We start from the raw sequence: 251,750 nt of genomic DNA, 5'->3' as shown, positions 1-251,750 counted from the left end.
TAAAGCTGCAAGTTGTGTTCTGTAATTTTTGTGGCTCCCTCAATATATTCCAAAAGACAGAAAATATAAGATTTGCTTTCGTTTCAGTGTGATTCTAGGTGTGGAGCTGGTGTAACTAGGACAGCACACTACCTTGCACTAACCCGGGGCTGTATCCAAGGTAAAGTTTTTGGAAAGAGATGTGAAAACAACTCAAAAGCCATGTGTTCTAAGAGTAAATGTGTAAATTTAGTGGTTGAGGCAATTTATTCTGTTAACAGTTATATTAAGAAATCACATGTTGACTGAGATGGTGGACAAAACTAATAAGCAACAAATTGTGGCAAAGGTAAATATTTTGTCAAAAACTGGTGAGTTCTAGACATTTTGTGTCAAATTTTCTTAATAAAATTTTCATAAAAATAGACACTGGATAACAGACACGGCACATTCAGATACTTGTGCATTATTTCTCCATTAATCTGTTTCACTGTAATGAGTATTCCAAAGAATAATGTATTTAATAATGATGGATTTTTAATTGCTTGTGTCAAATGAACAAAGTGCATTTTGGAGCTGATGTATTAGTTTTCAGGAGCTGAGCAGGGAGCTCTTCTTAAATACAGAGATAGAGACCAGTGTTTGCTAGTCCCCAAAAGCCATGACAGGGAAACTGACTTTCAATACCGAGAGACTCCTCTAAAAGAGAAAGTTGAAGGTTTGAATGTGCAAAATTACTTTTCATTCATTCTGTATTTCTGGCACTTTAGAATTTAAATGTACACTGCCTTACTTGGCAGTGACTTGTGCTAAGTAAAGCAGATGTTGGACTAGATCATTCAGTTATTATTACTGTTATTATTTCAGTTCTCTAATGAAAAAAATAATCATCTGTGCAATGACTTTTGTTTGACGAGCTGGATGATCCAGCCCACTGTCTTCCAACGAAATGTAGGTACAGATAAATGTAGGCTTTTTCCTAGATCTTATTAATAGCTAACATTATTGTATCTGTCTTAAAAAGATTTAGTGTTTTTGTTCTGTACATCAAGAGCGATTGTTTTTCAGTGATTTATCTGATCAAGTAAATTTCCTGGTCCTTGAACTCATTCCTTGAAGTGAATGACCAGTTTTGCTTGTTTACTTGATTTGGTTTCTAAACAGCTGTATATAATTATTTGTGTGCTAAATAGAATGCTAATAATCTTTTATACTAAAAAGAGTACTTCAAATGGATGCCTAAGCAGAAAAGGTACTGGGGGAAAGTGCCTAGAAAGATGGTGAAAGTCTTTGTGTTGCCAACAGATGGCAGCAGGTATGATGTTTTTGGAATGACTTACACAGCCTAATTAGTTGATGCTTGCCATTAGGATGCATTTCTTTGGACAGTAGTTATTTGCGTTTGACAGTCTGTCACAGTGCACCATCTGCCTGAGTGGCTTCTCCTTCACATCCTTCCCAAGTCTGGTCTGGGGACTGCTTGCTTACCTGTTGCCTGCATAGAAATGATTTTTAAGTCTTCTTTTGACAGGTTGTCTTTTTCTGAGATGTTTCTGATTCTGCAGCACGTTTTCTGAGGTACCATGAGCATGGATTTAAAAGTGGCAGACAAGAGATTTCCCCCAGTAACAGTATTGGGAATAGCTACTGTATTTCAAACATGGAAGCAGGGACAGTTTCAAAGGAGTGCAGTGATTTTGCACTGAGTCAGAGGTCATTGCTGAGGGCAACAACCATGTAATACACTGGTGTATGCTTACTGCAAACATAGTTCCCCATGACCTGCTTTGCTCTTATGTACTGAGTCAAGTAGGTTTGATTCCAGGTTGCATGTTGCTTGGAGAACAGAATTTGGTTCTCTTTATACAACTGGACAATCTACATGATTTCTTTAATAAAATGCTTTGGAAGTGTAGGATGGAAGATGAAACCTAAAATTAAATGGCTTTGCTTCAATAAATACTCTGTTGTCCAGTTGCAGTGGGAATATATGCTAGTGCTATATCTGTATTTCTTTATCTTATCCAGTGGATTTATACCAATAACAAAAGGTCACTCATAGAGTGTTTCATTCTAAGGACAGTCCAGCTGAAAGCCAAATGTAAATGGATTCCAGACTTCTGATGTTTCAATAAGAATGCCTTTTGAAGTCCTTATTTGCACCAACTTTAGAATGGAAAGCATTACAAAGAATTTCTGAGAGAAAAAACAAGCTGGTGATTAATTACTTCATTTGAGCTGGACTTAAATTGCAGTTAAAATAGTAACATGATGAATAGGAATGTAGGATTGGAGGAGTTTTTGTTGGTTTGTTTTGGTTTTGTTTTTTTTTCAAGTCTTCTCTTGTTCTCATTCTACAGGTGGGGAAACAAAGACTCATATAACCATTTTTTTGAGAAGTGCTAAAAGCATTTGTAGCTGTGCAGCCATCTACTGAAGACAGTAGGCAATTTTCTCTGTGTACATGCCGGCATGTAATTGTCTGTCACAGACCTGGTTTTCTTTTCTAATTCAATCACAAAGTCGGCTAAGTCAGGCCTTGTTAAACCACTGCAAACCCTTATTAAACCACCATCATCAATGATTAATACATCCTTGCTTAAGAGACCCCACAGTTCACCTCTCAAGTTGCTTTGATATGAAACCTACTGCCAGTAGCAGAGATAAGATTGAGACCAAAAGCTTAGATGTCATGCCAAGTATTTCTCTTCTGAATAATAGCTGTTGTTCTTAAAATTCTGTTTGTTTGCGTTGGGTTTGTTGTTGTTTTTGTTATTTTGTATTGCTGGAAACAATATCAGTAGCCTGAGTATGTTGTCACAGAAAGTGCTGGTACTTTGTTACTGACTCATTTTTTGCTTCATTTCCCACCATTTATTGTGTTTGTCAGCTTTTCTGTTCAGACAATTTACTTCGGGCTTGTGAGATTGACATTGCTGGAGCACACAGCCTAATAGTTTTTGCAGGTGGTCAGAGATGTGCTAACAATGTTCCAGTGTCATGATTGCTGGTCTTATTATTTGAGAACAAAAAGAACTGAGAGATTACTCAGTAAACTTCTGCATAACAAACATTTGTTTGTAAAACTAGGCATGGTTCAGATGGGTAATGAGTGCTTCCCTTTCCACTGCTGCTTCACTAGAGAATTAGGGAAGCAGATTGCTATCCTGGAAAGAGTTTTGCATGAATTGAAGATTTTCTGGCCCTGGGGCTTGAAAGATGTCAAGTGTCATGTCCAATTCTCCCTCCAGTTAACAGTTAACAGAATTGGTAGGGAAAACTGACTCTGTTTGGAATGAAAGGAAAAGAAATTAATGTATTTTATGCTGTTACACAGTTTTTGTGGGTTATTTCCTTCTTAAATGCAAAACCAAAACAACCAATCAAAAAAAGAATGTAGGGGAAAAGAGTGTCTCCTTTTTCATTTTGTTCCACTGAACAAGTAGAAAAAAACACAATAAGAAAAAAAATAGGAGAATACTGGGAAATTAGAAATGAGTAAGGTATAAAAAGGCCCATTTTTCTTTTCAAGAGAGATGCTCATCAAAAGGAGTTTGCTTGGTGGCTTTTTTTGCGGGTTTTTTTGTTTGGTTGGGTTTTTTTTTTTGATAAGAAGAACAAAAGTATGAAAATTCTTTTTGGTCATCTCCATCCATTTCTGCCAAAGAGCCTACATGGAAGACAGCTGTAATTCCCTAAAGGGAAATTCCTGAATTGAACCTTTCTTGAAATATAGCAAGGGGTTTGAGAGAAAAACACATTGTAGCTGTCTGTAGAGTGGCAGTTGTTCTGCAGTATTAAAAGATGTTTTGAAACATTGAGAGGAATATCGTGTATTGCATTGTATGACAGCAGTGTGCCAGTACAGTGTGTTCCTGATTCTTTGTTTTGAATGACTCTATAAATATAATAATAAATCACCATTCTTCCCTAAGTTGTTAGTCATGCAATAGAAGTACAGTACTTTCTTATTATCTTTAATTTCCTTGGAAACGGTAGGAATATTGATAATTATCACTTTATTGTGTGACTACTGTTAGGATGATGTAGAAAATATACTTGCCTAAATATTTTGTAGTGTTTCATACAACTGGGAGGATATGTTGTATTACTTCAAATCCATTTTCCTGTCAGAACTGAGAGCTGCAACCACTGCATTTCTGACAAGCAAGCCGTTTGTTTGGATTTCTAGATGTCATTCACATCTTTAATTCCAGGATTTCTGGCTAGTAATGATATTCTGGAATGGTGAATCATACAAAATGGCTTTACCCAGCATTTAATAATTTATTTAATTTTAAACATAAATATTATGGTAATTAAGATATGTATTTGTGAGATAGATAGAGGGATCTTGTGCTTAATATCATCAATGACCCTTTCTCCTTAACTGCAGGCAATCTATTGAAGCATCAACTTTCCTAAAGCTTCCTTCACATTACACAGAAGGAAAGATGTGAGTTTTGCGGCAGCTGAGTTTTTCAAATATTTTTCTTACTATTCAAAGACAAAGAGGAGATTTAGAATCTCTTTAAATTAAGCACATGAGCTTAGTGAATGTTTGGTGTGAGGAAGAGAAGGCTCCAGGGATACCTTAAAGTGTCCTCCTACTACTTAATGGGGGCCTACAAGAGCTGGAGAGGGACTTTTTACAAGGGCATAAATAAAAGGACAAGGGGTACTGGCTTTAAACTGAAAGAAGGTAGCTTTGGATCAGCTATTGGGAGGAAATTCTTTACTGTGAGGGTGTTGAGGCACTGGAACAGATTGCCCAGCAAAGCTATGGATTCCCCATCACTGGGAGTGTTTGAGACCAGGCTGGATGAGGTTTTGAACAACCTGGTATAATGGATGATGTCCCTGCCCATGGCGGGGGGGTTGGGACTGGATGCTCTTTAGGGTCTCTTCCAAGCCAAACCGTGTTTCTATGATGTTTCTGGGCTCAGCACTTGATTTACCTTCCTCAGTCCATGGGCTGCATTTGTGCCTTCTGTTTCCATGTCCATTATATTATCATGAGGAAGAGAGTATTTTTCTTTAAAATTATTTGTGAGTTTTATTAGAAAAAAAAAAAAAAAACCCTCCAAAATCTTCTCTTGTAGCACCATGCTGCCTCAGCATGTGCTTTTAGTGACTGGTGCGATTTAAATCTATTGACTCATTTCTCGAAGGCAGCGAAAGGAGCGGGAGGAAACCCTTGTCCTTGCTTGATGCTGTTCAGCAGTTCGAGCTCGGCCGTGCCAGCGGCAGGCGGCGCTCCAGGATTTCCAGAGGATCCGCGGGGATGTGGGATGCTGCCCGGCGGCAGGAATCGCCTGACGCCGTGTTCTCCAAAGCCAACACCGTCACACTGGGATTCCCTCTCTGTCGAAGCCCGCAGTAAATGTCATCCCTTCCTCCGCATTGAATTCTGAGGGGGGGGGGGGGACAGTAATTTGGGGATATTTAATGTTCCATGTTAACTCTGGTCTGTGTAACCTTCCCTGGGAGAAATGTGATTCAATAACACTGAAGAATTGTGATGTGTAAATAAATACACTATCTTGCTTCCTCTCCTGCTATACATCTATGTAAGTAATCACGGTGGTTTTTGTAGTATATTTTTGACAGGATTTCAACATAATAGGCTTATACAGGTAGCAGATTTTCAGTCAAGTTCAGTAAGTATTATACCAACACACAGATGTCCAGAATGTTTTTGTCTGTTAGGGTTAGCCTAGCTACTCTCTGCAGCAGACTTTGTTCATAGCTCAGAGATCCTCCAGAAACATCACATTTTGTCATCGATGCAAGCAACAATACAAATTATATAAAAATCTGTAAATATATACTTTAATATCTATGAAATATAAGTTATATGAAAAGTTATTTTTCCTTTAATGGTAAGATTTTTATTTGATGTATATAGCAGCCACAGTGAATGACAACTAGAATGGGAAAAAGGAAAACTTCAGAAAAGATTCTTCAAAAGCAACTGCTGGTTTTATGGTAGTATTGCAATAAAAATTTACAATAACCTAATAAACATGGAAAAACATACACTTACGATTAGGGAAATACATATGTCTTCAATGTTAATATACAGGGTTTGATTAATCAAAAGACAAAAATATGTGGGGGTTTTGTGGTTTTGTTATCTTTGTAAGCATTGATAATTTAAAATACTCTTGGAGTAAAATAATGGAAAAAGTACTTTAAAATTACTATTTCTATTTTATTAGTGATATGACTGGTAACAAACATATTTTGAACTAAGTATTTGGCTGTGTAATACTAAACATGGTGTTTTCAGTAGTGAATCATTCACTCTGTTGCTTGAACACACATTGGTAATGTGTGTTTTTTTTGGTTCTTATATTTTTTCAATGCTAAACTTACTTGATGGTAAAATATACTCCAATTTGAACAGTAATGGGTTCACTCCAAACACCTGGCCCCAGGAACTGTTGCAGAGCATGGGACCAGAACTGGGAAATGTCACATCTTCAGCTCTTGAAATTGAACTATATTAAAAACTATCAGTCTTTCTCTGTAGAAAGCAAAATGAAACCTAAACAAATTGAGCTGAAAATCAATGAAATTGTTCCTGTATTTAACAAATCTTGAGAGTATACAATTTTTTTTCTCTTAAGTCCTCATCTCACACTCCTTTTCCCAACAAACACCCAGACTCTAAGCCAAAAGATATCTTTCTATAAGGTTACAGAGAGATGGAGAAAGAAAACCCACCTGAGTTTAACAGTTCTTTTACAAAAGGGTTTTTTAAGTACTGGAGATTTAACCTGCTTTCAATTTGTTTTTTTTTCTCTGGGACTACTTGAATTACTCTTCAGAAGTCTGGTATTTGAAATTGTAGGTTACCAGTGTTTTATAAAACTAAAGGCCATTAAAATTCCTCACAGAGTAATAAGATATGCTGTCACTCATAGGCAGGAGATGTTACAAGCAAAGCAATATGTCTTAACATTACTTCATCCATAATCTTCCAGTGATTCATACTCTAAATTTGTTAAAGGGATCCTGAATTTAAATTCTGCTTTTAAAGAAGTGAATATAAAGCAATAATAAAATTATAACACTTTTTAATGGCAGAGGAATTGAACCAACACCACAATTCTCTACTTGTGTGTTAATAAATGATATTAATAATTTCCTGATTAATGTAGGGAAAAAAATCAAGTCCTAGTCCTGATGTTGTCAGGTTGCCTGATATTTTAATTTTTTTTTTCCTTAAAAGTTGGTGAAAATTCTAAAATTTCAGCTGAAAGAGCAAACACAGCTGTAAGTGTATTTGGACTAAGTTTGAATCTACCCTTAGGGTTGAATGGGAATCATGCTTTGCTTGCAAAAGCGTATCCTCTCCAGTGCCATCCAGCAAAGCAAAACATTGCCAGCAAAACATTGTGGCCCTTGCAGAGAAGTGTCCGTGCTAGCAGGAGCTCTTGCCGCCGGCAGTGCTGCAGAAAGCGATGCCGGTGACACACAGGCTGCTGACAGGCTGACACTGTGCATTAGTCTGTGGGCTAATGGTTATACATGGTCAGACCAGTGTACGAGTCACTCCAGCCACGTCCCATCCTTTGTTCGATGTGTGGGCTTGTACATGAAGTGAAAGTATTTAATTAAGGGTTATGTACCTGCCCACCGTTTTCCTAGGGTTGTTGAAAATTCAAATGCCTTCCTAAGTATAACGACGGGGTTAAATTCTCTTGGAACTTTGCTATTCTCTTGGAACTAGCAAAATGATGCCTTCCATTAATTTTTGCTGTTAAGTATTTGTTGCCAAGGCTGTCATCTTTAACTGTAATCTTAGACTCCCAAACTGATGTTTAATTTTAGTTCTTCCCCTTTTCTGTAAACTCTTGATTCCTGACATCCATCCCAAAGCTATGGTCTCAGGATGAAGACTTGTCTTTACAAGTCTTCCCTCTCAAACTACTCTTGTACTTTCACTTTGCTTTCTCTCCTGGGAGCACAAATTTACCAACTTACTAAGGACTTTTCTTCTTCCTTCCTTGAGCCTGTCTTGCATCAGAGTCCTTTATATGGTCCTCAGAAAATTTTGTAAAGCCTCTCTTCCCTACTTCCTGTGGCTTTTGGACAATACATGATGAAGATGAATAAATATGTTGAAATTTTGGGCTTAAACTAGTTACTTATAATGGAGTAATTAAGTGGTTGAGCTCATGCTTTTGTAGAGATTGCTGGAGTGACCAAAGCCTCTCTGTCTTGAGGGTGAACTGTAGGACATGTGAGACCCTTGTCGCAGACATCTTTTCATAAAAATCCTTTCTTTAGGATTTTCCCTTCTGGGAAGCTGAGGCCCCAGAAAAAGAATGTAAACAATGGTTATCTGCTGCTGTGAGATGCAACAGGTGCACCTGTGATTGGCCCATGTTGGGTGTGTATAATTAATGGCCAATCAAGGACCGAGCTCTCTCAAGGACAGAGTCGGAGAGAGCTCCTTTGTTATTCATTCTTTTCTATTCTTAGCTTAGCTAGCCTTCTGAGAACTTTTCCTTCTATTTCTTTTAGCATAGTAATAATGTAGTATATATATAATAAAATAATAAATCAAGCCTTCTGAACATGAGATCAACATTCTCGCCTCTCTCTTCACCTGCAACCCTTGTGACCACCGTCACAGACCCTCACTGATCTTCCTTTGTGAAAAATGGGTCTGCTTTGTCAAATACTTAAATGTATATTTTGTATGTGTTTTGACAGACAGAAAGAAAGTGAATAAGTCAGGTATCTGTGCTCAAGAAAATGAGGGAGAAAATTATTATGTTTGAAAATAATTTGTGGTTTGTTTCCCCAATGAAAAAAATGCCAAAACCATAAAGAAACCTCAGAAACTCAGGGAAAGCTGCTGGATTTCTTTGGTTGTTTGTTTCATCTCCATTGAAATGCTTTAAAGCAACATTTGCTATTGAGATCTCAGAATGTCACTTCCTTTAGGTTTTAAGTACCCAGGCACATGAAGCAGCATCAACAGATGCAGTGGACTAAGATTAGTATTAATGCACAGGTGTAAATATTGTAAATGTTGAGGCTAATAAGAAGAAAGTTCTATTTTAATTTCTTTAATACTCATGTTTTACATGTGGCTTCTACAATGTTTTTTTATTTGTTATTTTCTAATCAACTTTTTCCAATTTTCTTTAGAAATCCATAGTAAATAAACTTATGGGCTAGGTGCAACATTTAATGCTGTGTCCAGCCATCTATTTTTTTTATTGTATTCACCTTATTTACTTTCTCTGTTCTTCAGAACAACATTATTTAATTCAAATACATGTTTTTGTACTTGAATTACTCATTCACTAAATCCCTAGATTAGTTGAAATCATCAGTAAGTCTGTGTTAGTATGATTTCTGTATCCTTAAAGACAAATGTGATCCTTATATACCTTTGTAATTTTAAGTGAGGAACAAAGCTATATTTTCTACACTTACATCATTGCTTTAAAGACTGAAGAAAAATAGGTTTATTGATCTACATGGCTAGGCTTGATGTATGCCTAAGAGGTGAAAAATCTTTAAAGTAAATAGTGAAGTTTTACTACTTCAAATATACAAAGGTATTGTGGGTTCATGTGCTAGCTACTAAAATTTCATAAATATGGAATTTTAGAACAAAACTTAACAACAAAGAGAAATCAGTAGTTTTTAGCCTAGTTAATAGAAATTATGGTACACTCCTGCTGTTTTACTGCAATCCTACTGAGTCCTCACTAAGACTCAGTTCCTTCATATTCCCCTGCAATCTGTTTTATTCTTTGTGCCAGGTATGTGTGCTTTAATTGCTCTGGGATGGGGTTTTAGTTTGAATAGCCTGCCCTCAGCCAGAAAGAAAATATGGTAATGTCTTTCACATGGGAAGAGTCACAGTATTAAATGTAAATAACACTCAGGTGAGAAGATGAAAACAAGAAAAAGGTTTTCTCTCCCCACAACCCTTTGTTTCTCCTCAATTAGGTGGTTGGGATCTTATTCAGCTGATGTTGCTTTTATCTCCTAGTCTTGTTCATAGTGGGGGAAAAGGTAGAGTATTCCCCGTCTTTGTGGTATGGCAGAACTAGGCTTCTGCTTTCCCTTGGTCTGATGATTTTGCCTTTTTGTGGTGGGATTCCAGCTAATGCTGCAATGCTTTCATGTTAGATGGAGTGAAAAGAGGTATGTGATGGTCTTTTTGTTAATTCTTGTGGTATCTATGTGGTTTATTTACTTATGTTTACGCTGCAGTTCTAGAGGTAAATGGATGTTTTACATCTGACTTTTTTTTTTCATTTAAATAAAGGCATTTCAAATTCTTATAGCTGTAAAGAAAAACTTGAAAGGATTACTGCAATATGCTATATGAATACTGTATTGTAGAGCTATTTTCCTAAGACTAATAATTGATGTTTTTATAAAATATGCTATGAAATGCATCAAATTCACACACAGGATCACAGAATATTCTGAGTTGGAAGGGTTTTAAAGTTATGTAAACAGCCCTTGAAACTGGGATATAGGCCTGGAACTTCAGGTTCAAGGATACATATTTCCTTGTTTTTGCTTTCCCACTGGGACCCAAGAAGTTGCCTTAACAAATGTCAAAACAGACTTCATCAAAATTTATTTCTGTTGTTTCTCCTAAGCAGTTTTGTTTGTTTACTGTCAATGTTTCTGAAACTCTCAGCTGTCTATTCTCTGCAACCTTGCACTATAAGTGGCACTACAAAACGCTGCCATCTGGATTTCAGAGGGCCTTCAAAACTGCTGAGTTATGAATCCTCTCCACTTCAGTGCTGTCCAGGTCAAGAACTTGGTTCTGCCTCCAGCAATGCTGGTTATAAACTGGTTGTAAACTATACAAAGTTAAATAATTTAAGAAAGTTGTCAAAAATATGAGAGCAGGGCTATAATCCTTAAGTCTAGCTAAGACCAAGTGCATGATAAAGTGGTGCCAATGCTGAGTATGTCTTGATTGGTGCAGGACCAGACAATGCTGCTGTCCTCAGTGGTGTCCTAGATGAGGAGTTCAGCTGCACAGAATGAGGACATTTTATGATTTTCTGCGTGATCCTGGGAGATAGAGGATGCCCAAAATCATTATTTAGTGCCTCTGAGCTCAGTGTCTGGTCCCCATATGTTTAGGAGATTTGAGCACTGGTTATTCAGTTTAAGAGAAGGGACTATAATTCTTTAACTGAATGGCTGCCCTGGCTTTTTATAAACTGCTGAAAACATTCATATCAGGAAAACAGTGAATCTGTTATGAATAAATGTAAAATGAACAGAAGGTGCTCAGACTTTTTTAGCTGGTAATGATGAGAAATCAGTAAACACATGGATAAAGTGATTGCAGAGCATGCTGTAGATGAGGTTGCAGAAATCCAGCTGACATTCCCAAAATATTCCTTAATTATTTTAATTTTTTCCTGTTACACCAGATATTTCTCACCAAGGGTAAATGTTTTAGTTAATGTCATTAATTTATGTAATATTTTCCCCTCTTTCTATCTAAATGAAAAAAAAGTATGAATATTGGCCTTCTCTACATAAGAAAAGTACAGAGGCGTTATTTTTTGTGCCTCCTTCCCCTAAAGGAAGGGGGTGGAAAGAATGAAATTGATTCCAAATACTCTGTCTGAAATGCTGCACCTGTTCTTGCAACAAGCTTCCTAAAATGAACTATTGTAGCTATAACTTTTGTATATTGTTATTATCTCTCAGAAGGAAAAGATTAGGAGCCCTTTTATGTAATTTTGTTTTGTTTAGTTCTGTTCTCAAGGTTTTTGCTATTACTATGGGTTTTTTGATGCTTCAGAGGGAAGGTGATGTCACACCGCTGTGATAAAACATTTGATTTGACCATTATTCCCTTATGCTCCATGAGGCAGAAGAGAACAGAATGAAGGCACTTATTCCCATTTCATTGTAGGTAGGTGCACAGGAAAGGCAAGCAGCCATGGCTTCCTGCAAAGCAATCTGCTGCACCTTGCCCATCCAGGAATCATCTCTGCATCCTCCTTGCAGGTTCTGCTGATGTTACTTATGCACAATGGCTCCTCAGCCTCCTGACTGTCTTTGTACCAAATTCAATGCTTAGGGGCTGACCCTTATGTTTCAAAAATATTTCCTGCATGAATGATAATGTGAAGAGGACACTGTGACTACTTAATTCTTCCCTAGTACTTTCATATACTTAAGTCGCTTAGAAAATTAACTCTGAGGAAATGAACCAAAGTTTACTCAATGGAAAGAACAAAAGGCACTGCTCTTCTAAAATAGTGATTGTATGGATGGGAAGCAGTGTTGATTAATTCACTGCTTAAATAGGATTGTGAGCTGTGCTCCTTTTTTTTTTCTTTTTTCACTAGATATGTTTTGGATATTTCTGAACTGATATTTACTGAACTTTTAACATTTCTTGAAGTATTTAACCTGTTTTATAGCCTGGAGTCAGAGTGCATGTGTCTGTTGCCTACATCTCTCTAGACCTTTATTCCCTTAGTGACTTTTAAGGGGTCTCATTGAATAATGGGTGATAACTTGGGATTTCTTTCTGGGATCTTCTAAACTACAGGTCAGAGTCCAGCTTGCTGAACTATTCATCTTTCTGTAGTAAGAGGGGAATACTGAGAATACAAGTATTGAAACAGTCCTAAAACTAAAGGTCAATGTTTTAAAATTCCTACTCAAGAAAGAAAATCTACCTGATAATTCAGAGGTGGAAATGGTTGGTGTGTTGGATGTGCATGGCCAAGCTTTGTAGCTGGAAGGGTTACAGGGATGGCTTCTGTGAAAAGCTGCCAGAAGCTTTCTGCATGGAACAGCTCTGCAGACTAAGGTCAGTGGAGGAGAAGGTGCAGAAGGTGCTCCAGGCGCTGGAGCTGAGGTTCCTCTGCAGGCTGTGGTGCAGCTGTGTCCCTGCAATGCATGGAGATCAGTGGGAGTGCAGAGATCCACCTGCAGCCCATGAGGAGCCCGCCTGCCAGAGCAGGTGGGTGCCTGAGGGAGGCTGTGAGCCCATGGGAAGGGAGCCCGTGCTGGACCAGGGTCCTGGCAGGGATCTGCAGACCTGTGGAGAGATGAGCCCACACTTGAGCAGGTTTTCTGGAGGGACTGGTGACCCCATGCTGAAGCAGCCTGTGCCTAAAGAAAGGTCTGCACCCCATGGAAAAGGGATCCATGTTGGAGCAGTTTATTTGGAGCTGTTGCTGATGAGATGAACTCACATTGGAGCAGCTCATGGAGAACTGTCTCCCGTGGGAGGGACCCCATGCTGAAGCACGGGAAAGACTCCTCTCCCTGAGCAGTGGGAAAACCAACATGGAATGGATTGACCATAACCCCCATTCCCCATCTCCCTGCTCTGCTGGAGGGGAGGAGGTAGAACTGGGAAGGAGCAGGGGGTGGGGGAGAAGGTGTTTTTAAGGGTTTATTTCACTTCTCATTATCCTGCTCTGATGTTATCAGTACTAAATTCAGTTAATATCCCAAATTCAAGTTTGTTTTGCCTGTGGTGGGTGATCTTTCTTGGTCCTTAAGTCAAGAATCTTTTGTTTTATTTTCTCTTCTATGCTGCCATGGAGGAGAGTGATAGAGAGGCTTTGGTGGGTCTTGCATCCAGCCAGGGTCAGCCCACTACAGTTGGAAACGACCTTTAAGATCAGCAAATCTAGCTGGAAGACTAACTGCTTATCCAAGAGCATAAAGATGCTAGAAATCACAAAATATTAGTGAGACTGGGATTGTCTGTCTCTAGTTTATATTAAATTTTTCTCTTTCTTTCATCTAGTGTTATCTGTCACTGAGAAATAACTTGTACAAACAGAAACTAATGTAATTTTTGCCAGGGTTTTCAGCAGCCTGCCACAAATTTTGTAAAAAAAGAAAAAAAAGGCAGCTGTGACTAAAGCATGTGCAAGCAATTTGCATTTGCTTAGTGATGCTCTTTTTCAAGGCAGAGAAGTGGTGTTTGGGTTCTTGAACACACAATTCACCTGTAGTATTAATGAAATTATTTAAGAGTTTGGCATTTTAACTTGCCTGTTCAATTCTTCAGGCCAATATGGGATATAGACGAAATTTGTAAAATTCTAAAACTCTTTTGTAACAATACTTTAATGCTCCACTAAAGTCAAAACACAGACTGTAAATTTTTTAATAGGAAAAAAAAAGTGTTTCACTGAAAACATTTGCAATCAGGCAAACCCAAATTAAAATATCCAAATCTAAACAGGAAACAACTTATAGAACAACTTTCAGGGAGCAAAAGGGGATCAAAAAGCTCTTTGGCCACATGTAGCAGCTAGTGGTTTCCAAACGCCATTTCTCTATTAGGCCTCTTGCAAATGTCTCACAAAGTGAGCATCTGTAGCAGTTGTGTTCCTCCAGCAATTCCCTTGCCCTCTGCAGTGTAAGAGGAGAAACTTGTGTAGTTGTGACTCCAGTGTTGCACTCAGTGTAAATGGATGGGAACTGCCTAAGACAATATGCTGTGGACTGTGACAGCTAGGCTCCAGGTGCTGATTCTGGTTTTTTGAGTTTTTTTAGTTCCTGCTTTGAGGGCTGCAACTGCAAGGAGCAAAATATAGAATGAAGAGCTGCAGAGAGCAACACAACAAACTACCACAACCATATTTACCAGCCTGTTGCATCTGTAATGCTCATATTTCTACTATTCAGGAGTAAGAGTAAATGCATGTCAATGTATATCAAACTGAGATATTCACAGGGCTGTGAGAACTTTTCATTTACTATTATTAAAACCTTTCTGAATGTTCACAGCGAAGTTTTACTAAGAACTGCTGCAAAAATTAATATTGGTTGCGATTTTCTTTTATATAAAAGTCTTGCAAGTCTGGAGAATTTCCAGGAAATGGGAAGATCTCATCAGCACTTAAACAAAATAGACAAAATAACCTCGGTAACTGGGCTGGTTGCCTGGACACCGCCACTAGACAAGATGATTGAGACTGATATGGGAGGCAATCAGAGAGTAATGTTAGCACAGCTAATGCCAATCAGCATGCTGCTATGGAAAGCAGCTTGCCTGTTGTATTTGCTGTTGAGTTGGATTGGAGGTGCTAAGTGAGACAGTCTTTGCTTACATTCATGTGTGAAATGGAGCTTGTATGCGATGTGAATTTATTGAAGCAACATATGTGCTGACAGCAGATATGAAACAGAATTATGTCAATGTATAGAAAAGTAAGATGTGGAAGCATCCAGTAATGTGGATATTTTTCATATTAGAGTTTTCAAGTAGGACTTGTTCCTTTAGTTTTAATGTGTATTTTGTTGTGGAAGCATAAAGTCATTGCTGGTTTAAAGGGGGCAGGGAGAAAATGACAAAATCTGGCCCTGTGTGCTTCTGAAATGGACAGTGAAATGGACTTGAAAGCAGTGAGGTTTTGGGATGCAGTGTATTAGCAATAATAATTAATTAAGAGACTATTTTAGGAGACTAAATACATAAATGGGCTTCACTGAAATAGAAGTCTCCAGGTACACCTATAAACACGTATATCAAAGCACCAGTGGCAAATACTTGATAAAAGTTTCTACTTATAAAGACATCAATGTGTTATTACTGCATGCAATGTGATTTTAATTTTCCCATTTGTATGGGCATGCAAGTCACAGAACACCAGCAGTATTAGGAATGCCTGTGTTCATTAGACAGTAATTAGTAGGTAACTCTAAACTCGCTCACACCTTCTCTCTAGTACCCTTTGTGGGCTAACCCAAGCTGGATGCCCAGAGGCTGACAGATTCCAGAGATCTTGTTTCCAGCAGGCACACAAATATCCCTGTGGCTTTATCTGCTTTGCACAGCTCCTTGCTGATGCTGGTGTGTGCTGGTGGCCTTGTACAGGTGGGGCTGAGCCTTGTGGCTGATTTCTCCACTCATTCTAGATTCAATGGGACCATCAGTCTCTGGAGCTTATCAGTCTTTAGGAGATGGTCACACACTACCTTCCAGCAGACACCATGGAAACATGAGCTGTTTTTCAGAGCCTTCAGCTGTACCATGTGTTTTGTTTCTTTCTGAAAACATAACATTATTTTTCAAGACATTTTTTATTGTGTTTAGAAAGACTCAAAACCAAACACCTCTGCTGCCCAAAGCTTAACTGATGCTTTTCTGAAAAAACCCCATAAAACTACAGTTTTGTTGTGATTTTTGCTAAACAACAACAAAAAATAATGTATGCTGCTGACAAATTTGAGATCTAATTTATATAGTTATATTTGTGCAAGGAGGTACAAAAGCTTTCAGATATATTGAAGCCATAGTAGAGACATTTTTCCATTTCAGAGAATGAATAAAAATAACTTTGGAGAAAGAAAAGCTGTGTGCTTACTGAAACTGTTGACTCATTCTTTAAGGGAAAACATCTCTGTTATAAGTTACCCGTTAGTCCTTCTACTCTGTGGTTTGTTGGTTTGGGGATTTTTTTTAATGTTTAAACTTTGCTTCAGATTCTCAGTCTCATCTTAAAATTGGGATTTGAGTGCTTACTAGTTGTAGACTGCCAAATCATGATAATCCACCAAAAGCCATGTGGAAAAGGTTGGTAGTACCCTAAATGGGACTGCCTTAAACAAATATCTTTAAATTCTACAGTAGCTGCTTCAGGTAGGAGCAGCTTCCTCAGATCTTTGTGGACTGAGTAAACCCATCCCAAAGGTGGTGTCATAACTGTTCATGAAGAGGTTAAACCCTTTTTTAGCAGTTTGAGTTACTTTATTCTAAATATATTGTCAGACATAGGGCACTGAAACCCTGGCCAGAAAGAGACATGTAAGGAGACATACATATATATATATACATATATAAATATATATATATATATAAATATATATATATATATATATGTAATAGCACAGAGGAGCTACAGAAAACAAAATGTATGGTCAAAACAAGAGCTGTAGAAATGGCCCTTGGGGAAAAAAATTCAGAATGTCATTGGAGTAAGTGCTGTCTGGAAAGGTCCTTGGAGTAAGGAAAACTAAATTATAGTATGCCTCTTTTCCCTGAATGTGTAAGAATTTGGACTAGGGTACTTTTTTTTTTTTTAATGAGCAGTGAATGTAGGAAATGACTACATAAATATCTTCTTTTTGAAAGTGCTTTGAGGGAGCTAGGAATTATTTTCTGAAAACAATAGAAATAAATTTTTGTGTGGCTCTTAAATGGATCAGATATGCCAGAAATTTTCAAAAATTGTGGAGAAAAGGTGAATGAGATTGTGTTACATATGTGAATTTATTCATTATATAATGTCCATAAACATCTTCAACTAAGCATTGATGTTTTAAGCTTTCATAGGGATCAGGGAAGTTTAATTATATATTTCTGAGATGTGGAGCCATGCTATGAAAGTGGAGCCACAAGAGTCAGCTTAAAATATAGACAGCTTGCAAAAAAAGTGAACATCACAAAGCATGATTTAACCTAGCTTGAAAATCCTTGCTTTGTTATAGCTTTAAGAAGATGGCAAACTATAAAGGTTAAAAACTGGAATTTACAGAAAATAATTTTTCCCCAGTAAAGCTGATGTGGAAAATTTTGGTATTGTGGTTGGTTTAATGCATCTTTGGTTATTTATGATTACTGTTATCATTAGCATTTCTAGAAGTATTTGCATATGATAGGGGTCATAACAATAAATTGCAGACACCAGTCTTCAGAGCAATGTGAAACCACTTGAACACTTGTAAAGTTTACTACGGCCTGGAGAAGTTGTGGTTGAAGAAAATGATCCCAGGGCCCTTTGTTGCCTTGAGAAAGGCTGTGCTTCGTTGGCTGGGTCTGTCATCTCTAAAGGAGCTGCGGCCTTCAGATGGCAGCAAGAGCTGCTGTAGCATCAGTCACTGTGTCTTTCCTCACCCCTTCTGGCCTAGTCCTGCAGTAGGAGAGAACACAACCCATCCCAGTGCCAGCTGCTGCTGTGACTGAATGACAGCTGGCAGTCACAACCAGGGGACAAACGGGAGCTGCTATTTGTGAGCAGCAGTTCTCTGAGGCAGGTGGGGTGCAGCAGAAGACAGGGCTGCCCTAATATGAAACTCCCTAGAAAATGGGCTTCTGTCACTTTTCCAAAATCAATCTCTAAAACAATACAAAAAACACCCCCAAACCAAACAGCAAACCCTCATTTAAAGGCAAAAATCTGCCTTTATCAACTACTGTAACGAGATTGATTTATTATATTATCTTCTACTGTTCCTTGTAGAAAGTGCCCAACTTTAAGCCTCTGTTCTCCTTTTTCCTGAACTTAACTGTAAACCTAAATGACGTTTTGCTTCAGAAATGTGGTACTAATCTGAATAGAATCTTTCATAGAAACTGGAACATATGTCTTCCTCTAGACAACTAAGTATTAGGTGTTTAATTGAGAAAAATCCCTGAAATCTCAGCTGCATTCAACTACATTTCCAAAAACAGTCTCTAAAAACCCTCAACATTTAATATGAATGAATGGGTTTTTTTCCTTTTGTGATTTTATTCTGCCTTTTTTTAAAATAAAAAATTTAAAAAGCGGCATAAAGAGGGAGAGATTTTGAGGAAGTGATTCATGTCTAAATGACACCGATGCAGATTAAATACCTGCAGGAGTTCTTGCAGCTCAGGTTTTGCACAAATAGCAGAGGTCAAACTTGTTGGAAGGATAAATGTGAGACCTCCATGGCAATCGCTTGGTTATCACATGGTTATCACTTGTAGTGTCCAGGATGGATTTAACTGCTAAGTGCAAGAAGGTAAGGCTCTGTTACCCCCTGTTATCCCACACTGGGGGCATTAGTCATTCTGGGAAAAGTGGATAGCTTTAAATTTTTGATGAAATGAGGCGGGTGAGGGGACAGCTGTGGTTTGACCATGGCACGGAAGCGTTTGTGCACAGCATCAAACAAGACCAATGAGTAGGGGTGAGGGAAAGGGCCAGATCTATATTCCTCAGTAAATCCATGTCTACATAAAAGAAATTCTCTGTAATCCTGTGGACTGGAACTGCTGCCAACAGGCAAGAGCTGGTGATTAAAGAAAATAATCCTTGTCTTTTGATGGCTTGTTCAGAATTTGTGCAGAGGATGAAGCAGAGCATCAAGTGCACCTAAAAGGCAAAATAGATATTTTCTGTTGGCTGATATTTGTTCTTATTTTCTTTCATTAGAATAGCTTTGAATATCCATTTGCTCAGGATTTTGTGTGACATTATGTGTGTGCTTCACATGTCTGTAAAAAGAGAGGTAACCTTTAAATTCATCACTTTTGCACAATATTAACTCAGCAATGTCCTCAAGCGGGTAAAGGCTCTGGAACTTGTAAATGAAAGGGTTGTTGTTGAAACTCCATATGCTCTGACTTAATTCCTTCTGCATTGGAATTACATATGTCCCTAGCTTAAGCCATGCTTTTCCAGTGGCTTAGAATGCTCTAGCTGAATTTAATAATTCATTGAACTGGGATGTGGATGTATAGCTAAAAAATTAGCAGTATAGTAGACTTTTCCAATTTTTTTTCCATTGGGAATGTGGCTATTTTCTACCATATTAGATGTTGCTGCTACCTTACCTGAGGTGACACATTCTGTGTTTAATAAATGGTAGTTAGGTATTGAAAGAATCATTAATTTTTTGTAATTGTTCTTATGATATCTATAACCAGGCTGATTTTTGTCTGCCTTTTTCTCTTTGTAATTTGAAGGCCGTAGTGTGGGGTTAAGGTTCTTAGGCTACTGCTCCCTATAGGTGTTAAGAAATCACCACTGGAGATACACAATTCTACTACAGAATGCTGCTTCTCTTGCATTGTGCTGTGATTCACTGAACCTCTGCTGAGATCCAGGCCAGCCAGAAAACAAGCAGTGTCCATGATATTATGCTACAAGGCTTGGAGGGACATGAGAGCATCTTTATTACCTGTCAACTGCCTTGGTAGGGAGTCCACTCAAATTAGCAGATTGATTTTATGCAGAGGAAGATGGAAAAAAATCTGGCTCTCTGTTCTGACATCCTGTACCCCTCAGGTGGGCTGAGTTGGCCCTACTTCATGTTTTGTTTTTCTGTGTGGCTTTGGGAGTGTGGGAGTGTTTGTTGTTGTTGTTTTGGAGTTTTTTTGGTTTTTCTTTTGTTTTTTAGCATTTCCAGACAACAGTTTTGAATAGAATTTGGCTGTCTTCCAGCCCAGACTGTGTGAGGACTATGTAAAAACACCCTACTTGCCATTTGAAAGATTTTTACTCTATTCAGAAAAATTTTCAAGCTAAAAAGTTTCACTGCAATGACAATGCATGAAAATCAAGAAAATGGTGGGCACAAACTGTACAGGACTGTTCCTGCATCCTGTTGCTGGTGATCTGAATCCTGCTGCACATCTCAGGACAAACTGCATTTCAATCTCTTTTCAGGCACTGCAACATAAGCCTCAGCTGTCTCAGTAGGGGTTGAGCCCTGAAAGGACTCTTCCTCCTAAGATCAGGGTCCTGGGGAGCCTGTTTGTAGTCAAAGGCTTTCTGCAACAAAGGCAGCTGATCTTTGCAAATGTGCAGTAGGATTTCCCTCCCCTGTCCCTCCTTTTGAGAATGATGATTCCCTACAATTAAAGGTCTTGCTTTCTGGTGTGCTTCAGAGAGCTAATGTTGATTTGTTTGTTTTTGTGTTAGGTTTGTTTGTTTTGTTTGTTTTTTTCCTTGGTTTTGTTTTTTAATTCCACCTCCTCCACTCCCAGCTGTTTCCTCAGTTTGGAAAATAAAGGAGTGGATGAGTCATCATTTCAGCTTTCCAATCCTTGTTTTATCTGTGATTTTTACAGCTCCTAATAAGCTGTAGGACTAAACTGTTGAGATTCCTAATAGGAAGACAAGACATTGGTATGACAAAGCAAATCAGTGGTGCTGTTTCTCATGGGGAAGGTTTCACTGACTCTAGCTCCCAGAATAAGCATCAGTAATTTTATTGATACTGGCCATCAATAACTTAATTGGATTTAACTGCATACCAGTTAAATCCACTGCTATGTGCTTGCTGTTTTTCATAGTATGTCTTGTTCAAAACAGCATCGTTAGCTGTACAAATTCAATTCATGTTAAATTATATTTCTGCCTTGTGGATAGTTGCCTACAGGAAATATCCGAGCAATTTTTTCCTTCTTTCTGTAAGAATGGAGCAGCAGTGTGGGTGCTAATGAATATTTAGAGTGCTTTTATTAAAAAAAGAACAAAAGAAACATCACCACAACCAAACACACTTTCTGACAGCATTCATTAGAATTTAATTGGAATTTTATCAAGATGAATGTGGTTAAGCACTACATTGCACTAAAGGCAAGGGTGAGCTTCCAATGGACTGTGGAACAATACCAAGAATGGGTTTGGCATGTTTTCCATATATTTACTTGAGACTGTTTGGGGCAAGGATACTCAAGAGCTAAAGGCATGAGTTTAGACAGCATAATGGAGGGAAAAGTACATCTGTGGTCCTTGTGACACTTTACAGAATTCTTAGGATCCATTTTGCATTTGTTTTGTGAATACACATGTAAATAAGCAAGTTCTTTTCTGGAAGCATTTTATAGGAAAGGAAAACCTTAGAGCAGCTGTGAAGGGACTGCACATAACCCTGGAGCAGTCATTCTGTACCAAGAAATGAACTGTAGGGGAAGTGGTCTCCTAAGACTGTGAATCCACAGAAAATTTCCTTTGTGTTTAACCTTTGAAACAAATAATGGTTCTCCACATAGCAATAATATGAATAATATGCTCAGCAAAATTTTGATTTACATTCACAACTTTTAATCTTACCTGTAAAGCTGTGGGAGCCTTGTGAGGGGTGTAAGGGACCTAATGAAAGGCTGAAACTGTTTAGACAAAGCAGATCCTGTTCTTGTCAAGCAGTATGGTCTCAAAGTAGGGCACTTGGCTGCAGTGCAGAAAAGTTTGGTTTCTTGCCATGCAGCAATTCTGTGATGTTTGGGAAATCTCTCCTTCCTGTAGGCTTTGTTTACCTTTCTGAAAATTTGTAATGATCTCTCTTGCATGAGCATGACCTTCACAGCTTAAAATCTAGGTAAAACAGAATATAATCTTCAGAAACCTGCTTACAGGATTTCATGGAACAAGGGACTTTATGCCTGACAGCCTGTTGCTTTGGAGACATGCAGACATGTTCTGTATCCTGCTCAGTTTCTTGACTTAGAAGAGTCAAATATTCTTATGGTTAAGAATCAATATTGTAAATGTTTGAGCAAGACACTCTGATCTAAGGCTTGCAGGCTGTATGGCTTGTCTAAAAATTTATTTTGAATAGTTTTAGACAGTTTCTTTTTTCCTTTTCCTTGCATGGGACTCTGCTTCTGAAAGATGCATTTTCTGACATCTCTGGAAATTTAATTCCCAGTAAGTTAAACTTTCATTCCAGAGCATCACAAATCCTAAGGTTTAGCAAGGCCACTTTCCCTCCTGTCTACCTAACCCTTAAAAGCCCTTGTTGTACAAGTCCTTTTAACATTGTCTTTTAGCATCCACTTATTTGAGGAGGTCCCAGGGACACCTTTTGTTCCCCTTCTCCAGCTAAGCCACCTGCTATTCTTTTTGAGACTGTCTTGTCCTACTGCACTCTCTGGAGCCTTCCTGAGCAAATGTTTAGCTGATGAGGTTCTGGCACTGCACAACAAAAAGGGGCTACTTAAGTCTTTCTAAACAAATGTTCAGGTTTTAGTAACTCCACAAAAAAATGGAATTTGCTTCAATGGAAGCAAATTCATACTTTTTTGAGGAGGAGAGAATTAAAATTTGGCACTAAAACAAGTAAAAGTCCTTTATGACATTTTGGATGGACTGCCGCATCAGAATACTAGAAACATCTACTGTATGATTATTGATAACTTATTTTTGTGCTAGATGCTACATGTGCCAGTAAACTTTTAAGCTTTTTAATCACATAAGTATTGTCTGGGTTACATCTGGAAGAAGGGTAGCAGGAGGTTGATTCTTAGAGCTTACCTTATTTCCTCAAAAGTAACAGCTCATAAGGAAAAACTCTTGCAAAATTCAGATTGTTCTCAGCTGAATTGCTCAGCTACCCTCTAATAGAATAAAGTCTCTGAGTCATGGTTATCCTCAGGATTGCACTCAGCAGCTGTGTGCATATGTAATCGGTTGAGGAATTCCTCCCTCTTGAAAAGTCACATTGCTCAATTTTTTCATGAAACAAAATTAATTCTGTGAGTTTTAAATAAACCACAGTGAATACACTCATACTGCATTGGCAGTAGTGGTGTTGTACCCTCCCTTTTAGCCAGTGTTGGAGGACACTCAAGATTAAGAGCAGATCAGCTTGGTTCACAGATTTTTGTTGTCTAAGTCAGAACCCAGACCAAAATGCCAGTTTACTCAGATAAATGGGGACTAAAACCCCACATTCTTTTCCTGAATTTGCCAAATACTTGATTCAAAATGAACTAGGAGTTCAACACAGGAATAACATGTGTTTCATGGCAGGAATATGTGCTGAGCTAGAGAGAGGTTAGTGAATTTCTCAGCTTAATTCTGTGAGTTTTGTATGTGTTGCATGAAAGGATATCAGAAGTCATCTCTACAGCACTGCATTTCTATTCAACCAAATTATTCCGGAACTGGACTTGACAATTATTCTTGCAAAAACTCTGGATCAGCCATTTGTCATTTTTAATTGATAAACTGTTTGCTAAAACAGGATGTCTATTCCTAGGTATCCTAATTTAAAATCTAAACAGTTCTGTGCTAAGTAATAATGCTTGTATAAAGTTTTACCACAGTTGAACATGATTTTTTGGACTGACATCACCATGACATTGTGATTGATCAAGTTGGTGATATTATAATTCTTTAAGCTTTTGTGAAGTTTGTGGTTTCTTTTCAAACTAATCAACTTTTCTCTTTTTTTTTGAGGTGTCAAAAACACTTGCAACCACAATTGGATCCTTTTTATGATACTAATTTTGTATTGCAGAAAACTACTACTCTTTAATAAGGTCTAAGGTTTACTGAAATATAATCCTACTGTAGAATAATACAGAATCAGATATTAACAACTTCCTTGTTACATATTGCTTCCAAAAATACACCACTGGAGAAAAGAGAATGCTCTACTCTCTGAAAATCAACAGATTTGTGGTAGTTTAACACAGGCCAGAAATTAAATTCCAAATAAGCCACATCTCTTTACCCTGCTCCTTCTGGTAATAGCAGGGTAAGAGCAAGGTAGAGACTGCTGGTTGAGATAATTTACTGAAAGCAAAACAGCAATGGAATAAGAACCACATTCTCTGCCCCCTCTCTGCAACCAGGACAAGCTTGTAATACAGTTTCAGTCTTACACAGTGGCACAAAATCTCTCAAGCATAAGCTAACATCCCTTTATGTGGTCAGAGTCACCTAAGCAAGTTTACTGTTATCTCAGTTTTGCATATTCTCTCATCTCCCCTGGTTTAATAATGATTAAAACCATGTGTTATAAAGCTTTTCACACATCATGTGATACATGGACAGAGTCCTGTGAGGCAAAGCTACTTGGCACATAATATCTTAAAAAAAAAATAAAAAATAGGAAATGCCAAATCAAGGTTCTGGGAAATGCATGTTCAGTGGAGATATCAAAATAACTGTAAAGGGAGACTATCAGAGTAAAGTCTATTAATAGAAAGTATGTGTCAGGAGCACAATGCACTGAATAGAAGAAGAAATCTTTGAGTTAGCAATGTGCACAGTGGCAGATATATATATATATAGCAGTCTTCTGTGCTCTGCAGAGGTTTTGTGACTTTTTTAAAAGTGAATATATTTTTTGAGAAAGTTGGTATAATAACACCATTAGAAATAAAATTCCTTTGGCTACCTGCAAACAGGGGAAAGTATGAAGAAATGTCATGTTCAAGCTTTCTCTGTTAGTACTTGTTAATCCTTTTATAAAGGTGCAGTATAACAGATGAAACCTTGTGAGTTTTACACAATTATTTTACAATTCTAGCATTTCAGGTTCCCCATGGAGAATGTACTTGACACAATGCCCTTCTATTTTCTTCACTAGTGCCCATGGCTTTGGCGGAGGAACATCTTAGAGCATTTATATTGGTGACTAAAAAGAACTTTAAATTTGAAGTTTGTGTGCAATGATAATAGTGCTGTGAAGCAAGCATCTAAACAAGAAAAAATGTGTTAGGGGAATTGTGATGTCTCCAGTTTACCAGGTGTATTCTTGCTTTTGAAGACATTGAAAGGCTTAAAAAAAGCTAAATTTGATAATAAGTGTCTCTTCTCTTTCTTCAAAGGTCCTAATAAAAGAAAGAGACAGAGGGGCAGAGTCACTAGGTCCTGTCTCTAAAATAACTTGGAGGTATCCCATCCTGAAATGTTGCTACAAAAGACTAAGTCTCAAAATATTTTGGTGCATTGACAAAATGACTAGGAGTGATCAAATTGAGTTCTTGGAGTAGTGTATGGTCTGACTATTTCTGCTGGTTTGCCAAACTTCTTCAGTCCCTAACCTGACAACTGTCACCTGCTAGGAACTGGATTATTTCTGAAACATTGTACTACGGAAACAATTGGATTTGGCTTCAATGAAAAAACAAAACTTTTGCATTTAAAAGAAGCCACAAAGCATTTTTCTTTCACAGTTCTCTCTTCTTATGTGGACTACATCTTTGCATATTGGTTTGGTTACAAAATATAATTCCTAGTTTTTCTTTTCTCTCTTTCAGCCACGTTAATGCTTATGTCTTTTTGCTGTATTTGCTTTTAATTAATGCAGTTGCACAAATTAGTCTTAACATTATATTTTTTACTATGCCTATTGTGATAAACTAGTACAGAGAATTGTAGATCAGTGCTCTGCACTGCAGTCAATTTTGCAGTGAGTGGGTGTCAGCAGCAGTAGTACATCTGTGCTCTAAAAGATGGCAGTGGAGCTGTTTTACAGCTGCAATTGCCAATGAAGTATGAGACTTACCTGTGAAGGAATCTGATAACACCTGGATCCAGATCTTCATTTCCTGCTTTTCACATCCTTCCCTTCAAAGATGAAGTTTCACTGTCTGTTGTGCACGAACTGACACACCGTGTGGGAAGTTCTTGATCCAAACAGCAGCCTTTGTTTAAATTATTAATGAAACTGGGCTTTAGCCTATGAATGTAGCAAAGTAGGGTTTTCAACATATTGCAACCCAATATGTTCTTAAATTTTATGTTCAGGATATTCATCAGCAATTGAAGGAATCAAAAGGCTGTGTCGCAGACATCTTTTCATTAAAATCCCTTCTTAGGATTTTTTCCTGCTGAAGCTGAGAAGTTTCAGCAACAAAGTGTAAACAATGGTTATCTGCTGCTGTGGAATGCAACAGGTGTTTCCGTGATTGGTCTCCTGTGGAGGTTTGGATTTACTGACCACTCACGGCAGAGCTGCTCTCGTTTTCTGCCGGGACACAGATCTTTGTTATTCATTCTTTTCTATTCTTAGCTTAGCTAGCCTTCTGAGAACTTTCCTTCTATCTCTTTTAGTATAGTTATAATGTAGTATATATATCATAAAATAATAAATCAAGCCTTCTGATCATGGAATCAACATTCTCGCCTCTCTTCACCTCAAAACCCTTGTGACCACCGTCACGAGGCTGGTTCTTTGTAGCAAGTTCATTTGGAATATTTACATTTCCATTGGGGAAAGTTGCTCTTGCTCAAGCATTTTCAGACAATCAGGAAAGATTAGTAATAGGAGCATTAAGACAGCAGCTGAAGAAAGAACAGCTTCTAAAAGCTAGAGGAATAATTGAAAGTGGCTGAGCAAAGTTCAATTTCAAGCCTATTGGTGCCCAAGTCCTTTGAGATACCTTTTGAAAGGGAGAAAATGTAGCTGAAGAGCTTTAAGTCAAGAGCTCAGGACTGGTAAGAGTCTAGGTGACTTGGGGTGCTGGCAGTGGAGCCCACTCAAACTGACTTTCCACAAATGCAAGGAAGGCTTGGTCTCCTTGGTTCCTTTTCTATAAACTACAAATATCTAGAATTTGAGAGAACAGTAGAGATGGGAATTTTAAAGTTGGATAATGTAATATTTATTTTCTATGAATGCTGTAGTTATAAAATATGTAATGTAAACTAGAAATCTGGTAGAAATGGAATGGTAAGTCTGGCCTGGGACTGAATCTCTTAAATATATGAAGTAAAGGAAATCTAGGGCTTCACATTAACCAAACAACAAGAGAACAAAATATTGCAATGAACAGGTGTCCATCTGTTTCACAGAATAACGTGTGGAGGCTGTAGGGAGAAAAGAGAACAATGTGGTTTTGCCAGACACTGGGATTCAGGATTCCTTTCATTCTGGTCTTTCCCCAGTTCCCTTTCAGCTTCAGACTGCTTCCAAACATAAGCAATTCAATTAATTTTTCTGGAATTGACACTCTTCAGTCTTCTGTTTTCAGAGGGAGGTCATTATATGAGGATAAAGGCTACAGTTCAGTTGTCATAAGGGATGCACAGGTTCCCAGGATTCGTTCGTTTTACACAGTTGAGTGACTTGTGCAGGTATTGTGGAAACATGTTTTGAAGGGAATTTGCATCTCATTGTCATGTGAGTCAGCCAAGTAGTAAAACCTGATAAATGGAACCTGAACAGGAAAAGAAAATTTTCTAAGAGCAAGAATAAAACCAAAACTGTCTGGAAATAGGAGACAAATGTCAAGGAGCTTTTGAGAAGCTGATGAAGATGAGCCAAACGAGAGAAGTGTAAGAGGAGCAAGCTTTAGGTTAAGTTTATCAGATAGTCAGAGAGTGCAGGTTAAGGGATCATTACTTAGTAAGCAGGCACAAAGCTTGTCTGACACAATCAGAAGTAACACAGAAAAAGGTATGAAGGGGAAAACAGGTCAATTTAATCATCAGGTACTTTTTACTACTGTCCAAATAGCAGGGAAACACCACTGCAGAATCCTTCACAAAGACATAATTTGGTATAGCTTATAGCAATACTAAATTATATTATTTGAGTACCATTGGTTGTATTTGAATTGTCAAGTGAAAAACTGTAAAAATTGTTAAGCATCAGTACTGCTATAGTGTTATATAGTGCTTATATTGTCCTCCCACCCACAATGTCATGTCAGATGTCAAGCAGAGCATTTGAAGTCACAAAAGGAAAAGCTTGCGTTTTTATCTTTTTCCAACCCTCAGGTATCCTAAATGGTAAATTGTATTACAAAAGGAGTTTTTTGGTATCCATGTGGTAGGAGATTTAAGTGCTGGTCTTGGGCAACAGCTTTGATGAATTGAGATTCTTGGAATGAATAACTTCTTGTCCATGGTAATTTTCCTTGTGTATCATTTGTATGAGCAATCCATCTCTCTCATAAACTGACCTCTTTCTGACTGGGGAATGTAGAGGAAATGCTGGATTGGCAGGATAGGGAACAAATGAGACAGAGTGATGGGTAGGAGCCTTGTGTCCTGCTGCTAACAAATGTTTTCTACTGTGTGTTTTTGGCTCTCGTTTGTCCTATCCTTTGTTCTTCCTTTCAGGCCAATGGAGCAGAAATGAGGGAAATAAATACATGTGCAGCTCAGAAAATGACATTAAAAATAAAGAGGTTGAAATGAAATAATGTTGAAGTTATCTCCTTTTTTATTTGCTGAACTAATAACTTTTCTTGAGCAAAGTTACTTGAATAACCAATATAAAAGATAGACATGAACACTAAATCTAAGCTCCTAAAAAAACTGAAATGCTTAGTGACTGGAAAATATATTTTGATTTACCTAGGGTATTTTACTTCTATAAAATTCCTTGCCTTCTTTGGTTTCCATGGGTGCTGGATTGTTTCTCCCTTTTGTTTTTGTTGCAAACCTGACTTTTAAACTTCCATAAAGAGGAAACCAAAATTAATTCAAGCTTCCAGGCCTGATACTGTCCACTTGTTCTCATACAAGCCCTATAATTTATACATATCAAAGCAGTTCAGTTCGTAGGTGAAAAAAATCAAATTAAAGCTGCAGAGTGTTTTATCACAATATGGAAAACTCATTTCATTGCCATCCCTTTTGTTTTTTTCTTAACATTTTTTGAAATTTAATTTTGGGTACTCTTTTTTTCCTTTCCCTTGAAGAGAATGTAATAGGTATTTGTCAGCTTTTGATGCTGAAGTTAGAAAAGCACAGACAATTGCATGTCTATCTCAGACCTCCATCTTCATCTGAATAAGACACATTGATTACACTAAAATATTTATCTGTCTCATGTAAAGCATGATAAACTCCCTGGGAATCTGAGCTGTAGGATGTGGTATGAGACATGAGGAGCTATCCACTCCTTTGCTCTTAAACAGCTTTTCTCTTCCAGTACATTGCTAGTTTCATATGGGAAATCTGCTTTAGGTGTTGGATGATGAAATCTCAGGTGCTCGGGTCAGTGAGGATTCATTTTTTTTTTGGCCAGCTCACAACGAAATGTGGATGTATACATATAGATGAGTCAAATTAGTCTCCTAAAAACTATTGATGTAAGGTATGTACAATCAAACCACTATGAATTTTCTGATCCAGGCTAATGTGTTTCACATTTCTCTTTAATTTATGACTTTCTATCATACAATCAGGCAGACAGGAAACATGGTCATTTTGACTGGCAAAATCAAATGGGATTTTTCCTAACTGTGAGTTAGAAAAATTTCTAATTATGAATTTCAGTAGATTTTCTGTTTGGATCATATTAAATAGCATATAGTGATAACAAGGTAAAAGAATGTCTTAAATGGTTTATTAGTTTGAGGGTTCATTTTGGTTATTTAAAAGTGTGCTTCAACCACCCTATTCTCTTTCCTGGTACCTCAGAAACTACACCTACTGTGGCCTTCAAAACCTGATGTGGACAGTGACAAAAACCAGATAAAGTTTGTTGGTATTTGTTTGGTTTTATGGTTTTGGGGGTTTTTTTGAATGAACAGGTAAAAAGTACTGAATCCTGAATAGAATTGAGATCACAGCTTTCCCCATAGTGGGCCACACATACGCTGCTTTTATGGGATGGTTGCTTCAGAAGAGTTGGGATGTTCCTAGAGTAGGAGCTGGGTTCCAGCAGAGAATTGCAAAGGTTCCTCTGGAGGAGAAAGTAGAGACACTGATGGTGGCCAGTGGGTGTTCCACCAGCCAGTCAGTACCAGATCTCCCTTTCTGTGACTCTTGTAGGCTTTGCAGTGAGTGGGGAAAAATGAGATGGATGGGATAGGCCCAGGCAGGAAAACTGTCTCCAGTGCTATCACACAGCATGCCTGGGTCTGCTGCTGACACACCAGACCTTTGATCTCCAGAGTAAGGCTGCTTTGCTTTTCCTTCTTATTAGAGCCATTCTTGAGCCTGGATATGGCTCAAATGTTTCTGATCTTACATGGATAGAAGGGGATTAAATGGCATCCAGGCAAATGGTTTGGTTTTAGAGCCACATGTCTGTGTACTTCAGTTTTTAAGCAGGTATTAGCTAAGTGTTCTTCCAAAGCCCTGAGACAGTGACGTACAATTTCCTAAATGTATGCAGTTTTGGAATGTCACAATATTCTGTGTGGTCTGTTCAACTCTAGTTGTGCTGTGTGGGAGTGGTACAGATGGAACTAGACAAAGATCTTGCTTTTTATTTTATGGGCTCTTCCATCTGAAACACACAACTTTATTTTTTTCTTCCTGTTTGTGTGAATTATTAAACTACTCTTAGAAAAGTTTGTTGATTTTTGACTTATGACATGACAGATTCTGTGTGTATGTGCATTTTTTGTTTCTTTTTTCCTTTCCTGAAATAAAAACCTGCTGTCAGAATTTTATATTCTGAAAAGTAATTTTGTATTTCTTAAGAACATAAACTTTTAGTCTATTATTTTGTGAATTGTTATGATGGATATATCAAATTCTTTTTGGGGAAAGTCTTATATTTCCATGTACATATCAGACTTCAACACAGAGTAAATAATCTGTTCTGATCTGTACTTTGAGGCTTTTGCCACTAAAAAAATCTAGTTCTATATATTTTTGGGAGGAAGTTAAAATATTTATGTTTTCTGAAATAATACAATGTCTTTCAAGTATTTGCAGTTTTATTGCTAAAGCGTTTGAATAATACTAATGCAAATGGCTCAACAGGATTTATATTTTGAAGCTGCTTCTAAGGTAGACATTGTATCCTTATTATTAATATTTCAGCCTTGTTTTTAAAAAGTTTCTTCTGTATTTTTTCCCTAAGAAGCATAAAATATTATTTTCATACTCTCAAAATATAAAAAAACCACCCCCCTCAAACCCTTTCAATCTTCAGAGTTTTTTATTTTATTTTTAATGCATTTCTTTGAATACTTCAGAGGATAAAGAATTAAGATAGAATTTTTCATTGCTAGGATTGTGAAGCTATCCAGCATTTTAACAAAGCAATTGTTAGTGCTTTGGAAAGGCTTTTCTTTAATCAGATATTTAATGCTGCAGCAATCAGAAATCAGGATAATAGCGGGTCCTTAGCAGCTTGGAAAATTGGGACAATGGCTACTGTAGTGTGTAGCAGTGGTCCTTAACTGTCTGTCTAACACAGCTAAACACCTATTGAGAGCAAAGGAAGATGTGTTTTTCTCCCATTTTGAAGAGTTTCCATCCTCTATTACTTTTTGATGTAATACATGACAAGAATTTACTTGTTATTGCAATGATGAATATCTTATCTTGCTGTGATGGCTGAAATCTTTCCTATTTAATGGGGTAAAACCTAGAAGGGCTGTGAAAATCACCAAATCCTTTTATGACTTAGGACCATATGCCCTTTTTCTTTTAATAACTACATATTGAATGCTCTCTTTAAACTGCTTAGCTATTTAAACTACAGGTTGCAGTCTGACCCTAGAATTTTGCCAGGGAAATGTGATTAAAATGATTTCTACATTCTCTGATTTATGTAATATCTCCTTTGTTTGTAACTTAGGAAGTAACAGAGTACCGCCGAAATTTTTGCCTTCAGCAAGCCCATTACAGAAGATCTTCACTGAAATCATGTACTTTTGTCTGAAGTTTTAACTTTCTATGGCTCTATGAATAGCCACAGAAATAAGATGCCTGTGGCCATGAGGGACATAGTGAATACAGGTCTCTAAGTATTATTAACTGCATGGAAAGGAACAAATTAAAAACATGTTGTTGAAGGAGATGCACCACAGAATATCTTGTAGCCAAATCAGGAAAAGAATTTCTTCTGAGAGCAGTAAATTAATTTTCAAAAGCTTAGGCTAAATAAAACTTGAACTTTGGGGACCTAATTTAGATTTTTAACTATAGTAAGTAATGGAAAGATTACATTTAATGGAAAGACACATTTAATTGATTTTTGTTTCCAAATTTCCTTCAGCATTTTTAATTGTCTCATTTAGAAATGCTGTAAGTAAAAGTGATGTTAGATTCACTTTTCATTTAGGCTAACAAAAATAACCAATGAAAAATCTCAATTCTTTTTGGAACTGAAAGTGAATACACTGCTTACACGCAAGGTGTTCCACTCTCTGCTACTGGGTTAAAAATCAACATAGATAAATATTCCAGCAGTGAAAGTCGCTTATGCATCTCCTGCAAAAATTACAACTTACATGGCACTAGTTTGTTACAGGGAAAAAATCTAACTAATGCTCTTGAATGACAGAAGAGAATTCAGTTTCATCTTTGCTACACTTTAAAGACCTGGACATGATCTACATGTTATCGTATCACATCTCCCTTTTCAACACTAGAACAAGGAAAAACAGTGGAGAACTTCAGTCCAGATACTAAGGAGGGACTTTTTTGCAAGTTTTTTACTTGCTTTATACCTTTGTTAGCACTAGGACAAGTAAAAAGTCAGGTGCTTTGTAAATGGGAGACAAATATTAACCCAACTGTGATCCTCTCCTATGGAATAATTGAGCTTCCTCTGTATGAAGGCTGTCAGCTGTCATGTGGGATATTGGTCAGTCAGAAAAACATTCTAGTAAAACTAACTGGATCCTGTTGGAACAAGAGCTGTAGAGATTACAGCAGCAGAATTTTCATATGCTGAATTGATGAGTTTCCCTGTCTGATAGTGGAAACTTGATTGAGTATTTAAGAAGAGATCTATGTTTTAAATAAAAAGAGGGCTGGCTGACATTGAACTCTCAGTTTTGTGTAAAAGTTTTCTTTTTTCAAACAGAATATCACTTTTTCCTCAATGAGACATTTGAGACATACTTTGTGTTCAACGAAGGATTCAAGCAGGTAGGGAAGTCAAATCATCAATAATGACATAGGTAAGGTCAAAACCAGTGATTCACATGTTGAACTTAAAAAAAAAACATTGAGATAGTAGGAATCTGTCTATTAATGCTGTCTGTATGAACTTTTCAGTAATGGAAGCAGTAACTTCATCCTAAAACTTTGGCTACTGGAACAAGAAACCTGGTGTTTCTCCTTTGCCCATGCTTCTAGAATCTCAGAATGCACAGCTTCCCTGCCATAGAGTATGCACTAGATTGGGTGGCTCTGTTAAAAAGAAGTGTGGAAAATGTCTTTATTACCTCTGGGGTGGGTTAGTGACTGTTACACATGAGAACAAATACTTTCTATGCAGGGGGCATATTATTAGTGCATATGTGCTGTAAGCCAACACAGACAGTGGTGCAAAGGATCCTGTGAGTGGGCAGAGTGGGTGTCTAAAGTGAGACTATCAGGTGTTCCCTCCTCAGTAAAGTACTGGGACACCTTCACAGCCACAACATACTGTCAAACCTCTGTGACTCCTTTCCTGAACCAGTTGCATGGTGTCTTGAGCAAGCTTATATGATGCTACTCAAAGCAATGCAGTCCTAAAAATCCAAGGATATTTAGACTACTGTTTTTTAAAGGAATGTCAAGTAAAGAAAATAGTTGTTTCAGTCTGGATGGACTAAAGAAGAGATTGCTGCTCTTTAATGTAAGGTCTCTGAAAGTCAGGCTAGTAAACACATTGTAAGATAACACTAGGACAGCTGGACAGCTGGGCTAGAGCATGAATAAAAAAGACTTAACCTCTAGATTTGCGCTTAGCTGAATCTAAAGAAAGCCTTAAAAGAAAGGGGGGAAAAAAAGTCTTGCATTACTGTGCACATCAATTCTGTCCTTCTTTTGTGCAGGTTTGATGGGCCATAATTGTCTTCCTGGCATTCACAGTGAATCACATTAATTTTGCTCTTAACTCTTTTGAAATTCAATAGAAAAATATGCAAATTGTTCAGAAGAAAGCATGTAATTCAAAAGAGGGGTTATATGCTGGAATTTTTTTTCCTAACTGAAAGAACAGAGGCTTCATTGTCTTTTCAGGACTTCTTTATTTATCTTGATAAATCAGGAGTCTGTTTCCTCCACAAAATTTGAAATTAATTTTTCCAGCTCCTGATTCTATTCTAGTGTTTCTAGTGTAGGAAGGAAGAAGGGATTCTTGTGGCTGTTATTATGCCATTGCATACATTCCTCCATGACAAAATGGGTTGTTCCCCTGTGGATTTTCTTAAAAATGAAACCGCCCCAGTGATATCAACTAATTTGGTTGGCAATGTAGAGTTGAGATTAGCTCTGCTCTTAGAGTCTCTTTGTGAATAAACTTGCTCCTGTAACTTTGAGATGTCAGGGCTCCAGTGTGAGATCAAGTGCATCTTATGGAAGTGGGGTTTATGGAGAGTCACAGGCATAAGAGAAAGATTATAACCCTGAGCAGTGGGGTGGCTTAACAGTGCTCCCATAACTAACCATCAGATGTGCTCTCAGATAATTTATGACAATTTTTCTCAGATATTGTCCCCTAGCAGTCCAGCACCCTCTGTTCAAATACTGATTCCAAACCCAAATGAGGACTTTCCTCTCTCCCCATTTTGAGCAGGATGGAATATGGACGAGATAAGGGATAGAAAAACACCCTACCAAACAACCCAACTCACAAAACCTTACCCTGTGCATGCTTATTACCTTTGGAGGGATGGTATGCATCTATTCAAACTCTTCTGTTTAGCTTGATGGCAATGCAAATATATATTTGCAAATCCATTGCTTGCTGCTGACCTGCTGTGAGCAGGAGATCAGGCCATACAGAAAGGCACTGGCCTCTCATCCTATGTGAGCTCCTAGAAGTTACTCACTACTATATGGACACATTTACTTTTTTTTTTTCCAGCTTAATTCCAACAGTTGCCTTTGCCAGAATATCTTGTGAGCTGGAAAGAGAGAACAGTCTTACTGCTCCCCACTTCCTGCCAGAGAGTGTCCCCCTGGAACACTTGTGTGTTTTTCTCTTATGAAATGAAGCAAGGAAGGACGGTAAAGATGCAGAAGCACCGTAAATGGCTCTTGATAGTAATTTTAATATCTCAGCTTTGACCTGGGAGCAAGCTATTATCCATCAGCTGTACTGCACTAAGGACAAAATAGAAACAAGAGGTTACTGTGGAGAAAACACCTTGTGCCAACTCTCCATCCTGTGTGAACTTCTGTTTCTAAAGCTTTGAGAAGAATGAAGCAATTAATGTCTGAGAGGCTAAAGTGGATATTGCTCATTAAGGTGTACTTCATGTGTATTTCTCCTGTTTGTATTTATGACTAGCATTGGCCCCTGGGGGCTACCTGAGGGGTTGTGTTGCTGCTTTAAGCACACACTGCAAGGTAATGGCTGCTGTGGATGCCACAGGAAGCTGTAATGGAGGGGAAGGTGGGTACTGAGGGGTGGAAAGGAAAGAGATGTGGGGCAAATTGGCAGTGTGCCTGCTAAATAGGGAGGGAAGCAATGACATTTCTGCTCAGCAGGTGTGTTTGGTGTACCAAATCCCCCAGGCTGCATCACCTAGAGCCTTTTGTTTTAGCCCTGTTCCCACATTTGGAGTTGCTCTCACTTCCAAGAAAGGTGTGTCTGGTGTATCTGTGCTCTCGGGGGTAGGTGTACCTTTCCGATAAATCTGCAAGCGGGGGGCGTGTGGGAAATACTGAAAAATTACTGATGCTTCTAAAAGGTTTTTAGCCTTAATGCTCTTTCAGGCTGTTTCTGCTCACACCTGAGGTTCTGGGTTTGGTTGTAGAAAAGGCCTAAGTGTGGTCTTTTCCACCCAGCCTGTGACCATATACAATAATAACAGGAGGCGTAAAGGGGGGCATATGTAAACTGAACTGTCTCAAATTTAGAAACCATTTAAAAGTATTATTTTCGTGCTGTGAAAGGAAGAGAGGCAATATATTATTCCACTGACAAAATTGCTTGTTTTATTTGGGGAGTGGACAGTGAGCAGCAATACAAAGTTGACATCTCTCCAAGTTAGCATTCAAAACAAAACATTCCTGGAGCCACAGCTTACATTTGTTCTTTATTTGTGTGAGAAGCCTTTTCTGTTTGTGCTGGAATTTTTAAGGCTACTTTCAGCCTTTCATGCTAACTACAAGTATGTTCCTTTAAGCTTCCTGTTGTGTCTTCACCCATTTGTATAAATACTTTGAAAAAATAGATTCATTGACTTACATGGTAAGGTGGCTTGTTGGTTCCTGCATGCTGCACCTATGCACAGGTGTGTTTTCAAGTACATTTGTCTGAAAACTTAGATCCTGCAATTTTTCCATAGCTAAGATTGAAATTTAATGTTTGATACTTCAAAGGATTTTGGTTTTGTTTCATTTTTTAAAAAGCACTGATAAAGCCCAGGTGTATGTAACAGCTACAGTATATAAAACTCTTTGTAATGTGCAGTTATGCTCAGAGTCTTGCAGGTGGCATTTTAAGATGGAAAGGTTTCTGAGAATACATTTCCAAATGTGAGCAAGAAAGACAACAGCTTCAACTTTAATGTTGTAATTCAATGCACGCAAGAGTGCAGAGCAGCAAAGGCAATTCTCTGGTATCCTCATGGCCATTTTCATGCACATTTTTCTACCACAGCTGTTAAAATGGAACAATAACAGTTAGGATGAATGAAAATTGCAAAATTTTCTTAAATATGTCAATCAACTTCTGCATTTGGCAACCTGGCTTGTGGCTATCTGTGGAAAATTTTTACACAACTGAACAGTTTGTGGAGCTGTACCATGGTTGCCTTTTTATGTAAGCAGTGTAAAAACTGCAGATTAAGGTCACAGTTACTGTTTTGGTGAAGGCAAAGAAACCTTGAATGAAAGAAAGGTGGTAGCTTTTACCAGTGAGGAGTGGGGAGATGGGAAAGGATAGAAACACTTCACAAACTGGGCTATTATTTTTCAGAAAAGCAACACGCTTGTGAATGGTATTTAAAAGCAGGAAATTCATACCCGATATAAGTGAAAGAGTGGAGTCTTAAACATTTGGCTCTATCCTTTCTTGATGCATCCTTTTCCACTGGCTTTCCCTCTTTGCTCATTCTCATACATTCCTGTTTTCAATAGCCCATCTCAGGAAGGGATTTCCTTTGGCATTCTCCTTTATTGAAATAGAAATCTAAGCTTCTAGGTTTACATAAATTTATTGTCAGCCTCCAGGCTTGCTGCACCTGTAGTTCAAAATGATTTGCCATACACTACTAGCAGATTGAGAATACTCTTGTGTTTCATTTTTCTTTTATTGTCTGCTGCAATATAGTCTGATAAAGAAATTTTATATTTTCCATGCATAGTTATGGAAGTAAAGGAGGATTTGTCCATTCTCCTGACATGGAGGAAAGTCAGAGAGAGAAGAATGAAAGTGGAAAAAATTGCTTTGGACCCCTACAGAAACTGAAATTTTATGTCACTCATAAGTACATTCAAGCTCCTAGAAAAGGTATACTTGCTGAAGCTTTGGCATTCTGCAGTATAGCAACATTCAATGAAGATTTCTCTTTACTTTTGTTCCTTCCAAGTATATCACTCACATTTGGTCTCTGCTTTGTAAGCAGTGTGAGTCAAGGCCACTGCCTATCTGTTGGAATTCTTGCAGTGTTACTGAAAATCTCTTTACCTGATGGTGCCTTCCATAAGAGGAACATGAGCTAGAAATAGCAAGAAAAATATATTCTACACCTTAAACAGTAAATAGGATTTATGTCTCTGAACAGAATGCAAATACATTGCACAGCAATGCAAATACCCCACAAAAACTAAAAGAAAAAAAAACACCTCTTTACAGTGTCAGTCTTGTTTTTGCTGTGCTTCACCTGTGCTTGATGGTTTTACCTCTGTGTGACAAACCCAGGGTTCAGTTCCTTCTACTTTGAGTGCAGTGTTGGTTATCAGGAGGACTTAGAAAGGTCTTTTCCATTTGTCCTTTAAGGGCTCAAGGTTCCAAGTCTTTACATACCCAAAAATCCCCAGGTTGGTATAATTTAAGCATAATTTTTACCACCTCCCTAGATTTATTTGTATGACAGGGAAAGGCCTCTGCCTATCCAGAAAATGTACCTACCAATACCAGCAGATACCTGTACCCTTTTTGTCTAGGTAATTCAGAGAAACCTATTTGCCTGAAATCTCCAGGTGAATTTCCCTGTTTACTGTTGCAGGAGGTGACCTTTTCTGATTTATAGGATCTTTTTTAAAACAAATTGGACATTTCACTGTTATTGATTTTGCTATTTCAGTCATTCACACACAAAGTACAGAATTTTGGAGCCTAGACATCATGGACTCAGTGCCCCAATGGGTTTTGTTGTGTTCTTTTTCCCTTATTTTCCTCATTACAGCAGGTGGAACTATAACCTGTTGGCTGTCCACCATCCCTATTGATTCTTAGTGGGTTTTAATATATTCTGAGTTAAGTTCTCTGCAGGTACTCAATACTGAATAAGTTGTTTCTGTACAAATTAAAAAAAAAAACAAACAAAACCTTTTTATTCCCCAGCACTAATGTAACCAGAGGATCAGCTGAGGAAGATTCCCCTGGACCGCTTCAGGGTGATTTTTCATCTTCATTAAAGGTCATGGGTTTGATTGCTTGACGAGCTGGGCTTAGGTTTCCTGTCTGACTTTCCCCCAGCCTGAATACACTCCCTTTTCCAATGTTCTTTATTTGGCTGGATGCACGAGGGAATATCTCCTCTGAAATATCATGCCTGCTAAGTACAGAAAAAGGTCCTGTTTGGATATTTTACATGCATATTCATAGGTTTTTCTGAATGCATTAATATATGTTCCATTCCCTCTGTTCATGTGTTCTTCTGTCCTGGGGGTCTCTTTGGTGGTCCCTGGTGGTTGGTGACTCCAAAGTCATACCTGACTTCCTGGTGAAGTGGTAAAAGCTGGCATAACTGGGCTGGTTGATTTCCAGTTCTTCCTACAGAAGAACTGTATATTGTGTGCCTCCATAGGCCAGTGGTTTCTGAAGAATAAGCATTGTGTTAACCCAGCAGGTGCAAATGATTTTTCATCTGGCAACAGCTGAGGAGTGGAAAAAATATGGTCATAGAGGGGAACTTAAAAAGATGGGTTAGATGTCCCTTATATGTTAACAGTCTGAAAGCAGATTGCTTCCCCTCAACCCTATAACATCCCATGAGTGTTTCCTAAAGCAGCCGAGTGAATTTAGGTGAATTAATCTCAGTTCCTGAGCAGCTGGATTTATAATGTGATCTTTCAGAGGAATGCACAGTCTAGTTTAATAATACAGAGCTGTCTAAATAGATGACATGGCTTTTACACAATTCTGCTTTTCAGTGCAAGGAAGGCAGAGTCAGGTGCTGTGTTCAGGAGCGCAGCTTGGGTATAACAGACCTGTACACCTACACAGATCTACACCACAGGTATGACAGCCTTCACCTAAAATGGCTGTAAGTCTTCCTATTGTTCATCCAGCTCTAAATGCTCTTTTGTCTCTGAAGAAGATAGGGAGTTGTTTGTGCTGTGAGATTTGATGCATCTAACTGAGCCTTGGCTTTTAATTTACACACCTGCATAATCCCTGCAGAGAAGGAGGTGCTCTGAGTTGTTTTCCTGGGATGCTTATCTTCCTGTATTGACTGACAGATGAGATGTGGAGAGAAAGGTAATCTTCCCTTATATTTAGTTGCAAAGACATATATCCCCTTCTGTCCCACTACCCATGCTGATGAATCTTTTATTTGAGCAAACTAATTTCCAGACCTGGAAAATATATATGAGAAAGCATGTGGTGATTTAAAAGCCAAAAAAAGAGAAATGTCATGGAGAACAGGCAAAATGCCATATGTGTTGGTTGCAGCAGTAAAGCCCATGGAGAGAGCAGTAGGAACTAGAATTAAACAGCTTTGAAAGCCATTTCACTACTGGTGTGTAAGCTGCAAGGTGCAGTGAGAGCCAATTTTCTTATCTTAACAGCATGAGCCTTACAATCAAAGCTGTCTGGATTTTTAGTTGTCCCCTGGACTGGTTTAGTGTTCTCTCACAGAAAAGTGTTTGGATTTTCCTCCATGGTTGCATCTGGAGATAAAGGCCCTTATGCACATCTCTGATAGCAGGCTCCTCTGCAGTGCTCAGATGTGCTTCCAGAGGAATCATCAGGAATGCTTTGCACTCAAGAAAGTGCTTAATTTTTGCTCAGATCCCCACCTCCCACTTTTTAACCTCTACCAAGGTCACTGTTGATCTTCGAATCAAGGGAGATTTTTTAGCAGGACTTTTTGCTGGTATGATTGGAAAAAAAGCCTTTTTGGGTCTAGAAATGGAAATACAGGCCCTGTAAATTTTCTTGTAAATATTTCAGTTACATCTGAAGAATTAAGTCTTTAATTGCTTTATTGATTGATATATGTGTGCTTTAGGAGGGCATATAGCATTTACCTCAACCTCCCCAATGTTAGTCTGGATTTTGTGAAAAACAAAGAAAGAACTGACTATCTCAGAAAAAAACATAAATATCTACTCTCACTCTTTAATATTATCAGCTAACAATGGCTTCAGTAAACTTTGATACAGTTAATATAAAAATCAATGCTAAGTAATTCAGAAGACAATCAAGCCCATTATGAAACCAAGTTACAAATCTCCATGAGACTACTGATATCAATGGAACCCATAGCTGATTTAAAATTTGGATAAGTTTAGTGAATTTGAGTAGCAGAGGTGATGCCTGTCAGGATTAAAGCCAGGGCCCACTGTGGTGAAGTGGTAGCATTTAGATTTCAAATTGCTTCTTTCTGTTTGAGAAGAACACATATATTTTTTCTTCTGCTCAAGAAAGGCTTGCATCCCCTAAAATCTGGACATTTTTGTTAAGATCACTGTTGTTTATAGGTACTATTTAAAATTCTAAAAATCCTTGAGCTTAGTTCTATTAATCTCTGTCCTCCTACAGAATTTTTCTTTCATGTTGTTTGGGGCCATTTGAATAACTATTTAAAATGCAACATGAGTAAGGTGCTACCTCTATAATACCAAGGAAATGTCTTTAATTGCCTTTCAGATAAAAGCTAAAGGTCTTGATGTCATTTTTTCACAGGCATCTTATTAGCCTGTGTGACATGTGTGGGAAACTTCTGGCTTGTAACAGTCAATTTGTATTTTTTGAAGACAGTCATGTCAAACCAATCTAACTTCTTCCAGTGGCCAGGTAACTGGTCTTTGCATAGAAAAAAGAAACAGATGTTGAATATCTTTAGTAAAGCTTTCTTGTTGATATGCACTGTATTTTCACAAGCAAATTAGATTAATACATTTAATTGTAACCAGTAAAAAAGAATTCCAGTAGTCATGGGACAAAAAGACAAACTGGATGAGTAAGCAAAGTAGGATGCTTAAGGGATCCATCCTGTCTGAAATGCTTTTATCAGTTACTATGCTGAAAAAATTGAGGATGCTCCCTCGATTTTTAACCTGAGGAACAACTGTGCAGTTAGGAGTTCACTAAAAATCTGGGAGGTAGCATGGGTCAGAACCTGAACAGAAGCTGACAGTGTCACACAACTATCAGAAGGGAAAAGGCAAATGAAATGGAAGAGTTGGGAAAAGTGTGAGATTCTGAACATTGGAATGTGGTGGCAAGTTTAGGTTTAGAAGAGAATCATGGTGGAGAACTACTACTAAGAATTACTGTGCTGTGTGTCATCCAGCACAATGTAATATAGGGATAGTCCAGAACAGGAATCCTAGGAATGCACTGATTTCTTATCCTTGTTTTTACAAAACTGAGGTCACTGATGATTAAAACTGACATTTTTCACTCACTCTTCACAGCTGCAAAGTAAGAAAAATTACTTGAAATCACAGCAGCCTACAAAATAGTACAGTTAGGCTAAATAACACAGTAATTCAAAATAAATAGAACAATAATTCAAAATAGTACAATCAAGAGTGTTCACTATCTAATATCCAGTTTGGCTTCAGCAGCTCCAGAATTCTTGATTCTGCTGTTTTACTGAACTGAATGCTCAAGATAGAGGGTGTGACTCCACATTTATCTCTGTTCGCTACAGGCAGGTTTTAAAGGATCCTAATGATTTTAACTCCAATACCTGTTAAGTAATAAGCACTGAAGGACTTAGTTTCCCCTTTACCTGCTGTTCCTCCTTCCCTTAGGGCTACTGCTTGCCATGTAAACACCCACACGTTTAACTGTGTCACCAAAATAATAGTGACTTGCCTTAAAAACTCTGACTTTAAACATCAGGCATTTAGCACACAGGGCAACTTGGGATATGGCAAAATAACCCAAAACAGTGAAAAATAATAAAATTTATTTGTGGTAACAGCTACTGAGGAATTCAGTGCTTGGGTCAGCACAAGACCAGCAGATGGATCTGTCTGTCATGTGATGAGGGAAGTAAATGGAGTTAAACTTCCCAATTCTCTGTGCCTCATCATTCCAATAGCCTGGCTAACCCTCTGAGCTGCTTCTGATGTGAAACTGGAGGATTGGGCAGTCTACCAGCTGGATCAGGGAATCACTTTCACCAGGAATATGACTTTCATTTGTTGCCAAAGAGCAATGAAATTCTTCTTTCTTAACGAGTGCCAGCAGCACTTGAACCTGCAGTGGGTAGCAGGTCCACAGGAGAGGATGTGCCAGGATTTCTCTGCTGCACAGAAAGATGTGAATGATTAAAAAATTTTTTGTTGAGCAGCTTGCTTTCTTGTTTAGTAAACACCAAGCTGGCCAGGCTGTGCAGTACCACAGTTTACAGTTTAATTGCAGAGGAAACACCATGGGTGTGCTGTACCTGCACTGAGGGAAAGCAGCAACTAGCAAAGAAGAACAGTTGAGGCAGAGAAAAAATGCTGGTAAAACAGAATAAGGAAAAGAGATAGCAAGGGACGGGAAGAAATTAAACTCAGGAATAAGCAAGATGTACTCAGTGTTTTTCACCAGAGATTCTATGCCCAAGCTTTGGCTTGGCACCTTAAGTCTAGGCGGCACTGCATGAGATTCTTGCTTGATGCAGAAAAATTAAAGCTGCTTTGCAATTTGGAGTATGTGAAATCTCTCAGCACCTTTTGATACTTCTGAGAGTGGAGATGATGAAAAGTGAAGAACAGTCTTGAGTTCTCATCCCAGCCCCTGAATAAGGGAGCTTGGGCAGCCTTGCTGATGCTGATCTTACATGACTGCCCATCAATGCCCTCAGAGCAGCATAACCTGTCTCCTCAGCTGTCAAACGTGCAGGAAGCTGCACTCACCTGTCCAGGTGCCAGGCACAGGCAATCTTGTGTTAGCAGTGCCACGCGAGCTAAAATCTTGCTTTCCTTTGAGGCAGCAGCGACCACTGGGGAGAGACACCTGTTCTCTTACTACCTGAAAACATGTTTGACTTTGCTAGTTCTTTCAGCTTTCATTTCTGGAAGGTCATTATGAAGGAAGAGCATTATCTCCTTCACATTAATGTAATCCATGCTGTCACAGTGTTTATATTCTGTCAGGGCTCCAAGTCTGAATCGTAAGATGGGTTTTTCAAGGTGTCAGATGTATCTGCATCAAAAATGAGTTCCTTGCCTCTGTGTCTTCCTCTTCCTTAGCAAATTAAGAGAGAAGGTAAATAGGTAAAGGTAAAATATTTTACTTGTAGATACTTTATGGTATGAATCTGAGTTGTTATGGGTTCTGAGCACAATTTCATGTGTTTCCTTTCCACACACACTCCCCAGGTTGTTTGAATCTTTGAAGAATTGTGTGTCTGTATGTTTAAACCACTTTTCAGCACCTGGGATCCCATTTAGTGAAATTATGTGCTGTGTTGCTGTTAAGGCTGTCCCGGTGTTTTGTGGACCAAGTATAAGTTCAGTCTGTAACTTTTCCAAAGGTGTCTTCCTTCTGGGATTTGAGAATTACAATAATACTTCTTAAATTTTTCCTTTGCTCTTGGTGATGAGGAAAGACAATTATTCTTCCATCTGTAGTTATATCATTCAACTTTGTTTTCGCTGTCCTGTGTTATTCTGCCTACTACTCTCAGCATCCCTGCTCCTGCTGGTACAAGCTGTTGTCCCAGTCTGTTCCAGACGTTTAATCTGTGAATCTTGGTGTTTATTCTAAGTCCTCCTTTGCTACAGTGTCCCTGTGAGTGAGCTGCTATTGCCCTTTCTGCCCTCCCAATCCTCCAGATTAATTCCTTTCACTTCCATATTTCCATCTTTCTGCTGCTGCAAAGTAGATTTTGTTCCTGATACTATGATTTTTTTCTGAGTAACTTTATGCTTTGTATCAGTGAACCCCAGCATGGTTCCTGCTGCTTGATTGGATGCCTGTGCTGACCTAGCATGCAGCACCAATTTATTTCTCCCTCCTGCATTGCTATCTTTGTTTCTTGCCCTCTTGATCGTTGCTAGGTTTGGGTTTTTTTTTTTTTTTTTGAATCAGGTAATGCTCATTCATATAATTTTCTTTACCTCATCCCTGTCCAGTAAACCTGCTACATTTGATTTGATCTGCCATTTATTTGGCTCCTTTGGCTGTAAGAGTGCATATACACCTGTTCTATGTGGACTTGTTTTCACTTTTTCTCAAATGACTTTTGAAAATATGGCCAAATGCAGCCATACTTTAGAGAAGTAAAGCTATCCAAGAAAATTAAGCTTCTACCCTTTCTGTGAAAACCAGAGCACTGGAATGGGCTCCTCAGGGAAGTGGTCACAGCACCAGCCTGTCAGAGTTCAAGAAGCATTTGGACAACACTCTGGCACATGGTGTGATTCTTGGTAATGGCCCTGTGCAGGGAGAGGAGCTGGATTCAATGATCCTCATGGGTCCCTTCCAGCTTAGAAAATTCTGTGATTTGTTGTGATTCTGTTACTGTAGCAGAAGGCACATTCTAAAGAAGTTTTCTAATGTACGTCTTTCTCAGTTGCCAGTATATATGGAATTTGTGTACAATTGCTGTGAAAAATTATTCAAGTTTAATTATACACAGCTGTTTTAAAAAAGTTAGGCGTTCTTTATCATATAAACAAGTTTTTTTTTCCTCTGAAGGCATGTTCAATTGGCAGATTGGTTTTTCTGTCTTTTTTGCATGTACCTGGCAGTTGCTTTTGACACCCTTCTTGCTTTCTCCTTTATGGGCTTCACAGGCTTCTGTTGAGCAATTTCCCATACTTAAGTATTCTGTATAACTTTTTTTTAAACTGCTTTTATAATATGAATTTATTTTTAACCCTTTTAATTTTTTCTCCTGTAAAAAGTTTCTGGTTGAATGGAATCTCTCTTCTTTGGCTCCTTCTTGCCAGAGGTTATTCTACTGAGACTGTCAATGGAAATGCATGAAGCTGAAAAGTCTGCAACAGCAAAGTGTGGCTGTAATCATTTAGTGTCATTCTAGAGGCAATGAGGTCTTTCAGGGGTAAAATAAGTTCCCAGTTCAGGCTATAGCTATATTACGTCTCATCCATGGGATACACTAAAAAATTACTTCTGTTTGAGTACACATTTCCTGGCATGGAGAATAGTGTTGGCATGGGTGACAGCATCTGTTTGGATGACCGTATTTCTGATTTCCAGAGCTCTTCAGAAAAGCTCTGTTACTCTGAGAGTTTCTGCTACAGCAATTCTTATTTTGCTTTGCTCCTTCCAAAGGTAATTTGCTTTCTCATCCATAAATTTCAGTAGTGATTTTCTACACGGAAGCTGTAAGATCAGCAGTGGGGTTGTTTTAATGGAATACAGTTGAATGAAATAAAACAAGAGGCATCAGGGCAAGGCTGTGCAAGGAAAGGACTGTACAATATAGGCCTCTTGCAAATAGAGGTGAGGATGGTTGGCACAGACTATAAGGCTTGTGAGGAGCAATCCTTATCTCTGCTACTAGATTTTTCCATTTTCAAATGGTCTGTCACATACATCATCCATCTCCTTGCCTGTGTTAACCTCAAATGTAGATACCTTTCAGCCAAAATTTCCCACCAGACATTTCAGGCAAGAGTGTACAACATGTTACCTGTGGGGACATGCTTAATTGTTGGTTACTGCCTAAGTTTTGTCAGGTACTTTCCTCAGCACTGTCTCTGGTGAAAGATTATCCTTCATTGCTGAAGGTGGGACTGTTCCAGATATTGTGAAACAGCAATTAGGTATTTCCTGTTGTCTGCATTGTCATAGAACTGTAAGGATTCTTTCCCTCTGGTGTTACGATGCTTTCTGAAACCAGAGATTCACAAAATATGTTCTTCAAAATTATCATGTTGGAGAGAAATAAATTTCATTGAGTGACACTTGCCTAACTCATCTTTGCTATCTGTTGTCAGTGACGGAAAGGCTCAAAACCAAATCTAGCTGAAGTTAAGATCTCTTTCTTTAGAAGAGTCAATAAATAAAAGAATGGAAATTTATAGTATCTGGCAGTTTGACTTCAGAATCTCTGAGAGGGATGTTTAAACACTTCCTTGCATGGCAATAATTTTTATCACTGCTGACTACTATGTTTCTTAAATTACCTCTAAATATGTCTACAGCAGTGCAAAACCATGCACCTGCTTACAGAGCATTTCTTACACAACCCAAAGGAGAATGGGGGAAGAGATCCAGGTCTGGGTTATCTAAGGAAGGAGGAAGAAATTTTTTTTAGCGCAATACCCCAGAAAAGGACTACAAGAAGAATAAAATTTGATATGAGAAAATTTTAAAGATGTACGTTGAACCTAGCTGCAATTTTAATATCCTGTTTTATCCAGATGAGCAGTCATATTGGCAGAGTACTATAGAGAGAAAAGATGTGGGAAAAAAGGACTTAACAGCATGGGAGAGACTCATGTTTATGATAGCTTCTGAAAGCTCTGTTCCTGTACCCGGTCAAAATAAAATTTCCATGCTAAGTTGCCTGAGATACATTCACGTACAATATAAATCTGAGATGGAGGGTTCCATAAACACAGTACAAGTTTGGCTTCTGTAGGAGAGAAATTCTTCAATCTGTAATGCAAATCTCAAAAGCTGTATAATGAACATAAAGAGCAATACAAGAAAATCGTATAACTTAAAATTGCTTTGGAGGAAATTATTTTTAGAATGGTGCAAGTAGGAACAATTTAAAATTACTGTGTAGTGCAAAAGATGCTTTTCCGTAAGAGTTAAAATTGTGGAATGCTTGCATTATGGTTTCTGAGAGGAGACTAGAAAGAAAATCTGTATATATATGTATATGTATATATATATATATATCACTATATGTATATATATATATCACTATATATATATGTGTGTGTGTGTATATATATATATATATGTATATATATATAGTGATTCTTTGGAATGGCAACCTTGCCTTTCAGCAACCTTCTTGACCTCCATGGCAGAGATCTGAAGGGACTGATTATTTCAGGGACACCCTATAACACCTAACTCGGTCTCAGACAACTAGCAAGAAACACAATTTTCCATTAACAGAGTGTAAATGAATCAGTCTGTTTTATAGCATGCCCTCTAGTAGTTAGTCTGTGAGAGCTTTCCTAAGGGTAGTACAAGTAAAAGCAGCATTTTTTTTACAGTGATCAGCTATAGTGTGCTTTGTTTTTCCATAAAGAACAGAAAAACTTATTTACAGCAACATAATAAAAATTATTGTTATTATTATTATTATTATTAATAATAATAATAATAATAATAATATTCAGTATTCCACTTTCCTGCTACCAAGTTATAGGGTAGCGTCTAACAGATACCTTGATCACAATACGTCCTTTTCACCTGAATCATCATCTAGCTTCATCTAAGTTTTTGTTGTCACAAGAGACAGCTTCCAGTGCTGATACATTGTCATCCCCAGCAACTGATTTTGGACATGAAGCTCCACTGGCAGGAGTGCAGGGAAGGGCAGTAACTCTGAGCCAAGCCAGCAGGCTCATAGGCAACTTCCATGAGACTGACCACAGGCATGCCTTCCACCAGGGCTCTCCTCTAGCTGTACCGTAAGGATGAACTCATTTATGCTGGGAATCACAGAGGGAAGAGTGCTTGGAGCATTGAGCAGCAGTAAAGACTGTTGATATTTCAGCAGAGGATCTGTTGAAGGAGACCAACTGTGTGCCACAAGTACCCTGGACAAATTCTTGATTGTGAGGGAATAATTTTTGTCCTATGCTTTAGTAAGTTAGTTTTCATTTTAAGTCCTGATGCAAGTTATGCTGAGAGTAAAATCAGCAGCATTGACCAATCTGCATAGAATTTTTTTCTGACTCAGTGAAAGAAAGCAAGAATGCTGAGATATGGCAAATTGTCCCATGCCATCCCATCGAGAGTACCAGAAGTGCTGTGAAGTTCTCAGGTATTGCCACTAGGTGTTACTCTCTCAAAAAGGAGCAGACTGACTGTGTCTTTGGGTAAACCTAAGGAACATGTGGGAACCTAAGTTGACAAATTACTGCTGGAAACTTCCAGATTAGAAAAAAATAAATTCTAGCTAAATACATATGATTTGAAAAGTCATTTTCAGGATTTTCACTGCACTGTGATCTGGGAGAAAATCAGACTGATAATTGAGGGAGAGACACTATGTATTAGCAAGGATGAGGATAGGAAGTGGATTTGATTGAAGTGAAGCAGCTCATGGAGCATGGAAGTACCCCTACAGCATGCAGCTCTCAACCCTTTTGACCTATGATAGACAGTTTGTGTGGCTGATATGAAAAGAAGTTAAATGATCTAATGGTGTTTTTAAGTGGTAAATAGCACTCAAGTGAAATCTAAAGACTGTGATACCTGAACAAAATATGTATTGATCGTTAACAAAAAATTATGAATACAGAACAACTCTTTTGGCAAATGCAAGGTTGTCTAAAGTCACATTTTTTTTCTCTTTGCTCTGATGCATACATGGGGAAGAACAGGTTCATGGATAACTGATTTGAGGTGGCTGATATACTGCAGCTAATTTTTATTGTGTTGTCTAAGCCCTAATAGTCTAGTTCAAATATTATAGTTCAAATATTTCGCTTGCATGTGTGACCTAAAAGATGGTCACACTTTTTAAGGTAGTGCGTTAAATTATGTTAGGGGGTTGATATTGGTAGTTTGTAATGTCTTTCCAACAATTTTGGTTTTGGCAAATTAATATTTTCTAACATTTTTCCCTTATCTGTACCAAAAATAAAAGGAACTAAGACCTAGAATATTTTATCAAAAAGATCATGACCAAACCTATCTGACACCGTTTGTGTTCAGGAACTGATATGTATAAACAAACATTGATTCCATGTCACTGATCTGTTTGAAAGCTGGCTCAACATCTGTTACTGTTTGGCAGAGGGGAACAGAATGTACAGATTTTTAAAGCCTTGTAAAATGCTTTCATATTTATTTAATGATTGATATTTCATTGCAATTAATAACCTGATAAAATTCTTTATGAGAGATAGGAGGATGAGAGAAGTTAACAGACAAGCACATCTGCTAGTCCTTTGGAGATCCAAAAACTTTTTAAATGAGAATCAGACTTGGAACTCCTTTCGAGTTTATTTCATCCTGAAATCTAGAGAGGATAGTAATGGGCTGAAAGGAAGCACGCTGTATTGCCATGAAATGTGCCCCAGAGGAGACTTTAAAATTGGTCTATCACCAGTTTCATTAGTCAAATGTTTTCACTGGAGAAATAATGGGAAGCTGGCTGTTTTCCTAGCAAGTGAATACCACCATCAATGACACTTCTATGCTTTAAAATATTCCATCTCACAAATGATAGTAATCATGTAGTCATAATCAGAGTGGAGAAAGACTTCTGAAAATACTGGTTAGAAATTCTGTGAGCAAGAAAGACATCAAATACATATATATATATATATATATGTATATATATATATAATTAAATGGCAGAAAAGTGAAATTTTGAAATGAAGAAAGATAATAGTAGTCATTTAAAATGTTCAAGTGTTCTATTCAAGACATTTTTGTTTATATTTGAGGTACATTGCCTTTAAATCAGATATTCAAACTTCAATGTAATTAGATGTTATCCTCAATAAGTTTCATAGTATTAAAATGTTCTGCAAATGATAAGTAGATATTCCCAGGCTGATGTTAGAACAACTCAAAACAGAGTGGTACAGTCACTCCACTGCTCTCATCCAGTTTGTAGCTTAGCCTGGCAGCAGCTGGTGGAGCTGAGATTGCAGCTGGAATCATTAGCAGCATTTTGCAGTGTTCCATGGGTGACTGCCCACTCTGCCTGGGGGCAGGCTGAGATCCCCTGCAAGAAACACAGAGCCCAGAGCTCCTACGCTTCCCTGTGGAGCCTGCAGCAAAGCTGGTTTGTCTTTTCCAAGGATAAACTGGCTGAACATGGCTAGATGTTGGCTGAACATCAGGTTCATGTCTCTGAATGGGACACTTCAAAGAGGTGAACAGCTGTGTTCTTAGACAACTGAATTTACAAAACCAGGGATTTAAACTTAGTTTCTCATTTAACTTAGCTAGAACTATAGCAGTCAGTGCTGAAAAAAAACAAGTAAAGGATAAAGACAGCAGGCAAATCTTGAAAAGTGCATGTGTAGGTAAAAAGATGTTTTTATGATTATGTTTTAAAAAAACCCCTTAACTTTGCTGTAAAATAATGGTATGCAATTTGAGTTGACAAATTAAGCTGTGAAAATTGGAAAAGGCCAAGATTTAAGTTGCTTGTGAGCTCTCATGAGCATGCATCATGGCACAATATTTGCTCTCCATAAGTTCTCTCAGTCTCTATTACTCCCAGTATATTCTGTAGTGGTTTTGAGCTTGAGTCATTGAGCAAGCAGCAGAGAGTGAGTTCTTCTGGGTTTAATTCCTTTCACAGAACAAATGTAGGGAAAACTGTAAAAGTTTGGACTAGAACAAGTCTAGTATAAAGAGAACTTATTGAGAAGACATACACAACAGCCTGTCTTGATCAGATGTGAAGTTATTTTTCTAGAATGCTAATAGTCATTAGCATTCTAGAATCTGTTAGAAACTATTAGCATTCTAGAATCTGTTTGAATCTGTTTAACTATTGTGTGCATTGCCTCTGCTTTAAACAATAAAACTTTTACTCAGTTATGATAAAAAGCTTTCCAGTCTGAGAAAGCCATAGAAACATGGCTTCCCAGTCTTGTTCTGGAAAAGCACAGAACTTGTTTTATGGTATTTTCCTAAGTTAACAAATATATTTTATTTCAAACACAAGGCTTTGAAAACTTTGGCACTGACACAAATTTTTTATTGGATCAGTGAAGGAAAATGGGGGTGGATCCTATTACCAAATGATTGAATGGAACTTTTTCAGTAATGATATCCTCACTATTTCAACCCTTGAGTAGATTTGGTACTAGAAAAGCTATTTAATCTGTCATTCCCTTCCACAATAAAATTCTTTAGTAGAAGATGAATGTTTACTAGATATTTGCAGTCTGTAATAAAGAAAAAAAATTAAAATTAAATTGGAATATTTTGATTTCAAAAGCACAAACAGTTGATGCTAAAAAGTAAAAATCATCTTCCCCAAACATGGCACACATCAATTTAAGTTTAATTACAAGTAACAGCATTAATACCATCTTGATGATTGTCAGAATATTGAAGAGTTGTAGGCAGATGCTGGCAATACAGCAGTAAGTATGAATCTTTCCCTGTTGTATCATTTAATTTTTTAATGAAATCACACTGCTTATAGATCTTCAGGTACATTCAGGCCCACAGGGTATTGTTTACACACAGCACAGCATAAGCCAACCTGTTTTCTTAGGTGAAAACTATGCAAGTCTAAAAATAACTCAATGAACATATGTGCTACAGTATTTTGAGGTAACCTTTGTTTTTTCACAACCTAATGTAATAAATCAAAACCATAGAGCCAAGAACATGCTGCTTCAGCTCCTCTTGCACAGCCATGCATCACTTCTCAGCGCAAAAGGAAACTTCTGATTTGTGTATCATATAAAATCTGTAGAAAGTACTTATGGTAGGGTTTTAAAAAGAAATAGTAGTTGGAAAATACCGTTGATAGTAAATAGTATTTTTAAAATTTGTAAATACTTACCTCTTATAAAACCCACATGCTAATGGCTGGCTGATAGGAGAGTAACTTTCTATTGAACTTTTTTACCACTTTAAGGGCTCTATACTTGTAGATCACCTGCTGGGTGTTTACTAACTGTTCATTATCTTGTGGTTTATGTTAAATGAGACCAAGGTCTGCTCACCACAAGTCTGTCTCAGAGAAACTTGAATAATACATGGGCCTTTCACATTCTCGTGGGTTTTCTTCACATTCTTGTGGGTCCAGAACTTAGCAACTGGAGCTGTTTTCATCATCAGAGGAGTAAAGCAACTTGGTATTGAAAATTAAGAAACATTGCTCTGTTTTGGCAAGTCTAACGTGTTCTCTCTTCAGCGGGAAAAAGTTTGTCAGGTTATCACTCACAATTATTAACGCTTGGCTCAAGCGTTTAAAATGTGAAAGCAAATTGCTTGTGGAAAACCAACTAAGCTTGTGACTCTGACAAAACAACCAGCTGTTGTGCTTGACAATGAAGGGCTGTGGGTGCCAAAGGGAGGCTGGTGCTCATCAGCCTGACAGAAGGACTGAAGGAAAGCAGGAAGACACAAGGAAGCTGATACTAATGTCAGCAGGACGGAGAAACATTAAGGAGGCAAAAGGAAGGGCTGTGCAGGGAAGTGTAATGCATATGCAAAGTCTACAAAGGCACCACCCATGCCCTCAAAGGCCTCCATCTACCTAATTAATGAGTATTAACAGCTCTTAGAACAATAACAAGTAGTGCAGAAAGGGTCTTTTAGTTTTCTGGTTTGTGTGTCTTGTATCTTGACATGGTGGAACTAAGTAGCAAAGTGGAGTTCAGGTGTTTAGTTGTTTCAGCAGGGTTTTGCCTTTTTTTTTGGAACTGCAGTAGGCTCATGCAATGTCTTTTCTTATGACACAATGCCTTTGTCAATTAAAAAAAATCCAAATCTGCAATCTGATATTTGTCCACAGGTGAGTGAAAGAGCAGTCATGTAATTTAGAGTTATGCTTTTTAGCTGGTTTTCCTCAAACCAGCTGAATGAGGTACTACAAATGCTCTTAAATTCTTGAAGACATTTCTCAGTGTATTTTTTTTTCAAAAAAGGTATTTTTATATTACTGTTACAAATATGATCTGGTGTTAAAAGTATGCTTTATACAGATAAAATGCATGTACCTAAAAATGCATCAAATTCAGTTTCAGATAAAATAATTGCTGACAGTCTATAATAAATTTAAATTAAGGCATGACTTACATTCTTTGCAAAATGATCTGCTTGTAAACTAAAAGTTTGGCTTATGATGCATAGATCGAAATAATGATATGGAGTCTTTAGTAGAAGCCTGATTCAACAGCTCATTGTGTGGGACTGACATTGTGCAGGTATTTTTGACTTGTCTTCTAGTTAAGTTCTTTATTCTTTTTAGTTTTTCTCCACATTTGGCCTTCAAATATTCCTAATATCTGTGGAATGTGGTCTTTCATATGGTAGTAGCCCCTGTGTGTTGGTTTTGTCTTCCTTAGGCATGATTCTGAACTTGATGTGTTCCCTGCAGTCAGAGTTTACTGCTAGTCTGAGTGATGAGGACAGCACCATGAGGCCAAGCCAGAACAAAACATGCCCTTTTACTTCTGGTTTAATGGGTGCACAAAAAGCAGAAATATTATTGTGTGAGGCTGACTTTTAGCTTTAACAGCTTTAACTGAAGGGTGTCAGGAGATCAGTCTTTTGCCTTACCAGGAACTCTGACTGGAGGCTTCGGTTTCTTCAACAAAAGTAAAACATTCCACTGGTCCTGGGACAATTTTTTTTTTAGTAAGTCCTGGTCAACAAGTGAATATTGAAGTTCATGATATAATAAGGAAGGGAAGATGGGGGAGATTCTTAGCTTTATTGCTCACTTGCTGGAAAAGAAGAGTTACTCGAAGGGAGATGAGAGCTGAGAACCCTTGTGAGACCTCTTGGACAGCACTGGTGCTGGTCACAGATGAGGAAGACAGGCCATCACTGTGGGGAGTGCCAAAGTTGGCAGATTTTTTTGTCTCCTGTCAGAAGGTCACAACGTAGTGGGGTGATGCATTACATACAAATGCCATATGGCACCTCCTGACAATACTGCTGTAGTTAAAAATAACACCTGAACACCATAAGACTACTGTGGATTTCAATAATGCATTTTTTTCAATCTATCCTGTTAACAAATTTTCCATTGCATTTAATCTGACGACATTCATTGAAAGGAGACAAGCTACACTTTTTCAAACATGTTTTCTAAAGTAAGTCACTAGACATTCTTGAGTATAGTAGGTAAATAAACAAACACATCTGTTTTAAGACAGTCAGCGGTTGCTCTACTGCAAATGATGTCAAGCGTAGAAAGAGACACGGTATTCCACTCAGAGTATTTAATCCCTTTCAAGATAACTTTCTTAGGTTAGGCTTAAATGCACCATGTAAAACGTTAATGCAAGTAATTCTGCTTTTGTTACCCATGAATAATTCAGATCTGAGTATCTGCTATGTGTAGTCTGCAAGTTCACAGAAGAATCTTATCTAACTACTCTGACAGTCATCCATTAGATGCTGTGTAAGAAAGTATAACATGCTCAAGTACTCTAACTCAGCTGATTGCACTAAGCTCAAAGAGATACATTTGTGCTATAAAGATTATTAAGAAAAAGGTAGTTATGTGTTATGAAGGCAGGTATTTTCAAACCACAATTGCATCCAGTAAAAAATTGTCATGCAAAAGTCAGTCTTCTCTAAGTTACAGTTGTCTTTGCCTCTGCTGAAATATGCCTCTTTTGAATATCTTGCAGCTATTGCAACTCATCAATAAACGGTCCTTTAAAAATTATTTAAAAATATTTAGATGCAGCACAAATTGGTTAAAAATGTGTAATGATCCAAGACTTGTCTTGGCACACAAAGAATTGGTTGAGTGGAAATAGCAGGGGCTAGGGCTCTACTACTCTCCTAGGCAGTGCTTTTCACCTTTCCTGTCTTTTCACCTTCTCCTTTTGTCTGCTTGTCATTTTCTTCATGGCAGAGATGACCTACATCCCCTGCATGTGTGCTGTGGTACATGGGATTGCACACTGGGTCTTGGGACAGGGGAATTTTGAAATCATGTCCCTGCAATACGAACGCATAGAGTACGATGGCGATGATAAGGGTGCTGAGAGGAGATGGTTGTCATCATGGTCTTCTGTTTTTTTCCTACCTCTTGTAACAGTCATTTGTGTAATGTGATGACAGAAATAATTTGGCATGTGGGGTGAACATGGGTGGATGGGTTTCTACGAGAAAGATGTAAAGGGGAAACAAAGCATATACAGAGGGTAATGTTAGAAGTTATAAAAAAAACAACGGATACAAGTCTGTATTTCCCATGGAAGGAAAAATGACCATGAAGCTTTTAAGGAAATTGGCTTCAAAACTTTTTAATATCTTAACTCCTTATTAAAGATTGGGAGAGTTGTCAGGGAAAGCAGTAGCAAGTTTGGCACAGAATTCAAAAGGCAAAAAATGTTTTGATTGACTTCTGTGACTAGCATCCTAAGCTTTATTTTGAAGGCAGCATTGCACATGGCACATTTAAGAATGAGTGTTGTCATAATGACTTTTCTCAGAAAAGAAAAGATTTTTGGGCAATTTCCAAACATTTAGAGGAGAAGAAGATTTTTGGGCAATTTCCAGACATTTAGAGGTCCTGTGTTCAAGGTGCCCCAGCAGGCTGGTTGGGTGCGCCCTCAATCCCACTCTACATTCCAGCCTGCTGCAGTAAGCTCCACTATAGCAGAGTTCACCTTAATATGAAGGCCAAATGCATTTACTTTTCAAACAAATGAAAACCTCAGTCTTTTCAAAAGGTATCAAACAATGCAAGCAGCTTCATGGCCTGCGACCAAGTCTGCCTCTGGTTCTTGGAAGCATTTTCATGTTTGCTGTATCTAAATCCTGGTTCAGACAACTGATTTCAATGTCTCATTTTTCTATGTCATTATAAAAAATCCCTTTATGTATGCAGGCCCAGGCTGTTTACCTGGTTCTGGTTTCTCTGTATATGAATTTCTCTGAATAATTTCATAAGGCAGCAAAAGGGTAAAAGGACATCACAACTCAGTTTCTAGGGGGCTTTTTTATTCACATGCTAGCCTGATATCTTTTCTGGATGTTCCTTGTTATTACAGAATCAGCTAGATTGGAAAAGACCTTTGAGATCATAAAGTCCAACCTATGACCAAACACCACCCTGTAAATTGTAATGTGACACCAAGTGTCACAATATACTACATCCAGTCTTTCCCTAAACATTTCGAAGCACAGTGAGTCTACCACCTCCCTGGACAGCCCAGTCTAAAGCCCAACTGCTCTTTCTGTGAAGAAGAAGCCTTGGCATCCCTTCTACTGTGACTTTATAGTTCATGTAGTGATTTTATGTGGCGTTTCTCTTGATAATTGGAATAGATTTTTCAGGAGCAGATTAAAGATAAGTAAAATTGTCAGAGGCAATATGCTTTGTTCTTCAGAGAGCTTAATAGATGTGGTAGACACTCAAATGAGAATTTTCTTATTCAGGGTTTTCTGTGAAAGTGAGAGATGATAAATAGGCATGTTCCTTTTGAAAATCACTCAAAAATGCTTCTGTAAACAGTATTATAACAAACCATTGTTACAAGTCATTCACTAGTGATGCACGAGCGAGTTAAAAGTGGCTTTGAACATGACTTATTCCTCTTGGTAACGTCTACTATTCAAATAAATATTAGACAGCATTTGAGCATAAAAAATGTGGAGGAAGAAAAATGAAAATGTGTGAAAGAAATAGAGAAATATAACTATATAATAAAACTGTAGTAAGGATGTGGCAAGAGGGAGGGTACTAAAAAGAGGAAAAGTCATAGAAAAGATGGTTATTATTTTTGTTCATTTGTTGAAATTTGTGCCTCTCAAGGGACATGACAGAAATGTGCAACTTCTTTGAACCTCAGCATTATCCCTCTAGTACAAAAGAGGCAAGGTTTTCTTGTGAAAATGAAAGTTCAGTTGTGTAAATAAAAGCTATGTGGGTGTCATTCAGATTGCAAATGACTCCAGCAATGCATCATGGCCTTCAGGGTTTGGCAGTCTGGAGGCTGTGAAGAGAGGGCACAATGCTCACAACATCATCCAGGAGAGGAGCAGAGGCTGGAAATTTTGCTAGGAAGAGTTAATGCTCACCCTAGAGCTATGATTTGTGTGCAAGCTTTCTTCTGCAGTGTTAAAGAGAGGCTGTGAAGTGCTATGTGAATTTAACACTGTGTTCATGTCAGGCAGAAAAAGAATTGTCAGTGATGGCTTTATAACTTTAATTAACTTGGTCTTTGTTTACAAACCCCCAAAAAGTTTGAACTGAAGTTACACCACAAACGTGATGTCACCTGTTTTTGCACTGCATGTACTCATGTAAGTCTCTGCATATGCTTTTGATCTGCATATATTAGAGCCATATACCTGGTGAAACAGGGTGCTGTCATATTATGAATTATTTGGTATTAAAAAAATCCAAATATCTAGATATATATGACCGTGTTAAATACCCTTATTTTATTTTAGGGTTTCTTATCACTCTGTAGGTCTCTAACATTTCTTCTTGTTATCCATATATTGACAGAGACACTCATACATTTTTGTCCTAGGCACATACTTGTGTATTTTGACTTTTTTTGCCTTTTTTAATTTTACCTGCTGCTTTCTGTGCGCCAGGCATTGGGTGTTACTAGCATTCAAAATGACATTCAGGAAATGTGCAAATTGCCTGGAGAGCAGTAGAAAGATGTGGCATCCATTTCTTACTGTAATTGAGTAAGATAACGAGGCCACAGTTTTCACCTTGAGTGTCACCAGGAACTTTGGGATGAGGACTGGTACAATTTTCATATGGAACCTGTAATTCTTGGGCATTTGAATGGCTTGTGCAAGCTGTCAGGGGCCTGTCTGTTGGTGTTGGTGGCCAGCCTGTTGTTAAATAAATGCAGAACGTGCACTGGTACCAAGGTGTGTTGGGTGTAAGCTGGCATGTGAAGTGTTTAGCAAAGTTTGGGAGATGGTGTGTGCTGTTAGGAGGGGATCTGTCCAGTGAATCCAGACAGCTCCTGCCTGCTTCTGCTTTCCTTGCCAGACTGCTGGGTATCTCTCCCCAGCAAGTTGCTTTTCCTGTCTGTGCTGTTGCTGCTTTGGCAGTTTATGTATCTTCTTTACTAAAAAGGAAGATTTGGTGGTATGCATTGTCACAGAGTATGCACTATGCATTTGTGCCTTGCTGTCACAAGGCACTGCTGTGAGCTGTCAAAAATCCCAGAGAATTTTCAACTGTCAAAACCCTTTATAATTTCCCCAGCAGAATATTTTGCTGTTGCCATTCTGTCCATTCCTGTTTGGGGATTTTTGCCTGCTTCTTGCCATTCCCAGCAAGTACCAGCTCTACTGCCATTATTTTTTAACTCACACACACACACACACACACACACACACACATGCTCCTCCCAATATTTTACTTATTGCTTCTCATGGGGTTTTCTTTGTTCCTCTCCTCCTTGCAGCAGAAGTGCCTCCCTCCCTGCAGGTTCATTGCTTCTTACCTACTGCTGTTACTTTGCTTTTGAAGGATTATCACAATTCGCTAAAAATATTTTGGCTAGGAAGCAAATTAAAATGGCAGCCAAAGATCACTCAGGTTATAAAAGTTGTAAAGATTATAAAGTCCTTTACATCCTGGGCATTGGAGTACTCAGCTCTGAATGACAAGACTTGTTCTGTGGGCAAAGGACCCATTGAGTCTGAGTTAACTTAGTGGAAACTGATCCAGTTGTTAATGGGCTTCCTTAAGGAAGCTTAATTTGGGGGCTGTTTGTTTCCTTCCTGTGAAATGGAGTGTGGAGTGAAATGAAGCTGAGGGAAGACAGGTAGGAAGAATAAGAAAGTAGGATGAAATTTCAGCTCCAGCTGGGCCGTCTGTTTTGATTTTGCTTTGAATTTTTTCTTCTCTTTTTCCTAGGTTGTCTTGACTTTTCAGACACTGATTTTAGTCTAATCCTGAGTTATTTGTAATTTAAATGTATTTTAGTTATCATTGGCTGCAGAAGTACATAGAAGACAAAAAAAAAAAAAAAGAAAAAAAAGAAACATGCTTTTAGTTCCCTAAAAATGTAAATGCTGGGATGGGGACTATCTCACTTTGAACAAGAACAAATTAGTTTTGAAATTTTTGCTGAACTCGAAGTTTGAAAATAGTTGACTTTTAAGTAGATATTCAGTGTCCTGCTTTCAGGCTTTCTACAGCTGGTCTTAAAGTGAATGGAAAGAAAAGGTTGAAACAGCAAGAAACTTGTCTTAACAGCACAGCTATATGTTTGATTCAGCACTGGAGTCTTAGAAGTCCTGTTTCCCTTGCTGGAAACTGTTAGTTAGTGATTTTACCTGAAGTGGAGCCTGACTCAGACAATTTTAGTTTTCAGTTATAATGACATTCACTTGCTATTCAAGTAACTGCTTTCTCCATGTGATGCTTAGTAGTTCCTTAGAGAGTTCAGGGACAGAGGTGAGAGAGGTGAAGTTTTTTATTGTTGTTGTGTGGATATGGTCAGGGTGGGGTCTGATTCTTTCCTTAGCTGATCATATACTCTGCTGTGACAGTTCAGGCTTCTCAGGGAACTGCACCTGATGACAAAAGTATTGTATAAATAGACAAACAGAAAACTACCTGCAGGTTGGAAATTTGTGTTCCCATCCCTACAGCACATCGCTTTAGAAGTGAAAGGCGAGGAATTATCAAAAGAAAAGAAATTGTTAATAACTCATCAAGTATTAGATATTTATCTAAAAACAATTTTAGAGAATCATGTGAAAAAGCTTTTTCTAGCAGCTTGCTGATTGTATATGTAGAGGAGAGAGAGATTGATTACATATTATAAAGCCTTAAATTGGCAGCCATCTGAGCGAAGTATTCTCTTTGAATCTAAGTTCTGTAGAAAATGTCCCTCCCTAGACAATGGGTTAATATAATTTTTCAGGTGTCCTCAAAAAGTTGTAGCTTGGAGACTGAGCTGCTTCTCATCCTGTAATAGATTAGAAATGCATGCACCTGCTTGGAGCAGAAGACAATAGGGAAGTGGTATCTGTGATTTGCAGACTGGCTCTGCCTGCAGAGAGAACCACTAGTCCCTGACCTCCACACCCCAGCCTGCTGAAAGCACTGGCAGAAAGAAAATGGTCTCTTCACAATAGATCAGCGAGGCAGGGGTAGGGGCCTTTCAGCATTCTGTAGTAGTTACTAATGGAAAAAGAACAGCTCAAAATAATTTTCTGGAATATTCACATAGAATGAGCATAGCAAAGGAGGATACTTATTTGGTGAGGCAGCATCAATAAAGTACACCTTAGCAAGATACCCGAGATCTGGTGCTCCAAAGCTGGAATTTCAGTCAATGAGAAATATCAGCAAGCTGGTGTTTTAGCTATATCTGAAGCAAACAGGAGATTTTAAAAAGCTTTTCAAAATCTTTTTTATGCAGTTATTTGAAATGGAATTATTTACTAGTGTGCATATGACATAGTTTCTGAAACTTCAAAACTGAGTTCTCAAAGTCCTTGAGGTTAGACATTAGGGTTTCCTAGTATCCATGATCTAAATTTCCAGTGCACCCACAGTTTGGTATCACACAGGTATACACTTCTGGTGTTGTGTATAGCAGTCTGCTACCCTGGAAGCAGACTTGGAAAGCCCAAAGACTATCAGGCTTACTGTCTGGAACCTGTCTTGGTTTTGTTAAACATCAGTGGCAACTTAGATATTTTTAGAAATCATTTTAGGCTCAGTGATTCTAAATTTTCCAGTTAAATTTGTTTCACCTGAAAATTCCCAGTGTAGCAAGTGTCTTTGACAGACCTTCTTCCTTTATAAGCACATAAAATACATTGCCGTATGTGTATTTAAGTTATTAGTCTACAGCTTTTGGCCCACTAGTTTGAGTGGGCATCTCATTCTGGTGGTTTTGAGAGTTACATATGATTGTTTTTGAGTCACATCAATGCCAGTGCTAGTTCAGCCTTGTACCCTAAAGAAGAATAAGTAGAAAGCAGAAGAAGGATATAAATTTCTCTCATTATGTGAAGCAGAGGCTCTGTTAGCTTTAATATGATGGATAAGGATGTTCCATCTTTGATTAGCCAGAGAATATACAGTAATTTATAAAAAAATTTCTTATGGCAACAACCAGCATGAAAGGGAATTATGCCCTGAAGGTAAAAAAAATGGAGTAACCAAACATATAGAGAAAAAATAGAAAACACACAAAAATGCTTTTATGAAAACATAGGCTAACAAACTGGAGTGTAAATTAAGAACCTGTGTGGAAAAACAAAACTAGGACCCACGATTAAGTAAACAGCGTCTAGTGGAAAAAATTCTTTCTGAGTAGTTGCAGTTTGATGTACTTTAAACAACCAGACAACTTTAGGCAGGTTCTGGGTTTCTGTTATTGCCTTCCTTGGTCATTAGCTGAAAATGAAGGCATCAGATTTTTGTCTGATTTTTGTTATTGTCACTAACAAGAAAAGACTTCAGCGCTAAAAGTTTAAGTCCTGAGGTTCCTCATTTATTTCAGACAGCTCTTGTATCCATCCCAGCTTCAGGATAATGCCCCAGATTTCTGATGAACCTCACATTTATAGGCTTTTGTAATCCTCTTCCTGTGTGTTGGTGATTCTTTCCCGTCCCTTGCAGTTGGTCGCTCTTTCATTGTTGTTTTGCAGTTTTTTCTTATTAAATGTTTTCCAGCTGGCAGTGAATCATTATGTGCTGCATTATCTGCTTTCCACTGCTCTGAGGGTTCCTTTATTTATTAATAAGAACAATAGCAAACTGAAATGCATGTTCTTTTCATAGTCATTAGTTGCAAAGTACATTGTTCCAGGCCACCTTGCACCTCTGTCGTAAATAAAGCCTGTAACAGCCACTTAACTCACATACAATGAATATTAAAACCAGCATTCATTTGGCACTGATTTAAAAATAATAGATTTAGACTCTATGTGGATCAGCAGTTTTAATATTTAGCTGAATCTGAATAGGACAATGAATTCTTTTTATCTTGCAATTAAGCCATTTATTTTATACCAATGTTGCTCACATGATAGACTTTACACAAGCTAAGGAAACAAAACAAAACAGGCTCAGGAACTCTCCCTGTGGAGAGGAAAAAGGTTATTTCTAAGTCACCACATTCTAGTTGAAACCAAACAATAGTGGGAAAGCAGAAAGTGAGAACAGGTTCACATCAATATTAAGAATTAAGAGTTCACTCTGGAAAGCTCAGGCTGTATGGGAGTCATACCCTGGCTGAGGAAATACAATAAAGCTGTAGTTCAGAAAAAAAATATTAATTTCTGCCACTGGTATTTATGACTGAAAAAAACCATTAAATGTTCTTCCACCATGCAGAACTCAGCTTAGAGCTGGCAAGGGACCCTAGAAACATTAGGGTCTTGTCATAAACTCTCTAGGCTAGACTTGGATGTGTCTGGAAAGTTCAGTGCTGTTATTTGTGAGAGTGAAAGAGAACTGGGAACTGTTTCACTGTTGGAAACTTTCACTTCTCAAATATAGTTTGGAGAACAAATGCCACTAACAGTGGTAGGCAAAACACACATTGGAGAGACAACAGCTTGCAGATTTAATCACCAAATGGTCACTCAAAAAAAAACAAGAGGAAGGTCCTGTACCTAGGTCTATTTTGGACTTCTAACCGGGGCATTGCAGAAGGTAACCTTGGACCAACTGACCACATGTAGAGAGTTTAAATTAAATGGAAAATAAAAGTCTGAAATAATGTGCTATGACAATCTGAAGTTAGTTGAACATAATTGTTTAAGGATATGAATGCTGAGGAGGCCTTGCTTTTCTTCAAATTAAAGATACAACAAAATACCTAAACTTCCTATTCCTAGAAAAAAAACAGGTTTTTTTTGTGGCAGGTTCCAGTTTTAACATCTTCATCCACACCAGAATTTGTGTCTACATTGGCCTATTCAGCATCACCTGCCAAATCAGTCAAACAATAAATTATCCAACTGTCTTAACAATATGGAATTTGTCCAAATTTGAAATTTGACATTTGGCTGTAAATAACTGTAAAGGACCTAATTGTTGCTGATGTGGAGAGAACCTGTTCCCATTCCCAAAGCTGTCAGCGTTTTCCTTACCTTGTTGAGTGTCTCAGTGGATATTAAGTCATATAAAGACTATGCTGAGAGGCAACATTGTATATAATTATTTCCTTTTTTTCCAAGTTTGTTTAATTTTTATTATCATTTTTTCCAAATTATTGTTGATTTCTGGTTTCAGATAGGGCCTGGGGTCTTCTGCCTACTGCTTGCACAATGATTGGAGGAGAAGGTGTAGAAGAAGGGAAAGCACAGGATGTAAAATTCCTCTCAAGGACTTGGCTGCCTGTGGTTGCAAGGTTGACTGTAGCAGCAGTGTGGCTTGCACAGCTGTGCGTGCAGAGTCAGCAGATGTGCTGCATATTGCTGGAACACACTGTCTGCCTTCTTGCCCCTGAAAATACTTGACTGAGGCAAACTTTATCCTCATGGGTTGGTATTTTTCAGGTGTGATTTTTATGTCAGATGGCAGGTTAAGGAAAAGGGCTGCTGTGCTGCTCTTGCTAAGCTGGGATTGCAGGTGTGAAATAAACCTTATGCAAGGCCTTCAGAGACTTTCTTTTATTCTATCTTGCACACACAAAGAGGCTAATTAATTATCGAACTGGCTGGCATAATTCAAGCACCTGCTCTCAGAAACTTAGTAAGTTCAGAAACTGCTGTTGCTATACAGCTCTCACTGCAGACAACCCTCCCATATGACTTGTTTGCAGGTACTCTATTTTCACAGGGCATGGTCCTGAGAATCCTTTAGCATTAATGCTTGGAAACATATTCTGCTCTCCTAGGGCTCTTTTTCCTGGTGCTGCTCACACTGCTCCTCCACCGCTGGGCAGCAGGGCAGGCAGGGAGCCCACCCCTGCCTGCTGCCTCCAGGCTGGGCAGAGGGACCCATGGAGGCAGCCAGCTGTTCTGCTCCTGCCTCCCTGCATGCCATTGTGGGGCCTTAGATAAATTTTTCATGCTCCTTTTTCTCATTGTGCAACTCCTTTTTTTTTTTTTTTTTTTTTTTTTTTTTTTTTTTTTTTCTTTTTTTTGTTAGGTTGAAAGCTCTCTGAACTTTGTATTATCTCCAGATACTGTGGTGAATACAACAGACCCCTGAACTCTTTTAGGTGCTCCAGTTTCTACTGTAATGTGAATAATTGCTAAACTAAGCACCATATGATGCCATTTATTTTCAAATACAATTTTCTCATTGAAGCAAAGGGCGACCAGTGCTTCAAAAGGCTCTGTGTTGTGCTATGGCTCTGGTAAGGATGTTGTCAAATGTCCCTGAGAGTTTTTACGATTTGCCTGTTTCATTTTTCTGCCAGTAAGTAGCTATATAGACACCAGCTTTTGATAACAACTGGTTGATTGAAGTCTCTGTTCTCACCAACATTTGAAAGAGCACAACATTTACATATTGGTATGCACCAGGAATAGGCAGCTTATCACCTTGGATGCCCTATACCTGTTACTGCTGAGAATTCAGTCCTGAAGGAGAGTATTAAGGATTGCATTGGGTCTGGCTGAGGCAGAGCTCCTTTTTGCCTCTCCCAGTTACCATCCTTTTCTCAAAACCCTTATGTTCCAGGGTTTCAACCCCAAAAGGTCTTGTGGGGTGACGCTCTATGCTGACACCCTCCAAAGCTTCTCTGTCCCTCCCTTCTGCACCTGGACAAGGGAGAGAAAACACAATGAAGGGCTCATGGATTGAGATAAGGTCTGAGATCACACAGCAAATGCTATTGGGGCAAAAGAGACTCAATTTCAGGATATCATTTGAATTTCTTACTATGAAAATCAGAGCAGTGTAATGAGAAGTAAAAACAGACCTTAAAGCATCTTCCCAGCTCTACCTCCTCCCCCTCAGCAGTGCAGGGAAAAGCAGGGTTGTGGTCAGTTTACCACACATTGTTCCTGCTGCTGCTCAGGGTAAGGAATCTTTCCCTTGCTCCAGCCTGTGTTCCCTATGGGCAATAGCTCTCCTTGAACTTCTCCAAAGTGAGTCCACCTCACAAGCAATTCTCCATGAACTGCTGTAATGCAGGTCATTTTTGGCATGGGGTGCAGTTCCTCAGTCACAGCTGGGTCCGACGTGGGTCCCCCACAGGGTCACAAGTCCTACCAGGAAACCTGCTCCAATGTGGGCACCTCTGTCCTTGGGTCTGCAGGTGCCTGCCAGGAGCCTGCTCCAGTTGGGTCTCCCCCTTAGCTGCAGGTGGATCTCTGCTTCCCTGATGACCTCCATGGGCTGCAGGGCTACAGCTGCTTCACCCTGGTCTTCACCACAGGCTGCAGGGGAACATCAGCTACAGTGCCTGGAGCACTCCACTGACCTTGGTGTCTGCAGAGTTGCTCCTCTCACTTATCCTTACCCTGCTTTTCTTCGGCCACAATTACATCTGTACAAGAAATTTTTTGTTCCTGCGTTTTAAATCTGCTATCACAGAGGTATTCCCACCATTTCTGGTTGGCCCAGTCTTGGCCAGTGGCAGGTCTGTTCTGGAGCTGGCTGGCATTGGCTCAGCTGGACGTGGAGGAAGCTTCTGGCAGCTTCTCACAGGAGCCACCCCTGCTGCCGTTGCTACCAAAACCTGGCCATGCAAACCTAATACACGTATAATGTTTTACAAAAGACCAAGTAGCAATTTTCTTTTTTTTTTATATAAAAAGCTTTTCATGTTGTTGGAGAGATGGGGAATAAGGAATTTTTGCCTTCTCTGTGATTTGTGGTACAAGTGCCAGTAACTATTTTTATGATCTATGTATACAATCATCAGAGATTCTCTGGCACAATCTGTAACACACACTGGTAATGCTGTATGGGAAAAAATAAGCAGGTGATTGCTTGTCTTTGAACACATTTAAGCTGCCTGACAATCATGACCCAGTAACATTTAAAAATGATGTTATGAGGTAGTATAGCATTCTGAGAGTGTGTGTGTAGCTGGTGTTGTCCCTGTCCATCCTGACCATGTCCTTGCTTCCCACAATTTCATTGCAAGCAAAAGCATAAAAGAGACCTTTTCTATTTACTTTAGGAAAATTTCAGACTACTGTGGGTGAGATGAAAAACATTTTCTATTAAAGGGTTATAATTTTCCTTTCCTATAAACAAGTACAATGCAAGAAACCTGTTCATTCGTTTGCATACTACAGACTTTAAAATTCTGCTTAAAAGCTATTTGCATGATTACTGAAATAATGTTGGCATTTTTCTAACAAGAATACCAGCTGTATTTCTGTGGATCAGTGCTGTGTAGGGGTGGGGAAATGAAATCCAGCAGCACTAGATATATATGTTAGGCTAAAAAAAATCATGTAAGGAAAGTCAGGAAGTAAATGATTGACAGTGCTGGCCTTTAAAAAGGTATAATTAGTCTGTAGTATTGCTGCCTATTGAGGCTTGTGCTTCCAATTTGTCTCAGGGTGCTGCAGTTTTTGTCCTGTGTCTGACTGCAGAGTCAAGAAGGAACTGGCGCGTGGGATTTGATTGTTTGTGCACAGGGAGGTTAACACTGCGTGGGTTTTTTTTAATCTCCTTCTTGAAGGAAGCTTTACTTTTTTTGAATAGGAAGCAAACTCTTTAAAGTGCCTCATGAAGGCAAACCCCTCCAAATATGTGGATTTTTAGTCACTAGAGTTATTTTGTATTGTATTAGGGTGAGAAGAAGAAGAACATAGTCTATTTAATTCCATGAAGAAGTCAGAGGTAGACGACACTAAAAATAAAGAATCAGAATAGTTACTATGTAGGCCAGGACAGGGTGAATACATAAATATAACATATGAAATGTGCAATTTAAGGGCAGATAAAGTGTGCTTAGACATTTGGAAATTTGCACTGACTGTCCTAAAAGTCCTGAGGATTTGTGGATGTTAAATGTGAAGGCCTATGAAATTTTAATTAAAAAATTCCTCAATATATTTGCACATTTCCCTCAGAAGTCTTCTATTTCACTTTGATTTACTTAAAACTTCCACCATTGTTTTCTAAGACCCTTGGGTTCTTCTGCACTAAGGACCCTGAGGCATCACAAGAGTTACAAACAAAATGTTTGGCAAAAGGCAAAACTGCAAGTTTATGCAGCTGTTCCTACAGCTGTCATTTATGACAGTGGTAATTCTTGCACCACTTTGCATTTTGAGAGAAATCAATGTAATAGATCAAAAGCATTTGAAAAAGAGAATGAATTCAAATATTTGTCTGAAGTTGTAGCACTTTTAGGGACCCTGTCAGAGAACTTTGAGTATGTGAAGTTGATAACACAGCATCTAGGATAATAAAATTTGAAAACTGAGGAAATACTTCTCAGAAGCCTGTTGGTGGAAGCATGTCATATTAATTCTGTCGATATTTTATTCTATGGTTAAATACATATTAGCTATTTACAAATGTAATGTATAATTTGTAAAATTCAGTGTCATTGGAGATAAAGATCTTCACTATTTTTTTTCTACCTTTCTATTTCTTGGTCATGTATAAAACCTTTGGATTTACCACAGCAAAAATTTCAATGGGTTCTAGAAGATCTGTGAAGAGAAAAAAATTTAAATGTTAATCTCTTGGAAATAAAGGCATAGACTTAAAAGACACCATCAAGGCACAAATGTAAGGACCCATACTAAATTTTAAATTTTAAAACAGTTTGAAAGAGGAAGGTATGACTTTTCCTCTTGCACAACTTTTGTGGTTGTCAGTTGGAACAGACATGAATCTTTCATTTCTTAAGCATTAATAACTTGCTTCTTTGAGAGAGTCCCAAAGACTTGGAAATTCAAGTTTCAAGGTATATAGATAAAATTTTCTTTTCATATTCCACTTTCTCTAAATGAAAGGATCAGATCTGTGGCATTTCTTTGTGGTTTTGAAACCAGAAATTGCTGTTTCTTGTCATTGTTGTTGCCACGGACAATGTTTGACAGGAGAAATGAAGAGACCTGGGAAGAGAATTTTATAAAATACACAGGAGATCAGTGGCTGGTCTGGGAATGATGATGTGATTTTTATGCTCATCTTGAAAGGGGTGGAACTGATTTTGCATGTGGCATTATCTAGCGAACGTGCAGCTGTGAATTATTTTTTACTAGTATCTAACTATTTTGACAATTTGCAGATAATGAATGAGATGAGCTTGGATTTCTTGAGATAAACTACTTGGTTTTCTGAGTGAAACAAAGACTCAGTACCATGTAGGTTGCTGGAATTGATGACAGCTGGGTAAATTCCTGTTGCTGAGATAGGGGAGTGATCCAGAAAATCAAGCACCAGCCCTTTTCCTTATTTCTTACTCCACTGCTAAATTACCAGCTATAACCTCATTCTTTTAAGGCTGAGGTAAATTGTTATTAGTGTTTTTCTAGAACATGGGAACGTGACTAAACACTTTTTGTGGTAGTCTCAGCAGTAGAAAATATCTAAAGTGTGTCCCACTGAGAGGCATGTAAGAACCATGTGCTTTTAAGCTAAGGAAAGAAGATGCAGAAAGTATTGAGATCAGTTTGTTTCAACCCAAAGCTTCATTTGTGGAACACAGGATTTTTACAAGCTACCACCTAGGTTATTGACACAGCGTGTTATAAAATTGCCTCACAAAGGGAAATGTATTGAAATCTCACGTGCAGATAGCAGATGGACTAATTAGATAAAGTTAGTGGTAGATAACCAGCCAATGGTCAAAGCAAGGTTATCACAAGCGCTGGCTATGATTTGTGAAAAAATGATAAGTATTTGCAGAATTCGTGATAAGCTATGCTTCTTAAATTGAATCTAGTATTTATAGTGGGCCCAAGACAAATACATATCTGTAATGATGTACCTGAAGCAGAAGACAAATTTCCTACTTTGGGTATTTTGATTTGTTTGTTTTCCAGTGCATCTTTTTCATGTTTTCCATTCTTTTTCCCATTCCCAGTGAAAGCAACTGCAGCATTGTGAGAATATAACGTGCAGGAGATTTTGGTTAAAGTCCAGTGGTTTACTGCCTAAGTCCAGAGACCGAATACGGTGTCCTGTTGCATGACAGAGTTCAGTAACCGTTTAGTTTGTTAGTGGCAGACTTGGGATGATTTTTAATGGAAAAATTACCAGAAAATAAAAGATGTGGTTGAATTTGATGAAGTTAGAAAGAGAATATAAAATTGAATAAGTGAGAGAAAAAAATGGGGAAATAAATAGAGAGAGGAAAGAAAAAATACGGTTACTCTACAAAAGAAGAAATGGATGGTGATGGTAAATGCAAGAAAGGAAGGAACTGTAAAAACTTAGGAAGTAAACTGATGCAGAATTAGATGAGAAGAACAATCCATAGCAAAAATATATTTTTTTTTTTTTGTAAAGCTTAGTGTAAAAAGGAATAAATTCAATTGTCTGAAATGGTTGGTTGGATGTTAGGGTATGGGATGCTTGTATTGATTTTCATACTGAAAGTCTTTTGAAGGTAGCATGTAAATATTACAGTGCTTGTTGCTTTGATCCCATCCTCAATGGCCACTTTGTGTTTAGAATTATTATGTCCATGGTAATCTTGCTTGGATATTGTTCTATTTCAAAAGTATAAGCTTTCACATTTGTCCTTGTGAATTTTCATTTCACCTTCAAAAGTGAAATTTTTTGCACTGGTTGCAGACACTTTCTGCAAAAGCTGCTTGAGGAATGCTTTTCCTGGGACCTTCATACTATGATGGTGTCAGGGAGTTTAAAATAGTACAACCCTTCAAGACCTTCCTCTTTCTTTCCTTTATTTTGTCTAGGTGTGCTGATCTTGGCTGGGATTTTTAATTTGCTTCAAACAGCTCTTCATGCCAGCTCTTCACAGCAGCTGGTGTGGGGCTGTGGATTGAATTTGTGCTGAAAAAGGGTGATGAAAGGGTTTTTGGTACTGCTGAGCAAGGCTTACAGAGAGCCAAGGAGTTTTCTATTCCTCCCCCACCCACCAGCGAGGGGTGCTCAGGAAGTTGGAGGGGACACAGCCAGGGCAGCTGACCCCAACTTATGATATTCCATACCATATGGTGCCATGCTGAGCATGCTGAAGCTGGAGGAAGAGGAGGGCAGGGAGGGACATTTGGAGTGATGGCATTTGTCTCCCCAAGTCACAGTTACGCACGACTGAGTCCTGCTCTCCTGGAGGTGGCTGAACACCTTCTGCCCACGGGAAGCAGTGAATTCATTCCTTGATTTGCTTTGTTCACATGCATGGCTTTTGCTTTCCCTGTAAAACTGTCTTTAGCTCAACCCATGAATTTTCTGGCTTCTACTTTTCCAATTTTGATGCTTACTCTGACAGGAAGGAAATAAGTGAGTGGTGGCAGGGGGCTGGGTGCTGGCTGGGGTTAAACCACAACACTTGGAATGAAGGTGATGTTCTTGCCTTGTCTGAAGTTCCTTGAGCTTTTCCATGGAAGGCAATGCACTCACTGGTGTGATGTCCATCTTACAGAATCTCTGCAATTCTGGTGTGTTCCTTGAAACTATGGCCAGTACAAACAGTGTTTGCCAGCTTCGTTTGGGATGTGCTTGACAGTTGCAGAAACAGAACAACTTAGCACTGATATCCTGGTGCTATTTCTACGTAATTACTGCACATGCCTTTTTTATTTCATTTGAGAATAAAATGTACAACGTTAAAGCTAAGGCTGTGTATGCAAAGAGGATTTTTGTGTTTCTACTGACCTCTTTAAACTTTGATACAAAACCAACACAAAAACTCCAGGACAAAACATCTGGTTTTAATCTCATGACACCAGTGTTTATACTGTAAATTAAAAAACCCAATGCCAAAATCTTAATGCGTGTACATAATGGTTTATATGTCATAAAATGAGAAAGCAAATGCTTCTCCCAATTTATGTGGGCAATGGAAATTGTTAAATGATATTGGGAAATAGGCATGGTGTGTTTGTGCATTCTCAGTCAGTAACAGGAATTTGGTAGGCTGAGAAATCAGGATTTGTGGACAGCTGTGCAACATGTATCAGTGCATCCCAAGGAGCTGCACTTTGAGGTGAGGACAGGAGAGGACTGTGGCTGGAGGGTGCCGAGGTGAGGTGGGGCTCCTGCCCTGGGAGTGGGGAGCAGGCAGCCTCCCCCAGCCTCCTGCCCAGTGCTGAATTGTGGTGGGTGACAGTGGATGGCTGAAGGTGAACCAGGACTGTTTGCAGAAATATCATAGAACTTGTATTTGTACATGTATTTTATTATTTTTAAAATTTCTAGGATACTCTTTATTTAATCTGTACTTCTCTATTTAACCTTAAACTCAGTAAAAACTGGAATAAAGGGAAAGTAAGAAACCCTGTATACAAACACTCACATTGAGGTGTAGACACATTGGCAAAATTCAGGTAGCCCAAAATTGGAGATGACATTTCATCCCTAATTTGTACCAGTAGGAAAATGGCTGTGGAAGTATGTAGGCTGGGCACAGAGTGTCAGCTGGGGTTTGTATTCCCACACACAGTCAAATGTTAACATATATTTTGTCTTTGAAGTTTCTATTAAAAATCCCACCAAAACATCCTCTTAAGGAAGTTAAACCTAAATCTGTGCTCTGTAAAAATTTTAAAAATTTTGATACCCACCAGTTTGCATGAATTATTAAATATAACTTAGTTTACTTATCCATTTTAGGACATATATTTTGGCTTGTAAGTGTGGTTTTTTTTTTTTAGAAAGCTTGTTAAAGGATATGTAAATTTGATGTTCGCTGCACATCTTTATATATAAAAATCAAAATTCCAATGCAAATCTGTAGCCTCGGTTGCACTGTAGCAATATGTTTCTAGTAGTTTAAATACCAGGAAAAAAATGTTGGGGGTACATTAAGTCAGATTCTAGATTAAATAATTCACCAAATCTATAGTATTTCCTTTGAAAAAATTCTGACTAAAAATCAGAGCTAGTTTTTAGAGATAAAACAAAAAGATCAATTAATAAATAACTACTTTAATAATAAATACTTTAATCTTAATTCTTTGATTCAGACTTACTAAAATTGTAATTTTCTCCTTTAATATTCCTCAGTTTGCTCATTAGTTTTCATCCCTTTTTATGTTCTTAACCAGATATAAAGCCCCTAAACAGGAAGGTATTTTAAATGTTGACTTGGTCTTGCGAATTACAATGCAATACTAAGACATAAACCAAGAATAATTAATGGTATCAGTACAACAACTCATTTTTTAAGTAGTGATACCTTATTATAGGATACAACATTTCAGCTCTTTTATTTTTTTAAATAAAATAATACCTAAATTTATTTGTATTCCACCAGAATGAGTACATTCATTGCAAATTGCATGCACATAAAAGGGAAGTCATTTGTAAACTACATGATATCTTAACAATAAATAGTATTTGATCTAATACACGATGGTAGTGCATTTCTTGTTAAAACTGCAAGCTTTTACCAAAATGAAACCAAACTCTTATTCTCTTTATAAATATTTTAAATAATTTTTAGGTACATGTTTCATACCAAGTATATAAAAATAGTATTTTTAGATAAATTAAGAGGTTTCATTTACATGACAAATAACGTGCAACATCTAAGCACTCTCTAGCAGCTCTATTTGGTTGATTGTCTAGATGACATGCAGCGAATGTCCTTTGCCTTCACAGAACTGACAAAAAGACCAGCAGGACCCACGATCACCTGAAGCAAACAGTGCCATAGATTTTGTTTGGGAACAACAGTCAGACACTCAGGGAAAACCTTTGCTTCGATGAACAAAAGCCACCCACGACAGTTCTTTGTGCTAGACTTCCAGCTGCTCTGACCCTCAGGGTCTTTGGACTATCACAAAAGTCTGTCAAACAGACAAGTTATATCTGTATTCAAAATGTTTTTTCAACATGCTTCTAGAATCTAGAAATTTATTGTTTTTCCTATAGTATGAACCATTACCTTTGCTTACTTTCTATAAGTCTGAATTTTCACGTTTGTAAGTCTCCATGATCGCCAAAACGGAGATCAAATAAAGCAGTCATGCAGTACTCTCTAAAGTTAAAACTGGCAGCTGTGGAACATGCTTTGAGTACCACTTCACTGTTTCTCATACATCTATGGCTTGGCAGTCTTTATCTTTAACATCCCTCATGCTTGTCACAATGTCTACTGGGAAATCTGGGCTCTGTGCAGAAGTTACTCCGGCTGTTCCTTCCAGGTCCCATGATCCTGGCAGGTTCTCAAGGCTTAGTGAGCTGATTGCTCCTTGGCTGAAGCTCCCTTCCTCTGATCTGCTGGGCAGCACTAGGTGCAGTGATGTCTCTGATGAAGAGCATACTGAAGGAGAAAGGGTTGCTGAAATAGACTGAAGAGGAGTCAGGGTAGTGTCTGAATGGGGAGAGGTGCATCTTAAAAATTGCAGATTGTCTTTCTGAATTACCTGATACTGGGAAGGGGAATTTTGAAGGCCTGTTGTGTAATAAAATTCACCATCCATAGAATTTTGCAGGTTGGGTTCAGTCCTTTGGGGACTGCTGCCTACAGAAGACAGATCTGTATTCCAAATGTCACATAGTGTGTTTCCATGACAAAGTTGTGCTTTGGTGCAAGAGAAGTTGCCAGCTTGCATGTGAGAGCAAGGCTGATGTGTAGTCCAAGCCACTCGAGGCTGCAGACTGTCCATTGTGGGACTTCGAGATAGGCTGTGCACAGCACAGAATCCTGGAGGCTTCTGGGACGTGAGCAGGTTTTCCAGAAGGTGCATCACATTCTTCATATCCTTACGTAATTGTGAGACTTCCTGACTTAAAGATGTCATCTGTTGTGAAAGGGCAAAATATCACAGTATTTATTAATGCACCATGCCTAAAATATGTACATACATCCTTCTTTTCTTTCTAGCAATAGCAACTTTCATTTTTGGCACAGTGTTTCTACACTAAAGAAATGCATTTTGCTAGTGTATATGGGAAATATTCCTTCCAGATACTTTAATTTACTTGATTTCAAATTGTTCTCTGTATATAAAAAACGGTCACAGGGTCACAACTGAGCTGATTTCCAGATGTTGTATGACATCAATATTTTCTTGATCTATCATTAAATATTTTGAACCACAAATCTTTCCTATTAAACAATTTCATACTGATGAATTACATAAAAATGAGGTCTTGTGAAATCTTGTTTAGAAATACATGTGAAGTATATTGCTGTCTTTATAGCAAAATAAAAGAAATCCATACTCTAAGTTGTTGGATGCAAATAGTAGTTAAATGAAAATCTTTTGGACTACTATTAAAAAAAAAGGAGGGGGAGGAAATCCTGAAAACTCTAAAATCCACTTACTACCACTAATTATTTAAAAAATATAAGATTGTGGAACAATTTGTTTCCCTGCACTTTAGAGTATATTTGAAAGGTACTACATATAACAGACGTGAATCCACTGCATAGATTTTTCTGGTGCACATGCAAAAAGAAGGATCAGATTTTTTATCAGATCTTTTCTCTTAAATGCTGAAACTGCTGATAGCATCCATTTGGTTCTATAAAATACATGAAGTCTTTCCTCAACACTGCTCTTTTGGGTGGGGACCAACTACAAAACAGCTACAGATTGGCAAGTTCTGAATTTGTGTTTTAAAGCTGACTGGCATTTGAACATTATTGGGGACATTTTTTATGCCTTTATAAGTATGTTGGCAAAGAAAAGTCTAGCTCAAACATAAAGTAACCCATTCATAATTTCAAAGGGTAGAAAGTAAATTTGTGTCCATGATGGCTATCAATCTATTTTAGGTCAAAGCACCATCATTATCAGTAAAATAGTTTCTCATACTGATGCTATTCTGTTGAAAAATGACATGACTGCACATTAATCTTCAAGCTGCATGTCAACAAGAAAATAGCTAATTCAGGGAGCTTTTCTTTAACATCAAGTAGAGACATCACTGATTAGATGACCTACACAGACTAATTTTCATTGTTCTGTTAGGATAGTTCTGAAGAAATCTGCTGGAAATACATTTCAGGCTGAGTTTGATTGTGTTATTACAGACATAATAATTATAAAGAAATTTGGAGAAGAAAGTAGAAAGCTCAAATACAGCTCCTACAGATCTATTTATTTTTATCTGAGCTTAGAGGTCAAACCCAATATATTGTTTAATAATTTTGTAATGATCACACTGCCTCTAGAGAGAAAGTCCTTAAAGGGAGGAGACTTCTGAGTGGCAGGTGACAGGATCTCTGTCTCTGCACTTCTCTTTCTTTCTGCCTTGTCTGATTGAGTCACAGTAGATAGAAAATACCATGAGATCCTCTTTTGTCAGCAGAGATTAATCTTTGAATGCCTGGTGACTTCAGTTAATGTGAGAAAATAAAATATGCTGCCAAAGTGCTCTGTGAGCAGGTTTCCTGTGGGGTCAGAGCAGCCAGTGAAGGCTCTTGGTACCGTCAGACTGTGAGAAAACACAGTGAGATTTCTGGACAAATCAACCTCACAAGAACTCCTATGTTCTGTTGGAGATGTTATTGTAAAACGTCCAGAAGCTTTTTTGGGTAGGATGGGGGAAGACAGACAATCAAACTCATGGCTATCTAGATTCACTGGTCATCAGTTCTTTTTAGGTTCATCACTGGCCCCTACACCTCATGGATATAGCAACGATTTTCTGTGCATAATTTCCCAGCTTGCATCATTTTTTCAGGGCTTTCTGCAGGTGTGCAAATAAAAATGTTGACACTACCTTATGAGTATGTACCTTAACTAAACTATGAATGCTGTGTGAAAATATCCGCAATTTTAAAATGTCTTGTTTGGTTTGATTCTCATTTTTGTTTTCCATTTCTCATCACTCGTGAGCTTTTTAGAAGTTGCATCATCGTTTAGCATGTTTCTTTTGCCAAATCACTAAGAAAATACAGCAAAAATCAATCCCAGGATCAGCACTTGTGGCAGCCCTGAATTTCTGATCATTACAACTTGCTCTAGTGCCCAGACACTCTATTTTTGATATTTCAGCTAGCTCATAGAGTGTTTTCTTCTCACAAACTTGCTCTTGTACCAACATAGGATAAACCCCTATAAAGTAGGCTTTAATAATTTCTAGTAGAATGATAATCAGAATAGTAATGCCAAACTTAATTCACCACTATCAGTAAGATCTGTTTGGACCTATTCTGGATGTCACATACAAAAAAAAAACATATAGCTTTCAGGATTTTACGGTGACAAGGTAAAAGATTAAACCTCCAGTATTTATATTGCTATTAATTGTCATATGTCTCTATATTATTGTAGTTCTATACATGCATAGCATACTATTAGTGTTCCTACCAACATTACCCTGTTTATGCTATTATTTTTATACCCTAAAGAGATCCCTGAGCAGATGCAAATAAAATGGTGTAACAGGGGGGAAAAATGTTATTAGTACTATTAAAAAATTTAACAATGTTTGAGAAAGTGCAAAGGAAAAGGGATTAAAAGCCAAAGGAATTTTAAGTAAGTCTATGAAAGAGAAATTGAAAGCAGTATGGTTTCTTCCTGAGGAAAAAGGGCTAATTCCTGGCATGCCAGTAAGCCTGCACTCCTTTCAGGAGATCACTGATTATTGCTAGGCAAAACAGCTGCTGGTACAAATGGTTCCTGCTGTGCTAGGCAGACAGCTTTAAAATTATCTCTGAGATCCCAAATATACTCGAAATGCTGCCTTAACACTTCCTAGGGCTTGGAAAAGATACTGCAATGTTTCGGGGTGTAGAAACTGGGTTTTATACAGATTTAGCTTTAAGTAGCAAGAGATGCTTCTCATACTGGTTGAAAGCAATGTGCTTGTGCCTTTTTAGTAGACTATGTTATCAGAAAAGAATATATTCCAAATAGAGGTTAAAATAAAATTTTTAGCAGATCTATTTTGTATTTTAAAATTACTTTGACAGTTTCAGAAGAAAAAGTATTTTTCTTTGCTACCAGTATTAAACTGTTCAGCAGTTTGAGTATTTTGTTCCATGTAGTTAGGTAGGAATGATGAATTGTTTGTCGCTCATTTAAATGGCTAAACAGATTTATTTTTCCTCCCATTATATATTCCAATATCTATGTTTTAAAGAAAAAATTTAAATTGGAATGCCTAGCTGTCATCACTGTTCCTGGATAATTCTGAATGTCCTAGGGTGACTTTAATAATGAACCCTAAATTTAAATAATGGAAAAAATAAGACTTCTTTGCTGATTAGAAGTTGATTAGATTCTTATTTGTTCATATTTTTCTCTCCCTGTGTTTACTCCCTTTTGAAATTCAAACTTCAGACCCAGATTTCTTCCTGCTTTGACTCTTTCTAAATACCCAAAGAAGTGAAGATGAATATTGGCTTCTTGAGAAATGGAAGCTGTATTTTGGCAGAGTGTAGGAGCTGCCTGGCTTGCACTGCATATGGCAGCTTCTCTATTCCCTTGCTTGGTCTTTCATTGCTTCTTCTATTCTGGTTTGTCATTAAGTCAGGTTGATTTTCAGCTAGAATGAGTTGTCTCTGAAGCTCAGATTGACTAACTGCTGGTATTCTGTTTCTTACTGACTGCATTGGTGAATGAATGAAACAAGAATTGAGCAGGGACAGACTCTTCATCGATCAGCTATCAGCAGGTCTGTGGCCATTGGTATTGTGGTGACAGATGTTTGTTTTAGAAACAAAGCTAGTTGCAGAAAAAAAAATCCAGTGCAGCTAATCTGAGTTCAGATTAAATCTATAGGATTTGTGCAATGATATGATGATTCAGTTTCAGTGACATAAATCCAGGAATCTGGAATCTTGTGCAATTGGCTTTACCATGTAAGAGTAGGAAATTTGGTCATTTGTCTGCTGACTCTCTAGCGAGCTCCTTGGTAGTTCCAGTGACCAGTTTGTCTGGGTAAATTAGGACACCAAGATTATTGCTATTAAACACACAAGGATAAACAAGAGAAGTACAAAGGACTAGAGTATTTTAATATATTCAACTTAACAGAAGTCCCATGAAATTCAGTCTAGAAAAGGGATTCCCAAACTGCAGTTTTAATAATAATTTGTGGCTCTTCATTGGGAGTGAATCTGGTGGGAAGGGGAGGGAAGGCAGAGCGGTATGAGAGGAAACTTGGTTAGAGGTATAGAGCACCTGTCCTACAAGGAAAGGCTAAGAGAATTGGGAGTTTTCAGCCTGGAAAAGAGAAGGCTTTGAAATAACCTTCCAGTACCTAAAGGGAGGCTACAAGAAAGATGGAGAGGGATCATTCACAAGAGGATGTAGTGAAAGGACAAGGGGTAATGGCTTCAAACTGAAAGGCAGTAGATTTAGTTTAAATATTAGGAAGAAATTCTTTGCAGTGAGCGTGGTGAGGCACTGGAACAGATTGCACAGGGAAGCTGTGGGTGCCCCATCCCTCAAAGTGTTCAGGGCCAGGCTGGATGGGTCTCTGAACAACCTGGTCCAGTGGAAGGTGTCCCTGCCCCTGATAGAGGGGTGCAAACTGCATGATCTTTATGGACCCTTCCAACTCAAAGCATTTCATGATTCTGTGATTGTTGGATGTGGACTCTGCCTTCCGATTGGCAAAGAATCAGGGTGGTGCCAGCAAAATGGTGACAATAAGAAAATCAGGTTTGGAAATTACTGCTTCAAGGAATTAAAAATTACCAGAGACAAACTGACTGACTAGCTATTGATTGAGAGAAAATGGAAGATTGTGGAAATCCCAGGTGGCTGGGAGAGGAGAAGCTGGTAATACATACCGATGAAAGGAAACCTGAGGTAGCATATATGATATTGGGAAAAATATTAAGCATACAATTTCTATAAGCATCTAAATGAATAGTTAAAAGAGGACAGGTGACATTATGGTTCTAAAGAATAAACCATAGCAAAACTATAATTCTCTTTAACTGAAGAGCTGTTTTAAAATATAAGAAGAAACTTTAGATGTAATATATATCTTGTCAGAAGACTTCTAAGATGTTACTGTCCATCTGACATTCTTCTTGAACTACAAGGAAATATGAAGGGGACATAACCACCATAAGCTGGATTCTTACATGATTGGAAAGATTTATGACCAATAGCTAGCTGTCATCCATGGACATTTTAAGATATTCTTTTCAGCACCCTATCCAGATCTGTTTTTATTTAATGTTTATTTTGAATGTCTAAGTGGAACTCATGTTCACTTTTAAATATCAGTAATATGAAATTCAAGAAAGATAAATGTTAAACATTACATCTGAAAAGAAAATGTCAGAGGCATAAATATAATGTTCTGTCTATGCAGAGTATTATAGAAAATTGTCTATGGAGGTCTGCTAAATGACACTTTGTGGGCATTAATCATACTCCCAGGATATATAAACAGCATATCTTCTTTAATTGAACTCTATAAGGGGGTTTTCTTCACAAGGAATTACTAAAGCTGCTTGACAGTATGTATTTTGTCAGTGACTTCAAAGATTAAACCAAAGACAATTCAAAAGAAAATTGTACCAGCTTTTAGCAAACGTAATGGGCAAAGAAATTAAAAAAAAATTTGGTTTGCTGAGATCTGCTGGAATAGCGTGTTTCCAGAATAAATTGACTTTAGAAGGATAACACCAATCAACTTTTTCTTATGCTGTTCTAGGCAAAAAAGAAAAAGATGTGAACTTACGAACTTGCATACCCACAGGCATTCACATTTAGATGTTGGGAAAATAGATTTTATGAGTACAGAAACATTTTGAAATGCCTGTTAGATATTAACTGGACAAATGTCATCATCTGTCATGGTAACAATATTTTTTATTCAAATTTGAAGTCAGCTTTTGGTGTCCAGTTGATTTGTATACTGCATGGCTGCCTCTTGCTTAATTCCTTTGTCTCAGGTGCCTTTCCACCAAGGAAAAGTGCCAGGGGCACACCACAGCATATGGGACTTATAGCATGTATGTGCAGTGTGCTCTGGTTAAAAAAATATAATCTAGGCTTCAGAGCATCAACTATTTTTGTTAGTTTCATCAGCCAATGCCTATTAAACTAACATTAAAAGAAGAAAAAAGTTAGCTGGAAAGGCTTCTCTACAGCTATCAAAGTATGAGAGTAGAGAGATAAAACAACAAGCTTCTTTGGCAACATGAATGTCAGTGCTAAAAGAGATGTATTTTTAAAAATCTCAGTAGGCAAAGTGAATTTAGTCTGCATGTAGTGTTTAGAAAGCTTTTATTTCTTCATACAAATGATGCTTGGTTTTATGTTTTTGCTTTAATGTGAAATTTACATGGCTAAAATCCAAAATGGGTAGATTACTTTTAATAGTCTTCATCATCTATAAATATAATTATTTCACTTTTTGCCACATTTTTCTTGATTGAAGGATATTTTACAAACCAAATCACTGGGATAGCCTTGCTGCAAAGTAATTTCTCTTGTGTGCTGGTAGAGTTATGAACTTGTTAAGAAGAGCATGTATTTAATTATTCTAAGTCAAACGAGTTCATTATGTGAACTCTCAAGTCGCAAATTGAACTTTAACAATATATCCCCTATGTAAAACTAGACGCCTGACTGGCTTCACCAAATTGTCTTTAGTGGCCTTGGTTATCATTTGCATATATTTTTAATATTAAAAATGTTTTTTTCTGTACTGAGAGGAGAATGAAATTGATTTTTGACAGCTGGAACTGAAATGCATTTAAAAATAATATATGCATAAAATTTATGATTTGGAAAATAAACATATTTGTTTAGGATTGTTCCTTTTTTTAGGTGAAAGTTAAATATTCCCATGAATATATTTTCTCTGTTCTGCGTAAGTGCCAGATGCTTATTTTAAGTACTTGCATTTAAAACCTAAAATTAAAAATAGCTGAATTTCCACTAAGTGCTCCAATGTGGAGCTAAATAGAAAGTAATTATCTAGCTCAAAACCTGACCCTATTCATATTTCCTCATGTTTGTTTGTTTTTCAGTTGAATGGGAGAAATATGAGTACTGTGTTCATTATACTGTTTTAGTACTGTAATTGTGGGATCTACTAATATGGTAAGACATTAAGATATGGAATCAGCCCCCAGATTTCTGAAGCTGAGGGAGGCTGCACTGAAGCTGGGTTGCACGACAAAGCAACTTGAGTTTGTCTTCATGCACTGTATGAGATGGCCTTTTTATCTGAACTCAAAATCATGTACCTGTGTTTTTGAATGGAGAATGCGTATTTGTATTTAGGGGAGGAAATATGGCTAAATATTGGGTATTTTTCTTATTTTAACCGATCTGTTGTAAATAATTCAGGTTTGGTTTTTCAAACTGAATCAAGGTATTTCTCTGCCCTTTTCTTGCAGTAGCTTTCAAATGATAGAGAGTTAAAAGCCTTAAAGGATACAGGCAATGGGACAGTGATAGGCAAGTGCTTTAATCTAAATGTCTTGTCCATCTGTATACCACAGAAAATCTGCTTAGTGGTTTCCTATTTTTACTTTGTGGGCTTCTTAGCAGTTATCTATGATTGCATCAGATAAGTGGTGCTTCTGAAAATATGATAAATGTTCAGCTACATTCATTTGTTCAGCCTTTGCAGACAAATGCATTGGAAAGACCAGGTTATGTGTAGAGATCCCAGCAAAGGAAGGACACAGCGTTGTAAGGCAGAATACTCTTCCTGAATTCTTGCTCTGCTTAGTTTGGAGCAGGTCTTTGAATCAAGCTTTCCTCAGCTCAGAAAATGTACAATGCTGGTAAATATTCAGTAACCTAATCTTGGAACTATTGCTTAAATAACTCTGTTTTTACTAGAACAAGAACCTGAACCCCTAGCTTTCACCTGCCATATACTGAAGTTACTGAACTGTAATGAATGTCATGCCTGCCTTATTCAGTGATTATTTATTCTAAGAAGAAGGGACAAACATGGTAGGAGATAAAGTCTTCTAATTCCACTCTACCTTGCAATACTGAACTGGGAGGAAATTCCTGTATCAGCTTGAACACTCAATGAGCAGTGAAGTTAGGTGAGGAAGTGAAGGAGGTGATTAACTGGCTGAGCAGCCAAGCCATGGAGCTGTACAACAGCAACTAGAGGTGTGTTCAAGTCTGTCTCACATTTACTGTGCTGACTCTGGAGATTACTCTCCTTAGAGGAAGTTTGTGCATCCATTACTATTAAAGTTAGCAAATCTGAGAAGTGAAATCAAGGCACTGACTACTGTTACTCTCTTAGGTAAAAGAAATGGCCTTTGGATTATGTAGTGAATGCCATATACTTAAAATACTGCCAAGAGCTCAGCTGTATTTCTAAACTAGATATAGCTAATTTTGTAGAATTTGCTCTGGGGTAACATTTTGCTTTGCTTTGCTAACAAGAGATTGTATTGAAAGTCTGAATGGAAAGACACATGTCTTTTACCCCCCATGAACAGCTGAAATGTTTCTAAGCTAACTAGTGAACTGTTGTAATACGATTGCCTTTCATGAAAGCAGTTATTTTTGCATTCATTCATTGATTTCTGATCTCCACTGGAAAATGTATTAATGACAGTGTTTACTGCTGCTGGCTACTTGTGACCTCTTTTCTCATATTTTCTTTACCAGGAGGAGACTGCATGTCTTTAACAGAGAGCTTTGTTTCTGACTCTGCCGGTATTTTAACTAGTGCTACTAGTCTGCTGCAGCGTCAGTGCTAAGTTCCCATTACTGGTCAAATGATGGAATGATGAAAGCACTGGGTATAAAAATATTCTATACTTTTTACAACAACAAAAAACTTCAAGCAGCAGCTACTGTGGATCAACAAGGCTATCCAGAAGCTCATTTGGGTAAGCACCAACTCCGTGCTATCACTTCAGAAACTCCAGCTGGGTATGTTTGAGTACACGTAGAATACGCAATTAAGCAGCCTTTCAGTCATGCGGTTTTCCCAATGTAAATTTTCATCCATGGGAGGACTTGGAGGATACCCATCCATCTCTGGGATTTGAGCCCAGAATATTACCTATGAAATCTAAATCTAGTCCTACTGCCTGTGTTATGTTAATGTGAACAAACAAGTTGCATAACATTTTGTTCAGCTAGTATTACTAGGGCAAAATTAAAATTGCATGTGGAGAGAAATGACCTTGAACATGTGGAGGTTTTTTTTCTATTTTTGATTAACATATTGCCCTGCTCCAAGATTTATTTATTTATCACTTTTCACCAGAAAAGCAATGAGAAGCTCAGAACTGTTCCAGTTGAAATGTTTGTTTAATCCACAAGATGCCTGCCTTGGAACATCTGTCACCATGATATATTTTCCAACTGCCGCTTGCAGATAGCCATATAATACATCCTCCTATTTTAAAAATGACTGTCCTCAAAAGGGATGAATCAATATGACTTGTGTATTTCAAAAGCATTGGATAGGAAATATAATTTTCTATCATGATCAATGAACATCTTGAAGGTTTTTTTTGAGTTCTTTGACCAAATCCTATAAAAACACATAGTTTTTCATGACCCATAGTCAATGGGTCATGAGACTTTTTTCTGAACTCTACAGTTTGACAAACAAATGAGATGATGCATCTGTAGTAACTAATTAACCACACACGCAGTCTTAGCTCAGGACATTTAAGTTATCTAATCAACTTAAGCTGACTCAGGATGAAGGAGGTTTATAAGATCAATACTTTGTAAGTGGGAAATAATAGCTAGATTAAATGTACACAATAAAGAAGGAAAAAAACCCCAAAACCTGGACATTTCTGGTAACCAAAGAGCTCAAGGAAGAAGTGAAATTGTGTGGTGGGACTTATTTAAATGTTTCCCCACGTGGAAGTATAAGGAGTTGTCTCTAATCTTTTCGCATTGAAAGACATTGTAGGCTGGGAACAGATTTTAGTCTTGCAGTACCACTGTGAAGTTAGTCTGTTGCTTTACTCCTGTTAGCTAAAGTAGTGCCAGGGCTGTGTAAATGAAACAGTTTAGACACAGAACATCTCTTTAGTGTTGGGTTGATAGTTGATTACAGGCTTGAAGTTAAAGAGGGAGGAATAGAAAATGTCACTGAACAGTATTGGCCCTGCATTTCTCAAGTTGTATTGCTTGAGCAGGAAGGGATGGAATTCTCTTTCATCCTAAGTAGAACACAGGTAAAGTGATTTGAATCATTTTATGTAAATTTGAACGTGAACGGATTTGCATTTGTTTCAAAGAAATTCTGCAAAAGCACAACTCACATCAAGACAAGAAAATATGGGAGAAGGAACTTGGGGAAATAATGAGAGGAATGAGACAAATAGGGGCATACCCAGAAGAGACTAAATCCTAAGAAAACCAGATACACTAACCTCATTCTGGTTTTAGCCCTGGCAAGTGACACAAACTTTTAGGTAGGTTTCATGTAGAAAATTAATCTGAGAATGAGTTAAAAGCCCCAAGCTGCCCTACATGTAGGAACCCCATCCAGTTCTCTAAACACATTTATCATATTCCTGAGTTTTCTGCAGATTCCTTGAATCATTGTTAATATCCTTCAACCCCCACAAAATCTGGTTACCTCATTATTAAGCCTGCTGATCTGCTGTTTGGTCTCTTCTGCTTTGATAACGAGCACAGCAGCACCAATTTCAGCCTCTGAAAAGAATTCAAATTCATGTAAATGACAAGAGTATAATCACTTAGAAATGATCATACTGTTCTTGCACTACGCCAATCCTTTAAATTTAAACCTGTTTTGCAGTTGGCTAGAATGAAAATTAAACCATGTATTTAATGTTCATTTTATAATGTTTGAGAGAAGTGCAATTAATAAAGTCCATACTGCTCTCTTCACTCTGGACCTGAAAGGAATGAAAACGACAACCTTGGTGCCATCCACATGACAGCTTGACATTTTTAAAAATCATAAATATGACTATACTTAAATTATTATTTTCCTGCTTGGCTTTCAGAGAAACAATATACATCCTAGTTGCCCCCATGATAAAGGCATTTAGCTATGTGGGAGCTGTTTACTTTTGAAAGAGGGGATGCTGGAAACAGTTCCTCTGTCTCTTTTTAAAATTCTTTTCCCCCCCATCTTGACAAATTCTATTGCTTTATGGTGCTGCTTCACCAACCTTTTCAGTTGTAGGTCATTTAAGACTTCCTAAAACCCCTTGTAATTCAAGGTTTTCACTCTTTTAAAAATCTATATAGTTCCATACCCCTCCACTTCTCTAAATATCTTTAAAAATATTGAGAGCCAGGTTTACATATAGCTCTTAATTAACTGGGTAGGTTTTTTGTTTGGTTGTTTTGTTTTGTTTCTTTTGTTGGTTTTTTTTGTTTTCTTCTTATTTATGGCTTGTTTTTTTCCCAGTTTGGTATTACAATGTTTTTACATTCAGTTTTGTCCTTGTGTTTAGCACCTTCCATGACCACAGGTTTGGGAGCATGAAGCAGATTGTACAATTCTTCTGGTAAAGCATAATGCATGAAAAACCAGTTCCTTCCCCAAACTGTTTTATCATGACTGTCTGTTACCACAAAAACAACAAATGACCTTTGGGACCTTGTTGTGTTTTTTTACAATTATGGCACTGAAATGGTATTGAGAGTACAAATATATGTTTAATCCATTTATGCCACTAGCAAGGATGAAAGAAATAAAGGGGAACAAAAAGCAGTGATGAAATTTGTTTTCTCTAAAAAGTGATTTTCCCAGGCGATACTCACCTCCAGTTGTAGGAGATAACCTGGATTCCTGCCTGAGCTGATCAGAGCTGAAGTCAAAGGTTTGGCTTTCTTCGTTATGGTTTCCATCCTCAATCCCATCGACAATTCTGTTGAGAAAAATTGGAGTAATGGAGCAGTTTCATAAACATCATGTCCATAATTATGTTGTAATAATTACTCCTAAAGGGCACATTTTTAAACAATGGTAAATTTTTCACAACATTAAGTATAAAGAAAAGCAGAACCTATTATATTGGCATAACTTCTTGCGAGTCACTAGAAATGAAAATTACTGATAATGGAAGGAATGCCAGGCCAAGTGTAATTAACTGAGATTTCAAAATTTTCATGACTTTAACAGCACATTCTAGGTCCAACTCAAAACTACATGGACTATATTTTGCCTTTCATATTTACAGTAATCTGTTGCAATTCTTCTGTAACAGAGAAAACATCTCTGTAAACTTCAGTCAAAAGTATAATTTCCATGCAAATAGTTATTCTAAATTTATTTAAAATGAACTAGTTCAGGCAGGGAAATCTTGTTTACAAATTTCATATAGGAAGATGCACAGACCAGTCTCCAGTGTCCCAGTTACATTAAAAATGCTATTGGATCTGACTATTAGAAAAGACCTTTTTGCCAGTTATTTCTACCCATGCATAGCAGTTATCTGTAATTTGTAGTGTCAAGAAAGCCAAAGGGAAAAAAAAAAGGAACAGTATTTTATACAATAATCCATTTCTGCATTCAAAGAATAGATAACAGGTATTGGAGGAATCAATGCACAGTAAAAAAAATAAATATAATTATGACTTAATAATTTTCTGCTCTCAGCTAAAATAAATTGTGCTATAAAGAGAACTATATTAAAGTCAATAAAAGAGAATTATACAACTGCCAGTTGACTGATATGAAGCATCAATTTCTTGTTTTGTCCAGGAACAAGCTTCATATTCTGTCTTACAGCAGACAGAGGAGTTAAATACTAATCTGGAAGGGCTAAGATAGAAAATTCTTAGCCTCTCAGTCCTTTGGGATAAATTTGTGATGATGGACATTATACTTTTCATCTAATAAAGATATTTTCAGGAAAGCTTCTTGACTGGAAATGCCCGGAGAAAAAGAACAAACAACACAGAGATATCTGTGATGTATTGGGCTTGAAAGACCCATGTATCTCAGACCTCTGTAGGAATACCATGTGTTCTCATCTCTTTTGGCTCTTCCTGTGGGTTTAGATCTCCATGTCATGTCTGAGTGTTCATGATGCCAGTTGGATCTTACTAGACTTAACTCTACTCTTAATCAGCCTCTGGTAGAAGAGGAGGCTCAAATGTGGTGCTTGAGCAGCCCTGGCCTACACTGCTATCTGCAGCTGAAAACCAGAATGATTACTTTGTTTGAAATTTGTTATAAAACCTGTTTAATGTCATTTGGCCTCACTGCTTCAAAAGGCAAAATTTAAACATCAATATCACTTTTGTAGAGGTTTCCAATTGTATAAGATGCTAACATTATAGCTACTTTTAAAGCGCACAGGAGAAAGCTTACTCAGATGTGACTTGGAATTTTTAGATGCTACGTTCTTTATAGTGTTTTAAGATTCAGTCTAAAAGGAAATTATATTAGCACAAATACCTAGTTAGGAGTGCCAGGCTTCTCTGTGGAAAATATATAATGTGCAGTATGCTTATTCATATACAATGATCTGGCTGAGGAACTGCATAACCTAGTAAATTGAAAACATGAGGGGACAAAGGTAATTGGTAAGCTTCACCCCTCTCTGAATCAGCTATTGTACAGCCCTGAATTCTCTCCTGAAGAAAGAAAACTCCACTCTTAGAAGCCAAAAAAGAGAGAAAAGATTAACATGTGACCTCTTCTATCCAGTTGCTTGGGGCTAGAGTGCACTCCTCTGTGCGGGTCTAAGGAGATTCAATTACATAAAACTTCCTCCTAGGGCTGCCTTTATTATCACTTACATTTTCTTCCTTTTGATGCTTTTTCACTTCACAGGCAGAACCCAAAAAGCAATTGGGAAGACCAGGGCTGTATTCTAGAAACTACAAATCTAGCTTCTGCTCCTTGCTCAGAGAGCTCTTTAAAAATTTGACCCAGTCTCCGGGCATTATTGCTGTCACTGTGGGGTACAAAGACAGAACCTGAAGCATCTGTAAAGAATTCTAATTAGTTTCCTCTAGGAAATATCCACAGCAGAAGTTTCTTAAGAAACTGTGGTTATACACCTCAGACAGCACTGACTAGATATTTCAGTGTCTTGACTTTCCCTTGCCTTCCTTGGCCAACATTTACCAAATGTAAATGAAAATTTTAATTAAGCTCCTATAAATTTTAATTAGGGTCTCATTTTCTCCTTAATGCTTACAAGGAAACACTTAAGACTATTTTTTGAAGTGGTATTAACTTGTCAGTTTAAATATTCTAATAATATAAACTCCTAGGACATAACATGAAAATGTTTTGTCTGGGAAAAAAAAGTCTGAAAAACGTGCATCTTGGTCCAGTTTTCCAGCCTATTAACAGGATTAGCCTACAATTATAAAATTATTAATGTAAACAGGAAATAATATTTTCAAACATACATTTTCATATTTCCTTTCGCAGCCTTAGATGCCAACGTCTGGCTGCATAAGTTCAGAACAATAATGAGCAAGACTACATTTCAGCAGAAAATATAAAAAGTAGTTTTTCCCTGAATTACCACTTATTTTGTGAATGTTTTTCCCTGAATTACCACTTATTTTGTGAATGATAATGACCTTTAGTCATAGCTGACTGAAACAAATTCCTATGAGATCTAGAAAAACAAATGAGAAAATATCACATAGTGCTATGGTTTTGTTGGCGTAGTGGTGTTTTGTCAAAAGTTGGACCCGATCTTGGAGGTATTTTCCAACCTAAATGGTTTTGTGATTTTTATGATTTTATGAAAAAATTAATTGTTTTGTATCGGGGTACTAGTTGAAACGTGTCTGTTCATACTGCTAAAATATATGATGAGGGGGAAAGGATTCTGTGTAATCTTCCATGTCATTTTTATAATTGCATGTCTAGGGACTCGTGCTTTGACAGAGTTAAACAAATATTGTTCAAGCTGTGGGTATTTCACATTTGCAATGGCAAGTTCCTGAAACTTCCACTCTGCCTCTAATGAATAAAGGAAGTGTTTGAACACGTAAACCACTTCAATTTATAGAAGACAAAGCTTGAACTGGAAGATGAATTACTGCATCTTCTCGCATGTATGCTTGTCATTTCCCTAAAGAACTGGCATTAAAACTAGGATTGCACTGTAGCAATTTAGCAGCAGGTTACATAAATCACTTGTAAGTAGTGTACAAATTAAAAAATGGAAATATTTTACATTTTACACTAGTAATATCTCAATAAACTGTCATACTTTCGTGTTAAAAGACAGCGAAACAGATTTGCTAAACTCTGTATTTAATGTCTGTATAACTTCCATTATCAGATTTCCTGTCTCCAATAAAAAAACCATCTAAATATTTTTCAAAATTGCTCAGCAATTGTTTTCCATTATAGTTCTGTACTCCAGTAATTTTTTGTATTTTCCTGGCTATGCTATAATTTCTTTCACTTGCTTTCTAAATTTTTCTACCTCTGATGGACTCAGAATGTTTCATAGTGCTATTGAGGAAATGAATATTATAGAGAAAATGATACCATAAGGCCAGACTATTTAAATAGCCATTTTTGCAGTTGCTCACTTTTTTTACTGCCCTTTTTGTGGGTAAAAATACTTTGGTTTGCAATAAATTTCTAAAGCCATAAACTTCTGCATAGTATGCAATGGTTCCTACAATAATGTGGGATGAACATAAGCATTAAGTATTAAAGAATAACTCTTATAGTGACAAAATGATGGTATTTTTAATAGGAGTCACATTATAGATAGGAGAATGACCATTCATAACTATTACCTTGGGCTCAGATCAGGTGGGCCGCTGGCAGTCAGTGCTGACAGGTACAATTTAAGGTTTTTATCCTTCCTTTTGGAGTAGTAATGGATCTCTGTTTCATGTTTGGCGCGTGAGGGGTTTGAACTGCAAGCACGGATGGGGGAATGGAAAGGTACAGTTCCTGAGGCCAGCTGCTTCAAGTTTCTCCCTAGGTGGCTTTTGCTGCTTGCAGCCTTCTTCTGCTGAGAGCTATTTGTGCTTCGTGTATCAATTGGTGAAAGGGTGCTGCTTTCTTCTTCTCCCTCCTCTTCCTCATCTTCGTCTTCCACAATTGAAGGGAGTCTCTTTTTTATATTTCCATTTCCCTTGAGCTCTGTCTAAAATAACAAATAATACGTAGTACTATTTGTAATATGTGTAAAATTCAGAGCCTGATATTGCAGAAACACATTTTTTTTTCTGCTGTTCATTCTGGAACAAACCCAGACCTAACACAGCTTTCATTTCTCATTAGAGAGAGCTCTTTTGGAACTTATCCATACCTTCAGCTATGGCTGTATGTGCAGATATAAGAAAAAAACAAATTAAAAAAGGTCACTTGTGATGCAGTCAGCAAACCCACTGCAATATGTTTTCTTACCAAGAAAGAGTACACAACTAGTTCTTACAAGCCATTTGCCATATGTACACTTGAGAAGATTAAATTTTTTTAGCTGAGACATTATTTCTTGAATGTTATGCTACCAGAATCTTGGTGGTCCACAGAAGAGATCTGAGGCTGGTTATTCAAATAATACCACTTTTTCACATGGAACTTTTTATAACGTATAAATGGCATTTGCATCAGTTAGCTCAAGCCCAATGGTCTCTGTGTCCTCCTAAATTTTTGTAACTGAAGTAATTGCTGGGATGGTAGACAGACTTTTCAGTTCACTCCCACTCCTGTTAATGCACCAATAGTGTGATGGTTTCAGCTCCAGAGCTGAGTCATCAGAAAGCGGAGCTATGTCTGGTTTTGAAAAAAAATGCAATTTAGATGCTTGATGTTGGAATCATGGAAATTTAGAGCCAACATAGACCTGTGCTCTATAATTTATGTATTAATTAAAGCACAATGTAGGTGATCAATGGTTTTTTTGGAGTAACAAAGTATGCTGATCATGAGTGCTGACACATGCCAACATAGGCAAGATCAGACCTTAACTCAGAAATTGTTCCATTTATTCCCATGGTACAACTTTCTATATTGGTAGTAGGTGAATGGCCTAAGGCAGACTCAGGTTCTAGGTCAAATTAACAAACCAAATGCAACTTCATGGTTTCAAAGGGAGTTGTTGTTTTTAATTTTTTTTACAGGCTAGTCTTCTTAATCAAGCTTGATTAAGGCACTGTTAGATTTGGATAGAAAGACTCAGATGACCCTGCATAGTCAGAAATCCCACATTCAGGCCAAGTGAGATTGGCTGGGTGAAAATACAGATTTGGGGAATTTATCCAAATATTCTAAGCCCCTAATAGCATCTGTCTAAATGTTCTGCAGCATAGGTTTAATTCTGCTACAACACACTTTGGTTGAATGTATGCTTTTCTCTTGGTATGTGTTAACAGATTTAGTGGTATCTTTTTGTTTGAGGTATATATGAAGAGGTAAGAATTCCAAGTTGTGACAGAAGGCATGTCTTTATAAAATAGAAAAGCCTTGTTGTCAACAGTAGTAGTCATTCAAAGGCTGTCATGATGATTAAACTGTACAGGACCTGGCACTGATACTGCCTATACTCTACAGAAAGGAGTGTTACCCATATTCAAAACTTTGTCTTGGGTAGCCATGTATCTAAAATGTAGTTGCTATAGGAGGATATTCAAATTTAGCACCTGGGAAAAAATGATCACAAGCTGTTACTCATAAAATGGGCAGTGGCAGAACTATCTGCAGGATGGTATTTGAATTCTCATTCTGAAAAAAAATGAAGTCTGTTTTCAAGAAGGAAAGGAAGGAGTTTGTTCTGGTTATAATTATGTGCATGTTCAAAGTGAAGCTTGGCATAATTAAAATGTGATCAACATACCTGGGATAGTGTAGGCTTGTTGGATAATTTTGATATTACCTGCAAAAAACAAACCAAAAAGGTAGGAAGTATGTACATTGGTACAGTTTGGATTCCAACGGGATACAAACATCTAAACCAAAACATTTATGTAATACAAGAAAAGACACTCATTATAAAATGGCTGTATTAAATTAAATGGTCACATAACACTGAACTAAGGATAATGCTTGCAAACAGGTGCTGTGAGATTAAAAAAAAAGTTGTTTCATCTTAAAAAAAAAAGCGAGGTAATGAAAAATAAATTATTTTACCTTAATAAAAAGTAAATCAAGACTCCAAACCTGCAAATAAATGTAGATGTATGAAAGCATGGCTGGTAGATGTCAGTGCTGGTTTGGTGGAAATGCAGGAGCAAGTGCTCTACTTTGGCCCTGCTTAGCTTTAACTCCTGTGCCAGCCCAGTCTGTATGTAAAGATGAATTAAGTGTCTCCAGCATCTTTGAGCAATGTTCAAAAGCAGTGGTGGGACTGAAGCAACTAGGAGCAAGATAGTCCTTAGGGAGAGTTGTCTAACCTATTCAAGGCCCTAATATTTTCTTTCTTTGAATTACACAGAAAGTAAAACAAAAGAAAGGGAAAAATAAAAAAATTTCACAAATTTCAAGAATAACTACTTCTAACAAAATCCACTGGAACTGCTGAGTAATATCTGTTGTGAAAATTCTGCTGTTTATTCGAACGGTCATACCTTGACTGTGGGCAAGTCTCTGGCAGCCTATATACTGTATTTATAAATATTTCAGTCTGCCAGGTAAAATTTTGAGAGATTTTTTTTGCCTTTCCTAAACCCACATATCAAGGCAAAAAGTGCTGTAACCCATCAATCAATTAATTTTTCTCCAAACATAAGTAGAAGTTAGGCATTTCTGAAAGTCATTTGAATGTCTCAGTTTGTTTGACAAATGTCTTCAGAATACCTAAATATTCAAATTTAGGCACAGATTTGAAAATAATAATTGTGCTCAGTTTTATATTTTTTTATTTTGTTCTGAGTCTTTCAGGTTATTCTAAAAACTGTTTTGTATTGAGGGTACTAGTAGTGGTATATTATACCAATACAGAATATTTAAGTTTTTGTAAACAGAAATCCTACTCCACAACAGCCAAGCCAGTAGCAGGTATATCATTAAATGTAGAAATAATAATACTAAAAACTGCCAAACAGAACAACTGCAATAATGAGGCTATGTAAATAAAATAACTGCTGTGTTCATACTGAGTTAGGTAGAGTACTAGTGATATTAGCAGAGAATGAGATGTCAGATACTGAAATCTCATAAGTGGCATTTTAATCTATGCCAACTGAAAAATCAATATCTTCAAGATTCAGGATGAGAGGAAACTAGAAATGTGCTAAAATATTAAAGTCAGGATTAGGAAGTACTACTGGCCTTCTTTGCACATATGCTTAAAATATTAGTTAAAAATTGTGCCCAGAATTTTGGGACATCAGTTTGCTTGGCTTCTAGGCACAGCAGGAATGTTAAATAGCAGCCTTAATTAAAATTCCAGGCAAATCCAAAATATTAGCAGCTTCACAAAAAAACATCTCAGAAAGTATGCACTTTCCTGCTGAAGGCTTTAGAAGTGACTTGTCACTTCTAATTTGTAAAGTGGGTGAAGATTTCTCTCACTTTTTGTTTCAATGTTGCTGTTTTCCCCTCCTGAATCCTTGTTAATCCTGACTGTGCATCTTGAAAACACAGACAAAGAAATCATTATGTGGGTTTTAAGCTGCATGACCAGTTGCTAGCACTGTGCCCTTGCTCCTGGACCTCCCTGCTTCTCCTCAGCACAGGAGCCCCAGCCACCCATCGATCCCTCTCTGCTCTGTGTCACCCTGCCTTGGCCATTGCAGCAGGGGGAAGCTGCCTGCACAGCAAATGGGGTCAGTGGCAGCACTTGGTTGCCTTGTGACCTTCCCAAGAGAAGGGTAAAGGAATTTTTGAAGGCAGGTTGCTTTTTGCAAGGAGGGAAGGGAGTGTTCTCAGGAGGCCGTGCAGCAGAAAAGAAGAGTAAGTACGAACATGGAGCCCATGATGTGAGAAGCTGCTTATCAGACTTCTCCTGCTCCCCCAAACAACCTCCTTTAATCCACTGGGGACTATTTATTCTAAAATATCTATATTTTCAGACTGAAACTATGGAACAATAAACTATGGACCTATAAGCTATCTTTCCTATGGAATAAACTCCACAGTAAAAAGCCTTTTAATTGCTTCTGTATAGATACACAGCAGCCGTACTCATTGCCTGTCCTGCACACACAACAGGGGCCTGGGCTTTATGGCTTAGTAGCTGAAAGCTGGCAAAAGAAACTAATCTGTGCCCAGAGAGAATTCTCAAGGATTTTGCTTCTAAACTTGTTCCAGCACCTCCTCTCTGTCTCTCCCTCCAGTCTCAAAGAGAAGAGATGAAAAAGAACTTGGACAAAGCCAGTCAAAGTGCAGTAAATTAGAAATCCTCATTTTGCACACAAGCTTTATCTTTGTAAAAATGTAGTATCAGAGTAAATAATTAGGAGGCATTGCCCTACTTTCTAGGACACGAAAACCTTTTATTTAGGGCAACACACTAGTGCAGTCTTCTATAAAATGCTCTATTTTCTCCTTATGCCAAGAGTGGGCCAAGTACCTCATATGCCTGCCTTTTAAAAGAAGTACAGCTCTTAAAGGATAAGGGCTGCTGGAATAAAAAACACAGATATTTAACTTACTATGAATTGAGAAAAACCCAGAAAGATTGATGTTAGCATAACTAATGTGAAATACAGTCAAAGAGCCTAAGTAAAGTATGATTTCAGCCCTGGTTTCTCTTTATGTCCTGTGAAACCAGCTACAAAATTTAATTTTACAAGACAAAACAATAATAGATCATGTACCAAAAGAAGACACATATAAAATTCTTCCATGTATGGAATCACAAATCTAGAATCTTCCAAAATTTTAATATCTTAATACAAAGATTTTAAAATTGCAGTAATCCTTAACATTGCTTATTACAAGCACAAAAAGAACATTTCTCCATCTGAAAATATAAGTGGTTTGCTGTTGAAAGCAGTGGTCTGAAAATTTTTTCAGTGTCAAGAGGCAGTAGTCATTTATAAAGAATCTCTGCCAGGAGCTGGGACCAACTCAGGTAATTAGCTGTACAATGGTTCAAGATTAATTCCAATGATAAAACCCTATAGAGAAAAATATAGAGACACAGCTAAATTGGAGGCTAATTCCTGATATGTCCAGTCATTAAGTTTGCATGCTGGGGCTCAATAGAATGTTACCAGTGTTTGCTGGTCTGAGTCTTGTTGCCTTCACAAAAAGTAGGAATAAAAATAGAAGCATAATTTCACTTATTTTCTTGTGATCTTTGGTACTAAAACATGAATAATTCTTTAAATTGAGGAGTAAAAAGGATCAAATACATTTTCAGGAAAGGATTTGAAATCAAACTGGAGTATTAATGTTCTTAGTCAGCATTCAGAAATGGGAAAAGCCCATTTAGTAGCACTGGCAGGGTGGGCAAAAGCCCCAAGACTGCACACCAGATGTTCTATTCTTTGCAAATTTACTATATGGTAATGGAAAATATACAAGTACAAAACAGGAGATTATGGTACTGCTGCAAAACTTAATGCCTCACATGTGCTCAGGCCTCAGTTTTCTGTAATTAGGAAACTTTAAATGAAATATCACAAGTCCTCTAAATCGCAAAAGACTTAATCACTCAGAAAGAGCTTGTTAGATATAATTGTTTTATACTGAGCAATTTGCCATCCCCATCCCCTTTGTGTTTTTATTTTTTTGTTTTCTTTTTAAGACTTTCTATTGTTGATTGACTTGTTTCTGTATTTTCACAGGGTTATTCTTATCTCTCTTAATGGACAGATAAAGAAAGAGTATTTTGTGGAAGAAGGTGTTACCAGCATTCTCATAATGCAGACTACATTGAATAGGCAGCAAAAGTTGAACAGCAGATCTGTCACAGGTGTTTTGTCCTGGGGAGACGGTAATTGTGAATTGCCATGAGCTCTGAAATTTCCCGTTAAGTTGCTGGCTGAGAGTTTTGCTTCTTTGTAATTAACTTGTGAAGTTGGTACAAATGTTCTGTAACTGACTCCTTGTGGTTAGCTCTGGATAATTTGGATAGTTTTCATTTTTTTTGCAATTGAATAGTTTCTTGGTTACAAAATTCTCACATGAGCTTTTATATTTGGTGTTCAAGTTTACTTTTCATATATTTCTTTAAAACCTGAACGTTAACCTCACTGCATTCATTTTTTTTTAATTATACTTTAATTATTTCATTAGCAATACAGGATATATTGCATTGCTTGTTAAAAAAGATTATAAAGAAAGTCAAAGCTAATATTTCTGCCACTTTTGCCCCATTGAGAATAAATAAATGGGAAATGTGGATGGTATAATTAGCATTTTTTACTTCTATATGCTTACATCCCTTTTCTGCACCCCAAAGCAGAAGAACAAATTAGGGTCTCAGCTGCTCTAAAAATGCATCTTTCACAGTAAATCTGTAGCTCTGTAGCAGTAAGAATTAAAAAAAAAAAAAACAAAAAAAAAAGAAAAAAGAACAGTCTATCAATAAGATGAAAAGAAAACAAAAGAAGGAATTGTTAAAACAGACAATAGACCTGGCACTGACTGTACTGTCTGGCAGGTTGTATTTTTGGAAAAGCTTTCAGATTACTGCAGAAAAAAGATATGGTTGAGAAAGCTTGTTAATACTCCTACAGTTTGATTACAGTCAAGTAAAGACTTACATAATAGGAACTACAATAAAGGCTAACACCTTCCAAAGCAATAAAACTTATATGCTTAACTTCAAGCAGCTCTAAAGTTTTAAACACAAATATTTGCATGATTGGCCCTGGATTGATATTCTGCTAGACTCCTCAATTTGAGGCTGTAGATACAGTAAAGGAGTTGTGTTTTATTGTTAGCTTTATCTTTAAATGAAACTTCATATTAGTATTTCTATAAATTTGTATATCTAACTTCAGACAGTGTCTTGAAAAGAATGGAGTGGGACAATGAAGTGGATATTTCAGAATAATCTCCTGTTTAATTTATTACTGCCAATTGCCTATTTGTACATATTCCCAAAGCTGGCCAGGTGTTTTGTTAGCACTCACAGCTCAAATGAGTGAATGAGTGCTAGCAGGTGCCTCCCTGAGGATTGCAGCATATCCATGGAGAATTTTTAAGAAAATTGCTTGAATTCTTTGAATTAGCATGACATAGAAAGAAACTCAGTAATAGAAATCCAGTATCAGTTTTGGACAATGGTGGAATGAACAGTGAACATAGTGTGATTAGCAATGGACTCTGCCTCTGAACACTTGCTATCTCTGCAGCGCTATACTGTGTATACAGTATATGCATATAAAATGTATGTATATATTTATTATTACAATCATGTTAGTATTTGCCATTGTTTGAATTCACTGAATGTTTTCAGTGATATAGTAAACAATAACATGATCATAATAATATAATGTAATATATGTCTTGGATATCAGATATATTTTCAGCATAACTGTATTTGCACTTATGTAGGCAGGTTTTGTAACTCTGGTTTTACTGGGTAGAAGTAAAGATGATTAAAAAGAAAAATATGCAGATATTTTTGATATAAGTAAAACTTTGGCTGAATTTGTACATAAATAATTTTTGTTTTTATATGCTTTCATATCTTTGAGCAGAGTGGTGGGTCTAGATTACCTTCAGAGGTCCTTTCCAAGCTCTGCTATTCTACTCCTCTGTTATGTTTAAAGAAAAGTTGCACTAAAAACATTACCAGCTCAAAACTGAGAACACACACTTGCATCAATGTAAAATGCCAGTTTGATACACAACTTGCACAGATTATAGACAGTTTTCTCAAAGACTACACTACATTTAGTTTTACACATTTCAGCATGTATCCTGAGGTTATGAGGACTCTGCAAGTCATGTAGAAACGTCACCACATAAGCTACTTTGACATGAATATTAGATATCAGGGTAGTCTGTGCCCTCAGAACTAATGTTTTTATAGAAGATATTGTGGTACTATCATTTTCTTCATTGATTAGTACTATATTAGCCAGAATAATAAAAGGACAAGTTATTGTAAAAGAGCTTCTAAATTTAAGGTCCCCAATGAATCAGTGCTTTATCAACACAAAATAAAAGGAATAATAATACAAAAAAATTTAAAAATAATCCACTATCCAAATTGATATAATTTAAAGTTTAGCTATATTAGTATTAATTCTATTTTCCATTTTTCACAGTGTAGAGACAAAGATAATATTAATATTGTAAAAGTAATATTATCATGTTCCCTAAGGCACTCTGAGACATATTGGAAAAAAGTTATCCCCTAGCATATCTGTCTAATTAAAATAGAAATATGGTTAGATTTCAAGGCAATACTCTGAAAGCCAGGAGCTTTTCCTGTCTAAAATTCTGCTTGACACAGTGTTCTTCATACAACCATCTAGAAACATCAATAAGCTGCTTTGCTAGCCTGGATTTTTTTCAATGTGTTACCCTCAGGTTAAGCTTCATAATCTGATGCAGAATGTAATAATCCCAGGAAGTGAAATGAATGGGACTGGAGCGTGCTCAAAAAGAATCAAAAGCTAAAATTAGAAGTAAAATTTCATCACTTATTTAAACATGTTAATTCTAGTTACCATGAAATTCTTTTGTATTTGTCAAGAAAGTGCTAAGGTCTACTTGTGAAAATCTTTTAATAAATAATGTAAAGCTTTTAATAAATAATATAAAGCTCATAATTCCTGTCTCTTAATCCATTCAAAAGCAAAAGAGTTGGAATTTGGGGATGAGTCACATCCCCAAATTCCTAACATAGTCCCAGACTAATGTAAATAGGTTAATTTCTTCCCCTCCTCTTTGTCCTTTTCCATATCTTCTGTGATTCACCCTTACAGTGAATTGGCCACTTGTTTTAGGTGCAAAATGGGAAAGACGTCTAAAAATCCAGAAACAAATTTAAAAAAATTAATAGAAAAGATTTCATAATTGCTCAAATAAGTCGTGATGGGATGAATCTCCTAACTGGAAAATGACCACAAATCAGCAGAATCAATTACTAGACACAAAACCAGGCAGTGTAGGTGTCTGTGTAATTTTTTTCAAAAATATTAGAATAACTGAAGGCTACAGAAATGAAACAGGAGATTATTAGTGAAAAAAGACTCTTTGGGTAAAGATACTAGGAAAGAAAATAAAAAGACCAACCAGTCTATCTTTTTTGAACTACATGTTTCTTCGTTGCCTTATTCCTCAGCAGCGTACCATATTGAAGAATATATTAGAAACACAACAGTGAGGTGATTGTCTTGAGAGGTGCTGGGGGAAGAGATGGCTCAGAGGCACCACACATCAGGCTCACCTGTAACTGCTAGGAAAAAAGCTTTATGAGCTTCCAGACTAGAAACAAAGGCATCAGACTGGCCTACACTATAGCTTCAGGTCAGCCTTGCTCCCGTAGTAAATGAAGAAGTTAATTGTCAGGCTGAGGGTCTGGAGGAAGGACTGACTGTAACCCTGCACAGGGAGGAGGCTATTACAGCACATTTCCTTGTTTGAAACTAGCATCCAACTTAATAGCCAAAGATCCACCAAAACATACTGCCGTGAATACAAGTAGGAGACCTGTGGAATATCTTACAGAGAGCTATTGGTCAGAGCTCATTCCCAAAATACATTGCATCCATTTAATAATAAAAATGAAGTGTAAAACAGGTGAATGAACTGCTTTGATTTTTTTTGTTTTTTGCCAGTGCTCACACCCAGGTACAGCCACATGACTTGTTCCATAGGAATAAAGAAGCTGAGCTCATTGTGTGAGTGCTGCCTTGTTCAGCAATAGAATAACATTTTTTTTTTTTTTTTTTGTGAAGAGGAAGAGAGAGAGAGAGAGAGAGAGAGAGGGGGAAGAGGGAAAAATTTCCAGTTTGTCCCAGAAGTATAAATGAAAAATCTGAGTAGCTTGTAAGATGTGAGAGCCCTGAGTTATATTTGACAGCAGCTCTAATTGGAGAGTAGTCCATGCACAGAGGCAGGTAAGAGACCTGCTCCAATGAATATAACAGGAATCAAAGTTAATTATATGTTACCAGTTTTAAAATTTAGTTTTTGACAGTATGAGGAGCACCTTCATCCCTACACTATAATCACTGAGAACTTGAGAAGTTTATAGACTCCACTTCATATCAAGAGGTATAAAGGACAAATTAATATGTGTTGTCTTTCAGGCAGAAGCAGTGGCTGTTCAGCCACCAGTCACTTAGGGCTTCTACCAGAACAACCAGAGCAAAGGGAACCATGTGCACGTGGAGGAAAGAGAAAGACCACAAACAGTTGGTTCACAGTTTATTTTAGTTGTTTGTTGGGTTTTGCTTTTTGCATAATCATTCAGATAAAATACTAGATTTCCATTGCTTTAGATGATTTATTCAATTCTATATTCTATCTGTTGAAATAATTGTATAGAAACACAAAACCTGGCATTGATTGGTCTCTTATTCTGCAAGATTTGTACTTACTGATAATAAACACCAGCTAGTTACACCTGCAATAATAATATATGATCCTGCATCAGACAAGCTACTGACAAAGATGGGTGCTTAATATGCTCTAATCATATTTAAAAATTAGAAGTTCTCCTCAAATTTACCCAGCCCTACTGTTAAAAAAGGACTGATTGACTTTTTTAAGGTAAACCACTTCATTTTACATAGCTGCTGGGTTGTGCAAAAAACATCTCCTCTATTAAAAAGTTGGTTGGAACTATTTGGGAAATGTTCTATGAAAATTACTTATTATTAAAAATATTTTGCAACTTGTGACTGTGATACATGTGTGCAGGAAGAACTGGGATCTAGGCTGGAGTAGAGGAATAGTGACTAAGTATGGCAGCACAGTAAGAGCTGACTTGGAAATTAATTTTTTCAATGCATGACTTTTATTATAAACACTCAGGTAATGCCCATGAAATAAGTTGGTTTTTTTTTTTTTTTTTTCTTTTTACTTTGGAAGTTAAACTCATCAATAGTGTGGCATTCACATTCTTTGAACAGAGAGACATAATTCTCTCTCTCAGGGATTTTTCCTGGAGAAGCACAGAGACAAGAAGAGAAAAACAATTCTTATCTCTACTTGCTGCTCCGGTTGTTTTGCACATGTGGAATGTGTTAGGAAGATTGTTTACCTGAAGTTATTTGTATGTTGGATTCTGCTGAGGGTTATTTTTTTCCCTTGGCCAATTGGAAAAAGCCGTGTCCTGACTGTCAGGAGACAGTCACAAGTTTTCTTTATTATTCTTTGCAGTATAGTCATAGTGTAGTATAATGTAATATAATATAGACTAATTAAGCAATTGTTCAGCCTTCTGAATAAATGGAGTCAGTTGCCAATCATTCCCTGCATTGGGGGCACCCTGCTTTTCGATAAATAAGTAGTTATGTGACTGTTTCTATCAGGTTTTCTTATCTCATAAAATTTGCCAAAGTTAGAAACAACTTTAAAAAAAAAACAACTTTTTTTTCCTAATGTTTATAGAGCAGCAAATATGATAAGTAGTTTGCTTCTTTAAAGTGAAATACTATTTTCTATGGATATAATCAGTGCATTTAAAAAAATCTGAAATTTCACACTATTTCAATGCTGATTCATAATAGATAATCAAATATATAATAGAAAATGTTATTGCTATATTGGAAAACAGCATTCATAAATTCAGATTACCTTTAGTAGAAATCTAGATCTAGAAAATGCATGACTAAAAAGACAAGAATGAATTCCTGTCAAATATGTAATCTACTAGCTGAAAACCAAACAGTGGCAAGGCAGGATTTATTCTCAATTTTGTGCTGGCATTCAAAATATTTTTTGCTATTCATTTTCTGACTAAAAGGGCAATGCCAACAGTTAGAACAAAGAAAGATAAAAGTCTTCAAATAAGCAGCTAAAATGACATGGAGAGGAATTACTCCTATGCTTTTAAAATACTTAAGGCTTAGCTGGAATGAACCAGAAAGCTCAGTATATTTTAGATTAGAATTTGTAGACATTTTTCTTCCCAAGCTGTGCCCTCTATTGTGTCTGCCAGAGCTTAGAGCTACTTTCACCTTTACAAACAATTATTTGGTCAGTTGTCAGATTTTCCAATACAAAATGAGGTATCATCCCTTGGAATTTCTTAGATATTGCTAATAACAACCTGAGCTTTATTATATTAAAAATTCCTCACAACTCAGTCATTAAAATTTAATAAATCCTAAACACCAGCCTCTTCAAAGGACAAGAATTAATCCCTATTTTTAAGATAATGCTTTCCAGAGGGAAGATGGGGGCAGATTCTTTAAAATGCATTTGTCTATTTATTTATTTTATTATCAAGGAGCCTGGCTAAGGTGCACTAAGACTCCATGTTCCCTACTGAAGGAGGAATCTACCACATTATCATGAAACCTTGTCCTTATGTTTCATGGACACTGCAATGCACTGATTGAATCAACCCTTCCTTGTGTTTCACAGACAGAGTGTTTTCATTTTAAAGAACAGCTTCCTCTTTGGGGAGAGGAGAAGGAACAGCTTTTCTAAGAGCCAGAACACTACTTTTAAGCCTACAAAAGGAAAAGCAGATTCTTATTAATTGTAAGTTCTATCTACAAGCAGAGATTTTTAGCTCTCCAGGAATATAACTTTTTGAAAATGACTCACATCGATACAGCTTTAGTGAGACAAAGATTGTGCCTGCATGTGCCTTGTCTTCCTTTGGGACTAAATTATAACTTGATGGTATAGGTTTTTATCAGTGTGACTCTAACCAGCTTTTTATTTTTTTTAATCTGAAAAATCTTGTCTACACTGTAAATTCTTTTGTGCATATATAAGAAATAATTAGAAACAATAAACTCTCCCAAAGCCTACAAAGATATTGTCCAAACATTAACTTATTCTGAGCTCTTCATAGCATACTCATAGGATAATTCAGAGTTATGAACAGCAGCTGCTACTCTCTAAATGCATCAAATAGCACATTTTCCAGGGGTGGTGGATAACAAAATAATTTCTAGTTTCTGTCATATTAATGTATGGATATAGATGTATCCACAAACCTTTTAAGAACCTTCTTCTGAGTGCTCAGTTTTATCAAATCAGATATGGGACACTCTCACTACCTAATACATATGAAATCTGTAATTCATAGTGAAAAATGATACAGATAGGGTGAGGCATGCGTCAAAATCTGTGTCACTCCGCAAACTATTTCCTTACTATGACAACATAGCCACAGACCTAGATAAATTGGTAGTAATGGGTGAATTATTTTAATGTCAACTCCAGCTACCAGAAAAATTAGTATTTTCTAACTGCCCCTAATATTTGAATACATTTAAAACTACAGTTGTTGGTTTATTGATCAAAAGGGAGCAAAGAAAGTAAGGGGCAGAATATGCAAAATCAGCAAAAAGTCTCTTCTCCTAGTTCATATCTTGCTGTGATGAAAATGTATAAAAAGAGGGCAAAATAGCACTGCTAGTGTGTCTGAACACACAATGATTTAAATAATAAAACAATTAGTAACTCTTGGCTTAAGAATTATCATGAGGAATTGCTCAAACTCTATCTCTCTGATTTTGTGTCTGTTTCTCTACCTTTTACTCGTTACAGCCTGAAAGAGTTGTCTGCTCCTATACTTGAAATCTGAGTTTTCCTCCCAAGATTGCTAAACAGCTCTTTCAATCAGTCTATAACCAGACAGTTACAGTTTCTACTTGTTACTGGGAGAGCTGGTTACATCTCCTCGTTTTATTGGAAAGAGATATAACTATGGAGGTCCTTGAGCCTTTTCCACAGTCGTACCTCACTCAGAGTTTAGTGCAGATGAACCACATCATTATATATCCTCTTACACAGGAATAAACCAAGAAAATAAATTTTAAATACTTCATTTTTGTGTTTGTGTAGGTAAGGAAGATATGTTCCAAGTATCCTTCAAGAGAAGGACACTACAGGTGAGTTCTGACCCCTTTTTTGTCCATGTTCTTCTAATTCAGTTCAAATCTCCAATTCAATTTTAATCAGAGCAATGAAGGTGGAAAGAGGATAGTGAACAACCAGGAATAAATTCTTATTCCTTCCTCAGGATTTTAATGCTGGCATTAAGTTTTAATAAATCTTCAACCTACACTAGATTTTATGGACTTTGACTGAAAATGCAATAACATTTTAGGTCAAGACTGAAAGACAGCTCATAAGTCATAGTGGGGAAATTCATGTTATTTCACCCTGCAGTTCACCTGACCCTAAATACTGCTGATGATTAATTTTAAGTATTAAATTCACATTCAGCTACAGATTTACAGTCATTTAAAGCATCCAAGAAAAAGAGAGTGAGAAACAGACTTATTCAAATGAATAGATCTGCTGTTTAACTATGGGAATGTTCTCCAAACCCAAAAATCCCACAAAGAAATTACAGATACTCTCAAAAGTAAAATCTCCTTATTTTAGGGAGAGGGAATTCAGATACAGTGGCCTAGCTGACAAGCTCTCCCATAACACCATTCCTAAGTGCTGTACTTAAAGAAAAAAAAAAAAAAAACAACAACAAGAAGCAAGAAGGTATATTAACACACCCAAAAACTCTACATCTGAAAACTTCTTACTTACTTTTCTCTGAGAGTAACCATCAGATAACTCCAATTTTTTCTGTTTGCAAGGATATTCCAGCTAAAGCGAAGACAGGGTATACTCCTGCTGAAGCAAAGTGAGTGGTTGACCAGGAACACTTGCTACTGACATAGATATCTGTCCTCATTTTTTAACCCTGTTTTTGTGGTGGTACAATTTTTGGCTGCCTTATTTATGCTGTTTATCCTTACTGGTAAGTAAAATGGTTGGAAAAGAAATGAGGTGTTCTATTGCAAGAGAAGTAGTAGCTGAGGGAATAGTTAAGCAGAGGATGTAGGTAAAAGTGACACTCATAATCTGTCTTGGATTCTGTTTATCTGCCTGCGACACTGGAAGCTATTCCATGTCAGGATATTTTTTCCTTTAATTTTAAGGTAACATCATACAATTAAAATATGGAATAGATTCAAAAATGCCCTAAATATTTTCTACTTTAAAGCAGAAAAGTTACTTAGATGTGTCCCACATTACTTTAAATCCCTCATAGAGCCTGAGAAACACTCACCTTCAAGGCTGCTGTAGGCTTGCTCTCAGCAGAGAGTCCATACATCACCCAGCTGACTTTAATTGGCCAGAGCTGTCCCTGAATTTATAAAACCTGAATGCAGCTGAGAGGGCGACCCCCAGATTTGTCACCATACAGAAAAGCATGAAGCAACACATTGAGGGGATCCATCATGTTCCATGACAAAACTGTAGTGGGGAATGAAATAATCTTCAAACCCTATCTTTGCATGGAGTTTTACTCCTTTTCAGATCAAACATTCCTCCCTGAGGGAAAAGTGTTAAACAAACAGATCACCAGGCTCTCAGAACAGCTGTGTAGTCCCAGCTGCTGTTTTCAGCAGCAGGAAGTTTGGAGGAATTTCAAGAGACAAACAAATGAGATACCCTGGTTATTTTCCTCTCCAGAAGTACACACACTTATATGTGGGCTCCTCTCTGCTGCAATGGTTTAATAGAGTGTTGCTGTGGAAACACTGGCACCAAAGTGCACCTAATAGGAAGTTATGTAGAAAAATCAGCACATATATCAAACTCATTGGGCTTTGCACTGAAAAATACTTTGGTGCACTCTCCCTTGGCATTTTATTTGTCCCATGTTTTGAGAGTATCCTAGTGAAAATTAATGTTTTTCTAATGTTACTTCTCTCTGTGTTAGGAGAAAAACAAAACAGAACAAACACCTGAACTGTTAAACACCAAATGGGAAGTTTAGCTATAATTGTCTTTGAACATTCATGTGATAAAGTCAGAAAAAGAGAGATGTCATAAAAGCTTTTCACTATTAAAATCCAAATGTACATATTGTCTCTATAATAATGAAAGCAATCATATATTCTGTGAAAGTCCTTTGGTGAGTCTGTATTGAAGCCTTTCAGGAGTGCTTTATCTGGAATGTCTTCTTGTTTTGTTTTTGCTTGGGGTTTTTGTTTGTTTTGCCTTTTTTTTTTCAAAAGAAAAGTATCGTTTAAGCGGATAAGAACATTTTAATTGCAGTGTATGGGAAAAAAATGTTTTTCATTTTCAGTGTGTGTGACGACATTCTTTACTAAAAGTGATAACCAATGATGTATGAAATGAGTGTTCATTAGGCTGGCACATGAGCTTCTACAAAAGGTATGGCTAAAACCCTTTATTTGGACACATAGCTTACATAACTATGACTTATTTTTAGACATAAACAAAAAATACTAAAAAAACAAAGAATTTTGTCTCATGGATGATGTTATGGAAAATGAGAAGCAATAAGGTTGTTGGATATTTATGATCTGACCAACTGATAAAGAAATAATGTAGGTAATATCTGAATTATCAAACAAATGGAATCAGTGGTTCCTTCAAAACAATTTGAGTATTATGTCTTTACTGTGACAAAATTATAAGAAATTACTGAGGTATGTGAAACACCTGAAAGATTACAATAACTGCAGAGACCTTTAAAGATACTTACATCACTTTCATGGCCTTCTCTTAGATTGTAAGTGAGATCATGCTGGATGTCTTCAACAAACTTGTGAGCATACTCTGGGTACAGGTCCAGCACTTCAAAGAGACCTTTGAGTATAATACATTGGAGGTCACAATATGTTAGAGCTTTAACATCTGCGTTTGTTTTAATCACTTGATCCCTAATGGATAGGTTTGCTCCAATTAAATCTCCTTTACCTGAAAAAGAATGCAAAAATAATTATCTTCAAAGCATAAATTCTTTACTCTTTTGAATCATAAAGCTGTTTAATATAATTTCTATACCTGAACCTGAAATCCTATTGTTATTAACGTCTTTTTTAATTAATATTATGTTAAAGGATCATAGACTAATTTTTTTCCTCTTTTTGCAGGTGCAAACTTATACACAATTAATTGGAGGTACAAAAACTAATTTCCAGACAGGTAAATCCAGGCTGATTTAAGGGAGCAATAAATTAAATATGTATAAAATGAAGATTTACACCAGTAACTAATAACAGGTGCAATTATTTTTCAAAAAAGATGTTGTCAGGTGTTTTTGTGTGTGTCTTAAAATGTGCAGGTGTTAAGGTAGCATTTTAACATTTCTGTCAAAAAAAAAATGCTTAAGAAAGAATTCTTGTGCTGGTTTTGTTTTCATTTATGGGCAAGACTGCCTTAGAACACTGACTCTATTAGAAACCTCAACTGACCATCTATTGAGGAGCACAAAAATTTTACAATTAAAAGCTTCCATAAACATCTGATCTGAGGTATAAATTCCAAAGTGTAGTCATTGAACCAGAGGTTTTCCTCAAAAGTTAAAGCAGATGGTCTTCGTTAAAGACCGGGACAGTGTGATGGAGTGCATTCTCAGCAAGTCATGGGTGATACCAGGCTGGGGGAATTGGTTGATGATACTGAAGGACAAAGTTGCATTTAGGGGGACCTCAATGAAAGATGAAATGGCTTCTAGGAATATCATGAAGTCCAACAAAACCAAATGCCAAGTCCCATATCTGGGATGAAAACCCTCCCTAGAGCAGTATGGACTGGGAACTGACCAGCTGGGCAGCAGCTCTGCAGGAAAGCCCTGGGGGTCCTTTTGGACAAGCTGAACATGAGCCAACAATGTGTCCTTGCAGCAAAGGAGTTCAAGGACCTCCTGTGCAGCATTAGCAAGAGTGGAGCCAGCAAGTTCCAGGAAACGACTCTTTCCCTCTATATTGTCATGTCTCACCTGCAGCACTGTGTCCCTTTTTAGGCTTCCCAATAGAAGACATAATATTGACAGAGTGAGTCAAAAAGAGACTACCAGGAATAAGGGACTAAAGAATATAATTTATGAGAAAATTTTGAAAAAATGGGCTATTGCTCCATCTTACAAAGAAAAGGCAAATGAGGCATATTATTGCTGTCTTCAACAGCCCAGCAGAAAATTTTAGAGAAAAGAGAGTTAAACTTCTCTTCAGAGTGCAGAGGGGAAACAAGATATACTGGGCACAGGGTGCAACAAATTAAATTCTCACTCCAAATCAGGAAATGAAAGTCAAGAAATTGTGGAACAGCCAGGCTAAAGAGGCTGTGGAATTGTGAGCATCCTTGGAGATGTTCAAAACTTGCCTGGACATAGTCGATACGACTGACATAAATTTGCCCTGCTTTAAGCAACTTTAAGTTGGGTAGCTTCTAAAAGTCTGAAGATCCCTTCAATCTTACATTATTCTTTGATGAATAAATAATGAGTTAAGACTGTCACATTGGAAAATCCACCAGCACGTGATTCCAACTGAGTATTACACAGGAAATGGTCAGCTTGCAGAGTAAGTTAAACTAATCTGTCAACCATCCCTGAACCTTCTTAAATAGGATTGTTTCACACCAAAATATATCATTTTTAGTACCTTAAAATAATTTTTTTCCTTATTTATGTGGAGCTTAAACAACTTTCTCAACAGTGCATGTCATAAACTCAAGGTTCCTACCTAGAGGGATTTTCTCTTATGCTAGGAATATACATATATTAATGTACTTTGGTGTCTCTTAAAAATCTCAGTTAGTATAAATTAGAACTAGAATGAGATTAGGTCAGTCTGGGAAAGAGAAATTTGATAGGTAACAATAGCATCTGTCTTTGCTCAACGCAACATGTATTGCTACATAATAAAATACATCAGAAAGCAAAGCAGTTATACACTTTTACATTTTACTGTAAATATCAACAATTCCTTAGATTCTATTCTATTCTAATTCTAATTCTAATAGAATTAGAATAGAATATTCTATTCTATCTAGAATTCTGTATAGAATATCTATTCAATTCTTCCATTCTATTCTAGTAGAATGGAAGAAATCTAAGGAATTGTGGATATTTACAGTAAAATGTAAAAGTATATAACTGCTTTGCTTTCTGCTGTATTTTATTATGTAGTAATACATGTTGCGTTGAGCAAAGACAGATGCTATCAGTACCTAACAAATTTCTCTTTCCCAGACTGACCCCATCTCATTCTAGTTCTCATTTATACTAACTGAGACTTTTAAGAGTCTCAGGGCTGTCAGTGTTAATTTATTGCTTGTTGTTTGGACATTTTGTATTGCTGGGCAAGGGAAAGAATTTTTCAAATATACCAAAACTGATCCTCAAACATCTTAATTAGAAACTTTTTAGATATATGAACAGTATTAGTATCCATACTTCATAAACATTTTGAAAAAATGTTAGATTTTTATTGGATTGTAGTTAAAATTTTAGAGTAATTTCAGGATTAAAGATACTAAAATTGGTCTGCTAGTGCTCATATATGTTTATTTTTCAAATGAAAATCGTGCAGCAAAGGCTGTAGGTAATAACCTGAAGTTTCATGGTTTCATGTAGAATTAATGAAGTGATTAACTGATTCTACCTTGAACGTCACAATTTGTTATATAACAGAATAATTTCAGCTATTCTTAGCAGCTCTTTTCTTTTTTCTTTAATTGGATAACAAGCTTATATATACATGTTTCTCACAGACACATCTGTTTTTCAATAAATCAGGGACATGTCAAAGTTATAAATGTTCTCATTATGGATATTTTTCAAATAACTTATGGCTAATATTTTTAAGAAATCAATGATATATGCTCAAACAGTACATAACTCATATTAAAACATATTTTACCATAAAATAGAAACTATCCATCATTATTAGAGATAAAGTAATAGTCTCTAGAGGAAGCAAAGATGTATTTAATGAGAGCATTTCACTGAGTTGTTGCTGCACTGCTTGTTAGTGAGAATGGTTCAGTAAACAAAAACTAATCCACTAGAATTAGAATCAGGACAGAATTCTAAAATATTCTGGGAACTGCAAGTAACTCAGCATTGTCAGGGAAAAAAACTGCTGTCTTGAATTTACCTGACATCAGCAACACAATGTCCCATAGGGACCTATGTGTTTGATGCATTCACCTTCTGCTGGTGTTAATTAGGTTTAAATTATGAAGCTCCCATTCACTGTAACAAAACATTATTTTCTGTTATGTTTATGTTTTTTGCATTATGATTTCATTAACTTCTTTCAGAAATCCTCTAATCACTTTCTTGTTGTTTTGATTGTCACCATTACACAATGATGCTTTTATTAACACTTTCAGAAGTGCCTGAAGATAGAATCATTAATGAAAAATCATATTTCCAATGAAACTACCTCTTGAACTCTTGCTGGCTTTTAGCCTATGTCTTATTTTAATTCATATTTTGTACCTCTGATCTATGTGATCCAATGAAATCAAGAGATTCTTAAACTTCCTAAAAACAAACAAGAGATGGAGTGATGTGGTCTGTCAATCTAACAGAATTAAAGAGTTCTGAAACAAATAAGACCTGTATCACATTTATATATTCTAAAAAAGACCAATGAAATGCATTTTAGTAAAATAAAGGAAATTCAATTACAGAAGACCAGAAGCTTCCATTATCAATGGTCTAGTGTAATCGCACAAAACAGGAAGAAAAGCAAAAAAGGAAATGTTCTTTTAAACTCTGTTTTATAAGAATATTAAAAGTTATTAGAAAGAAGACAGTTAAGTCTAAACAGATATTAAAATCATAATAAAATAATTCTATTCTTTTAGAGTAAAATTTTACACTTTATTTTGCCAATGAACTTCATAAACATTAACTGTGACAGGTCTAATCATCCTGAAGATAAAGAGAATTTCTTTAGTAGGACTTAGATGGAGGCAAATCACAGAAATTTATAGGTAGAGATGCTTAAACCTCAATGAGTAAAAAGAGTCATCTTGCAAACAACAACTAAAAATTTATTTGAGCAGAATTTCTGGCCTTTCTCACTTCCAATATACTCAGATGACTGCAGACAGCATCAGTTAGCATGAAGTAGCTTGGGGGAGCAGAGCCAACAATGCTTGTTTTTCACCACATGGCTTTTCTGCAAGGGGTGTTTATAAGCAAGTGCCAAAGAGTGAAAAAGTAGGCTCTTCTTGCTTTCTTTGACTTGGGAGCATTAGTGGGAGCATTGCCTGGACACTAATTTTCATGAAAGATTTAGGCACTGATGATCAATGTTCTTTGAGCTATCAGTACCACCACCAAATATAGCAGAAAGCAGCAAGCTGTGTCAATAGCTTGCAAGTACGTGTTTACACGAAAATAAGAGAGAATAAGTATAAGGAAACCAGAAGTGAAATATTGCACAGCTAACAATCTGGCAATGGAAAACTCTTTAGGTCAAAATATAAGGAAGTTCAAACTAAAAATAAAAATAAAAATAAAAAAAATAGGAGTTTACATAGAATAGGTATTGCAGATTAAAACCAAAAAAAAAGTATTTCTCATCAGACAATTAGCACACACTAAGCCAACAGTCTGTAGTGAAGGTTCTCCTGCACTGGGGGACAATTCCTCCTCTTAGAGTCCATGATTGTGAACGTACCAAGGATTGCCAGCACAGTGCTGTCCTTCAGGACTTCCATGGAACCTGAGCACACAAAGTAGATCGCTTGCAGGGCATCTCCCTGCCGCAGGAGGTATTCCCCAGGAGCACAGAAGGAGGTTTTGATGTGCAGAGACAGAGACCTGAGGCAACCACGACTGGCACACTCGAAAAGGGAAAGCTGCAAAATCTCCTTGTTCAAGTGCATGGTGATGTCTGAACGCAGCTCGTCTGGGAAGTCTTTTAAAAGCTGTCCAAAAGAGAAAAAAAAAATGATGAAAAAGAGAAAATTTGTAAAATTATTTGTTTACACTTTTGCAGAAGTGGCCTGTTTTAGTGGTGGGGCACATGTCATACTGTCGCAAACACTTCCCTCTGATTTTTCTTATCACCTTGATGAGATGTGCTATTTTAAGAAATTTTAACTATAAATTCCTGAAAAACATGAATAAATAAATGTCTTTTTATTATTAAAAAAACTCCCCAAAAGCCTCACAAAAAAAAAAAACCAAACTCAGGAGAAAAGGTCAACAATATTGTTTGTATGAATCCCCTCTAATGCACAATTTAAGTTCGTTGAAGTTCTTCTCTGTGATAGAACACAGTAGGCTGCTCAGGTACACCATTGTACACAGTGACATATGCAATGAAAACAGAGAATTTTATAAAAATTCATCAATATGCAACATTACCTCTTCTATAGTGAAACCACTGCAACAGGCATAACTAAAAAAACCCCAGCCTTAAATGTGGTTTTTTTCTTGTTGTTATTTTTATTTTTTTAATAATGTAACTGGACACTGAAGGAGGGGTGGGAAAGGAATGCAGACAAGTTCCATGTTCAGTGAAAGAACCTATGGAAGCAAAAAGACCATGAGGCCTCATTTTTCCTTCCAAGCTGCAAGTCCACAAATACAGGGGTTTTTTTTGTAGTTTGAGGGGATGTGGCATCTGAACAGTGCAATCAGCCAATGCTTGACCAGGTGGGCTCAGACAAGGTGCTTTATCCATAGAAGGGAAATAATGAAAGACTGATGGTCTCTCCAGGAGCTGTGGTTGTAGTACAGCAGTCACTCACTTTCAGTGTGACTAAAGGTACAGAAAGTACAAAAGCTGAAGGAGATCATTAACCACATCTAGAAAAGCTTTGACATCTAAGTCATTTTTGTACCTTTGTAAATCTTACCAAGCTCCTTCTGTTGCTAAGATGCTGTTAAAAATCCCGTTCTTTGTGCTGTGCACAACACAAAAAGATTTTATCAGGAAAAGAATGTTCCAAACCCCAAATCTTTCTGCTTATTTCCACATTATCTTTAGAGACCACTGAGTTTTATAACACAGATAACAAGAAACCTAAAGGGAGTTCTCCATTCAAATAACACTCCAGCAGAGAGAAGCCATTATTTCTCCTACAGTACATACAGTGCCTATATACACATAACCTGGATAAGTAATTTAAAACAAGCAAGCACAGACACCACCAGAAATCTTTCTTTTGATTTCACTCTCAAGTTACACTGTGCAATATTTAAAAAGGTAGTGATATAAATAATATAAAAATTCAGCCTAAATAATTTGTTTAGAGTATTGGAATAAATAAGATGAAGGAAGAAGGAAAGGGTATCAAAGACTCTCCTTTAAAAAGGACCTAAAATTCCCATGTAGATATTTTGTTTACTGAAAGATATAAATGCTCATTATAGCATTTCTGCTGGCATCATCTAAAAGGTTTCTGATGAATGCCTCTTCAGCATTTGAGAATCACAGTGAGACTGAATTTTTCTACATTATTTGGTGTTTTAAACCTGCTTTTGCAATTGTGTACCCTCTTCCTGGGATAATCCAGGTTCATTTTTAGGCATGGTTTTCTTTGCTATGTAACTTCACACAAGACACAGCATTCCAAAAGAAAAATTACCCCCGTTTTTGCCTCATAGTCATAGTTCATAGTCAAAACAATCAAACACAAATCCCCCCTCATTTGGTTACCTCGTTGGAATCAATTCCATTATTGACAGACCACGTGGTTTGGAAATATTCAAGCATCCTTTGCTTCAGCTGCTGTGGCAGGTGATGGACCCGAATAAAGTCCTTCAAATCCTTGGTTCTTGTGTGATAAAGGGACCACCTGGAGTACATCCTCTGAATTATGGCAGTCACATTGCCAAAGACCAAGGCATGCATCAGAGCTAGGAAGCATAGAAATTACATGCAATGTGGAGTGATTTGTTGATCAGTAAAACTTAACACAGAACATAAACAGTATCTTCACAGAGTGAAAATTTCCTGATTAAGAGATATAAGAAAGCTTTTGAATATAAAACTCCTTGAGTAGTGGTATATTAATACTGTGGTATTAATATGATTATTCATTTCTGGTATTTGAGACACTACAAGTCACTGTCATAGGACAGGGTAGAACAACAACTTATGCTATCTAGTCGGGGTAATGAACAAAATAATTAAGTCAAATTAAGTTCATAGTCTAAGAGAAAAGGAAAACAGAGCACAGAATCACAGAATCATAAAATGGTTTAGGTTGGAAAGAACTTTAAAGATCATCTAGTTCCAATCACCCTGCCATGGGCAGGGATGCCTTTTACTAGACCAAGTTGCTCAAAGCTTCATCCAACCCAGCCTTAGACACAGCCAGGGATGGGGCATCCACAACTTCCCTCAGCAGCATCTTCCTGAGCCTCTCCACCCTCATAGTAAAGAATTTCTCCCAATATCTAATCTAAACCTACTCTCAGTTTGAACCATTCCCACTTGTGCTGTCACTGCAGGCCTTTGCAAAAAGCACAGGAAGGAGCACAAGTAGGCAGGTATGCTCAGAAAATAATGAGATACTGGGTATGGAAACTAGACTCAAATGGTCAGCTGGAAACTACACAGAATGTAATAGATTTCAGAGAACTCATGTAAATAAAAACAATTACCAATGTAGAGGAAGAAGGCTGTAAATAACATTTTAAAATGTATAATATTCTGGGTGAGATATTTAAAAAAGTCAGAAAACAACCCCATTGTAAAGCAGAAATTCAGGCTAAAAGAATCATTTGAGGAGACAACCTGATTTCTTATGTTGCTGGACAGGGTCAAATATGGTTAAAATTGTTCTAACATCTTGGAGTTTGTCTGCAATTAGTGATTGTCTTGGGAATAAAAAGCCCAGAAGCTAAATTGAAGAAATATTTACAAATATAGGTCATCTGGGTTTGTCTGTGCAGAAATGTGTTTGCTTATTTGAGTTGGAAATATCACTGCAAAAATTGTCTGTCATGTGATATTGATCTGATGTATAGAATATACACATCTACAAATTGCTGATTTAAAAAAATACTAAAAAACTTGATTATTTCTCTAAAGAGACCTCTGTCTTTATGGTGCTTGAAAGAAAGCAGACTGACTTCTCAGAGTGACAAAGGAATTGGTTTATAAATGAGACAAACAAGTTGTTGTTATAAAGTTATAAATCAGACATACAAGTTGACCTTGTATGTCACTTTACAGAAGTCCAATGTAAGTGAGAAGAGACAAGGGAAAATAGGAGGAGGAAAGGATGCACTTTTAAATGGTAGAAATAGAAAATTCTGTAGTTTGAAGTGTTAGAAAACTTTTACAGGCTGAGAAAAATGCCAAGGAACTAGTAACAGTATCTATGTCCTTATTGTGAAGGGAGTGCAGAAAAGTAGATGAAGAACTGCAGTGTAGAAATAGCAGGAAAAAAAGGATTATGGTTGTAGTAAGAATAGTAAGCCTAACTGGAAATTTATTTCTAAAAATAGTTAGCTATTTCAGCTAGGGGTTGCTCATGATGGTGCAGTGAATTGCTAAGTCATTAATGTCAGAAACTAGAGCAACAGAATGTGAGGGACTGGTACAATATTAGATACAGGATACTGTATTAGAAATATGACAGCTAGGTCTGAAACAATTCAGCCAGACACAGATAAATAGGTTAAAGAAATAGTGTAACCTCTTTAAGGATGCAATAATCAATTTTAAAAGGGGGTGGGATAAAGTGTTAGGCGCTGTATGAATGCGAATCTAAGACTCACATGCAATGTAAGTCCCTCATGAGACTCCCAGGTTAGGAGCTGGACAGTGAAGAGATCTCAGTGATGCTATTATAGGCACAAAAATCACCTAGAATTTCATTATTGTGGTAGAATCTGTCTTTGCCTATATACATTGGAAGGCAACTGCTTCTTATAATAACAAGCTATTCTTGGCTGTGACAGGCATTAGAATTCTTTATCAAATAATCATACACTTACCCTACTTTCTGTAAGAAACCTATTACACCTCTCTCTAAACTCAAGTAGGACAAGTTCAAAACTTCTAGGAACTATATTTCAAGCAGTGGCCTTTATTTTAATAGGTACTTTAAATCACATTTTGCTTAGGGAACAGAGGAACACCTCTGATCCCATATAGGACTGGAGTTACTAGAGTGGGCCTCCAATCTCTTAAATACAAAAATACACATTATTTGCCGAAAGAACATGAGAGTATAAGACAGAAGAGTATAACACAGAATATGGTATGATCACCTGTTGGAGGGCAGATCTGATCCATATTTTAGATGCTGGGTGTCCCAGGAATTCTGGTTACATTTTAATAAGCAAATTTTCATTCCAAATTATGGAAGACTTACTGTATTGAACAAGATCTTTCATCTTCAGAATATGACTTGTTAAAAATTTAAATTTCAAATTTATAAATTTCAATTTTATAAATTTCAATTCTATAAATTTCAAAATAAAAATGTATGTGAAGAGGCCAGTAAATATAAAAAAGGTATTCTATATGCAATTTATTTGTTAAGTTTACATTTTTTTCTGTCTTCAACTTTTTCAAGGTTTAATTAAATTTACATTTTTTTTTTTTTTTCAGTTTTTAGTGCCATACATTAAAGAGATACAACAAAAACTACTGATAAACTAACTCACCTTATCCATAACATCTGAAATTTCATTAACTAATGGCTTGGTCAAAAAGTCTGAAAAATGACACTAATTTTTCTTAGAACATCACTTTCCACTAGGGAATTTTAAAATTAAATATCAGCCAAAAAGATACACTAAAATAAGTTTTAAGAATTGATGAGGCATAATGTCCTTAAGCATACAGATTAGCACTTTATTCCTAACAGAGTTTTCTAAGCCATGCTCACCAATCTTCACAGTGTCATTCTACTTATTTCATGTTTCCTTGAGTTTCCTCACTGGACCCTTGCAGATATAAATTGACTCGCCTACCTGCTTGTCTTTAAGCAACTTCACTTTTCAGTCATCAGTTCCCTCTTACTCCACTCACTTAACTAATTCTTCCCAATTTATTAAATATACAAGCATATTACAAGAAATAAATGTGAAATTTTGTTATAATTATGTTAAATAAATGTATAGGATACTTTTATATTCTACTCTATTATATTTATGGAAGCTCTGCCATATTAAAGTGAATTAAATATTCATCTCTGCCTTATACAGAAGATCTTTTGTTTTCTTGATAGAAATGGAAATTCCTTCCTTCATTACAACACATTTTATGTAGTGAAAGCCTCAAAGAACAGAGACCACAATGTATTTTAAAACTATAATTTTATGCAATCACCAAAAGAAATTCATAAACTGCTCATGGTTTTGTGACATTGTGAAAACCAAAATTATTTCATTCTCAGATGAGTCATTATATTATTGCCTCTCATTTTCAGGACTGAGCAAAAGGAAAATAATTCATTGAAAAATTATTTTACCACTTAAGGCTGCAAATATATAGGTTACAGGTAATTCATTGTGTTCTCTGACTTTCAAGTGTCAAATTTCCAGTTTCTTATTGCCAGGAGAATTTATAGTGCAAAGCTGACACCCAGGGCTTTAATGACCAGCCCTAGAGAAACACCTACTAGTATTTCCAGAACGGCTAAGCCAGCAGAAATATAAAGGGAGGACAGAGTACTCCAGCAGTGACTTGCTTTTACCCTTCATGGCCAGTGTGACACCTTTGAGTTGTATAATGTACACATCATGAAATAGCACATCAGATTTTTTGTGGGAGGATGATGAATGTATAGACAGAAATTCTGGTACTTTCTCTAAGGGATTTGGCTTGCAAATCTCTGCTTGTTGCACCCAGGTGCCTCAGCAGAAGGAAGGGGACCATGAATGAGCATGTGGCTTACTCCAACAGTACAACCAGGTAATCAGCATAAATAAAAATGTTAGAAAGAGCTCCAAATACGATAAAAATTGCATTCTGATTAAATTCTGAATCAAATATTCTGAATCAATGACAATTGAACGGTAGTTTTAATTTTTTTTAATGCTAAGGCTCACCAAACAGTCTCCTGGCTCTGTCCTGTCTCTCCTTCTGGCCTGGTCCTTCAGATGAGGATACACACCAGCTCACAGACACGTTGTCCTGTGGGCTGCACACCTCCCCTCATCACCATTCCCAGGGCTGCCGTGGGAATGGAGCTGCAGCTGGTGTGCACATCATACCTGGCTCTCTGGAAAAGTGCTGCCACAAGTGATTGAAATCCCCAACACATGGCTGGGCCACTTCCTCTGTTAATAATGGGAACTTGCATTTCAGTGGGCAACACCATCTTTCTTCACCATAAGTGAACAAAATGTTAGAAATATATCTGCCTGAGAGAGTTTATCTAGTGTAAACCAAACAAAGTTATTTCCTTCTTTTGCCATTTTAAGTTAAATTTATTAAGCTTTCCACTGTGCTTGTGATTTCTTTTAAGGAACTTAGCAAAATTTCAGCTTTTATTTGACTTTTTCCTACTCCTTGGAAAGGTTTTAAATGATAATTGTACCTACCCCCAATCAGCATTGTGCAAATGGAGAAGATCTTTTCAGCATCAGTATTGGCTGAAACATTTCCGAAGCCAACACTGGTGAGGCTGCTGAGAGTGAAATACAGGGCAGCTATATAGGCACTTCTGATTGATGGGCCTCCAAGTGTATTATTCTCGTAATAAGGAGATTCAATTCGTTTTCCTAGCTCATGAAGCCAACCTGCAAAACAAAGCATAAAAAGAGTTACTTTTTTATAATACTGACACCATCATGAAAACGTTACATTATACTAATAAAACAATTCTAGAAACCCCCACAAATCTACTTAAAAAAACATTATATTCTTCACATAACTCCAAGAATAAAAAGACCATTAAACTGTGGGAATTTATGCAGCACATTAAGTATTGTGTCTCTGGGATATTTATTTTTATGTGCAATTTTTTATGATAAGAATTGTATTTCTGCATTGAAATCAAGTGGTTTTGAATTGCATATTACAGGTCTAATGATATAATTTATAAAATCCATTAAGTCACTAAAAAAAAAAAACATCTTCACCTAATAGCACTGCAGCAACAATGCATCATCATTTGATTCTTTCCATTAATTAATGCTTGGAAAGCTTTTTGACATTCTAAGACTAAATCATTATAATAGTAATTACATATTCAGAGCTTTTCACATGTTTCTTTTTACAGTAGAAAAGATTCAAAGAACTAAACATAACTTACAAACCAGAATTAATTTTCAAAACATGCTTCAGTAAGTATTTTCTAAATTGTTCATTAAATCTTTCCTTTCATTTTGATAAACAAATCTATGTGTGCCAGAGAAAGCAGAATTAGCTACTGCCTCCGATATTTGAAAAAAAAACAACAAAACAACCCCAAAGCAACAATGCAGGAAAAAATATCCAGCTGGAAAACACAACCTGAATGAATTGCATAAACACAATGCTTCACAAAAAACAAGACTGGGGAAAAAAGAAGGACAAAAACCTATTTGTATGCCCAGTTTTGCCTGTTAAACAGCTTGCTTGGGAGATTGGGAATCTTCCTTGGGTATGCAGGAAGAGCTGCCAAAAGAAAATAATCCTGACAGACAGAGTTTTATTTTTAGAAAAGTTCTTTGGGGGTCCCCCTTTGTTAGCTGGGACCTGACAGACTGAATCTCCTCCTGAAGATTATTCTCTCTCCACTTCAGTCAGCATCCATGAATTCAGCCAGAATCCATGGATTCATCCATTCGATGAATCCAAATATGAACTTTGCATAGAACGTCTGCACAGAACGTCTGCAAAAGTAGGGGGTAGATTTATAGTATCTGTCCCAGCTCTTCCAATTAAGTTGGGAAGAAAATCTGTAGGAATTTAGCACCTAGAGAAGACCTGCTGAACCATAGTTGCTCCCATGCTCATCTCCATGCTTTCTGGCGTGCTGTTCTCCAGACAAAGCTCAGCCAGAAGGGCTGGGTAATGGCACAGCAAGGTCTGGCCGTGGCCCTGCTGATCCAGTCTGTGCAGGACAGGGAATTTGATCAAAAGCATAAATGAAAGCAATCAGCATTGTCATACAATGGCAGTACTTAGTAGGATGTTTTACCCTGCCAGCAGACAGGAAAGCATGTGAAAATCTCTTTGATTTTGCCTGGATAGATAGTATTGATCAAGTGGGGCTATTTTATATTTGTGGCTCCCAATTATTTAAAATAAAAGTAGAGCAAAATGGGAAAAAGGAAAAAAGAAGCCTAGATGAGTCAATACCTGTACTCTGTGCACTACTGTTTTTCTGAGATTGCACTACATCTCCCCAAGAGTAGCATGGTCCTTTGTATGGCAGATTGAACTCCTATATTTCTATAGTAGGGAATGTAACCACAAACATTAAAGAGCATAGAATAAAAACCAAAGAAAATCTCTGGCAGAGAGAGGACAAAGTTAAAAAAGTCTATCTAAGCCTAGCCTAAAATAATACAATCATAAAGTCCAAGATCAGCTCAAGATTGTTTCAGTGGCAAAACTGAAACAAATAAGTTATTTTAAAGAACGGTAACTGATATGTCTCTTAGGAGAAAATTTCCTGCCTCGGAGTTTTCTAAAATACACTGGTTCTCAGCCTGTGTATTTCCATTTTTCTCACTTTTTATGCATTTCCAGTGCTATCCAGGAAAGGTGGATGACTGCCTTTTTTAACTGAGAGATATATGTGAATTGGTTTCTCCTTTACAACTCACTTCATTTTCAAGGTTTTCATCCAAGCCTAGTGAAACATTACTGCTCCTAAAGGATTCATACTACTAATAAAAGTGAGGTACAAAGATATGTGTCTATATTGTGTCAATCAGTAGACGTCTCTATAATATTTCTACAAAAATTTTATACTAAAGTACCAATATAATAATATTACGATTTCTAGCAAACACTTCTGGCCAAGATACCAGTATTTGAGATGAGTCTAGTATCCAGTGTCTAGTTCTGTGGTATAACTGAAGGTCAGACAAATCACCCCCTTAGTAGGCTATATGGCTTATCACTGAGCTAAAACAGCAGTAGTTAGCAATGATTAGCATTTCTTAATGATTGCTAAAATCATGCCCACAATGTAAAGAAAAGCTATGAAGTAAATGTATTTAGAGATTTAGACTTGGAATAGAAAATGTGTTTCTGAAATGGAAAACTGCAAAAATACATTTCTCTAACTTGTAGATAAGACCATGTTTACAGCTTCTCATTTCTATTTTGGCTGGCAGAGATTATCCTAATCAGGAACTTCTGAAAAAATTGTATAAAGTGGTGTTCCAGCCAGAGCATATAAAATGCTGCAATACCTTCCAGATCAACTGTATTTCTCATATTTGTTGATAGCACTGCATTTTATATTTTTTTCAGTTTCAGGGTAGAGGCAAGATACAGTTGGGTGTAAATACTTTCATCAGCCAATGGAAATAGTCATGAGGTAGCATCACTGACTAATGCATTTTCCTCTTCAGTTCCTGTAGGTAACAGCTCTCAGCAGATTCTCTGGCAAGCTTGAGTAATTAATTTCTGCCCTCAGGGAAGAAGAGAAAAATAAATATACCTTGTAGTCAGAAGGAGCTTCCTAGAATCTAGCATTATGAATCGTGTCTGGTTCAGAATTAGCATTGTCTAGGCACAGCTCTCTGACTTTGAAAACATTTTAAAGCACCAATTAGCATAATTAAGAGGAAGGCCTTTCAAAGAGAAAAAGAGCACTTAAGTAATCAAGTCCCATTGGAAAAGTCAATAGGAATTGGATATCTAGCTCCATTAGGCTACTTTGAAAATTGCTGTAAGAATCTGTATTGAGTTTCATTTACTTATATCTGGGAAGTGCTCAAGTATCAGCAGAAGCCTAAAAAAAGCTTTTAAAACTCCATAGATGACATACTTTTTAACTGGATGTAAATCACATTATTTCATTTACTAGACATCCAGAAAATCAGTCCTTCTCCTGGCTTGGTGCTTTCTCTGCCTTGGGTATGTACAATACTCCCTATAATTTGGAGCTTCATTCTATACTACTACTTAGATTTTTCCTTTTATGCCAGACACTTAACATACCAAAATACTGTCTGGTACTTAAAAAACTTAGAAATTAGTTCCATTTTCTAATGCATGAATTAACTATAGTACTTATTTTAAAAACAAGAGCAACATTTTCTTTTCCAGTTTAAAAAAAGCCCCAGGTCTGTGGTTTATTCTGCACTACAGTGTAAAGAAGAGTAAAAAGGTGTGGATAAGAAGTGCCTCTGAAAGCATCCCTGAATGTCTGAAAGCAATAGCAGTGATGATGCTGAAAGAGAAAAGTATGAGACAAAGGCCAAGCTTCTCTCAGCTATGATTCCACATCAAATTTAGGGATTTCAAGTATTCCTATGGGAAATATGAAGGTAGAAAAGCCTATCTGCTCTCACACAACCACATTTTTTGATGTCTAAACAATATTTCAACCTCATTCAGGGCGAGACAATACCTGGCCCTTTCATGTTAGTGAGGAGAGACAATAAGCAATACTAAGCTAATAGTAGACAAAGACAAAAGGTAGTGAGAAATGCTGGAATTAACTGAAGGACATTGTGGATTGCATTTAGTGGGGATTATATTTAAGGAGTGTGTCTGAGGCTGTTTTATTTTTCTGACTCAACTGAAAAGAAATAATAGAAAAATGTCCTGAACTGTAGCATATGCAGCCTTCTGACATTAAAAGATTTTAAGTTTTAATACAGAAGTCACTATCCTATGACTACTAATGTGTGTTGCAGTGAAGAGTTTAGTGCTATTAAGGAGAAGATAAAAACTGTACAAGAAAATTAGATCCTTCATCACTGGAATGCATTTTTAAATGAAAATCACAGTGTAGCCTGTGCTGGTTCCTACTGCAGTTGTCCCTGATCACTGCTGATAGCTCCAAATTTCAGATCTAGAGCTGTAGTTTAGCACAGCAAAGTACATCACCCTTTCATCACTTAGCAGCACCCTCTGATCTGCAAATAAACATCTCATATTTCCATTTTAAATGGGGAAAAATGGTCCAAGTTTCTGTTGATCTCAATGAACCAAGATTCTCAGTGGTATCCATCTCTATATTTCTTTGTATTAACCTCCACAAAATAAACCTTAAGGCAGAACAGTTATGAAGAGAGACCAAGTAGGTGAATTTCCTTCTTTTTAGGTAAAAGCACATGGGATTACAGTTTCTGTGATTTTAGATGTCCAAATCACCTCCCTCAACTGTCTGTATGGTTTCCTCAGAATGTATCATAGCTAAAGTTCATTTGAAGAGGGGAGGCCAGAGCTAATATTGTATTTCAGATGAGATCTTTTAGAACAGCATAATGAATACATTTTACCATATCAAACCCTAATTATCACTCATTAGACATTAAAACAGTAGCTTCATTTTTAAGATTTCTTCCAAAGAATTTTGCACAATTACTCTCTAGATGTTGCTGACTGATATAACACATTCAGAATCTAAAGGTGTATAAGATGAAATCATTTTACTTCTTGTGTGTATGACTAAATTATTGAATAATCATTGCCTCTGTTCTCATGGCGATTACCCAGATTCTTCACAAGAGCTTCAAAATTTTTTATCTCTGTCTGGCCAAAATTTTTCTGACACGTGCAGTTTTTCCCTGCTAAAACATTTGTGGTTTTTCCCCAGACTATTAATAGACCAAACAACACCATTCCTACTATTTCACCCTGTGGAATATTGCAGTAACTCTTTCATTGTCACAAAACCTGATCATCTGTTTACAGGTTTGATTTATAGTGGAGCTTTTCCTGTCATGTTAGGGGAGGCTCCCAGTACCACAGCAGATGGTTTTAGGATTAAAGAACCCCAGAGATGAAAAGAGCATCATACCACGGCTTCTGGATGGACAGAGATGTGCCAGTTCTTACTGGATTGGGTCAATAAAGGAACAGGAATCAGGATTTTCTTTCACACAAATTAGGAAAAAAAGTACCCCCCTTAGAAACTTTTCCCCTTCCCTCCCCCCGCAAAAAACCCCACCAAACAAGACACAGTCCTGAAAATGTGACAGAGTTGCAGGCTCTGAGAGTTTGAAAACACAGCTCCAGCTGTGCTTAAATGGGCAGAATTGCACACTAGTAAAACACAGGACATGAATTTATGCTCCTTTCAAAATGAAGACAATAAATAAGCCTTGTCTGTGTAAGAAGAAATCAGAAGTACGTCTATATGATATGTCAACAAGTACAGGGTACAAAGGAACAGCTCTGGCCAAGAGGATTATATTTTAAGAAAATTAGCTGGTATTCAAGATAAGTAAAAGTTAATTAACAACGCATGAAATTTAAACTAGAGTGCTTTTGATATTAATATAACAGACATAATTATAATGGCTGCAGGACTATCAGGAACAATTAGCATTAATCTAGTTCCCTTGATCTTTATTCTGCTTACACACTTTCCTGGAAAGAATGGACACCTAAAATGAGAAAGAAAACAAATATGATAAAGACAATAACATATTTCTCAAGTACCGAGACTGCTTAAAAATGTCAAAGTAAGTCTCAAAATAATTTATTCTAAATACCTCTTATTTTAGCTTTGAAAAATATGGTCCTTATCAGAGCGTGGTCTTTATTATGATGAATTTAATGATTTTTTCCTCAAACTAGAAAGACATAACATGGCTATGGATGAGACTGGTAGTGTTACAGAAGTAAAGGAACACCTACTGCAGTATTCAAATGTTGTGGAAGGAAATTTTTGCCATGGCATAAAAAAGAAACAGGTTTAACTGGGCCTATATGAAACATAATTTTATTTCTACTGCCTGTGAATGAAGTTCTTGTGGAAGAGGTGCTCTCAAGGCTGCCCTGTGTGACCCCGGGAGCAGAGCCCAGACACCAGCTGTGCTGACTTGGAGCTGCCATGTGTGCAGCAAGGATGGGGATTAGTGCTTTGGATCAATGCAAGGCAGGGGTGTCTGCCCTCCACACATCATAGCATTGTCTTTCTCTTACCTTTGAAACCCATTATCTGTATACTTTTAAATCTAGTTTATGTCTATTTCAGTATTTTCTCCCATTTTTCTATGTTAAGGTCATAATCCCTGGCAGATTTCTGGTGAATTTATTGCATCAGCTAACTCAGGTAATGAAGGGCTATGTTAAATTTATACAAGCAGATTATACTTAACCTCTGGCTGAGCAGATTTTTAAGTGCCAGAATGTGAGACATGTGGATATTACTTTGATGGAAACTACACAAGATTTTCCACAGACATATATGGAAGTCTATATACATTTACTTGATGCATGTGCACATCGCAGACAACAAGAAGAAAAAAGCAAACACCTCAAAACACCCTTTAATATGTAATCGAAGAGGAGAAAAATAACTCCTTTTGCATCTAGTGCTCCATGCCTCTTTCTATTCAGCAGATAAAATCTTCAGAGGGGAGAGGATATTTTATAAGATTTCATGCTTCAGATCTCATATGGTCACCTCTTTAAAGTCTAATCCATAAACAAAAATCGAGTCATCTTTCATGTAAGTTCTATATATATATGTCACTTAAACATCCCTATGAAAATATTAACAGCATATTTTTGGGGAGCTTGCTGCAAACAATAAAAACTACAAAAATGGAATATTTTAAAATTACATGTAAAATAGCTGAGAATTTCAAAGCCACATCAGTCCCAAAAACAAACTACGATGAAACATCTCTGCAAAACTACAGATCCACCAGTAGCAACTCTGAGGATCCTTGTCATATTAGAATTCAGGTGAACACTTGGAATGGATAGATTCAATAAATATGCCATTTGATTTCCATTGCAGAGAAACTGGATAGGATTTTTATTATATCTCTTCCCAAATTAGCACATGAAGAGAGAGATGGTCATGAGCCAAAATCCAAGGCACAAACACACTCCTAATAAAGCTGACAATTCAGACTCTCGCATCTACTTTTTCTTTTTAATTTTTTTTTTAATGGATGAAATTAAAAAAATCAGGGTTTGAGCATATATCAAGTGAAATTGTAATCTTCTGCCAGATTTTGGGAATTTTATCACTGGTTTTTGAGCATCTGTAACATCATCCAGGGAAAGTTTGAATTTGGACGTAATGCAGTCAGAAGAGAAAAACAATGATAAATATTAAAGGTTCCTGTATTGCTCATGAGGCTTGGACATTCAAGATACACAAACTTCTGCAGTCAAAGGCAGGTGGGTGACATGAATACCTTCATATCTGGTTCCTTTTGAATGCCTGCCTTACTCTTTGCAGGTGCAATAATCTGGAGGACACTGTATCATCCCCAAGATCCTTAGGGAAGGTATTTACTAAGGACATATATTGAGACAGATTTCTTAAATACTTTCATAACCCATAGAGCTTTCCAAGATAAATGTGAAATCCTTGCTGTGTTAGAGCATTTTTACATACAAGCTTAACCTCTGTCAGGTGTACCAAAAGTTAATTTGAGTTGAAAGGTGAATTCTTTTATAAGAATAACGAATATTCTTTGTAAATAAATTGGCTTGTGTATTTCTACTTGAATGTGCACTTAGAAGGTAGCATTAAAAAAAATACACTTTGCTGAGCTTCAACTCATCTAACTTGACAAAGTCATAACAAGATATTGACCCATTGTTTTCCCTGAAAATGAAACTTCCATGATGAAATAAATACTCAATGAACTAATCAGTTTCAGTAGGAAGAGGAGCACAATCAAGGAATCAAAAAAGGAAAAAAATATCTAAGATCTAATTACAATGTTCCTTGTAACAAGAAAAACACAGCTGAGCCCACAGAAGTGCTGAAAACCTGAAAATTAGGCTTTAATTATCTGATAAAATTCAACTCTGAGTTGCAAGTATCACTACTTAGAACAAAAAAGTAGCATTTCTCTTTTCTCATGGTAAAATTGATGCCACCTTCAGCATATGCACAAAACTTCCTTGTAGGAAGTAATTTCTTGTCATTATTAAGGTGTGGTCTGTTAAACAATTTAAATTTCTGTTTTGGGAAGCCATAAGTGCAAGGAGAGGTACCTCCTATGGGAAGCTTGCAATCCACCCCAGTGAAGGCACCATAAGATTTGTAATGCAAAAAGGCTCTGGTTGATCAATCCTGGGCATATTCGTGGCTTAAAAATAGTACAACAAAAGGCCTGATATTAAATATTTACAATGATAGCATTTTATTAGAAAACAATGTTGGAAAGCTATATTTTAAAATATTTAGTTAACAATGAGTTAGAACAATCTGGAGTTTGGAATATCTTCCATCTAGTGCAAAATGCTACATAAACACTCTACAAAACACAGTCCACATGAATTACCAACAGCTTCCCACATTTCATGCCCTGCACATTTCTAGAAAGAATCTAACTATATTTGAGGCACTAAATCTTAAAATTTCTAGATGATGTCCTATCTTCTTTTGTCTGCAAAATAAAGTTCTGCACTTTTATTTTTTCTCCTACTGTCAGAAATCCCTGAGGAAGAGCCCAGACAAAGTTTCCCAGTCAGAGCCCTAGATGCTTCTTTGATAGACAACTTATGTGAATTAGCTGTTTACATTTCTTCTCCACCATGTGGCAAAATATTATCTTTCCAGGGAATTTATTTCATGCCTACAAGTAGAGTTTATTCTGGTGAGAGAAGAAAGAAAGGAGGGGTACTGGGAGGAGATATCCCTCTGGGCAGAGCTTCAAGACAGTCTCCAAACAGCCAGCAAAAGCTCTGCAGGAACACAGAGGTTATCACCTCCATAAGGCTCTGGGTGAGTTGTCCCCCTCAGCCCTACACTGCATTGCTGCCTTGCTGCCTCACAAGGCTGCAGATTGCATCTCTGGGACATGCAGCTGGTATTCTGTGGGTGGCTAAAGAAATCAGACAGAGCTGCTCCTCACATTTATGAGGAAGACTCCAATACACCTCTGTACCATTCTCACAGTTTAATGTAATAAAGATTCACCTTACAGCAGAGATACATTTATTCCAAGGTAGAGTGACCTGTCTATATTACCTATAAGAGCTATGTATAAGGATTTTAAGAGCTGACTCAGCAGACCTGAAAGGAACACATTCCTCTTGATATTTTATGACAGTTCTCTTAACATTTAGACTTACTGTTGCAAAGAAGCTCCAGTGTGCATGGTCAGTGCACCTGCATTCCTGCAGAACTAGGTCATAACTTCCTTCAGCCTCATTTGTCAAAGAGTCATTTAGAAAAGGAATGTTCTTGAAACTGTAATCTGTGATAAGCTAGTACAGCTCTTCTCAACAGTAATTTGTTAGATGACTGTGTTTGAAAATGTGGGAGGTTTAAATCCCTCTTGCTTTTGCAAGTCAGCTGTTTACTCTCTCTTCCCCACACCACTGAATCACAGAATCAACTAGATTGGAAAAGACCTTTGGACCACGGGTCCAAAGACAGGACAAGATGGGGAAATTTTCAATATCAACTTTCTGCAATAGTAGAAGGCAATACATGCAAAGCACTTAATATAGCTAACTATTTTTGATTAAAATTTTTATTTTTTTACTATAAATAGTTTACAAACAGCTCCAATGCTATTAACATATTTGGAGTGAAAAAAACCCACTTTTCCATTTTTTGAAAATTATCTTGCTTTGTTCTCCCCAGTATGTTTTCCTAGGGTTCTTACACTAAAAAACATAGCAGCATAAGTAAATTAACCACATTTTTTGGTAAAATAGTATTATGGTAATTTAATTTTTAGACCACAGGTAAATCATGCAAATCTAAATGTAGGTAAATTACCTAAATAGGTAATTTGAGAAATAAAATTGTAAGGCCATTTTCAGAAGTATGTAAATTATGTGAATATCATATTCTTAAAGGAAATGCACACAGTGTCACTGCAGAAAGAGTTCCAGTACTTAACATTACTGCTCCTTAGGCAATCTGGCTGTTACTGTCTTTTTCCAGGCTATTAAATGCCTTGCAGCTAAGTTTGGAATTAGACACATTTGTGCTGGTCATCCATTCAGTGCAAAGAGCACGTCCATCTATGCCCTCTTTGCTTCCCTGTGCTCCATCAGTCTGTATCCATCTGTTAGAGCTTTTCTGATCTTATATTTAGGCTGTAATATCCTCTTGGGCAAGAGCAGCCTTTTTATTCTGTGTTAATTCAGCAATGGAGACAAGAGGGCCTTGACCCATAAGTAGCACCCCAGGTGTTCCTGCAATAATATTGATGGTAATGAGGATTTTTTTTTTAATGGTGTCAGCTAAAGAGTTAGAAACCTGTTTTGCAGCTCTATGTGTTTGGAGTCCAAATCATGCCAGAAAGGTTTTGAGCTACTACAGGCAGGCTATTTGTATCTTTTTAAAGGAATAAGAACTCTCCTCCACAAGCAATAGAGATAATTTTAAAATGAAATACCTATTTTCAAATATGCCAAAATCTCCCACACGACACAGACTTGGAGAATGTAAGTTTTAAAGTTGTTACCAAAGTTTTTTGTCTAAGTGTGTGCAGTATGGCATAGTTGGTAAATTAATCTCACCTCTACCCTGCTGTTCTCACTGCTCAGGTCTCACCATCAGAGAAATACAAAATAAAGTCTTTCAGTTCTTATGACTATTTCTCAGTCCTAAGAGTTAATATATTAAAGTTCTGACTCAGAATCTGCAAATAAATTCTCATGGAAGCAGTGACAGTGGAAATCACCATCTTAAAATCTTTGTTAAAAAAAGTATTGTTTATTTGCAAGAGCAAGATATCAAGAAGACTATATTTTTTAGAAAATCAGTGTAATTTTCTGCACATATCTTATATTTTCATTCTGTCTAACTGTCAGCAGTCTGCAAGAGTAGAGCTGTTTACTTCCAGACTCTGCTTTTTAAATCAGAGTAATGCAAGAAGTGGTCCCTGGCAGGTGGTACCTTCCCCTCTCCTGCCATCTTTCCCACAGAAATCAAGCCAACCCTCAGCACCTACTACCTGTTCAAATGCAGTCTCCCAATTTGGCAAAACAGGGGCAGAAGCCTCAGCACAGAAACTGTTTCCTTCTGTAGGTCTAAGTGCAAAGGAAAGGTTAATTGCAGAATTGCAATAAAACCATACTAATTTCCATCTGAATGGCCTGCACATGATCACACAGGAGATAATAATGACAGTATGGAGTTTAGTTTGGGTCAGCACAGAGAGCTGCAGCCTACCTGACATCCATTTCTCCTTGTCTGCTTTATCGCTGACATCCACGCGGGTTAGATAACAGCTAAGTGTGCTAACCCTCGCTGCAATCCTCTCCTTGCTTGCTCCATAGATTTTACAGCATTGTCTAAACATTCCCCTTTGTGTTCTTATCTAAGGAGCCACTGTCTTGAACAGGGACCTGCCTCTGACAGGCAGCCCTATGATAAATGGTATTAGCACTTTATTTGCTCTTGCTTTGTCTTGTGTTTTTTTTATTCCTTGATTCTAGAACATAAGCAACATTTTTCAATTCTTTTTTTAAATTATGTGCCACTTGAATCAAGGAAGTTTAGATCCAAACATATCTGGCTTTTGTGAGGAGGAGATCAACAACAGGGGATCTGTTACTCTGGATTATAGTTAAAGATAACAAAAAACCCCCATGAATTTGCAGTGTAATAAGGGCTTGATGTAAAGAAAGAGTAAAAAGTAAAGAAGAAAGGTGGTGTCTTAATGGAAAAGTACGCTACATTTTTAAAGCTGCTGCAGTTCTGAAATAATACATCTGTGTCTGCACACATGCAGGTCTTTTTGAAGTGTGTGACATAAGGGAATCCTAAGCATTAGCATTTTTATCTCCAGCTCTCTTAGAGCTGACAATGAAAAACAATTTAAAATAATTAGGTATAATTACTTTTACAGAATGTGTCTTGTGAAAAACTTTACATGCTGCAAAATTCATTGACATATTCTCACAGCTTCACATTGGCTTCTTTGACTGAATGTAAGTACTAGGTAACTTTAAGCACTGTCACCTGAAAGGACAAAAGGAACAGAAATATTTTACAGGGTATAGGAAAATGGAAGGGAGACTGGAAAGACTCTTGAATAATTTCTTCATTTCTGTACAGAAATGATTTTCTATTCTGGCAGCAGCAAACCCTTCTTTTATCAAGCACCTGCTTTGGTAAAGGGCAGAGAAAAAATGATAAATAAATAGAAAATAGGAATATATGCAAAGGACATCTCTACATTAAAAATTTAAGGCATGTGCTACAAAAGAAGAGAAAAGAAAAGCTATTTTCTTCTTAATGGGATGTCTTTGGAATGCAACATGGTTTTCTAGCACCCTAGGATCTCTACTTATGTGATGGGGCTGAAGGGCAGTCCAATCACCTATTGAAGTAGCTGATGGAAAGATTTCAAAATACATAGCAAAGGCTTTGTGGGTTTCAACTAGATTGAAAAGTTACAGTTTGAACAGCCAAGCCATGAGCTTTAAAACAGAAGTAGGAATTTCCAAGTTCTAACAGAACTTCCTATAACACCAATGTGTGAGACACTAATGCTTTAGCAAATTGTACAGAGCTCTCAGAGGAGGGTAGTGTAACCCTAGTACAAGGTACCCAGTCAAGGTTTTCAGGACTTGGATGGAGCAAGCTGTGTTTGACCTGATTTACTGCCTGTGATGGTCCTGGTTCAACTATCTAACTGGTTTAAATAAACCCCAGAGGTTCTCTGCAGCCAAGAGATCTACAGTTCCAAGTACAGTTAAGGGTTAAAGACTCTGATGTAACTTCAAATTGATTGAACAGAGCTTCTATGCACAATATTTTCAACTTGCAATAATTATACTCTCTGGTGTTCCCATTACAGAAGCCATGTGGAAAGATCTTGGTGTTATTTTACCTGTTGGGACCACCCTCTCTTCTGGGGTGTTCACTAGGCAGATTTTTCCCCTACATGTGGCACTGAGAATTTCTGCAATGGTTGCAGAAATTGGTCCAGATACAGCTTTTCCACTGCGATGAAAACTGCTTTGTAGAATTAATAAATGATACCCAGGTAATTTGTAGTTCAATGCAGCAGGACACTTTGTCAAATCTCAGGGGGCTTCATCTGCATGCCAGATTTTTACCTTTGACTTTAAAACTGTCCAAAATTTTTTTTATTAGTTACAAAATCTTGGAAATGTATTAATAATGATGCAAAAAATTCACACTCCATTTAATAAGCTACTTTCATGCCTGCTATTTTCTGGGCTACAAATCCAATAGGCTAGCTCAGTCCCCAGCTATTTGGTGATTGCTCAAAATGGTTCAATCAGAAGGCAAAGTACGGTGTGTAAAGGAAAATACAGTTTAATCAAGGAACTAAGCCTATAGGAAAGAACAGCAGGGAAGACTTACTAAGGCCCAGAGCAGCTAAAATACAAATTGATGTTAATCTAAATGCAAAGGGAATGCTTCAGTTCAGCTCAATGAATGATATTTTAGTTTCACACACCTGCACCTCAAACACACTGGTTTGAGTTTAGAAATAGAAAATGAAAAATTTCCACAAACTTAATTTCTATGAATATTTTAAAATATAAATTTATAAAACCTTAATTTGTAAGTGTAGGTCTTTATCATGTGCAGACAGGTTTCCACACATACTTCCCACATATGTTCTGGTGATTACAGTTTTGCACATGAAACTCCCTTGCAGCAGTTAAATTTCTCTGTGTTCAATCTAACTGACTGAAAATACTATGTGCCTCTGCTTTTATTGTGCAAAAATAATGAATAGCCGTGTTTATCTGCAAATAGGATTTCTTCAAAAGCCAGATGAACTTTCTCGCATTTCTGCCTTATTCAAAAGTCTAGCCCAATCAGGGAAAAAAGAAAAACTTTTCTTTCATCAATATTTCACACCACAAGATGCTCCAAATCTGGCCTCATATATAGTATTTTACATAAAAAATTATTTTCACCAATCAGATAAGATACCCAGCAGATTTTAAATAAAGATTTTTTTGGTTGTGTTGAAAGACATAGTACATTAATTCTAATTTCTTCATGATTTTAATGATTTTATTTATATTTGTTCTAGGCTAGATATTGTGAACCTCAAAGAATTAATGGAAAATTTACGCATTGCGTGTACAATAAAAGCATTACTTTCACAGAGGACTAAAACTTTTAAGGATTAAAAACAGCAATAAAATTATTTAAAAGCATTCCAATGTTAGATATTCTCCTGGGATTAAAATTTTCTGTTTGAACTGCTTTAGAGTGTTTCATCACTATGTACTGCTTCAGAATTTTGGTATATCCTTGTCTTTTTCAAAGTATGTGCAATGTAATAAGTACTGTTTGTAGTCATTTGTACGATGAGTACTTTGAAAAGTTTCATAGCTTCAAAGTGATCTTCTTGTTTTGGTTGTGTACTTTATTCTTATTACTATTTCTGCATTACACTCCAGGGGCTAATTATTTTCTATAACACTGCAAGAAATCACCCAAACTAGTTGGCTGAGTCTCTCAGATATTGATACTCCAAATACTTCACAAGAGTGGTAACCATCAACCATTTCCTTCAAATATTAATTAGTAGTGAATTTTCAGCCCTGCTTCCTAGAAAAAACCACCAAAAAACTAAACAAGTGAGTATTATACAGATATTTCTATTTCACACAACAATGAACCTTCAATACAGGTACCCCAGGTCAAGAGAGCATTAAAATTGATTTTACTAAATTGAAGATACCAGCACTCATGCATGACATAAATATATATTTTAAAACTCTTTTTCTTAAAGATGCAACTTCAAAACCAGAAAGGACCATAGTTCTAGAGGAATAGGTTCTGTTATCACTAATGACTAAAAATGAAGAAAATCCATAATTGAAGCAGATTGGAAAAGAAATTAAAAGTCAAACATTCAGGTAGAGAGATGACAGACTGAAGTGAACAATTGATCACTGCTGGGGAACGAGCTTGCACTATAATATTTTATACACTATAATATCTGTGCAGTGCTGTGCAGTGTAGTCAGCATGATGTTCTTTCTTGTTCTGCACAAGGATTCATAAATCTACACGTGTCACTTCTAACCTGATGGATGTGTGTTTGGAGCACTGAAACCAGACCAATATTTTAGAGCAGAACACAGTTCTCTTGGCTGAGATCCTTGGAAATTTACAAGCACTCTTTCTGGCAGTGAGGAGAATTCACTAAGTTCCTACAGCGCCACAAAACAAACGGAACTGATGTTCCCACTAAGGCAGACCAGGGCATTCTGGGCACCTGTGCTGGGCCTCGCCATCTGCCAGACAGCTCAGGAGCAGGGGCCAGCTGCAGCCTTCCCCAAGGCTCCACTTGGAGATCATTAGAACCAGCTCTTCACAAGCTGAGCATTTGTTGAAATTACTGGAAGATGTTTTGATGTAGGTCCAGGCTCAAGCTCCAGAAGGTCGGTCTGGAATGCAGAAGTAGGTACACGTACCTGCATGCCCCAAACATTCCCATCATCTGAGTCCAAACTCTCTTCATTCCTTAGCTACTACACTTTTATCATGTGGCTTCTGTTAGCTGATTTTCCTGACAGCCCCATTACCTGGAGATTTGTGATCACACAAAATCTCAGTTTTCATTTATTTTTTTTGGAACTAAATTTCTGGCCACTAACGTTGCTAAGAATGTGTTGCAAACATGAGTCTCAAAGGGTTCAAAAGCAGACTGGTAATCACACATTTTAAAAAATACCATTATTTTTCATATTTTTAAAATGTTTTTAAAGAATGCTTAGATTTAGTAAAACGTGCTCATGTCACATTCAAGCCCAAGTTTTTAATCTTTTAGCAGAAGGAAATGTTGTACAGGGACAAAGCTGGAATGATCTAAGATCATTAATAGTGAAGATAATTCATATATAAAAAAGGAAAAATAAACACCACCTCTTTCTCAACTTTCACACCAAGTCTTCTGTCACATCTATCCATTTAAGTAATTTTGCTTTGCAAAAATACCTTCATATTTACCTGCTTCTGCAGTACATTCTGAGACTTACTATAATATGAAAACAGCAGGAGTTAAAAGTTAATTATTGCTTTGAAAAATTACATATTGAATTGATTGATAATGGAAAAAATGGCACTGATTTTTCCCATATGATTTCTACTGCTATTTACCTAAGGGCTATGCTGGGTCTAAGAACACCAGGAACTTGTTAGTTCACTGACATACAATATTTGTGGAAGAACTCGCAGATGCATACATACCTCAAAATAATCTTTCTTCTGAAAAGAGGATAGCCTGAGTTTTAACCTGAATAAATACACCAATGCCACAAGTATCTATTGTGAAGGATAAGCTTAAATCTGTACCTTCAGAATTCCTGGTAAAATTGCTCAGAACCTTGTGAAAACTAAAACCAGCTGCCTCTGGTTTCTTAGCATAAACTAGGGAAAAGCTTCCTGGCACTAAAACTTCCCAGGCTGTTGAAACTCAAGAGAATTACAGGTAAATATCTCTCTTAATGGATATCCCAGCTTGATGCTGGAATTACAAAATTCTGACAAGAGCAAAGCTACCTGTGGACCACAAAGGACTTGGGCAGAATTTAGAAACCTGAACTCAAGGTTTTAACCTAAAGTTTGCATCTAGGATGTAGGACACCTGCATTTTGGAAAATCCATTTCAGCCAACTTCTGCATTGGGCCAGAAGCATCACAATCTTTAGATGTTTAAGATACTTGGAGATTCTCTCCTATCTACACCACATGGAGATCTTTCAGTCACCTTGTCCCTCCATCTAAATTTACTGAAGAACTCAGTGGGGAAGGTAGTATTTTGAATTAAGGCTGTTCACTTCAGACCAACGTGGGACACATAACACCTGACTGAAAAACCCTGAAGGCACAGTCTTATTTTCAGCCTTTCCTACTGGCACTATTCAGGTACTGAGCACCTTTTCCTGCACCTTGCCACTGATAGCTAATTGTGAGTGTTCACTGGGAGTCAGCATCCAAGTCCTTTTAAAGGCTCTTGACTGCAAGCGTGTGATAAACAAAGTGTGTGTGGGAAGTTTTATACTGCAGCGTATGTGGTACAAGCACAATTGAGTTCTTGTTTTCAAAAGTGCTGTACATTAAAAAACGAATATAAAATGAGTAAAAACCTGGGATGAAAATTGAGGTATTCAACTGAAATAAAGATTTAAACAGCTGAAGAACAATGCCCTTTACAGGACTGATTTTAAAGCTTATTCCAAAGAAAACATTTATTAATTATAAAAAACACAGGTTATTTTTTTTACTGTATTTTGCATTGATAACAATCCCATCCATAGCCAGAATGTTGTGTTACTGTCGGAATAATAAAAAGTTGCAGCTAAATTTCTGCTGGATAGGAAGGAATGTTTTTTGAGACAGTAGCACAAATTATACTTGACAGTTTTGATTATCTAAGGCAGCCAGCATCCTGACTCTTGGCCCTCTCCTAATCTCCTTGCTACACTCAAGATAGCTGGGTTTCAACAGCTCACATGGTTCTCACAGAATGAATGCCTTCAGCAACAGGAAATATTTTCAATATTTTCTGTTTCCTCTAGAGTCAGGTAGAAAAATAATTTTCTCATGTTTAATAAGATCTTTAAAGTGTATAGTGTATAGCTCAGCATATATTAATACAAAAAAGCAATCAGCAAATAAAGAACCCATGCCTAAATCTGATGCCAATTAAACTATAGAAATGGGAACCAGTGGAACTGGATTGTTAGTATCAGCCAGGAACCTAAACACAGTCTAGCCTCTGCTCAGTATCAGCTAACAGAAAATTTATTTTTTTACAGGTTGGTGGGGATCATGCCATGTCCCCTGAGACATCTGTTTCACCAGTGAAAACAAATGAGGGGAACAAGGTGAAATGCAACAGAGAGGGACCTGAAAATGCCGAAAGGGAAAAGCAGGACAAGAACAGTACCACAGTCTCCAATGGATGGGAATTATATGTCCAGGAGTTGTGGCTTTATCAGACATTACATTTAAAATGCTGCACATGGAACAACTCTTTCCTAAGATGGGAGAACTTATTGATCCAGCATCTAAAAGCAGTGCCCATGGTGTATATCTTCCAAATAATGTAATCAGCTAAATAGCAATACGAGAGCTAAGAAGAGATCCAGTTTTCAACACTATGTCCCAATGCCCCCTTGTCAGGACAGTTCATCAGTAATAGACCCAGACATTTCACCTTTCTCACTGTACAACCACGTGGCTAAATTTGTGAATGTAACTATGTTTTTAAATTGTTTGCCATGGGAATGTTGCCTGAATAAGGACAAAAAGTGAAATAAAGGCTTACGATTAGGTCCAGGAAGAACAAAGCAAATGCCATTTTCTATTCTGGGTATTTTCATAGGAACAATGTTATCACTCCCACTGCCCCAATTCAAATGCAAACTAAGCACCACAGTTGTTTAAATTAGCTAGAGAAACAGATACACGAAGCAAATGCTGCTAGATCTGGGCCATGGTGCATATCTGATGGCACAGCAAGGTTCGAAGTATTGTGTTAACAGTACTGCAGCTTTAAAATGTTTGCTTTAATGTTAGCAAACCTCAGTCTTGAAATCTGTGCTACAGGTTGTCTGAGGAAACACTAAATGAAGTAAGTAAAAGCTAATAACTTTTTTCTCCCACTGCCTCTACCCCCCAAAAAATAGCAGCAAACATAAAAAGCAAATTAATCTTCTTTTCATTCCAGACATGATTTTCCTTTCTTAGAACAAACCCATCCCTATATTTCAGCTATTCCATACATTGCAGCATCCATACTCATGGTGCCATACTGTTTTCAAGTGGACATCACCTGAGACATTCCAGTGAAGAATAAAAAATAGAATTTCCAAGGAAGAGACATATTTCCTTTAATTAAAAAAATGAATTTGGAATTATAATTTTTGTATGGTATTTTTTAATGTTTGCCATTAGAAAGCCTCTCAAAGGCTGAAATAAGCTCTGGATATGATGCATTGATGGCAGCTTGAGTCTCCAGTTCTGGAATATAGAAATTAAAAGTTAAAAAATTAAAACCTTGAAGTACAAGAGTAAGGATCATATTCTACTGCTTTGCCTGCAGTAAGAAACCTCTTTTACATGCTCTTCAAAACAGCACAATTTTTTCAGTTGAGGTCTTCCTTTAGGAGAACAGAATATCCTCAGTGCCTTACAGTAATACTACCTTAATTATACTCCAAGCAAGATTTCTCCTGTGTGCATTATTTGCTTATGATTTATTATGATTTCCAGACCTCATTTTACTTTGCTTAATCACTCATACTCTAAATTACAACTACTATTCTCCCTTCAAATTATCCCCAGTGTGGATGCTATGAGGTGTAGTGAACTTGTCATTTGAAGTTTTCTTAAATGACAAAAAGAAAGGTTGGCTACATATAATCATCAGAATAGCAAAAGGTACACAGAGGACCAAGACCTAATTTCATTGTGTTGCATCAGCAAGTAGTTTGCATGTGGAGAGCAGTAGAATTTGTATTGATTGAAAAAATAACATAATATAAATTTTTTGCTCATATATGTGACACATAAGCTTAACCAGAAATTTTGTCAGTGCTGGAGTGGTCCTTGCAAAACAACTGCTTCATGACAGATATCTGGAATTTTCTCAGCTCTTTTCTTTCAACCAGTATCTAATATTTTAACATTTTAAGCCTTTAACATTTTAAAACCATTTCATTTTTAAAAAACTCCACCAAACAAACAAAAAAATCCAAACAAGTCCCCAAAGCTGTAAATTATTTAACTTAGCTCTAGAACTAATATCTGTAGGAGCATTACAAGAGTCATTGCAGTATCATTTTTATTATAAATTTATAGCATCTAAATATTTTAGAGACCATCCACCACCACGAAGGTGGTGGAACAGTCATCCAGGCAAAAATGCAAACTCATACCTGTAGGAAAGAAAAACCCTAGAAGAATGCCTACCTATCTGTAAGCTCAAGAAAAGCCTTTTTTCCATGTAGAAGGTGAAAGTCTGAGAGCATGCACCACTAAGTGCTTTGGCCCACTCAAAGCGGAAATGCACTGCCTACAGCTGTCCAGGGAATGTCCCTGATTGCCACAGGTTGAGGTAAGTTGGTGGTGAGGGGCTGTTAAGGAGCAATTCCAGCCTGGGAAGCCCACTGGAGGATGATCAGTTTGTGATAACCCAGATACAATCCCTGCACCGAGACACAAATGGGACTTCTGGGAAATGTCTCTGTTCCAGTTGAACTGGGATTGGTTCTAGTGAGGCTGTTGGGACATTTGGTTATTACTGCTCTTGCCCAAGAAAGCACAAAGCTGATGGGTGAAGGTTAATGTTTTCATAGTAATAAATGCCAAGAGCCCCATGAGGAGTGTTTTCTGAACGCGGCCTTGCCTCAGGGAAAAGGGAGCACGGGGAGCACGGCCAGCAGCCCTACCCAGGGAGCAAGGATGCAGCCCACCATCATCATTTGGACTGGAATGAATGCTTTGAAAGCAGGTATTGTTTGTGGCCTACATAAGCTGACAAAGTGCCTTCAGAGCTGCTTCTCACCACAGAGACATTATTATCATTATTATTATTATCTGGATTTGTTTCTCTGTTTGCAGTATTTGACCAATTTTTGCACAGTGGGTTTTCTTTGTATATTCTCCCCTAGAGCTGCAGTCTTTTCTGTCAGAAGTTTACTCTCTATAAGGGGTTCAGCTACAGGTCACAGACCTGGTTTACAAATGAAAAGACGAATCAACAATCCACTTAGAAGAATAAGAAGACTCCACAAGTCTTTAAGTAACATACTGAAAAACTAGAAACACATATTTCCTGAGCTTTCTTCTTTTTCTCTTCCTGACCCAGCATCTTCACTTCTTTGAGGTTAAGAACTTTTATATGATTGTTATTTTTTCCCTCATATTTATCATAATTAAGTCATATTTAGACAGATGATAATGGGGGTAAGAAAAACCAAAGAATCTCCAAAAAGGAGATAAAAATAGGCAATCTGCAGTTTGAATGCATATCACTGAGCTTTTGGTCACAGATGTTTGCATTATTTTCCCCACACCAAATGTTTTTTCTCTTGGGGAGCTGTTTTGCCTTTAGATAAACTTTGTTTATGGAAGATGTTTCATTGCAAAAAATGAAAAGCTTAAAAGCTGAAGAGTTGATGCAGAACACGCAGATCACAATGAAGGCTGGGATAGAAACTAAAGATTGGACAAAAACTGAGCATCCCATTGATAAACATGATAAACATTGATAAACATGGCTCTGAAAAATCTAAGCCTGCAGATCCTCTAAACAGTAATTTCCAAGGAAGTTTTTTACTTGAAGACATTTCAGGGCCTATCTGTTTCAATGCATAGGAAGAAATAATCTGCACACTTGAGGGAATGTTTTGACTGATGAATTTTCCTAATTTGCAAAACCAGGATGAGTTGTCTAATGTAGTTGTCTATGCAGTCTGCCTAGTCATTTCCTATACAGATCCTGAATTTTCCCAATTTTGAATCACTCTTTAAAATCTAAAATCATCTTTATTTTTTCCAACTGATTTTTATTTTAACCCTCTTCTTCAGATCGATCAGAAATTCAGAGACTGCCAGTCTCTTCCTTTTCTCTACAAACAGCACTAAATAATGGTATAAGATTGAGCAAAATTTTGAGTGAGTTATGCATGCATTTTTATATATTTACACATATTTATGGATACATACATGTGGGCGTATAAGTCCATGTGGGAAGGAAGAACTTACCTATGTCCCAAGTGAGGGGGTTGTTCTGCTCCATCTCCCTTTTCCCTATGACATACCAGATGCAGGCCATCCAGTGAGCAAGCAAGGCAAACATGGACATGAGGAGCGTGAGGACGATTGTGCTGTGCTGGGAGTAGCGATCCAGCTTCTGCAGGAGGCGCAGCAGCCGCAGCAGCCGCACGGTTTTCAGAAGGTGGACAAGGGAAACCTGGGAGAAGGGGGAGAGAAAACCACTTGTCAGCACCCAAACAGCTTGGCAGCATCTTACTTCTATCACACAGACCTCTTGTTTCAAGAAAGGAAATTCTAAAGCTCTGTGAAATGTTGCCCACTCTTCATGCAGCTGCGCATCTGACTGGAATAAATCTTAAGACAGCAGAGAACAGCAAGGAAGATGTTAAAAAAAGAAGTATGAAATTTTGATGTGTAAATACACAATTACTATTTCTGATATAAACCAAGCAAACTTGAAATACTAGGAGATCTTTCATGTTATCCTTTTTTCATGTAGTTTTCTTTCAGATTTATCTTAAAAATTTGTCCTTGTGAAAAATTGATTCTTCCCAGCTCTAGAAGAGAAACACAATTGTCAAACTAACCAAAAATCATTTGATTGCAATCCGAAACCACAAAAAAAGTATCTCCAAACAAACAATGATTTTCAGCTTCAGCTAACAGCAGACCTAATTTAACTGTGTATGAGATGAAATCAGCCTATAATTTTGCATGGAAGAGGCAATAGCAAATAGCAGATATTTTGCAGAACAATACAGCAGAGGAGTTAGAGAAGCCTCAGATTTTTTCTTGAGATTTAACCCTGTGTTCAGGGACCTTGGCATATTTTATTGCTCTGGACTAAGTAGTAGTCCAAAAAAGCTTCCGTTAAAACTTCTACTACTGCTTCTTAAATTTCTTAACTAAAATATTATTGCCTTTCAAGGTTATGTGGCAAAAGCAGCACCTAATCTGCTCAGCACCCTGAGTATACATCAGTTTATGAAGTGTATGGCTCTGGCTTTAGAGGAGTTCCAGCATAAAGCAAACAGTCTCTAGATGACCCCAACCCTTCCAGAGCATCCTGCAACTTACATCCATACCATATTGTGCACAGCCCACAGTTTTGCTGTGAATGTACTTGGCTTGTGCTTCAGCTGTTGGGCAGAGTTAGCAAACAATATACAGATTAGGATCCAAACAGTTTTAATGCATTTGTCTAAGATTAAATAGCCATAATTTTTACTAACAGTAAGCTTTTTTTTTTGTTTCCTCCATTAATGAGACAGGAGGATTAAGGCCTGCTTGATACAGGATACCCACATCAGCTGGAAAAGAAGCATCAGACTTTATGTGTCTTGCCACAGCACTCCCAGAGCACAGTAAAGAGCTCTCCCAAAAGCAAGTCTAAAAACACAGCTCAATCAATATCCTTTTGCTTTTTCTAATCCAGAATATCCTGATGCTCAGCCTTTCTGTTACCATAGATAACAATCTGAAATCTAAATTTTATAGGTGTGCATTCACCAACAGCTAGATCTGAGGTGACTGACATATTTTGTAACATCAGGTGTTTTTGATTATTTCAAAGATTTAACAACTCATTGATTATATTCCACTCTCAGGAATTAAGTATATGAGAAATCTGTAAAGAAGAAAATAAGGAACCTACAAGCATTTTTTTTGGCCACTACAGTTTTGGTAGGGCATAAGTAATTCTCCCATGAGCCTCTTCAAAGGGCAATATTTGCAGCCCTTTATTTAATGTGGTTTTTTTTCTCAAGAACCTTTATATTTTTTTCATGTACATAGAAAGGAAAAAAAATCAACAAAAAATATGGCATTTTTCAAAAAACATTGTTAAAATAAGGTCTGACATTTGAACACACAAATATTTACAAGGTCGTTTCTTGCATTTCATTTCCATGGCATTCTCCATCTACAGTGCCAAGGAATTAGTTATGTCTGTGGCCTTAAGCCCAAGAATATCTGCAAATCTAGGGCAGAAGGCTGCAAAATACTTGAAGTAATTGCCAGGTTTATATTATTACAGTCATACAGCTTTAATTTATAGTTATTCTTTAACTGCCATGAAACTCTACCAACTGCCTCTGTTCCAGTGGTAATTAATTTCACAAAGTCTCCTTTTCTTCTCTCTCATCAGCTTGTTTGAATCAAACATAGTTCTGTTGCACTTATAACATAAATGCACTTAAACATAAATCCATGACTGACTCTTCAAGGTGTAGCAGTAACATACAAACAATTGTATAATGTTTATTTATATAATGATTGTATATGTGCTATGCCCTACACATTGGACCCTTCATCTTCCCATGGGAGTCTATGTTGTAAAACATCACAATTAAATAATGATAGCTTTGGTGAAATTATTTCATTCTTTTTTTAAGATTCCTACAAGCAAGAAATTTCAAAAGGACTGTTATAATTCTGTGTGCCCTGCAGTTATCAGTCTTCCCTAAATTCTGACCATTTTTGTTAAGCTACAAAGACATGAATCATATATCATAATATTCTTTTTAATGTGGAAGCAGGTTTCATTTTAAGGCCTAAGGACTGACCCATTTCAAAATAATTTCTTCATAAAATTGAACACAGATGTAATTAATCATGTATTATTGCACTGAATTTTCTCATTAGTCATGCCAAATGCTCCTCTGGTATTGTGCCCAATATGTCATTGAAAGATCTAAAATGCCATCAGGCAGCTTCTTTTTCTATGTCACAAATTTAGGAAGACAAAATAAAGAGTCAGCACCCATACTTGTGCCTGGAAAGATTTTTCTTTGCCCACAGATATAAAATCATCAAAATTTTCCATTTTGTTAATCGTTTTAGACTAGCTGGGTTAACCTTTTTCTGTCAAAAGGACAGGGACAGTATTTTATTTGAGACTGACACAAACTCAATCAGCATAGTCCTGAGAACTACTGACAACAAATATAGTTGCTACAAACCAACGATGAAGTTCTCTGCTTGGAAGAATCATCTCCTACACAAAAAATGAATTAATGAAGAAATGGGATATACATTTTAAGAAATGACTGGTGGGAGAGATTTTAATCATTCTTTGTCCACCTGGTTATTTGCTTTGCTCAAATAATGATACTATTGCCCTAAAACCATTGATAGCTACTCAAAAAGGAGCAATTCAATCATTATAGCTAGGGCTTAATGGCCTGGTTTTCATGGCAACATTTGAAAACATATTTCCCTATATTAAGAGAACCTTCATGTCAGATGAACCAAGGGATGGAAGGAGCTTGGCAGGCGCTGGAGATAGGCAGGAATGTGTCTGTGGTCTCAGATCTCCCAAGAGTCCCTGATTTTAACATTAGGGCAGAATCCAGGTAAGGTGTAAAGGCAGTAGAGCCAACTCATACAGTTTAACTTTTGTTTCTTTCAAAATATATACAAAACCAGCAAACGACTCCACAGCATTTACATGCACTCTGGCTCCATCAGTCTCCAGCTGGGGTGTGACAAATCTGTGCCATACATACACACACAGGTATGTATGGCACTATACCTATGGCTTGCAGAATTTAGAGCGTCCCTAAAGGTTTGGCCCTTGTGCCGAGGCCTGAGCAGCAAAGGGGTGAGATGCTCCCTGATGCCCCTTCTCACCGTTCTGTTGAGGCAACATCTGAAAGTCGATGAAGTGAAAATCTGAGAACAGACATGAGGAAATGGCTTATTAAATCATGAAGTCTGGAAACAGTGTAGTGTGATTAACACCTCCCCGTGTTTTGAGACAGCTGATAAGTCATTGTTATCTTGAGGTTTATATTAATAGTTGCCAAGTCTTGTCAGGACAGGAGATATGATACAGTAAGGCAATGTGCTCCCATCAAGGAATCATACAGAGGTCTCATTAAGGGAAAAAGCTTAAAAGTACGACAGGAGATGTGTATTAATCATAATACGGCAGCATTTTTAATAACATGACATTTTAATTGTAAAAATAATCATTGGATAATACTTTCTTTTCCAGAATTAAGTACAGAAGTCTTATCAGTCCTTCCACTGGGACTAAAATTTGTTTTCAGGTTTTTTAATTTTTTCTTTGACTGAAAAAGTAAACATGGTTAACTTAATGAAAATTATTAATAGAAATTAGGCCAACATTATTATGCTGGCTATTTGGTTGGAGTGTAAGGGATAAACTGAGATAGTAATGTGTTGAAATAGATTACCCACTTCTTATAAGGAAACAGTGGACAATGTGAAACTAACTATCAGGTTCTAAAAAGCATCTTCACTAGCATTTGATTGATGGTTCTTTATGTAATAAATGACATGAAAAGAGAGTTCATTGAAGGAAATGAAAATAAATTATAAAATCAAGCATGACACCTTGTATGGGACCCTTCCTGGCTAGTTCTTTTCTGTTTGTTGGGGTGTTTTTTGGTATGTGTTTATCCTATCGTCCTATCGTCTCTGTACTTGTCTGTAACTCACTTGTAATGAAATTGAGATTGAGTGCATCTGTTTATGAAAGATCAAAATTATGGGAATTAGAAAGTGGACAGCTGATAACCTTAGGTTTTTATGACAAAAATCCACAAAATGAAGAAACGCCTGCTGATATATTTTTTTTTAAACTGAACTTTTTGATTCAGAGGTGCATTTCTGGGGAGGGATTGTTTGCTTATTTGCTTATTGCAATTTCACTTTGTAGATCCCTACTCTACAAAATCCAATAGGGCTAGCAGAATAAAAACCTTTGTCTTAACATAAGTAAGCCAACACAAATATAATCCATCATGATTGTGACATCACCTAATTTTAGAACAAACATTTTTAAAGCAGATTAAGCTTTTTGTCATTACATTCCTAAAAAAAAAAAGATGAGTTGAAACTAAAGTCAAAGTAAGTGACAATTGTAAACAGTACATGTTAGAACATACAAAAAATTAGTAGTCATGCTGTAATTTTTTCATGAAAATTCCCACAAGTGAAGAGAAAGAGGACTCCTGACTAAATAAACATGCTGACCATAACAATGATTTACTTTACCACAGTAAAAGTGTATGAGTCTTGAAAAATTAAGGACTGAATTTATGCACCATAAGAGAACAAAAGTCATAGCAAACTGTGTTTGAGTAAAGTAATTAGACATGAAGCTAACATAGAGGCAACTGTTTACAAAGTAAAAATAATTGAATTAAAAATTGGTGGATCCAGAGTGAAATTACACCACAAAGCTGTAAAAGACACCTAGTTATTTTAGTTAATTCAGTTTCAGTCTCCAGATCTGGGGAAAAAACCCCACATCAACAAACCCCTCTTGAAAAAAGAGAACAATTGAGAAGGCAAGTTAGTACTTACCACAGTGACGTTGAAAGCATAAAGAAGATCAAAAGGAAGTGCAGCAATTAAGTCAATGATAAACCACGTAGTCACATAGTGGATACAAATAGATCTTGCTTCAAATATCACTTGGCCAGACTTGCTGACATATGTTGTTCGGAAATTTAAAATAATATCTGCTTGACAAAGAATGAACAGAATCAGAGACAGTGATTTCTAAATTCCTGGGCACAGCACCAGGAATTCAGAATAATGCTGTTTGGTTTTCTTCTGCATCATAAATACCAGATGAATATTCTAATACAGAAGCAAAAAACATAGTAGTAAGAGATGTACATACACAGAGTTAAACCAATGAATACATTATTCTTTTCAAGGAGTAAACAAAATGTCTAAAACATTTATCACTCCCTGATTTAAAAAGGGGTTTGATCCACACACACTGATCTTTAAACTGTACAAATATTGCTATTTTGCTAAATGAAAAAAAAAAGGATGTTATTTTTGTCCATAAAATTTACTCACTTTTTTTGAAATAAAAAATCAATAATTATTTTATTTTAAAATGTGATTTAAGCTCTTTTAGTGATAGCTACTTATCACAGATGATGAATGTCATCCTCAAGGATAACCATTTTTTTAGCAACTGAAAAATGCTGAACACACTTGAATAAAAGGTCTTTTGGGCTATGGTGGAGATCACAAAAGTGATATGAATTGCTTGGTGGCTTGTGTATTTTGTATGCTCCCATCTAACACTCCAGGATGCGTCTTTCAGTATGAGATGTACTTTTGACGCGTCTTGCCAAAACACATTAGCACTCAGAAAAAACCTCAGGTCTTGACAACAAAGTCTCAATTATTTCATGTCCTACAAGACAAAGACTATAATCTGTCCTCAAGCTATGCACCCTGCTTCTACTAATATTAGTGAGAACTACTCATGTAACTTTTACAGAGTCAGAAAAGAATGCAGCCAACCATTAAGGCTGGTGTTTTACAGCAAGATAGCTTTAGGGGAAAAAATGAGATTGATTTGCATTTCTCCCTAGAAGTTCTTTAGGTAGGCTACACTAAGACAATCTTTTTCCTCCCCACTGGGGCCAAAAGAGAACAAGAGAGAGGTTCAGCACACAGAGAAAATCATGCTGGATCACTCCTTTGGGGTATCAGAAAAGATTCATTTAGGATAAATTTTGATCAAACCCCAAGTTCTAATGCTCTGGGTCTGAAGAATAATAATTTGCCAGGTTTCACTAGCAGAAAATTTTTATGCTGTCTTCTGCAGCTGGAAGCTAGACACCCTGATATGATCATTTCCCGTACCGGATAATCTGTACTTTGCTAGTAATAAACCTATACTAATTCCAACACTTGGCTTCTACCTCCCTTTGACCCAGTAGAGTCAGTTAATGAAAATCCTACATTAATGAAATCTCTGAGGAATTTCTCAGTTTTTGGGCACAGAATCATTTGATTCTGCATTTTTTTTTTTTTTTAGGATTTAGTGCAAAACCATAACACAAAGTGACCTGGACACAGTGGCAGGTATCTGGTTCATGGACTGAGGTCTTGCAGGTTATAACTGGTTCATGGTTTAAGAATGCTTTCCTTCAACCAGGTCCTCAGGCTGAAGAGAACATATAAGTGAAATCAGAGATATAATGATTTAGATTACCTCATGAAGTAGTCTCATTCCTGCTACAAAATTCCTGCTGAAGCTACAAAAATGTTATGAAATTTTCAATAATACAGCTAAAATGGGAATATAGCATAACTTCACATGGTTCATAATGAGCAAGGCAGTGAGTTTAACTCCAGAGGTGCTTTTTAGAGACAGTTGGTTACTAGCCACATTTCAAGGTCAGCATGGCAACACCAGTCACATACAGAATACCTTCATGAAGATTTATTTCATAGAGATAAGAAAGATAAAGATATTTGCACCACTAGTATTTTGAAACTGCTCATTCTCATTTGTGTCACAAACTCCAAGGTGTAGTTATCAAAGTCAGAAAAAGTATTTGCTTATTTATGGCCCATTAGTGTCTGGGAAACCACTAAAGCTTTAACAGAAAAGGAGATAAATTCTTGCTTTAAATATAAGTACATCCAGTACACCAAAGGCTTATCAATGTGCATATGCAATTCACTGTTCAAGATTGAGGAGATTAGAGGTTTTTCTGCACTGCACACTTTTCTGCTGTCCTATCAAGGCAATTTAGGGCAACAGCCCCAGATTATAGCTATATCCAAAAAAAAAAAAAAAAATATATATATAGGAAATGTTAAGTGCTTCTTTCTGCATCCAGTTTATTAGATAAAAGTCCAGAGGGTGGGAAGTAAGTGTGACCCATCTTGCATTTCTGAACAATTTTCTGAGCTATACTTGGGTGTAAACAGCTTCTTCATCTGAGCAATCTTATTTACAGCTTAACTGCTATGCTAAAGTACTTACCGAGATATCTGTAAGGGAAAACACAAGAAAAGAACTCCTGAGGCAAGAAACTTCTAAGATCATAACAAAATCTTTAACACAAGTTTAGAAATGACCATTTCTTCTGAGAGATTGTATTATTTGTAGGAATTATATATTCAAAATGTTTTTTGATATTTCTGCTAAGAAAGTGAAGATTTCTTTTTCCTTTTTTTTAAATAAATGTTTTCTTATCATTAATAATTTATTTACTAATGTAAAAATAGAAAATACTAATGCATTATTTAACATTTTAGAAATTGTTTGTTAATCTTACTGTGCAGCAGCTTCTACAAACTGATGACAATTGAAAGAACAATCTGAAAATCAACACAGGCATCAATAATGTAAAGTTTTGGAGATTCCAGATAATTCAAGGGCTTCAAAACTAATGGTTTTTTCTAGTGCTGTGTTTGTTCCAAATGCTCTCAGATCAGGCGAGTTTTAATCATTTCCTACAACATGAAGGGCAACAATTTTAAATTTACACCTGTAAACAAGGCAGGAGGGACATCTAATCTCTGAGCTGATTCTTAAATCATGTATGAAGTGACCCCAATATATTTGGATAATTAGTGGGTTAAATTTTTTCTACAAGAGATATATTTGAATATCTTTAAGTATGCTTAAAGATATTCACAAAGGTATTCAAGGGTAAAGATATTCACACTATCTTTAAGTGTGTTCTAACAAAAACGTCAGCCTATGCAAACTTCATATTTAAAGCTGTGTTTGATTGTTTCAAGCTGGGACAAAGACTGCAATCTCTCTTCTGGTTTAGCACCTCTCACCAAACACTAATAACAAAGATTATTACTAAAGGGAAAAAAAATCTGAATTTATTTTCTTGCAATTTTTTTAATATGAGATAGGAAAGGATCATTTTAACTGGTCTTTTGAGCCACACATGTCATGTGCTCAGGAAAGCAAAAGAGAGTATTAAAATAATGTCTCTGAAATGAAAAACATCATCACAAAGTTGCCTAAAACTAAAGCAGGAGGAATAGCAGAAAATATCAAACTGCTTAACTCATTGCACCTGTCTTGAAGCACAGCACACACATATCTAAAATACTATATTTTTCTTGATGTAGAGAGGAAAAAAAAAGTGAAACATCTTTATTAGAAAAATGTGAGTTCTTATTTTGTTATATAATTTCAGTTCAAGTTAGACAGAAAAAAAGTCAGGATTCAAGAAAATTAAAGTTCAGTGTAGAGTCTAGACTATCCTACTGACTTTAAGAAAAGTTCTTAAATAATGTTTAACCACATGGCCTTTTCCACAAGACTTATACTGTGTTTAAAACAGACACATGTTGTGTTAACAAACGCCAATGTGTCTTAAGCCCGCTGTGATCTCCTCCTTCCCCACTAATTTCTGCACTCATGCTGTGTGTGAACCTTGAGCAAAGAGTGTCAGCCTTCCGAGCAGTGAGGGGCTTTTTTTGTCTGTTGAACACAAAGGTAAACTTGACCTGAAAACACCCAACAGGGAGGAGCCAAGATCTCCAATTTGAAGAGGCTTGGAACTAGGAATCACATCACCCTTGCACACTGTGTAGGAAAATGGGCTTCTGCTCCACACACCCTCTGATCACAGTTCCCTGCTGATGCAATTACTTTCTACTTTTTGGGTCCAGTTCCTCTGAGTCCCCTTTCTCTCTGCCCTGCAGACTGATCACCTTTCCCTACCAGCCCAACACAAAACAGACCTGAAGACCCTTCAGGCACCAAGTCCTTAAGATGCATGCAGAGATAATAAACAGTGAATTTGTGAAACCATGACTGTGATTTTTCTCCTGGTTGGATCCCATGGCTAATTAGCTCCATCTGCATGGATTCTCTCAGTTTGTTATTTCCACTACTGGTGGACACACATCCCTTAAAAAAAATCTTATAATAAACATGATATCTCTAAAACTCATGCAAAAATACAGTGAAAGATTATAGAAAATGCATTTTTATAAAAAAAACCCAGCTTTTTCAGCTATGAAATTAATTTAAAATTGTAATCTCTATACAGTTGCAGTTCCTGATTTATTTACATATTTTACTCCCATTAAGCTCTTACACATTATTCACACCAGTAAACACCAGAACACAGGGACCATTATCCCCCAAATGTCTTCCAAGTTTGTAATTTTCATGTCTACATGGTTCTTTGATATTTTCATTTCAAATACATGATAAATTCCAATAACATTCCAATAACATGATATAACTGGAAAGCTCTAAATAATTATTTCCTTATTTGAGCATTCTAATGGCTTTTACTCACCTATTGGTGACTATTTTATTTTTCACAAGCTTCCAGTGTGAAATCCACACCCTAGCAATGCTCAATTCCTAAGAAAGGGCACCTTATTTCATAACTGGGCATAAAAGAGCTGGGAAATCTAAGCAAGCTCATAAGGTTTTGAAACTGGTGACCTCTCTTGGATTAAAGCTCTGCATGACATGCTACATCCTTGACCAAGTTGCCTCCTTCTGGATTTCTACTGTGCAACACATTCACACGCAGACACATTTACGCAGTGAATATTGGAAAACACCAACTGAAGTTGGTGTTCAGCAAAGGGAAAAAAAATTATGTTAAAAATGGAGGTTCTACTTAGGGTGTAATGCAGATGAGTTTCCTAAATGATATAAATGGAACAAAAGCCACAAACTGATAGTCATCAAGCTAACCTATTAATCATAAGATGTTTTCCCCTTGTAAAATTTTAAATATGTGTTTTGTGGAATCTCAATTTCTAATCCCTGTTAAAAAAATAGTTATCTGGAGGCCGCTGAGCCACTTTATCCATAAACAGGATTATTTTACCTGAAGCAGCTAATTTCCCTGTGACAAAATTTTTTTCTCTCTTTAGGCTTGATTGTTTAAAAATAAATCCCGCTGGGATTAAACATATAATCAAGTTATAGAAGAATAACATTTCAGGATTAGGCAGATGAATCAATAACTGCCTATGACATAGTCTTAAATTTCAGAAAATGCAATGTAATATACCTCAGTTTAACTGTCTTTCACTGGGAGCTAAATGAGATTAAAACCCCTGTGCCTTTAGGGCAAGTGGCATACATGTAAGCAGTGAGTTTTTGTTAGACTGCAGCCATTCAAACCTGTATTGAAAACTAGACAATTTTAGGTATGTTAAGCCCATTGATTTTCAGGGAAGACAGTTTTCTACATTATCTCCCTCTTTTAGATGGTATGACTGACTCATCTCTAATTTCTTGTATTTTTTTTTCACTTTCCTTAAATGATTTTACATTGGTTGTCCATAGCTAGCAATACCTTCCCCAAAGTCCAGGCTCTTTCATGTACCTGATTGTTTTAGCAGATTTTATTTAATGATACAAGGATAATGATATTAGAATCTGCCCAGAGAGCTTTTAGGAAAGTTTCCAGGAAATGTTAGTGGCATATTGTTTGAAGAACAATTTATCTGTCCCTATACAAACTCTTATTTTTTTTATTTTACTGCTGAGATAAACATTCCTAGTAAATTGCCTAGGAACAATTTATTCAAATGGAAGCTAGGTTTTTCAGTTCAGCATCTTCCTTCCAGATGTTTATAACTACAACCAGCTTGATGATTTTCTTTCATAGCTGACATGATCAGGTGAGGGAGCTGGAATTGGGTTTATGTAGGAAAAGAAAGTAATGGTCATCTTATACCATTGTGTAAGAGCTTGAGCCACTATGAAATCAAATAAAGCTTACAAGAAAAAAAAGGCACAGCAAAGGTTAAGTGCCAATAAACTAAGTACTAAAATGTAGAAATTTTATGTAATATATAAAATATAATAAAATACATATTATATAAAATATAATAAAAATTATGTCTTATTAAAAGCCTATTGAAGCTGGTGGAGAAACAGTATTTTTTTCTTCTTTTTAGAAAGTTATATCAAATGGTGAACAGATACTAAGTAACAACCAATATAAACTATAGAAAATTTGTAATGAAAACCTAGACCTGTTTGAGCAAGAGAAAGAAATCACTGATGCCCATGATGAAGGAAAAATAGTTTTAGGAAAGAAACACTAATAGCAAACTTGAGTTCCTTTGTAATCAGTAAGGATAATGATAAATAGTTTCATGTCATTACAAGAGAAGCTAATAATAATCTCACAGAAAGTCCAGATGTATTCAATAAGTCTTATATACTTATCTAATTTTGGAATGAAGCAGCAAAGCAAGGTTGTGTCATATCAGATGATAATTACAATCCAGTGTGCCCAAAATAAGAGTCAGGAGGTTGCAATAGTTTAAAAACCAAACACTTAACGAGATGTCACTTCTGCAGGTTGATAAAAAAACCTCCAAAAACAGAAATATGTGGTTTACAAGCCATAAGTAAATAGAGTTATGGATTCTTTAAGGTCTTTGAATAGAGCTGATGACCTTCAGGAAAACATGCTTTATCTGAATACAGTTTCTTTAATACATGGCTTAAATATGACAGCTTCTATTTAAGACTCAACTAGATGGTAAAAATTTCTAGTTCTTGTCAGAATCTTTGTGAACTGAAAGATCATACAAAGCTACATATAACTGAAGTCTCAGGTGCATTGTGTTGATGAGAAAGTGAGAAAGAAGAAGCTGGACCAAATTATATACTGCTGGAACTTAAAGAAATTAAGTATCCCAAGATACGATGTCTAGATCCTAATGGACTTGGTACCCAAAATGGAATATCAAGACCCATCATTGTACTACAAGGATGGTGTTTTGTTAAGTAGAAAAATTTGTTCTCTTCCCCTGCTTAAAAAGAAAAAAAAAAGAAAAAGAAAAAAGAATCTTATTGAGGAACATTATCATTCAAGAAAATTATGGAAAAGGATTAGAATTAGCCCTTAAGCAACTGTGCATTTAAAAACATAAAATATGGCTATCAAGTATATAATTTTCTTCTGGTCACTAGAACTTGAGATTATTGTGCAAACAACCCCATTTATTTTGTGTGGGCAGTCAGTCTGGAAAACCCATTTAAGAGCCACATTACATCTCCATTGAAAGCAGCTCTTTTTTAGAGGTCTTTTGGCTTTAGCTGGATGACTAGAGTTCAGATGAACAGCGGGAACATGGTTAAAAACTACAAATTCTTAAAATCTTTACCACAATTCACATGATATTATGTAACATGATGGACTTCTGAATAAGAGATTTCTGCTAGCATGGAGTAACTATAACTCAGAGCTTTTGCTGTTAAAGTCACAATTGAATACACTGAGCTGCTTTACCAGGCAAACTTCTCCAGTGAGAAGAGTTTATTTACCATTTGACACCAAGTTGCTTATCACTGCACGGTACATGAGGAGTGGCACGGTCCCTGTCCTAAGGCAGTGCTATGATGTATGTTCTAAGCCTTGAATCATTCAAGTTTGCCAAGTAAACAACATTTTCAGTGATATTAATGGAAGAAAATTAATTTTGGGGTGTGATGGATCATAGCAGCACTGACTCCCAAAATTCATCTGTAACTGACAGTCTGATTTGCTCTTCCTTACTACTTGTCCTTACAGTGGAAAGTAATGTGATATTGAAGTTACATCCAAGTGGAAATACTGTTTTTCTTGGGCAAATTACTCATTAGTATATATAAAAAAAGAAATCTGAAGGCATCTTCTGAGTGGGTATTTTTATAACAAAAGTCACTCCCTTCAGAAGGAGGTGGTCAGTAATATAATGCACTAACATAATATGTTCTATCAAACTCCATACTTTGGCTGCTGTACACATGAATGGCCAGCACCCCAATGCCAAGAGAGGGGGATCATTTCTGTTACCTGCTTCTTTGATTTTTAGCCTTTAGGGCTTGTCCTTTTTAGTTGCTTTCTTTGACTATGAGGGTGCCTAACTGTGATTAACTAATCTCAGTCCCATAGTGGCTGACACACCAGAAAATCATCACATATCATGACCATTATAATAACACACTAAACTGGAAAGACTTTTTTCTTATATACTATGCTGTATCTTTTGAAAACAGACTCAATCCCTGAACATATTGAATAGCTAAAATATGTTTTATTGACTTTTCTACAAAGAAAGACTTTGGAGTCTTGTAAGAAAAGCAAAAGACTTGAAATATGTCTGAAAAATGAACTGTTAGCTCTGCTTTGAAAAGAAGCGAGTAGATGTGACTGCAGAAGTGTGAAAATTTCTTCATGGGCAATTTTCTAAATAGAACCTGCAGAAATATGGCAGAAAGAAGTAATTCCAAAGAGTGGAGAAACATCAATCACATGATATAGCTTTTCATTAAATTCAACCTATGTAAAGAAGACATGGGTATTGGGTATTTCATGAACAGATTTTCCTTCACACAAATATTGCAGCAAACAAAGCAAAGATCAAATAAGTAAAATATTCAGTAGGAAGTTGCATAACTGCTTCATTCATTTCCAATTTTTGACCAGTTCCAAGGGAAAACCTGAAATATTTTTCTCAGACTTACTCCATGCAGTTTGACAGCAATTCACATAGATAATAGCCATAAATCATACCAAAAATAGGGAAAAAAGACCACATGCTAATTCACAAAAAGTATGGCAAACTATTAAGCATCAAATCATTTCCATGGAAATTACCTAGATTAGATTACCTAGAAAAGATTTAAAGACTTTAATCTAATTGAAAAATTCAATATCGTATTATCACTGTACTATAGGATAGTAAATGAAAAATAAAACTTTTTTCTGATTGTAGCTCTAATGAAGAGGAGTTAGTAGAGGCAATACAAGTAAAATTTTAAGGGTGCCTCCATTACCATAACACTTATCTGCATCTACCTGAAGATATAGAAATACTTCCATGGAATAATCACTTGTGGTTTGCACTTTTCTCCTTTAGGTTGAGGTTGAGGTTTTTGTGCTTGGAAACAGCATCTTGTGTGAAGAAAAGCATCTCTTGTCCTTACAAGTATCTAAGGAAAGTTATTGTTAAGATTTTTAACATTATAGTGGTCTTGCCTACCTGACTTTGATGTTTTGAGGGAGAATCTTTAATAAACTTACTACTGTTTTTCAGCATAAATATTTTGCACTGTTTTTTCACATTACTAGGCAATCCATAGAGCATGAACGTTTTCTTATGACCTTCTCTTTCATATATTAGGTGTATCAACAATGTGACTCTGCTTACATGCTCTGTTCATATGCATTCACAGATGAGACCGTTTGTTGCTTAGGAATAAATTCCCAGAGATAATTTCAAACCACTCCCTTGGTCCTTTCCCGAATTTTAGACTATTACAACCTGAAACTACACCTTCAAAATTTCAAGACACTGCTATTTCCTTTCAAAATGCAGAAGTTTTCTTAGATGTGTCCCCCAGACACAGAAATTGTTGCTGAAATGTCCCTCTGTGCACTTGCAAAGATAGGAAATGATCGTCATTATAATAATGAATAAGAAGATGAAAGAAAAAAGAAAACAAACCTTCTATTTTAAAGCAATCTAATAAATTTTATAGCATTTAATACTTTCTCATCTTATTCCAATGAATTTCATTCAACATCTTATTTTCAGTACAATACGTATACTTGAATTACTGTGTAAGTCATGAATGATTATATTAATTTCTACAAGGTTTATACAATAGTTTTAAGTCTCTACATATTAAAAATGTGAGATTAAAGGACTTCATATGATTTAAAACAGTTTTTGAAAGATTTTGAGTCATTTACATTTGTGATAGATAGTAATGGCCACACAAGTCTCCAAAGTCTACAGTGTCATGCCACACAAATCAGAGCTTTAGCGCTGTTAAACATACTGCTTTAAAAACATTAATTGTTAAATAATATTTAGCGAGATAGAGAGAAAAATACAAACAAATAGAGAAAATCTTAGTGCAAATCAAGATCAATTTTTTCTCTTGAAAATGTAAACCATAGATCAAGTCTTGAGATGCCAGTGTGTGTGTGGAGAGTGGAGGAAGGGATGGGTATAGGGTTTTTTCCCCCCACAGGTGGCAAAGTAGTATACTGCAGGGAATCACTTAAAATAACTTTCCAGTCTGTTCATAAAAAGTATAATTTTATGGCCATAATTAGTATCCAGTGTTTGTCTTCCACTAAAAAATAAATGATCCACAAACAGAAAATTGAGCTCTTCTCTCTATAGTTATTCTCTCTATAGTTATTCTTCTCTCTATAGCTATTCCACCTTAGATACAAAATACTCAAACCCTTTTTTTCTTATTCAGCAAATAATGCATTGCCATTACCCAGAAAGCCTGTGCATATTTTCACTGAACCATTGCACTGATCTCAACTCCTTTTGAAGGTCTCCTATTCAAATAGTCCTGTGAGTAGACAAATAAAGTACTGATAATTTTTCAGATATTGCTGCTTTCTTCAATCAAGATGTTCAATAAATTTAAAAACAAACAAAGTAGATAAAGAAAGGCAATATCTGAAAACTGGAATGAGACTGTTGCAGAAGTTAAAAACACTGCACTGGATAGTTATGGAAGAGTAAAATTAAACAATTGGAAGCTTATTACTAATTAAAATGAATGAACTTGGTGAGATGTTCTCCTGCCTTTCTTTTCCCAGAAGACAGAAAGCTTTAAAAATGTTATTGAAAAGTAACCAATATCCATTATGCTTCTTAGAAGCATTGATATTCAGGCTCCCAGACATACCTATCTAGAAATGAAAGACTCAGCTGCTGTCTATGCAAATATAGGAGCATAAACTTTGAAGCAAAGAGTGCAATAAAGCAGGAAATAACCCCCACCAGATAAAACACTTCTTAGGCTATTTTTAATGAGTTTTTAAAATACACTAAAGCTAACAAGCTTTTTTTCTGCACTTCTTTATGGTTTTTGAATACATAAGACAACATAAAAATTGTAAAACTAAACATCCTATTTTATCTTTGGTTAGAGGAAGGAAAAGATTTATTTACAGGAGGATGTTAGAGAAGGTTTACACACATAACAAAGGGAAACAGATAATGGAAGTACACTCAAATACAACATCACACAAGTTATCACAGGAAACATCAAGTGAAAAATGTAGTTTCATATGAGACGCCCTAATTATTTTCTCCCTTCATCCTCTTCCCTAACAATGTCCCAAAATGGGCTGTTATTATTGTTTATCTCTGTCTGTGTTTTTAGAGAACTTTAAAGGCTAAAGCAGTTACACCTCTAGCTAGATGCTTTTCTCATGAATAATTTAATTCATATCCATGCTCTTACTTGTATCACCCCAAGTCAGAAGAACATTTTCATATGTATTTTTGTCATGCTTAAGCACAGGTTGACACACATCACAGAATCACAGATTAAGCTGAGTTGGAAGGGACCTGCCAGGATCATCAGGTCCAGTTCCTGGCCATGCACAGAACCATCCCCAGGAGTCACACCATATGCTCAAGAACACAGTCAGTCTTGGGTAACACAGTTAAAAACCAAGACCTTGTCAAGTCCAAATGAGTGCTTATGCAAACCATCCTCATAAAAGGGATATTGCTCCATCTTCTCAGAAATATGAATAAAATCAAAGTAGATAGACTATTTCTTCAATCCATGACTATTTTGTGATACCTCAATCCATGACTACAAAGCTGTAATACAGCTGAAGATCCTATATTAGACAGATCTCCCCACTGCATTTCTGAGGCAGCGGCATCATAAGAAGAATTTCTCTCAACATTTCTCTGGTATTTCTCAGAGAACATAGATCATCCATCAAAGATGTGCTTGTCAGAGCCACAGTGCAACAAATGCCTGGAAACTTATGCTTAAATTTAAGTATGTTGTCAATCTTACTACTTTCAATACAGTTATACATGTTCTGAGACACATTAATTCAACATTTTAACAGACAAGGGACCCTTGAGAGATGATCATAAACACACTATTTTCTTTAAATTCACTGCAGGGATTTAAAAGCTGTATTACAATGTCTTGAAAATATTCCATAAACCTTTCCTTAGAGCTGGAGATTTAAATCAGATAATAACTCTAGAAAAAGAAAATTATTCTGGGGAAAATTGAGCTGTTATTCAAACTCTGGGGGAGGAATATCAGTATCCTACAGTACAGTGGTTACCAGTTACATGATTAATCAAAGTCTCTTCTAGTGCTCCATGCACATTTCTTTGAATGCGTCTAGTTACAGCCATAGTGTGACTACCTGGACTACAGATACAGACCCAAAAATCTAACTAGAAAATATGAAGTAAAATTTACAGAAAATCTTTGCTTTATTTTTCTTACTCAGCCATTCTATTGATCATAGATGTGTCTTTGCTTTTGACTTACTGATATAAAGACTCCATATTTCCAGCAAAATATAAAACCAGAAAAGTAACACTGAGCAGTTCACCATCTTTCATGTTTCAAATGAATACTATGTCAGATAAATCAGTTAGATAAAGATTATGCTCTCTGGTGCTTATATTCAAATAAACACATTTATAACACAAATCAGTTATTTACACCATTATCAGAATGTCGTAACCTTGAGCCTATACTTTTTATAAAGTCACCCAGTTACATTAAGTGGGCTTATTTGATTTAGTACTCTTAATGTAACATTAATTTATGACTAGATTAAAATTATTAGAATCACAACCTCACGCTTTTTACACAAGACACAGGATGATGGTTGATGATCTGCATTGCAGAATGCAAGTTCCTTACTGCAGTGCTTGAGAATCTTTGAATATGAACTGTTTGCATTAATGTGAAAGTCCATCAAGATCTAATAGTGAGCACAAAATGTACATTTAGACCTTAAGTCTAATGAAAAAACAATGACTAAAGGAGGCAACAAATATTTATTCATCATAGCATCTGATTCTTCCATCAGTCATATCACCTACCAGTCTTACTGTCTACAATAAAGCTGACAGAGAAAAGGAATAAGCTTTTCAAATTTTTTCAAAGAAAATCTTCTGAGTTATTTATAAGTGTTTATGGTGCTTCCATTTTCTTTAGTTCTAGAGAAGATTGTAATGTTGCTTTTAATGTTTGAGCTAAGTTGTATTTTTTCACAAAAATAAGGAAGATTAAAATGGAAAGAAGCTTCAACCTGAAAACTATTTTCTTGGTTTGTTTGTTCTCTTTCTGTCTTAGGTTGCAAATGCAAGATGTGGCCAGGGATGTGTATTCTATTGCCATCTGTCAGAACCTAGTGAGGCAGATATTTTTTTAATCTCTTGCACAACCAATCCTCCCTCCAGGGAGATTTCTTCTGTTAATGGGCTCATTGAGTGTCACTGCATGACTGATGAAATTACATCATCCCATTATGAGAAGCTCCACCCAGAGGGAGGAGCCAAGCATTCCTACCTGGATATAATCTGAGATTTGGAACACCACAGTCAGCCTTTTCCACTGGATTCCAAGAGGAAGACCAGGCCCATCTACACCACCAATGGACCTTCAGAGGAAAACTACAGCCTTCATTAGGATCACTGCTTCAACAAAACCATGCCTATCATTCCAGGAGGACTGCAGCCACCATTTAATGGGACTGTCGCCAACACCCCGACCAACAGGGTGTCAGGTCATACTTTAATTCTGTCAGTGTTGTTTTGTATTACTGCATTTTAGTTTTTATTTTTCCTAATAAAGAACTGTTATTCCTACTCTCATGCCTTTACCTGAGAGCCCCTTAGTTACAAAATTATAATTTGGAGGAATGGGGTTTACATTTCCCATTTCAAGAGAGGCCCCTGCCTTCATTAGCAGACACCTGTCTTTTCAAACCAAGACATTTTCTCAGAACCCATCTGAACCCTTTCCATGTTCAAGAAAGACATCCCCAATTTGACTTATTTCTTAAAAATGATATCTTCTCCACCTGCAAGTAGCAACAGATCTGAGCTCTGGTTTGTCAGTGTGACAGCACTGAGTAATATTATAACAGTAAAATCTTGGGGAAAAATCTGTTTGACTCTATTCAGGGATTCTTTTCAATCTTCAGAAATAAATTGAAAAAATATACCACCAAAAAAGCCCCAAACATTTCTTTGGTACAAAGCCATTATTAGATATGACCTTGTCTCCTTTTTGATTGTTAAGAGATATAAGAGTTAAAGGCATCACAGAAATAAAAAGTTTAGAGAATGGATCAGATGACAGACTCAAACCCCTCAAATTCTGTCCCACTTATCAATGTAGCATATTGATATTGTATTTGTGTGTTATTGCAGTATGAGTTTAAATCTTACATTGATATTTAAAAAAATCTATTCAGTTTGTGGTCCATGACTCCTCTAAGTGTGAAATAAAAAAATTACCCCACAGACTGAGAACAAAACTGTAGCATTTCTAGGGCACATCCCTATACTGGGAAGGTTTGAGGCATCCCCAGGGTGAAACAAGGGGTTTCAATCTTCCTTGAAATCAAAAGCCCCTTTAGAGTAACAGCAGAACTACCCAAATCAATCTAAAGTTAAAAAAAAAGGGTGATCTAAAGTTCAGATAAAATATCAAGCCATAAAGCTAAAATTGATTTTCTTTAAAGTCACAAAAGGGATGATTATTTCCTTTACTAAAATATTATTAATTCTGTGAAAATCCTAAATGTCAGAACAGAGATCCCAAACAACAATCCCCAAACAAATCTTACCGATGATAAAGAGAATTTCCACTGCAATGTCACTGACAGTTGTGCTTCGAGTTGTAGACAGCTCATCATGGCCAATAAAGGAAACATTGTAAGGTACAGTCACAGCAACATAAAACGTTGCCAGTAAAATAAGCCAGTCCCAGCCAGCTTTAAAAGTGCTAAAATGCAGCAATATGAATTTGGATTTTTTTGCATCTGAAACCTTGTATTCTGGAAATGCTGGTTTATCTACAAAAACATTCTGAAAAAGAGAGAAAAAAGGTGAATGAGACAAAACAGTTATTTGATTACACAGAAGCATTTCTTGCAATGGAGTCCTTAGGTAGTTGATGTTTTTGCAAAAAATATCATAATAACATACGCAGGCAAGAACAAAAATTACTTTTTTTCTAACCTAGACCTCACATTCATTTATACAGATGTTCATGGAATAACTTTTGTGAATGTTGAGGCAGGAAGAAGACTAATAAGTTACAGATTAAATGGAGTAAGAGGGGACTGCGTCTGCAAAAACTGTTTCTTCCTCTGTTGAACTAATTCTCACTGCAGAGCAATATTATTCTACAGGATATGTAGGTGAGATCTTTGTATACACAAAGACATAGTACTGTAAATAGGAACATATGGAATGAAGTAACTGGTATTGAAGAAAGCATCCTGTGCACAGAGCTGCAAGGAGGTTCTTCCAGAATATCTCTAGCCTGGTCCTAGGGACTGAGCAGCTCCAGTAGTGGGAGCACCTCTCCTGGCTTAATTTCATCTGCAGGAATGCAGTTCATGTGAATGAAGGCACAATTAGTAGGAATAACATTTTGGTTTTCTTTAAAATTGCGCTCCTGATCTAAATCAAAATATTAATCTACCATAATGTGGCTCCAGAACTGACTACCTTCCTTATTAGACTAGCTTTGTCTTGAGTCTGTGCCTTACCACTGTTTTATGCAATCAATATTTCAGTGTTAAACTGTAGAAATTCTTGGTTTTCACCTTTCATAGCTTTAACAAAAAACACCTACCCTCCCCAAAAAGCAGCATGTGGGACCTGACCTGTCTTGCATTATTTACTGACAAAATTCTTGCTCACTGTTACTGTGCTCCTGGTTGATGCTGTTCCAGTAACAAAGAGCCTCCCAAAACAATATTGTGCATTCAGCAAGCTAAGATTACTTCTGATCTTGAAGTTATTCACTATGAAATTAAAAAGACAAAACCTGCATAACTGTAGACTTAACTGCACCTGCCTTGTCCGTCACAGCCTTTCTCTTTGCGCTTCCTTTGAAATACTGATGTCATTGCCTTTTCTATTCTTGGTTCTTATTCATGAATTTAAGCAGCTGAATTCTCACTGTTCTTAGAGTCAGCCCATTTTTTAATAATGGAAAAGAAAGAATTCCTCATATTATTTCCAACTCATAGCTCCAAAAACCCATGTACTAAAGCTAGTAAATTAGTCTCAGAATAAATGTTTGAACATGGTAAAATAACATCTGCACTAGCATTTTGACAGTGCAGGTAAGGCATCAAAAAACTATTTAAGAGTCATATTCTTAAAAAATATTATCATATTGCAATAAAATGAAAATATCCCTGGAAGACCTGATCATATTTTGTGGGGCTATTTTTTTATTATTATGCTTCTTCAATATGAAACACTTGTAACTTTTTTAAAAAAAATATTTTTTCAATATTTAATCTTTTTTTAACATTTTAGATTTAAATTCAATGGAAGAGGCTCTTTGCCCTATGACATATATAGCAGTTGTGTATTTTCATGCCTTTAATCTATATCAAGACTTTTTTAACTTTTAATTTGTACTGCACAAAGCAAGAGAGCTATTTTTCTCATAAGCATTTCTTTAGAAGTTGTTTTTTTTGCTATATTGTTGGTTTGTCTATGGTTTGATTTAGTGTTAGCAACATTCACAGCATGCTTTGTGAACTTACTCATTATTTATAGTTACTGGGGGAATACAGAATTAATTTGAAGACAGAAACATTACTACTTCATTTAGGAAATTAAAAGATAGGTATCACACCATAAAGTTGGAGATATTCACATGAAAACTTGCCTAAATGAAGTGTGACCCTTTGGAGCTTAACAGCATTAAGAGTTTCAGATAGAGGAAGAGCTTGAGGGTTTTTTTGGTTTTTTTTTTGAAAATAGTAATAATTGAGATCATAAGGTAAATTGGAACCTAAAATTCTGAGAACCTGTGGAATCGAAGTTCTGAGAAATTTTATGATGTGGCTTTCATGGCATTAAATGTCTGTTTACAGTATGATTAAATGCACTATCTTGCCATATGGTAGCAAATTCCACAGTAGGCAGAAATACGCTTCAGTGAGAAATATTCTAATCCTTGTTGCTGTAAAATTGTGATCAGGATATATCTCGAGTACTCTTTGACCTTTTACAGCACTTTCATTTTTTTTTAAGTTAGTGCAAAGGCTACTTCTTTTTCTTTTTTTTTTTTTTTTTTGGGGGGGGGGGTGTAGGGGAAGAAAAGAGTTTCACCTACATTATTAATTTTTAATTTGTTCTTCTCTCGTCTTTGTAGATGTCCAGAGATGTGATAAAGGACAGCTCTACTCCGTCTGCGTGCTGACTCAAAATGTGATCCTGCTCGTCCTCTTCCTTTCCATTTTTCTGCAGAACAGAAGTGAGAGTGCATTAAAGATCAGGAAATAACATTTTAACCTTTGGGATCTGAACTACTGATATTTCAGACATTGGTAGAAATGTAAATATTATGTACCTCTTTTCTTTTGCTCAATCTTTTGCAGCAAAGAAACAAACCCCCCCTCTCCTGAAGGGCAAATAAAAACCACTGTAAAGTTTTAATTGTCTAATGCCTTCACACAACTCAGAAGCAAGTAATTGCAACATTTGATTTCACAGATAAGATAAATGTGCTGTCTACTGTTTCAGACCAGAGGGAAGGATGTCTAGATGTAACCACTGAAAATATCCTTGAGGTGATTCTCCTCTCTCTCTCACTTCACAGAAAGAAAAAATCCCTTGCAATTTAAAAAAAACAGAGAGTCTGACTTGTACTAGGCTTCCATTATGTCAGAATGTGCTAATTTGTAAGCTTGCTCGTTAGTAATAGCCAATTCTTACATTCACGTGTTTAGATTCCTTTTCCCACAACATGGCCTCTGGAAAAATCGCATGACATATTCCTTGGTGACATGAAACCCATTAAGAGCAAAGACTGAACATTATTTTGGAAAGGTTTGTGGTTTTTACCTCCATTCAAATGTCTGTAATTGTCAATCATGGGAACAAATTTTGTTCTTGCTTATAAAGCAGTAAATTCAAAGTAATTCCAGTCACTCTGATGGAATTACAGTGAATTGATGCCAGAGTAAATGAAAGCAGACTTTTTGTGATGTGTCAAGATTAAGAAAAAAGAAATTATGGGACGAAAGGAAGAAGCCGTCTGTCAAGGAGGTTTAATTAAAGTCAATTGAATGCATACAAATTAAGGGGAAAAAATTAGCAAAACACAAAACTAATTAGCAGAGCCAGAATTTAGAAGCAAGCAAAATAGCTACATCTTGAAACCTGCCTAAAGAAGCAAGAAAGATTTGTATTATAGGAGAATGATGTATTTTTAGCTTAACAGTGCAAAACCATACATAACAAAATGTGTAGGAGGGAAAATTTTCCAAGCTTCTCAGTAAAAACGTTTTTGTGCAATTCATGCAAAAGCAGTCTCTAGTTGAGGATGGTTTTTTTTAACTTGTCAGTAAAGAGAAGGGGGGAAAAAGAAAAGTAAAAAAACAAGAAGGGAAAATCTCTGTACTGTGAAGCCAAACCACTACTCAAAAGTTGAAGGGGGCAGATGGAGAAGCCTCAAACTTTTCCATCTCCAACACACATTGGTATCAGCTACAATGAAGAAATACAGAACAAAAAAAACATTATTTCAGAAATGACCCAAATAAATTAATGTTGTTTTTTTTAAAAAATAATCTCCCAATCATCAAACCACTTACACTCAAACTAAATTCTGAGTCTTCTTAAATTCTGGGTAAGAACAAAATGCTTATGTCTTTCTCTGAGGAAAAATGAATTTAAGGCAATTGAATTGGGTCTCCACTGTAGAACTGTTCAGCTTTAGTAGCCTGGTTTTGTCATATGACTTTGAAATTCTCTTTAAACCATTTGCAGGCTTCTCTTTTTTCCCTTTCTCAACCTAAACTGCCATGTTGTACGAGGCCACCCGGTTCACTCTACTGCATCCAAAAGAAGTCAATAAAACAGGCTTCAGATCTGCTAGGAGGCAGGCAGGGAAAACACTCTTCTTGAGCTTCTGGTCAGCAATATTTTTGAGATGCTTTAGCTACAGGCTTCATCCTCATGCTGTACCCTATCTAATACCTGTCCTTGTCCTAAGCCCATTGAGCCTGAGGCAGTCCATGCCGGCAGATAAAACAGCCTTGGTGATGTGGTCTGTTGTGAGAGCTACACTGAGCTCTGTTCAGAAGGCAAGCCAGGTACCTTCAGGTGGAGTTTCCTTGAGTTCTTTCAACATCCCCAGCAATACGAGGCCTTTCAGCATGGATGTAGATCTCCCTACCTCTGCTCAATCTTGGAAGTCTTTACTTCAGCTAGATCACCCATGACATTTTAAATATATTCTTTAAACATATCCTTTCAGTAGCTATGTACAGACCAACATGCAGCTTTCAAGCTATGGATACACAATTGCCTGGTACAATGGTGTTACACTGCCTTCAGGCTTTTTCTCTGTAACTCCTAGCCTCAGACGTGCCTTTCTCTCACATGCTGAGCACTGAGCTGAAAGCTGTCCACAATTCCATCTCTTTCCAGAAAGCCATGAAACTATGGAAACAGTCAATGTACACATATTCAGTTACTATTTCCTTTTTTCCCCATGTATTTACTGACACAGAGTTTCACTCTCTATCCACTCTTTAAATGAGGACAGGTCCCTTGCAAGGTTTTAAATTTTATGTGCCAGCAGTCTGGTAATTTTTGGCTTTACACAGATTCCATCTCTCCTACCTAGGTTCAGAGTTTCATTTACTAAGGATGTCGTACTCACTAACCTGCTCAGGCTGTGGGACTTGATGTGGCACTTAAAATCATACCAATTGCATATTTTCACAGCAAGTGACTTCCATCACATGCTGATTACACTATTTGCACAGGATTAATGCTACCTCTCTGTTAATATTGGGGGTCACTCAACTCCTAAAGACAGAAAAGCATGCATCAATAAGGAAATATTACATTAATTATGAAGTAAGTAGTAGTTTTCTTACTAATCAGAAGTGGCAAAAGTTTTTATGGTTGTTATTGGAAGTGAAAAAAATTAATTAATTGTAAAGATAAGATGCCATCAGAGCACATGTCAGTAGCTTATAAATAAGTGAATGACATTTGTGAATTCTCCTACTTTCTGGTCTCCCAATGCCTTCAGGAAAGGAATCAATCCGGAGCCTTGGCAAACTACACTGCTCAGGTGTGCATCTACACGTGTTTGATTATTTTCTGCAACTTCCCTCTTTTCTTGCCATACTCAGTTCACAGCTCACTATTCTGGAAGAGACAGCTCATTTTTTTATAAACTTCCATCTGTTTCTCTCTAGTTCTTCGAAAATTTAGGTACCTGACAGACTAGATTTTTTATATTTTTCCATGGCTGAGCTTAGAAAAAAAGGTCCAAGAATAAAATAAAGCATAAGCAGAAAGTCACTTTAATAAAACTGGCTTATTTTTGCCCCGTGCTTAAAATCAAAAGGATTTCTCATCTCCCCAAAAACAGTGAGAAATCTTATTCTAGAAAATTCCCAGATTTTGGGGATCTATTTTCTGGTGCTTCTACACACCCCTTCCTGTGTAATGGTAACCCCCCCCGACCAAGACAGCTCCTAAAAAGGATGCTTCCAATTTAGTCTTATCTCCCCTTTATCAAAAAAGTGGTAATACATTTTTAACTCTTACTGCTGTCCTTCTGGTTGTTCTTCTTTGAAATGAACATAGGTATAGTGCCACAACCATCAGACATGAAAATTACAGAATATTTTCCAAGAAAAGAAAATAACAGAACACCTCTTTGCTAGGCTTAACATTAGCTTTGTAACAGTTTAAGACTTCTTACAATCTTGTGAGGGAAGATTGCAGCAAAAGAAAGCACATCCAGACACAAACGTCTTTGTAACTCTTGTCTTTTCTTGTATTTTTATAAGAACATGAGACTTCAAGCATCCATTTAAGGTTAATAGAAAGAGGAGGCATAACTCTCTTCTTGTCCCTTTGGAAAAAAACAAAAGATCCACTTCTTAGGTGTAAATCAGAAATATAAACCCTGACAGCTTCTGACAAGCTTTCATAGGTATGTGCTGCCCTAGCAATGCAGAGGAACTGGAAAGTCAGCTTTACTGGCTAAATTGACACAAAATGTATGTCTGCTCTCCTTCTAAGCAGTTCATTGAATCCTAGAATAATTTAGGTTGGAAAGACCCTTAGGATCATCAATTCGCAATCACTAATTGTGACCTCCACCACTAAACCATGTCCCCAAGTGCCAGTCTGATGCATTTTTTAAATACTTTCAGGTGTGGCGATTCAACTACTTCCCTAGGCAGCCTGTTCTGAGCTTGATAACACTTTTGGTGAAGAATTATTTCCTAAGATCAGAATAGTCCCAGCACAGCATTAGATAGAGTCCAGAATTTATGATTTATAATGATCTCATTCTCCAGGTAAAGTCTGACAAATTTATAGAATCATGGAATGGTTTGGGTTGGAAGAGACCTTAAAGATCATCTAGTTCCAACTTCCTGCCATGGGCAGGGACAGCTCCTACTAGACCTGGTTGCTCAAAGCCCCATCAACCTGGCCTTGGACATTTCCAGGAATGGAACATTCACCTCTTCTCTGTTCCAGTTCTCAGCTGGTCCAGTGCCTCCCCACTCTCTTAGTGAAGACAGAGTAACCCTGATATGGCCCAGAAGCACTATGCTCACTCCACAGCAGACAACCTGTGGCATGAGAGACCATGAAATGCAGTTTTTTCCAAATATACCAAACTGAGCTAACCTGCTCTGGTCAGAAAGTTTACACCTTATTTACAAAAAAAGTCTCAGCCTTGGTGGTTTTTCCTCATTCATTTGTATCCTTTCAAAAGAACTGCTTTCATTTTTCTCATTCATGCATTAATTAAAACCACTACCTACCATTCCCTCTTGTGTGATACATACCAAACATACTCTTGTATGGAAACATCTCCCAGTATGATCATGGGTCATTACCCATGATTTTGTACTGAAAAATTTCAATACAAGTGTGCATGGACACAAAATAGAAAATTAAGATCTAGCATTTCATTCATATGACACCGGAAAATCCAAGAGATTTGCCCATGTTTACCTAAAACATAGAATATTAATAAAAACAACCTGCACCTCTCAAATTCAACCCAGAACACAATATCCTGGCAAAATGTGAATGAAATAGAGAGGGATGATGTAAAGTAGCCCGGGAGTTTAGTTATGGAAACACATGCACAACTGAGCAACCTTATTCAGAGATGGTATTTCTACCAATAACCAGTGTGACAGGGTTATCCTAAAGGCTGTGAAGCTGCAGACCTGCATCTCTAAGCAGTATCTCTGCAGTACAGTGGTCAACAAAAGATAAGTTCACCACTAGGGACAGGACCATGACTCTTCACTGCTTTTTTCTATTTTCACAAGAATTTTAGCTCCGTGCTCAAAATTATATTCCAGCCCCAACTACTTGACTGCCACCACTGCCCTGTTTGCTTGGCAGGTGGGGTTGTTGGACTCAGGGTAAGATTGATTCAGGCACATTGACTATCCTCTTCAGAGTGTAAATATAATCATCTCAAGTCATGATGTGTAACCCTGACTGGACAAAAGTAGAAAAGGTAGTATAGACATAGGTCTCTTTAAATACTTTGCACAAAGAGTCCTGAAGAAAAACAATGAGTTCCATATTTAAATGGACTCTATAGCGGGTGTTCTCTGTGAAAATTCTAAATTTTAGATTTCTTTAGCAGTGTGGTGTTCACCTTTATAAATATATTCCATAAAAAAATGAGGTTGCTTCATTTTAGCTATTTTGAGAGCTAAGCCAGGAGTATGAGGAATAAAAAGATAAAATTTTTATTTTACTAGCATTTTACTCAAAGGACTAGGTAAGTTGGCATAGTAGACAAGAACTTTTCATTTATTTCATTGTTTACAAAATTGAAGTCAATCGTGAGATGAAACAGCAAGTAATGCCAACTCCTACTTAAGAAAATTTATCATAGAAATAGCATCATTTTGAGTGATTTGAACAGTAGATTTGAACAGTAACTCCAACAACAGAGTAGAACAGGACAAATAGACTCCATTACCAAAAGCTATCCAGATACAGACAGACTGGAAGAAATCCATGATGCTGCTCCATGCACACACTGGAAGGAGCACTGTGAAAATGCATAGTAACCAGGTTAAGGCTGTGATTTTTAGTGCTGGTTGGACCCTTCCCTGCTCAATACACAGTGGTATATTGCTCTCCTGCTGCTCTACTCTGAAATCAGACAGGGAAATAAACCTCCCCCATTACCTTTCCTGTGTATATCTTTATGCTGTCACAACCACACAGCCCAGCCACACAGAGAGATATTTTTACCTGGAATATCTTACAAGTACTGAATTTTTCCCTTTTGAACCTGAGTTCAGTGAAAGAATTTGTTAAAGAATTCGTCCCTCATTTATTCATCTTACAACTCTATTTATAAAAGGCTTCCTGTAAGAAGTGCAATAAAGTTCTTTTTTGTCCTTTTAACACATGTCTTGGGAAACCCTCATCACTTGCATCATAAGGTAAGAAATACCACAACAGAAAGTGTGGTCTTTGAATAGACCACCATGAATAACTCATGTGCAATAAAATATATACAATAATGTCTACAGGAAACACAATGGTTAAAAACATATCCAGTATGATTCACACAAAACATAATTCATAGGCAGTCCTCAAGAAAAGCAAATCACCAAGGAAATTCTGAAGAGGACAACGGGGGTAAAGCAACTCTGAATGAAAACAAAAAAAACCTCTAAAACCAGATTATATGGAAAGCTGGTTTAATTTTTTTCTAGTCTTTTAAAAAATCTAGAAAAAAAATCAGTTATTATTCAGGGGACAGCACACCAGCAGTTGCCAATAAACAGAAAACTGATGAAAGCTTTCTTTGGTGTTAATGACAGAATAAAAGCACTATCATGGGCAAGAGGCTGCCGGAGCTCTGTTGGCTGTATGACACATTCTCAATGTCAACAACAACCAACAATTCACAAAAATCTTTGCTGTATGGTAGGCTAGCCTGTAGCTGCTTTTATAATTCTGTTAACTGATTAGTTGATTCAATAAGAAGATGTACTTAACACACATACCAGCTATACCCTGTAAACATTATTACAGAACATTTTTTAAAAGGGCAAATTTTACACAGAATCAACGGTATGATTATCATTATTTTAGTATTATGCCTTCAGAGAAAATTCACTTTGAACAGAAAGAGAAAAGAAGCAATTTTATATATAACTATTAATGCTTTTATGAATTAGAAAGAACCTAAAACAGCTTATGAGATAAAAATCCTTAACCACATTTTGGTCTGCCGATTCTTCCACTATGAAGAAAAAAAAGGTGTGAGGAAAGAGATACACAAAGCCAAAAGAAAGGTTCTTTCTCCTCTTCCATTTTGGTGGTTGATGGTAGTATACAACTAAATAAACAAACAAATTTTCCTTTTTAGGTACCTGTATTTGGGTCTATCTTATAAATATCATAAAAAGAATTAGGAAAAAAAATTCCAAAAGACATAACTTTCTTCCACTGATTCCAATAGGCTGAGTTTCAGCAGAAGAGAACTCTGAAAGTGAATTATTTTAAACTATTTTCTCATTTATTAATACTACAGCCAAAAGTTACAGAACTTTTGTAATGAAGTAAAATATTCCAGCTCAAAAATAGCTATTTCGTAATACTGCAAAAATAGTTTATTTGCCAGCTTTCTACTGTTACTACTCTAGAATTGTCTCACAAATTGTAAAATTGTCATTTTTATTATGTCATCGAATTTGAGACATGTCTATTGATTCAACTGAAATGAGTGGTCGTATATTTTTCTTACAGAATAAAATGTAGCATTGAATTTACAGCTGGGTCACCAGTCACTTCCAGCTGTTTTTAGTGACTGTTTTTTCCAGGAACAGTTTGCATTTCCCCCAGAAAATTCCCACAAAGCTCATGGGACAATGATATGCTCATATATCGTTATGAACAAAAATGTAACTGGAATAATAAAGAGAATATTTGAAATATTTTTCAAGAACCCCTAGAACTGAAATAAGGCCAACTATTTGAGTCACCAAGGAACTTTTCATTCTCTTCAGCAAGTGTTAATATCCCTTCCTCTGCAAGTGTGTAGTATTTAAGGACACAATATCATGGAACCTGAGGGTTTTCTCTTTTCCTTTAGTTCCATAAAATTTAATAATGTATTTAATCTATTGATATTTTTTCCTCCTTTTTTATATTCAGAAAAATATTATAATAATTTCAAAGTCATTAGTTGCAAAAATAATTTTTTTAAAAAAATTTGCACAGATGATGATGTTAAAGTACACCTTGCTTACTCAAGCGAAAATAGTAACATGTCCCTGAAAAATTTCTATCTTGTAATGAAAGCATGTCTTTTGAGAATGAAGACTTGTATTCTTAATAGATTTATGTAAAATATAGAACCAGATAAATCCCCCATAAAAATGTTTAGTAATCCATGGAACTTGCCCTGAGTTAAAAGAGTAGGGGGCGGGGGAATAGATTTTTTAAAGAATAGTTTTTAAAATTAAGAAATATGTAAATTCAAAATCTTATGATATCTGTGTATATGTTCTATGTGGCCATATAAAGACCCAGAAAGTTTCTCTGATTATCCCTGAAGGAATTATATGCTCAGTCTCTGATAGTGACGGGTCCTAAGCCCAGCCTGTTTTACAATTTTAAGGGCAGAATTTAGGAGTGTTGTAAATCCATCTGTTCTACAGCTATGCAAAACTCAGTTGTAAGAGATCTTACCTGCTGTGTCTTTACAGGGACTCAGAATTGCTCTGAGGAGCTGCAGCATGAACTAGATGCCCTATAGCTAAAATTACAGTTAAATTTTGCAAATGACCCAAGGCCTTCTAAATGTGTTTCTGAACATGAGGTACACATGAAATATACATTCTAGTCCTCATGGTTCCTTAATAAAATGCAAGATACCAGGCTGTGTCTAGGCCAGTAAAATTCTTTAAAGATATTTCTCTCTTTTCAGATTTTTTTTTCTCCACAGAAATAAGAAAGATTGTAAATTATATAAGAAGGTTGTAAACTGTGTGACTCATTAAAAAATCACCTACCACACACACACACTGAAAAACTCTGAAAAGTGCTTCAGCAACATATGTACTGAAGATATTCCCTGTTTCTTCCATGCTTTCTCTTATCTGTCTTACATGGCTGAGTTTTCAAACTTCAAAAGAAAGCTCTGAAGATACTTATCAACAATCTGCCAGCAAAATGAAAAACAAAACAAAGCAGAAACCCAAACAAACAACTTCTCCCTTCTCCCCCACCTTGATAACCTTGTTTTCTAAGGAAAATGGCATAAATTTATCTAGGAACTGGTGAGTATGAACTTTTTGGTTGCTAATGTATATATTCTCTCAACCTTCCAGAATATCCCAGAATAGTCTGTTGCTCTGCATTTGCTCAAGAATCAGACCTTGCTTGTCTTTTTTCTCATTTTCATTCTACATATATCACAAAGGACAAGGACACTTTTCCCTCAGCTCCAGAACGTGCCCTGTGCCTCTCTGGGAGCTGCTGGAATGGAACCGCCACTTGCATTTAACACTTGGTGCAAGGCTAAAGCAAGAGCTACAAAGATTGATATGTCTCCAAAGATTCAAGGCTCAAATAAAACTTATTTGCTTGGATAAGAAGGTGAAAAGGTGAGAGGGAGAGCATGTACATGCTCACAAATGCCAAAAGGAACAGGGAGAGAAAGGCACCTCTATTTTTGTCCCCTAATTATTTAAACTGTAGTCTGCAGACAAGGAGGAAAGAAGTTTCTCTTTAGTGATGGCAGAAGAGTTTCAGACCCTTCTTACTTTGATGGTGAGCCAGGAGCAAAGCCATTCTAGGGGGGATGCAACTCATTGCAGAATAAATGTAATTCATTGCAGAATAAATGTAATTCATTGCAGAATAAATGCGTTCTTCCTTTGGGCAGCAGGAGTACTGGGCTAAAACTCTGTTTCTATCCCACCTCCTCCTCTGATAGAACTGCAAGGTGCCTGTGTATCCTGAAAAAATTTTAGCTGCTTCGGTTATTGTAAGTCTAGGTGACTGTATGGTTGTGTTCCCCATCCCAACATACTGCCTTCTGACAGACATAAGAAGCTTTAAAATGAAAAATTGTCTCCTGAATATTCACTGCAGTAGCTTGAGCAATCATGAAGTAGCTGAGACAGTAATTAAGCAGAATAAATCAAAGTGCACACTGCAGAATTTCTTACAAGAGACCAGTACTGCTCCAAATAGACATTTTCAACATAAAAAAATCTGGAATGTAAAATGTTTGGCACATGGTATTTCACTTCTGGCACACTGAAAAGAACAACTCCTCCCTCCAACAAATGATGCATAATCAAAATAAATCTGTCTCCTCAGAAATTCATATGGACCTAAGGATTACTAAGAAGCCAGAAAAAGCCAGACAGTTGAACCATAACATGCAGCTTAGTTTAATCTGTTGTGGCAGAAGGTGTAGTCCAACTTTTAATTCACATTATTTCGAGAGTGAAGGCATCTTTATCAACAGGCAGACCAACCTAAAACATGAAATTCTGTTTAAGAAAATATTTTTTTTTGCTTTATGAAGAGTCAAAGACTGGAACAGACGGCCCAGATAAATTGTGGAGTTTCCATTAATTGTGGAGCTCCATACTTTGAGCACATATCTGCGTGTGTTCCTGGGCAATCCATTCAATCTGACCCTGCTTTGAGAGGGGGACATTGGACCAGATAATCTCCAGAGATTCCCACCACAAATATTGTGTGATTCTGTGGTTACTATATATTACACATATTTTTATAATAATTCTGGAATAAAGTTGAGAAAATCTGTCCTAAAATAATTGCTTTCAAATAAAGAGTTCAAAATTTTCATAATAAAAAAACAAAACAAAAAAAACCAAAAGCAAATAGATTACCAATATCTTTGTGAAATGAGTCAAATTAATCAGAAGAATTTTAGCAGTGACTATAGCAGTGGAACCCTGCATCTATGTAATCTAAATTATTCCACGTTAGCACACAGATTAGAGGTCTAAAAATAGTCACAGAATATTTTAATTTCTAATTTTCCTACCTGGATTCCTGTATTCTCACTAAATTCCTGTATATGTTCTAGTGCCATATGCAGAAATGAAGAAGCACTGACCCAGCTATGCCTCACTGGAATCCAGATTTGGAGAACAGAATTTTCAGTTTAATCACTTTTCCTCCAAAAGGACAATGGAACTTCGAACCAAAAAATAGCTCATTGTAAGTTAGGATGTTAAAATGAAATTCCTATAAATCCACTTAAGAAACAGTTTATTTTAAAAAAAAACAAACAAGCAAACAAACCTTTTCCTGTCTATTGAAAAGACCATCAATTTGCTTAAAGAGCACAATTTTAGGAAAAAAAGGTGGCAAGTTGCTTTTCAACAGCAAAATGATTACAGCTATTATTAAGCAGCTGGAAAGCAGAGCATATTTCTGCAGTAAACTTACAGGTAGGGCAAACATGTATTGTTGAAGGCAAATTAGCGATACTGAAAAATGGAAGCCTTTAAGGATATTGTCAAATTGACTTAAAAACCAAACCCAAACCAAAGAAGTGTGAAAGTTGCTGACTTTCACAGGAGTTCTTAAAGACTGTCAAACTTCTCAGGCATGTCTTTTTCCATTTTTCTTATGTGAAAGTCTTAGAAAAAAGTCTGCTTCTCCCATTGGTTGATAGAGTTCTTTTCACTGGAAACTTTTATAGACAGAAGAAAAGCAGGAAAAAACCCTGTTAAATTTGTATTTAGAATGACACATTCAAAAGAAAAGGTCACAGACGACATCTGACATTTGGGCTGGGTAAAAGAAAATAAGGTAAAAAAGTGGACTTTTGCAAGGCACATTGGCACAAAGGACCAACTGAAGTTGTGTGAACAGATGAGATAAAATTGATAAGAAAATGTCTGCAGAAAATCAGACAGCATTGGCTCCCGAGATTTGCAAAAGTAAATACACAATGCACAAGAAGAAAGAGGCCATAAAACCAGAAGATAAAGTTCAGGAAGGTGTCATTGTAAAAGTACAAGGAGAACAAGATTTTACAAACGAAATAGGTGATATCAAAAGTAGGAAAGACCTGAGGAAATAGGAGTCTGGAGAAGGCTTTTGGAGGCACAACCAGTGAAAGAGCGCTACCACAAAGTGTTGGTGGGATGTCAAAGGGGCAGATTTAAGAGAAAAGGAGCATGAAAGAATTTTGTTAGATAAGTTTTCTAAGGAGTTTAGACATTAAAGTGAGACAGAATATAACTATTAATGACCCATAAAATTATAAAAGTCAGTTCTGGGCAGAAGACAGAAGAGAGCAACTGAAACAAAAACATAGCTAAAGGGGCCTTGCATGGGCGGGATCGTTTCACACTGAGAATGTTTTTGTCTAGGTTCTCCTTACGTACACAGTCTAACCTCAAGAGATATGCTAAAAAGGCAATAGAAAACTGTGCACCATGGCAATTACCTTGTAGCAATAGTTCAGTTTCAACTACAAGTTCAAAAATTATTTGATTTTTGAAAGGACAAATTCAGTAATCTTTGAAAAAGTAAATCAATCTGTAAGAATTAAAAAGGTTTTTTCATACATCCAAAAAAACCCCCAACAAACTCAAGCCTTTATTAATACAAGGTGCATTGTGCATTCCTGATAGTAATTGTGGTCTAAGTAAAGAAGCACCAATTACTAATAGAAGTTAAACATTCTGAAATTTCAGGTACTGAATGAGTTGCACAGATTGCACTGGGAATTCTTTTTTGAAAATAATGAGATGATATTCACCACTGGAGGATTAGTAAATTCTTCACTCTGCAGAGGAAGAATTTTAATGCCATTAAAAAAGACCTGGTATACCTGTACATTTATTTTTATGTAGTCAGGTGGATAAGCACAACATAAAAATGCTGAAATTAAAAAGAAAATTTGAATAAATGGTTGAATCCTGTTTGTTTTCTCACTCTAGTTAATAAAATGCAATAATTACCAAAGCCCCACACTAAGTGCTACTTTCTGCTTCCATGATGCTAATAACAGAAAATTATTGTCATGGTTTTAAAATTATTACGAAGCAACAGAAAAACCAAGTTTCAGGATGATGTTCCAAAGAATACATCAATGAAGAAAGCCAAGTGTCCATGCTCATTCTTGTGGCGATTGAATGGGCATTTGCTGGTGTGGTGTAGCCCTGCACAAGTGCATTCCCATGTCAGCACTCAGTAGAGTTGTATAAATTTGTAAACATGCTACAGGAAACAGGAGTTAAAATCTGCTTAGATTTATAATTTGATATGAAACCACTTCAAAGACCATCTTAATCCATCCTAAAATAAGCACGCAGCTACAAAATGTTTATCAGATAAACAATAGCTGTCATTTTGCAAGTAATCAGCAACATACCTATTTCAAGTCACCCCTGGCATACTTAATGTGATTTCTCACTCGGTCTATACTGAAAATTTGTAACACTTGTAAGTAAATCATTAGCCTTTAGAGCACAGATGTTCTGACAATCTCTCTCCTACATAGTTCCATGTATCAGGTTTTAAGAAGTTACTTTCCTAAAACTTTTATAAGAGTAAGGTTTTCTGAGGCTTAAGGAGAAACAAGATAAAATATTTTTCATATTTTTATTTTTTTACTTCAAGAGATAGCAATTGGTTGAAATTGAATGTAAGGAAAAGCAGTAAAATGTACTTGTGTACTACTTCAAAACCATTTTTCAGTCTTCCAGCTTTGAAACTTTCAAATATATTCATTGCAAAAAGTGAAAGATGAAAAACAACTCCCCCAGAAAACCTGCTAATATTCAGAGCTTGAAAATAACGTAAAAGGTGAAATTATTTTTCCAAGCATACAAAAGTGGCAAACATCGTAAGCATAAGTATTATTCAGCACAAGAAAGCATAATATTTTACAGTTTAAAGTACTAAAATTTCATAAAAGAATACTGAATCACACACCTCTGTAACTGAAATATCACTTTTTTGTTGATAAATGAACATTTAAAACCTAAAAAAGTTTAATAATAAATGTTCCCCTACTTGAGAAATCCACGAGGAGTAAATGTGTTCTAAGTGATACAGCTATGCAGTTGTTGACTTATGCAGAGATCAATGGCTATCACGTGGTGAAAAACTTCAATAGGTCCCAGAGTAGTACCAGGTTGTAAAATTCAGCACCAATGGGGTTTTAAAGAATTCTGAGACCCACTCTTGGTGTCTACAGAGAAAATCTTTCTAAGCAGTTCCTTAGAGACTGAAAAATTACAAAACTAAAGAGTTGGTCCACTATACCTTTACAAAATGCAAATCTGGAATAAATTCACTGGCTTTGATGCACAACTCACTGCTCACTGCATAACATTTATTCCTCTACACTGACTTTGTTTTGTGTTACCAAAATTTAGCAAACCTTAACTACACACAGAGTCAAAATTATTTTATGGCAGTTGTGAGCCATTACCATAAGACAATTTTCCAGATTCATGGAAGAGAAACTTTGCAGTGTTTCCTTTCAGAAGCAAACAAAAGAGAGAAATTATTTCTTATACTATTGGATAATTCTGATGATATAATAAGTCTTATAACCTAAAGTGTAATGAAAATGAGATGATACAAAAAAAATATATGCTTAGCAATAGGCAAAATAATTTCTAAAGCTGTTTTAAATTCTGCTTATTGGAAAACACACATGAAAAAACACATTCATTTACTCTCAGCCATGATGAAATCAGATTCATAGATGGAACCTTTGAAAAGGTCCAAAGTTTCTCCAAAATACCAAAATATACTTCTGTAAATCCAGAAAGTAAATACATTAAATCATGGTACATAAAAACAATTTTAATTTTTAGGACAAAATACTCTGTCTCCTAAATTCCATGTTTACAGAACCTGCAGCAGTATGTAAATAATAAAAAACCCAAAGAGATTATTTATCATTCCATGACATATATTAATTTCTTTTTTGGAAAAAAAAAATGAGGTCGCTATATTGGATAGTGCACGTGTGAGAGAATGCTCATGCTGGTGCAAATCTTAAAAATATATAAATGTTGATTCTTATCAATGGTTTTGCAATTCTCACAAACCTTCCTTTTTGTCTTCTGCTGCAATCTTCGCTTTTGTGTCTGTTATGTCTTTGAAAGAGGCCAGAAAGAGTACCACATCTCCTTTTTCATTCTTTATAGGAACAATATCCAGTAAGCACCAGAATGAAGACCCTGCAAGGATAAAGAATGAATTTAATTCAAACAGCTGTCTTTTAGAAGAGACAGGGGGGAAAAAAAGTGAACTGCTTATTTAGGAGGTCAGTAGTCAGGGAATCACAGATGTTCAGCTCATGTAAATCACTTTGCATCACTGGTTGAAGCTCTGTAATACTGCTTTCTCCAGACACAAGACATTAATTTAAATGCAAAATTTATCTACAGGGATCATTAATAGCATTTAATGAAGCTGCTTACTCCACTGAAACCATGCTTTCCTTTGAACTCTCCACTGATGTTGCTTATTTCCTGGAATAGCTTTCACTTTGTTAACTTGGCATCTGAAACATTCATGTCTGCTATAGAATCATTCTACCTTAATCATCTGACTTGATACTCATTAAAACCTCTTAACAGAAGACCTGCTAGTCAGAGCATCATTTCACTAATTCAAAGATATTTAAATTAATCAGATATCAGACTTAGAATTGAAACAAAACTTGTTGCACAGACAGTGAGATATATAATACCACACATCATCTCTAAAATTAATCAGCTTTAATTTCATAATGTTCACCTTTGTAAGACTGAAGTTGGACAAAACTGAGTTTGACAATATTTTTAATTCTTGTCAACTTTTCTCTATCCACACCTGCTACATAATCATGCAGTTTATAATAAATTCTTACTGTTTACAAAGATACGTTGTTTAATTCCAATGAAATAATTCCTAAGTTTTCTATCAACACCACTTGGAAGAAGAAAATATTTAATGCCTAGATACAAGCATCCTAAATCCCACTCCCATCCATTCTGGGGTAACTCAGCCCAGTACCAGACTTTTGTCTCTTTCAGGTTTTAGGTATCAACGCTAACTACTTCCACCCACCATCAGCCCTTAAATATTATTTGTAAGAGATATAAGTGTTACTAGAGAGTTTAAAATTTATTTTTGTACATATTTTTGCTTCCACAATCTGCTGCTTCACAATGTTCTATTTTTAGTGTTCATTTATAAACAAAAGTCTACTTAAATTCAGAAAAAAACCGCAAGACTGGTTCCCTGGACCACTGACGCCCCAGGTGACTACTGCCAAATGATCAGCTGAGTTTTGGAGGGCTCCTTGGGCACAGCAAGCAGACTGGCCACTTCCTGCTGTGCTGTCTTCCGAAGTTTCCAGTTTTGAAAAAGAACTGGGCACAGGAAGATCACTGTTAAGCTTTATAATTTAGATTTTCAAGTGGAAGTTCCCTGGCTGCCTTTTGAACACTGTAGATGAGCATGATAGGTGAAAGAGCAGCTTTTCTTTTGAAGGACCACAACAGTTAAAGGTAAAAAAAAATTGCTTTAAAGGAAATTCACCTGGCCCTCTGTGCCCTGATCAAACTTTCCAAGAGTCACACAGGCATCTTTGAGACTAACATTACTAGTTCAGCAATCTGGCAGCACTTCCAGTTAAGGTATTTAAAAAAGGGACATGGAGAAATTGGAACAAGAGAAAGGAAATCTGGAGGACAGAAAAACCTGCAGAAAGAAGCAGACTTGCTTTGTATTGGGTTTAAATATTCTTATTTTGAAGACAAAGCAAGGAAAGATTCACTTTTAAAAGAAGGTAAAACATGTCAGAATCAGAAGCAAGGCATTTCTATTGTTCTTTCTCCTACTTTGATTCTCCATTCTCCTTTTTTTTTTTTTTTTTTACAGATTTGGCTCTATTAAAAATTCTGGGAAAAAGTGCTCAGTAGCATTACTGTCAGAAATGTTTTCTGTCCCAATCTGAAGTGGTCCATTCAAGGAGAAGAAGCATTAAGAAAATTTACTGCTTAAAAATAGAAACCTAAGTCTTTACAAAATACCATCATAACTTCTAAACTGGCCAAACTCCTACTGGCAAAATTATTTTCTACCCAGCTGCATTCTAGCAGTAGTTTCAGTGGGCAAGAAGTCTCTCTCAACTCCTTCTAAGCACCACCAAGAGGTAAAACACCAATGGTATTTTAAGAAGATGTTTCTATCTCCTCCAGAGGTGGAAGTATATCTTGCTCTTTTCAATTGTTACATGTCTTTTCTACACGCACACACATACATACACATTAGTCATTAAGGCCTGAAAGAAAGTTGCAGACATCAGGCATTTCAAACAAACCTAACTCAGTTACAGTAATATTGCATGAAATGGTAATTTGTAGGTTTAAGGGAGTTATTACAATATAGTTAATCATTAGAGATAAATCTATTTAATATCTAGTGGTTTAATGCAATTTCTCTTTGGTATAATCAAAATACAGTTGAATTCTTTAGAGGTTTTTCAGTCACCGGTGTTCACTAGTCACTGAAATTGTCCCACATCCTGTCATTTAGTTTCTCTCAACCATATTTTCTTTTTTTTTCTTTTCTCTTTCTCCTTTTCTGTAGATATATCTGAAAATATTTTGACTAAGCAAAGCAAACATGTATAAAATATGGTGTCACTAAGGAAAACACACATCCAATACATTCACAGGCTACTTCTCTCCTGAAGAGTTCCAGGCTAATGCTCTGTGTGGCGGGCTTTCAGTTCTGGCTGTATTTATACACTGAATATTTAGAAGTTCTAAATCTTAACTAGTTGGTTTGGTGGAGTTTTCTCTGTGTTTCAATTTTATTTGCCTTTTCTCTGAAAGGAGCAAATGTATATGAAGTTGTTTTTAGACTGGGTGAGATGATCTGTTTTAGGTCAGGGCTAGGTCAATACAAGGTTGCATTCTGTCAAGAACAGAAGAGCTCTCTCTCTTTCACTATTGAGGAGCATCCTCGGAAAAATAAACTGCAATGCAATCTGTTACATAGCTTTTACTGAAAGCCAGCATCACATAATTCTATAAACCAAAAGCAGAACTTTCTTCACATCAAAAAAAGTAGTGCCCTATTTTGTTACAGTTCTTTTGAATGCACTCGTCTGTGAGACAGAAATTCCTTCCCTGCTTCAGATGATGCATACAAAGGTTTTCTATATTGTCAAGAGTTGCCTATCAAAGAAATTTCCTTTGGAAGTTTATTTATATACAGACTATTTTTATTGCTTCAAGCCAGCACTCTTGGAGAAAGGGTCTAATCTTTCTCTTGCATTATGAAGGGTCAAAATATATTTGAATATCCTCGAGGCTTATATAAGCACATCACAGAGAAGGAGAAAAGAAACCAAATGAAGCATAATCTTATCACAGGGCAATTTGGCTATAGTCCACCTTTTATATATACAAAAAAAGAGAGTGCTTTATGGTCACTCTCTCAACCACCCTTTCTACCTTTCCTTGTTTTGACAGCTAGAAGTCTGTCCTCAGACTGAAATCAAAACAAGGGTCAACAGACCACAGCATTTAAAAGGGAGATTTTATACAAAACTCTGTCATTAAAATGCCAGTAGCCTTCAAAACCAAGCACTCTTTTCACTAGAAGATAAAACTTGCTTGAACCATGGGACAGACTGAGACCATTAGCTGTGTTGATGAGCTGTGTGCACTCACCGTATGATAAAAGGGAATCTGTAGTCATGCCCACCCCAGACAGAGCCCAATGAAATACTCAGAACAGAAATATCTTTGGTGGATATTTGGGTATTGCAGAGGTTTCATAATAAAGACATGATGTGGCATGATGGTTTACAAAGTTTATGTAATTCTTTAACAAAATAAACAAACTCTAACCCATCTTGTTAAAATTTTACTTCTTACTTTTAAAGAGATACAAATATCTAAGAAATATTTGGAATGAGTGCTACTTCCTTTGCCCTTGAAAGTCTGGGAGCAGTTTTGTCCAGCAAGAAAAGCTTAAAGCTTCCTTTTACTTTTTGACTGGTGTGCTTATATGCACTTCCAGACCCTCAAATCTTCAGTACTTTTCTTGCCACACTGCTCTCCAGAGGGATGCTGAGCCATTCTATGCTGTCCCTTCCATCATTAGGGGTCAGAAATAAGAAACACACAAATTTCTATGTTCTATCTTCACTTCTCTGTGGCACAAGGAAGAGGGATCAAGCTCTTTTGAGAAGCTCTAAATCTACATATGACATATAAAATTAACCAAATGCAATGGTTCCTAGACTAAAAGCCCAAGTATCTGAAGAACAAAAGAACGTTTAAATGGTTTGCGTACTAGATATAAAAGTCTTGTGTCACAAAACAATAGCTTTTCGAGGAATAATTATATATATGCATAAGAGGGTAGAATTAGGCTTCACAAGCCATCATAAATCTGGAATATTTCTTTTTGTTTAAGTAGGTGACTTAGTAAACTAAATGTTCTTGTAGGGAGATGCAAATCAAGCCTTAAAGAAAACTATTAAAACACATCACTCCATTTCCAGGAACTCATGTAGAAGACAAAGATAAACATATTATCATGTAGATAGCTGTAATAACTTGTCAACAAGATTGATGCTCAATCCTCAGCATTACAATCCTCAGTGTCTCATTGGTGGTTACTAATTATTAGCAAAATAAACCTGCATCATAACACCAGAGATATCTGAGCCTGATCGTTACCACTTTTCCACCACAGAAAGTGTGCACTTCAAGACTGGCAGGCTGGGATGCCAAAGACTTTGTCTGAGGAAATCAAACTCTCTCTTTCATCAGCTTACCCAAAAATTCCCAGCCTCACTGATAACGCTTCATTTTGAAAGTTAAGTGGTTTTGACAAGATGTCAACATTTTGTTGAGGAGAGCAAAGTGCAAAGAAAACAATGCTTAAAAAAATTGCAACTGGACCAAACAGGAAAGGAAATGAGCTGCAAGAAAACTGTAGTTATACATTCCTTCTCTTTTGTAAACATCATAACTTTGACAATGATCAATTAAAACAGCGAATGAAAAGTTCTGCTGCTTTAAGCAAATTATCACCTCATTCTTCTCCATTGTCCCTGCAAAAATCAAATTTATAAGTTAACAAAATCTATAATTTATTTTTCTTGAATTCTGCTACTGAAGGTGCCAGCTTATCTGCAACACCTAGTGACATTCTTTGATCAGAAAAAATTGCAAAATTAAGAACTCATATCGGCCATGATGAAACTGACTTACATGGCAACAGGTTGTTTAGTTAGATTTTCATACAAGCGGCAAAGAAGACTCAAGAACTTATTTCCCCTACTTCTGTGTGACCACCAGATCACACTTGAAAGTCTCCTTACAACTTTTAACAATCAATGTAAATCTATTCCAATATGGATTTGTAATCCATTGATGCATCCAAAATGGATCCATTCCAAAATTTATTTACATCTCAAAGCAGAATACAGTTGTGTCCCAAGAATTTGGTAGATGAAAGATGATAGTAAGGTACTGTAATAACAAAGCAAAAATTGTACTTCAGTATGAATAAGTAGGGAATTAATAATCCTCTAGAGTTGATTTAAAACTTGTTAAAAATAGCTCCCCAGTCCTCTATATACCCTATGGAGTACCATGTGCAATTATTCTAATCTATCACATCTCATCAGAGATACACAAATCCATCCCTCCGTATCTTCCCAGACTGTTCTGTGCCCAGCTCCAGCCTGTGCTCTGTCCCTTCTGCTGCCAGGTAATTCAGTGTCTCATATGTCATATGTCTTATACTGCCCAGTATGTCCAACTTTCTCAGCCATCTCTACCATGATGGAGAGATGAAAAGAGGGAAAGGATGCCCTAAGAGAAGACCCTTTTCAACACAGCAGTCTCCTATTCTTACTTCTCCTGCAAACTGCCAATGTTAAGCGGAGAGAAGCTTAATTCACAGCCTCAAAGTTTCTGTTTGTCACTTTTTGGACACAGACTGTCAGTGTTATGGCAGCTCCTAGTTTGAGTGCACGTCCTTTCCATCCTTAATGGAACAGTCTCTCCATGCAACAGCTAGTACAGTCTGCAGTGACTGTTTTATACAAATGATTTATGAGCTCCAGCACATCTACATTTCTGCTTTGTTTATTCAGGTTTCTGGTCTTTCCTTGTACAGCCCCAGTATCTCCCCTAATTAATAAAACCATTTCAAAATCCTTGTTACCCTGAGTTTCCTTGAACAAAAGCAGAGAAGCAATGCCTTTTAATGCCATGTGAGATACATTATCCTTAAGTGTACCATTTTCTTTTTGTCTGCCCTAATTTCCTTTTCCTATCTCCATCCAGATTAGAAAAGAAAATGACATTTAGCGAGATAAGTACTTCCCTGATGTAATACATTTACTGGGTTGCAGTTATGACAATTAGCAAAACACACAGGATTATCTAAAAACTAAGTTAAGTCAGTGAGATGCATTCTGCTTAAATGCAAAGAGCTTCAGGGCAGACTCATAAACATTATCAGTTTGCAACTTTCCCTCCCCCTCCAATGATAATTACTTTGTCACACTTATATTAGTACAGGGCATTCAGCATTTGTCAACTAACTCCTGGGAAAATACTAATTGAGACAATATACTCATACAAACAAATATACAACATCTATGACTAAAATGAAAAATCACCCAACCAAACAAAAGCAACAGAAACCAAACCAAAATAGAGTTTCTTCAATATCTCTATACAGACAGCTTCAGAAATAGTCAGGCTCAATCCTTCCTGATCAGTTTAGTCTGTACTTAATTGCTTTCACTCAAGCAATTTCCAAGTAAGCCAAATTTACTTTCCATTGAATACTGTATTTTTGAAATTTATTATTAAAACTGTGTTTATAACCTATGATCCTTATTCCTTTTGGACTTTCAGGGTCAACAGGTAGATATAAACACAGTTGTAAATATGATTTCTCAGCCTACTGAGGGTTGCAGTCTTGAAAAGAGGGCAAGAAATTTTTTTAAAACAGGATGATCTCTCATATACATTATGTATGTATTTGCGTATATATTCATATATATATATATATGAATAAAAATGTGCTTATTATTCAGAGATTTCACCTTATATTTTCAAATCTGAAGGAGTTAAAGCACACATTCACCTAACATAAACATGTTTTCAAATTATATTATTTTGCTTTTAGCTCATTATTCTATTATCTGAAAAGAGAGACTTCAAAAATAATGTGAAATTTACTGCAATCAAAAAACCCAGCAATCTCCAAACAGACCACTACACCTATAAAAAAAATATCACATTTTCAGTTTCAAAAAACAAGTGATAATTATATAAACTAAAATGTCTGCAAAATATTTTGTGATTCTCACTTTGGTGTCTTTAGCAGTGGCAGCCCCTAGAAACAGAAGTCTGGAATCTGCAGAATGAGAGATCTCCCAGCATTGGAAGGGGTGCTGGCTGTAACCTCGTGCTTATTCATAAAGTTTTCTAAAGGCATGACATGGAGAAAAAGGGGATTCTACTGGTTACTCATGCACTTACACTTAAAGGCTACATTTTAGAAACTGATCAAGTTATTTTAGACTGCTTTTCCCACATGGTTAGGTCAGAAAATATTTTGCTTTATAATCCTTGTCTTATCTGTTCATATTATTCAGAAGTTTTCAGCAAGTTTAGAGGTTTTCTGTTGAGGCTGTGATTCAAGAACTTGAACCTGTATTTCATATGCAGTCCTTGGGCACCTTTGTGGAAGGAGGGGGCAAAAGCTGGGGCCTGAGATGGAGCTGAGTCACGGATCTGAACTGATAATCCCACCCTGTCAGGTCCGAGGGTTTTGTACAGAAGGGTTTTGAAACACAGACTGAGCAATTATGTAACATGATAGAGAGGATTAATCTTCCCAATTCACCACTTCAGCCCATGTGAGCACATGCTGTAAGCAGTTTCTGAGCCTGGCCAATGAAATTATTGTAACCCCACCAGTTGGAAAGCAGCAGGTTTTAACCTTCTAGTGATTTAACTGCTCTATGAAATCAAACTGCTTTTACAATTCCCTACCCAAATCAGTGGGAGGGCTCAGTAGGCAGTGCTAACCTGAGCCTCCTATCACCTTCCAAAACCTATGGAGCTAAAGCAAGAACCCATTACAGTGGTCAGCACAGGGGTGGCAAATAGTCTGCATCATAATCCAGAATGTGGGTTTAGGGATCAGGGACAAAATAAGGAAATGCCAGCCAAAGAGAGGCATATGGTCATTGGCAGAAATGACACTTTGAACTTTCTTTATCCAAAGAACAGCCTAACTCATGGTGAAGCACAGGCACCCAAGTCAGCTTTTAGCCACTGCTTGATTTAAATCTCATAAAAAAATAAAAGGCAGTAGACTCAGTGTGGCAATAAAATTGTGAGAAAAAATTTCAATAGAAAAGTGATTAGTCTGATGTCTTATGAACATCCGACTCCAAAATTAATACCAATATCTCTTACTAGAAATGGATGCATAAAAAGTAGCACAATGAAATGTCTTTTAAAAATTAAGAAAAAAAAAATCATCAGCAGTACCAACAGCCATTCATGCCATGTGCAGCTGGATGCCCAGGGTGCCTGTGTGGAAACAGTAATTACATCTGTTAGCAGTGGAGGGCATCAAGTTGTAGCACTATAACAAGGAACAGGAAAATTTCACACAGATTTATTTACATATCAATGTGGTTCAAGAAGAACAAGTCTTTTCTCAGTGAATTATGCTTTTAATACATCATGCTGCTGCTGAAAGAAGCTATTAGCCAATATCACTGTGAATGCATCGGAACAATGCATCAGCACCGTCAGTGAGCTGCAGTCTTGTTGATGTCTCATTAAATTCTAGAAAAAGACCTCAGATAGTTTAGATCAAATTGTACAAAGGGGATTTTGCTGCCTTTTTTTTCTTTTGCCTTATAACTGAAATTCATCCTGTTGTTTTGTCTTCTTTAAGGCTTTTGCTGACCACTCCACCCAGGCCTCTGTGAAGTTTCAGCCAGGGCCCTACAGAGGAGCACAAGCCTGCTCTGCCTTCCTCTTCTGCTGCAGAAGCTGGGGCTGTCTCTAAAACATCAAAACACTTCAGAGGTACACATTACCTTCCATCAGAAGCCATGGGTCATGGAAATGAAGGGTTTGGAGAGAAAAGGAGACAAAACTTCCCTATTCTGTGAAGCAGAGGAAATAAAGGACATTTCTTCTCTCTATATTCTATACGGCATTTTAAAGAGCAAGACTTCCCAAAAATCAGTGAAATTTCCTAATGATTAATGAGTTATATAAAAGGAGGAAATGAAAAATAACAAGAAAACAGAAAAATAAAAAAATGAAAAAAAAAAAACAAGAAAAGAAGAAAGGAGAAAAAGAAAGAAGAAAAAATAAAATATTTTCTTTTATAAAGTTACAAATTATTTTTTATCGCCCAAGTAATTGCAATTAGATATTACCTTCAGATTAATTTTTCAGTGTTGCTTGCTTTTTTTATTTCCGTCCTCCTGTATTTTGTACTATAATTTAGCAAATGTGAGCAAGACAACCACAAAAGCTTTTTAGCTTTCTTATTTTTAGATGAGGTTTTCAAGCAGAGTGGAGCAGCAGTGAGGCCACATTGCTACAAACTGCTCTGTCAAGCAACTTGTCAAGGGGCTTTCTCTACATTAGTAAGTAGAAATTGTCACTAAAAACTAGTAGAAAGTAGTCACAACAAAATTTGAGTCTCTGTACAGAATTTTTTTTACAGTCAGAAAATTCTAATAAATGCCTTTTTCCCTAATGCTGGGCTTAACTCCCAAAAAACATGGTGTATTTCAAGAGTTTGTTAAAGAAGACAGGTACTTTCTGTAGAGAAGCCTGAGGAAAATCCAATTTTCTTTCATTTCAAAAGAAATTAATTTCTCTTTAATTTCTTCATAGTTCTTCTGAAATTTTAAATAACATTGAGCTCTTTTTCTTAAAAAAAAAAACCTTTTCTGTTTTCTTAACACAAGGAATGCATTAAATATAAATGATGCTGTATAGCCTTTGCTATTCTCCAGCCAAGTTATTCAACCACAAACGTGGTAGAGGCAATGGATGGTGTCTCATGGCCTGAGCCTTATTTCATTTACCTGTGGCTGTCATTGCTAACTTCAAACAGCCTTTTGCCTGATGAATTCAGGAGCTCAGTAACAGGGTCTGACTTTCACCCTTTCTCTACTCATACTCTGCCCATCTGAAATACCTTAATCCCAACCTTCTAGATATGGATACAGCCTTACCAAAACAGATTTTCTCATGCAATGATGAGAAGAGATAAAATACTTTCATTTAATCTTACTGACTTGTAATAAATGAAGAAATAAATACTGAAATTGAATACATTGTATCTTACTGACCTTACAATTTACTTACCAAACCTTTAGGGACCAAGAACATGCCTAAGATATAACCCAGAAAGTGTTTAAATCAGTGTACACATAGAAGCTGACAAAACGTCCCTTGAGTCCTGGTTAACTGTTACAGACAAAGCAAACTCTGCTTTCACCAAAGTCCTGAAGAACCTTGTAAAGACAGTCCCAGCAACATCCCTTTGCTCCTGTCCTCTTACAGTGGGGATTTTTCACTATGCACAAAGGCTGCAAACAGCCCTTTTTCTGGGCTGCACTGATATGATGGTCACCTGTCCATAAATCACAAGAGGCCGCTGCTGATTACATTGTGTTTCACACAACTTAGACGTACGCAGAAAGAGGCCAATTTCCTTTCAATGAGGGAAGTTTGTGGAATTATTGCATGTTTTAAAAAGTTGTATGTAAGCACAGACCTCTTTTCAAACACCAAAAACCTAATTTTGAGACAAAGGAAATAAATCTGATGGGGTCATAGGGGACCCAAGCTGTGACCTTCTCAGCAACTGAAGATGGAGAGCTTAGACTGGACTAGGTCACTGATTATAGGGCTTGTTGTGGCATTATCTTAGGCTGTAATAGAAAAGGAAAAAAATCCACATAGCTGCTTAATTGTACTTCAGTTTGAGGAAATGTAAAGACCTCATTTAACAGCCTGTACTTGCTATTGACAAATTTCAGAAGAGGTCTGACAGGGAGAAAAAGAAGGGTTTATTTAAATATAATTCCACAGCATAGTGTCCAACTGCTTTTAGATTGTTCTAAACAAGAGATCCAGGAGTGAACATTTTTCTCACAACTCACTTGAATTCCAAAAGGTTAATTTGCATTTCTATTCTCATAATTGACAACTTAATTTGTTCCAGATGTTTTAAAGAAAATGTAGATATAGTAACAGAAAAAAAAAAAAGTTTAAAAATCAGCTCCTAAGCAATATAATTTCAAAACTCTCTGAAGAAGGCAACAATCATAAAATTCCTTGTCTTTTAATAGTCTTCTTTTCTGATAGTCTTCAAGAAACTAATATAGCTCTGTCAAAGAAAAAGCAAGAAACTTTCTGAGGAACAAAAATAAATTCTGAAACTATGATGAAAAGTATATTTTGGGTTAAATTTTCAAAAGACATCTCTCTCTGAAGCTTCTGTATTGGCTGCCATGGTTCTAATATTGCTCTGTTGCTAGTATGGCAGAAAATGTTCAGGATGAGGAGTTACAACCAGTTTATCTTATTCTAAGAATTCGTTAAAATTCCCAAACGAGAACACACAGAGAAAAATTTCTTATCCACTTCTTGTGGTCTCAGAAGGATTGGTCAGAGCACAACTACTTAAGATAATTTTTCCCTTGAAATTCAAACCCAAATGACAAAGAAAATGAAAGACTGTGGTTCATCCAACACAGACAAATAACCCACTTTACTCAGATTCTTGCCCAAGCCCTAGCACACTACTCTTGCTGCAGTATCAGCTCAGAGCACGCTGGAATTTCCATGAAATTGCATGTGGATTGCTGGGGTTGTTTTAGTTATAGCACTCATTCCTTTAACTAACAATTACTGAGCATAGGTGTTTTGTGAATTCGTTAATGATGTTTAAATAACTGTGAAAGGTCCACATTCAAGCTTAATAAATTTGAATCAAAGCTGCTTGTTTAGAATGAACTGTCTAATTTAATGGTAAACACTGAATCAGCTCTGAAATAAGTTTAAATCAAATTTAAAATATTGAAAAATGTGACAATTAAGGAGTAGATGCATGTTCAGTTTTGTAACCTTGAATGTCTGCCCCAAAAAATAGGAGACATATGATCTACATTTCAGACCAAATCCAGAAAAACCAACCAAGAGTAAATTATTGTATTCATACATCCATGTCTCTCATAGTAATTTTTTATCATAATGTTGTACTAAATATTAAGATTTCAAGAAGAATTCTGTGAGCTCAGAATTACCCCTGAGGCTTGGGAGTGTTTATTTGGTCTTGTAGTTAGGCCAACAAAGCAAAGCTGTGCCAAATAGCAGACTAAAGGCAGATGGGGGTTCTCCTCTGCCACCCTAAAGCCCAAACAGGACATTGAAATGTGACCCTCTGATATCTAGGCATTGCTAGCTACTTGTCTCTCAGTGACCTATGTTCCTGGCATTATATCTGCCCGAAAAATCAATTATTTTCCATATTGGATATACTGGAAAGTATCCACACAATCATATCAACTATATTATTCCCAAAGTTCTTATGTCTTAAAATATTTTTAAAACCTTTTTCTGGACAAAAAGTTGAATAAGTTTAAAAGCTTCAGAAGTTCAATTTTTCCTCTGAGAAAAGCCCCAAACCCAAATCCAAAGCAAAAACATAGAGCTAAAATGGCTGATTTGCCAAATTTGGAGCCTGCACTTTGCAGCTCAGTTGAAAAACCAAGATTATTTTTTAAGATAAATTTAGCTTTTATACTAAGAAACTCTCATGTTATTTTAATACCTATTAATTTCTGTTGCCCAGTGGTACAGAAACACATGGAAATGAAAAATATAATGGGCAGTTGGGGAAATTTATTCTTATTCAGAAAATGTATTGGGGAAGCTTCCAGTCAAATTATGCAGAGGGATGCATGTAGGATGTGTAGTGGGAATTCTTTTGGCCTCAACAATTTCTCTTTATCTATTTATCTGTGATTCAGCTACTTCTCTGATAATTGACCTGCAATCTCTCTCTGCCTGTGTTAATCATAGCTATTACAGATTCAAAGCACCCCTTCAAAATATAAAGGAATCACAATTTATCATTCAGGACAAAGACAATTAAATGAATGTCTTAGCTTTACTTCTTTAATTTAAATACCTTGAAATATCTTCTTATCATGCTTGGTTATCACTATGGAATACTAGAAAAAAAGCAAGCTCTTATCCTTCCAGGTTAAAATAATTTTTCCCCTATATTCAGACATGTTTTACAACTTGGAACTACTTTATCTGCATAACCTTCCTGAAACTATTTCAGGAAACTGTGTGAGTCTCTTCTATATGCTAAAAAACAAAACCAAACACACTCACACACTCTGAAGCCTCCTCAAAAAGTCAAGACTAGGAAGCATTTAGCAGAATCTTCCAAATTCACTTCAAACTTTTATGCTATGAAGAGCAGCAATCAGGAACACAAGCCAACTAAGGAACATACTTCCTTTTTTTTTGTTAGTGAAACTGAAGTTGCCTTTTCCTAACACTCCAAATCACTTTGTTGTCATGCAGTAATCACTTTTAGAAAATAAGTTTTTAAAGCATATAATAGCAGTAATATTATTTGAAAGGAAAATATTTCATTTATAAAAACAGAAGAAGAGAAAACCCATGAGGAAAATGCAGTCTAGACATATGCCTATAAATTCTAGCCATATAATAAAAGAGAAGGTGATACTCAACGTCCATGGATCCATTGAGTCCATGGATCACTCTGCTTCTGTTATCATGGTTGAAATCCTGTCATTATCTCAAACTTAGTGTCACCTGTTTGAAGATCACATGAATGTGGCAATAGAAATATATGGAATAAGTGCACTGATATAAACCAAAGGAGCTGGGAAGTGCGCATCGTGGGCTGTTGTCTTCTGTGCTTCATACAAGTTGACTATAAAATTTTCCTCATAAATGTCTTGCCATAAGAGTCTAAACTGCTGGTGTAAATTGAAATTTCCAATAGTCTATGGGATTGGTTAATGCCTACAATTTTTTAATGCGACAATACATGCTTGAATATAAATTTTTCACTTTTTGAAAGTTGTTGTTATTTTATTCATGTGTAATAGCTGTTGAGAAGAAATTACATGGCTAATTCAGACATTCGAGCATTTTACTGATGGCATTGAAAAATTTACATAGCTTATTTTGTGGTGAATATGAATATTTTCACTCCAATTCCAACAATAAGAGGTAAAAACTTCAGTATAAGAAGAAGAAACAGCAGAAAAAAGATTGTCATAGTGACTGCAAAAATGTCTCACAATGTAGTTTAGAACCCTGAATTTAATCTGTGCAGCTTTGCAACACATTTAAATAAAATCAATAACACCAATATACACATGGTCTCAATTGCACCTTACTGGCGTTATTTAAATCTATTCTCATAGATTCGATGATAGACAACTAAATTATTACTTAGAAATGAACATTATATATTATATGCATTTATGCTAAGTTTCTTTCTTTATGACTAACAGAACAGGAAAGAAAGACTTACCATTCTTCTTATAGAACATGATTTCTCCTTTAAATTCTATCTTTTCCTCCAATGATTTCTCAATTTGAAGAATCATCTGCTCATTTGTTTCAGCACCAAGTAAGAATTTACAGCTGCAGCTCTTCTGCATGACTTCAGTCCGCGCAAATCCAGCAAGCTCACAGAAGCCATCAGAGCAGTAAACAATGGGGAATCCCTTAGCCACCTGAGCATTTGCAAGGATAAAGTTACTATCTGCAGAAGAACACAAAAGTAAAAGATGAATTAAAGTCTAAATTCTGCACCCTTTGACACAGTACTTTCTTTAGCATCATAAGAAGGCACAACTGGACAGACACTGTAAAGCAAAGTCCCAACTGCCGGCAAACAAGGATATAACTTCTGGTTTAAGGCTAGTATTCTGAAATTAAGTCAAAGATCTAGTCCACAGACCATATACAATAGTTCTTCATGGCTTGGTACAAGTTGCCTCATTGTCTTCTCAAGGAATACTTTATGATAGTTGCCTCTGAGATAGAAGCCAAAACACTGAAACAACCACTTGGCCAAGGACTGGTGACAAATACCAACATTTTGGAGAAATTTCAAATGTTATGCTGCAATTTAGACTACTCTGCAGTCTAAACAGACACAGCTACACCATAAAACCCAGAAATATCCACGGTCTCAATAAGATAATGCTGACCTATGTCAGCAAACTAATTTATTCTATAGAATTTTGCAAGGGAATCCTTAAAAACACAGTTGAACGACACACCAGGCTACGTGGAATTAAGGACATTCTAAACTACAAGGAATTATTTATGGGAGGTGAGGTTGATTTTGGGGTTTTTTGTTTGGTTTGTTTTGGTTTTTTTAATTTGTTTTTTGTTTTCTTTGTTTCTGAGGAAAAAAGATTTCATTCAAAATCAGTCACCTGTGTTTTGGAGTCCCACCATACTTCTCCCATATGAAACAGGCACATCAAAGATTCACCATTCTGTTATACTTAATGCTCTTTATATTTTTTCAGTGTGTTTAAGCTGCAGCTATTGTGTATGATACATTCAAGAGTAGAATATTGACATGGACATCAATCAAACAAATGTGGTGTCCTAATTTGATTTCAAATCTTCAGTAAATCTAACAGTTGAACCTATTGGCAGACTAATAGCTCATTCCCATCCCTCTCTGAAATGGTTTTGAAGGCTTTGAACCTCAGAACTTCATCTCCAGCCCATGTCAGCAACTCTGACCCTTTACCGCATTTTTCAGTTATCAGGGAGAACCTTTCCAGGTAACATATGAACTTCTCATACAGGTGTTTTGCCTGTGTGTCCTTATCTTGAAGTGAAAAAAAAAAAAAGTTTTACGGGCAGAATCTGTCTACATTTCACATGGAGAGAGGAAAGACTATTTTTCACCCTTTGCTTGTTAAGGAATGTTTACCTTACAGCTTGCTAGCAGGAGCTTAGGAGCAGTCTAGTCCCAAGACAGACACCTCTCATTTTTCAGACTTATGTGCAAGTGAATTCATGTGCATGTATTAAGGGGAAATGCTATTAACTAACTCATAATCCCTTGATAAATTTTCATAAATTTAAAGAGAAAGAAATGAATTATTTTAATGGAAAACTCAGGTTGATACACCTAATCCCCATACAGGTATGTATAATTTATGATTGGGAAGGGAGGAACAGAATCCACACACTAAAATAGAGGAAAAATAAGTCTGTTTTTCAATCTGAACTGTCACAAGAGTTCTACATTTTTGAAATCCCAAAACCCAACTGTGTTACTCTTTAATTACCCAAGGGATAAAACACTATGTCTTATACTGCTTTCAGTATTTTAAAGAAAATGGAGGTTTATTAAATGACCAATTTTCTCTCAAGATTTTCCTTCAGTTACCCACATTTTGTACAGATTTAATTAAATCCTTTCAATAAATGATTGTTATGTTAAAACAGTCTTTTCCCACTTACCAAATAATGTGTTTTTAAAATGCATTCTGGTTCAGTGCAGTGCTTGACTCAGCCTGTCATTTTTATTTGCCTAACTGGGGAAAAAGTATCATTACCATTCATGCAATAAGATGCTGCTGCCCCTGTCAACACAAAACTAAATCCCCACACTGCCAAGAGAATTAAAATCATATGCTTGCAGTGCATAATGAAAGTGTGACAGTGCAAGACCAGCAGATCATTCATACCAAATATATTTATAGCTGGAAAATTAATTTACTGCTCTGATTCTTGTTGCTTACAATACAATTATGTGATGCAAAGACTGCTGTAGGGTTTTGTTTTTCTTTTTAATTCTAATTGTTGAGAGTTGTATGAAGCAGAATCTGAAACACCAAAAGGACACAAAAGGTGGAGAGGATGTGCAGTAGTGAATGAATGTCATTATGAACAGGAATACCCTAGAGCTTACCAAGCATACCATGGCTTTATGAAAAATATAAGGTGGTCAAACTCTATTATCAGTTACACCAAAAAAAAACCCTGGAATAATTGTTGTTGCTTTAACATTCATAAAATAAACCAGTTTACTTATAAATGCCAATCCAGTACCAGCTAGAATAACAGCCAATCTTTCTCTTAATATCAGCAAGTTTGTAAGCCTAATTTTACTGAACTTTTTGGAGTACAACAGCAAAGTATCAGGAAAATGCAATCAGAACTATATTTGCTGCTCTTCTTGAGCTTGAATTAAAAAAAAAAAAAAGAGAGATGCACCTATAATCACAAACTAAGGGACGTATCTAAATAATTTGTTGAAAAAGATCTTATACTAAAAATGACCAAGAAATATTATGCCCAGTAATTATATGTCTAATCCAATTCTTCAGCAACATTTATAAAGTGATTAATATTTCCCTATTGCATAGGGAAAATAAAAAAAAAGCCCAACAAACCCATACATTAAAATATTCTGGTTAAAGGTTTGCTTAGTTCTGTAATTTATTTTTATAGCTTCAAAACTTTAATATCCCTAGTTATTACTTGTGTATGTAAAACGCTATAAAATATTTCAAAAAAGAAGTATTGAGGGTGAAATTTCTATCATTCAGTGTTCATTGTGGCACAAATAACAAATCCAGTACTTAATTTCATGATCTTCAATGATAACTAGCTGGATTTTTAAATCTAGAGTAAGATAAATGAAATATTCTTCAGGATAATTTATTAGAAGCTTATGGACTGGAAGACAACATATTTTATTAATTTTGAACTTGCAGTAGGAAAGTTGCAATGAGTGATACAAACCTGTTGGTCTGTATATTTGGGTATATGTTTCTGTGCAGATTGCAACACTTCCATAATAATATAGAAGTTGTTGAATTCCATATTATGCTTTCAGCACTTTGGCTGGAATATTAAGTTATTTCATTGATCACGTTGGTTTATCAGGAGACAATATTAGATTACTGGTGGATGTTTCCTTTTAATTCAATTTTTAGATAAGAAAATGCATCCAAGCAAAATACTTGATCTATTGAGAAAGATGTAACCCTGAGCCTTTGGAGCAACAGAGTAAAGCTGCTGAAAATCTGTGTAAGAAAGAACAGATTTGGAGTATTGAGGAATATATCTGGTGCAGGTAGCTCAGTTTGCCATCTGCTCACTGAGATGCAAAGTGAGCTTCGAGTGGGAGCCAGAGATGAGACCATGAGCTGCCAACCCTTTGGTCAGCAAAGGGTGCAAAGATGGGTGGATGGACTCTGGAGACACAGCAGGAGCAGAGGACTCAGGAGAAAGAGAGACTTGTGTGAAGAGAGACTGTGAGGGTATAAAATCCTTGGGTTTCCTTTGCTAAGGGTCCTCCTTGGAAGCATCAGCTGAGGCTGTTTCTGTGTTGCTGCACCGTGAACAAATGGCTTTAAGGAAAAAGTCATCTGAGCTCTGCTCTGGGAGAGCTGGGGTGGATCTGGGAAGGAAACCTGATCTGACTGTGTGAGTATGGGGTGGCAAGGGAGTCAAGTGGGTCACTGGAGTCACCCACAGGGAAGGGGCCTCGGTGCCAGCAGTGAAAGTCTCTGAGCTGGGAGTGAGACTGCCAGAGAGTCCAGAGAATGGGCAGACTGGATGCTTTTTTAACCACTTGACCCTAGGTTTCAGCTCAGAAATTAAATGTTTTAAGTCTCTGTAAAATAAATTTTTAAAAATTCAAATTAGATATTTGTATATTGGCTTTGGATAAAAATTCTTGATTGTTTGTTCAAGCCTGCGAGAGCTGTGTCAAGGATGGTTTAAAAGTGCTTCTGCTAAGATGAGAAGAAGCCTAAACACAAAATATCCAACATTCACGAGGTTTTCCTTTAGCAGCAAGTCAGCAGAGATGGATGAATGTGAGAGAGGTCCCTGGCTTGCCAGGGCAATTTAAAAGCAGATTTCTTTCAATTGTGATTCTTTTACTTTAAGCTCATTTTCCATGAAGATCAAGTTACTTTTTCACATGAAAGTTTGAAGGAAGACTATTAGGAGCTTGCATGCCTGCCTTCATTTCAGAAGTAGAACATACTGGAGAGGATAGGACATTGATCAATGGAAGACTCGTGGTTTTCAGAAATCTCTGCCAGAAATACAGCATAAAGCCAGAGACAATCAAATAAGATGAGCTAGAACCATGACAACTGTACCTTCAATCACAGGCTTAGACAAAGTTGTCCTGTTTCAATGATGTGATACCCCAAAATCATAACTGGAGCGACAGAAATTTAGATCTCATGCTATCTTATACTTATATATAATTCCAATCGTATTCATCAAACGTCCCATGATAGAGTTTTACAATTGAGATAATTAAAGAAAAGGCTTTATACTCTTCCTCCTAATTAATGCCCACAATTTATCTGGCTGTTTGTAATGATACTGTGTTACATTTATACTCTGCACTCCCTTCATGAATCCTACTGTCACATCCAGCAAAAAATGACAAAAGGATTTTTGCTTTAATACAGTGGCTATGTCTGATGTAAATCTCATCATTGTGCTTCTATGTTCTTTTCACAGTTCTTTTCACAGTTCTTTTCAATCAAAGTCCAGAAGTTTTCATGAGGAGAACACCTGACTTCTTTTGCATCTGAGAAAAGCCAACAAGCGCTCTAATTTTAAAAGTTAAATTATTTAAAAATGAAAGAGGAAGAAAAAAATCCTACAATAGAAAAAATCTTTAGCAATCGAAGAAGCTGCATTAAATAAGCAAGCGACTCACATAGTTACTCTACATATTGTAGAGCAGTCTATAATTCTTCTAGATGAAAGGATGTACTACACTTAAATTTGATTCCACAGTTTGTACACAGGCAAGTTAACAAGGGAAATCTCATTCCGGGTTCATGCAAATTACCGTGACGGAGAACACGACCACATTAACAGTTAAGATTACTGATTAATTGAATGATTAAAGCAGTGCATGAAAACATTTAGCTTTATGTCAGCACATTTAGATGCAAGTGAATTTAATTAGAGCTCAAAATCATTTGCCAGCTAGTGTCCTCTGAATCTGATTTGAGACCAAGATGATTTTTATAATGCATACACTTCCAGACATTAAAATTCCTTTTGAAAAATCACAGTACAGTTGACTGGGTCACTAATGTGAGGTGAAGATTTACCTAGATCTAAATAAAAAAAACCCCAAACTGATTATAATGATATTTTCTCCCACTCTTCCCTGAAAATGAATGCATATTCCAATGAATTTATAGTAGTACAGTGAGAGGAAAAAGTATTGCATTATAAAGTACAAGTATGGACTTATGAACAAATACCTACTACTGTAACTCACTGTAACCTTTGAAATTGATTTAATTGGCCTACTCATTTCATTACAAGGATTCATAAAATTGTGTAACAGCTACAAATTTAGTTATGAATCAGTATTTGAAGTACCCAGACCTATGGGCTCAGCTAAAGGGGTGAGCTTCCATAGGTCCCACTTGACCTGAATTGACAGGAATAACTTATATTAAGTGGAAAAGTTCTGAATTCAGCAGCTAAGAAATAAACTTTTCACTTTATATTTACAAAATAATATTTAGTCTGACAGTAAAAATGCTTTACTGTATACAATATTTATAGCTACAAGAGGTAATCTACAATGCAGTTCAGCATGGAGATATCTAAGCAAAATTTGGGCATCTGGTTGCTCAATCATTTCCCAGTCTTATTGATAATCACAACATCATAAACCACTTAAGAGACTCGGTGTTTAACAATCTCCAACCCAGCTTTCTTTGTCATTTGTGCATCAGGTCAATACTGGAATAATGACTGCAGCTTTCTGCATGGCCAGTAAAATTACCTACTCCTGTAAGAAAGCAGACCAAAAGCCAGACTGTATCAGAGAGAAACAAAGTGAGAAACAAAAGCAGTAGTGAACCTCGTGGTGAATTGGGCTTCTGGCATATTAGCAAGGAAAAAAATAATTTGTTCCTCCATTAGAAATCATTGTGCATATGCCTATTGCTTTTCCAATCTCAGTATCATTTGAATCTACCTAAACTCTAAAATACAAGACTGAGAAGGACTTGGTTGAAATAGTAGTACTGCTGTGGCTGCTCATTTATCATCACTGAGCACCTTTCAAATAAACAAGCAGCGCAATTTTAAAGGGTTGACTATAATAAAGGAGAAAAACTTTCAGTAGAGATGACTTTCAAATTCTTCAAAATTAAGCTCCACTAGCAGAAGCAAATAGCTACATATTTTCATCAAAAGGAAATATTAATTAGTCCAAAATAAATCTTTGCTTTTTATTTAATATTTACCTGGAATTACAAACTTATGTATGTCAGCTGAATCAAGGCTGTAACAAAATATTTCTTTTCCCACTCTTTTTGGATATTAACAAAATTTTCTTTTTCAGTAAAAAACTATTACATTTGATGAACTTTATTTGTGTTATTGATTGTGCAGTGACTGCCAGTACACAGTGCAGATGTAATAAAAACAGCTATATTGCAGCTGTCAAATATTTACATGCCAGTTTCATAGGCATTGAAGTGTTGCAAGTAAAACAGCACGTGGCACTGGAGAAAAAAACCATGAAAACGAAGACATTACCAATCATGAGACACTGCAATTCATGAGTCACCAGCATTTTGTGACAATGTTCAGAGTCATCCAGAAGTTACTCACTGGATGCTTGTTTTTCTGAAAGAACTGAATCCCCTACTCCTCATGAGGGAGTTCAGCTGCTGTACAGCGCATTCTGTGAGTGCCCACTGCACAGCAGGATGCACAGGTTCACATTTCCAAGGGAATAATGTTTTGTAATTTCTCCAATAAAATACATGGAAATTTTAAGTTCATCCACTAGGCAGAAGAACCATTTGTTTAGCCCAGCAATATTCAATTTGCTGTTTGTTTTGTTTTCCCAGCTGTTCCATTGATTTAAGATTCACCTGGAATCTAGAAATGGAATTTCTATAAATCACATCAACACATAGAGTTTTCATAAACTCAGATCATATAGCCCAATGACTTAAGAGCCTGGGACCATGACTTGCTTTCAAGTGTTCAACTGAGAAGATTTGCAGAAAACACTCTTCCTGAATAGAAATATTTACAAAGTCAAGGGCCACATCATCAACAAATATTTATTAATGTGATCCTGATTATTTCATTTCTACTTGTCTGAAGTAGAAATGAAATAAGGAGTTGAAAGTTGTTTGGTTTACAGCTGTATTAAGCACTATGCCACCTATTCACAATTGGTGCTTGGTTTACAGGAGTACTAAATTTTCACCATTTCATAACATTTTGTGGGTTTAGTATCCTACACTTGCCTTTACTATACACATGTTTGATGAACCTATTTACAATGCTATTGCAGTGGATAACCCTTTGAATATTTGCACTCAATACCCTCCTACTGATAGTGCAATACATGAGCAGCCATATGTTACAGATTCTACTAAGAGAGCTAGTGGAAGAATACAGGAAAAAAGATTTACCAGGCATTATTCTTGCACAACTGAGAGGAAGAGCGTAAGGTAAACATTTTGAAACCAGTGTGAAATGGCTTTGAAAGATCACGTTCCTGGCTCTTTGAAATCTAATGCTCCTTTCTTCTTATGAGACTATGTTAATTATGGAGTGGTATCTCGGGGACTTGGAAAATATCTTGATATCATCTATACTGGAAACAAGAAACTAAATTTCTTTATAATGTGATGATGGGAAGTTCAAGGACTATTTACCTGTCATTGGGAAAGTTTCATCTTATCACTTGAATTGGATGTGGTCTGGAAGACTCAAAGTATCTGGAACTTTTTGCAGTAAAGGACCACATATATCAACACATAGAGAAATTGCCAGGGTTTTGAAATTAGTTTTGAGATTTCATGGAAATTTGTTTCCCCTTTAAAGTGACCATGTTAAAAAAAGTGTGGTTTCTATAAATCCTATATAAAATAATGTAAGGACAGTAAGAACATAAAGCAATTTTTTTCAACAGAAATATAAGGAGTTATTAGTGAAAGAGAGAGGAAAATCTTTATGGTCCTTCTATTTGCTTCCACCATGCATGGCCAGAAGGTGTTTACTGTCCACATGCTGAGCAAAGGGAACTTTCAGCCACCATTCAAAAGAATGAAGGAGGAGAAATTCCACTTGCAGCCCTGGAATTGGCCATGAAAGAAACAGACGAAGCTGTGCCCACTGTGGAGACAGTCATGAATCATAACCATACTAATTCTCCTCTGGTGACAGTGGGGCATTTTATACCAAGGTTCCTCACCTGAACAAAATTATGTATCCTGAGAATAAAACCAGACCCACATCTAGGTTTTAAATTGAAGGCAGGAGGGACAGTGGTCATCCTTCCTCAGCACCATCTGCCTAATGCAGCACTTGGGCTCCACAGAGGGTGATGCAGGATCCTCAGTTTTGCATATGACTTCCATTTTCACAGGCAAGATACCCAAATGGCAATGCAAAAGCCACTATCTGTTCAGATATCACATATTGCTATTATATTCTCCGAATAAGAAATTTTTTTCCAATTTATACAAGTGCTACACTAACCTGAAGTTGTTACTCAAAGAGGCTCAAAGCTGATTTTCATGTATACTAGCCCTTATACACAAATTCTGGACTTTTCACTGTCACTTTTATAATCCCCTATGACTCCCATGACAATTTCATGACAGCTAGTGGTGAGTTTTACTTATTGATTTTCCCTTATAAATATTGTACTTCAATATTAAGGTGTCAGAACTTTGAGAGTAACTGTTTCGAACCTTTGTAGTTTATATGCTCATCTCTCAATCCCTGAAATTAAAGGATAATCTTGAGTTAATTTTAATGGGGAGAAAAAGCAGACTCCCTTGTGCCTATTCCAGTGAAATGAGTTCTCTGTAAACAGCAAGGATTTCTGCACACAGTTTTCTTAGAGTAGGAACACTAATCTGAAATAATGCTGTGGAAAAGAAAGCCTGTTCCAAGGAAGCTCTTCTGAAAAATTGACACAAATCATATTAAAAATGGTTCATAAAATAATGACCAGTGCCCAGGAAATGTCATTTCCAGAGGGGAGAGTTGTATACTGCACTATCTGCCATAATAAAGAATTACACAGTATATCCCAAACTCACCCTTTCTGAATAAAAATATCCTAAGAATTTCAATGTGGGGATCACTGACATTATCTTGAGCAAGATCTGTAAAAAACCAATATTTTGAGGATGGAAAATGATAAGAGGGAGATTACAGGTGAGAATGTTATCATATTCAAAGGAAAAATAACCATCTTGTAGTGGATTTCTCAACTAAGAATGATCTCATAAAAAATCCAGAGGAAAAAGGCTAAAAAGGTGTGGAAGGATGAGTTTTGTTGTAGAATAAAAAATGTGGAATAACCTTAATGGAAAAGCCGATGTGGGAAGTAGACATGGGCTATTATTTCTTATCATAAAGTTTCTATGGACCTCCTGAAGGACTGGCATAGTTTACATCAGGAGTACCTGAGCTTGGACCTCCTGATTTATGCAAGATATACAAATAGTTACAGAAGGAGCTGCTTGGGGAACCAGAAAGGCTTGACATGAACCCTGCCATAAGATGGTCTTCTGGAGAAAAATCCAGATTTTGGCTCAAGAAATGAATATGATCTGAAGATACAAAACATCTGGTACTTTGCAATAAAGGAGTACATATATAAATACACAGTGGAATTGCCAGGGTTTTGATTACCTTTGAAGGAGAAAAAACAAGTTTGGATTAAATATTGTCTCAATGAAAGAAATCAGGTACAGGAAGAGATTGCTATAAAAAAAAAAATCCACTGAACTGAACCCCTAAGGACCTAAACAGTGCAGATAAGAGAAGAAATACATCAAAATAATGAGAGGACTGAAGATAGTTACTCAAATCTAGGCTTTTTTTGTCTGTTGCTTTTTCTATTTCTAGTTCTTTTTTACAGGAGCTAAAGAGACTAAGTATCACAGAACTGGCTTTGGTATTTCTAAAGTAAAAGTTTTCTTCTGCCATGGAACAAAACCAATACGCCTTCCCACCTCTTTTCCCCAAAGCACTGCCTAAACATAAAAATCCCTTAACCTTACTTCAGAAAGAGACTCTTAGGAGTACAATAGGCCAGTGCTCAATAATTAATGCAAGTCCCAAACCTCCAAAATCCCAAGAAAATGTTACCTATTATTAACTGTACTGCAGTGAATCAGTATCATTAGGGAGCCAGGTAATGTTTCTGAGAATTCTATCAGTCAAAACATACAAATTCTGCTAAAGTTTTTAATTAAATTCTTCTAACTGGTCAAAAATATTTTAAAGTAAAAAAAAAAAATCCCAGTTGCTGGTGCTGTACTTGCTAGACAAAAGCAACACAACTTTTTGCTCCACAGGAAAAAGGTATAAGAATGCTGCAGTCTAATTCCAGTGTTGTTATGGGAGGTAGTTTGAAGTTTTGCTTAGTTTTTCTGGAGCCCAATCTGAAGAAAGTGACGAAAAGTATCTTTACAAATGACAACAGGTGCTTGTATCTGGTTGCAAAGTTTTCATGCTAGAGAGAATAATCTTTTTCATTCTGAGAGTTTGGAAGTAATTTGTAGAAAGTCAGATATTTATATCTTTATCTCATCAAGTAAAAGCGGCACTGAGCAAACAGAGAAAAATACTAAAAATACAGAAATAAGGTTCCATAAATTACACTTACTGAAAACACCAAAAGTAGAAGAAAGCTGTAAATTCCAACATGATTATACTGCCACATTTCCTATGCAATCTGATGTTATAAATGTGGAAATTCATTGCTGCTTTAAATACTGTTTTGAAAGTTAAAAAAAAATCCAGAGACTAAAAATCAGTTGGGGAATTTAATCAACAGCAGCATATACACCAGCAAAAATTATATTTGTAAAATAGGTGGTCAAACCATCAAAGCAGTGTAAAACCTTTCCTCTAAGCTACTCAACCTCAGACTTTGGGTCAGGAGTTTCAGCTCCACTGGAATGGTAGGAAGTGATATCTTCAAGGCCTTATTCAGAATGAGGACTTATATTTATCATATGTGGAGGGTGTGGTGACCAAAATCCTTCAGATTTAGCATCATCTTAAAGCAGAGGAAATGGGTGACATCAACATCAAGCCAGGATAGAAATCAGAGCACTTCTGTACTATATTTACTCAGCCAGGCTCTAAATGCTGAGTAAATGCACCTGACTATGCCCATGTCTTTTCTTCTTGTAAATAAAGGTCAAAAATCATCTGTAGGTGAGATACTGTAGAACTAATTTCTTAATTTGAAATTACTCTGAGGAAACAGAAAAAATGTACATTTTTTAGTTACTGTTTTTGGCATGTTTTTTTTTAACACTAATTGAATAAAGTGCATGAAATAAGAGTCTGAACTTGTGGATTGAATTGTGATGTAGGAAAATTATTCCATTTCAGACCACTCCATATCTGTAAATATAACTATACAGGGTAATTATACACACTGTGCAAAGCAGCATAAATTAACTTTCTTACATTACAATAGCAATAATGGAAACTCTGGGCAAAACTTCACAAAATCTACAACTCTTGATAAAAAATAACAAACAAAAGGTATGAAGCATGACCTTTAAAGTCAAATAACCTCACATAAGAGTAGAAAATATGACACAGTGGACTTGCATCAGAAAGAAGAACAAATGTTTTGTGCACATACTTGGCAATACTATGGCTTTGTAACCTCTACCTGCATTATTGAGGCAGTTTTCAGCTTCTGTAGGAATATTTTATCTTTATTCTCCACATACTGGCACTCTTATATCACACTTCTCCCAGTCTTGCACCTGCAAGGCTGAATAGTGGTGGCCTCTCAGAGTAAGCTCCCAACAGTGGTTTAAGAATGACCTCCATTCTCACTGCCTCCTTATCTCATTTCACAAGATATCAGTTTATCAGACAGAGCTGAAACACCGTGCACATGCAAGCAATTGATACTGATCTATGTATCAACAAATGTTAACCTGCAAAATGAGTGTACACAAACTTAACAAGCCATGAATACACATCACTGCTGGCTAATTCATCAATTGGCACTAATGCCTCATTTAATGATAACGACTGGTGGTGAAGAGAGGGAGGGAGGGTTGAACAAGGCTCTAATAAAAGTGAATAGCAATAGAGAATAACCAGGTGAAAAATCATCTACCTCAATGCCAACCACTGCACCAGAGAACTGCCCAGAGCCCTTCAATGAATAATGTCACTGCTTTCCAAGGTGACTTCTGAATGGTTTTCCTTTTCCCATTGCATTCCCTATCCTTTGTCAGTGGTAGTAACTACTTACACTTTGTTAGATGCTTCTGTTCTAGGGTGCTTTATGAGCATATCCACACAAAATTTATAAAGTCCTCCAAGCTGCTTTAATCATGAGCCAAAATTTAAATTAAGATACACTAAAGAAGGGAACAGAGAGAGAAAAAATTAGAAATAGGGAAAAACAATTGATTAAAAAATGGGGGTGAAATCAGAAAAGATGTTAGTGACATAATTGGCTTGCCAATTCCAGAAGACACCATGGGATACAGATGTCTACACAGGACAGATTGTTAACCTCTTGGCTTCACTTCCTCATTCCATTTCATTAAAGATATTTCAAAGAGAAAAGTGCATAAGCAGTGAGTTTTAGATATAATTAAGGTATTCTTATTATTGAAGCGATCACAAGAGGTATTTTTTTACAACAATACCTTGAAGTTTATTTTTTACTGTTTAAAAATATGTGATTGATTAGAAATCTTCAAAGTTAATTGGAATACTGTCATAGGATGAAGTTTTGGGCCTGTCCCAGAGCAGTGTTTCCCCATGTTTCTAGCCCACCAACTAATTGACTATATTTCAAAGGGTTCTTCAGAAGCAGGAAGTGTATTATGTATTTCTCTGGAAGTAGTACTAACTAGCTTTTACTAAACATTTAAATTTGCTTTTAAAAATACCTTGTACAAATAATCTCTACATTGTAAGAGCATGACTTCAAAAAATTATTCAAACGCATCCAAGTATTTTAAACTAAGACTAAAATGAAATAAAAATTTAATCAAAGTTTCAAGTAAGTGAATTTTTATAATGAAAAAATGGCTTTATAAAAAAAATTAAGAAGAAACCAAAGGCAATAAGGATAAGCTATTTTTTTACTGTTTCATGCACCATGGTAATGAAAATATAAAACAGCACACAGGGAAAAATCAATTAAGAAAAGAAATAAAGAAAAACATTTCCCGAAGCTTTTATTCTTCTCAGGATATAGCCTCTATAATGCATTAACCAACAGTTTTGCAGCATGCAAGAAAGGTAAATGTGTTTGGAGCTCTGGAAAATAGTACACTGGTGATATTTCTGTAAAGGATTTTCAGTTTGGCATTTGATCCCCACATTTTAACGAATTAACAAATTGGTAATGTATAAATGGCATTTAGAAGACCAAATTCCATGACAAAGACACTAAATTTCATTCTCCAGAGGCACTCTCAGCAGTTCCTTTCAGTTGTAGAGGTCATCCAGGCCCTCTGCTTTTAACAGTGGTCAAACTTGTTTCTCATCTCTTTACCCACCTCTTCTGGCCTCCACTGCCACTGCAATTATGAAAATCACTATTTCTTTGGGTGGTCTGAATCCCTAGGAAAGGGGCTTTATGTTGATTATTATGGTATCTGTCTCTGACTGGATTTAGGAGACGGGAAATAATGAGAGTGGGACAGAAATAGCATTTGCCTCAAACTTGAATTAAGCAAGAATCTGAGAATCACACATTCTCAATCTATGGTACTTAAAGGTTATAACACAAGGTTAGTCACGTGGACCTTTGCCTTTGCAGCATTTAACAACTAATCTCCTTCCTGAACAGCTTTCTCTTCCATTTTGGCTTTCCCAGAGAAGAATGAATAACCTCATTCAAAGTTTGAGTCCCTTGATCTTATCCCAGCCCTCAAGAGATACAACTAAACCAGATTATTCTATCAGCTATATGCCCACAGTAGAAAAGGAACCTAACAATGTTTTGTATATATTTCAGCTTTGGCAAGAAGTGAAGGAAACTGTAAAATTTGCATTTAACATCTTCCTTTGTAAAAAGAGGCAATGTTTAGGATTTCACTTTACAAGTTTATACCATGTTACAACATTTTCAATTAAATCCAGTAACATTCACATTTTTCAATATATTTGCATGGAATTATTTGCATATTTAATTTCTGATTATTAGTTTCTCCATTTCTTACTGACATGCCAGACATCTTCAGGTACTGCTCTGAATTATGCTGAAAAAGTGGGAGCTGATGGTAATTGACCCAGTTCTATTCAGCTGTTGAATCTAAAGAGTAAGTTTTCATTTTCTGTAACTCAAACCAAACTAGAAGAGACAAATGGCCCATTTATTTTATTTCACTTCCAAACCCAGTGTGAGTTGTTTCTAAAAAGAATCTCAGACAAAAATTAAAATCTATATCTAGCCGAACACTTCTGTTGCATGGACATGAAAGCAAGATTTGTATTGATCATGACATCCTATTTTTGTAACTGAGGTGTTTCATTTCCAAAAGGATTTTTTCTCTGCAAAGTCACAAGTAAACAGAGACCACATTCATACCAAGATTCATATGCAATCTATAAAACTTTTCAGGAACATGATAATTCACAAGAAACCTGTTTCTCAGCTGTGAGACAGATGCACCCCATGGATGTTCCATTGCATACAGCACCTCATCTCAGAACACAGAATTACTGATGGTTGACTGGCACCATCAGTGATGCTTTCACCCAAAAACTGTTTTGAAAGGCAAATGAAGTGCATGCAAGATTTCTGCTTTGTACTTGTGTTTCCTGGAGTTGATTTCAAATTTCAGGACTATTTGCAAGGGGAAAAAAGAGTTCTAAGGAAGCCTTTCACAATAGAGTTATAGCAAGTGAGTTATAGACATTCCTTAATTATTAGCTGTGAAACAAAAATTTGGGTTTCTTTAATGAGATTTATAAAAGAATCATGGAATTGTTTAGATTGGAAAAGACCGTAGGTCATCAGGTATATGGATGTGCAACTCCTAACCCCTGACTTTGTAACAGAAGTCCACTATGAAAAGAGCATCTTCCTAATTCCTTTCTTTATGCCATGGTACTTAAAATCCTCTTCTTTCTCTATTGCAGTTTTCCTTACATGCGCCCCTCATGGTTCCTTCCTCTCTTGAGGCCCCTATTTCAAGGTGAGTAGGCCAAGTCAAACTTCTCAGGCGCTGAGAGCCAAACAAATGGCTCGGAATACTTTCTATGGCTTCTGGTTGTTTCTTCTGCAGGCCAGTTGCACAAACTTAATATTTTTTAATTCATCCTGCAAGTTCCCAAGATTACCTTCTGGGGAAAGAGAGCTGACAGAGAATAATACAGCACGCAGCTTGTCTTCTTGGAATCAAGACAAAGAGAAATGTTTGCATTATGGTATTAACGGAATTGTAAGATGATGCAATGGTATTGCATAACGAAAATTATGAAAGTGAAAATCTCTAAACAACATCTTTTTCTTGATGCAGATTTAGATCAATTCAGATTCAGTAAAGTCATTGATAGAGAGTATGCTTACTTTTGGTTGGAATTGTTATAATACACTGGCTTTCCTCATCCAAAGGTGCTAGCTTTAGGTCACTGCTGTACCATGTTTTGTACAATATAAAAGTCCAGTGTATCTACTTTTGTAATTTTACTGGGCAGAAGAGCCCAAATCAGGTGTGATTCTCCTATTTCAGTCACTGGGCTTTTTAGTCAGTGACTCTTTACCCAAAACCCACTGTATTTTGTAGTTGTTTTTTGGTTTTGGTTTTGCATTTTTTGTTTGGTTGGCTGGTTTTGGGGTTTGGGTGGTTTTTCTTGTTTGTTTGTTTTGTTTTAATTTTTTTAATTAAGAGGTTTTGAACCTAATTCTTCCTTTGGGTTGTTAATCTGTTCAAAATTAAATACCATTGATCATAATTCAAAGACACCGTATCCATAACTAAAAAGTAGTAGCTAGAATAGAAACTCTCAAGCTTGCTATTGACTGGATATGTAAATTGTAGTTACAATCCTTCATAAGATTCCTACAGGAGCTGTGAGAGCACTGAACTCCCCTTTATTTCCCATTATTATTATTTCTTCCTCATTTTTTTTTCTTTACTTCTTACTTGATTCCAAATGTATGCAAAAGCCGTCTCATATCATCTTGTTTTTCTGTCACAATATACATTAAGAAAGATTATTCTTGTAAATGTGATATTAGCAACTCAAGGTTAAATTCTATACTTTTGCTTCCGATAGTTATTCTCCTTTTAACAGATTCTGAATTTGTCTAAAAATACTCAGCTGAATGGATCCTGATAAAAGCTTGTTCAAGTACAATCTCGTTGGTTTCCCTTGATGTCTCTTTGGAGTCATGAGTGTGCAGACCAAAATCATGTTATCAAAAAAGAATAAAGCAAATCTGCTGATGACACCAAGCTTTGCAGTTGGCATACCTGAAGAGTGGGATGCCATCCAGAGAGAGCTGGGCTGGCTCAGGAAGTGGGCCCTGGGAATCACATGAGTTTTGACAGGACCAAGAGCAAGGCACTCACTGCCTCTGGGTCAGGGTGACACTCCGTGCCAGCACAGGCTGGGCCATGAAGAGATTGAGAGCAGCTCTGTCCAGAAGGACTTGGGGTGCTGCTGGATGAGAGGACATGACCCAGGAGGGTGCATTTACAGCCCAGAAACACAATTGTATCCTGGGCCAGCAGGGCTAGGCAGGCAATGCTCCTCCTCTGCTCTGGTGAGACCCCACCTGGAACAGTGCGTCCAGCTCTGGGGTCCCCAGCACAGGAAGGACATCAACCTCTTGAGGAAGGCTGCAAAGATGATTAGAGGGATGGAAGACCTCTCCTATAAATAAAGGCTGAAAGAATTGGGATTGCTCAGCATAGAAAAAGAAGGATCAAAAGTGACCCGATTGTGGCCTTCCAGCACCTGTAGGGAGCTCACAGAAAGATGGAGAGAGACTTTTTACAAGGGCATGTAGTGACAGGACAAGTGGGACTGGCTCCAAACTGGAAGAATGTAGCTTTCCATTAGAAGGAAGTTCTTTACTATGGGGGTGGTGAGATACTGGAACAGGTTGCCAAGAGAAGTTGTAGATGCCTCGTTCCTGGATGTGCTTCAAGATCAGGTTAGATGGGACTGTTCTAATGAAAGGTGACCCTACCCATGGCAAAAGGGTTAAAACTTAATGAACATTAAGGTCCCATCCAACCCAAGCCATACTATGATCCTATGATTCCATGGTTCTGTGTACTACTTGGAATGTACTTTACTACTTAATATAAAGGTAAGAAGCAAGATGGGAGAGGAGAGCCAAACAAAAACCCTTTTCTGATAAGCAGCATAATTTCCTCTCCTTGATTCCCTAAAAAAAACAATTCATAATGAGAAGGTCTTAATGCCATTTTTATCTATATATGTTTTTCCACATTCAAATCTTCATCTTCAGAGATACATATATTTAAAATCACATTCTTCACGCTCTCAGTTACTCTGGTACATCTCCAGGGCAACTCATTTAACAGTAATAAATTTATATTATTCTAGAAGAGATGGAAATCTGGAAACTTGGATTAAGTTTTAGTACTTTTGAAAGATATTTCATTTGAATCCAGCACTTTTACCCTGGCAGCTGGCAAATTAGATTCTGATTTCAATAATATTCATTTGCATTTTGTGCAAAATATTTTCTCTGCATACTGAAGGAGAGACAATGATTTTAGGATCACAATCTAGCAATTAACCAATTTTATTGAATTACAACATTGTTATAAAAGAGAGTCAGTGAAACAGCAACTAAGGCAATAATCATTTTAGGTTGATGTTTTACTGTCAATAAATAGAATTTGTTTCTAAACTTCCACATTCTCTCTTTTATAAACTGTTTTGTTCCACTTTACGACAGATGTTACATTATTTATTCTCGTGCTATTTTTAGCTTGATGATGCTTCATTTTTTTAATTATTTCTCCCTGCAAAACAAGGGTGCCAAACAGCATTGAGCTGTCAATCTGAAAATATGTGACAAGCTTGAAACATGTATCAATAGGTTTTTCACCTTTATCTGTTAAAGAGAGAAATTACAATAGTATCAAAAGGACTAATTGCTTCATAAGTTAATACCCTTAGAATATTTATAAGCTATAAAAGAAAAGCATCATTGGCATCTCTCTAAAAGCATATTAATAGACTGTTCAAAAGATTTTTCATAGAAAAGACATTCCAGAGAGATTTAAAGTGTTATGCAAATTTTGAAATTTAATTTATAATATGATTTTTCCAATCATTAATGCACAGACCATTTTGTAAAGTTTAGAATGGAGTTTTTGTGTCTTCTGAGATCTCCCCTGCATTTTCACACTGAGTATCTACTCCCTTAATTCAATCCCTTAAAAATCCCCATCTTTTTCTCTATAAGAACTATAACAAATTCAGTGTTTTCCCTGACACCAGATCAGAAGTTAATTCAAGATGTATTAATGTCAAAGCTCTGCAATATTGCATCTATCTGCAAATCACTAACAGCAGAAATATGAAAAGATTTCAGAGAGTAAAACTGTACCTTCATTGCTACTTCTAAAAGAAAAGAGAACTTCTGATGGACTTTGTTATGTGATCTGCCTCTGCATGGAACTGCTGTCTGAACTGATCCTGCTCCAGCATACAGGGCCTGCTGGAGGAAACTGTTGTTTAATACTCATTCTACAAGTCTGATTATTATTTTGCAATTTTAGCAATTGATCATTCACCAGAAGTAAAGCAAAACCGAATAAACATGAAATTCAAAACCAATCTTAACTCAGAAACAATATAGTAGATTTGTGCATGAGAATCAGTGCCCGGACTGAATTATATGAAAATGGGTTTCAGTCTTCCCCAATAAAACCCACTGGATCCATATGAATTATTATACTGGGGTCAGGGATAGTTCTGTTTTTTTTGTCACATGGGATAGACTTATACTTCTGGTTTCCCTCTCTGATTTTTAGTATCTCCCCTTTTGCCTCTAATTTTTCTCATTTTTGTTTTTCTGACTAATTTCTCTAGCTCAGTACAAGCCATTTCTAGTCCCACATTCCCAGTCAGAAGATTACTGAAAAAGGATGCACAGGTGCTGCCTGCAACTGAGATGAAAGATTGAAAATGTGAGTTAGTTTTTGTGTATTATTTTTGAGCTTGGAAATTAAATGCTTGTGACCTATTCATGCAGCCAGTTATAATGTGCAATATAACAATTTCAGAGAGCAAAAGGTAGGTAACCTTCTTGACAGCCAACTATATAATCTACTAATATAGCTCAACAGATCTGTGGTATAGACCCAGGACATGTGGCAGCTTTCCTTGCCAGTACCAACCTTCTCCTCTGATTTGCAAGAAGATTGTCACCTTGGAGAGATTCATCAAGCCTGGGAAAAGCTGACTGAAGTTCATAAGTTACTTTAAGCTGAGACACTGTGCTCAGCCTCAAGATTAAAAACAATATCTAGAATAAATGAAGCTGGCTTAAGCTGAAAATGTGTACTTGTATTTCTTCAAGCACATAGACAGAAATAAGTATTAATTAAGCAGTCATTATGTCACTTGCAACAACTACTTACCAATTATTTAACAATATTTTCCAAGTCAGCTAATAAAAGCATAGAATCATAGAACTGTTTCAGTTGGAAAAGAGCTCTAAAACTGAGTTTGGCCATTAACCCATTACTGCCAAATCCACCACAGAACCAAGTTCCTGAAAGCCCCTTTTATATGTCTTTAAAATACCTCCAGGGATAGTAACTTCACTCCTTCTCTGTGCAGCCCATGCAAATGCTTGTCAGTCCTTCTGGTGAAGCCATTTTTCATGATAACCAATCTAAACCTCCCTTGTTGCAACTTGAGTCCCTTTCTGATTGTTCTGGTTGTTCTTCTTACCTGGGAGAAGAGTCTCATCCCTACCTGGCTACAGCCTCTTTTCAGGCAGCTGTAGAGAGTGATAAGGTCCCCCCACAGCCTCCTCTTCTCCAGGCTAAACAACCTCAGCTCCCTCAGTCCAGGTCCTTCACTAGTGCTCCAAACCCTTCCCTAGCTTTATTGGCCTTCCTTGGACACACTCTAGACATATGTAGGAACGCAAAAATAATCTGAAGTAAAACAAGTTATATAAGCAGAAATATCAAGAAGCTGAGTCTGACAGGGGAGCATATTTCTAAATGAGCAGATTTCCCATTATGAATAAAGAGCTATAGCAGGCAAACAGGACTCCCCCATTCTAAAACTGACACTTATTTGTTCTGGATTTCATTCTATGAGTGAATGAAATCAGGGTATTTCCATCAACTAAACAGACATTTATTATGCATTCTACCCTGCCAGTTCCAATTTAAAAGCAGTGTTTATGGAGGGGCTGCATTTATTAAGCGTGCTTTGAAAGTGGTCTCTAGATACAGTGATTCAAGTTTATTACACTGTAGGAGCATAAACTTGAGTGGCAACATGAGGCATACACAGAAGAGTCACAGCAGTATGTGTCAACTATAACTTCAGCAAGCTTGGAACAAAATTAAGACTTTAAACTCACAGCCCCGTGGAACTGAGTACCCTGAGAACAGAGAACCAATTTCATCAGAAATGCTGTAGTCTGGAAATTCAGATTTTGTTCAACATGAGATGCCTCCTCTTCCTAGCAGAAAAGGAGATTTGCATGCATCTTTGTCCTTGTTGCCTTCCTTCTTTTTTACCAGTAATCAGAAATTAAAAAGACTTATTCAGCATGCAGGATTTGATCCAAAATGGTTGAATCTGTAAAATACCTGGATTATTGAATTACGTATTCAATTTCTGTCTCTCAGTCCTTTCTACCCCACATGAAAGATAACATTCACTGAGTCAGAGAGTGACTGAGCTGACCACAGTCACCAATATCCCAGGAGATTACACATTTTGGGTTTTAGTCACCCCTAACTCTGCTTTCTCCAGAATTTTTTTCTAATGCTAATAGACTGATTGAATTTCTTATAGAGCACATGAGAAAAAGCTGCCTTCCTTTTAAGAAGAGGGACACCACCATAGTTTCAAACGTACTATTAATCGGAACAAAGGAAAATTTTAGCCATCTTTCTTTTAAATTACCTCCTTCTGTGACATGGCTGCCATTGTAGACTCCTATATCTCCTTCACAGGTCTGACACCATAAAATCTATTGCAAGATCTAAGACAGAAACAGCAAACACTTAAGAATTTATTAGTTTTGTTATTAATTTTTTGCAATTCTTGTATTATGAAATAAGTATTATAAAGAGAGACTTCAGGATTCCATGCCCTTGCCACCCACAGAACAGTATGTTCTGACATATTTGTGTAGCAGAGTCTTTGAAGATATTTTTTCCCCAAAAATACTTAGACAACACACATACAGGAAAGAAAGAACAGCCATATACAGGAAAGAAAAGGTAGACTGTATATATCCACTGCACTTTCAAAAGAAGTCCATTCCTTAAACCTTGGTGAAGTGCCCACTGACTAGAAATACTTCACATCTGAACAAGACTTCTGGTCTAGTAAAGAGATCTAGAGGGATGATGGGTGTTTCCTGGTCACCATTCATCTGTTTTAATGTAGGTGTCACAGAGAGGTCAAATGAATCATGCCCTGAAGTTGTCTATTTTTATCCCCTAGTTATAAAGGGAGAAGATGGCTTTGACTTAAGGTGGATATTTAGATAAGTGGAGCAGCATATTTAATACAATCCAAAAAATCATGGAAAAACAGAGGTCACCTCCCCTTTATTATTACACTCTACTACTCTTTTAGAAGGTAAACCATGGTCTATGAAAATCTGGATTACAAACTTTAGAAGAGTAAACTGTTGCAACTGAAAAACAATTTAAATTCAATCCTTTGAAAGGTTAAGCTCTGTTTTCGTGCCTGCTTTTGCTTACAGAAGACACCTGCACAAACATTTCAGGATTCCTCTACTCCGCTATAAATGCAAAAGTGTTTCAAACATCCTCTGACTTGAGGTCACCCATGACTTTGTCCTGGAACAAGCCTTCAATGCAGTCTATAGAGAAGCACCAGCTAATGTGCATGGTCAAGCTTGCTGGTTCATAGTAATTTCCTGATATGTTTGGGCAGGAAAATGCCTTTCCGGCCTGGATACCTGATTCCTCTTGTCCAGGAGACTCCACACTGGCATAGCACACAGCTTCACATTGCCAAGGGAGCACACAAATCATCTACAAGTCAGGATTTTTTTCTTAAGCAAGAGCCAGCAGCCTAACCTTACCCAGTACAGTCCCACACTTCTACATGCAGTTATTCTCATGAGTCATCTTGTATGATTCATGTTGTTTATAAATAGGGGCAGAAATTCTGAATGTGCCCTTGTGTAAAACTGTTTGCAGAACAGGTCCTACATAAAATATTTTCTTACAGGCAATATGAGGCCTGACAGACAAGGCAATGGAATCAATTTTAGCTATATATGGCTTTTTTTGCTATGCAGTGTAATTTATCTGGACCAAGTTCTCTGAAAAGAAGTTAATTTCAAAGATTGGCTATAAAGAACCTAGGGCTTTGGTATATCAAACAGCTAGATATGGCAAAAAGAAGACAGGAGAACAAAGAAAATATGACTTAAATTTGTTTAGCATCACAAGTTTCACTAGTAGCACAAGTTCAGGTTTGTGCTGTGGCTTCCCACCGTCACCTACAGCATGCAATAAACTTCAGGTTGTGCTCACTGTCAATATCTTGGCTTTCCCAACAGTCTAGAGAGTAAATTGGCTATTGGGAACACACTTGAAACACATTTCCTTTTCTGTCCTCAAATACTTTTAACATATATGGCTATTTGTGAGATACACCAGCATCTTGAATTGAGACCTGTCTTCTCTGACAGATACTCTCTGCACCTACAAGCCAAAGAGGAGGGAGAGCCTGGGGAATCATACTCTGCAAACAGTTAGCTCAGGACATTATGTACCATCCTCTGAAACCTCTCACTATTCACTAATGACTGAACATTACACCTCTCAGGAATTTTAGTAAAATAAATTACATCTTAAAATACCAATGAAGAGTAAACCTTGCAGTCTGACTAAAATATAGACAGGGTTATTTTAAGGTGTTTTTGTTTGTTTGTTTTGGGTTTGGTTTTGTTGGATTTTTTAAATCTAGGAAAAAAAAATAAACTGAGAATGAAAAAACAGTGGATTAATGATTCACACACATTTTCTTAGAGATGATACTTTACATCCATGAAATTAATATTGGAAAATTTCAAAGCAGTTCTAGTAGTTTATGATATTATACTGAAAGATTGCAATGAAATAAAAGTCTCAAATCTTACTTCTTTTTATTATAAGTTACTCTTCCTTTAAAGTCATCATGAGTCTAGATTTATAGGGAGGAAATTAATTCCACACTTGCTGACAATTCTTTTTTCAATGTAAGAGTACAATAACAATAATGATTTCAGTGAAAGACTATAAAGAATCCTATGAAATGAAATGAAATGAAATGCCAGTGTAAGATATATTACTGTTCAAAAATGAAAAGGAAATTAAAGCAAATAAAATCCATGTAAAGCTTATTATTAGGATTTACAGGCATATCTGCATATATGTTCCATTCTTATTTTCCTAGTTATATATCACAAAGCATAAGTTTACCATCAACCTAAAGAATATACATATAAAACCTGAACAGAAAGCTTCTACCTCAGCCCCCTGACTGGGGGCTGGATCTTTTCACACGTTTGTAATGGCCTGTGTTGTTTAACAATGTCATTTTTTAGATCAACTGGATTAAAAAGACTTCAATGTCAAAAGAAAATCACTGAGAAGGCATTTCCTGTTTTATGACTGAGCCTAAGTGCAAACAGCTTTCAAAAATTAATTTCTCAACTAAAACATTTATGGAAGATCATCATCTGTTCATGTTTGAACGAGATTCTCTTCTTGTTTACTTAACATGCAGTCTACAGCAAGATGCCAGATTTTGGCTGCTGCTGGCCAGGCAAGTTTTCCTCTCTTGACTCTCAAGCAAATATTAACAGGGCCAGTACCAACGGGTTACAGGGTCCTACCCTAAAGGAGAAAAGGTGTTTGAAGGGAGCATAAAGTAGAAGATTGCAGCTATGTGATGTTAATTTTCAGCAGGTGTTGAAAAGTTCACATCCTTTAAACTGCTTTAGTTAACATCAAGACCACAACAACAGCACTTTCAGAATGAGAAGGTTGCATATGGCTTTTAAATTGTGATTGCTCCATCTTCAGCAGTAAACGACTCCCAGTGAAATAGACAAAAAATGTGATCGGTTATCTTCCTTAATTATGTGCAAAAGGTTCTGTAACTGAATATGTCTGATATCTTCAGCTCTGTTTCTGCTTTATGTTTACTTTGAATACGTTCTTACACCATTGTAGTAATTTCATATCATTTCTGCTGACTTGAAAGGCCAATGCATTACTTATAAAAAAAGGCATTGCTATCTCTTTTTCCCCACAAGCACATCAAAAATAGAGACATTCTAGGAAATAGTCTAAGATGCTCAATAGAAAGTATTCTGCCTTCAACAACCAGAAAAAAGACCCAATCCAAGAATCTATAGGGTCTTACCCGCCCCTGATGAACTTGATCAAGAGTAACCCAACAGAAGTTGAAGTGGACCACAGCAGCAAGAGAGGAAAACAGAGCAGGTACCTCAGCATCCTGCTGTAACATTCTGACTCATTGATGGGTCACACCATCCTTGAGCTCCTGCCCTCTGTCTGGATGCAATAGATTGACTCTGCCTGGTGCTGTTTTCCTCTGACAGGTCTGGGATAGCACTGCATTTGCGGACTCACATAATTTTCTTAGCACGTATTGTTTCAAAATAAGGAAGACCCACTATAAATAACACGCTGAAAATTAATTGTAATAATGTAAATGATCTTGAAAAGTCAGAAGCATCCTGTAAAATTCTCCAGTCTACGGCAGTTGTGATATGCATATGGAGAACATGCATTTCACATAAAAAATGAAACATCACAAGAAAAATACAAGAAAGTTTAAGGTGGTATTTTTATTACCACTTGATTTTTTTTTCCAGTTCTTTGCCTGGTAAGTAAACTCAAAGTGTATTTGAGATGATGCTGTATTGAATGTGTCCAGTGGGAATTGGGCCATAAGCTTAAATGAGACAATACTATATGCTATCCTTTTAAATTAAGACATTTACAGCGAGCTTGATTATGAAAGAAGTGGGCATGTAGCTTTCCTGAAACCAATCTCCTTGGTCCTGAACTCTGATAGTAGCCACAAGAACCAAGCCAAGTTCAGAAAATTAGCGGCACCTATGTGGCACCACAGAGCAACCCCTAAAGGCATGGGGACTTGATCTTGAAAAGGAAAATGTCAAAAAAGTATAATGAAAAAGTAAATTAGAAAAAACTCTAATGAATTCAAATGAATATGCCTAGACATTTTACTTCTTACCCTTATGTTTCAAGAAAATTCAGATTTAAAGGAGTGAAAGATTTTATTCAGCATTATATTTTCCTGCAAAACACTACAAGATAATCAGGAAAACAGTAAGTGCACATAAAGGGACAAATCAAAAACAAAATAATCCTATTTCCTTCAACTCAGTGAAGTCATGATATAATTTATGTGAAAGCAGATGTAGATAAGACTCTGAAAACAAGTACCTACAGACGTGTGTTCCATTTCCTTGGCAGAAAATGGTCTGGAAACAAGAGCAGCAGCATTAAAATCTAATGCCAAAAACTGGACATGGAACTTGTCAGGTGCTAAGAACTCAGAAGCATCATGCAGAATTTTCCACTCTATGGCACATGAGGTACAAAGAAGGGGTGGTAGTTTGCTCATTTCATGTAATACAGAATTCTTAACAGCAACTGTTATACCACTTACATGAAATGCTGAATACATAATAACATTGAAGAGGATTTCTATTTATTTTTTGAAGTTTGTTTATACTGTTCCTGAAATATTTTTAGAGACAATTTTGATGAATGCAGCCAAACTGGCAAACCAAGACAGGAAGAGCATCCACTGTTCCGTTCTGGTAATTACGACTGAATATTTTTGTGATGACAAACATAGGTGATTTCAGCTTTTTATAATATTGTTTCTTTTTCCTTCTGATTGCTTCAACTACAAATTTCACAGAGCATGTCTGTCCCTTCTGAGTATGTTTGGATTGTATTTACCACAACGGCTCTTTCCCATTTTATTGTGCTGAACTGCTGAAATATACAGCTAATATTTCTGTCCTGGAGACTCATTTGAAGATATAGCTGTGTCATAACTTCCTGAGTCTTCTATTTCAGAATATCAACGTAATTTTATTTAAGAGTTGGGGAAAAAACTCTAACAATAATTATACTTTGGAAATGGCTCTCTAGTCACAAATTATCTCCTAGTAAGTGCAGTTATTTACAAGCACATAAAAGAAATATTTCATTGAAATGTATTATAATTTCATTTTTATGAATTGAATTGCTACATAGGTGCTTATGTAATGTTCTTCACATATGTCAAATCCTTACTTGCTGCTAAGGACACATGAGCAGAAAAGTTCATTGTACTTAAGATACTTAAAATTAAATAGTTTGAAGACAAGTGTGATATAGGATGGAAAATGAAAATTCCGAACTCTCATTCAAAGTATCCAAATGAAATGCAATTTTTTTTGAAGGAGAAGAATTAGAAAAATGTTAACTATCTAGAAACAGAAAGCAATTTAGCAAATGTATAAATTATAAATCACATAACAAGGGTCACAGTGAGTATTTTAACTTAATGATTCCAAACTCAATATTTTTCCAAAGCTACTCTTTGGCTCATTGTAAGATACATTAATATCTCATGTGTATAGACAGAAGGGATTTTGTCATCTACTTTAAACAAAAGTTTTGCTTCAAATATTTGTAGTTGCATTGACTTTCATACTTATATTTTCATTTTCACCCTCTTGACAAAAAGACAGACCAATTCCTATACTTGCATAAAACCTCCTTATTCCTCTTTCTTAAAGGGAATGATTCTCTCACTCCCTGTGGCTCCTAAATTGATATTATACAACATGACACAGAGGCTTATCTCTTATCTTCGCACATACATGAATAGTCACAAGTCAATACTCAGCAGTTACACCACAGTCCCTTACCTTATTCTTTTTCACCTGATCATTATCATCAAAAGTCAAAGTGGAAAGAAGAAAAAAAAAAGTCCTTTAGCTGTGCAGTTTATTAATGTATTTATTTAATTTCCAAGTTATTTTACCTAAAACAGTTACAAAAGATACCTTAAACTTTGTCTATTTAATTTTGCACACTCTATAAAGAAGCAGCTATTAACAGAGGAAGAAATGTGGGAGTTTGACAGACACCAGCAGATTAAATGGAATGTTTGCCTTAGAGAATTTTGCTTATGAAAGAGGTGTGGATTCAGAAGAAATCTTATTTTATACCTTCAAGGAAAGACCCTCAAAGACATGACTTGAGATTTTTGTTGCACATCTTTCACCTAAACCCAGACCAAATTCTACTGCATGTGGTCGAAAAATCCATTGCTAATAAGTGAAGCACAGTGAAAGGTTTGCCTGGAATGAACAAATTAATGAAAGATCTAATTAGGCAGCAATTTCCTGCAGATTTCTTCCCTCATGAGTTGAAACATTTTTCTACTGGAACAGGACTGGAACGTTCAGTTAGCATGATCCAATCCTATTCTCCATGTATATTAAACACATACATCAGGATTGTGCTCACATTTATCTCCCATATCTATTTCCTCAAATACACAGAGTAATAAACACGAAATGCTTATAGCAAGTTGCATATTCAGTCAGCTGGGCTGGTAGAGTATTGCCCTTGGTTCCCAGCCTAACCCTGTCTGTGATAAGCAAATGGTTACAGGCTGAATCACCAGCCACAGGAGTTTTCAGAAGTAGTGTAATCTTGGACAGTCAAGATATTCACTTTTCTTTCAGGAAGTCAGCACCTCTTTTCCAAATAGATCTGCTATACAAACAGAAAGACATTAGGGAAAGGATTGACACTTAAAATGTGTTGTAGATCTGTTGCTGTTGGGCTTTGTGTCTTTCTATTCAAACCTCTCCAGGAACATTTGCATTTGCTTAATCACGGTCATCCATTGCAGTTCAGAGTATCAAGCCTTTATGTAAAATGTACATTTTCCTGATCAACAGCTAAAATTGATCAGTCTGTCAACACTTAAACTTTTTTAAAAATTTCATTGGACCAAAGACCCCACTTCTAAATATTTCACTGGACAGTACTTTACTACGTGTCTCTAAACTACATGTAGGTGAGAGGCAGAAACTGTTGTTTTCTAAACATTTCTCCTCCTTACAATGGGGAAAACCTTCCATCATCTCTAATCCATGTAATATTTTATTTCATCTGCATGATGTAATCAGTCAAAGCCACTCACAATTTTTTTCAAAGAAAAGCATACTCTCCAAGTCAAACCCAAGACATTTTTATATAATGTGAAAATATTTCAAGGGATTTTTCCTCCTTTTCAATATACTAAATCTTTCAAGACACTAGTTAATAAGAAAGGTTATAATTATGGATTTCTCAAAGGGTTCAATAGAATTCAAAGATATTTAAAAAAAGAATATGTAAAGATGGAACAATAAGGATGAAATCTTACAAATACACCTTTTAAAGACTGGTAGCAAAACTTACACCTGTAAGACTCTTCATTCTTTGTATGATTATTTTTTTGTCTCTTGATTGTATGGCATTTTATCATGTTAAACTAACTAGTCAATGCCAAAAAAAAAATAAAAAGCAAAAAAGACATAGAGCTGTAATGGAGTGATTTTTACAGCTTGCAGAACTGGAAAGGCAATGCTTGAGTCTACAGAACTTCTGAAAGGACCTCTATAAACAAAACCCAGATCAGCCTTGCCCATTGCTCTGTTTGGAACACAAGATCTCTTAGTGAGAGACACCACCACAAACACATGTTATCTGACATCATGATGCAAGTTTCATAAAAAATAATGTTTAGCATGTCTATTCACTGTTCCATATCTCATCTGCTAGGAAAGACTATCCCCAAGAGTAAATATTAATAAATTTTAATTCTTTCTCTCCACCGGTTCTAATAGCATGGTAGGAGATGTAGTGACTCAAAACTATCTGTTCAGTGTTCCTTGCACTAGGACAACATATTTTTAATATTATACTAAGTAATGTTTTTGTGCCTCAGAAGCAGCTCCGCAGGAAATGGCTGATGATGTTGTTGGTTGAAGGAAGAGGTGTACAGATGGAAGAGGTGTACATATATATATATATATATATATAATCTTGCATGCTTTAGGAAGATGACAAATATGTGAAATTAGCAATTTCTGCTAAATAAAATCTACCAAAGTCCTTTGTACACAATTCAGTTGTATATTAAAATTTCCTAAAATTCAGCTAAAATGTAAACCTTGCAGTTTAAAAAAAAAAATCTCAAAATAACACCTTAGAAAGTCTTTAAATCCAGTGCCCCATCTCAAAATCTCAAGGCACCACACTGGTATTACTTTAGGCACCTCGTGATGCTGTTTTGTGCTTTTACCAAGGCAGTTTCCAGTAGCTCTTTCCCCTCCTTGCCAGCAGGTGTATGACCATTTCAGTTGCTGCTCATTTCCCCTACTTATGCCAGAAGCACATGGTTTAACATTCAAAGAGAAGCAGAGACTGATACCACTGCCAACAAGAAATTAAATGAAATCTGAACAGGCTAAGTCCTGCTGGAAACAGCAGACAGATTTCCCATTTTCTTCAATGGAACTGTGAATATCTGTGCTTTGTCTAGTACTTGCACTCATTATACTTGTAACCATAGCTGCATTTGCTGTAAACCTAGGAATATGTGTAGAGATGTTTACTTAGAGACACAAAATCTCATTGGCATGAACATCTTACATGCCAGTTTGCAGATTTAAGCACTTTACTCAGTACTCATAGAGAATTTAAAAATAAATATTATTCTAATGCTGTGTAAACAAGTTCCACTGAAAAATAATTAAGTTATACCAAAATAAAACTGACATGAAAGATTCACCAAAGCATGTAATTCATAATGTATTTTTCCATTGTTCCTCCTTTATCTTTTGCATCTACATCATTGCTGACAGTCTGCTGTTCAGCATAATTGATATGTCAGTCCTTATTCCTACTTTTTTGGAGTCAGTAATTTTAGGACAGGTATAGAAGAATCCATGCCTTAAATTCAGGTTGTCTACTTCTCTGAAAAAAAATCTGGGATGAAATGGAGAAGAAGCTAAAGGAGGTAATAAAGGCAATGGAAAAAAACTTCGTTTCTGCATCAGAATGTCTACATTATGTAAAATAAATCTTTTCCCTTTTTACATAGCATTTTAGTCAGCTGAAAATGACACAAATAGCTTTGTTTTGCCCTACAGAATAATTTTCAGCAATACTATTTTAATGTTGAGCATGTCTTCAAGTTACAAAAACAAGCAAAAAAAATAGCTAAGATTTTTAAATACCATGTGGAGTCTAAATAGGAAGAGTTCAGATGACTATATTATTCTAGAGCCAGATTCTTCTCTGCAATGATACATCCAAACCCTTGGAGGGAAAATGAGTAATTCCCTTATTTATCCTTTTTAAATATATGTGTAACCAACATGTCTTTCATTTCACATTTTCAGCTTTTTTTAAAGAAAGCTCTTACAAGTTTAGCTCACTATGCTAGGACAACTTTCCTCAGAAGCAATTTTTTAACTACAGTCTTCAGTTATTAGTGATCATAATGACAGGTCACAGATGCATAACCTTTCTGCTCAAAACTGGAAAAGACAGAATGAAATATTTTATGTACTTTTCTGTGACTTACAAGCGTGATATGGAAAAGTAATATCAAGTTCATAGATTAATATTTACCCATACATCACTCCTGGAACCACAACACTTCAGTTTTAGGCAACACATTACAGTAACAAAATTAATACTGTATTCCATCTATTTTATGATCACTTTACATAGATCTTGTCAGACAATCAGGATAATTATTTTAATTTACTCTGAATATGCAAAAAGATCTGGCAACAACTACATTTGAAGTGTTCTGTGTTGTAATTAGAGCAGGGTGAAAACCACAATAAATTTATTTTAATTACTTCCTCAGACTTAAAAATCAGTGGGCCATATTCTGCATTTTTCCTTCTACACCAAATAGGTCTGAGAATTTAGTAAGTGCTCCTTCCAGCATATAAAACCTGGTTTCCATCCCCTCTTTTCTTTGGGATTTAGGGAAGGAAATAGAGAATTGGAAAGAAAGAGGAGTTGACCCTTTTCTTTTTTTCCCCTCAGCTACAGCTGGTGATGACAGAGAAAGCAGCTCTCAAGGCTTCAGTTGCTCCTTACAATTTCTCTCTACCCACCTGCCTGCCTCTGCTGAAGAAGCGCAGCACCAGGGAAACAGCTGCTTTTCTTTGTCCAGGATTCTACTGGGAAATGGGCAGAAACCGAGCCCCACACAGATAATTTACCACAATGGTTCATCTTCATAATTTCTGTCTTGGGGTATATCTGCCCTGAATAAGGCTCCAACTGAAATTAAAGGAGTTCTTAGTGGCATAAGGTACATTATATGATCAGTACTGAGTTTCTGCCTTCCTCTTTGAATCTGTCTTCACCTGGAGAAACCACAAACTCTTGTCTCAGTTGCCATGTGTTTCTCCTGAGTATTCCTCACCACCTCTCTACAAACTAGGCAGAAATTATATTAATCTATGTTGGCTGATTTTTGCACAAAAACACATCAAGAACACTAATAATATCCATTACACTGGCTGCACTGTGAAGATCTTAATCACCCCCGAGAGAATACAAACATTGTAAATCAACATGGCTGTTTGTGAAATAACCATTAGACCATGGCTGAAGGGAATGATTGCAGACTCTGGCCCTGTTGTTATTATTAGTGAAGCTGGAATTAATTTAAAACCATTCTCCAGCAGAGTTAGCTTTCTGGGATTGTACATGAAATGCAGACTTGACCTGAAGTGCAGGTTTTGTCCTTTTCTATAGAAATGCCATGCATGCTTCAAGCTGAAGCTGAAATTGCAACCAGCAGTGTGCTGAGATAGTTCCTTTCACCACATATTGACAGGGAAAGCTCTGTAAAGAAGCTTTAAAGAGCTAGCTTGACTGCTGAGGCAAATGACTTGCAGTGGCTATTGTACAACTCAAAAATCAAAACTGTATGGAAAGGAAATGAAAGAAAAAAACCCTGAAAAACCAGATTAAAGTAATTTAAAGCAGATTTTGTTCCAAAAAGAGAAAATTTCATATATTCAGGGGAAAAAGAAAATCAAAATAAAATTAGAAAGGCTAGAAAAGAAAATAATATTAATCCTTATCAACATTTAGAACCTACTTAAAAATACAAATTTATGACCACTATTCATGATTATATTTTTTAAAGTCTGTTTTCACAGGCTTTTCACCTCCTAAAGTTTATATACCAAATCAAAATACTTGTGACAGATTACTGTCTATTAAATATGGGTTTTTAAGTAGATTTACAATAATATAATTTAATGCAAGTTATATATTAATAAGTACACATGTTCAATTTCTGAAGAAATCTTTGTATTTACACCTAAATGAAACAAATAAACCATGAAAAAAATCATACATCATGGACGAATCATAATATCTTTTCCTGTTTGAGGAGTCTTTTGTCATTTAGGACTCTTTAGTTTCATATCTATTTAACAAATCTGAAGCAGAAAACAACCATTGTGTTATTGATTTATCTCCCCTTTGACAGAGATTCTTAAACTTTATATAATTACTTGCATTTATCATAATCTGTCTACCATCTTTGTAGCTCTCACAGAAATGGTAGAACATCATGCTGGGCTGCTGTGTTGACAGCAGGTTGCCTTCAATTTCCACCTGTTACACTGTATTAAAATAGATAAGAGAGTATTAAATACAGTGGCAACACTACTTCGTGTAATTGCTGTGGGGATGTTATTCCATCATTACCGAGACACACTGCAGTGCAGAAGATAACCCTAGGATGCAACAGGAAACTGGTTCTGACGTTCTGTAACTGAAACTAAGCCTAACAGAAACTAAATTACAAAAAAGTATGTAAGTTAAGTAACAAGTGCTCCCTGAACCACATTTTCATAAATTTGCACTAACATCGCTTACTGGTTGAATTCTGTGGTTAGTTTCATCACAGAGACCATGACTGAAAGGGGAAAAATGTTCAAAATATTTTGAAAGCATTTAAGATCACTACAGTTCTGGAAGCTTTTTCACAAATGCTCCAAAATTCTTTTCCTTTTGTTTAGTTTTTAGACTCTATTAGGCTCCCCAAATTAAAAAAATCTTTTATTTACACAGGCTTATTTCTGGTATTTCATATAAATTTCTTTATACAAAATGAAGTTATGAAATGTACATATGTACTTACACATACATACACAATAAATATCTAATCATCAAATTGTGATTGTGGCCAAAGAAATACAAGCCCTGACTAACTGAGAAGCACCCAAGTTTATTGAGTTATATAATATGGAAAAGTTAAAAAAAAGAAAGATCAGACAGGTATATTAGGAGGACCATCTATTTTGTGGGGTAAAAAACAGAGACCTAATGGCCACAAAAGTAATAACTATCATTTTCTTGATGAAATAAAGGGATGCCTTACCTGTATTATATTGTTCCACATTTCAAAAAAGCAAATGTAAAAAAGCTGAGTAGACACAATCTAGTAAACCATAAGCTTGAGTCACAATCAGAAGAAAAAACCTATCACGTAATGTAATGTCCTTCCTTTTCACTCAAGCAGAAAATAAAGAAAACAAAATAAAGGGTAAAGAGAAAAACAAAGTCTCTAGATTTGGACATACATTTCCTCTCAAGTTTCTGTTTCAGTTCTTTCTTAAATCAGGATTTTGGCAAGTAGTTTAAGCAAAAGAATGTGATTTATCGTCCCAAAGATGTCCTCTTCCCCTTGGGATCTGATATATACAGAAACCTATTCTTAATCTCCCTACAGAGAGGACTGGAAGATACTTTGTGTGATGATAAAGCATAAGGAACAAAAAGAAAAACAACTTTGTGAGAGAAGTCAGTGTGATAACAAGGCCACTTATCAAAGGAGCCAAATTGCTGAGCAGAATTTAAAACCAGCCACTGGGACACAGAATACAGGCAAAGGATTTGTCCACTGACAAAATAACCAGAGCCCCACTTTTTTTAAAAAAAAATTTAGGGTTCCACTGTGCTTTTCAGTGCAATCAATCCCAGATGAGTGCTCCCCCCCACCCTGATTTTGCACGCACAGCACTGGCTGGTAGAGAAATACTGTTCTATTCAGGAGCCACATGTACATCTGGGTATTTTTTTGCTGCAACTTTTAGAAACACTAAGAAGTGTAATTTCACTTTTTTCTGGTTCTTGTTATTCCTTTCAGCATTTGAAAACTATTAATAAACAGAATATCTTTGTAGCATTTTCTACACTATAATTAATCTAAATGGATAATCTGACTCTACAGGAAAGTAGAAGGTGCCTAGTGCTGCTTCACTCATCAAAAGCCCATCTGACCTACCACTTCTAAATCACACATGAAAAATGAAGAGGAATGATCCTGTCGTGATAAACAGCTGGAGCTGTTTGGAGCCCTGCATGTCATTAAAGTATGTCATGATCACAGTTTTACTCAGTATTATACCAGAAGCTAGACATGACATCATTTGCTGTTAACTGCAATTAATAAAATAAAAGTGTAATATATGCCTACTTAACAACATCCATAATGCAAGATATTTAAACATTTCTTGTTCTCTACTAACATCACATTTCTCCATGTCATTTAATGGAGCTGGAAGACCCTAAGGCATGATGATATGTTATATTTAGGAAACCTTAACTTGCAACTCCATTTTTAACAAATTGCCCCCATATTTTTTCTCTGCCTCTAGTTTTAAATTGTGTATTTTTCCAAAGCAATAGTGCAAACATGAAGATAAACTATTATCAAAAGGTTCTCAGGGAGAAAGTCCTACAATCCACAAAATTTCAGAAGTGATTGGAACATTCATCACTGGAAGAGATAACAGGGGCAGGAATGGTTTTCATCAAGAAATTCTATATATAAAATATTTTTCAGAAATCAAAGTAGTTAATTACAAAGAAGTACTCCAGATTCAAATTCACACACAAAGAAGAAAATTATTTTCTGTGATAAATCAATAACAGTGGGGAAGAAAATGATGTTGCATTTTTAATTAATAGTTGAGCAGAATTTTTTTGTTATACTTTTGCATTTTGATATGTTTATCGTCTGATGATAATACACCCAAAAAGTTTTCATAGACTATTGCACAGAGCACCATTACTTAACATCAGGATTTTCAGAAGTGGGGTATACATCAGCTTTTTTCCTTACTTGATTTACTAATAGTGTAGTAATATTCTCACCTAGCACTGCAATAGCTTAAAAGAAAATTATAATCTGCATTCACAACTAAAAGTGTCTGCAGGAGACAGACACTTTTTTTCTGTGTATTAACCATTCACTTTGTCTCCTTACTACATCAGTGTGTAGCTGTTATAATTTGAGAATAAATGTTACAAATTTTTGTTGCATATATTTATCAGTGTTTCAAAAGGTTGCCTTAGAAGTCATGCTTGCTCATTCTTGTCACAGCCATACATTATTTATTAAATGTCTGTATAATGATAGATTATTTATACTCTGATATTTATGGCACATCCTGATCTGAAAGTCTGTATGAAAATGTTCAAGAAACAGCACGAACTGTAGCGCATAATATGAAAACCTATTACTAAAAATGGATGGCAAACAAGTCTTATAATGTTGTTTTTTAAAAAAACCCATATTTTCTCCTATCATCTTTCAAATAAAAATCTGATTTAAGGTTCACCATTCATCATTTATTATATATATATTTTTTGGCTGCACATAGGCGTAGGAGTTTTTTAAATATTTCAGTCTGAACAGTAAGCTGTTGCTGAGCAATAGTGTCCTGTAGACACTTTTCCTTCCTCTGAGGGTTTAAAGGTTAAGATTTAAATAAGCATGAACTTCTGGAATTTATCCCCATGAAATAATTATTTACTTTACAATTCAGAAGACATTTTTCTTGCTAAGATTACATAAGACCTTGTTTTTATACATTTCAAAAACTATTTTTTGTGAAATCTTGAAAGAATATGTTAAGATAAAGTGCCACCACTCCCGTGATTTATAGACAAAATGTTAAAAAGTGGGCCTGGAAAAACTCCTAAGCACAAAAAATGAGAAGAGACTGAGTCTTGTCCATGATAAGTTGGGAGTCAGCAGGGTTGAGTTCACTTCTTTATTAGTCAGTGAACAATTAAATTCTTCCTAGACAAGAGTAGAGCAATAGCTGGAGTGACAGCCAGCTGTGCAGCTGGGAAGGATGAGGGCCATAGAGATTTGTGATCACGCTCTCCATTGCCCATGTACATCCAGTCTCTATGGGAGAGCAAAAAAGGCATTATAAGAATGTGAAAATATACTGAATAGTATCAAATAGATGTTAAAAAAAAACCAAACAAAAAAAACAAACCAAAAGAAGAGACTTTCAGAAGTCAAGGAAGGGAAGAAAATGGAAATTCCAGGAACAGGCTTTCTAATAGGCCCATGACAGTAGCATTTCTCCACAATAAGTCCCTGAAAGAGTAATATATATACATTTTTGGCTTAAGATTCAGCAGTCTCTAACAAATAGAATCTCTGGTCTTCCAGCTATTAAGTTCTCTGATCTGTCCCATCTATGCATCACTCTGACTCCTAGAAAGTGGGTGTGGAGCATTCACGCATAGAATGGAAGAAAATGTAAGTACTATAACTTTAAAATGAAAATGAAGTGCTTAGAAGGAAAAAAAAAAAGGAGAAGCCTTTATAATTTGTTTCTTATTGTGATGTTTTAAAAAAAATTACATTTCATTAAGAAATAATGGATAACTCCAACTGAAAAAAAAATTACAAGAAAACAAAAACAGAGTATTTAAGACACAAAATGATAAGGAGTAATAGCAACATTATATATTAACTTTGAAAAGAACATGGAAATAAACCCTTTTCTACAACATGTTTCTGTTTCAATTAATTTGGCAATGATACCTGGAGAACATGAAACTACACAGGTATCATAAATCTTTTCAAAACAAAACTGGCATCATAACAGAAACCCAAAGTTTTGGTTAGGCTGGAGTTAAACCAACAATATTATAGCGTTGATATTGATTTGTGGGTGACAATTCACAGCAGCAACTGGAACTTAACACAACCCTTCTGCTCTGCCAAACAGGGTGGGGCTTTTGTGGAATTGGCCACTCACCCCAAAGGAGGTTTATGTTGGACCAGAGTAAAAATAATTTTCTTTTTCAACTTTAATTGACATCTTTTTTTTAAAAAAAATAAATTCATTTAGAGCACTAAACAAGATAAAATAATAACAGTGTTAATGGATTTCAGAAATGAGTAATTTCTTAGTAATTAAGGCTAATATTTGCAGATCATTGTACATCTTCAAGATGTTTTAAAAGCATTAAATATTCTTCAGAGCTCCCTTGCAAATGAAGTCTCATTTCAAGGACGGTAAAGAATTGATTTAGGGAATTTTGTTATTTACTCAGCCTTGTAACTGCCTCAAGAGCCAGAAAGAAGGTATAATTTAAATCATCCAAAATGCTACCTTTCTACTCAACTCTAGAACTATCAGATATCTTAATTTCCCCTCAGATTTGCCCTCATACCACACTCAATCTTCCTACTTAGAAAGAATTTAATTTCCTATATTTTTGTGCAGTACACTGCCATGGACTTTCTTCTGAAGAGTCAAGATAGAAAGCATGACCATGGGAAATCCAGAAATAGTGGGCAAAACCTTTACTGAGGGACAGACCCTAATGCAACATGTGGATCACCACCTTCAGAAAACTGCAGAAATGCAGGCTACCGTGCATATTACTGTGGTCTCACTGGATCTGGCATGTTGCTACAGGACATCATGCACAGCGCCAGAGATGCTTCCTGCCATTCCAGACCAGGAATGAACCAGGTCTCCATGCCCACTCTCCCTGACCCACAGACTGCATGGAATTAGCAGGACATTCTGATTGGTGCAATGCATCCAGCAAATGTGAAACACACTGCAGATACCAGACAGGGGTCACACATACAGGTTTTATCTACATTAAAAGACATATAGGAGACCTATTCTTAGAATTATAGAATGATTAGGGTTCAAAAGGACCTTAAAGTTCCAACCCCACTGTTATGAGCTATTCAAACCACACCTCATTTTTAATGCAAACTCCTTAACAAGAGGCAAAGATGCACATTAGTTTGAGTTAAAGTAATAATAATGTTACAAGGCACAGACATCAGGTATTCCTATGAACCTACTGCCTGTGTGTTTTTCCATTATGCGATGAAACACCTTGCACAGTTGCAAGCAGTATCAGGAGAGATGAGGATAACATTCCCATGGAAAATATTCTATCTGTGAATGATCTCATCTGTGGAGTGACGTTTTCAGCCCTCTTTCCTTTTTGAAGTCTGGGTTGCGAGTTCCTGAGGAGCAGTGAAGGAGAGCGCACAGTCGCAAGCAGTCAGTATTTCCAGGCTGAGAGGGCTCACCCTGAAAAGGCTTATGGTTTGGTGGGTGCACAGAGCTCCTTCTGTTTACTGGGAAACAGGTTTTTCCCTGATTATGACTATGAGAAGCATTGTTACAGGACTGCTCTGTTTCACAGTAATCTCCCAAAGGCTTACGGGATTATGAGCTAACATGAGGTAACTGGCAAACAACAACCCAGTCGCTCCTGACCCACCTGTTTCCTTTGAACCTAGAGTGGGCAAATTCTCACTTTCATCTCCTTCTACATCTACTCTATTTACCTCTGCATTGAAAGCCAAATGCTATACAGGGGTGTTAATTTGCAATTTAACTTCATTAAAAACAGAATTAAGTTCAGACCTAGAGTAAAATCAGAGCAACCCTGTGAAATGCCATTCCCAGTTTTAATTTTGCACACAGCTTTCAATACATTGCTCTGCAGATATAACCTGCTATTGATGATAATTATGGCCAGTAGACTAAAGTTCAGGTATCAATACTAACTTGGTTTGTCAGAAAGAAATTTTATCTCCGAACTGGTTTTGAATTCAATCACTGCAGCAATTAGAACCTGCTGTAATATATATATATATATATGTAAAATATATATTTTAAATTAATTTATTTAAAACAATCAGTATTCCTCAATGATTGAACTTCCTAACTGTGGCCATTTAAACACAGTGAAAAAAGACTAATGGTGGTCCCTTTTGTCTTGTCAAATTTCAGGCATTTATTCTATACTTCTGTACTCTAATCAATGGAGAGAAGGACACTTTTCAGATGGTGAAAACACCATCTGGACCCGCCTGTCCCCTTCTTATGTCTGGCAATCTATTTAGTAAGTGTGTTCCTAATAAAGATACTGAAACATTTGGTCCTCCAGAAGTTTCAAATTTTAGTTTAAAATTGACTTCATTCCTTGGACTTATTTGAAAATTATATTTCCAAGAACAAAGTCACTTATAAAAGATAATGCACTGCAAGTTATATATAACATGCTGACTCATCAGATATGGATGATTTTGTATAAAATTATTTTGTATCTGTACTTTGAGATCTGTCAGGGGAACTTGTTCCTTATTGCCCCATTTCTACACATGGAAATATGAATGCAGGCCAAGGCAACCAAACTGGAGAGTTATTTTTCATTGTTAATGATAAAGCTCTGGCATTTTACAATCATCGAATCTGAAGGAATATTTAGAAGCACTTCTGTTCCGCTGATTTTTGTGTTATAAATGCATAACTTCATAACTCATCCTAACAGTGGATAAAACTATTTTGAGGTACTTAATGGCATAAAATGTTATAAATCAATGGTTCAGTTTATATGGAAACTTCTCTGATATAATCCTTACCATTGCATGCATCCTTACCATACCATTAACAACAGAGGACGTAGTAAGTACATGATGTTCAGACACTGCATGCCAGATAATGCTGTTATTTTAGGAAGAAATTGTTTTCATAAGGAAAACCACAAAAGACTGCATGAAAGATTTGGAGTATTGTGCAACGTGTGATTCATTGGCAATTACATTAGTGATTATTTCAGTATTTTAAAAAACCCAAACAAACAGCAAGCAGATTTTCATTCTAATAACAAAACCAGCTAAGTTCATTTTGCTCACGTACATTTTTGGGCAAAACCAAAACTCTATTCAGCAATGTTAAAGATATTTAATAACTGAATAAATACTCAAATAATGGTTTAATTATCAGAAAACACATGATGTGCATATTAAGACTGCTACCAATATAACGCATATCTAAAAAAATATTCTTGATGCCCAGATGGGTTAAATTAATGGCTAAAAATTTGGGTATTTTCTCAAGTGTCAGAACTATCTTCAGCTGCTTCATTTTGTGTGCTAATATATGATTTAGCTGAAACAGTGTAAAAATGAATGTTGTTAGAAAATTCATTTAAGTGTCATTTATTTCTAAATAGTTTCAGGAAAATAAATTATTCCACTTAGGCAGTAATTTCTATTGATGAAATTAGTTCAAATTCATCTGCATGGAAAAAAATGCAAGGCAAGAAACTAGTTGGCTCTGCTTTTGACCACTCTTTCACTTTCTGCATCAGTTCTCTTAAGAGGTGTGCTTCTCAGGGTGTTATGCAAGATCCTTCCATAAAAGCAGAAAAAGGCAACTCTCAAACATAATTGGTTTCACTATTTCCAGATATGAGAGATTTCAGAGGAGCTATTACGAGATTCTTATAAGTTTTATGCAGCTATGAAGGGGAGTTATACATTCTATTTTGGACCTCTAATTAGAGTGCATCCAAGAAGCACTAAAGATTAGCAATGTAAGATTCCCTCTGCAGACAAAAGAAAAAAAAAATCACCTTCCTGTACTCCATTCTGCAAATAACTTGAACCAGTTCAGCAAAGAAAAATAGTGCAACATTCACCATACCTTTCAGAGGTATTCAGTGCTAAAAAAACCCCTTCTGTCTAAAATAGCAAGGAGGACAAATAGCATATATGACTATCTTCTGAGCATTTGAACTGATTTATTTTCTCCCTCACAGCAATAGAGTCAGACTTAATGCATCACATTTATTTCAGGTTACTGAAGCCAAAAAAGCCTTAAATTGGAAAGCTTCAATACAGAATCAGTTAGGTGTCTATTTCAGAGTGTTCTAAAGGGTGATATTTGAACTGCAATGGATTGCCCATGCTTGCTGAATCTCTCAAGGAAGTTTTAATGTACTGCTGCTTTTTGTAATAAACAGGACTTAAGTGGCTGTGTTTCCCATACACCTCAGATTCTTCTCCCCATCTCCTCTCCTCTCAACACTAAACCTCCAGCCTATTTTCAGCAATATTTATCAGGGAAGAGGAAACACAATAAGTTTTATAAAATAGCCAGGAGAAAAATGACTTGTGCCCTAATTTCACAAAATTTCAGTGTCAGCTTGACTGTACTGGATTACAGAATATTCATATAGCAGCTCAGCTGCAAGGGTAAACAAGGATTCTTTGGCACAAAGATTAATTTTTTACCCCTTTCATATATTTGCAAGAGCTGAAGAGATTTTTATCTCTAAGACTTTAACAAATATTAAATGTTAGAATTTCAGCACTTTGTGAAATTAGGAAACAAAATTATTAATTAAAAACAAAGAGAAAAGGATTATCCAAAGTAATTTGCCAGCTATCCATTTGAATTGGTACCATTTTCACTGCATAATAAAGGTGATCAGTACAGGGCTAGGGTCTAAAGGTTTTAATTTCTCATCACTGATTTTATATTTAAGTTATGGAGAAAAATTTGGGCTTGTGCTGTTGTTCTCACAAACCTGTTTGGAACCTGTGTATTATTTGTGGAAATAAAACCTCCGAGTCCTTTTACAGTTAGCCTGGTGAACGAGGAAGCAACTAAATGTCCCCACACTTCAAGGACAACTCTCTCACACTTGGCAAAAGAAATTTTGCAACTGATCTGAGCCGGGTCGAGAGCTGTCTTGGGAGAAAGTCAGGTTGGGTCACTGGTATCCAGCTGGAATGGAAGGAATTGGAAAAGATACGACATCGAAGAAGCAGCTAAGTGCACTTGGTTGAAGTGCTGGGAGGTTCTGGTCTTGATGATTTAGAAAGCAGGAAAACATACTGTGACACCTTAGAGTATTCATAGTAGTTCTATTTTTACTTTCAGTAGATTGAAAACAAATTCGGCTGTCCCTCAGAAAATGCAGTTAATACCAGTAAAAGCTATTCTGTTTTTGATGCTTCCCAAAATGTGGTATAACACAATATTGCAATCCTGAAGTTCTGAAATAAAAATATATCAATGTGATAAAATACATAAATTTATTATTGCCACATTTTCAATGATGTAAGTTTGAGTTCCTCTTTTATTTTGAGGCTTTTTTTCCCTTTTAAACATTTATGCAATTTCCTTTCTGATTTAGGTCTGAAAGCTACGTGAAATCTGTGTCATTAGAATAACTTTTTGGAAAGTAGAGTACATTTTTAGGGGAACATTTTTTTCCTCCTGGACATTTAAAACCACATTTATATGAAAAGTTTTTGTCTTGCTGACTGAGCGTTAATGTTCTGAAAGATATGCATTGCAAGTAAAGATAGAATTGCTCTTTATAGACGTGCTGTTTCATCATAGTGTAGGTTGTTACAAATCTCCTGTCATGAAAAATCCTCTTCATTTCTTCAAAGTCTGTGATGGAGATCATTATAAGATTAGAAAAAGCAAGATATTTTCTGTTTCTAATGCAAGATGAGCTTCTGTGGCCTAGACTATCTAGTTCCATGCTTTGCTCCTTCCTGTTTGTCATCAGTACAGTCTAAGCCAAGTTTAACATTTCCAGCTACTCTGGTCTTGTCAGGATGTCATTTTATAGGAATAATTTTGGAAAGACAGGGATGGAAATATGCTTCTCATGTGCAACAATCCATTCATATAAAGGAACCATGCTGGAAGGATTAAGGGTGTGAAACGTGTCCCTTTCATGGCAAGAATAGGATAGATAAGGTGCAAGGGTGGTTTTTAGTGGTGAAAGTCTTGCATCTGCAACTCTCATAGTAATTTGCACTTCTGAAAATGAGATACAGCCTTCACTTTTTTTACTTCTCTATTTCTCTTCTGCTGTAGCTATTATATTCTCTAGCACCATATTTTAACAACAGAAATACCTAGATGTTACAAGAGATCTTGAAATTATTTTGGTCATCATGACATTTCATGAGTAATAAAATGTGAAAGGTTACTGAAAATTACTTCTAAAGCTTAAAACTTGATAAAATTTCAGGACTGATCCAAAATTTCAGATAATTAAAAACAGAAGAATTTTTTTTGCCTTTTGCCAAATATATTTTGGGTTGTTTTCTGTAATTACACCACAAGTTTGATTTTAAGTGCAAGTATAAAATTCATGTAGGAGCTATTGAGGATTTAGCAAGTGTACAGACATATCCCTCAGTATGGAGCAGCAATGCTACCAGAAAGAAATTAAATTTTTGTCAAAAATTTAATTTATTTCTGGGGATTATTTTACTTTCTTGAAAATACAGAGAACAGCTCTTGACTCTTGCCTCACAATCCCAGCAGACAGGCCTGTGACCATCAGACAGTGCTGTAATTTGGACCTTTTCCTGCCAGGGGTCCACACTGTTTATGTAGATGCCAGCTCTGACACTTCATTTGTGATTCAAGGACGTATCTGGAAAAGAGGTTCCCAGAACAAGAGAAGTATTGGTGCTTCCCTGCAGCAGAACAGCAAGCCCTGCAGATGGACTGAGCCTGGCTGAAAGACATATCCAAATTTTCATCAACAGCCCCCGAGATATTCTGCATCATGTGGCCCAAGATGGCATTGTGTTATGTGCCAAAGAAAATACTGGTCTGTCAAAAAGGAAGGATTCAATTTTTTTGCACAGCCAAACTATTAGAACACTCACTGCATTATTTTGCTGCCACAAACTTTGTTAGCCAAGCCTGAAAAACTTATCAGGAAGCACCTGCTTCCAGGAGCAAACTATTCTGTTATTACATTTAGTTTATTGTGCCATTCACAGATCCTCCCTGGAAGCCATGAATTAGCCATGATAAATGAGCACCAAAACATTGAAGCGCTGTGCAAACTGCTACAATACTCTAAGCAGTAAAACAGATGAAATAAAATCACTGTTCTCAGCACAGCAATATGTCAAAATTTATTAGCTAGAAAAACAGCTACTATCAAACTAAGAAACAAGGATTCTTTCTCATTAACTTCACTTTAGAAAAATAGTTCATTGAATAAATAGTTATGTACATCTTAATTAAATACAAGCTATCAATTTTATAGACTTCTGAGCATCCAAAAGATTAGAAGCCAATTCCTTCATTCTGTAAATGCAAAAAAACTTCTTTCTTCTTCATTCTTGCTTTTCTTAGAAAGTCATACCATAAAACAGAATACGTAAAGTTGGCAGAAGATGTCTCACAACCTTTAATAGAGCACCTAGAGGCATTATTTTCAATGACAGTTCAAATAAACTGACATATCAACCATATCAGGCTGGGGAAAAACCTAATAATATTCTCCCAATTAATTGTAACCTCTTAGCTTTACTTGTAATTATTTCACTCAGCTCCTAAAACTCAGCTTATTAAGATCCATCCATCATGGTGTGGGTCACACAGTATTTCTACTGTTGGGTTTTCTGGCCTTTGTCTTCCTTGTGAGAGGAAGTGAGAGGACCTTGCCTACACTGGACTCATAAAAGGGAAACTTGCTTTTAAACTAAGAATAAAATGAAACTGCAAAATAATTACTATAATACCAGATTATTTATTTATTAAATGAATTTTATTTCCCTGAACTTAGTCTGCTGCTTCCCTGGAAGAGACACTCCTCATGCTTATCACTTGTGAGAGTGCCAGTTAACTATTTACCTGCACTTCACATCTGACTTATTGATGCATGAAGTGGCTGTTTTTATTTCCACCTTTTTCTTTGAGTGATCATACCTATTTATATAAAGTTATTGCTTCAGTAATTTGATATATTCCAGATGAGATTGTTACAGTGTGAGGTTGTGGTGATTGTATATGCTTAAAAAGCATACCCACAAAAAAACCCAGCAAAAATTAGCAACATTACAATAATTCACTACAAAAGACAGAAACTGAAGGTCTGTAGCTCCCCTGACAGTTCAAGCAATCATTCCCAGGAGACACATATCAGCAGGAAAATTAATAAATGAAGTGCTTATCCTATCTGAAGAATGATTTCAACTGTAATTAAAGCAGGTTACCACCAGCATATATGTTTCTCTATTTATAAGCTTATTTGAAATACTAAGTGTTGAAATGTCCAGATAGATAATTGCTTTTCTGAAGGTACTGTTGGCATCAAAAGGAAGCACATTTTTGATACATAACTGTCTTATTGGATCAGAACAAAAGCAGGAGGGGGAACTGCAATTCAGATAGCTCCAATTGGATGTAGGCAGCAAAGTCTCTGCATTTCTCCAAGAGTTACTGCTCCCAAAATCTTAATTTGATGGTTAGCACCGAGTTGTAATTGGAACCAAAATCCCAAATCCCCATCTGGATCCTGCTCACAGCAGTATCAACACAGTTCCACACCTGCTTGTCTTATTTATGTAAGAGTCATGACTGATGTGTTTAAATGTCTGCAGCGATTTCCCCCTGTCCATCCTGACTGTTGTTGATCACTGCCTCTGCTGCAGGGATCGATCAGCAGCGTGCGGAAACGTTTGGTTCATTCCAGAGCAATGCCTGCTGCTCACTCAGCAAGCCCATCAGTCAATCCATCTCTGCTTCCTCACAGCTGCTCCCTCCTTTTTCCTTTCTTGGCCAAATATCACTTGTACACTTTACCACCCAGGACTATCCCTTACCTCTAAAAATCAATCACCACTGCAGTACACTCTGTAAGTAAACTTTTTAAAAAAATAATCAATTCTGTGTTTAAGGTTGCTTATAATCTGGGTTTTTTAAAGGTTCTTAAAGGATAAGAGACTGCTTTTTCAAAATTCATACATCACTTATGGCTACTCTCTACAGGTACAATAATTTGTTCATTAATAATTAACTGTAATTGCTAATGAATTTGAAGGAAACAAAAACCGTTGATTCAGACAGGAAAATAGCAAGATTTTACAGGGAATTGAAAATAGTTGGATGCAAATCTCCACCCTATCAGAATAAAATCTGGAAGTATGCTTTAATCTGCAAGTGTGTAAAGGATGAATCGTGTCTGTGGTCCCACACTGCGCTGCAGTGAGTTCACATGTCTGATGTGGGTGGCCAAGCCTCCCATGCCTCCCTTTCCTTAGGGAAAGTGCTCAGCGCAGTACAATGGAAGAGCCTAATTCCACCTGCCTAATTCCAGGCAGGAAGATCAGGCAACAGGTCCATGGACCATCCCCTGTTCTGCAAGGCATGCCAGCAGAGTCACTCTCCTGGTGAAGTCTAAACATGTCACGTATGTCAACTAAAAAAAATCCCAAACAAACCAACAACCAATAGAAATATTCCTGTGAACATACAAAGAGGTAGCAAAGACAGTCAGGATTTCTAATGCATCCTGGTTTCTGTTTCCAGTGCAGAAGAATTCTTGAGCATGACTAAGAAGATAACTTAGTCATAGTTCTGCTTCAAAGAGGGCCATTAAAACCATGCTTTAAAAATCACAAAGACTAATTTACAGTAAGACCTTGAAAGGGCCCCAAAATATAGTGCATAACCACACTATTCTCTCACCTTTTTCCTCCCATGCTGTCACCCAATTATTACAGCACTGAAGCAGACACAACTTACAGCTATATATATTCCTCTGTAAATCAGTGATCCTGTTAATTTTCCTTAATCTTGGCAAATGCGTAGCTCAAGACCTTTCATTAATATTTATTAACTATTCTTTTCTACATTGAACTTTTAATTATTTAAATCACTAACATATAATTCTGTAACTACATGTTTTATGAGGTGCATTCTTCTTCCCACTGTTCTGGAAGTGAAAAAAATAAAATGTTAAGTCCAAATTCCAAACCTCAAGATCTTTTAACACAGTAAAGAAACAATCCAGTTTAATAAATGCAGTGAATATCTTATCATCTCACAAACATAATTCATACAGAAAAAAGAAAAAAGTGGATTAAAATACCATGTATTTTGATTTCAACCATTAAAAAACACACAAAAAAAGTAGAGAAAAGAGCTTGTCAATGATACACTGTGATTATTATTGACTTTTGAAGGTTTTTACTCTCCTAAGAGTCCTTTTGATCTTCCACAAAGAAGATTGTTTTTTCTGCAAAAGTATTTTCCTCTAAAATAATATAGTTTCTCTATTGTTTTTCATATCAGTGTAAATTCCTAAAATAGTTTGTGAGAAATTCCTAACTAAAAATGTAAGAAAAGGCAGAACTTATGCAAAAACACACTCATCACTTGTCCAGGAGTTATCTGACATTTAGAGGGAAAAAAAAAATCAAGTTATTTGTCCAAGGAAAGTTTTCTCATTCTAAACATCAAATAAATGACACAAGGACCAGCTCAGAATTCTCTTTCATACCTCTGGAATAAGATGCCTAGTCACATGTCATAACTAACTATTGAGTGAGATGGATGGCAAAAAGAAAAGGCCACCAAAAAAAGCTGTAACAATGAATTTCAGGTCTATTCAGCTCAGAATGAATCCTTCTATATTTCTATAAGTTTAAAAAAGAGAAAAAAACCAAAATACTTCTGATGACTAGGAGTCTAGGATTAAGGACTGAGGAAAAAGCTAATTGAATGCTGGCACACTGGAAGCTGTTCTCTCTTCAAAAGATCAACAGGGAAGACATATTTCTCCATAACACAATTGTCTTCAGCTGTCCCTGAAATGATTGACAGCCAGCATTAAGCTTTAGGGATGCTCAGACGATATTTAATGTCAAGTTCAACATTGAATGCGCTTGTATTTTAAGAACAACACCTGTTCCAAAGTCTTTGAATACTACTATCAGTCCCAGAAAACAGAAGGAGCCAGAAGCTCTTGGCAAGATAAAGCACAAAAGAAGACTTTTTTTCTTGCTGTTAAGGAAATCTCTCTCCTCTCTGAGATTTGAGAATGCTGTGTTTGTTTCTTATCTTGTTGTGCTTCCCCTTCCCCCACCTCCTTCTATTGCCATCCTTTCTTTTTTCCCTATTTCTTATTTATTTATTTTTAGAGTGAGTGGGCAAGAAACAAAATTACTCTATGAGCAGGTTGCTCCTTACCTGCTTTTTCCTTTTAGTCACTTTAACACAAGGTAAGATGAGCTTGCTTGTGATGATGCAAAACTGCTGTAGCAACTGTCTTTGTTAACCTTTTCCAGGCTACAGCACATGCAATATATGTACCTTGTTTTTCTCTCAAAAATTCATTTCCTCAGACTAGTACTAGGAGCAGTGAATGCTCTGTAAACCCCTATCTTGCCTGATATATTTTAATATATTCATGTACATCTATTTGTTTACACTCCTACATGTGCTTGAGGCAGTGTTTTTGTTGCATTTCTACTCTTTAGAGCCCTGAAAAATACTCTGAGCATCTTGCCTTTACATCCAAAAAGGCTGGGAATGCATATAGAATTGCTACCTGCACAAATAAAATAAAAATTGATAATAGAAGTTGAATGTACAAATGTAATGATAGCCATAAGAGAAATCTCTTTCTAGGAGAATCTATTTACTCATTGAAATGCATAGACAGAGAAAAAAGTAATATATGTCTGGGGAAGGGAATAAAGGTACTTTTACAGAAACTCTCCAGTGGGAATCCAGATAATCATCTATGGTTTAGAAACACTAAAAAAATTCTTCCACTAACACAAACTACACGTTCATTCAAATATATGTAACTTCAAATATACAGATTTGATTTGATCACTGCACTGTGAATCAAGTTTCCACCGAAAAACAATACAGAAGATAATATTATTTTGTTACTAAGAAAAAATATCCCTTATTTAATGTATATTTTCACTCTTAAATCTCAAATGCTTGCCTTGAATTCAAATACAGGGTTTATTTCTGAAGTGATGATGTGTGCTATTAATCCAACTTTATATTTATAATACTAATCTAAGATTAGTGTGATTACTGAATTATATAGTCTCTGAATGGAGGAACTACAGAATTGTCATCCTGCCTTATTTCTGTCTAGCAAAAAATAAGAGAACATCACCCAGGAATTTGAATAAATCAGTATTTTTTCTAGCAATAACATAGACTCTGAATAAAACATGCAGTAATGACCATTTTTCATGGTTTTAAAGTGATTGCACATTAAAAATAATGCCTGAATACATTTTTGTTTGCTTGAATCAGATCCTTAGGACTAAAACTAAAAAATTAAGCAAAATATGGTCTTAAGATGCCTTGAAACCCTTCCAATTCCATCTTTCAGGTCCAATTTTAGCTCAAGCTAGAATCAGAATTCGCTCTAATTGCTGAAAGTGAAGAAAAACAGATAAACTGACCTTAAATTATGAAGTTCTACACCCCTAAAACTTGTGCCAAAAGATGAGGAAAAGATTTTCCAGTTAGCTGCCTAATCTAGCCACTTGGTTACTTCCAGCAAAAAGCAACAATACAAAACAGGTTCCAGCATCCAATCCCTGGTTTATATTAAAAATCATATTTGCCTTTTTTAGTAATGGAGTTACAGCAAGGTGCAGTGCTGGTCACATCTTAAAGAGAAAAGTTGAGAGAGGCAAGGTCTGCTTTTTTGAGGCTCTGAGCTGAGAACAGGCAATATTCTTTCCAGTGTTGACTGTATATTTTTCCAGAGACAAATGATTAGTTCACAACACCACATTATTTACTTGTTCAAGGATATGAGTAAAAGCACTAAACAATTCTGGATTAACATAGGAGCAAGAATAGAAGTATCTTTGGAAATTTCCCTCTGGCCCACTCACCCCATCTCTATGACAAAGAATTTGACCAGCTTCTCTGCTCTTATTCCTTCAGAAGGACAGTTTGACAGACCACCAGATTTTCCACTGTCACTGCTTTGAATTCTCTTTGACTTTGATCAGTGCTTATCACAGTTTGAGTCACCCTTCCTTGATCGCAGGATTTTACAGAATCTCAGAATCAACTCAGTTGGAAAATACCCCTGAGACCATCAAGTCCAACCTAGGACTGAACATCACCATGTTTACAGCAAGTGCCATATCCAGTCTTTCCTTGCACACCTGCAGGGATAGTGATAAATTTATTTCTAAAGCCCAACCTAAGCTTCCCCTAGGATAGCTTGAGACTGTGTCCTCTAATCCTGTCACTGGTTGCCTGGAAGAAGAGACCAATCCCCACCTGGCTACAGCCTCCTTTCAGGCAGTTGTGGAGAGTGATAAGGTCTCCCTGAGACTCCTTTCCTCCAGGCTAAACAACCCTAGTTCCCTCAGCTGCTCCTCATAGGACATTCTCTCCAGACCCTTCACCAGCTTCATTTTCCTGCTCTGTACCCACTCCAGCACCTCAATGTCCTTCCTGAACTGAGGGGCCCAGAACTGGACACTGTGTTTAAGTTGCAGCCTCACCAACGCCATGTATGGTCTGTGATCACTGCCCTGGTCCAACTGGCCCCACAATTCCTAAAACAGGCTAGGATGTCACACACTGGCTCAGGTTCAGCCAGCTGCCACCCAGCACCCCAAGGGACTTTTCTGCTGGACAGCTTTCCAGCCACTCTGCTCCCAGTGTGTAACTGGAGCATATTTTGTCTTTGTCAGGTGGAACATTCTGATCCTGGAGTCTGATGAAAAGCTTCCTCCCCCTGGAAACTCAGCTGTTGCTTCCCTACACCTGACACTGCTGCAATTCCTTGAGCCTGTGTGAGGTAGAACCCCCAGGAAGCCAAGAAGCACTTTTCTGCTTTTGAAGTTTCTGTGATACTATTAAGCAACACACTGACTGGTGTAGAGAGGACAGGATTCACCCTGAATGAGACAGAATTTGACAACAAAGTTGCAGAAAGTGTTAGTTCATTGGTTCAACCTAGCAGACATCACCAGTTTGTTTGTGAGACAGGAAAGCAAGTGCTGGGGGTAGCTGGGAAAGAGTGGGGGAGGAATCTGACCCTGCAATCTGGAAAGATCACTGCACACAAAGGCTTTCAGCTCTCTACCAACTGACAATGATGCAGAAGAGACAACCTTGGTTCTACCCATGGTGCCAGCAGAAGTGTGCTGACATCACTTTTGGTGTGCTTAAATCTGTATGTTCTCATCAGGTGCTTTTCAATCACACCTCAAGGGTAACTAAATCAATCAGAAAGCTGATTCCATTTTATCAGGAAGGAAAAAAACCAAACAGTTATGAAAATTGCTGTTTAGGTGCAAAGATCCTTTTGTTAGCACTTGAGCACGACTTTAATTGGAAAATATATTTGAATGTAGAAGTTGTTCAGCAAATAGAGAATTAATAAATTATCACCATTGACACTGAGCAAGATGAAATTTACTCAGCTTGATCGAAGATCAAGTGTAAAATAGTTTAAAATTGTCAAAAGAATGTGAAGTACACACTTAATTTGGCATCTGATCACATATGACAGACAGGAGATAATTATAGAATTTCAGCTGTCATTTCATAGTATAACCATCCACAAAATTGTTGTTCTTTTTAAAATAAAAATTAATAAGGCTATTTGCTGAATCTCTGTTAACTTTACTCCCTGAGAAAGTCTCACACATTTCCAGAAACCATGACTTTGGTGTGTATTTAATATATTAAAATAAATAAATAGTGCATGAAGAATATTTATGTATATGTGTATATATATATGAAAACAATAGAACATAATTTCCTACCATGCAACTATTTCTGAATGCTTTGCCTAATCTAAATAGGGTTAAGAAGCAGCAATATGCAAATTTTCCATTCAAAAGTTTGAAGTGTAATAACTCGCTTCAGACATTCAGTTTCATAATATTTCATGGTGGGGTTAATTATAGGTTTATATTTGAAATATTTTCACACTTTAAAATGTTATTTTGTCTTGAAAATATAAAAAGCAAAACAAAACTAAACCAACCAAACCCCCTAAACCCCACATCACTCATTTGAAATGCTTGTGCTTGTTTTCCACATAGGCAATAAACACATTGTTCACAGAGGGGGCAAAAAGTCTTTGGATGATTTAGTGTTTACATTTTGGATGGAGAGGAAAACATTGTGAGAAACCATTAACTTAAATTAAGATGCAGGACCACAAAAGATATTTTTGAGTTGGAAGAAGGTGTCTGTATGACAGCACACAGGCAGAGCCAAGAGCTCTGCCATGGAAATCCAGAGAAGCAAACCTTCAATGCTGCTCTTCCACATGTGCAACACAGGTAATGGGAAATTTGCAGGAGACTTCTGCAATCTCCTGCACAGCTAATAGTAACCCCAACATTAATCTAATTGTTTTCTTTAGCACATATTATTGGTTTTATATGTAAAGAATACTGATGTGTAACATACTGAAAAAAAAATCTACTGGGAGAATTCTGAGCAGCTGAAGAACCTGTCAAGAACTTGTTTTATACATTTTTTGAGATATGCTGTATTTCATAGTGAAATTTATAACTGCTAATTAGACATAAATCACTGCAATTGCATAGTTTAAAAAGTTCTGTCAATGAAATTTTGAAAATTCCGTGCAAACCAAAGCATATTTTCTAATATTATCTGAAATCCCTTCTTGCACTTTTGCCCGGAATTAGAATTATCCCTCTTCTGGATTAAAGATGCATTGGTGGATTAGTCTATCACTGATGACAACACAATATATCCTTCCCAGAGGCTTAAACTGAAAAGAGGTCTGTTAACTACAGACTGTATTAAAACAACAGCAAAAAAAAAAAAAAAAAAAGAAAAGAAAAAAAAGGCATTGGACACGAGACATTATTTTAACATTTAAATATCAGCATGTGGGAGGTCAAAGGTTATGAAACATAACCTCAGGTTCAGTGCCATGTATCAATCCTACCCTTTCCACAGACTGTATCATCCATAAAACTAGTAAGGCATGGGACTGATTGCTGCAAGGATTAGCCATGGGTACTACTTCTAGCTTTAGCCACCTGAGCAAGCTCAGGGATACCAGCCACACAGGCAATTTAAATTAAAAATAAATTGGTTTTAATTTTTCTACTTGATGGTCAGATATGTACACATATTTTGAAAAATTGTGCTTTTTTATTTGAAATTTTTTGGCCAGTTAAAGAAGTATTAATTTTATATTTTAATTTAGCATTTCCAAATCCACAAAGCAGGTGAACTGTTTCTGAACTGAAATAATTTCTATTTCTGAAACTTTGTTTCAGATGACATAAAGCTGATTCATCACTTTAACGCTCTAAAGGAGATGCTACATTATTCTGTATTTTAAGAGACATGTCAGCAGTTTTCCATGGAATAGTGTCTTCCTTCAAAGTTCTTCTAGGTGTAAAACCACATAGTACATAAAACATTTTTCTCTGTGAATGTCCTGGAATATTTCACATGCAAATGATCATACAATGAGAACTTCTAGAATACACCTGTTTAATATTTAAGCCAGATTCTGAAAGGCTAACTAAAAACAAATATTTCAATGACTCTAATAAATAGATAATGTGCTGCACTCTCTGGTGAACTTAAACACCTAATTACATTCTTTTTCAATTATATCCCAGGAAAAAGCAGATGAGTTGTTAGCATTAAATTTCAATGTAAGATGCTGGGGTCTGTTTTTTGTTTAAGAAAAGGTCAGTCCTTCACTTTGTGAAAGTCAGCAAAATTATTTTCTTAAAAAGGAGCTCAATATGGGTGTAGAATCCAGCTAAGAAAAGAGCCTTCTACCACACTCGCCTGTTGGTGTCAGTGAGAAAATGGGGATTAGACATTTTTCTGGTGTTTTATTTAATAAGAGACCTGGATGTCATCACTAATGTTGCTTGCTAAATTGAATCTTTGAAGAACAGTATAGAATATGTGAAGTGTTTGTGTGTACAGCTCACAGGCTGTGTGCTTCATCCTTTGAAAGGAAACCATTGTGTAGGGGGAGGGTCCTGAGCACAAAGGGAAGGATTGCTTTTCTGGCAAACAGCAGTATCAGCAACAAAACTCTAATATGAGCCACATGCTCCAATACGCAGTAAATAATACCCATACACTTTGTAGGAATAAAAGGTTGGAGGATGGTGGGAAAGGACTTTGAGTTCTGTCGTCAAAGGAATTTAATGGTACATCTAAGTAGCCTTACAAAAGATTGCTCTATAGTGAAGTATCAGTTACACACAACCCTGGATCATAATTATCTGTATATCCCCAGACTAGCAGAGCAGTTATAATGCAGTTCTGTGCTTCTCTGCAATTGATCTCTGTGACTGCATCATTTTCTTGACGGTTTACAACTTGCTGATTCAGTAATCACAGTTCAGCTGTCTTAATCACACGGTAATTAAACCACAAAGGGAATGCCAATAATCAAGAAGATACCAAACCAATTAGATAGCAATGTTTTCAGTCAAGAAACAGCTAACAGTAACTCAAACCTGAGTTTGTTTATTCTCCCCTGTTGATGACTAGATTTCTGAAAAGGGAATTAAAAGGAAGGCAGTCCGTTTTGACCCAAATCCACCATCTCCCTGCTCCTTTTATTATGCGTTAGCCGCGTTGAAGAGGAAACAGAAGTCAGGACACAGGCGGGTCCCCCCGCAGGGCCGGAGGGGGAGCGCGGCAGCCGCGCCGGGGGCGGCAGCGCCCGCCCGGGGGAGCGGAGCCGGGCCGGGACCTGTCCGTGGTGCTGCAGCCGGGCCGACACCGCCGCCAGCGCCGGGGACCCTCGGTCCTGCCCGCCCGCCTCCACCAACGCCCTGCCACAGCCTCCGCCACTGCCGAGCCCGACTCTCAGAAATTCAGCTTTTGGGGACATTTCGAACCCCCTCAAGGCTAGGGGTACTCAACAAAATAGATTCCCGAAACCTCCTAGGAAAGCCCAGCCCAGGCTCTGAGCGTGCCTCTCCCGGGCGGTCTCTGGGCTGCCCGGGGCGCGGGGGCCGCCCCAGCCCAGCGCGCAACTTTCCCGCAGGGAGCCGAGCTTCAGCCCCTGCGAGCCCCCGCGCACGGCATCGCAGGCGGAGGGGACCTGGCGCTCTCCTCGCTGCAAAGCTGTGGAGAAGCCAGGCAGGAGAGAGAGGCTGGGAGCTCCCTCGCCTCGCCTTCCTCATTGCCGGCTTCTGGCACCAGGGAACCCCCGGGGGGCGGAGGGAAGGGGAAGCTCCCACCGTGCGCGCAATGCCCCCCGTGCATCCCCTTCTCCGGCAGTCCGGAGCCCCAGCCCGGACTCACGTGTGCCGTCAAACCGGGTGGCGATGGTGTCGAGGAAGGTGTTCTGGGGTGCCAATAATCCCTTCATAACCGGCATTTTTCCAGCGCGGTGCGAGGTTCCCCATCAAAGTTTGTCTACGAGGGTGGCTCGAGAAGAAAGTGCAGAGGGCGGCCGGGGGAAGGTAGGGAGGGAGGAGGCGGAGGGATAGGGAGGAGAAGGAGGATGGGGATGCCGCCGCGCCGCCTCCGGCGCCGGGAGCCCCCCGCTCGTCAGCCCCGGCCCCGCACGGCGCTCCCGCCCCGGGAGCCGCGCACAGGTGCGGGGGGCGCGCACAGGTGCGGGGGGCGCGCCCCCGCCCCCTCCCCGCACCCCTCCCAAGGCCAGGGGGAGGGGGGCGCCTGGGGAGAGCCGCCGTGAGGAAGGACGGGCTGGAGGAGAGCAGGGAGCCGGGGAAAAGCCACCTATATCCACCTGTAGCGGAGCCGGGTGGGGCGGGGCAGCGCAGGGACCGGCGGTCCCCGGGGGCTACGGAGCCTCCTCCGCCCCCGGCAGCCTCAGACACATTTCGGCTCCAGCACCTGAGAAGGATTCCAGGTATCTCGGCTAACAGGGACCCTGTTTTATGAGTAATGATATCACAGGGTAAAGCACAGGGTCTTACTTTGCTGCAAGAAGAAACACCCTTGATAGATAGCAAATGCTTCTGGAGATGCTCACTGGAGAGTGAGACTGGGATATGGATAATTCTCCACCAGTTATGCGGCCTCAGATATTATTTGCAGGGTTAGGCTATTTCATTTAAGGAATAGGTATTTTTCTGTGATTTTTAGCACATCCTATAATATTCTTTCAACATTTTTCCCTGAAAAATTCCTGAAATATTTGTTTTCTGCCATCCAAAGAGAGAATTAATACATATCCTAGCCCAGAAGGTGTATTGTGTAAATTTCAATAAATAAATACGGAACAATAGTAAGAAAGAAGTGGCATTCCACATTCAGATGAGTAACCTGCTCAGACTGGTGCCATGGCTCTTTAAATGCTGCCAGTCAACTCTCTATAGTACAGTCATTTCACTTACTGTAGCAGCAATGGAAAAACTTCCCCATGTTCTTTCAGGATTAAAAGACTCTAGAGAAAAGTAGTGGGAGTACACTCCCTGATCTACAAAGTCACTGTGCAGAGGAAGCCTGTTGGGTTCTTGCTATTTTACAGTACTGCTATTTGTATTTTTTGCTATTCCTGTTTATTTAGGATTCTCTCTTTCTCCAGATGGTTAGAAGACTTTGATTCCCACTTTTCAGCATAAGCAGCACAGAGAGGTTACAAAAGAAAAAAAAATCGTCTTTCTTTACAACAGATAATGAAACATAGAAAGCCCCCAGAACCTCAGAAAATGCTGATACACAGGGTTTCTTATACAATATAAAGCCTACCCATGGTAACCTCACCTTGGCTCTGGAGAATGCAGCAGTATTTTGCTGAGATCATGAATCTGTCCAGTTGCCCTTGTACTAGAAGCCTTTCACAAACTAGTTGATATAGAGCTGACAGATCAGTTTTCAGATGTAGCACATGAACTGAGAGACTGTCTGTACAGTACTTTGGAAGTCTTCAACATCTCAAAGTACTATCAGTTTCTTGCTACCTGATAATCTTCAAATTCATGTCAGCCTTGTCCTTAAAGTATATAAGCAGCAGCCTTGTCCTTAAAGTATACAATTTTTATACCAGCAATTTTTAATTTTCCTTATTATTTTCATATCTTCCAGTTCAATATAAGCAGAGTCACAAAATTAATTTCTATTTATAGTTTTCCCTTTAGCCGCTCTGGCTACTTGGATTTAATGATACACGTACTCACTAGTGAAGTACAGAAAATCCTATTTCAATACCTGGAAAACTCTGAAAAGCATGATCAGGTTTTCACTTCTGCCAAAGTGCTCAGCAACAGAGGTTGTTAAGATAAATCCAAAGCTTTGAAACCTGACAAAAGGCTTGCCTATGTTGTAGCCTGTGGTGCTGCCATTGTGTTTCAGTTTGCATTTTGCTCCATGGTCTGACCAAACACCATTTAAGTAGGGATGCAGTGAAAGAGAAAGGAGTGTATTACTCCTAGTACAGGCAGTCAGGACAAGCAAACCCACATATACACTTAAACATATAAATGTATTTTTCAATTTTGGTCATCACAAAAGGCAAAAGAGACAAGGAGAGTCAGGTTGTTGCCTGATAAGTCTGCAAGGCCATAAATGGCCACACCAAGTCTGAGCTGTAA

The 251,750-nt window shown here is 36.7% G+C and overlaps 1 protein-coding gene across 1 annotated transcript; it reads right to left on the bottom strand.

Moving 5' to 3' along the window:
• Positions 1-72,608: 72,608 nt before the first annotated feature.
• Positions 72,609-249,573, bottom strand: KCNH8 (potassium voltage-gated channel subfamily H member 8). Its single transcript, XM_054273643.1, has 16 exons — positions 249,493-249,573; positions 193,432-193,665; positions 178,866-178,997; positions 163,877-164,004; positions 161,358-161,598; positions 146,293-146,450; positions 140,947-141,154; positions 118,716-118,913; positions 113,866-114,065; positions 111,877-112,126; positions 106,938-107,152; positions 92,211-92,249; positions 90,163-90,518; positions 86,197-86,303; positions 85,037-85,113; positions 72,609-74,319 (listed from the first exon to the last, which is right to left on the bottom strand). The coding sequence occupies exons 1-16, from the start codon at positions 249,566-249,568 to the stop codon at positions 73,609-73,611; spliced, it is 3,330 nt and encodes a 1,109-aa protein (XP_054129618.1). The 5' UTR covers positions 249,569-249,573; the 3' UTR covers positions 72,609-73,608.
• Positions 249,574-251,750: the final 2,177 nt, after the last annotated feature.

Source organism: Melozone crissalis, unplaced genomic scaffold (assembly GCF_028551555.1).
Source record: "Melozone crissalis strain CALT ecotype California unplaced genomic scaffold, PUWL_Pcris_2 ptg000016l_1, whole genome shotgun sequence".
In the NCBI taxonomy this organism is placed as follows: Eukaryota; Metazoa; Chordata; class Aves; order Passeriformes; family Passerellidae; genus Melozone; species Melozone crissalis.
The sequence above is the reverse complement of the archived record's forward strand: the minus strand, read 5'-3'. Positions and strand labels throughout refer to the sequence as shown.

Bases quoted from the DNA above. Each gene is read 5' to 3' on its own strand.
- KCNH8 (XM_054273643.1), bottom strand. From the start codon at position 249,568: ATGCCGGTTATGAAGGGATTATTGGCACCCCAGAACACCTTCCTCGAC. The intron at 146,451-161,357 runs GTAAGATTTGTT...TTTGTCAAGCAG, and splicing joins GGAAATTCTCTTTATCATCG to ATATTATTTTAAATTTCCGA. The intron at 86,304-90,162 runs GTAATAGTTATG...TTTTCTCAACAG, and splicing joins CCACCTGATCTGAGCCCAAG to AATTGTCGATGGGATTGAGG.